Here is a 243960-nt window from a genome sequence, read left to right as displayed (position 1 = left end):
CTACCATGAGTCTAATTTACTCTTCATTTTTCTTTGATGACACTCAAATGCTTGATCATATCCACTCATAAAATATATATAAACAGAGTGTCAACAATTAAAATATTTGCAAATTCCATGCACATCTTGGATTTTTATCAGGTAAGAATAAAAACTAGTTTGAGTGTGTTGAAACTTAACATGATTCAAGCGGATGTCCATACAATCACATAATTTTAAGATTTCCTATTTCTCGTGAGTAAAATAATTTTCGTTTTGTTAATTTTTTTAGCTTAACAAATAATAACTTACATTTATTAAGAATCATCGTATCAACATAAGATAAAGCTGTAATAATGTTTAGATCTCCCACGCAAAACTTAATTACTGAGATATGAAATGCAACATTAATGTGATATGTAAAGTTAAGCTTGTGTATGTTGCACCTTTTAGCCCTTATTATAGTAGACCTGTAAAGGTTCGATGTCACATTTTTAGTGTCAATGAAAACTTTGAAATCTGTTTTATTTCCATATAAGACCGACCGTATTTTTGGTCTGATTAAGTGCAAATAACGCCAGAAAAATGTGTGTATTTTACAGAGTGGTGTGCTGACGTTTTGAAATTAATAAAAATCAGTCAAACGCTGTCGTCTCTACCAACAACAATTTTTTAAACATAGAATAGACTAGTTGAACTCACGAAATTTGGCAAAGATAAATTCGTTTTTATTCATTTTATCTTGGAAGGGAAGAGGGGAGTTAGGTATGATAAACATTTCTGATTGACAGTCACAAGCAGAAAAACGTATGTGACAAGGTGATGCTCCACAAGAAAGGTAAACATGCCTTGACAGCCAAACTAAAAGGCAAGTTGTCAAGCGAAATCGAATGAGATCGGCAATTTTGTAGAGACATTGACTGCATCCGTCATCCAGGTCGCCGTTCGTAAAACACATCTAGAACACGATACCTTCGCTTGATTCTTTTTGTTTAAAAAGAGCTAAACATTTGACATCTGTTCAGGTAATACACGGGCAATGCTGGGTAAGGACGACTAACCTTATATTAATTACGAACTGAGCGTTGTCTGCCACCCGTTTGCGGCGGCCACTTCCCAAGCTACTCACACAGTCAAAGTTCGACAGTCGCTTTTCAAATAATAGAACAGATATTAATAACGTTGATACCAAATTGTATTTTGTAAGCAGGGTATTCAACATTAAATTGTTGGGAACTACTCACACCAACATTTACACTGTAAAGTGTGACGACATTTAAAGGATAAGAGTACAGATTTATCGTACCTTGCTGTTGAGTGGCTCTTAGCAATTATTTTCCATTGTGGGCGGTATAAGTAGCTCAGAACTTTGGTTCTTAGTGAAATCCAGAGTGCAACACTTCTTTAAAGTCCATGAAATAATTTAAATTCAAACGTTAACTTAAACATTTCCTGTCACTGGGTACGGGTATTTTTGCCTGTAATATATTGGCACAAATCTAACTTCTAAGGTAAGGTTAAGTTTCGTAAGTTCAAGGTTAAGAAGAAGAATTGGTAGTATGAATTGTCATGACTAAAAACTCAATGGTTCAATACAGATTTTTATTATTTACTTCTTCATTTTTATTAGAATTCGAAAATTTCATAAGTTGTAAGTGTACACAGAAATGTAAAGATAGGCCGGCACGGCCAGGTGGTTAAGACACTCGACTTATAATCCGAGGATCCCAGGTTCGAATCCTCGTCGCACCAAATATGCCCTTTCAGCCGTGGGGGCGTTATATGTGACGGTCAATCCCACTGTTTGTTGGTAAAAGAGTAGCCCAAAAGTTGGCGGTGGGTAGTGATGACTAGCTGTCTTCCCTCTAGTCTTGCACTGCTAAATGAGGAACGACTAGCGCAGATAGCCCTCGTATAGCTTTAACGCGAAATATAGAACAAACCAAACAAAGTGTAAAGATAGGTAAATTAGTGTTGAAGAAAACTTGTTTATGGATGAATAGTGGTAGATTTTGAAGATATAAAATGAACAATCCATCCCTTTTGAGTTTTGGAGCGTAATGTGTCATGGCCCATTTTGAACTATTTTTACGTGGGAACGAAAATGTCATTAATTAAGTACAGTATAATAAAGTTTTGTTTTGGTAATTTTGTGTATTAATGATATAAATCTTGTTCTTTATATGCTATTCATGAAACTGGCAATTAGGAAGACAACTTGCTTTTTAAACCAGTGTTTCTTAAATATTAGTTCGTGTAATTTCGCAAAAACTAACAGAATATTCGTATGTAAACCGTAATGAATTTTCTTTGTACTTGCATTACCTTGTCCGAGATAGTTTAGGGAGGTAGCGAACCGGTTTATGATATTGAAAAAGTTGAGAAAATTGTTTAAACCGTTTTAAGAAATATTTGTTTTTGGTAAGTTATTGCTGTCTGAGCCCATTGTGTTAGTTAATCATACGATATTATTGAAAGCATATTTATTTTATACACTGCAGTGGCTAATATTATAAATTAGTGCCCTCTGAATTTATGTTGACCTGGCAATCTAAAAGTCGCAGAGTCGAGATCTTTTACATAACATGTCTTTTCACCTGTAAGAACGTTATAATGTAACTATTAATCCCACCGTTCATTAGTAATGTGCTAATGATAATTAATGTTAACTACCTGAGTTTCCCTTCTATCATTTCAAAATTAGTGACGGGTAACTCACATAGATTTCGAGTAGCTTTGCGTGAAACTCAACAGTAATAATTTATTTTGTAGGGTTTTATGTTCATTGAATGTTCTGTGCCGAATGATATATGGAATCTGCGATAACTAGTTTAATAAGAAATCACACATTTTTGTCCCTAAAATAATGTAGCTTATGTAAATCATCACGCACGGAATATATAAGAACAACAGCTTTAAAATACAGTGTTACCTTAAAAATTAGTAATACGTGATTTTGAACTACTCGGCAGACTAATTTCACGTCACAAAACATAGTACGAAATTATATTGTCTGGCAGTATGAGAAATTATTAGTAGTTTAAAAAGTTACGGTCGAAAGCTGGTGAAGTATTAGATACCAGGAGGCCTAAAAAGTTATATAAATCGGTAGCATATAATCATTTTTCTTTTTTTAATTTTATGGAGCCTACTTTTATAAAAATGTTTTGTTACCCTCTTCCTGGACCTTTTAAAAGAAAAATAAGTTTTAAACTCTTTTTACATACGAGAGATTAGTTTCACACTGAAAAGAAGAGACTGAAATACATAACATTTCGGCTGTGTAGTTTCTATTTCTGTTAATATTTCAACATGGAATTAACCTGTACTTGCAGCAACTACACTGACGCAGCTTTTTACACTAACCTATTTGTGTTGTATACATTGTAAATGTCATTTTCTCCTGTTATTTGCTTTAGTAGCAATATTTGGATGATAATTTTAAACCTTTTTTTTATCTTTCATCTTCTTTTATTTTTATTTTTTACTCCCACAAGTCACTACCTAAGAGGTAAAGTTTTGTAAATGTTGGAACTCTGTATTTGGGCTGGATGAGAGAGATGAAAGATTCTGTAAAACACGGTATCTATATGTATTTAGACTCCGTGTTATCAATGTCATCATATTCGATCGTACTGTAATTTAAGCCTTCGTTCATTCTTTTAAGCTAAAGTACGCGTGTGTGCCAAGTAATATCGTATTAAGTAGTAGTTTATCTTCTTTTAGGGGTGGAAGGAGTGCTGATAAAATTCAGTAACGATGGGTGTAGAGAAAGCCACACACACAATTTTAATATGTATTTGCTTTAATGAATTTAGATAGTGCAGCCCATTAGCTAGAAAAACAAATCTACTTTAAAAGTATATTAAGGAGAGGAAAAAACTTTAACAAGATTTTCCGGTGTTGCGAAGTAAATGTGTTTTCGAAAACCGTAATGGACCAACTAGAATTAATGCGAAAACAAAGACTGTTAGTGTTGGAAACGAATATATATTACAAAATCAGATCAGGTATTGGATAACGACATACATATATAAAATCGGCTTAAAATGCTTTTTGAAATGTATAATGGACTAAAAGGAGTGTGATAACTGAAGTAAAAAAATATTTAGATGTACAGTTAGGTGTAGGCTTATGGATTTTTCGTAAAAATAGTTTTGGTCTGAGCATTCTTTTTATAATAAATGCATTATGTGTTGTTATTTTCAAGCAATGATTTCATATGTGCATTCTGTTCCCAGCAAACAAAGCATGAATATAGCGGATTTGTTGTAATCGCAGACAGCTCTCGTGTAGCTTTGTGCGAAATTCGAAACAAACAAGCGGATTTGTAGTATAAAAATCGCGTGTGAATGAAAACATTACTACTGATCAAAATAATATTGTTTTGTGGAAAGTACTTGAAACCTTGGATTATAATTTATGTTATTAATAAAATTAATGAAGAACCAGCAAAGAATTTCGTTTTCAAATAAAATAAGAATTTTTTACATATATATGTTACGTAATAAGTTGTTTTTGTTTCCCAAAGCATAAATTTTGAACTTTCGTTTTAATTATTTGATTCTTCTTAGCAAAAGTAAAGATATGATATTGTTAAAAGCTATATTTTTCAATGCTTTAATTTAGATGTAAGCTAGAGGGCTCACGACGTAAAGACTGTAGCTAGTCAAAGTCCTACGTTCTTTCCTGGGATTTGGTGCGAAATAAATCTTTTAGCCCATGTACATAATTAAATTTATGGGTTATGAGTTTGAAAAATTTCAAAGATACAGTTAAATAGTTCAACTTTTCTATCACCTTGTAACATTAAGAGGCAAGTATAAATTGTATTGTAAAAGCAAGTTTGAAACAGCAACATATGCAAGTTATTAAAATGTTGGGATAATAGCGCTTTTTTTCAAATAACTAATAAAATAACTTCTGAATTTTAAAGAAGTTAAGAGTATTATCTTATGAAGAAATTCTTGAAAATTAACTTTTTAGTTTGTATTTTTTCGTCTCTTTGCTGTTTGTATGGTTTGTGTTTGACACTACCAAATATGATAATCACTATACTTAAAAACTTCAAATATTACCAGCAGATAACACTACGAGAACATTCTATATTCTACAGTTACGTGTATTCCGATACACTTCGCGTTGATTCTCTCTAGAAATAACTAAATTATGTTTAACAAAATTGTTTGTAAGAATTCACATTCGTTTATATAAATATTATAGTTTGACCAGTAAAATTATCGACTTATTTTAATACCATTCGGTACCCTATGGGTCTACATTCGAGTAACTGTATATTTTTGCCTGTTACAATCCTTAGTTTAAACAACTACAAATTGGAGGGAAGTCTCCACCTTCTATTTAAAATACAAATAAGACTCCACTATAAATTAGCGTGATTAATCGAAATGTTTATTGCATTTCGCGTGTACGTGTAGTGGCTTGCGTGTTATTCGTGATTGTGTAATCGAAAAAGTAACTGATTTACAATGTGGTGCATAAATAGTTTAGAAGAATGTTTCAAAGATCTCATCGGTGATCCTAGGTTTAAAGGTAATTGAAATCGTGTGCAATGTGAGACACAGAAAACCCATCAAAGTAATAAATGTATGACGTAATAATAAAAATAATTATAAATCAAATAACTCAATCAAGAATACTCAATATTATCATAATCGTAGTCTTTATTTCATCTTAACGCTGTTATAAGTTTTAAAACTAAAAAAATATCGTCTATGTGTGTATACGTATAATATATTTTTTTACTTCACTGTGTTCGTTTAAGTCAGTTGTATTATATTTCAATTTGTTTAAGATTTTAAAATTTTGCTAATTTCCAAGACGAATCAATCCCAAATTTCAAAAATGTGCATTATAAAATAACTAGAAGTAATATGGTTATTTATCATTAAGCTTCTTCATTACAGTGTAGTTTGTTTAAATTCGATTTATTTGGTTTGACTCGAATTTTTTGTAATTTCTATCTTAACTGTTCTTTACAGTCCAACATTCTTTCTTGCGAGTCTTTCTTAGGGACAATGGTAAGTCTACAGGTTTACAACACTAAAATACGGGGCACGAAACTCGCTGGTTGGCACAGAAAATAGGTCAGTGTGGTTATGCTATATGAACATCTTTTATGTAGTGTTTATCCATTTACTGGACACTGCAAATCATTTGTAAAATTGGAGAATAAATCGTCGCTGTTTGTCAAGCACTAAATACAGCATATAGGTTAACATTATCACAAACACGCCTTTAATTTTAGAGTCTCTGAGGAAAAAATTATAGTGCATATATATTACCTTAATGTAAAAAAAACAACAAAAAAAACAATAAGGCATACAACGTTTAGTATATTATATAGGAAATACACTTTCATTTAACATTTATGTTTTTATTATTAATCATATTGATTACAAATTTTTTCCAAAATATTCGAAATTCGAATACGGTAATTCAATTGTTGCTTATTAACATTGCTCGCTTCTTCAATTAATTCAGGGGTCACCAAAATTTTTTTCACAGGGGGCTAGATTACTTGGGAATGAGAAGCGCGGGCTGCATGATTATTATGTTCATTACTCATAAGCTAGAACGAAAGATCTCTGTAAAAGACTCAACACTAAGCTTAGGATGCCACATTAGCCATATGGGAGTAGCATGCAATACACACATATAATAAAAAACAAACAGAAATACAACCAACATTTTTATTTACCAAAAGGTTATCAAAGAAGGTGACATTAGCAAAAACAATTGCCACATCGCACATAGTGAGTACATATCTGAAATTCACTAAGCCGCAAAAAAAAACGTTAGTGAGATTTATGAAATTGGCGTTTGGCTTTCAAAATATCTTCGATGTTCGGTTTTGAATTGCTGCATCCAATCATTAGAATTGCTTTCAAATGTTCATCAGTCAACCTTGATCGATGTACCGACTTCACATACTTCATTTTTTAAAATGCTTGTTCACAGATATAAGTTGTTCCGAACACTGATGCCATACCAGATGCGAACTGCTTCAGCTTTGGAAAATCATCTTCAGGTATGCAGCTGTAAAATTCAATAAGTTGCCGTTCTCTGTGTTTTGCTTTCAACAAGTCATTTCCTTGCAAATCGATGACCTCCAAGTGAAGTTCCACTGGCACGTCATCAATGACACAATCAAAAGGATTCTGAAAAAGGAGAATGTCACTTTCGATTCTGTCGAGGTCCGAAAATCTCTCTAAAAATGCTTATTTAATTCACCAATAATCTTTTTCCGAAACTTCAGGTTGACATCTTCTGTGATTCCAGCATGAAACTCATTGAAACACTGAAAATGAGAGAGGTTTCCTCCTTCCAAATGTGCTTCAAACAATGACAGTTTTCTGCGAAATCCTTTAATGATTCTATAGAGATCACAGACAAGGTTATTCTTCCCCTGAAATTTCAAGTTCAATTCATTCATGTGGGATGTGATGTCAACCAAAAATGACAACTTTGACAACCAGGTTGGATCCGACAGAAGTGGATCGGCTCTATATTTCTCGATAAGAAACATATCTATTTCTATTCTCAGCTTATAAAAACGAAACAAGACTTTACCGGAGCTGAGCCACCTCACCGCCGTGTGATAAGACAAGTCACAGAAATCCAAATCAATTTCTTCAAGAAACGCCTTGAACTGGTTTAAGTGCATGATCCCGAATGAAGTTCACTACAGAAATGACTGGTTTCAGTACGCAAGAAATATCTAAGTCTTTTCCACAGAGTGCTTGCTGATGTATGATGCAGTGTATGAACAGAGTGCTTGGGAATTGAAGATTTTCCAACTGTTTCCTGATCAGCCCCACCAGACCCTTCTTTACTCCAGCCATGTTTTTTCCTCCATCAACTGTTACACTTCTCTAAGCTGATTCCACTGAAGGTTATAGTCTTGCAAAGTTTTATGCACTTCCATGAAAATGTCTTCTCTAGTTGTTCTTCCGTGCATGCTGCAAACTGATGCCAACTCTTCCGTGATCTGAAAGTCCAAATTAACACCACGAATGAACACGAGAAGTGACGTACTCGAGAGATCAGTAGACTCATCCAGTGCCAGGGAATACCATAGGAAGTTTCTAGCCTTTTGGCGTATCTGTAATGCGATGTTCTCTCCAAGTTCTTCTGCTCTCCGTACAACTGAAGTTGCTGAAAGGCTGATACTTTCAAAGAAATTGGCTTTTTCAGGACACAGCTCATTTGCTGCTTCCATCATACACTCTTTGATGTTGTCGTCAGTAAAAGGTTTTCCTCGCTCTGTCATCCTATGAACTATTTTGTAACTTGTGACACAGCAAACTTTCTCGTGAAGAGTTTTTTTTGAGATTCAAAAACACGTTTCATGGATTCAAATTTCTCAGAACGGAACTTTCCTGAAAATTTCAAATATGTTGATAGATGTTTTGTTTCATAGTGACGCCGGAGATTGTACTCTTTCAAAACGGCAACACTTTCGGTGCGTATACACACAAGTAGCTTTCTGGTTTTTTGTTTCCACAAAGAAGTACTTTTCTCCCCATTCTTCATTGAAAGTCGACACTCAGAGTCCACTTTTCTTCTTTTAAAAGCAGCCATAACGATGGGTGAAAAAAAAACAGGATCTGAAAATGAAAAACACAGAACGCTGTGAGAAAGTTAATGTACCGGTAAAAGAACGCACAAACAAAATATATTGAAACGTACGTTTGCCACGACACCTACGAACGAGTTACGAAAAACGCATAACCCGACTACTCGAAGAAATGAACTTGCTGAAGCGGTAACCCGAGGCCGCTGCATTTACAAGACGAGTCGATAGGACGAGGGTTAAGTCTGTACTTGTTTTCGAAATCCTAATGCTTTCATAAATACGTGCCTCGATATGAATAAACGGGCAGCAAGGATGAAAGAAGAATTTTCCTATTGGTTAAAAATGCGCGTGACAGCCTTCTTTCTTTTTATCATAACGTCTTGTGTTTGCCAGCTTAAAGCGACCATCGGTGTGATTTATTTTGTTATGACAGTTGGACATTTGATGAAATGTCATTTTATATTTTCAAGCGGCTAGTTGCTGACAGGCCGGACAAAATGACCTCGAGGGCTATAGTTTGGTGACCCCTGAGTTAGTTTGTAAAGATATTACAATATCACAGCGATAAGTCTACGGACTTGCAATGCAAAAACAAGTATTACACAATGCATTTCGATTCTTATTGCGAAATTTATAACACAACTGTAAAAGCAAAAAGTAATTTATAGTTTGCTTTATTTCCTGACAATAGGCACGGCATGGCCAGGTAGTTAAGGCACTTGACTCATAATCTGAGAGTTGCGGGCTCGAATCCCCGTCGCACCAAACATGCTCGCCCTTTCAGCCATGAGGACGTTATAATATTACTGTCAGTCCTACTATTCGGTGGTAAAAGAGTAGCCCAACATTTGGCGTTGGATGGTGATGACTAACTGCCTGGCATGGCCGAGCGCGTAAGGCGTGCGACTCGTAATCCGAGGGTCGCGGGTTCGCGCCCGCGTCGCGCCAAACATGCTCGCCCTCCCAGCCGTGGGGACGTTATAATGTGCCGGTCAATCCCACTATTCGTTGGTAAAAGAGTAGCCCAAGAGTTGGCGGTGGGTGGTGATAACTAGCTGCCTTCCCTCTAGTTTTACACTGCTAAATTAGGGACGGCTCGGTGCAGTGAGCTAACAACCTACTCACTTAAATACTTGTTGAAGAATCCGCAAGCGATTGCGACCCTATGTTCCTAGATGGAATCTAATGGTGATAACTAACTATCTCCCCGAGTATTTCGAAGTCTAATGTATCGAATAAATAAATGTCTTTATATTCCTTTCGTTCTTCCTGAGAAAGTTACTGAAATAAATGTGCTACAAGAACAAATACATGCGAAATATGTATCGAATTTCACGTCTTAGAGTGTTTACGAATGGTAAACACACTTTGCAACAAATCTACAAAGGTTTTTCTTCCTTATATTACTTATAGAAATACATTAACAGATGACACAACCAGTAAATGTTTTTTGCTTGTATATGTATAAATACCGTTGTGAGAATTAGAGTGCATTCGCAAACTCATTATATAAATTAAATTTATTCAGACGTTTTTCCCCATTAAACGTGTTTACCGCACCTGAAACATAAACTTTCTCTTTCGTCAACCGAGCTAGGACGACAAGAGCTTACGAAGCCTGAATTGCTACTCACAACTGAGGATAGTGCAAGATTTATTATCCAACAAAATTCAGATTAATGCCTTAAGTTATATGATATATAAAATCCTATCACTCGTAAAGCTTTTCCGATCTTCCATATCCATCGTTGGGGCCCGGCATGGCCAAGCGTGTTAAGGCGTGCGACTCGTAATTTGAGGGTCGCGGGTTCGCATCCCTGTCGTGCCAAACATGCTCGCCCTTTCAGCCGTGGGGGCGTTATAATGTGCCGCTCAATCCCACTATTCGTTGGTAAAAGAGTAGCCCAAGAGTTGGCGGTGGTTGGTGAGGGAAGGCAGCTAGTCATCACCACCCACCGCCAACTCTTGGGCTACCAAGAGGAATATAATAATCATTAATTCACTAGTTAATTCAGTACCATATAGTAATTAATTCTTTATAAAATAAGGACACTTAAACCTAATTCAGGCTTAATTTGTTCTGAAAAGAATGCTTAACGCTAATTAATTCGTTGATTCATTTATAATTAAATCGTCATAAAAAGACATTTAGCACTAAATGATTAAACCATTTATAATTATCATTCAATCAATTATAATAAGTTCGTATTAAAAAGGGCACTTAACACTAATTCATTAGTTAAATAAGTAGTCATAAAAAATGACGATTAAAGCTTGTTAATTAGTTAATTATATTTTCTGTCCTAAAAGGATGATATCTTAATTAAATCTTATTCTTTTTATTATCAGCCAAATGTTTAAAGATTGTCAGTAATATAATAAATTGTCGAAAACATTATTTAACGTGACATGTTTATTTGAGACTATAACTCACGAAGAAAATTATATGTATCAACAATGAACAAATCTATTTTAAAGTACTACATAGTTAATACAAGGAGCAAATGATTAAAGTTTTGATAAAAAATTTAGTATGTGTAACAAAATCATCGGTTAATATAATAATTTTATAATAATAAACTTATTAATATTTACCTTACACAAGTAATCAAAGTTTTTTTTTAATTTTTAGAAAGTACACAAAACATTTGAAAACTAAATAAGCCATGCACTTACAGTTTAAAACTAATTTTCGGTATACAAATCAAGACAAGTAAAGTTCCATACATACTCAAACATTAGGGAATATTTAAATGTTGTTTACTCATATGATAGTGTAAATAAAACATGTCTATTACACACAAGCTGACAGGAAACACCAAAAACAAGTATTTTGATCGCTTATATAAAACAGACAAACAACCCAGAAATTCTATTTCAGTATCTTTCAAGCGTCGTATGATGAGAGATACAAACCTTTTCTTTCGTGTTCTATAAATCAGATATGTTTATAATCCAAATAAAATGCTTCGTTTATTATACTAAGTTTCGATCTAGATCTCGCATTTTTGTTTTTAAAAATGATATGCAAAGTTATTTACATAGTTTTGAATTTCGCGTAAAGCTTCACGAGGGCTATCTGAGCTAGTCGTCCTTCATTTAACAGTGTAAGACTAGAGGGAAAACAGCTAGTCATCATCACCCACCGCCAACTGTTGGGCTACTCTTTTACCAACGAATAGGGGGATTGACCGTAATATATAACGCCCCCCATGGCTGACAGGGCGAGCATGTTTGGTGCGACGATGATTCGAACCTGGGATTATGAGTCGAGTACTTTAACCACCTAACTATGACGGTCCAGTTACGCACTTGAAAGTGTGATTGTTTAAGCACCTAAAGAAATGTTGGTGTCATCATTCGTCTTACAACTTTTCTCTGGCTTTGAAAGTAATATTATTTGAAAGAGACAGTTATTATAATATAATCAGTATCTGTTCTATCAATAAATATAATACGTGAGTGACTTACTGGTTAATATTATTTAAAATTCCCAAACTTTCAGACTGTCTAAAGTTAAGACATTAACAGTAAATCACATGCGTACACTCTGGAAACAGAAGCTTAAGAATTATAAAGGTTAGATACAAACAATGTGGACACTGACGTCGAGACAAAACAGATAGGTGTGACAGCTCCTAGCTTAATACTGACATTAAAAGTGCCACCCTGTGGGAATATTATCCAAACATGTACAAAACATGCACACCCGTTCGTAACACAGTAGTATAAAAAATAAAGGTAAATGCAAATAAACTTTTCTAAATACTCTTAACAAGCCAATTAAAACATCAAAAGAGAGTGCATTATAATGAAACAATCACAGATAAGAAACACTAATGTGGTTACCATTGGCACAATCTAAAGTACCTGTATATATATGTGTGAGTTTTACACGATAATAAGTCACGATTTCTGTTTTTATTATTGTTTTAGTGAGGGAGCTTTCTTCAGGTTAAACCAAATACAAGTTTATTCTTGTTTAATTATATATGTTAAGAGACAGAAAATATCGATGGTGTGTAGAATTAGCTTTGTGTGGTTGTCAGTTAATACTTTTACAACATTTACCATGTTTAAATACAAAAACAAAAAGTATTATGATAGGGTATATGAACAACAACACATCACCTTCTGGTCTTCTCATCAGGAAGTTGATTAACTTGAACTTAAATTTTCAGTCTTTTATTTCAAAACCGCTGAGTGCCATTCTACTTGGAATTAGTTCAGTTCAGTGTTTTACTAAACATCGATCCGTCAAGCCATGAGTGCAAATAGTTACTGTTCAAAACCAGAAATCTCGCCATACTTAATTCTTCCCGGGAGAGCTAGCTGTTTAAAAGAAGAAACAAAAATGACATTTCAGAGATAGGCTTTAGATTTCTTAAAAGATATAAGCTATGTTGGAGACATAGCGTGTCTTTCTGCTAATAAATCAATTTTTTTTTCTGGTCTATCGCTCTGGTATGGCTTACTTGGTAGGGTGCTCGACTCTTAATCTCAACGTCCCTGGTTTCAATCTTCGTCCTAGAAAACAATTTCGGGGACGCCATCTCTAAATTAAAAATGTTCATATACATGTGGCGTACTTTATAGAACATGTATATGGCATATTTTAATTATTGTTTATTTTTCATTTGTTACACAGAGAGCAATATATCTACCTTCACAGCAAATTTTGTGATTTAAATTACTATCACTATTTGCTTGCAAATCCAAACGCTTTTTTGTCCCATGAAATAAATAAATAAATAACCACAGAAAAAGAATGTATAACATAAATAAAATGATTTTTAATTGCAGTACATATAGCGAAAATAAATATAAATGTAAGTGAATATTTTTGTAATAAATTAGAATGTATAATTTTGATATTCATATACATATTTTTAAGATAAAAGTTTCTCACTTTTTAAAAAATAGTTTTCCTTAAACAGACAAAGTGTTATCAACCTATTGTTTGCACTTTATTAGTCTTTATATGTCTCCAAATTTTAAATACTCTATATAAATTACGAAAATTTAAATATATATATCTTGGAAATGTATTTCTGAAACTTGACAGGCCTATACAACACACAAGAGCAGCATCGTTACGTGCAGGAATGATATCGTCTTTTAGCTTGCAACCATAAGTTGAAACATGTTTTACTATTCTCTGACTGTTCTTCTACTCTGACAAGTGGCTTTCACTTAACTAGCATCCACATGTGGGAATAACTACTGCAGTCTCTTATCAGAAGTAAGCTTAGCAAATATAGGTGTTTAGTGACTTTTTTTTTTCTCAACTGAAAGTGTTTTATTTATTTTAGTCATTTTAATCACAAAGTAATAACAATGCAAAGGGTATAACAATCTGGTAAAGAAAAAAGAAAATAACGGAAACCAAGAGATAAAAGCCTACAGTGGTGCATTTTTTTGTTTCCTAGAACTGCCGAATGTGAAGGAATTAATTCATTAACCAACGAAGATAATATTGGTGATTATCAAATAAATACAGCCTCAGCTAACAGTAATACTCCAATCCAAAATCAAGCTGAAATAGAAGAATATTCAAGTTCAGCTATTAACTACTCACAGGACAGCTTATGGCCAGGTATAGTTACCGACAAATATAGAGAATGAAAAACAGATTTACAGGAGTATTTTTATTTTCATCTTACTTTTACGTTCATTCCATCACTTTTAATAATCTTTGCATTCATATTTATGGCATCTGATGCTAAGTACATAGTTAACGGCTTATCTTCCTAAAGATGTTGCTCCTTTTCTCATAAAAGGTGCGAGTGAACGAAATATGTTGCATTAATTAACAAATATGTTAGACCGTGATCTCATTGCCACTGATTACTCCCAAAATATATTAAACTGTTTCCCATCTTTTAATCATAATACGTGCCATAACTCACTGCCATGGGTCATTCCATGTCAAATAATCCAGATTTTGGAAAATTTTCCAAGTGACCCTCTCAGAATGCCTTGAAAAAATTCACGTGTTCATTTGCTCATATAATGAAAAATTGCCAGAGGTTAGATCAATATCTCTAATAGTTTCTGATTTACAGTTTCAGAAGGTACGTGATATAATTTGTCAAGATATTGTTAGCAAAATAATTTATAGAAATGTTGGTGATAATATCAGGTACGACTGATTCATGTTGAATAATGGGTAATATAATTATTCATAACATTTTATGATGGCAATTAATTCCGATCAGCTGTTAAACTTATCTGGATATCTATATATGTAAAAACGGCTCGTTTGGGTTGAGAAAATTTCTCACTTTGTGAACCTGACGATGATCGAAGAAGGTCGAAACGTTGTTCACTCCTCTTCGTAAAAATTTTTCTCAACCCAAACGAGCCGTTTTTACGTAAATATTTTTATTTACAAGTGGGTTTTCTCGACAACACTGATTATTATCTGGATATCATTTCTATTTAATGAAATACTGCTTATGTTTACCCCTTTCTCATTCATATAGTTTTTTTTCCCCACTTTTTCTTAAATAGTCTTACAGTTTGTTCACTGGGTGATTTTTATCCAATCATTTGTGAATTTTAAATGTTTCACCTGTCCATTCAAGCATATATCATTTCTTAAACTTTTTGCTTTTGTAATTCGAACTTTAACACACCAGGAATACAAATTTACCTTTTGTGGGTTGTTTATAGAGCATTTTCCACATCATAGTCTGATAAGAGTGATTAACATGTATTGGTTTAAATTTAATACTGTGGTAATATGAGTTATTATAAGCATTGATTAGTTTGTCAACACTGAGATATATTTGTATGTTCCATGACAAGTAAAATAACATTACATTTTAATTTTTAGGAGTACCTTTAAAACATTCAACTACAAACACTTGTTTCATTATTTGTAATAAAGAAGTGAATATCTTGTTCTTTGAGATAACACTAAAGGATTCGATTAGTAAAAAATTCCGTTCTAGCATTGGTTTGAAATTTATATGTTTTTTATTTTATGATTAGCTTGAAGACTTTCATAAGTGTCGTTCTTTTCTTACCTTTGAGTGGAACAACACATGCATATTTAGGAAATGTGTCAATACACAATATAAAAATACTTAAATTAATTTTTATATTGACTTAAGTTAGGTAGATAAGGTAGATCCACTAAATCAGCCTACAACTGTTTACCAATACAAGAAACGATCACTTTGTTTCTCGAAAATCTCTATCTTACAGGTTTGTGTAGAGTATATGTGTTTTGATATCTTAACCAGTTCTTGACCAGATTTAGACCAAAGGGTTTACCAATGTTTTTACTGACCTATATAAAGCTTGTAATCTAACAGGATGTGAAATATTGCATTAGTTATATTTCATAGTTTATGTTTTTTGCTAAGTCTGATTAATTTGAATCATTTTTTTCTATTTGGTTTATTGTCTGCAGCAGTAGTTGTAATCTGTTTTTTATGGCAGGCAAAGTTAAACAATTGATGAATGATAATATTAATAAGCAGCCAATGATGATAATCAAGAACAAATGATTGTGTAATACAACATTGGTTTGTTAAAAATGAGACTGTTTAGGTACAGTACACTTGGTCTTTTAACAGTGCCATCTTCATGCTTTATATACAACCATCTATCTATATTTTCAACACTTTCTTGTGAGATATTCATATATGATAATTCTTTTGCAAATTCTATTCATCCAGTAGGGAAACAATTCCTTCGTTTCTGTACTACGTTGTTGATACACTTGATTATGTTACTGTCAGGGGCAGATAATCCATTAATCACTACTTATCCTCAATATTCCATGTAACTCCTTTACTTTAATCTATTTAGTTTGATAATATTTCAGCTTTCTTTTTATATTTTAGAGGTACACTGTTGATGATATCCAAACTTTTATGAGTTGACAATTACATTTTAATTTTAATAGATTCCATAAAAGATTTGATAATATTATTGCAGCTGATTTAACATCTAGGCTTTATCATTTGAATGTAGGGTATCATTACATACAACAGATTTCATATCTTTATTTATAGTGTTTAAGACTTTATAAATGGGTCTTTCATAAACCTTAGGGTGATAAAGTAAGTGTACCACTTTTTTAAGAATGAGAATAATTTATACATGTTCCTTTATAAAGACTGGCAGCTTTAGCAATAGCCCTTATTGTGAAATCACTAAAATAATGTGAGTATTGGCATTACAAGTAATGACAAAAACTCTCCTTTCTATATTAGTAAATTTATTTTCTGTTTAACATATTTTCTTATCAGTCAACACTCTCTATTGACTTGTATCATCTAAGTTCTTCTTTTGTAGGTTCATCATGAGAATGTTACTCTTTAAAACATTTAAAACAGATTCACAAATTCAAGCATGGCCAGGTGGTTGAGGCACTCGACTTGTAATCTGAGGATCATGAGTTTGAATCCCTGTCACACAAACATGCTCGCCCTTTCAGCAATGGGGACACTGTAATGTGATGATCAATCCTTATATTCATTGGTAAAAGACCAGCCCACAAGTTGGTGGTGGGTGATGGCCTTCCCTCTAGCCTTACACTGCTAAATTAAATACAGCTACTCACAGATAGCCCTTGTGTAGCTTCGTGCAAAATTAAAAAAGAAACAAACAAGTTATAAAATTACTTAATTCCAGGCAATTATACTTCTAATTTGTTTATGTATTATCTTAGTTAATGTTTGAAGCAAATTCTTGCATTGCTGAGCTCTAGATGTCAATGAATAAATGACAAAAACAGAGTATGAACAACATATAAATCTATTTATTTACATATATATTTATAAAAATCACTTATAAGCCATTGAAATATAACATTGACTTTTTAACACTATAATTATAAATTGAATAATGTAGAGTTGATTTATAAAGTTAACTCTGAGACAATCAACTGACTTCAAGTTATAGCAGAGAATTTCGAAGAGACTTCTCAATAGTGCATTTTTCTTACTGTCCTTGTAAAGCTCTGTCTTAATAACACTTTACAAACACACACACACACACACACACACACGTACATATATATATATATATATATTTAATGGTTCCATCTTCCCAGGAAATATTGCAAATATTAGTAGTCACCCAATAACATTGCCTGTGGTCTGTCTCTGGTAGAAAGTATTTCAAACATGGTTGTTTAAAAATACCTTTATAACAACTGAATAAACATTTGAACATTAGCTCTTTAATAATATACGATCCATTCTTCAGATGAAATCCTTCAACAGCTATCATAGTCAATGTCATTATGATGCATACACATATCACTCGGGCATGTACATTACAATCTTGTCTTCTGGAAATATACCAGTTCTTGGTCAGGAGATTGCAGTTTCAAATTTATAATTAGATATTCGAACAGCTGCCAAGTTGCATCTTGATAGGCTTCTTTAAAATATATGACATCTGTCAGAAACAAATTTCTTACTAAAATATTCGGATAAGACATGTTTCTGAGATTCTTAAGCAAAGTTATATATTGAGAGTTTAAAGTAATGTTATGCATTTCTCTACCATGATGAAATAGATTTTGTATAGTTTAAAACATAAATAAATTCTAAAGGTGACTTTCACAAACAAAAGATATTTTCTCCACTTTTCCACATAAGATCATCAACTATAAAAAGATTTGGTTCTTTTGGGTAATAAATAAATCACAAAAAAAGATCAGGTAAACCTTCAACAAACTGGATTTAGGAATAGTTTGCATTAAGTTTATATACAACTGTTGAAAGTAACTGTAAAACTATACAATATTTTCTAGAAATAAGATAAATAATATCATGATAATTTGATAACATGTTGCTAAAGAATTGAGTTATTAGTTTCAGTTGGACCCAATGCTAAGAAAGTTAAAAGGTGTTGTAAATGGTAATCCACCTTAAACCACAATAATAATATATACATTATGAATTATTTTATATATAAAGGACCAGCTTTTCAAGAAGTAAAATGTATAAATAAATAATCTATTCTAATAGCCATATAGTAAGGCATTAAAATCTGATTAAACATGCATTTTGGTGTAAACAAGAAGGTTTATTTCTGGTTTATTCTGTTGGAAAAGATAATAACACTATCATTGTTGTAATACAAAACAGTCAAACTTAATGTTTTTAGTGTACAGTGAAGTTTCAGATGGTGAGAGCTACTAGAAACATATTTCTTAATCTTTTTGAAGTAGGTACTCATCCTTGCGTTTTTTATGAAGAGCATTAACTTCATCATTAACTTGTGCAACATTTTTTACAATTTTGGTGTCATCATTCATTAAAGGGTAGTAATGTTTAACAGATATTACATAGATCAGTTGTGATTTCTCCTTAGATATACTCTAACACCCTAAGAAAGAGTTAAGACAAAGCTTAGCAACTGATTTTCTGCATGGATTAAACTCTGTTTCTAGGGCTCAATTACACACATTCCTTTTCGGAATACTCTTCAATGAATACTTGTTTTGCCTCTGACATAACACAGAAAAAGAACCAACCTGAACTTTCCCATTTTAGTTTTCGAAATGTGCCTGTACATAATTTTTAAACAGTTGTGTGGATCTTTCAGGAAAATGATAAATTTCACAAGTGTGTATTATTTTACAGCCACAGTTGACTGCTTTTTTCACCTCTTCAGTAATCTATGTGCGAATAAAATTTCTATCATTCAAGTGATTGCACATTGATGGTGTTCTTAAATCAACATGTATATTACAGATAAAATTAATTTATCATTAATTCTCAGTGGTAAAACAGGATGGTAGTTTCCTCAAGACTAGAATTTTGCACTTAATGAAACTGAAGTAGTCAGGTACATCTGAAAAAAATTTTTATTATGCTGATAATAGAATGACCAACCAGATGCTAATAGTACATATTCATCTATAGAATTAAAGATACAAAGCTAATGTAGTTTATCTTTTCATATCATACAAAAGTCTAGTAGTAATGATTCTACCACTATAGAAACTGTCTCATATAACCATGTAGTCTTTAAGAAAACTAACTTTGTACTGGTGGATTTCATGTGATTAAATTCATATTCTAAGACTGAAAAAACTTTATATTCCAGAACTTCTAGTTTATGTTGCCTATCCAATGTACATTTTTTGCAGACCACAGGGGTATATTATATTATATTGTTTATATTGGACAACATTCATTGCATCAAGATCATTACATAAACATCCATATCAGAAATATCCATAAAATTCATACATAGTATTATGCTCCTTAAAAAGGCATCCATATTATAACTTAAGATTTTAATTTCTCCACCATTAAGGACAGTTGTATATTAACACCTTCAATCTAATCACTGTATGGGTACCTGACTACAGTTGTCAGTTCTATTATAGACCATGGTGGTATAATCTTGCTTCTCTATATAGCCATGTATACAGAAGAAATAGTTATATACCTGAAATGATCAATACCACAGGCTGTGGGAGACTCTTCTCTGAATAGTAAACAGCACTAATGGAGTATTTCAATGTCAGATCAAAAATACCTAATTAGATAAAATAGATAATGTCTGTTTCAATAAACTTTAAGAAAAAATATACTTTTTTGCATTTTAATGTTATATAAGCACAGTTGTAAGATTATATATCTTTTGATTTTTTAAGAACATACAACTTTAAGGTATAATAACTTTTAATAACATATCTATCAATAGAAGATGAATCTTACCAATACATCTTATAATGAAAGTTTATAATGCACTCTTCCTCTCTGCATTGCTGGTACCAGTCTAGAATTTTCTCTTATGAGTATTTCCATGGTGTTGGGTAAAATGTAATTCATAATGGTAGGTTTAGAGCTTCAATATATTTTATTTAACCTTGTATTAAAAAGATGAGGAAAATATTGTTTCTATAATGTGGTTAAACTAAAAGTTTTAGGAAATGATAATAATACCATGGGGATAATGTTGAAGCTATTGATAACCCTAATTTTAAGAGGTTTCATGGTCATAACCATGAGTTTTTTGCCATTAACAATAACGTTGGGTTTTATCTCTTGACAGATAAGATAATTTAAAATAAGATGACCATTAAATCCTTTCATATTATGAGCTATGGCTGTGTAATTAGTATTTTTCAAGGAAATTAAGAACTTGCAAGATTATCACATGCATTGTATCCTTTAAATACTGTCTCCTTACCATTACAGTCATGGAACACACAGTAATGTACTTCTTGAGTTCTCTTCTCTTGGTCAATTTCAAAACCAAAAATGTTTTGGATCTTTAACATTTTTTTAATGGAGGAAACATAGATGTGTAGAGAGTTTGACAAATATCTTACAGCTTGTACAACATATTTTACCACATCTGTGGAATTCAGGACAACATTTGTTTCCTATTAGTGATAACAAAACATGTTTTACATTGAAAAAATTCTCACACAAAAAAGTTGTGCTTTCTACTAGTTGACTTGTACCTGTTGATTTACAAAATTTGTTACATTTAGCACAAACAAGGGGTTGATCATTTATGTAGCTGTTACTGTAACAAATGTTACAATTTTGCTTTAAGTTAATAAATCTCATATCACAATCGGAACAGTGATATCAAAATGGTTATAATGAAACAAACAAAGAGGGATAACCCTATTGAAATTATCTGAAGACACAATGTGTGTTTCAACTTTTATGTAATGCTCAAATATTGTTATCTCTTCTATTCCATGAAGACCAGTTAGAACATTACTTGAATCATGGAGAACAGTAGCCATGTGAGTAAGTACTAATCTTAATAGATCACTAATGTTTATATGGTTTTCTTAAATGTGCCAAACCTAGCATAACAGCCTTGTCACAACAGAGATTATTGCAATTCATTTTTGTTAACACTGCCTGTTTTTCAAACAATCAGCCTTAATATTAGTTACCTTATACCTGCTGCTACCTACAGAAGTTTGTAAAGTTGTGACTTCGGTTTTAAATGATTCATCTAATGTTAACCTTTATTTACTCTGACCAACCTTTTCAATATCTTTTAAACAGATGCTAATAGGTTTATTTGATTGTGACTCAGACTTTAGATTTAAAATAGTATGTGGTCTCATACAGCATGTTCTATATGTTATCATTAAATGAATTCAAGATGTTCCTGAGCGTCTGCCTGAATAAGTACTCTTTGAATACTACATTGAAAACTTTACCCACCATCATGCCCCAGGTTGAACAAAAACGTGGCCTGACTAACTTATGAATGAATATTTGCTGTAAATTTACTATCAGTGCTGTTAGTGTAGCTACCAATTTGGTCACCAATTTTGATCTCATTCCTTTAAGTCGCACACTTAATCCTTTTTTAACTGTCACTTTTTTCACACGTAACATGTTTTTAATTAGGTTGTAACATGCTTCCATATAGGTGTGTTTTATACCTTTCTAACTGGAAGTGACAAAGTTACGCCCTACGTTATTTTAATTTTAAATAACATATGCTTAATTCGTGCTGCCTTCTCGAAATTAGGTCATCTTTACTTCTGCCTCCAGTGTCTCATCCTTACTACTGTGGATCAAACTTACAACCTTCTATTTACATAATAACTTGTTTATGTATGATTCATAACATATTAATAATATGTCATTAGTGTCGACTTGGAACAAACTCGTAACAGTTCGTTAATATAATAAATCATCTGGGTTCGCATCACAGCATAGTGATAATATGTCATTAGAGTTGATGTGAAACGAACATAACGTTCCGGTAATGTAACAATTTGTGTACGAATCGAACATGATGTCATTACCAAGGAAGTGAACCAAACTTAACATTCTGTTACTGTAATAATGTGTGTGGTTATGCATCATATCATACTGATAATACGTCCTTATTGTCGACGTAGAACAAAATTATAGCATTCAGTGTAACATTGTAACAACTTGTCTGTGTATGCATTATAACATGCTGATAATAAGTCATCAGTGTTGAAGTTGGTGAAACTTGTAACCTTTTGTCAGTGTAAAAACTCTTCTAGGTATGTATCTTTATGCTTTCCTTGTACATCATGAAATTGTGCTAATACCTCATAATGTTTTGTGCGTTTATCATTAGGTTTTCGTAATGTATTACAAACGTGTTATTAAACCAGAATCTTCTGTCTTTTTCAAGACTGTATTAAAATGTAATACTGGGAAGGGTATATATCGTCATAATTATCAGCTAATACAAAAATATGTAGAATAATTTAAAGTATTTCGTTTTAGTCTGTCCTTTAACATTTAAAACTTCTTTTCATGTATGAATAAAATCTAATGTAAACGAAATCAAGCAAATCGTTAAAAAACTATTCTGTTGTTATTTGGTACAACATAATTCCTTGTGTCAATCGTTGACAAAGCATGAAGTCTATGGTTCATAAAACCCAAATTGGATAATCATAATTATTTAATTTAATGGGTAATAAGTGGTTAATACTGTTAAATCAGGAAATAAATATAATTATCCCATTCTTAATGCTAATTATGATGATTAGTTAAGACTGTGTATAACAGCATTTTCTGCTATATCGTAGGCTGTTATTACTGGAAACTGTAAAAAACAGTAAAAAAAGATGGAATTAAACATATCATATTTACTAAGGCATATTGCCCATTAGGGGATAATGACATCATTAGTCAATTAAAAAACTTCAAATGTTTGTGTACAAGTAACTGACATTTAAGGTCACATTTTACAAAACTGGCATTTGACTACAACTTACTATTGCTAGTAACAGGTGGCGCGCCAAGACTTTCTGATAATCATTAGTAAAAGTAGCAGCAATCAGTTGATTCTGTATTAAAGAAATAAACAAACTGGTTTGTGTGTAAACCAGGTGTACTTTGGTAGTTTACACGCTGTACTATACCTATTCACCTAAAATAGGTGGTGTTATATATATATAAATGGATATTTTTAGGCTTCAGAATTAGTTGTGCATGTTATTTTAATAATCTAAAAAAGTACGAAAGAAAGATCACGGTAATAAAATAGTAACAATTAGCAGTTTATATTGCGCTTTAAAACGATACGAACAAGAAAACGTGAGTTTAGTTTAGCCAAATTTAGGTTAGCTGGAAATGAACACAATTACATAAATAGTAGTGAGGTTTGGAGTATGTTGCATTTAGAAGTCTAGATTGTGTTACACATAGGTAAGTAAAGTTTGGATTATGTTACACGTGGAATAGTGAATTCTGGATTATATTACACGTAGAAGACTGAGGTTTGGGTTATGCTACACATAGAAGAGTAAAGTTGGATCTTGTTACACGTATAAAATAAACTTCGTATTAAATTATAAGCAGCGTAAGAAGTCTATATCTTGTTAAACATTTAATAACATTCTAATACTAAACTCACTCATGAAAATGAGGGTGACTTGTCTTTTCTTAAAGTCGTAGTTAGTAGGGTTAAATGCTTTTAATACAAAAATGTTTAGGAAGGTGTGTGCGTTATAAGAAACACACACACACACACACAAAAAGCCACATCGGACTATCTGCTGTCCATTGAGATGAATCCAACCCCTGATTTTAGCGCTGTTAGTGCCCAGATTTACCGCGGAAAACGTTTAGAAAGGAAATACATACTTATATTTAATTCGATTGGACGTCAACTCATCACAAGTCGTAAAAATGGTATTATAAACAATTTACTGGCTATAGAAAAAAATGAATCGCAATTCAAAAGAAGAGGTGGATAAAGAAGTACATTATCTAAAAACGTATTGGTGGAAAGGAATAATCATCCTATTACTATTGTTAAAAATACGTAAGAAATGATAAGTTGATACACACACTCAAAAATGTATTCAGATGACTTGGTGTGTTACATAATTACACATCTGCCTGACTTATTAAACACTGTAAAAAGACAGTGGAAAGAAATAGAAAGAATGTATAAATTTCTAATTTTATTCAGATTTAGTTATTTACCAGGAAAAAGTTGAACACAATTCTAAATAATCAATTAAACCAACTACAGCTGACAAGGAAGTAGAAGTTTACAGTTCAGAATGTACAGGCTTTAATAATCGCTATACATGAGACTGGTAGGAATTTAAGTACTAGAACAGCAGAACATGGACGTACTCTATCATATGTCTGCTAACATTTTAAGGATGTAGACCCTTTTAGTTCGACGTATTTGCATAGAACATAATTTTACTAAATTTAAAATATAGCTGAAAATATTAATAAAGCAATATAAGTTTATAATAAATAAAACACAAGGAGTTGGTTTATTGTTTTGAGTTAAACACAAAGCTACTCAATGGGCTATCTATGCTCTGCCCACCATGGGTATCGAAACCCAGTTTTTAACTTTGTAAGTCCGCAGACATACCGCTGAGCTACTGAGGGGCGAATTAGTTTATAATTATGCTAAAGTCAAAGTTATGTTTATGACGTCACCAAATGGCGTATTTAATTGTCAAGTTTAGTTCCGTTTAGTGACTAATGATTGTTTTATTCGATAATTTTTTCTATTCCATTTGAGGTGTTTTCCGAATTTTAAATATAATGTAGTGTAGTAATGCTTAGATTATGTTAAATGTAAGAGTACTGAGTTTGGATTATATTACACGTAGAGTAATGAAACTTAGATTACCTAAACCTAGATGGAATACAGATTGCTTGTTTGTTTGAAGTTAAACACAAAGTTACAGGATGGGCTCTTCGTTATCTGGCCAACATGGATATTGAAACCCGGATGCGTTTTAAGTCTGGAGACAAGCCGCTGTGTCACTGGGGGCAGTGTAGATTGCATTAAATATAGATTTATGAAATGAAATGAAACTACATAGCGTAGTTTCGTATGGATTGTGTAAAATCTATTTTAATGAAGAGTCTAAGCTATATTAAAAGTAAAAGAGTGAAGTTTAGGCTACGTTCAAAATAGCCCAGTTCATTTTGATGTACATTTTAGGTGGAAAACAATGTCTGGTTATTAAAGTCTGGCTATCTTTAATGTTATGTAAAAAACAGTAAATATACGTCTTAATGGTTTTAACGTTGTCACTAACGTCTAGATTAAACTTAAGGTTGATTACTAACGTTCAGTTTAACCTCAAAGTTTGTTACTAATGTCAGAACTAGTGTAAAGTTAAATTAACGTTAGGAGTAATATGAAGATATGCTACCGACGCTTGAATTAACTTGAATGTATGTTACTGACGCCTGGACTAGATTCAAGGTAGGTTACCAAGCTTGGGCTAGATTCAAGGTAGGTTACCAAGTCTAAGTTACTGTAAAATATACTTACTCTACTAGTGGCGACTGAGGGGAACCCTGATGGCTGGGAATTAGCATCTTGAATGTATCTCATGATATCCTGGTTAGAACTGTAGAGATCGATCGGTCGTGGACTATTGTTGGAAGAGAATCCATATTTATTGTCAGGGGTGAAGCAAAACTTGTGGGCACATAGTTGTTGATAACTGTAAAAAAAAAGATAGGAAATTATTCACTTTATGAAGTAGTTTTCAAAACATATACTAAGATATGTGGAATGTAAAAACGATTTAGCAGTCTGAAGTGGTTCTTTAACAAATTTTCTTTTTGTTTGTTTTTCCAGTTTTATTATCTCGTTCATATTTCAGCCTTCTAGAAATACGTAAAAGTTTGTTTGTTCAGAATTTAAGAAGTTTGTACGATTGAAAATTCAACTGATTAGAACTTTAGTTAACCTTCGTAGTTTTAAGTTATAAAAAACGTTTTCAGTGTAATTCATCACGTTGTAGCGTTTTGCGATTTTTATTTTTTTTGTAAATTTAAAAAGCATTTATTATGTTTCTGTTTCGTAAATAATAAAACGAAACAGTGAAACTCCTTTTAGGATCCCAACGTCATTCTTAACCAGATGATGACATGTTTTCATTTAACGCCATTCGTTTAGTGTTTATAATTTTATTATAAACACAACAACAGGGGACTAAAAGTTCACAGTGACCTATACATCACCCTAGCTCTTGGTATAACCAGAAATTTAAAAAAAATGTGATTACCTGGTACTGCACGTGTTAGCATCAGTGGCGAGCTCTGCTGGCCATTTAGTTCCACTGTGAATAATACAAACATAAAGTATATTAGTAAACTGTCGCCAACTGTAGGCCTACTGGATTACACATGAAATAAATATAATGGAATGGTCCTTATTGTGACTTAAAATATTATACAGAGGTTGACTAGATTATATTAAAACAATTTTGAAGCCTTAAGATGTCATTATTGTTTTTATTCCATGTCTAACCGTACTCTAACTGATGACTTTGCATATTGACAATAGTCCTAACACGTAATTTCCAGTACAAAAGGCTGTCATGTCCGAAACATATCAATTTCCCATGTTTGCATTCCACAATCCATCTAATGTATAAGAGCGATGACTTTCCAGCGTCTGTTTCAACAGTGCGATTAAGTGATCTGACCAATATGTTTTCGCATGGAAAAGCATGAATATATATTCATCCTCTAGCTCTTTGAGATGGCCTTACCTGTTGACTTCGTTTGCAGGCGAAACCCTTCTTGATTATGTTACGTGCTGTTGCTTGGGTCACGTGAAATACTTTTGCCATTGATCACTGTGTTCGTGTATTACCACCTGTTAAAAGACTCGGCGATTTCTTTATCACAGCCAAGACACAACGTATTGCAGATATTCTTATGGTTGGCCCAAGTGCTTCTATTTGATTCATAATCTTTGTTTTTCGATGCTATTAAATACAAGGAATATATATCCTTGTCTTAGAAATTGTAAATCTTTCGTCTAAATACATCTACATGGCATAATTGTATCTAAAGACTGCTGGTATTAAAACTTTTATTAAAATAAAGTAGAAAACAACGTTTCGACCTTCTTAACAAAGTTTGTTAACCTGAAGATGACATAAGGTCTAAACACGCTGTTCTCTACTTCTCTATCTATAACAACCATTTTAAGTTACGTTTTTACTTCAAGTAGGTTTCTCGTCATTCCGAATGACCTGATTGAATTATATTTTACGTCGGAAAGGAATTCCTTCGTGCCTTTCCTAAAGACGATCAATTTTCGGTGTATTGACCGAAACGCCAAACAATATCAAATTGTGGTACTGATTCTTTCCATGGCACACGACTTCATAACAGCTGTGATAGTCATGTGATCTGCTGAATTGCTTGTTCAAAATTGTTTTAACATAACGTTCTCAGCCCTCTGTAAAATAAATAGTAAGTTATAACTGGAAATATTCACTGTTCAAAGAGAAAAATGTATTCTTGCATTTAAATTTAAAATGAAAGTTCAATACAATAATTTTGTAACATTTAACATTGTACTTGAAATTCAAACTAAAACTATATTAATTTACAAATACAGGTTTCGGTAATAATATCTCAAACTATTAAAAAACTAAGATAAAGTTAAACCAATTACACGTTATTTTACACATTTCTGGAGGGTTGTTGAATACATATTTTTTGGGGAAAATTTGAAGAAATCATTAATTTATATCAGAGTTTTCGTTGATTGTTTGTTTGTTTTTGAATTTCGCGCAGAGCTATACGACGGCTATCCGCGCTAGCCGTTCATAATTTAGCAGTGTAAAACTACAAGGAAGGCAGCCATTCATTTCTACTCACTGCCAACTCTTGCACTATTCTTTTACAAACGAATAGTGCGTTTGGCTGTAACATTATAGCGCCTCCATGACTGTAGGAGCTAGCGTGTTTGGTGTGACGGGGATTCGAACCGGCAGTCCTAAGATTATGAGTCGAGCGCCCTAACCACCTGGCCATGCCGGGCCGATCCTGTCGAAGTAAAATAGTCGATCAATGATTTAAACCGTTTTATGTTTTATATTCAACATTTATTCTGATCATTATTAAACACTGAACATTTTGGTTTCAGTGTTGTTTTACTAAAATATCTGGTTATTAAAAATGAATATACGTGACAGTCATTACGAGGGCGAGAACAAAACCAATCCATTTTAGTTTGGTAGTTGAAAACTTAAAGACGGGTAGCTTTACTTTGTTAGTGATAATATATCGATGACAAAAAGTTTGAATTTTAGACTGAGCCTGAATGTAAAATCTGACAATATATGAAAATACAATGAATGTAACAAAATTAAAACATTATGTAAGTGGTCATTTGAAGTACAATAGTGGCAAAATCGGCCTAGGGTCATAAATTGCGTTGTTATTGTTTTTTAAATAAAAATTTCTATATTAGTTTGTTTGTTTCGGAATTTCGCACAAAGCTACACGAGGGCTATCTGTGCTAGCCGTCCCTAATTTAGCAGTGTAAGACTAGAGAGAAGGCAGCTAGTCATCACCACCCACCGCCAACTCTTGGGCTACTCTTTTACCAACGAATAGTGGGATTGATCATGACATTATAACACCCTCACGGCTAAAAGGGCGAGCACGTTTGGTGCGACGAGGATTCGAAGCTGCGACCCTCGGATTACGAGTCGCACGCCTTACGCGCTATGCCATGCCAGGCCTCTATATTAGTTAGAAACTACCTAACCGTTTTTGTATTAAGCTGTTTCCAAGTATTTCTTTGACTTGTAACGTGGAATTACAACACATTCGAATATTAATAGGAATAACAATATACGGTTACTTAACGAAAGAAACACTTCTCGTGACTTTCTCTCTGTTGTATATTTACTTTTAGTGCATTTTTATTTATTAAAGACGTAAAATAAAATTCAGTTTCTAATTTTTATTGGCAAGTAAAATATGTGTAATTTATAATATTTCTCTAAATAACTGCCAAGATCGATTTCAGAAATCAATTTAAGATTTTTTTCCTACAAGCTTTATAAGTACGGAGGACCAGAACAAGAAAAATAACATGTTACTTTTTCAATCGAACAATATGCGAGAATATTATAATTTTTAGAAGAAAGTAGTAAAAATGCCTACCACTGTCACAGAGAAAACTTTGAATTTTACAGAGTAAGACTAGAGGGAAGGCAGCTAGTCATTACCACCATCTGCCAATCATGACATTATAACACCCTCACGGCTAAAAGGGCGAGCACGTTTGGTGCGACGAGGATTCGAAGCTGCGACCCTCAGATTACGAGTGAAGTGTCTTAACCACCTGGCCATACCGGGCACAGCGTAAGTAAACGATTATATTCCACAAAAAAATAATAGTTAGGGATTTAGCTGCTTGTGTTAAAGTAAGAAGCTTGTGACCTTTATCAGTGTAAAAATACTTAAAATTTGTGGACCGAACAAACAGCAACATTGATTCGTAAGCTACATGTGAGAGAAGTTACTCATGTTATGAGGCTAAAATACGTCCACAAAAGAGTGACTACGACCAGGAAGAAAGTGGGATTTTTTTATATTTTATCCTATCATATTTTCCTTGAATGTGAATAAAGCCTTCCTCCCATCATAATTTTTAATTTTGAAATAAATTACTGATTTGACCAATCACTGATGAATAAACAAACTTAATGAGTGACATCGTGGCTTTTAAGTTTAGTTAGTAGAAATAAAATACTAATATTCAAAATGACGAGTTTTAAACATATGATATTAAATGTATAAGTTAACTGAAAGTGATTATAATTGTTGTTAGGTAATTTATAATTTCTTTTAAAAATTAAATTATCTTCTATAAATTTTTTTTTGTTCGAGCTAGGTTTGAAGTAATAATATAAAATTCTATTTTTGGGAAATAAAAATAAACTTATAATGATATTTTAGAGACATCATTATTAGCTAGTAAAACTTAGTGAAAAATATGCCACTCTACATTGTCTTGAAGAAGGAACACGAAAGTGTCTCGAAAGATTATCAAACTTAACTTGCTAGACAAGTTGTCGGTACAACTTCACACGTTTTGTATCAAATAACTTAAGTAACGTCAATAAACTGTCATTTAAAGTTATTGCACCAGAATTATTATAATAAGGTTGGTAAGATTTAATAAAAATGATTCCAAGAAAGGTTCAGATATATTAGAGTAGCTAGTTATCTATATAATTAACAAATTGTGTGTATGCGAAATCGGGATTTTTAGGAGGAAAGTACGAAAGACGTCACCGCTCGCCAAAAAAGAGTAGGGGAAATAAATATGCATTACAAAGGGAAAAGTATTTGATGAATGAACTGTCATTTCTCAGAGCCCCATTTCAGACAGCAATGCTTATGTGTTAAGGATGTGTGTGTGGATTTCTTCATTTATTTTTGATAAATAGAGTATCGGTACTGTAACTCTATTGAGTTTTAATACTGGTTCCCCGATATCAAGGTTTTGAAAGTGTCGCTATGTCTGGAGTCTTTTACTAGATAAGTAAATCAGTTGATTCAGCTAAAGGTTTTTTTGTACTAGATGTGTTTAGTGGGTGTCAAGTGTTTTGAAATAGGTTTAACCTCGCAGCCATTGAGATGCCCCGCACGGCCATCTCAACTTTACATATCTGATTTTATTCGTGAATAGTCTAGGCAAGTCACTTAATTGTTTTAATTACTTTAAATACACAGCACTGCCTTTATATGTTAAAAACTTTGTGCGTTCAAATACAAAATACCACAATCAAATTAATATTTAGCACGTTTAAGTGAAGAAATAGCAGCCTAATACTGTTATGCAAAGCGTGAGAAGTTTATATATATAAAAAATATGTACTTTTTGAGAATACCCTGTTTCTTGTTTTTGTTTTTATACCGTGTTTTATCTACTTTTTCATTCTATCTGTTTTCTTAGTGTCATGGAAACATTTTCATTATCGCATGTGGAAAACTGCATAACGTTCTCACAAGGAATTTCTGGGCAAACCATTATTGAAAAGCAAGAGGTTGCTTGTGGAAAACCCTTTTAGAAGGTTTTTCTGGTCGCTTATCAGGGTTTCTTTCTGTAAAAGCGTGTGTGTGTGTGTGTTTTCTTATAACAAAGCCACATCAGGTTATTTGTGAAAGCAGACGAGCGATGTGTACAAAAACAAAATTCGCTTGCTGAATCATTCCAATTTATTTCACCCATCATAAAAAAATAATAAGAAGGAAATAAAATGTGGCTAACCCAAAATGCTGTCTATAATTATAGTGTATACATGTTTACCTTATATTATCCGAATCCGATTTATATAGTTCAAGCCAAGTTATCAAGAGTGCCCTTTACACAATATGTTGTTCGAACCTTTTTGACGCCCTCTGTAGTTCGGTATTGGTATTATAAAATGATACCTACATTATAATTAAACAAGGTCAAACATTGATTTGTAAAATGTAAAGAAGATAAGGGAGCTAAAGAACCTAATATAGACAACACGGCTTCGATATTGAAGCATGTGTTTATATACGTGAAGAGTAGTGCATAATAGAAGTTAAGCCTAACATAGATACTTGAATATGTAATAAAATCTTCAACTAGCTTTAGTAATGTAATGATAATATAAGTGTGTGAGGAAGAATTTGAATGATCCGCAGTTTTACTGTGTTGACTATGAGATGTTTGGATTTTCAAAATGGGTACAGCATTTTTTACTGAATTTTTGTAGGCCTGTTGATACTAATGTTCAGATATAGCTTGATAAATAAATAGTGAAAAATATACTGTTTCTGAAGTGTGATTATTCTTACGAGAAGAAAACATTAATATAGTGTAAGTGCACTGATGCTAAGATTTTCAGACTTTATATATAACAAGCAGACATTGAAATTATAGTGTACGTGTACTGATACTGAAATATTCTAATTTGGCTTACTTTAAATAGTTATTGATACCACAGAATAAGTATACTGGCTCTAAAATGTCAGGTTTGGTTTACAACAAGCAGACGTGGTAACTGTAGTGTAAGTCACAGGTACTACACTCTTATCTTTGGCTTAAAACAATTAGGTATTTATATTATAGTGTGAATTTTCAGATTTGGTTCCAATAAGTAATTAGTAATATCACAGTATAACTATACTGCTATTAAAGTGTTAGGTTTGGTTTAATACAAGCAAATATCGTAACTATAGGATAAGTACACTGACGTTAAAGTGTCAGATTTGGCTTACAATATTTGCTTGTTTTAGAAAAATCGCTTTACTAAAGTAACACCAGAATAATTCAATTTTATATGAGTAAAAGGTACTATGCCACTAATTTTGGATTTTGTTACTGTTTAAAAGGATATCCTAGAGTAAATTGTTGACCACTGTATTTACCATACCCTTTACTAATATTTTACAAACTTATATAGTAACACATGTTCAAGATGTTTCCTACTTATTGTGCCTGGATGAAATCAAATTTAAGTATCTAGGCTTCCTTCACCATCTTTTGTAGGCTACTAAAAATTAAAATATATATTACGTCAATTTTTGCATAAATTGTAAAGCTATTTATTTCTGAAGAAGTATAAATCTTTGTTGAGAAAAACTTCTGATAAGATATTTCTCTAAAGCAGAAGACTAGTTATTCTCTTTTCCAATCTAAACTAGAAAACAGCGTGTTTTAAATAGAGTTCACATTTCTCGCTTGGAACCTTTATAACCTAGTATATTTAGGTTGCACCTTTTAATGATTATTTATTGGATTATGAGCTCGTAGAAACTTTCATGAATGTAGTCGTTGATAGGAGATCGATGGCTACATTTTTCTTCAAACTGGGAATAAATTTCATTATTTTTCCCATAATCAAGGAGAATTTATAATTATAGACTTCAATAGATCACAACTGTTACTTTATTGAAGGCTTTATCGCACGTCACATTATTCCACAGTCTCAGGGGGAATACTTTCGTCTGCCTTATTACTGCTGTGCTCTAAATCGCTATGTATCGATATTTATAAAGTACACAAAAAATCAAGTGTTCTTTCTCTATTCTGTTTTATTAGATCGATATCTTAGAGTAGCTGTTGACATCTTGTTCTGTTGAGAGAAAGCGTATTTATGATACTTTGTTCTGTAATTTTATGAGACAAACATGTTCTAGTGAGTTTATTTGTTTTTCGTTTCGTGTTGTGCTATGACAACGCTGTTTTTCGAGCGTCCGTATTATTTTTAGGCAGTGTTAAAATGTGTACTGTCATTAAAAATGTTAATCATAGTGTTATATCTTGTGATGTTCATAAAACAATACTTATCGTAGTATTTTTTCTATTGTTCATAAGACAGAGTTTATTATAATGTTTTATTGTGCTGTTGATATAGATGTCATAAATTACATTTTTAATTTTGCCTTGAATGAAAATATGTGTAACATAATTATTAAATAGTTGGTCTGTTGTATAATATCGAATGATAAATTAGAAGCCATACCGTCATATTACTCACACATCTACATTAATTTAGGTTACTGTAGGGTGAATTAAGAGGAACTCAGAAACCCCACGTTTATCATATTGTTTTGTTTTGTATTGTGAATAAATGAAATGAATACCAGCTCCAGAGAATCTTTCAAAAGTTATTATTATTATCGCTTGCTGAACTTGTCGGCTTCACGCCTTTATCTGGAGTGTATATTTAATGACTATCAGGTATTGTTATGGACGGGATTATTTACAGCAGGTGTCTGTGATTTCTTGGCGATAAATTTCAGCAATAAATGTACATCACACTATCCATTTATTTTAAAATATTATATTCATGTGTTCAAAACAAATCAAAACATATGTACAAAAATTTGTCTGATTCAGTTACTTTAGAGCCAAATTGAAAATACTAATTATTCTTCCCTACTCTTTTATTACAATACAATCTGCGATTAATAAAACTATACGCTCTTTATGGTTGAATTCACTATTACCCAGTCTAACTTCACTTTTTCACTTTCGCTAAGTGAGGCCTAGAAACTTTCTATAAATTAGGAGACGTTTTAATGTAACAATACCCATTTAAAGCAACGAGAAAAATTCACAACTAAACTGCGCAACAAATGATTCGCAAACAGTTACATAAGGAAACTTGCCGTAACTATCACTTTTAAAAACACTAAATTTAACATTCATGCTTTATAATTATCAAAATTATAACTTTCATAATAAATTTAAATGAATTAGTTGTGTATATCTAGCAATGACGAAAACGTAAATTGTTAAATATCCTTTGGAGTTCACAGTCATTTAGTTTATTCATAATATTGTACACTATACTCCAGTGATCATTACGTAATTAAAGAAATAGAAAACGTTTTGTATCGCTTATGTAATAATGTTTATTGACATAACGATGTTCATTTTCTGTAAAAGGATTATTTAAATCGTAACCAGCATTAGCGTTGTTGATACAACATACAAGACTATCAATTTTTTAATACGTTATTCAAATGAGACTTCTGAAAAAAGAATATAAAATTATAACCCGTGTTTAAATGCTGCGAGCACTTAAGACGATCATCTATTAGGAAGATCTGGGAATATGGTCCCCAGAATATTTTTTATTTAATAAAGTAAAATGGTGCAATCTTATGCATTTTATGTATCAGTATGATGCAGAATTTCACTTCTATCCTACTAATAATCTAACTACCATGCGTTAATTTAACCAAGGTGTGAGTTTTTTTGCTAATGGATGCAAGCGTGAAAACAAGCCTGCATACAAAAGGTGAGGATAGTCTACAGATAGTTCAATGTAGTATCTATTTCGTGTTTCCCTAAAACATGTGAGATTATGTTCTTCATATTGTTTTTGTCAAGGCAACAGCGTTTATTGTAGCATTTGTTTTGTGTTTTTATAAGACACGTGAGACAATATTCTTTGTATTGTTTTCCCCTTAAGACAACAGTATTCATTGCAGTGGTTGTTTGTATTTTCATAGACCATGATAAATAATGCCTTTCGTATTGCTAAAATGATCACAATCATCGTGCTATTTGTTTTGATAATTTCATAATACATATAAGACAATGTTCTTCAAAGTGACTGGTATAGTTAAGACAGATCTTGTTTGTAGTATTTGTGTTTATATTTCCATAAGGTATGTGAAACAGCATTCTACATACTGATCTCAAGAAAATAATGTTCATTGTTATAACTTTATAAGTTGTTCTTTCTATTATTTTAAAGACAAAAGTATTTACTCTACCGTTTTTACGGGAGACAAGTTCTTTGCAATTATGGGAGTTTACTAAGTACTGACGATGTCAAGTATCAATTATATAAATTTTTGGATTGTTTTTTCTTAAGACAAGTGTTCATTGTAGTGTTTATTTTAGTATTTTCGTTAGATACCTGATAAAAGGTCTTTCGCATTATTTTTTATACACTAGTGTTCATTGTAGTATTTAAGTTTCATAAGAAATCTGATACAACGTTATCCGCATTTTATTGATAAAACAACAATGATGCAGTACTTTTTGTATGACACGCGAAACAATGTTCATTGTAGTTAATAGTTGACATGAGACAGTAATATTCCAATATTTATTTCTGTTTCTGTAAGAGACGTGAGAAAACGTTTTCAGTATTTTATATTCTCGTGACAGTAATGTTTTTTGTGTCATTTTTCAGTGTTAGGCAATAATGTTTATTTTAGTATTTACTTTTTCTTGTTTTCGCAATACTCGTGAAACTATTTTTTTCACATACAGTTTTTGTTAAGATAATTACATTTATTGTATAATTTATTTTTATACTTTCATGAGCCATCTGGGAGAATATTATTCACATTATTTTATGATAAAACAACAGTATTAGTAGTTGTTTTATGTTTACAAGACACTTTCGTCACATTTATTATGACCAAGACAATAATATTCACTGTAGTAGTTTCTTTTTACTTTTACAAGACAGAAGTTTTCATAAGTTCTTCCGAGTGTTCTATTTAGAATTCTATTATAAGAACAACATGAATAATAAGTTAAATATTTTTGTAGAAATCAGAATCGAAATGTCTGTATATAAATTATGTTAGGTTTACCGTTACGATTCCAAGTTTCTCCTTTTTTCTTTATTTCTGAGAAAACGTAAAATCACATAAATATTAAAAATAAAGGGTGTATTCAAGTTGTGTCTCTGTCTCTAGCAGCTTTAATCAAATTAATTTTGTCTATGAAAGACTGCCGCCGATGAAGACTTTTCTACAATTATGAAGCTGACTTGGTTACCACTCTTTGTTTTGAAAAGCTAGTTATATTAGTTATTATCGAAATTTGATCCCTTTTGATACGTTAGTCTCCCTAATTTTGCAGTGTAAGACTTGAGGGAAGGCACCGAGTCATCACCACCCACCGCTTGGGCTAGTATTTTACCAACGAATAATGGAATTAACCGTTACATTATAACGCCCTCACGGCTGAAAGGGCGAGCATGTTTGGTGTGATGGGGATTCGAACTTGCAACCCTCAAATTGCGAGTCGAGCGCCCTAACCATCTAGCCATGCCGGACCTCTGAGTTTGTAAACTCTTCAATTTGTAATAGTTCAGTATAGTTTTCTGTAGTAATAATGACTTACGGATAAATAGACAAGCTTAAGATGCTAAATATCGGGTTTTGATACTTGTGGTGGGCAGAGCACAGATTGCCCTTTGTTTAACTATATACTTAGTAGTAACCAAACAATTTCGGCTTGTCTTTTGTTGGCTGCTATAAATATTGTACTCAGAAAATGACTTCATCAGACTTTTGTGCTGAGTGTGCTCTGATTGTTAATCTGACGATTAATGATTTGTGTTCAGTTGCTGTAAAAAGTTTGTGAGTGCACTACAAGAGTGACAATCAAATTTCAGTATTCGGTCAGATAAGAGTGGCTCAAGAGATGGCACCGGATGCTGTTGAGTTGAAGATTGCACAGATAGCTTTTGTCGTTTTGTGCGCAAACTATACAAAAAAAAACTGAATCGTCATTTGGGGAGTCGATTGGCTCCTTCCAGGTTCAAAAAAGGGACCCAAATGGTAGTTTCTATAAAACGTGTACCCAGGTTTATTAACAGAAATATGCATATTGTGGAAAGCGTAAGGTCCTCAGCTGAATTAGGGACTGCGAGATCAGTCTGCTTTATCCCCTCCCCAAGCTTTTTGCAAAATGATATTTCTGTATAACAACATAAGGCTTACGCTGCAACAGTTTCATAAACGACTGATACAAACACATTTTTATCTAAAACATTGTACACCGTAACCCATAATGAATGTATTGACAGAAAGATATCTTTCGCAGCTGCGTATGCAGTTGTTGCACACTCTTCTTAGAGAAAATCTGAGATTAAAAACTGAAATCTTCAACCTTAAGTTCACATGAGCTAAATGCTAACCACAAAGCCACTCCCAGCCTACCCTTATTGGCTACCACCTTCTTTACATAAAGTTCCTTGTATATTTGAAATCTAACCTTACATGATATATTTTAAATGCGTATAAAAACAACGCAGTTGGTAACGTGGCAATAAATCTATCACAGCTGAATGCACACGAATAACGTGAATGATATGCTACAAATCAAGAGTTATGTGAATGCAAGTTAAACCTCAAGAGTCTTCATTTCTTCGGGATTAAATTTTTAGCGTGTCATTTTCAGGAAACCTTTCCTAGAAAATCTAAACCACTTTCCGCAACCTAAAATCGCTATAGAAACAAAACCCTATATTTATTACTATTTTTTAAAAGCTAAAAACAGTATCGATAAAGAGGTCATTTGGTCACGTGACAATGTTTGTGCTTCAGGTTATTGTATAGTTGAAAATAAACGTAAAATCGCTGAGAGAGATATGAAAAGGATTAGTTTTTGGTCATGCAACCTTCATTCAGAAAGGTTTCATTATTGCGTAAACGTTGGCCACTTTAACTGACAGATCGTCCTTGAAAGTAACAGAACTCTGTAACACAATTCGACTTAAATTGCTGCGACCGTTTTGTTTCATACTTCTTTCCTCTAAAAATAAAAACATTTAGATGAACTAGACTTACCAAAAACTGTACAGATTAGGATAACGAGTTACGAACTGAATTCTAGAAGGTGTTTCCTTTGTTAAAAGTTAAATTGTCGAATGTGCTATTAATTCTTAAAATATCTAACCACAGTTTCGTAAATAAAATCTAACAGCTAATTAAGGCATAAAGAAATAAACAAAAATAACCCAGAAGAGAAAGAGAAAGGATGGTGTTATTATGGAACAGTTCTAATGAAAATATAACTAGAGGAACATTCTCCGCAACAGAAACTATTACATTTAAAATACTATGACAACAACAAGGAACAAGGTACTACAATAGCTAAGTATAGCAGTTTAGATTGCGGTTCTATAACCAACTATTTCAGTTTCAAGGTAAAGCTGAGGTCATAGTAACGGCTACGTAAAAGGAAGACACTTTCTAATTGTCTCATATTTAATGGTCTGGGTAAACTAAAAAATTTTTGGAGAACTCATGTGGAATAAGAAAGGTTAATGACGATTGAGAACCAAAGTATTATTATAGTTATTATTAACTATAACTGAAAGAGAAAAGTTGGAACATGGTAGGTTTAGTAAAGGCTTAAACTGCAGGATTTTTCAGTGCAAAACAGCACTGACACTTTAAAGATATGTAAAACACTATAGGTTTGTTTTGGAATTTCGCACAGAGCTACTCGAGGGCTATCTGTGCTAGCCGTCCCTAATTTAGTAGTGTAAGACTAGAGGGAAGGCAGCTAATCATCACCACCCACCGCCAACCTCTTGGGCTACTCTTTTACCAACGAAAAGTGGGACTGACCGTCACATTATAACGCCCCCACGGCTGGGAGGGCGAGCATGTTTTGGCGCGACTCGGGCGCGAACCCGCGACCCTCAGATTACGAAGTGCACGCCTTAACGCGCTAGGCCATGCCAGGCCAACACTATAGGAAAAAATAACATTTGCAATAAGTTATTGCAAAAACTAAGAAAATATTAAGAGACTAAGACGCGGGATCTACGTACTAAAAATGTAAGGTTTGATTCAAACTTTAAGTACAAGTTGAACACATGAAATCTTGACCATTTATTTTTAAAATTACGTATGTGTAATCCAATTAAATTGAAATTAAACAAAACTTAAAAGTTAACACTCTAAAGTAAGGCTTAGTACGTAATGAAATAAGAGTACTACATAAACAAATGTGGCAAGTGAATAATTAGACAAAACATTTTAACCAAGATACAAAGTATGTTTGAGTTCTTACTGAGAATTACGGAAATAAAAATATTTTATCAAAACATTTATACAGTGAAAAGTATTGACATTTTTGATAGAAAAAAAATCTGTATTATTACTTGGTTCATGTTTGTCTGCTCTGTATCATAACTTTATATAGAATAAAATTTGGCAGTTATTTACCTAATTCATCTTCTTGAGAATATGTAAAACGTATTTAAATTTGTGTTTTATTTGCCACTCTATGGAACGAAATGTTATGTGTAGAAAAATAATTTCGGTTCCATGACCGATTTAATTCTGACAATTTAGATTTCTATTCTTTTTTAAAATTGCTCATCAGAGTTTTCATCATCCCTCAATACGAAAATGCTTCACTGTCACCAACTTTTACAACACTGAGGGGGTGACGATCACCAGACAGGAAATTAAACGCGCGTTTTCATAAAGTAATAATATTTCAGAATTTGAGGTTGTCAAGGTAAATTATTCTGAAGGTATATTCTTGTGGTAAGGCTACAAAAGTCTATCATTCGCCATCCATAATTTGTAACTACCAGTCAGCCAAACCACCCTACCACCCAAAATCCACGATAAGAAATTGACTGTGGCTCTAATAACTCAGTACAGCTTAAAGTAGGGAAATATTTTATGGTATCGTACGAATCAGAATCCGGTTCGGCAGTTATGAAATTCAGAGCTCTATCACTTGAAATTGGCATCATAAATTATTTGTGTTTTAGTCATTATCACTATGTAGGGCCCCCCGCTAGTACAACGGTAAGTCTACGGATTGAGAACGCTAAAAACAGGGGTTCGATTCGTCTCGGTGGGCTCAGCAGATAGCCCGATGTGACTTTGCTATAAGAAAACACGATCAGTATGTTGGATAAAAGCACTGTTTCAAAGTGGAATAAGAAAAATTTCTCTCATGAGTGACTTTACGAACTGACACTTGTTTTTGTATGTTTGTAGGTCCCTGATGTCCCTAAACATGCTCGCCCTCCCAGCCGTGGCGGCGTTATAATGTGACGGTCAATCCCACTTTTCGTTGGTAAAAGAGTAGCCCAAGAGTTGGCGGTGGGTGGTGATGACTAGCTGCCTTCCCTCTAGTCTTACACTGCTAAATTAGGCACGGCTAGCACAGATAGCCCTCGAGTAGCTTTGTGCGAAATTCCAAAACAAACAAACAAACAAAACCCTGATGTCCTGGTAGATATAGTTACAACATTTTTTAGAACTCTTTCTTATAGGATCTTCCTTCGTATTCTTATTAATGCAGGTGTGTATAGTTGTTGTAAACTTTATCCTTGATATCATTCGCATTTTTCAAACCCGAGTTTTGGCTTATACTGCACCAGCAATTTCGTATTCTTTCTTCAAGATAACTGACCTAATGTTACTGTAATTTGCAATAATGTAAAACTTTCAGAAGCTGTTCTTGCAGTGCAGAATAATTTCACTCTCTGAGATAATCTGTCTTATCTCCTCTGCCTTGTATCTTACTTTGGTATGGCTGTGTAAGTGTCTTTAATTTTAATCTCGGTTTTTATAGTCTACCTGTTCCTTTGTATAAGGCATGGCCAGGTGGTTAAGGCACTCGACACGTAATCCGAGGGTCGCGAGTTCGAATCCCCATTACACCAAATATGTTCGTCCTTTCAATCGTGGGGGCGTTATAATGTGATGGTCAATCCCACTATTCGTTGGTGAAAGAGTAGCCCAAGAGTTGACGTTGGGTGGTGATGACTAGTTGCCTTCCCTCTAGTATTACACTGCTAAATGAGGAACGGCTAGCGCACATAGCCCTTGAGTAGCTTTGCACGAAATTAAAAAAAAACGAAACCTTTGCTTGACCTAAGAATCCAGCTGTATATGAATCAATAACAAAATTCAGATTGGAATTTCATTTGAAGAAAAACCTAATACAGGTATAGTGACCTGTTTACACAGGGTCTCAGACTAATTTAATTGCAACACTTTTATGTAATTGGCATTGATACTTCCCACATAATGTTTTCTTTTATAAATTAAAAGCAAATTCACCATATAAACACCCACGTGTCTACTCTATTGGTTATGTGAAGGAACAATTTATTATCCACATATTTAGCTTCTTCTTTTTTTAAATAAAAGGTGGCCTGCTTTTATAGTTAAATTAGTTTGTTTAATGTACAGAAATGAAATTATACGTGTACACTTCTGTGAAATAGCTAACCATTTTACACGAACAATTTGTGTACAGCAACCTGTCTGAACCATGAATACACATAATTTATAAAACAATGTTATTGACAACGGGTCTTAAAATACTAATATTTAAAAATATTGCGATTTTCTAGGGACATTAAAATCTTAGCACAGAAGAGAACTCTAAGGAGATATCACAGTTGAATGTTTGACTCAACTACTTTGATAAAACGAGAAATTATGTCATAGTTGAATGTTTGACTCAACTACTTTGATAAAACGGGAAATTATGTTATAGCTGAATGTTTGACTCAACTACTTTGATAAGACAAGAAATGATGTCATAGCTGAATGTTTGACTCAACTACTTTGATAAAACGAGAAATTATGTTATAGCTGAATGTTTGACTCAATTACTTTGATAAGACAAGAAATGATGTCATAGCTGAATGTTTGACTCAACTACTTTGATAAAACGAGAAATTTTGTTATAGCTGAATGTTTGACTCAACTACTTTGATAAAACGAGAAATTTTGTTATAGCTGAATGTTTGACTCAACTACTTTGATAAGACAAGAAATGATGTCATAGCTGAATGTTTGACTCAACTACTTTGATAAGACAAGAAATGATGTCATAGCTGAATGTTTGACTCAACTACTTTGATAAAACGAGAAATTATGTTATAGTTGAATGTTTGACTCAACTACTTTGATAAAACGGGAAATTATGTTATAGCTGAATGTTTGTTTGACTCAACTACTTTGATAAATTGGGAAATGATGTTATAGTTGAATGTTTGACTCAACTACTTTGATAAAACAGGAAATGGTGTCGTAATCGTATGCTTGACTAAACTACTTTAATAAAAAGGGAAGTGAAGTAAAACTGAATGTCTAAATCCATTAATTCAAATTTTAATAACATAGGAAATGACGTAACAACTGAAGTTTTCAATGACTTTCTAAAGTCAATTTCAAACTTTTGCTGTTTGTTTTAGAGCAAAGCCACGTAATGAAACATGTCGATATACATACATAATACATGTTTCAAGGTGCGAAACTGACTATGACATTGTAGTATATTATTTGGAGATGTAAGTATAACGTTATCAGAAAAAAGCTGTCTCTTTTATGGTAATAATTGTATAAAATAAGTGATTTAAATCAAGAAGCTAAAACTATACTACAGAACGATAATTGTGTACTTACTCATAAAAAAAGCAAAATCGGCTGTAGAATAGTGACGTAACTGTCTGGTTAAATATTTATAAAAACGAAATATTACCTAGGATAAAATCCCTTCAGGGCAGTTAATTGTAGAAACATGGAAAGTAAATTATTTCCTCGTTCCAATAATGGATAAGTTACTATGTGTGGTAAAAACCGACATATGTACCAGTATTATTAACAGTTGCCTTCTTAAAATAACAGTTTTACTTGCAACTTTTAGGATATATAATTAAATCTAGACTACAGTGTTGACGACGTAATCACACCTTGAGACAGCTTATGATAGGCTCATCATCCTATTGAACTATCCGTTTATAGAAATACCATCCGTCCTAGAAACACTAATCTTAATAAAACAGTTCGTTTATAGAAACAGTATCCACTTTTGTGAAACACACACATTATTGCCTAGTCTAGTAACACCACCCGCCTATAAAAATATAAAAACACTATTAAGGCTATTCACCTATAGAACCTTAGTATTAAAATGTTCGTCTCTATAAGTTGAAATGTTTATGCAGTCCTATGGAAATACAGTAACACTACTTGCATGTAGAAATATAACTCGTCTTTGTAAATCACATATAATACGCCTAGTAATACCATTCGCGTATAGAATCCTGGCAACAACATTCACCTATAGAACCACGAAGTACCGTTGACTTAGTACCACGAGCACCAGCCATTTATAATAACATACTCTCTGGTATCGAACTATGATAACATCCCTCCTCTAAGACGGTCGTCCCATCTGGTGCTACTTCGTGGAACTATGATGTCATATATCTCTGAAACAACAGCGGGCTCTGTTGCAGCTTGTGTGATACTATGATATCATCCCCTAAGATGGTCGCGCCATCTAGTGCCTATTACATAACAGTTATGTATAATAGTTTTAATATTACGTAATAGTTACGTAAACCTCATGCAGCGGCATCCTTTTGTCGCTGAACAATTGGGATAACTACTAAATTGTGTGCATGTTTCTACACCAATCGAGTAGCGATCAACTAAAGATATCTAATGGTAACAGTGAGACATCACTCAAAGTCGTAGTTTGAATTTCTTCAGAACATATAACATTCGGTTGTACAGACATTTTATCCTCATATACATAGAGAATGTTAATAAATATACTAAGTAGTTCGATACAACAGGTAGAACGCTATTAAACAATCACAGTCTCCAAGTGACTGATTTTAAAAGTTTATATAATGTCGCCCTTCATTACAGCATTATTTTTATCGGTCCCCTTCTTTCATATGAACAATTTTCACAAGTGATAATAGCAGCAAATACATCAGTTTCTTTGCTTCTTTAATCAGTTTTCTTAAGTATAAGCAGGAACATTTAAAATGTTGACATTTTTGTTTGTTTTTCTGCTTCTTTCATTGTTACTTTAGGGTTTTCTTGGGAAAAGGCTGCACCCATAGCCATCTCTTCGCGCTCCTTCAGGGGGGTGCGTTCCATAGTTTGGAAAATACTATTCTGAGTTATTAAGCAGCCTTTTGAATTTGAAAGTAAATACAACCTGAAATCTTAAATGAAGTATTTTCATTCTCTAATAAGATAAAAAAGATATTGGAATATTATATCATGGTTCTATAAAATGTTTAGAGAAAAATAAGTTAGTTTTATAATACGTATCGTTGTCTGATAAATACACAAAACTAAAAGTGCTAACAGCCTAAGCTTTTTATATAGTGCTTGCTTACCCTTATGGTAGAAACTTACTATATTTTGGTGTCTCTACAATTACAAGTAAAATCACAAGTCCTTGCAACAAGTGTTTCAGATTTAAACCATTTATTTCCACAATTTTAAACAAATCCATCATATTCATGTAATTCATATTTTAGTTCACAGTGCTAAAAGAAAGAAAAGCACAAACAACTGTAATCGGTATTGCACTTAAGAGAAAGGGTCCCTGACTTTCAACATCAATTAGTAAATTCTGAAGGATACCTACCAACCCTGAGCTGTTATGCTTAGGAAGAATAACTGATGATAGGGTACCTTTACCAAGACAGCTTTAGAAGTCATACTTATTTTTGAAATCGCGTCCTTAAAGTGACAAAACTCCTAGTACCTAAAGCTATAAACAACGTAAAACCAAGGTTTTACTCTAGAATAAATACAAGTTGTTTGTTTTTGACAAATAGATGGAGAACTACAGAACATGCTGTTCAAATTGGGAAAATACAGGAAATATAAATATGAACACTACTGTTACAAACTTGTAGCCTTAAATCCCCCGCATACACAAATTTCAAGACCACAACAAAAATATTTAAGAGCTCTTTCACATGCGTCAATAAGCTTGTTTGTATCTGCATACTATAAACACGAGATGTAGAGTACAATTACAAATAACAGAGTGCAACAAGCACATAATAAATGTTTCTTCATGCGATTTAACAATATCATTGTACAGTGCACACGTATTTTCCTCATGAATTACAGTGTCATTGTTATAATAGACACAGAGTGAACAAGTGCTCTTCACTTGAATTACAGTATCGTTATTTTAACTTATGAACTACAAGTTTCTAACTAGATGTTTCTGTGCTTCCAAATTATATAATACACTAAAACATATACTGGAACATGAAACTGCAATGTACCATTAACTGTAGGAACTCTGTTATAAATATTGTGGAAAAGCTGCCAAGTTCGGTCCCTTCAAGGGTTGTTCAAATTTCTTGGATATCGTCAATGAAGAGTACTCTGAACAATCTATCTGGAGAAGACTGGGATGAGAGATGACGCTTTATTACTCTAGAAGTGGACTTACGAATACTCACGTAAGCTTATTCAAGGTCTTCAGTTAGGTTGTTCACAGTGAAAACAAAATTATCAAATGCTAACGATAAGTTTCTGGCTACTATTTACTACACACTTAGTCTGATATCTTGAACAGCATGTTCTTATTTAATGAACAATAAACATACTACAATAAATCCATATACATCTTGAATGTAAGAGTAATTCAGGGAAAAATTATCTTAACATACACTTAATAAACATTTTTCACAAACCTTCCACATTTCACCACTTAAAAGAAAGAGAGAGAGAGACTGGACTAGAACAAATTCAGTTTTAACATTTTGTGGATTTCCTGAGTATTAAATTAAGACTTGACTATACACAGAATTATATATATATATATATATGTGTGTGTGTGTGTGTGTGTATAAACTTGTCTGAGAGACATGAAATTGATACAAAACTTGATATGTTTCATGTTTCGTTGCCATACAGCGCAGTCATCTATAAGAATTACTTTCAATTCTTTATGGGAAAGAATGGATTACAAGAAATTTAATTTGACCCAAATAGCCCGTTTATCGTTTTAAAAAAACAAACAAAAAATTAATTAGGGGCACCATTGTTTAACGCTTTTTCTTTTCTCCTGAAAGCTTTGGCACAAAAATACTGTTGGGAATCAAAGCATTTTCTCCTCTATGAGTGACATAGTCTTCGGGAAAAGTCGAATAAACCCGATTTGAAGTCGAACATTGCTGATTGTTTGCCCATATACAAACAATACAACGAATATGACAAATGGACCCGGATTAATCCCGAGTAGTGGTCGAGGGAATAAGGCTCGTCACAGTCAAATACTGCGATAGAGGTTCCATGCAGTAGATTACAGGTTGTATTTTTGAAAGCTTACAATGAAGACATGTCGAGTCAGCTCACTAGGGGGAGGGTGGGTGTCACAGCTACAGGCCGTTTAAATTGCAGACACTCAAATGGTCAAGAGGGCATGGTACACATAGTTGTTGCATGTTAAAGTTCATACCTGCAAACAAGTGGGCAAAGCCAGGATATCCAGGAAAGGTCGTGCGTCCGTAGCTGTAAGCCGGGAACCCTACTGAAGACAGGGGTGTACACAGGACGTCAGAATCTAAACCAAAACCAATACTTTAAATTCATTGAAAAAATGATAACGCAAGTTTTGAGATTATTAGAGAACAGTTGAAAGTTAAAATTGTCTTTACAATTAGTTTATCAACATATAATTTTAAACTAGCTTATTTTTCTAAACGAGATTTGAGATACTTTTGAACGTTAAGTAAAGTCTCAGAACTTTCTTCACGAGAATAATTCACTTATCTGCGAAATTACGGGCTGTTAATGACAGGCATGATGTTAGGTAATATGAGTTTAAATAACGTTTTATTCGCGTACAGTTATAAGGCCGAAATTTACAAGAATAAATTCTTTAGAACAGCATATCCTGTTTATCATGTACGCTATTCACATTGCAATAAAATTCGTTCTTCATCAAAAAAGTTGTTTCTTTCTAACAGGCTAGCCCATTACCATGTGTATATCAACAGTTTCTACGGTTAATGATTAAAAGTCACTACGTGAGGTTTAAGCAGAAATAAATATCATCTACAGAATATCAATGTGCAATATTACAGTTAATTATAAAAAACTAACAATCTCATAAATGTTACAGATAGAACACTCCGTTTTATTTAACTTGACGAACAAGTCATGAAGTTTTATTCTTGTCTGAGTATACTTCCATATGTGCACCGTTTATTGCTCGAAGAATATCCAGGTCATACTCTTGGTTTATTTTGAATTTCGCGCAAAGCTACACGAGGGTTATCTGCGCTAGCCGTTCCTAATTTAGCAGTGTAAAACTAGAGGGAAGACAGCTAGTCATCACCACCCACCGCCAACTCTTGGGCTACTCTTTTACCAACGAATAGTGGGATTGACCGTAACATTATAACGCCCCCACGGCTGAAAGGGCGAGCATGTTTGGTACGACGGGGATTCGAACCCGCGACCCTCAGATTACGAGTCGAACGCCTTAACTCACCTGGCCATACCGGGCCAGCCGTACTTTATCTTCTTCCAGGTGTTTTTGGGACCTCGGTAGTCATATTCCTTATTGTATCGATTATTTTATAGCGGAGATCCACGATATCACGCACTGGTGTCAAACATACCTGATCTTTCACAACCTTCACAAGAAAAAACGTGGGATCCATCGTGTTGGTCCATCTCTACCAATCCATCTGTCTGGGAACATGTTATTCGGGAACTCGCAAATTGTGGTGGAGCAACAGAGAGGAGGAAAAAAAAACAAGTTATGCCTTGTTCGTCAAATTAAATAAAACCGGAGCATTCTTTTTGTAATACTTTTGAACTTATTAATTTTTAAAATGGGTCAAATAACTTATGGACACCCTACACTTTTTGATAACTGGACCATGTTCTATACTGTCAATAGGTTTATTTCAGACACGCAGCGTACTTCAATCTAGATACAGGGAGGAAGAGCTACAAAGTCAAGAGCTGAAATAATACTTACCATCTGTGAGAGCACCGAGCGGCCAGACAAGATCTGAAAAGGAAGAGAGCGAATTTTAGGCACATTGCATTTTTTTCTCAATAAAGGACTTAAAATTTCTGAATCTTAAATGGATATAATTAGATATATAATCGAAGAAACGTTTAATAATTTATGAAAACGTTATCACTTTCTGTTTATTTTTTTAAGAAAAAAAGGAATTCTTTTAAGACTGATTTCCGATAATAAGAAAAATAAATGTTAACATTAAAAGCCTTTGATAATAACTTTCATTGACATGCATTTGCTACTTCAGAAATTTTATTAGTAAAATAGTACTCTTGTGGGCGAACATTAAGTCCATGAACTTGCAAAGCTAAAATCCAGGGTTTGATTCCATGAGATGGACACAGCACAAATAGTCCATTACAGAATTTTGCACAAATAAAACAACAACAACCAGTGAGATAAACCTTACATGGCTGCAGATAAAATGAAACTAGGTCGGAGCTTTTACAAATGAGTCTTACCCTCTTCAGGTGAGACAAAAGTAAGAAGTGTTGAATGTTCCCTAAATCTCAAAAGCTGCATCCAATATACACCCTCTCTTTGCAGCTTACCAATCAGAAAACAAATTATTATTCATCTTAGATTTACAAAACTGCATCTACAATGTTCTCTGACCAATAGTAATGATAATAAAAAAAATCGACATGCAACTATTCTGCGAAGCAGCAGGTGGATTCTTATAATGGTCAGGCGTCAGGCTACATAAAGTCGAATTTAGCATATAATTTCAACTGCATTTGGAATGTTTCAGAATTAATACTTGGGAAAATTGGAAATTTTGTAGCTATGAAATATATACTGTAGGAGGATTAGATATGCAGTACTGGCACACTACAAAGGGACGATGTACCTGTGATCTAAATATACACACATCCCTATTGCCGTATCTCCCAGTGAGCCAGTGATACGTCTGAAGACTTATAACACTAAAAACGTGGTTTCGATACCCGTGGTAGGCACAGCACAGTCAGCCTATTCTTCAGCTTTGTGCTTTGCAGTAAACACCCATTGTCACAAAGCAAACCCTACTACGACAAATAACAACTGACTCACCATACACTCCTCTTCCTGATCCTCTTCCTCGACCAACTGTGGTTGGCATCATGACTTCTTTCGGTTGGGCTTTTTTACATTCCACCTGTAATTTAGTTATTTTGATGTTTTTATTTGGTTCAAATAAATCTTGAATATTTCAAGTCACCAGAGAGAATACTGAAGAAATTAATTTTAAATAAAGTTTTCAGTCATTGCCCCCCTTCCCAAGATTATTTTAACTTCTTGCCCTAATCTCATTGTGATGACACCAACAATTTGGCCAATTATGTTGAAGACCGATATGCCCTTAGTAAGTAAAATTGAAGCAAGTCTTTAGGCATGAAATGAACAATTTTAGTGAAAGCCTTGTTAAGTAGTAAATGGTTCAATTATTAATTCTAATTATGAACATTATTTAATTTTGTTTTTAACAGGTAATTTCTTCATAAAAGTTGAACTGAGGCTAAAACGGCTGAAATACACGTAATATTTCCTGTTTATGGCCTGTTAGCGTAACATTCACAGATTCCAAAGCCACAAGAAAGCTAAACTGCAATTAACTGTTTTACCAGAAAGCAGTGGGGGAAAGAGTGGATCACCAATTTTCAATCTGTCTCTTTGTTTCAGTAAAAAGATATCAACATTATGAAAGTTACTCTCAGGAAAACAGTAGAATGCATCGAATTTAATCTAAAACCCTAGATTTACCAGGATCATAACGCGAACAATGGATCCAAGGCGTAACGGGTGCGCCTGTGAAGCCACATTCCCTCGCTTCGCTTGGTCACATAAACCCGTACTTTTGATTGGACTAGCCTCTGTCTGCTGTTATCAAAAGTAAAATTCCAGAGCTTATTGTACTTTTAGAAAATGGCATTTTAAGCTCTTACCTGTTTTCATCTCAGTAATACATACAAATAAATAAGTGGAGCTACACTTCACTTTCACTAATAACATGGAAAAAATATAACTTTGTAGTTTTGTGAAATTCATAAACTGGAGAGTAATTTTTGAAACCCAAAATTAATTCTTCAGTTGAAAGATTAATCTCATAATATTTTAATACAAAATACATTCTTTATTTCTAAGATTAATTGCATAAAATCAACGATATGTAGTAAAATTAAGAATTAATGATAGCTAAGCCTATTTTATAGTTTCTGATGCGGAAATCATGTGTATTAACATATTGCATTAAACGTCCTCAAGCTTTCAACAGCGTGACTGTATTTTACAACGTCAGTTTAATATTATTAAAAAGCCCAATACCTTTTTTATATAATAGAATGGCATTGAAGAAAGGATTAATCAATCACGCAAGCTAAACGAACATAGTAATTATATAAATGATTTTGCATATAGTAATAAGTTAGCTAACGACAGTTTACCAACTTATCACACGTATCACTATCTAAACTAGTTCTTTCCAAAGAAAACGTGTTTTATGTACTGGACAAGATTCTGCCATTAGGGTCACTGTTCTAACCAGAATACACATCTCAACGATTAAAGTGTTTTCCTTCTTTTTCTCTTGATTTGGTGCATCAGTTTTTCCTGATTCTTGCGTACACAATCTCAGTGTTAATAAGTCTGAGAGTGGGTTTGTCTTGAACCGGAAAAGACATTAACTTGATGACTACTTGTCTAAGATCGAGAGTGTCTTGAACCGGAAGAGACGTCATCTCGGTGACTTGATAATGATGGAAACAATAAATGATTCTTTTCTGACCCATTTGCAAATTGATGGAGAAAATCTTTTCCACACATACACACACTATTATCCATTTTGTATCAGAACAACAACGTTTCCATTGATCATTATTTATGTACGATAACTGGCGAGTTTACTCGAGTACAAAATCAACATCACAGCTTTGCAAGTGCCCCAAAACAGTTTTTTTCTTCTCTTAATAAATGAAATGGTTCGAAAATGAATTTAAAGGAGAAAAATTAACTAGAACTTTAAAACAAAATCATAATCTTTCTTTACTGGTATACACTAAATGAAAACATTTTTTTTTTCAAAATCGGTCATAAATAATTTAGTCGATACTCACCATTTTGTTGTTAATTTCGTGGAAATGAATCTCACAAATTTTGTCTACCACGTCTTCATTTTCAAAGATAACGAAACCAAAACCTAAAGAAACAAAGCACAAGTCACGGGAAGAACAAATATTTTAAGTGCAAAAATCAATGGTACAAAACATCAAACATCCACTAGAATAAGAGTTCCACTGTTTTGAGTTGTGGATGAAATGGTAAAAGAACAAAAATACTGTAAAGAGAAGCAGGTAAAGTAAAAGACAAAATATGGTTCATTTTTTCTGACGCCAGACTGATCGAAAGTATGATCTATGTTGAGAATTATTCGCAATGGTTAATTACTTTAGAATATTTCGAATTCATTGAATCTTTTTGAGTATCTAATATCATTTTTTCCCCTTCTATACATCCATTCATCCGTCTTCGTTGACTTGTGTATATAGATAAATAACAGGGTAACACTAGAAAAGATATTCTAGTGGTAAGTAATTAGATTTTTCCTTTAAAACATTCGTGTTTGCTTGTAAATACCTGAAAACAAAAACAGACTGAATATTCTCAGAATCACATAAACGCATTATTTTGGTCTTTTCGGAACTAAAATAATAGACTACCATTACCTGGATCACAAAAAAAAAAAAACTATTTTCAGTTTTTCTTTGTTTCTACATCAATAAAGATGCTCTTCTTTCTGTCAAAACTATAACCACTTTCTTAGTGCTTTACTGCACAGGTTTTTACCGTCGTGGTAAAATCTACTTTACAAAGGTTATTTGGATAGATAATAACCACGAGCTTTCAAATGTATTTAGCTGAAAGTTCTGTGTAATTCTGAAGCTAAAACAAATTATCTTCAATTGAATCTATCTATTTATATAGACAGGGTGTGAGGTATTGTCGGTATATATGTTAAAATATGTGATAACAATTTAGTTTATTCTAAGAAACACGCGTGTAAACACACACGCACGTACATTTTAGGCTCAAAAATACGAAACTATTTGTCAACTGCTTGTGTGTTGAAGTACTTTGGGTTTCTTATTATTAAGTACGATGGTACTGAATAGTAGGGATCGACAAGGTTTCCAAATAATTCACAAGCCAAAAGAAACAACAAACAAACAAACAAACAAACAATCTATTGAATTTCTTAACGAAAAACCGATCGTTCAAAATGTTGATTACAATATATTATGCCAGGGGTGGCCAAACTTGCTTGACGTAAGAGCCACATACGATAAACTTCAGATGTTTGAGAGCCATAAGACATGAACAAATATTACACACACGTTTTTATTGTTACATGCACATTGTGTCACATAAATTTTATATAAATATTAAGAAATACATTACGTAATAATATTTATTGATGTATGTAGTTTTTAAATTGTTAATTTGTATTAGTTTCAATAATTACAAAGTACATATGTCTACCAAATGTTTTCAAAATCCCAGCTGATTATTGTTATAACTATATTGAGCGTATTTAATACGGTAATGAACTACGGAAATATCTAAGAAAAAATATGCAAATTTATATTTCATTAACATTAAATATGACTGACAAAAATAAAAACAAAAGGGGTAAAAAGAGATATTTGTCTTTGTAAATATCTGGTCAAAACATGGAGGAAAATATGTAAAACAATAAAATTAGAGATACTTTAATCAGATACCACCTTACAAAATTTTAGTCTTGTCATAATATTGTTCTGATACAAACAGACATTGATACAATTGTCAGGCTATTTTCTGCTAGAAGAGGTCTTATGAGTTTCCATCTTGGTTGTGAATCGTTGAAATTCCGGCTGATATGTTGTCAAGGCTGTACGAATTAGCTCCGTCAGGTGTTGATTTGTAAGGATTGCACGACGCTTCGACTTCAGAAACTTCATTACAGAGTACAGTGATTCATAGCAATATGTTGTGCTGAAAATTGAGATGAGCCGCACACTAGTTTTTTTTCAGTTCAGGATATTTTATTTCTGGAACTTCCTTCCAGAATTTAGTTGCAGACTGGGATTTATGGATCATCTTTAGCCCCAGGTTCTCCTGTAGTTCTATTAGTTCCATTTCCACATCAGATGATTCCATAACCAGAGGTTCGAGAATTGGACAACCATCATTGATCACATCAACCATGAATGGATTTAAAAGAAAGGTAAAGCAGCGTTTCATCTTCTGCAAGTTCTCAAACCTGTCTAGGAAATTAGCAAGCAGTCCTTGTAATTTATCTTTTTATTCTTCCAGTTTGTAGTCTTTTATTTCTCTTTAAAAAGGTCTTATTTTATTCTGAAAGTGAAAATTGTCTGAGTAAAATCAGAAAGAATCTTATCCTTACCCTGTAGTGCCAGGTTGAGAGTTTGGAGATGATTCATTATATCAGTAAGGAACATTAGATCTTGCATCCATTCATTATTTCCCAGTTGAAGATAAATCTTTTATTTTTTTCAAGAAAAGTAATAATAGACTCCAACAGATCCACATCGCTGGTTGATAGCTACCACACAATGCAGTAGAAAGAGACATTATTGGGTTTATTTTCAAGCTCCAGTTCTTCAATAAAATTTTTAAACTGTCGGTGGGTTTTCCCATTTAAGAGTATGAAATTTACAATTTCAAGAACAAATTTCATAACATATTCATACTTGAAGTACCTGGCTGTCATGTGTTCACGATGAATAATGCAATGAACAGAGAGAAACTCTGGAAAGCTAGGATCACCTTTCACAAGTGCAATTAATCTTGAATTTTTCCTCACCATTGCAGGTGTTCCATCTTTTGCAACATTCACGAGTACATCCAGTGGAATATCAGCATTTGTTAAGTCTCTGTCCAGCGCATTTTTAATGAAAGCACCTTGAGTTGTTTCTTTTAGTGCTACTAAGTCCAACATCTCTTCTTTCACAGTTACATCAGAAGAAACAAAACGAATAAATACCACCAGTTGTATGTTGTCTTGTATGTCTGTAGATTCGTCAAGGGCTAAGCTGAATGCAAGGGAATTCTTTAAATCATTTTGTCTGCAACATCAGCACTTATCTGGGACATACGTCCCTCTGTAGTGTGGCGTGAAGCTGGTGTTTATGCTATTAGTTGCTGAAGTTTTGTGTTATTTGGAGCTATCACTGTAACAACTTCAGTTATATTCTTCTTAACAAATTCACTATCAGAATATGGGCATTTAGCACGAGCAATATTCCATGATATAACAACACGAGCTTCAGTTGTTGTATCAACTTCCTTACTGAACATGGTCAACAGTGTCTGCTGGCAATTTAGTTATGATTTTAACACAGGTAACTTGTTTTTTCGTAATTCTGATTTAGGTGGATAATCAGATGAAACGTTTTTGTGAGTTGTTTTATAGTGGTGTTTTAAGCTACTGTCTTTGTAATGATTGAGTAACACACTACAGATAAGACACAAAGGTTTATTTCCTTTAACGGTGAATGCAAAATTTTCCTCCCACTCTGGCTTAAAATTTCTGTTTTCATCTTCATACTTTCGTTTCTTACAATTTAATGACGCCATCTTCCTTCACAAAATTTTCACAGACACTTCTAAAAAATTAAAGTAAAAAGAAACAATAAGCTCCAACACGCGCAACGCAACCAAACTCTACAGCGCCAAGTATCACACTAACATTCCGCTAATTTCACTGCTCGCAACACATCCACACACGCCACAATCACACGATCGCAAGCCACGCCCACTAAAACTAACATTGTCAACACCGGCTTGTACGATTACTGATTATCCAGCACAATTCCTTTGTAATCCTTGCTGATCCGAAATTTCTTTAACCCTTGACTCAAATCAAGCATTAAAATTAGGATTTACATTCTTAACTATATTTACTCACCATGAACATTAAACTTACGTTTTAATCCAGTGGACTCTCAGTTTATACCCGGTAAATAATTATAAAGCTTGAAAATTTTTTATTTACCTTTTATATTAATTGTGGTGCAAAAAGGAGCTTAGCCAACATATTTCCGCGAGCCGCACATTACATATCAGAGAGCCGCGGTTTAACCACCCCTAGCTTAGTGGTTAACGGGCTGAGCTGCAGATCGTATACTCGAAGATTTGCATCGCAGAATACACTACATTTTCACCCATGGACGCGTTACAGCCAATCATATTATTTGATTTAAGGTCGTACAAAGCCCTTGTGTCAAGAAGTGCTACTGACTGGATTTCTTCTATCTTCACCAGCATCAGTATCAAACACCTTGCTTTCTTCTAATGTAATTCGATTTTGACCTCTCATAGCACTTGTTCTTCTCAATACTCTTCTTTTTTCCACTTTCAGCGTAATTTCTTCACTTTCAGTTAATATGATTTTCTTTATTCAAGCATGAATTCCAAGGTAAGCGCCATCTACAAACACCACAAATGAAGCCGTCTCCTATCTTTATATGTTTATGTTCTGACAAGATAGTTTACATATTTCACTTATGAGTATATTTTTTCAATAAGTTTATTTGTTTGTTTTTGAATTTCGCGCAAAGCTACTCCAGGGCTATCTGCGCTAGCCGTCCCTAATTTAGCAGTGTAAGTCTAGAGGGAGGGCAGCTAGTCATCACCACCTACCGCCAACTCTTAGGCTACTCTTTTACCAACGAATAGTGGGATTGACCGTCACATTATAACGCCCCCACAGCTGGGAGGGAGAGAATGTTTGGTGCGAACGGGATTCAAACCCGCGACCCTCGGATTACCTTAACACGCTTGACGATGCCGGGCCAATTAAGTTGCAAGAACTCGTAAAATTAAGAAAATCGATAAAATAAAGGGTCTTTGAATACCTCTGAAACATACTTTAAAACCTTGGAAAATTTCATGATAATCAGAAGACGGAAAGCCAGAAAACATATACAAACCACTTCAGAGTATGGATTACGGATGACAATTTTCTGGCATACCGGATTTGGATCTAAAATGTCGCTTTTGCATAATTTTTGTATCAAATCTAACGACCAGTTACAAGGAGTATTGTATAAAATACGCGCAGTTAAACGCGACAGTTAGTAGAGCTGTTTTGACGATAAGGTATTTTATGAATAATGTAAGTTTTATTGATGTTTAGAGTAATTATTCTAACATACGCTACTTAACTAAAGTTATACAGCTAAACTCAAGTTACTCAGATTTTTAGACCTAACTTACAATTGTTTTAAAGTAATACTAACTTATATTATAAAGTACTAACTAAGGTTGTTAACTATTAAATTTATATAAAAATTACCACAAGTGTTATTTAAGTAAAAATATTATTTACATTAAGATTTGAAACTATTGTTCCTATTGTGGATGAGTCTGAGATAGCTTTGCGGAAGATTACACCATGAAAGTGGGAAATAAGATAAATAATGATGCAAGACACGAAAATAATAGAGTTAGGGTAAAGGGTATTTTAGGGGAGGATGAAAATGAAAGTGGAATTTATAAACATTGAGATTCAAATTAGGTTCAGTTAGCATTCTAGAACTGTGGAAAGGAGCGAGATAATCAAACGGTTTACATTGTGTGTGGGATTGTAGGTGGGGCTATCTCAGAAAATATGCTTATAAAATTACATGTAATGGGGAAGGGAGTTGATGTGTACTGCAAGGTGAGTAGGGGGAAATAAGAATTTTATTTTAGTTTACATTAGGAAGACTGCCAGGAATTATTGTTACCAAGATGCGAGAAAAACTGTAAAAATTATGAGCATGAGAGAGGTCATCTTAATGAAAGTTATTCTGAATTGTGCAGCCTATGAATCTAATAATAAATGGTTGCTAGCCCTTGTTGGACAATGTCTGCAAGGAAGTGATGAGGTCAGGGTCAAGTTTTCATCCTGTTAAACCAGCATAAAGTTCTTATTCCCACAGCATCCAGAAATCGCGGTTGTGGGATGATAAATCTTCCTTCTGGTAACAAGAAGAGCGTACAAGTGACTAAAAATACCCACAGGAGGCAACAACAGTGTTTAGAAAGTCATCAACTGAGTCAAAACAGACTGGATTGTAATAATGTCAAGGTTTTCCATTTACGTTTTTTTTTTTCAAAGTTCGCGCAAAGCTACTCGAGGGCTATCTGCGCTAGCCGTCCCTAATTTAGCAGTGTAAGACTAGAGGGAAGGCAGCTAGTCATCACCACCCACCGTCAACTCTTGGGCTACCCTTTTACCAACGAATAGTGGGTTTGACCGTCATATTATAACACTCCTACGGCTGAAAGGGCGATCATGTTTGGTGCGATGAGGATTCGAACCCGCGACCCTCAGATGACGAATCGAGCGCTTTAACCCACCTGGCTATGCCAAGCCAAATTTACGTTTCCTTTCCATTGTGTGTATGAATCATTACTATTCACCTCCCGTGCTCTTTTAATGTCATGATGTTGCTGGAAGCTCGGCAAGTTGTTTTTCCTTTTTACAAACTTAGATGAGGGTGTGAACTTTTTAAATATTCAACCTTAATTCATGTTTGGATCTGACATTCCAAGTTAGATTAAAAATCAACAAATATGAATTTTTTAAAGTGGCATATTTGACTAGAGCACTTTAATGTTTCTAGTCTCATCTGGGAGCAATTTTTGGTCACATATTTAGTGACCTCTCATATAAAACAGTTTGACTTAGAGGCAAAAAACTTAACAAAATGTTACTTTTCTGACACAAACATCCCTGGAAAACAGCACCAAGATCTATAAACTTTCAGTTTTGAGGCTGATTGGCCTTATATGGATTGACACATTTATTAGGTAAGGTACAGTTTCCTATATCATTGACTTTAAAAGTGCTCTCTGGTGCAGCAACTCTGTATTTCTGAGACGAGGATTTTAGAAAACATTTAATATTCATAACTAAATGAATAGTAGGGTCTCTATTTTCTTGTTAGGTGATGATGATGATGCATCGATCCTTTTTGTCTAGTCATGTTTCCTCTTTCGTATTAGTCCATTATCGAAAGAAAATATATACTAAGTATTTTCATAACAAGAATAGCTTAATAAAAACCCAACTTTTCTACATATAGTCAGTAGCATAATTTCAGATTTTAAAGAAATTACGTAACTTGGGGAGGCTATTACATGTATTGCCAATTTATGGTTCACGCCTATGGCATTGGGAATATAGAAAGACTAGGACTAGAATTTGCTTCCAGGTTTTAAGTGACATGGCATTGTAAAGCATGTTTGACAGTTGAATTTCTGGTTCCAAGAAAAATGCCTTTTGTAGTGCAGATAGGAGCAGTTGAACTTGGAAACTGTAAATTAGAATAATATTAGAACTGTTTCAAGGCTTAGGAATAGAAGTAGACATGAAGCTATTCCGAAAGTTACCCCGTGGGGAAGTTATAGAAATTACTTAGCAGGATATAAAACGTAAATGAAACACTATCAGAGATAGAATTAAAGCAGCAAGTGAACTGATTAGACTTGTGGAATAATTTTCAAATAGGAGTAAATTCTAAAGATGGTTCCACTCAAGCAGGATGTTTGGGGAAGATGTAAAGATATTAATTAAACCAAAATTTGATAATGGCAAAGAAGCTTTAAAAATTTGAAATAAACAAACTACTATGCTACTTAGGACAATGAGGATATTAAAAAAAGGTGGATTTAAGCTTGAATTATATAATAATTTTAGAGATGTATGTTAGATTTAAAGATAGCTAAAGTATAAACAAAAATAAACTGAGTTGCCGTTAGCAATCGATGTGTTCGAAGGAAAATTAAGTTTGAAAAAAACAAAACGTATTATGACACTCATGATGAGCCATATTGTTTATTTATATCAGAAGGGAGGCAGAGAAACGTTTCGGAAAGCAAGTTATAAAGAATACACATTAATCGTAAGTATATTATTAAAATACGTTACGACATTAACGATAATTTAACCAAAACAGAGATAGTAGAGGATATAGGCGCAAATCAAAGAATGAACAATTTAAGTAAAGACTACATGTTATTCAGAGATGGAGACTACTGTTTCATGTGGAGGGTTTCTTTAATTAATAATCCAGATCGGTGTTGACCATGCATAGTATATTGAAAGTTGATAATTTCATGTTGTGTTCCTCCACTGTGTAGGTGTATAGAGGAAACAAAGGGGTTACCCAACCTTTTTTGCGTTTTCATGGAAATTCCTATATATATCTCTTGGTTCTAACTTTTATATAGTGTTTAGAGTTTCTCGCTTATCACGAAAAGAAATGTCTAGATATACCTTTACAGAAGGTATGAGAACGACACTTTTAATCTTTTTCATAATCAAGATCAATTGTCAAAGTTTTAGAACACCTGAAGTCACAATACCCTGCCATTAAATTCACATGCGAGATGACGAATCATATTTTGTATTTTTTAGACATTCTTATTAACCTTAACACTACTGGATTTGTTACATCTGTATAAAGAGGTTTACTGGACTCCATACACAATCCAACAACTTTACTCCGTTAACTTACAAAAGTAATCTCGTGCTTTCAAACAGAGCTTACAATCTGTGTTCCACGTATCGTCACCTACATTCTCAAACTTCCTTTATACATGATTATCTGAAACGTAACGGCTACCTACAACATTTATTAGAAAAAAATTACCAATATTTTTGTAACCAAGAAATTCACAAATCAACCTACACTATCAACCATACCGAAACTTATTATACACTCTAGTTTTCCATATGTTGGTAAACAACGAGTTACTTTAAAAAAAGTCAAATTAAAACATACTTTCTCGTTATTAACCCAACTTGATTTCAAATTAATTTTTAAATCCACATCACGCATACAGAATGTTTTACATATTAAAGATCTCCTCCAAACTTCTCATTGTTCTTAGTTTATTTATCTTTATGGGTATAGGGATTGTAAGGTCTACTATCTTGTCGAAACCAAACGCTTTATAAAAGAGAGAATCAATGAACATATGAGAATTTCCATGGATAAGTACCCTTTGTGTTTCCTCTACACATCAACACAGTGAAGGAACACAACATGAAATTATCAAATTTCAGTATCCTCTGCAAGGTCAGCAATGATCTAGAATTATCGACTAAAGAAACCCTCCAGATGAAACAGTAGCCTCACCCCTGAATTACATGCAACCTTTACTTCAACTGTACATATTTTAATATACACACTATATTTGTTGTTACTTGTCTACTTTTCATGTTTTAGTTTGGTTAAATTATCTTTAATGTTGCAATATCTTCTAACAGTTTACTTTGGATTGATGTAGATTATTTATATTTTGCTTCAGCTATTTAATATGAATTCTGTATAGTTTCGAAACATTTATTTGTCCTTTCTAATGTAAATAAACAATGTTGTTTATCCTAAATATCGTAATCCTTAGTTGCTAAGAGAAGAGTCCCCCGATGGGACAGTGGTAAGTTTTCGGATTTGCAACGCTAAAAGCAGGGGTTCGATTCCTCTCGGTAGAAACAGCAGATAGCCTGGCGTTAAGGGTATTAGGAACAAAATGAGTGAGTTTAGGGCTCAAATTAAAGAGTATGATATACTAAGAATTTCCGACACTTGGAAAAAATTAAAAGCAATTATTTTGAAATTTTACGACATAAGGTAGGTAATAGCATTGGATCTCTTAAAAGAGAGGTGAGGCGTATTTTTAATATAAGGTAAGAACTGCAGTCTGTTATAAATGAAGACATAAATATCAGTCAAGAGATTGAATCTGTGTGGTTTAGAATCAGAATTATTAGGGTAGAAATTTATATTTGATACCTGTTATTGACCATATGATCAGACAGATAATGTCAATGAGATACTGTATAATGATATCAAGATTGTTACTAATAAGTATACTCATGCAATAGTTACTAGACTTAAGTTTTATACAGTGACTGTGATCATATGAAGTCAAGTAGTGAGCAAGAGAGGTTTTCTGAAATGTTCTTCGCCAAATAATCAGAAAGCCAACTAGCAGGGATGACACTTTAATATTATAGTTTACAATTAATGAAAATGTGGTTGCAAAGCTGAAATTAGGAACATCTGGGGAAAGACACTCATTGTATAATTATATTTAATGTTTTGTTACATGTTGAGATAAAAATAAACTAAATTCATTTCGTAAGTTTCAGAAAACCGATTTTGAAACTATGAGACAAGATTAGTAGATAGAGATCTTAAATCAAACTAGTTTAAAATAACTGATAGATTTACAGAACTATGAGAATTAGTTGGTTGATAGGAGTTTGCAAAGCAACATGAACTCCAACGGGGTGTTAATTGTAAAACTAAAAGGAATTTTTTTATATATACTATATTACAAGTGAGCAAAATGTTCATATGGAAATTAGGCTTTTAAAGGATCTCATAGAGAGGCTTTTGTTGAAAAAATTAGATGGCTGAACTTTTAAATGTTTTCCTCTGTTTTCATAAGAAAGGTTGTTGGAAATATTTTTGAGAATCTTAAGGGAAATAAATTGACCTGAATCAAAAAGATTATTATAATCATATAGATTATTAATCTCTTGGTGATCAATGAAAAGTTTTAAAATTAAACATCAGGACCAGAAAAAGTTCGCCAGAGTTTTAATGGAAGTCAAAAATCAAATATATGAGCCTTTTTCTTTCAATTTTGGTACCTCAGTAGAGTGGGAAAGAGTGGGAAATTGCCTGAAGAATGAAGAATTGAAAATGTTACTTCTATTTTAAAAGAAAAGTAAGAGTTGTCTAGAAAATTAAAGCTAGTTAGTCTCACTTCTGCAATGAATCTGATAAAAGAAACTTTGAAAAATCATTGAGTGAAATATGATAACACAAAAGAAAGCCAACATGCGTTCACTAAAGGAAACTTCTGTCTTCTAATCTGTTAAATTTATTCAAGAACGGTCGAAGGAAAGGGTGTAAACTTAATGTATTTAGATTTTCACTAAAAACCTTTAGCCATTAAAATGTATGATACATAGGGAACACCCAAAAACTTTGTTGTAAGTTGCGAAAAACAAACAGCTAATTTAAAACTAATCACTTACGTTTCTCTATCTTCTGAATTATAGAACTACGTCTCTTATTAGAGTTTCTTTTAATTTTAAATCACAAATGTTTAAAAATAACTTTAAAAAGTTTTTGATATATCTCTTGTCTGTCACAAGTCATTGTTCAAGAGGCTTGATTTTAAATCTGTAATTAATAATTAATTTCCATTAGTTAGTTTGTTTGTAATTAAGCACAAAGCTACGCAATGAGTTATCTGTGCTCTGCCCACTACGGGTATCGAAACTCGGTTTTTAGCGGTGTGAGTCCGAAGACATATCGCTGTGTCACAATTTCAATTAGATGTGTTACGTTAATACATTTTATTTGATTACTGATTTCGAAATTTTGCACCACAACATGATAATTTGGGCAACTTGAATGATTTTGAGGTAAGTCGAATCACTTCTTGAAATATAACTTCTTCATAAACAGGAGAATGACGTATTAGATTTGATATTTTAATAATAACCGAATTATGAACTATCTCTCTTAAACACTTACAAATTTGTCTATCTAATCTAACTACCATCTTATTAATTTTTCTATCTATCTAATCTACCTGTCTAGCTGTGAAATCTACATGCCTATCTATCTAATCTGCCTAACTATCAAATTTACTTGTGTAGCTGTCTAATCTAATCTAATCTAATCTATTCATTTATTCATCCATCTATATCTACAATGTATCTAATTTATCTATCTAATCAACCTAACCCATCTATATACTCATCCATCCGTTATATCTATCTATCGTGCTTGTTACCTTTCCTTATAGACTTAAATACAGCACTTGTGAGACGTATTGAATCTTCGTCCCTAGAGGGCGCTTGTAATATTTATGTTATTAAACATGGGTTGAGAAAAAAGACACCGGAGTCTGAAAGACAAAAAGAAAAATATAATATGAAAATGTCGATTCTAAAATAATTCCTAAATACTTTAACCCGAGTTTTCTATACCATTTGCGTCAAACGTTTCTTTTTCTACTAAAACTATAACTACACCGCTAATCCGAGTTTTATTAGAAACTAAATTTCCAGTCAAACTTTGAATGACAACAAAATATTCCTTAAGCAGCACTAATTTTATATTGCTTTCTTGTAAATAAGATTCTTGTAAATTTGGCTTGAAAGAAAACGGGGTCTCTTCTGCATACAATGGCAAATAGAACACAATAAACAATAAGTGGACAAATATCCATGCTAGAGATGTACCGTTTACAGAAAGTCTCGTAATTCATCAGCTTCTTTTCACTACATTTATTAAGGCTACCTTTAGCTGATGACAAAGGTTTTATATAGTGACTTGCTATATAAGATTATTCTGAAACGAAATAGAATTAAATCTCTCTCAAATTCTCTCGTTGTTAACCTGTAGATGACCTAAGAAGGTCGAAATGCTATTCTCTGCTTTATTAGTAAAAGTGTTAATACCAATACCAGCCATTTTGAGATACATATTTATACTTTCTCAACACTGCTATCATGGTAATTACTGATTTATATTGTAATTAAAAATATACATTATTATTTTCGTGGTGATCACTATTACATACAATATAAATTCACGTTATTCACTTGCTTATTATTAATTATATCAAAATTATTCATCTCTTGGGGTTAACAAATTAACAAACATAATTACATCTTGATAATGGAATTATTTAAACACTAGTCCATTTATAGGTCTAGACAAAGCGATATTTTTTTGTTTTTTGTTTAGATTATACTAATAAATTTTTTCTATGACACATCAAAACCATCGAATATGGAGTTTGTATGGATATCTTCATCTGTTGATTCCAAACTCTTTTCATGATGTTACTGTTAAGAAGCTTTGAATTTATTTATTAATGCCCAGCTTCACTTCCTGGCAGATGATAGCTTCACGTGCATAATAAAGTTATTATTATCTGATTACCATACGCCTAAACTACGGTAAGATTTTCCATCTATATATCTTAGCGTTGTAAAGGTTCATAGGTTTAGGCAACTCAAAGTATCATGTACTTAGAGGGCAGTGATCTTTTTTTTCTCTTACTTCGGTACAGTTATGAGCTAATAAAAGAGCAGGGTAAACAGTTATTAATGATCTGTTTGTTTTATTTTCAATTTCGCGCAAAGCTACACGAGGGCCATTTGCGCTAGCCGTCCCTAATTTAGCAGTGTAAGACTAAAGGAAAGGCAGCTAATCATCACCACCCACCGCCAACTCTTGAGCTACTACTTTTACCAACGAATAGTGGAATATATTGTCACATTATAACGCCCCCACGGCTGAAAGGGCGAGCGTGTTTGGTGTGACAGGGATTCGAACCCGCGACCCTCAGATTACGAGTTGAGTGCCTTAACTACCTGGCCATGCCAGGCTGTCATTAATGAAAGCTAAACCCTTTACCGAGCCATCAGTCAGCAACTTGATCTGAAACTCTATGTTTAGCCATAATTAAAGTACACCGTTTGTCAAGTCGCCCACTTCTGCTTCTCCAGAGATGAGAGCACTGAAAGACTCATCATTGGTTCCTCAGTTTATAATATTTTAACTATCTTGGCTACTATACAACCACGTTCATAAACAATTGCATCACATTTATTAATTTCATTTAATGAATTATCTGAGTTAAATAGAACCAAGTTTTATCTTCTGGTTATCATAATGGGCTACAGATCGAAGAGTCTTTGGTTCGAGATGTGATGCTGCTGAACATGCTCTGTGTTATAAAAGCGATAGTTTATTCTGTTGTTTGGTTCAAAGAGCAGAGTAAAGTCCTTGTGGGATGTAATGCTGATGGTTTCTCAACAGTTAAAAGTTCGATATCTTTATTGTGGCTGCTCAGAATACGTGTATGTAAAGCGTCATTCAAAATAAAAATTCCAGTTAAATAGTCGCTTAGAAACAATCTTTCTCTACGACTCCTGTTCGTAGAAATTAAATTTATTGTGCAAATCACATAAATACATATATATGGGTGTTTATAATCATATGTTTTTTTTAAAAATACTGAAACATAGAAATTAAAATAACTAAACAGATTTCAGCATATTTATAGCCAAATGTTACAAATAGAAGTAATAAAAGTAATCGCTAGTGGGTGTATTCACCAAATGTAAACGTCTTTAAAGTTTTTGTTTATTAAAAAATTATATTTATTTACAGTGCTAAAGTAACTTAAAGAAAAAATGTTCATGTTAAAACACATTTCTGTATTCGCTTACGTTATCGTCTGTTACAGCCAGTTTTTGTATTCTCCCTATTCCAGTGATTTCGCGAACGTTATACACGTTTGTTAAAATTACTCCACGTATTCAAACACACTCTCTGATCGGCTGCCTAAGGGTAGGAGTGGGGATTGAGACAATGGTATCATAGTTCCACGAAGTGGAACGAGAGTGTGCACTGCTAGGCCGTCTTGGTATTTGACGACAAAAGTTGTCTGCTACCAGAAAGCTAGTTGCTGGGCGTGATATCATAGTTTGAGTGTTACTCAACACAGAGAAAGTGTTGCTAGACTACGAAGTGGCATCAAAATATGTGTGGTTATAATGAGCGAAGCACCAGAAAGTGATGCAAATCAATATGACATTAACTTTACAGTAACAATCGAAGTGTTAAAATTAATAGTTTATTCTAGTTTGAAACTTCATTTCATAAGTAAAACATTAGATCTGTTAATTTAATCTTATCAACTTTCTAGTTTTCTATTATATATATAATGCGTTATGTCTTACAAAAGGAACAGTGTTTCTATAAGTGGACACGGATTTCAACTTGTCTTGCTTATAGTTTTCATTTACACATTTAATTGTGTTAGTTCGGTTTCAGGTACTTGGCATAGCCAAGTGGTTAAGGATTCCAACTAAATATGCTCGCCTTTTCAGCCGTGAAAACGTTATAATGTAATGGTCAATCCCACTGTTCGTTGGTAATATACTATCCCAAGAGTTGGCGGTAGGTGGTGATGACTAGCTACCTTACTATTAGTCTTTCACTATTTAATTAGGAACGGCTAGCGCAGATAGTCCTCATGTAGCTTTGCAAGAAATTCAAAACGAACCAATAGATGGGTTTCACAAAATGTAGAATCACATGATCATGATCTCTGTACAAATAAGTTTGGAGAGTGTCCTGTTTGTTTTATTCATGTGGATATGTTTTATTTGTGTAAACATTTGATTAAACATTTAGATATTCTCCAAATATTACTACACTAGGAATTATATAGAATGGGCATAATGTATTTTAAAGGAAGATTCACTCTGAAGATATAAAGATATAAAGATAAAGATATAAAGATATGATATTTTTCTGAAGAAGAAAATGATTTTGTGTAAACAAATGAAATTTCTAGGTGCCTTTCAGGACCATCATATTCTGAAAAAAGCTATGATTGCACATACTATGATTGCGTCTTTACTGATAAACAGTTTCTCACTTGTACTTATATACAATAAACAGCAACATTAACTTTTTTCTGATGTTTTAAGAATTAAATACCTTCCTTAGCGAGATCAACTTTGTTAATGCTGTTGACGTTGATGAATTTTCAAGTACGTCTAGATAAATATAAATATAAGTCTGTGTCTCAGTAAGTGTCTTAAATGTTTCATTTGCCTTGTATCTCAAGTTGATCATAAAGACTAAACTACACACATAATTAGCCATCCTTTGATCATTAGTCAGGCTTCGAGTATACTTGTTCAACATCTGTTACGTTTGAGATTGGACATTTCTTCTTCTTCTTCATGTGTCAAATCTGCGGCAGACATCGACCACCATGGCATGTCAGACTTCTCTGTTGTCAATCCTCCTTATCAACTCGATGTTGCTCATTGAGTTCTTGGTTACATAGTTATTGAGGCTGTCGATATATTTAGTTCTTTGACACCCTCTGCTTTTCCTCCCTTCTATTTTTCCACATAGCATCTGTTTCTCTATCCCATTCTTCCCACAGATGTGTCCTAGAAATTCCATTTGTCTCTTTCTTATAGTTTTCATGAGGGACCTTTTGTATCCTGCCAGTTCCATGACTTTCACATTTGTTTTTCTTTCAGTCCATGATATTTTTAGCATCCTTCTAAGGAACCACATTTCAGCAGCTTCTAATCTCTTCTCTGTATCTTTGTTCAGTGTCCAGCTCTCACAGCCATATAAGAGAACAGACCATACATATGATTTCAAGGTGTTAATTTTAGATTGGACATTTACTGTAACTAATAAACGAATAATAAATTTTGAGGTTCTTTGGATAAGTGCAAAAGATGATATATCACATGCTATCGTAACGTCGTTTCAAAATCTGTGTTAAAATTGTCTCGTGGTAAATTCAGTATTTGTTTTCACATAATGTTATACAAATGAAAAATCAACTGTAATTAAAAAGAGCAGAATGTACAAAAGTTGAATGAAAGCTCATCCAGTATTTATTAGTTAAGATGTTTATGTTATATTAATGTATCCTTTGTAAAAAAAAAGAGTTTCAATATGCTTGTCGAGTCTATGATTTTATATGTGGTTGTAAAGTACATTTTGTAATTATAAACAGTAAATGTGATGTATTACAATATGTGAAAGAACCGTATTGTCTGGTAGACCATATCTTTTACCATAAGAAGAAATAAAACTGAAATATTTTGTCAAAACGTTTTCAGATTTTGTTTTTAAAAGTATTAAAAGTAGAATGTATGCACCTTATTTGTGGTAAGTCGTAGGTAAAGTCGTCTTTTTGTAACTTGAGGTTTTGTTAATAAATATTTCAATATGTATGTTACTTGATTAATCTGATTTTTACGTACGTGTATTGATAATAGCATATTAAGATATGGTAAAACACATCACCTTCAAGTTAGATATAAGTTGTGAAATTTATTAGCTCGAATCATTTTGGGGAACTTCTCTTATGATTTATTTATGGCGATTTATTCTATTTGACTAATAACATGGTAGAACAAATACATACCTCAGGTGTTATTACGTTCAGCTGTATGTATTTCATAGAGTAAAATGTTTTCATAGGTAATATATTAGCATCTTTTGAGGTTTTGTTAGCATACATTTCAGTACATGTGACACTCGTTATCTCTATGATTTTAGTAACATATATTAATGATGGCATATTGGGATACGATGAAATACAAGTTTTATACAAGAAAATATAAATCTAGACTTATACTACTTGTTTAAATATCCTTATTAGAAACTGATATTCATGGGGTGTAATTTATCATAAAAGATTAAGCTATACACATGATTGTCTTACACTTGATTTTTCTTCTGTAAAATGACTGAATGCCAATGACCTCAACTTGAGAATTAACCTGTTCTGTTTGTCATACAATGTTTGAAAACTGTTACTATTTGAGTACATAAAAATATAATTCATTGTATTGTATAATAGAATACTATGTCTGATACATTTCACACGATTGTAAAGGTAATGCAGTTTTAAGTCTATGTAGATATCATAAATAGTAAAAGCAACAGGTAGAATGCAATCGATCATAGTCATAGTATCTTTCATTTTGAAAAATATCTTAAACTATACTTCCCGAAAGTTTGTAGACTTACCCTGTCTGATTTTTTGACCGATTGCTGTATATTTGGCACAGTTTAATCTGACTGAGTAAAGAGTGTAAATCGTTTTTCTTGTAAGGTATAACGAACTCGGTGAAATACTGTTATTTTTGTTTTTAAACTGTATTATACAAAAGCTTGCGTACTGAACTGAAATGAACAAGCAGTAATGTGGATATAGTATACAAAGGTTCTATAAAAGCGAATACAGTATTTTATAAATTATCATGTTTATATAAATGGTACATTATTATAACTGAAGTTTTGTTATAAATGTTTCACATTGTTAAATCTCAGATTTTTATTGCAGTTGCAATGATTTATAACTAAATGTTAACTGTTTTTCAGTTATAAACTGTGCTCATTTGTGAAAAATGCATTTGATACTTTGATAAAGTATTAAGTTTAAACGGTGTTGTGTAATAGTAAACATAACGTGAAGGTTTGAAAGATACAGAAATATAACTTTTGCTTTATCTGCCAGTTTTGTAGAAACGAAACCATTACTTGTTCCAGTCTTGTGCAAACATGTCACTTGGTTTAATACAAGAGGTTAAGTTTCTCAACTGGCCATCAGCTGGAAAGCATCAGTCATACGTAGAAAGGGTGATGTTAGATTTTGTATCGTGTCTTTAACGTCTACAGTAGAAGAAAGTTCGTTTATATATTTACCATATTTTAATACAAATCAATAAGCATTATGCCTAATCTGTCAAGAAATAAAATTGAAAACGTTTCTACACAAACGTAAGAATAATAACTCTACAACAGTAATAGTTAAACATAGTAATTAACATAAATGGTTTAAACTTTAATGGAACGAATTAACTTATAAATATAAACATTATATTTAAATAAGAGGTATCTTCAGAGTAAATAAATGTTATATATTAATTACATAAATGAATTGTTTGTTTGTTTTTAATTTCGCGCAAAGCTACACGAGCGCTATCTGCCCTAGCTGTCCCTATTTTAGCAAAGCAGTGTAAGACTAGAGGGAAGGCATTTAGTCATCATTCACCACTCACCGCCAACTCTTAGGCTACTCTTTTACCAACGAATAGAGGGAATGTCCGTAACATTATAACGGCCACTACGGCTGAAAGGGCGAGCATGTTTGGTGTGACGGGGACTCGAATCCGCGACCCCCAGATTAGGAGTTAAGAGCCTTAGTCACCTAGCTATGATGGGCTAGAACTGAATTAGTGATGAGTGTTTTACATGTAAAATGTCAGACAATGCAGTCAGTATGTCATGTAAAATTAAATACAAATGTAAAAACTACAACCATTGTGTTAACTGTATAATAAATATACAATCTGCTTTCTCGTTTAATATTTATGAAAATGATATATTTTATGTGATAAAAACTTTTTCAGCAGTACATTAAACGTGTTTGTAACACTAACCACCTACAGAAACACACGTAACACAGTTAAATTTGTAAAATAAATCTATAAACATCAGTTGATACAAGTTGTAACTCTATGGAAATATAAGCGTACCATCCGGCTTTGTAATACAAATACATTTAAATATGAAAATTTCAATAAAATGAAATGCTGTGTCACGAACCATTTTATTGTTATGCTAACATTTTTATCTACGAGATTTATAATTAAATACAGACATTAATAACGTAACAACAGTTTAAAATACCCTAAGATGAGCTCACGATACTATTGAAATATCTACTTATATAAACACCATTTCCACTAGCAGTACCATATTTGGTAAGGCTATCTGTTTATAGAACCTTAGTAACACTGTCCGCCCAGTAAAACACCTGAAATACAATGAAATATATAAATAAAAAGTGTAAATATAAGTTGAGATAATTTGAAATTTGTATCCAATCCTTTTGGATATAGTAAGATCACCCATATTTGTGAAACTTGTGTAATACAATTGGATATATGAATGAAAACTATAAACATAAACTTAGACAAGTTGAAATCCGTGTGCCTATAGAAAGTGTCCCCTTTATAAAACATACGAAATATATAAGATAAAACTATAAAGTTGATAAGATTGAAATAACGGATTTAATGTTTTATTTCTAAAAGTGAAGCTGCAAACTATATAACATATTAATTTTAAGAATTTTATTGTTACTACAGACTTAAAATCATGTTGATACTCAACACCCTCTATTGACTTGCACATCCAATCAACATGCTTTCTGGTGCATCTTTGAGGCCCAACAATGCACTCTCTACTGAATAACACTCAAACTGTAATATAATGCATAACAACGTAATTCTTGGTTGTAGACAACTTCCATCGTTAAGCATCGTGGTCGCATGACAACTTCCGCCTGTTATGGCCGCCTAGCAACGTGCTTTCTGGTTTTACTTTGTGAAATTATGATTCCATAATCTCATATTTTGAGATAATCAATAATCGTGTGTCTGAACACGCGGAGTAATTACTTCTATATATATACAATGAACAACTATTTTGCAGAGAAGATAAAAAAGAAATCACTATCTTAAAGACAAATAAAGAAAAATGAATAAATGAATAAAAAACTCTTTAGCATTTTTTACATACATTTAATCATCGGACTCTTGTGACTGTAGGCAAAAATGACACCTTGTGATGCCATGTTTAAAGAACACCACTCCTCCCTATTTTTTTACAATAATCTGTCTCTTTGTGAAAGATATTATTCCAATAAACATTTCAAAAGTCTGATTGTAAAGAAGTCCATAGGCTCTGTATATGGCAACCTGAATTGTATCTTTTTTTTTATATACGGAATAGCATAAAGATACTTTCTATTCTCCAGCTGCCTAAAGGATGTGTGGTTGAGGGAATATGTAGTGGAAGGAACTTATGTATAGTGACACATGCTACTTTTGCAAAAGAAGATCATTCTTGATTTTGTGGCATACGGTTGCGTCGGTGATATGGATGGGTTTTATCATTGATGATTTTTGTGTGGATTCACACCTGTTATAAGATGCTGCCACTGCTGAAAGTGTGATTTATTGTAGGTTTCTTTCTGAGTAGTCCAGGTGTTTCAACTTGATCCTTTTACTTTGCTTTCCAGTGCCGTTAAGTGCAAGAGATATTCTCGTCTTGGAAATTCTAAATTCTTGATCTGAAAATATTTGTATGATCTGAATGTATGAATATGTTGCATCGTAAAAGTATATTACACATTCTTCCCAAAGACGATCAATTTTCGGTGGTATCACAGTACTTACGGAAAGCGAAACAATATCTAAGTGCGTTCTGATACCTTACACCCCATCTCGACTTTATATCTATCGGTTGTCATTGTCCCATGTGTGACAGACTGACTATTATACACTGATTTTAATATCTACCTTTCTTTCATTTTAATGAATGTAACGTATATTTTTGTATGTGTATTACGCAAGTCCCGTCTGTTCTCTAAACTTATAGAAGATTCTTGAGATTAAGAATCAACAATATATATTTTACGGAAGCACTAGCGTATCTTCGAATACTGTTGGGCCAAGTGATCTTTCGAGAATGTCGCCTAAAGTTTATAAATCGACGCGCCAAGAAACAATAATAGAATATTGTTGGTTACCTACAGTCAGTCAGTATACTATAAGCCTCGAAACCTATAATTGTGATTAACGCTTATTAATCGAAAAACTACATAATTTTACCATGAACGTTTATAGATTTCAAACATTACAAACCATTCAACTTCAGTGAATTAACTTCGGATGTTAGTATTTCTACGAGAACATAAAATATCTTTGTCGGTAAAAATCGGCTTGTAAGAGATGTTAGGCCAAAGACTAATAGAGCTAGCTAGAATTCCCGTCAAGTGAAGTATAGCTGTGAATAAACAAAAAAGTAATTTGTGCCTCGTGGATTTGAACCATTGATAAAATATTCAATTCCAGATCAGATAGAAGACTGAATATTGTTTGTATTTGTAAAATTTATGTATATAAATGATTACTTGTAATAATTATTTGTAATAACCGTTATTATAAATTGTGTTTGTATATTAAAATATATTTGTGTCAAAAAATAAAACTGAGTATAAATCTTGTTGAGGAGTATCACAAATTTGAAACCTATTGAAGTGCATTAACTTCTAAATTAAGATTAAAATTTCTGGCTATTTTAAATCGTAACATAATAAACCAGAAACTCGTCCGAGATAAATTATAATACGTAACACGTGACTTGTTCATTTGTAAATTCAAAATCTTTATGATATGACATACTCGACTTTCTTCATTTGTAAATTGTAATACTGTTGAATCGCTAAAATATTATTTTTCTGATTATTTTCAATGTCTATACGTACTGTCGAATGTGCTTTATGCTTTTGTCAAAACAGTTCAACTTGATTCCACTTTTGAAGGCTGTGTTCACGTTAGTTCTTGTTTTCCTCTGTATGTGGGTAATAATGGTTTAGTTACTAGAAAACTATGGCGAATATTTATGATACAAAATTAATTCGACTACAAATACGTTTCTTTTTGTGAGAAACAAATATTGGAAATGCTATTTTGATATGCCTGTGGTTTCAAATCCGAAATGGAGAAATTAAGAGGAATGAGAAAAAAACCCTCAAAAAACAGCATCTGCCGTATAATTGACTTATACCACAAATAATATGTCTAATAGTATATAAAAATATTCTAGCAAGACAGATCGATATGTAGACAGACTGATCCAGGCAAATAGTGTAAAAATATTTTGTAGAACTAAGTTCATCTAGCAATCAATAATAACTTGCCATTTTAACGTCTACTTGGCTATACATACGTACGAAGTATGTGATTAAGGTTTGTATAAAATTAGGTGAAAGTATAAAAATTAAAGTGTTAATTGCAGTGCAGTGGCTTTGATGTCGAGGTTTCCTGGTTTGTATCCAGTTACCGATAAAAAAAAAAGACCACGCCATAAAGTTAATGGCCGTGGGTGCGTTATAAGAGTAACGTTCAAATCCCATTATTTGGCTTGAGAATAATAGGCGATGGGCGGTGTTGACTAACTGCCTTCCCTCTAGTCTATGACTTTAAAATTAGAGACTGCTGGCGAAGATAGCTCTAGGTTATCTTTGCGGGAAATTAACAACAAAAAAAACTACAACATTTTTATCAAAATAATGGTGAAGAATTTGAAGAAATGTAAAATTGACACTATTTTCATATTCGACATATTATCCAGCAAATTTCCGATATTACACATGTAAGTATTAGGTAAGCGTAAAGGTATTGCTACAGAGTAAACTTACGTGAAATATTGTAAAGTTAATTCAACAAATAATCCAAACACTTCAGTGTGAACGCGAGAGGTTTCTTACTTCGCTACAAGAGGGCGCCTTAATCTCAATACTTCGAGATATGTTATGTATATATTTTAAAGTTCCTAGCCAAGAGAGCTCAGCAGTAAACTTCGGGATTTGTATCGCTAAACTTGGGTTTAAATACTCGAAGTTAGCAGAGCACAGTAGCTTTGTGCTTAACAATAACAATAGCAAAAGAAAAAAAATATGTTGGTACTTTTATATAGTAATATGATCGTTTTGACCAAGAATACGATGGGGAATCATAAACAATAACAGCAATCTTTCAGCGTGAAGCCGTTTTTTAGACAACCTTTCTTATCTTCTTAGCACTTATAGGCGTCCCCCTTGACGTATTAGGCAAGCTAGTTGCCACTACAATATATGGTTTTGTTTGTATTTGTCATGTTAGGTTGTATAATTGTATAAGACATAGGAAAGTATAAACATTTAGAAAAATGCTACTGCTGTATTGACTCTTCTCATTTTGTGATTTTGTAGGATATCATATAATCAGCAGAAAGAGACATCTGGTGTGCTATTTCAGTAAAACTTTGATCCGAATCAAAACATTTTGAGGTGAACGCTAGCGAATTCAACAAATATTAGTTAGTTTTTATGCTTGAATTGTTGTTCTGAATTAATAATGTGAACATAGCGTAAGAGTAAAATAGGAATCGACAAAAAATCATCTTAAGAACGAAAAAAGAAAACGACTCTATTCTTGCCTTGTATAAATAATAATATTGAGTAATATTCTATTTACCCGGGAGATGGCGATAGCATTTTAAATATTTCGTGTAACAGACAAATGTGTTTTTCCAATAAACAGAATATAATAACAGAAAAATAAACGAAATAGTTTTTGTGAAAAAAATAAAAGCACGTGTCATCACTAAATATCTTAAGAAATCCAAGTGTTCACATTTGGATTTCTCCCAACTTAAAAAAAAAAACAGTGATTAAAGATTTTTTTTTCATATTTCTTTGGTGAAGTAAGCAAGATTCTCGAGAGAGATAAAATTTAATGAAACTGTATTATTAAAAATGAAATAAATAGAGGAAAGCGGAACTAGAAGCACAGATTTGAATTTTAAATATTAGGCACATATTTCTTTTTCCAGTCCTACTATTTACACCTATAAACTAAGTCTAGAACACTAAACAGCTTTTGATTAATGGGTCGTCCGTAATCATATTCATAAATTAATCAACTCTAATGAATCAACAGTAGGTCTGAAAGCTTGTATCACTAAAATACGAGTTTCGATACCCGTTATGGACATAGAACAGATAATTCATTGTGTAGTTTGATGCTTAAAAACAAAAAACGATAAATGGGAGGAATACAAACACAATGTGGTAGGGAGTTAATGTTGTCTGTTTACAAATGAACAAGAGTAGGAAATGTAGAACCGGTTCCCCCTAAGAATAATTCCAGGGAAAGCGAGTCCTATCCAGTAAAAAATAATGATAAAAATGTTAATTAAATTAATCACAAACACTAATATTTTAGATGTATATTACATGGTTGAAATCTTGAGATCTGTAGACTTGCGTGACCTCTTTTACAACTAACTCAAAACGAATAATAATACAGTGAAACCTGTCTAAGCTGGAAACTGCATCGGGCGGAAACTGTACAAGCCGGTAATATCAAAATTTTGTAGCATTATCTTATAAAAGGCCCTCTATATGGCGGAACCTGCATAACGCAAATGGAAAACTACCTTTCATCTACCTCATCTATAAACTAGTAGGATTAGAACCTGAATAAGGCGAAAAAATGTTTTTGATCAAATATTAATTTCTTATTTAATTAATAATTTGTTTAAATATTAATAAATTATTGTGTAGTTAATAATTTGTTTAAATATTAATAAATTATTGTTTAGTTAATAACTTGTTTAAATATTAATAAATTCTCGAACATTTTGTTACAGTAAGTATTGGTTAAATATATTCTGTTCTTTTTTTTTCTGCCCTCATTATTCCGGAGGTCGCTATTCGAAAGAACGATTGACTGTACTACTGTACTTTTGGTCGCATTCGCTGATGATAAACTTAGAGAAAATCAACGCTGTTTTAAAAATTTAAGGAAGAATCAACTACCTTTGGAATGGAAAGCGAATAATAAAGCGTGGATGACAAGTGCTATATTCGAGGAATTTGTGAACAAATTAAACAATATAATGGAATTAGAAAATAGGAATATTCTACTTTTCCAAGATAATGTAACTCGACACCAAAAAGTTCAAGTTTCAAATGTTCGTTTAGTCTTTCTATCTTCATGTACAACATCAGTTCTACAGTCACTAGATAATGGAATTATGCAGTGTATTAAATTGAAATACAGAAAACTGATGCTTCAGCATATTACTGTAAACATGGAAAACTGTAAGAGAGCATTTGAAATGAAATTGAAAATTGACGTGTTAGATGCAATTGCATTTTTAAGTCATTCAATCAAATGCGTAATAAAGTGCTTTCGAAACTGTGGATTTATTTTTGATAATGGCGGAGATTGTGGAGAAGTGGTTTGTTATGATGATCCTTGTGAAATCCAAACTCTCATTGAGAAGATTGATGCAGATGATTCTGTGAACGCGGAAAGTTTTGTGAAAGTTGACAAGAATGTTTTAACAGAAACTGAAGAAAATGATTTAAAATCTATAACAGAATTGCAAGATGGTGACAATGTGAGAGATTCAGAAGATAAACAAAATGGAAAAGATAATGAGGAAATAGAAATTCCTACTTCATCGCAAATGTTAAGCTATATTAACGCTATCAAATTGTTTACAAAAATGAACTTCGTGAAAAGGTCGCAGAGTTGACGTTCTATTTTCACCGCATGAGAAAGGCTATTAAAAAAACTAAACAGTTGAAATTGGGCACTTTCTTATAAACAGTATAATAACTTTATTCACAAACGTCTTATTTCCCTTGAGTCAAGCAAGTATAACGTTCCGCTCAAAAAGTATATATAATTAAGGAAATGTTTGTTCACTGTATAAGACGAAAATTCTATTCGGTCCCGTGCGATTCCGTCTTAGACAGGTTTTACTGTAATAACACATAAGGTTGAATAAAGTTATCAATATTAAATGTGCTACATGCTGCGGCGTCCTGTTGCGTTATCTAGTGGTCATTTTCTACAAAATCATTAACAAAGCGTCGAAACAAAGGACATTGTGTGGGATTACTTTGTTTCGTTTTTGAATCAAAGAAAGAGACATCGCAGTTTGCATAACCCGTTCTAACCTCGTCTTTATTTTACTGGCCGTAGACTCACATTTATAACTATGCTGTTGTCATAGTTTTTATACAGTTTACATTCTAAAAATGGCAATTGATACCCGGGTAGAACCAGGATCAGGCTGTGCAATTAGAGATCCGTTGATTCCCGGGTTTAAACTACCCGTATAGACGTCTACTTTTTAACGTTAGAAATGTTCAGCTCTTTCATTGGATTTTAGATTTTTATTTTTGAAAAGCAGATGGCCAAACGTATCACGAAAAAAGCCAGGTTTACTAAAATCTTACAAAAACTGGCGAAACGCAAATCGAAAAAGTAATTTCTTAGTAAATCTGATATATCATTTGTGACACACTGATTCATAGAACTGAGTCTTTATTTACATTTTGCTGTCATTAACCACTTTTAAAAAATCGTGCTTGCCCAACAGTTAGAACAGCATATTAGAGATCTACTGTAACACGTACTGGTGTTCTTTTATCTTGATGCTTTTAATGTTATTGCCCTTTTATAAATAAAATGACATGCCACACTGCAGGTATAATACATTTGTATATATATTTCTATGTAATGATTGTGAATTTTGTGTATTACGGAGGAGCACTGTCGCATTATATTAAATGATTTTGAACATCCGAATTTGCAAGTCACGTAACAACCACAGCCAATATATACCAGAACCACCTTTGTTTTCGCTGTTTGTGATTATGAAGATAAGATAATGCCTGTAAAAATTGATTGTTTTTTGGAGGTGCATGTACTGGCCCTTTCTGATGTAAAATGTTAACATACTCATATCACTTACATGTAGGCAGATCAGAGATTTACAATTTCCAAGACGAGGATATTTTTTGTAGATAACTGACATTGAAAAACAAAGAAATATGGTTCAACTTGGTGCGTTAGGACCATCAAAAAAGAGACCTGCAACGAGTCGTATCCCCAGAGAATATAAAAAACTAGTGTATTGTATTGTACAAAGCAAGAATGTGTTAACGCAAATGTCAGTGGCTAAAACTGTTCATGTGAATCAGACAACAGTATCCAACCTATCAAGAAGGTTCTCCCTCTGGAAAAGCGACACAAGTTCATTCCATGATATATCCGTTCAACTATTACATACCTCACGTAGCTAGAGAATGGAACATGTACTGACGAAAACATACCAATCAATTCATGGATTTCTATGTAATGAAACTATTAAAATAAACCCTTGGAAACAGTGGTTCTCGTACAGTAAATGGATTATGAAAAGCAAAAGGGAGGAAGTAAGTACTTTTGACACGATGTCATTACGGCAGTCAACTAGAGCATAACTTTATGTGGCAACATGGACTACAATGAAGTGGGTACTGATGAGGTTTGTAACAGATTTACTATCATGTATTTATTTTTATATTGATGTTTGTTTTAGTTACATGTATATTTGGAGGTGCTTGTAGCTTACATTGGTAAATGAGTGTTGCCTGTTTTCTAAATTTATAAAAGATTATCGAGTGTAAAAATCAACAATGTACTATGTATGTATGTAATACTAATGATTGCCAGCTGAATGTTCGAGAACCTCACTTTAAATTTTAGACATCGCAATACGCGGGGGAACAGCTTTAATAATGACATTTGTTTGCTACAGTCAGTATAATATAAACCTCGGAAGTTATAACTGTGATAAACGCTTATTAATAAGAAAACTAGATATTTCACGAGGAACGTTTATAGATTTTGAACGTTATAAGCCGTTCAACATCAGAGAATTAGCTTCGAACGTTAGTATTTCTACTAGGACATTAGATATATTCCTGGATGAAAAGCAAGCTTATAAACCGCGTGAGGCCAGCCAAGAATAGAGCTAGTTAGCTTCCCCGTCAAAAAAGCGTATCTACATTGAATTAATTATTTCTCAGTGAAACTTTCATAAAAGATGTGTGTAATTTTGTAACACTCTTGTATATAAATCATTATTTATAATAACCTTTATCATAAACTGTATTATTGTTTCTATTTTAAAATACATTACATTTATGTTAAAAAAGAAAATTATGTGTATCAATATTGTTGGCAAATATAATAAATTTTATACATATTGACATTCAATTAACATCTAAATTCAAGTTACAATTTCAGACTATTTGAAATCGTAATACTTTTCAGAGATACATTACAACACATAACAGGTTCTAAAGTAGTTTTAATATAAAGTACTTAATCTCTGTATTTATTGTGAGCACTATTACCAAGATTATCTATAAAACTATGAATATCACTACTGTAGATTGTGATTTTACTTGTTGGTGGTGAAGAATGATATTCGGTTAAAGCGTAAAATATCACATACACTTTCTGGTGGAAGATATTGGTCTGAGAAAGTGCATACACGCGAAAATGCTGCAAATTATGGACGATCTCTGACAAAAATTGTACAAACTAAATAGTTTCAAAATATGGTGTGTAGCTTATCTGGCGAATCTACAACAATAAACACCTGAAAAAGCCACGTGATATGTAATTAATGAATCGCAAAACCTAAACGGTTGAAAAACATTACGTGATGTGTAACTAACAAATCTGCAGGAACTAAATGAGTGAAAAACACTATGTGGTGTGTTGTAAAGGAAATAATGTTAAGAAAGCGTATTTTTCGAAAGTATACTTTCAATATTTCACGTAAAGTTTCATTTAACATTATTTTCTTTGCAAGCTCATAATAATCACAATTTTACTCAGTGCATTATTTCATTATTTCTTATGAAACGCATGTTAGTTGACAAGTGGAGATCGTTCTGCAAAATATCAAATAAAATACTGTCAAGATAATTGGTACTAGATAATTATATGCAATTTAGCAGGGTCCACCATTTTCTTGGGACCTCACCTTCTTTACTTGTACTTTAAAATAAATACAAGAAACCAGACACGCGCGTGAAAAAAACCACGTGACATGTCTAGCACTGATAACACGTTGCATGCGCCTATTGTAAGAACGGCAACAAATGCAATTTTAATTGGTAAGCGAGAAAAAGGGATACTTCTCAAATGATAATGCTCATTCAGGGTCCAGGGTGTAGCTGATCCTCTCAAATCACTTGACGAAAAAGAACGACCAGATATCGGACAGACCGGTGTATTCCAAGTTGACAAATTTTATATTAATTTAACTATAAAGAGCTGATGATAGGCATACACAGTAACTTGTTCTTTATTGCAAAGAAAAGAACGTATTGATAGCAATTTATAGGTTAAAACTTACACAAAGCTTGATGTATTTACCCATTCCTCAAAGAGAAGTGTCCCTTACAGGTACCGCTACCTATCGCAATTTTCTATCCTACGATTTATTTATTCTGATTTCTAGTACGTATAAACAATAGAAAGGTTAACATTTGTATTAATTAATACTGGCATTATTGTGATCAAGATTTATTTGGTAAAATTCGAGAATCAGAGACATAGGAATGCTATTAATTAGAAGTTTCGAAAACCAGGGACAGGCACAGGGATATTTGACACTTGTCTTTGCAACTCAAGCAGTCTCAGAACAATTTTTAAGAAATGGGATATCAGCAGGAGTCTTGGATTGAATTAAGTGCTGGAATTTATAGAAAGAAGCAAGTTGAAGTGATATGAAGGTGTCAAGCTGATGAATGAACAAAGGAACCCGAAGAAATATATATAGAGAGTATATCAATCAAAAGAAGGCCCACAGAAGAGTGAGACGCAGACAAGATATTGAACAAGCAGTTGAAACAGAGAAGCAACACTGGAAGAGATAGAAGAATAAGAACTATATTTAATAGGACTGTTTGGTAAAGTTTCCGAGTTTATAGAGTTAACAGGCCTAACAGGAGAAAGATAGGGGCGGAAGTTTAAAAGAGAAAAACTGATACTAGCTCGTGGAAATTTGTTTTAAATGCTCAAGCAGAGTACTTGTTATTTGAGTTCTTGTACACTGAACTAACAGCTGTTCCTACTAGTTCAGTAACGATACAAGTAATAAACTACCGTCCAATCAGTTATGTTGTATACGTTATTGCTGATTAGTGAGACGGTCAGTAAACCACCATTCAGGAAATATTAGTAAGCGAACTTCCTATTTAAAAATAACTTCCAGCGAAGTCTCTATTCAGTGTCTTAGCATTAAGCTTAAAGACTTTTAATTGTAAAACTTTAGATTTAATCCTAGCGGAAGGCACAGAGCAGATAGTTCATTATGCAGATTTGTAATTAACAATAAACAAGTTTTTATCGATATATTTTTTTGTTTTTGTTTAGAATTTCGCGCAAAGCTACTCGAGGGCTATCTGCGCTATTCATTCCTAATTTAGCAGTGTAAGACTAGATGGAAGGCCACCCACCGCCAACTCTTGGGCTACTCTTTTACCAACGAATAATGAAATTGACCGTACCATTACAATGCCTCACGGCTGAAAGCGCGAGTATGTTTGATGTGACGGGAATTCGAACCCACAACCCTCGGATGACGAGTCGAGCGCCCTAACCAACTGGCCATCCTGGATCTATATTTTTGTGAACCTATGTTGTTCTGTACCTTCACGCATTGGTTGCCAGTTCTAGACTTACTCGCAATATGATGTTGTGTCCTTAAGTAAAATATTTTATCCTAATTATTTCAGTCTATACAGCTGTATGATAACCACCATCTAATACCTGAAAGGTTAACTTGCAATGGAGTGACATCCCCTCACCAGCAGAAAACAACGCACCTTCTCAGGTCATTTTCAGGTTAAGAAATTAATAATACTATAATAATATTAATTAATAACCTAACATTTAACTGCAACGCTCCTACAAGCCTGTATCCACTTACATTCTCGTCCCTAAGACGTGCCCGGCAACGATCAGTTGCAAACACTCTCTTTGCTAGCCTAAAGATGACCTAAGAATGTCAAAACGTTATTCTCTGCTTTATTAGTAAGTGTTAATACCCATACTAGCCGTCCTGAGATACATTTTTATTTCAAATGGGTTGGTTTCTCGTCATCACAAAAGCACAAACTTTCAATGGTGCGCTTTTTCTTCACTATGGATACCAACATTTGCATCAGGTTCATGGGACAAAAAAATAGAAGAAAATTTATTTAAATAATCTCTCATAAGAATCACTCGTAAATGTGGCATTTTAAAGAAAAGAGCGAGGGGGAAAAATCAAATCAGATCTTAGTTAGAACTAAAGGGGCACACAGTAGAAGGCATATTTCCGCTACGCCACGCAGCGTTGATGATATTCGACTCTCAGAAAGTAAGAAAATGTGTCCATATGTCCTTCGTTATAAACGGACGTGGATCGTTTTTGAATAGACAATGAGAAATAATATTCTACATATTTCCACCTAGTTTCATCAAAACCCGATCATTTTTAATTGAGTTACAGAGCAAAAAATAGTATGAAAAATCGTTCCCCATGTTAACAGATAGGGATTTTTTGTGACCTTGTACTTTGACACTGACTTTCCAAAAACTAATCGCTTCTAAGTTGAATCGTAGCTCACATACGTACGAACTTTGGTCCAAATCCATTCAGCTGTTTTCGAGACATCTTGCTGACTAACACACACAGGGATAAAAACTTAACCTCTCTCCACCTTCGTTGATGGAGGTAAGCATTACAAGAAGATTCAAATATAGAAACATGATAATTCGGTTATAAAATTAAAATAATAAAAATTAATGGTAGACATAAATCTTCGACCAATGAAAAAGTTCCAATATCATATGATTTCTTTAAAACTGCAGAAATGTAAAACCGAAAGCAAAAAAAAGTTTTCAAAACCCTGTACGATGAAATCCATGAAACAGAATAACAAGTTCCGGATTGTAATGTTATTGGGTTATCATTAAGTTTATTTTAACTGAAATGAAACAATATTTAAAGTTACGACAGTATAATTAGAGTTACACATAATATTTTTGACATAAGTGAATTTTCGTATTGAACATTGATAGCTTACAATCACGTCTCTCAAAAGGTTTAATGGAAATCAACAGCTTTATTACCAGCTACACCATTATGTAAACAATGAAAATAAAGATCTAAACAAATAACGAATAGAAACAAATATTTCAACGATGAAAAGAACAAGCTAACCGAGCATGACAAGAGCAACTAATCCACACCTTCTCTATAGGAATATTTCGTCTGTTTAATATTTTCTTACTTTAAAGAATTCAATTAAGATGATGTATATTTCTATGAGTACAGATAGAAACATACCTGAGAGGTAAGGAGGGAAATTTAAAAAAATGTAGGTATGGGAAGCAAGCACATCAGTGAACAACAATAGTGTGATAGATTGGTTGAAATAAGTCTTGTTACATACATTCACGTTGCTCTAAAAATCTTTCAATGCAACACACGTTTCGAGCTACAATCTAAGGAATTATGCGTAACACCCACACTATCTAAGACCACCTTGTTGCCATTGAGAAAACTAATTTCCAACTCATTGTTAGTTTTTATGGGTGGAGAGTTTTTGCTTACGTGTCTTCATTTATTTCAGATAATCATAAACACATTTAAATACATTTAAAGAAAAAAAAAAGAAAAGAACAAAACTGAGTTCGGTTTGTTTGTTTTGAATTTTGCGCAAAGCTACCGAGGGCTATCTGTGCTAGCCGTTCCTGAATTAGCAGTGTAAGATTGGAGGGAAGGAAGCTAGTCATCACCACCCACCGCCAACTCTTGGGCTACTCTTTTACGAACGAATAGTGGGATTGACCGTAACATTATAACGCCCCCACGGCTGAAAGGGCGAACATGTGTGGTGCGACGGGTATTCGAACTCGCAACCCTTAGATTAGGAGTCGAACGCCTTAACCCACCTGACCATGCCGGGCCAACTCAGGTCGGTTATTATAGTGTTAGCAAGAACTGAAGTCTTTATAAACTGAGTTCTAAATACGAATTTCTTTTTATTCTGAGGACCGGAGAAACATATTCCCATCTATTTAATATTCAGCTTGGTCTAATAAAATGTCACTTTCCCTCAAAACAGAATACGAATGTAAGAGCAACACATTATAGAAGTATTATTATTTCTGAACATTTAAAGTACATGTTTTGCGCCTTTATGTTCGTACTTTGTTTTGCGATAAGCTGTACATTTCCTGATCTTTCAATACTCTTTGACGACGATACAGATACCATAATCTTTCATCTATGTTAAGCCCAAGGATTACAGCGTTCCTTCTGTTTTAAGTGCATGATACAGTCAACTAAAAAATCGAATATAAATCAGAATACCATTATATATTGAATGTTTCCATCAAGTACAATTCTACTACCATATAATTATTTTAGGTATTTGTTACAAATGTGATATTCTAAACAATTCCTTGCTAAGGAAATTTTTGTTTTTTGACAGACTATTTGATCACATTTTACATCCACCATTTTTAATTTACATATATTCCCGTTATTGGTAATTTACTCATCGGAGAAAATATACAATATTTTAGTTTCACTTTTTTATTATTGCTAGAAAATTATACCAATACTACAGAAGCGCGGAAGAGACAAAAATACGTTTCCTCAGTGGTACAGCAGTAAGTTTGCAATCTTACAACACTAAAATATGTGATTCGATTCCCAGTGGTGGGCAGTGTGAACATAGTACGTTATGAATTAACACGTTCCCCGTTGGGACAGCGGGAAGTCTTTGGATTTACAACGCTAAAATCAGGGGTTCGATTCTGCTCGAACAGCAGATAGACTAATGTAGCTTTGTTATATGAAAAACATACAATGTATTAACACAAAGCTTAAAATCGGTGCTTTGAAACCGATACTTAAATATGATGAAAAAATTAATAACATGGCAGTTGTAAAACTACTGCAACAGGTTATTTTTTTTAAAGAAAACATCATACATTGTGTTGTAGTTATCATACTTACCTTAAAAATGTTTTTATTGTACACAATCTTTTTATCTTTTATAAGATTGTTTTATTAACTGTCTAGCTTTTCTTTTATAGACAGCTGTATTGGGCTATCGGCTGTGTCCACAGAAGGGAGTCGTGCTCCTGGTTTTAGCATTGTAAATCTGAAGACTTACCGCTGTCCCACCGGGGGACAAACTTAAAATGCTGTCAGCCTAGCTCAGTGATGTGGATGATATTCATTTTGTTATGAATATTACCCAAGTTAAAAAACAACAACTATAAACACATGTATGTATAAATATAAATATTTGGCCGTAATGACGAAGTTCGACGAGTTGTTTGACGTTGCGGTGTTAATTCTTGAATAGTTCCTTTTTTCGTCACATGAATTCAAAAGCTTGTTTTTATTGCAGGTAAATAAAAGGTATAAAAATGAAACTTTAAAATAGAAGTCACATGTCGAGTGTGAGGTGGAGAAAGGAATATGCAGCCGGGAGTTTCTGAGCAAAGCAATGAATATCTACATCTGATTTATCCCTTTCTAACCGCCTGTCATTAATTGTACGAGCTATGCCAGTTTGCAGCTTTTATAATATAATTCTTGATTCAACCAGCACAAACCTAATCTCCTCTTTGTAATATAAATCACAGATATATTTATAATGAGGAAATCTCTATGGTGTGCATGTTTTGATATAAATAGCACGCTCGCTTTTTCAACTAATTATCTGTTGGATGATATTATATTAATCAAGCTGGAAGGTGATTCGAAGGTATAAACGTAACAGATTTTCTTCACTTATTATCACATTAGTCTTTGCACTGACATAGGGGTATAACTGGGGAATATAAAAGTAAATGATATAAGCAGATATTTTAGCTCTATGGTTAAATTTCCCTTTATAAGATCTGAATTACACACGACAAATTAAAGGGTGAGGAGTAAACCACAAATAATGATAGGTTTTGTAGAAAAACACTTGATCAAAATACTGAACAGTTGTATAGTGTATAACAACAGCAAACTCGATAAAACAACACTTTAAAATTGATAAGTCGAAAGACATTATTCGTAGTTAACACACTATTGTAGCGCATTCTTAGTAAACTAGAAACATTGGTTTTAAATGACTGTTAAACCTTTTGTAATGTTTTACCAATAATATTAAACATATATTTAATTTAGGTATCTTAGGCGTTTAATAAGGTTTTACATAACATCAGTAGACGAAGCTTGTTATATTAATATTTGACAGTTGCTGTTTCAGCGCAAGATACGCGATGAGTTAGTTATATGTGCTCTGTTCACCGCGAGGACTTAATCTCAGATTTTAGCATTAAGTTCAAAAACTTACCGTTGACTCACCGGGGGACACTTTTGTAGTTTATAAAATTCTTGTTATTTTAAAAAGTGTTGATTATCATCATTAAATAATTTAATTCACTTTAATAGTATCTACAAGCTGTTTACTATTAACAAGCTGGAGTACCCGTCCCCTGGATGGAAGCTATGTAAATTTATGAATAATGAAAGATTATTTTAGGACATGAAAAATTGCTTTCCTTATATGTAATTGTAAAAAACACGCATGCAAAAATGTTCATAAAAACTGCAAAATACAAAACTGAAATTCTTATGTATTTCCTCATGGACCTAATCAACCATCATACCAATTCTGGTGAAGGTCCATCTACACCCTGCGAAGTAGTTACATGAATATACAAAAGACAGTACTATTATATTTATACATATTTCTAGCAATCAAATGTGCAAAAAATCAAGGTGTGATATTAAACAATATCATTAAATCGAGTAATGTTACATATAGTGAACTGATATCTAGTAAGCATGATATTTGTAAAAAAATAGAATAACTTTGTGATTCCATCTGACGAGTTGTTCAAAATGTCATCGTTCAGTTCATAATAATAATAACAATAATAATAAAGGTGGTAGATAACCTGTTTATGTTTTTACTGATACTTGTGATAAACAGTGTAACTATGCTCAATATGTCATAAGAAAGTATTTCAAGTAATATTTTAATACCATTTTCTGAAACACAAATAGTAACCTAATAGTTCCAATACTTCACTAGTTCTCAGGTGTTTAACACTGTAATACTAAAAGCGATTCACACTTTTGTTTGTGAATCTTTTAGCCACGAATAGTGGGATTGACTGTCACATTATAACGCCCCCACGGTTGAAAGGGCGAGCATGTTTGGCGCGACGGGGATGCGAACTCGCGAACCTCAGATTACCAGTCGCACGCCTTAACACGCTTGGCCATGCCGGACCCCTCACACTTTTGATTGTCGTACATCAGCCCAACTAATGAATTATAAGTTTAAACGAAATGTTTTCAGGGTATAGATCTAACGCTGTTTTTTACATACCTTTAATTCGAAATCACTAATGAGCTAGTGGATGGTTGCGAGCTCTAGGCTGGTCGAGGTTGTGCTGAAGTGTCTTGAGTAAGAAACTTTATCTCCCTTATTCCAGTCTACCCAGCTGTATGTAACAGCAGTTAGCTGGAGGTTAACCTGCAATGGTCTAGCATTCTGTCCAGCCTCAACATTTTTATCTGCTTGTGTCACTTGAAACCAGACTTTGAAAGCATCAACCTTACGTGCTTTGTAAAGTCACAGCAAGGATTTAACAGCAACAAAAATTATCTGCAGTCTGGTTATTTTTATCACAAATATTAGGCCTACTAATTTTACAGCTCTGCCATATTTCATTGTTTAACACCAAGGTATCCAGGATGTTTCTATACCTAACCATGGTGTATTCTCTAATGATTATAACAAATAAACACCACGGTAAAATCGCTTAGCTTTGTGTGTATATGTGTGCACAGCTGTTTTTATCAACAACACGATCTGAAATTGACATATTTAAATAATTAATTAATCATGGAATAAACATACTTTTGAGTTTTTTGAAGTAATGCTATAATTATATCTTTCAGTGGCGGCGCCAGGATATTTTCATTGGGGGAGGGGTTGAGGTAAACTGTGGAGGGGCTTCCCAAAATGCCATCAATATAAAGTATAGATGGTAAATTATAATAATGTAAATACAAAGGTACATTTCAGAAATGTGTGCTATTTTGAACTACGTTTTCAATGCAGTTTTAATTGGAAACTCATACTCTGATTAATAATTCATTATTACAAATTAGAAATAATCTGTTTATGAAAATATGCGTATATGTAAAAGAGAAAGCTCACCTAAATTCCACCCAAGGTAATACATAATAATAAAGAAAATCAAGATTAGCTTAGATTGAACATTCAATATACCATTAAGAGTAAAGCTATAAATCAAAAGAAATATAACATAAAGACATAGTTTACATAGCAGAAACGAATTATCCCATGTGAGGTTAATACACTCTGAGGAAAAGTAAGGTCACTATCAGGCTAACTATCTTTCATCGTGTTTTGTTTAGAGTCAATATTACTTCAAAACAATGCACCTGTTCTGATGATTGGCAGCGAATGTGTTTCTAACAGTATCAATATCGAGTTGTTTTGTCCTCCTGGAGTTTACTGATAGGACAGCAAGGTTGCTGGTGCGGTTGTTACCATTGCTGTTGCGCAAGTATGTCTTAAGAAGCTTCAGACATGAGAAACTTCTCTCACGGGCAGCTGAAGTGACAGGCAGGGTCACAGCGATGCATACAAATTTGTGGAGATCCATGAAGGCATCCTTGTAAGGTTCCAGCATGGATGCAAGCTCCAATGGTGTGGATACTTCCTGCCCCTTGTCTTTCTTCATGGCAATTAGCCGGTTCAACTGGTGGACCTCCACTGCGAGGTCATCCTCTGCCACACCGTAGTTTGCTGCCATTCCTAAGAGTGCTTGCTTGTCCAGAAATGTGTAGTGTTTGGGGTTCAATGCAGTTGCACCCATCAGAACACTGCAGGCATCAGAGGAAAATCTTCTATTCAGCTCATTGAGCATCCTGTCTATGATGGCATAGAAGGTGTGTCTCCTGGCAACTGATGTTGGTTCATTTCTTTGGCCAGCCAGTACTAGATGTGATTATGAATTCGTCCAGGTGTCTGGGGGCAGATCGCTGTCCACCTTAACGCACCGTCTCAGTGTGTATTCCCACTTTCTTACATATATCCTCAGCAGACTCTTCAAAGTCTTTCCATGCTGCTTCAGTTCTCATTTCTGAGAGACCAGAGATGACAGATTGTAATAGGTCCTCTGCAGAGGCAAGCTGCAGGTCAGGTGACTGGAGGTGGCTTGATAGCTGTTTTGTCGTCAGCAGTAGTTTTTCTATGGCCACTAGACTGGTTACGAACTGCTGATCTAGGAGGATGCACAGGCCCTTTGATTCAGTGGCTCTGTGGACATTGTCCCCCTCCACAAGATGCTTTAGGGTTGTCACAATGGCAGGGAGGGTTATTTTCACAGCCAGACAAGCAGCATGTTAGCAGGCCCATCTTCTGTCTGACAGTCGCTTCAACTCTGGTTCACGGGTTCAAGCTCATTCTGTTCCTTCAGAAATTCTTCATGCACAACCAATGTAGAAAAGAATTTGTACAGCTTCTGAATTGTCACAAAGAAATCTGCTGCAGCCTGGACGTTGTGCACACAATCAACTAGCACAAGGTTGAGCCTGTGTGCATAGCAGTGGACATACACAGCCTGAGACACCTCTCTCCTGAACCTCTCCTGTACGCCACTGATGTGCCCTGACATGACTGCAGCTCCGTCATAGCACTGGCCAATGCAGACATTATGGTCAATAACACATTTAGCCAGAGTCTCCATGATTTTCTTGAGCAATGAATCTGCATCCAGACCCTCAGCAGCTGTGAAGTCCAGGAACTCCTCGTGAAAGCTCTATTGGTGGAGGTACCTTACCACAATAAACAGCTGTTCTTGTTTGCTCACATCCTTTGTTTCATCCATCATTAAAGCAAAATGCTCAGCTTCCATGACCTCTTTGCTGATATCTTCCCTGATCATTTCAGCTATGATGTCAAGCAGTTCGTTTTGGATATCATGATGCGTGTACTTGGCATTGCCAGGACTACTCAGCTTTTTCTTCACGATTTCATCATACCTGGAAATCATGTCAAGAAGTTCCAGGAAATTGCCCCTGTTATTTGACTGACTACCTTCCCTGTGACCTCTTTGGGCTTCATTCTGGCAGGCTGTGTAGAGCAGTGCATCTATCACAGCACTTATGTAATGTCGGTTTTTCTCCACAGTTTTAGTATGGCTTGCATCGAGAGCATGTTGGATCCTTGCACCCTTTGTTTTCTGCAATTTAAACTCTGCCCAAGCTTGCATGCCAAACTTGTGTCCTGCACAGTTACCATGGGACTTCAATGATGTGGTCGCCTTCTTCCAGTTCCGGAAGCCTTCATCGGTGAAGGACTTCTCAGTTTTACTGAAGTGTGTGTGACTGAAAAGATGACATGCGAAGCAGAATGCAGCATCTTGGGTCACAGAGTACTTCAACCACGAGTGCTGATCACGCCAATTCTTGTTGAATGACCTTGACTGGCCGCTGCATTCTGAGGCCGGGTATCTCTTCAAGTCTGGAAGCTGGCTCAGATCCTTGGGTCCTGATGGTAGTTTTTAACCCTGGGTGTGAGTGGTGCCCTCTTGCGGCTGGGGTCCCGCACTAATCGTGTCCGCATTCTCACCATCACGATCACCCCTTTCCTTCTCACTTGCACCACATATGTTTGTAGGACCATCTACTCGCTGCCTCTTCTTGGGTAGCAGGAGGTGTTGCATAATCAACCCTATGTGTAGTATGACCGGTTTATGTTTTGGTGGGTGATGTCTGACTCCTGTTTTGTGTGTTGGTGTCCTTGTTTGAAAAAGAGTCGCTGATTTTGATTTCCTTTTATTAATCCAAACTGAGTGTGTGTTCCAGTGTGAGGCCGAGTTCCAGAGAGAGCGAGAGCCGCGTAAACAAACATAACTCTCTTTTATACAGAGCGCGCGAACGTCAAAGTGACTCCGAGCCGGCTGACTGCTAGTGCCACTTCTTACTTCCAAGTTGTGTTAGTTTATATGAAACGAATGGGAATTTCTCTCCTTATATAGGCATTAGGGCTTACAAAGGATATTCATTTTAAACATCGAAATTGAAGGAAAAAAGATATAACATAGATACTATTGGGTCATTTCATGAATAAGGAACAAATAACAACTAAACATAGTTCAACATTATGAACAACTGCTCTGCGGCATTGAAATCACCAAATAATATTAATAGTACATGAAAATCCAGAACATATCCGTGAAATACTGTTAGAGAAAGTGTTTATCTTTAACCATATAGCACAAGTACTTAATTAGAGGGTAGTGATAATGTAAAATTACAGGGCTGATTAGGGAACACAAAGTCAGCTTTGATAGGACATGCTGTAAAGCTGTGGGCAGCTAATGGGAGTGAGCAAGGGGGTGGAGGTGTGCAGCTGGTATCTGGATCTCGATCGGGCTGAGCCGATCGTTAGCCGTACGCAGAGTGTACACCATGGTCAGTGGCTCGGTGATCATACGCTTAAGGCGTTCATGGCGGGAATTGCGCGCTCGAACAAAGCAAACCCACTGTCTGGATATTGAATAGTCATAGTAGCACCAAAACAAAATGTCTAAATTGCAGTTGGCCTTCACAGAAAGGCTGGTTTCTTCATAAGTTCACATTATTCATATAGGCCAAACTGTGATTGTGATATTGTTCTTATTATCATAAGTGTGACAAGCACCTGTTACAATAATGTAACTACTACATTACATTAAATTAGGTAGTTCTAAATAGCTCAATGACAATTTCAAAATTCATTTTAGAATTGTTTAGAAATATTATTTGGTCAGTTAACATGTAACGTTATTATCTAATCATGAGTATAACATTAATTGGATTGTAAGTCACAATTTTAATTATATGCCACAATCATCAGTTCAATTTTGGATGGCTGATACACAATGCAAAATGATCTCACAGAGGACACAACACCGGCTAAATGCTTCATAGTTTTGACCTATACACAATACACTTATACGTGCATGCTATGTTTTACTTTTCAATAAAAGAAAAATGAAATTAATAGGTAAATACCTGTGAAACCTTTGGTTTATCAAGTAAAATCCCTGATGATCTATTGTAACTTGAAATCAACGTGGTTGTCTAATCTTCGTCAAAGCTCAAGATAGAATGGCATTACACAGGGAGCGGCAATACAGCGCAGGAGTTTCAGTGCATTCAGAACGTTGTTATGGGACGCATGACACATACTACTGTCTTAATGAAGACGTTGAGTTCTACAGATTTATGTCTCTTTGATGTTAATTGTTAAGCAACAACGACGATTGTGTTTTCCATATTTTATGAATATATGTAGGTTACAATATTGGGGGGCGCCGCCAATGATATCTTTAAATAAGAACGTGTGTTACACTTATTATGGCTGCCGCTTTATTTCGGAGCGCATTTCAGTGATAACATACATAGCAGCAAATAGTATAACACTTAGTCACATAATATTTTAAATTATGTTTTATTTTTATATATTGTTTTGTAATGGTAAGTTTCACCAGACAGCAAAGCCATCTAACAAGAATTTAGTTTTCTTGCACACTTTTAATTTATGTGGCATTCACAAATAGAGGGATCAGCTTAAAGTCCGTGCTGCCAGTATATCTATTTTTATAGTGAAAGGAAAATAACAAATATGTTCTAACAAAATGTTCAAACAAAATAAAAATTACCATACTGAAATAAGCCTACGTAGGCTCAATTTGATGACCAAACTTTTAATAAATTACTATAGATGATGATTCTTGTCAGCGGGAAGAGAAGCGGATATATAAGTCTCAAAAGTCCTTTAATTAGGTGTTGCTTCTTTAAGGCAGGAGAGGGCGTATTCATAATTGTGGAAAGAGCGTTAAAATAGTTGTCAGCTATGTTCACAACTGTCGTTGAATTGTTTTAGTGAATTTTAGTGAACTATTTTCTAGATGCTTCATCGGAATATTTAGCGACACACAGTAGTTCAGCCTCATCACGCTGACTAATAGACAATTACATATTATTTGCATCATTGGCCTACTGCTGTAGCGACTCTGAGTTTAAGTTGAGCTTTATTATTAAATATAAGCCTGATTAATACACGTTTGTTGTTTGCTGTCAGTGCAATAACATTTTAACAAAACAGACTCGAGGTTGAACTGCGGCATTAATTATAGATCTCCTTTGTTAATTCAGTTATTATTAAAATAAAAATTATTATAAAGTAGTCGTCTCCCTTCTAGGTTATCGCATCACCTTTTCTATCGGAGTTCTATCACTTTCACTAACGTAAGCATTTCTTTTACTGTCAGCTTACTATAAGAATGATAAAATAAATATTCACTCCTATATATACTTGTTTATCATCGTGAAATACGTATTATCTACTAATGTTAAATGAGTTGGCGCAATTCAGAAAGACGTAATTACACGTGATTAAAACGGAGTATCCCACTGAAAAATAATTTTTATGTAATTCAAAAACGACCTTTTGTTGTAACACAATATTCTGTTTAGTTAGTTGGAGGAAAAAAACCCTCACAGCTGTAGTTTATCTTGATTCGTATTTTTTCTTTATAGTTGTTCAATTCAATGTATGTTTTGTTTATTATATACTAAAGATGCTCAGATATTAAACAGCCAGTGGCGTTTCCAGTATTTTAGTTCAGATTACGGGCTAGTAGGGGAAAAGTGTTAGTTTGAGGGTTGCAAAGAAATTAACACTTCCATGCCAATGGAAATCACAACGTAAAGAATTTCAAAAATTTTAAACGCTATTTATATATGTATATATATATAGCTTGCTAACCACTGATTACATAAATTATTAAGAGGCGATTGATTCAGCATTATAAAACAACAATGAATGACATATATCGTAATAAGCTGACAACCTGGACCAGTAACTGGAAGCTCTCGAAAAGGAGAAAATGCTGTTATCCCAGTTGGAGTCCCTTGAACCAGTTTATTTCACCCAGTGTTTGACATCTCAGGTTTTATTTCTACTTAGATATGTTTTTTTCTTCGTAATTGATGAGATGGTTTCACATGCTAGATCTTAAATTTATTTTTCGCTCTTCAAAATCTTCTTAAGATCACCAATTTTGCGTGCACCTGCAGCCAAGCAACGTATGGTGGAAAGGGAGACAATATTTGTTTGGCTCGTGTCGATAAAAAAAATCCATCTCGAATAAGCTTTGGGATTCTGCTGTGGCAGGATTCCTGAAAACTCTGGCTGATCCCTTATCGAGCCAGACCATGCCCTCGAATACCCTCGTGTGATATGTAACAGTAAAGATAACACACGAAGATGAAAGGCTTAAGAGTCTACTTTAATTACGGTAGCTTCTTGGTGATGGGGTGAGTTATCATACTCACTAAACAAGTTCAAACAAAGACTGCTTGGGTTTCTAAATACGTAGTTTCTATAGTCTGGATTGGAGATTAAAGAAGAAATTTTCTCAGGTCTTGAAGGAGAGTATCAAATACATCAAATATCTGCAGTGTTCACAGCACGTTATATATTACACTAAACTTATATATGCCGGGGGAATCGCAATGACCGAAATGGTTTCTTGGTTATTAGCTCAAGATGATGTCTTATCAGAATAATGATTAAGTAATTTGCTCTTTTGATATTTTAGTTACATAAATAAAAAGAATGATTATGTTTACTGTCATTAGTATTTTATCTATATAATTAAACAATTACTGTGTTTACTGCCGTTGATGCTTTATCTGTACACGTTGCAAACAATAGCTGTGTTTATTACCGGTGATACCTTAGTTTTACAAGTAACAAAAAGTGTTTGGTCTTGCGGTATTTTAACCGTATAGGTAACGAACAATAACTCTGTTGATTACAGTTGATACTTTATCAGTGCAAGCAAAAAACACTGACTAACTTACTTTATACAGTTCTTTTCATTCAATACCGCTGGTTAATAACTACTCGCTATTTAATAATGTTTAATGCTGTTGATAGTTTAAGACTTTGTAAGTAACACATAATTACTGTTAACGTTTAAAACAACCAAGAGAAAGATAATAAACATTTAAGGAAAAGATCTAAGACATGACATTTACAATCTAGCTCAACTTGGAATAACATTTATGAACATTGTTTTTTGTTTGTTTTCGGAATTTCGCAAAAAGCTACTCGAGGGCTATCTGTGCTAGCCGTCCCTAATTTAGCAGTGTAAGACTAGAAGGAAGGCAGCTAGTCATCACCACCCACCGCCAACTCTTGGGCTACTCTTTTATCAACGAATAGTGGGATTGACCGTCACATTATAACGCCCCCACGGCTGAAAGTGCGAGCATGTTTGGCGCGACTGGGATGCGAACCCGCGACCCTCCGATTACGTGTCGCACGCCTTAACACGCTTGGCCATGCCGGGCCCATTTATGAACAGGGACTTTTCTTAATCTTATGTTTTGCGTAAAATATCATAGATGTCGCGTTAGTTAGACTTTTTTGTTTTGAATTTCGCACAAAGCTACTTGAGGGCTATCTGTGCTAGCCGTCCCTAATTTAGCAGTGTAAGACTAGAAGGAAGGCAACTAGTCATCACCACCCACCGCCAACTCTTGGGCTACTCTTTTACCACCGAATAGTGGGATTGACCTAACATTATAACGTCCCACGGCTGAAAGGGCGAGTATGTTTGGCGCGACGGGGATACGAACCCGCGACCCTCAGATTACGAGTCGCACGCCTTAATACGCTTGGCCATGCCGGGCCCGTAAGTTAGACAGTTTTTATTATTCACAACAGCCATTAGGATTTGATTAAAAATATAAAAACTGTAGCACATCTTAGAAATATTTCTACTCTTACTTTACAATCGGCCCGGCATGGCCAGGTGGTTAAGGCACTTGACTTGCAATCTGAGGGTCGCGGATTCGATTCTCCGTCGCACCAAACATGCTAGCTCTTTCAACCGTGGAGGCGTTATAATGTTACGGTCAATCCCACTATTCATTGGTAAAAGAGTAGCCCAAAAGTTCTGTCTAGTTTTACATGCTAACTTAGGAACGCCTAACGCAGATAGCCCTCGAGTAGCTTCGCGCGAAATTCAAACCAAACCTTTACCATCTTCCTGCTTGTCAAGTATAACCGTACTGATTAAAATATGCGAGTATCGCCATACGTATGACAATGTAAAGTGTTGTTATATAATGATTGTATACAGATATAACCGACTGCTATGTTCAAGTCTATACAGGATTCCAGGTAGATGTACCGATTAATTAAGTAAGCCCCTGTAATTCGCTTTCTCCAGCCGAGCTTTAAACTGCTTCTACGGCATTTCCAGTACAGTGATGACTACAGCCTTACATTAAGGATGATTTATATTATCATTAGGAAAAACACGCATTAGTGCTTTGCGTACACAGCGCTCGAGCACGTGAGGTGACCTGCAGCAGTCTTTTCCTTTTTTAATTCTCACGCTATTTGCCTTTAAGTCTCATTTAAAGTGTCAAACGAAACCCAACCTTTGCTTAGCAACTATTCTCTGCAGTTACTTGATTACTAACTATTCCTAACAGTTGATTAGTGACTATTCCCTATAGTTGCGTCATAACTATTTACTACAATCCATCAACAACTACTCTAATAGACAAACAAATTTAAGCTTCTTATTAATGTCCTAAGATTGATCTAGTTATGTTATTTTATCATGATTTGATAAAACATCATTGTCAGAAAAACCTTCTATAGATATAAATGCAACATCACACGTGTAACAGCGGGGTTCATTTTATTCAGACTTGTTTTAATAAATTACAGCTCGAATGTATTAATTGTCTATTATACCTTTCCGTCAAAGTAGTTTGTGTAGGCCTAATAATTTGTTTGTGTGTAAAATATACTCTTCAAAAAAAGAAACGCAAAAGGGATATTTTTGTTATTTTAAAGAGAAATATATGTAATAGCGTTATAAGCTCAGAGTATGTGATGTTACACGTGTTAAGGCACTGATTGTCAGACCAAAATGACAATAAAAGTTGTGCACTTTGAAAACGGAGGAAAACATCGGATTTTTCGCCAAAACGCATTCGTGTCCAATAAATTTGTTTGAGAAATCTGCATGTTTTGCAAGTGCAACATGTGCAAAATCCCTATAAAAGTGACGGGATCTCGGTTTCCATAGCTCAGTGTTAAGCCACCGACACGCAATACAGTTACGCCAAGACTGACTGAAGCACAACGCAACAACGCCATTGGTCGCTTGGAAGCAGGCGAATCTCGATCAGATGTTGCCAGAGCTGTGAATGTCCACCCAAGCACCATCACAAGGCTATGAAATCGTCACCAACAACATAGATCAACTCGTGACCGTCCACGATCTGGCAGACATCGTGTGACCACGCCCGCATAAGATCGCAACATCCGGTTACGTCACCTTCGGGATAGGACCACCACTGCGACGTCTACTGCCTCAACCATACCAGGGCTGCGTAGGATTTCCGATCAGACCGTACGCAACCGTCTACGAGATTCTTAGGCCCCATGTGCAACCCATCATGGTGAACGTCAACGACATTTTTCAACATGACAATGCTCATCCTCACACAGCCCGACTCAACACTGTCTTCTTGAGACACCACAACATCAACGTTCTTCCCTGGCCCTCCAGATCACCAGATTTAAACCCCATCGAACATCTTTGGGACGAGTTGGACCGACGTTTGCGACGGCGACAACCTCAATTGCAGACTCTACCTCAGCTTGCAGCAGCTTTGCAGGCTGAGTGGACAGCCATTCCACAGGATGTGATTCGTCATCTCATCGCTTCCATGGGCAGGAGATGCCAAGCAGTTATTGATGCTCACGGGGGGCATACTCGTTATTGACGTTGAGTGACGTTAAACTTCAACTAGTGAGCGTGGACTTCGCCTTTGCTGACTTTGGATGTTCAGCAGTGAATGTGCAAAGTTTCACACATGTCATACAGAACTGCCCGGAATAAACTTGTTAACAATTTGTCTCATATTTTGCCTTTTGCGTTTCTTTTTTTGAAGAGTATATATGTTTCCATTATTTAGGTATTTAGAGACTGAGCAGACTGTGAGGATAAATCTTGCACTCTTGAAAATTAATCATTCGTAAAGGCATTCGTGTAGAACGTACATAGTATATATTCAGTGCAATTACTTTCCCTCCAATTAGTATCGAGGAAGTATTTTAGAGCACACGATTATCGCGTGCGGTTCACATACGTGTATAAAATGTATGGTGTATAATTCCAGCAGAGTGAAGAACGCAAGGCTTGTATTGGGTTATATATCTCGTGACAATTTACAGTAATAATCAATAATTGATGTTCTTTTTTTTTTCTTTCACGTGATTTTAAGTAAAAAAGAAAAATATACTTGAATAAAATTAGACTAGTCTTCTGGCAAGACGCTAATCAAACATAATGAAATTCACAGTTTATGAAAACAAGGCCATTTTTAATAAAGGAGCCCCAAAATAAAGGTCTATCCTTGTTTTCTCGGTGTAATATGCAACTCAAACGCAAACACAAAAATTATAGTATTTTACAATTGTTAAATATGAGAGCAAATAATAGTTCAATACTTTTCAACTATCATTCAAGAACATGACACAAGCCACAGGTACAACCGCGTATCATACGCTCGAGAGGTGTTATATTTAATTTATTATAAACGAGCACAGTACAGCTTTATTATAACGCTTCCATCGAGAGCCATATGAACCGGCGAGCAATACAGATGTGGAATTGTTATAAGCTACTAGTCACGAAAGCACTCGTGCTGAACAATTACACACTGAACAGACTACTAAAGCAACCAATTCAATAAAATAACTGTCATTGAGCAATATCTTGGTTTCACCCGTACACAATTCTCAGAACTTTTTGCCCTCTCCACATAGTTAAACGCCCCCAGTGCCTGTAAACTTACAATGTTAGTAATCGGATTTGGTTGCTCGTGATGGGCAGAGCACAGATAGCCCATTGCGTTGCTTTGTGCTTAATTACAGGTAAAAGTTAAACCATATCCTCTTTAATTAAGTCAGTTATGACTAAATAAATGGAACCCCCGCTGGGTTCAAAGACAATAAACAGTTTTCTATACTACACATGGCTAGGAATCTGCCCATGTGACTGTAAATCTATTCTTTACAATGGACATATCGATGACACTTTCTTGCTATATTGACAATCGAATCACACTTCCAAATTCCTTTTTCATTTTAATTCCCAATATCAAATTCACCTTTGCTGACTTTGGATGTTCAGCAGTGAATGTGCAAAGTTTCACACATGTCATACAGAACTGCCCGGAATAAACTTGTTAACAGACTGGTTTGAATTTGATATTCACGTTTCTGGGCTGTGTAATCAGGACTTCCCGCTTTTGTCCCTTTATTTTGTGAGAGAGTGTAATGTGTTTAACCTCAGAACCCACGTGGCAATGTGCTAAGCAGCAGCTGATATTAAGCTTTTATTAAACTCTTGTAAACCAAGGTGTCATAGCATTATATCTGAGAAAGGGTTATTAGCAATGTCGTTATAATAAGAGTGTACTGTACATAATAATTGTTATGATTATTTCTGATATGGACGCATGTTTGTTAAACCATAAGATATTTCAACAGACTGGTATACACTTTGAAACTCTTCAATGATAACAAAAGATGCGACAGCTGCCAAACATGATTTTCGTCTTTTTTATTACAGGCCAAAAAATGTTATCTTATTTTTGTTTCGCCAGCTTAAGCGATACATTATAGCATTAAGTTTATTAATTGTTCTGACTTACTGTAAAAGCCCTATTGAATAACTTTTTACATGTTGTTTATACTTACACCAAACGATACTTCTAGATGTAGGTTAAAGAGGTCTATCAGTGTACTAAATTTGAAAAAAAAATCATTAAAGTTAAGTATGTTTTTCTATCAAATAAAGGCCCGAAGAAAAAGAAAAGAAAAATGGAAGAAATTCAATCAAAATAGAAAATGTTTTAACTCAGTTATTTCCGAATGAATTACTTTGAAATTTTGTATGTGTAGTAAGAGTCCAGTACTTTGTATTACCACTGTCCGAGATACAGAAGGTGGAATATCGCTAAACTATCACTCCTGTTTATAACACACAATGTGTGCTGCAGTAGGTTGTTTTGGCCAAATGACGCGATACCATGTGGTTTGATATTGAATATTACAGATAATGTGTTATTTTTAGTTCAATACACTTTTTGTTCTCTATAGTTACATTTTAGAAGAACGTACCTGTTTAAAATAGTTTGAATGAGTTGTATTTTGTATATATGTTGAACACATCCATTTAAACCTGTTTGTAAATGTGGGAGATGATTTGTCAATTTCCAAAACGAGCCATATTATATATCTCCATACAACCCAGGGAAATTTGTAGGCTCTAATAGTTGTAGAAGAAGCATTGAACAAACTGACAAATAACCTAAATAGCCGCAATAGTTGTAAGGAAATTCTTACCTCGATGCCGATTGGTTTGTTTGTCAAACATAAGCATTGCATCTTCTATCTGTAAGGTAGAAAATATTCGATTAGAAAGCGTTTCATAATCATTGATTTGATTAATATTAATTAAAAATCACAATAACAAGTTGACACAAGCTCTAATATTTAATGTGACATGTACTGTAATCTTCTATTTTTTCACCTATGAACCACTACAATCTGAGTTAGTGGTTTCTATTACAGTATTAATAAGTGACACATTCTTCTGTGTGCTGCTCTTGTTCTAAAGTATGGGTTCTCTCTTACATTACAGTTATCAGTTATTGTACTCAGAAACAAATAAAATATCTAACACCTACTAGATGTTGCAAATATAAAGGTGTCCAATGTGGATGTCATAACTTATTAAATTCCAAAAAAAAGAGGAAATTGTTATTTCAGCTTCAAGTTAAGTAAATTTAACTCAGCACGTTACACGTGTGGCTCTGCCTTTGTAACAGGTAAAGTGTACGAGAGATAACGTGAAGGAAACGAGTAATATTTAAAGTCTTACGTTTTAACAAAAGTCATTTACTAAAAGAAGCTAGTCTTCTCAAACAGAGCTTAATAAATCACTAGATAGAAGAAAAAAAACACCAACTTTATCTATTAATAACTTTTGGAAGAAGCAAGACGATCCCCAACAAGTTGATGTTTAGGTTCCTTCTGGAGATGCTGATAAGAACAATTCCAAAACCTAATTCCAAATATACTTCAGTGTCTAACTTTAATGTTTTTTCTTTTTACAGAAATAGAATAATCGCTCATAACATCACATTATGACAAATACCGTGGGCGGCATTTTGTAGCAATATCATCCTCAACAGCGCCATCTGGATCAATACTATTTATTACTTATTACCTGAAGAAGCTAAATATATTTTGTTAGAATAAGTGATCGGATGTATTGATAACGCTAAAACTCGATGGTTAAACTCCGTAATGGAACCTTTGTTTATAAACGCAAAAACACAACAAACAAATGTACATTTCATTTACATCTATTTCACATCCAAAACTCAGAACTTTATTACAGAAAGTAACATATTTACACATTTTCCTGATTCCATATCTCTTTTTGACATGGTTACGATGAGTAAGCTAACAAGGACGCGCTCAACAATCAACTTAATTAAATTATCAGACTAAAAACAGCATAGTGTAACGAGTTGTTTCTACCAACAACGAACCTATCCTGATACATCATTTATTTTTACGTTTTACGAAGAATTAACGCCAGGAGATATTGTCATAGTATTATAGTGGAAAGAGTGAATGTTAATTAATAAAGTGATTTTCGGAAGAATGAAATATATACAGCAGTAGGTCTCATCCTCATAGGAAATACGAGTGTTATGTGATGGATAGAGCATAACCAGCTGGTTAGTGTGGTGATATATGGCTCCGATTTGCGTCCCGTTGTCGTATAAAAATCGCACTCTGCACTTTGGGGTGGTAGGTGCATTATAACAGTATCTCAACAGTTAGGGGTGAGAGTTTTTGACTAGCAGCTTTCCTTCTAGTTCATCAGATTAAAATTAGGAACGATTAATGCAGATAATCCTTGTTCAGCTTTGGAGGAACATTATAAACAAACTTGTGTCATGACACAGAACGCTCTACAAGTTTCAGGAATGAACAGCCACCGTGTACTTGTAATTAATTAACCTTTTGTTGAAGAATTTTGTGAAATACTTTCTAACCTCAGTTACACTTATTCTCTGACTTTGTTCTTTTCAGCGTTTTAAACATGTTAGGAACAACCACATCCCACAATCTAAACAAAATGTTTAAAGCGCAACTATAATGTCTTACGTTTCTTGCTCAACAGAATTAATCAAATTCTAAGTTGGGAAGGAAGACATACGCAGCCTAAATATCTTTACTGGTATTTATAAATTAAGAATGCTCCACTTGGAATGTATATATATATATAAATGTGATCTTAGCTATTTGTCTAGTTACCTAGGTGAATAGTTAGCATTTTGTTTATTGACTCACACCACTAAAAACCGGGGTTCGATATCCGTCGTGGGCAGAGCACAGATAGCCCATTCTGCAGCTTTGTGCTTAATTTTGAACAAACCCAAACTTCACCGGTGTAAACACAAGTTTCATTTGTTTCCTACATCTACACTGAACTATATTTCGAACTATATTTTTTATATAATAAATGCTTTATCTAATAATCATAGTTTGTTTTCAATAATCAAGAAAGTGTTGTATTTGTATGTATTGTGTGAGTAATAATAAACCTTTTAATATACACACAAAAAAAATAAAATAAAGGAAACTATATTTGTCATCTGAATTGGACTTTATTGTTAGGGTGCCTGATTCGAAATATACGAGTCGCGGGTTCGAATCTTTTCATCGAACATGCTCGCCCTTTCAGCCTTGAAGGCGTTATAATATTACGGTAAATCCACCTTTTCGTTGGTGAAGAGTAGCCCAACAGCTGGCGATGAGTGGTGTTGACTTTCTCCCCTCTAGTCTATCACTTCTGAATTAGGGACAACTAGAGCAGAAAGCCCTCGAGAAGCTTTGTGCGGAATTCAATAAATAAACATATAAATTATCATCTGAATTACTTACTGTCGCAGAATTTCTAGCTAATCGTGCTCACTAACCCTATATTTGTTACTTTATGCCACTTCATATAAGAGTATTCCGGTAGTTTAAAACATAAGTCTGCATTACATCTTTAATTTCTCTTTTAACCCTGCATCTTTAAGGCCTAATATACTTTTTTTACTACATGATTTATTCAGTTTTTTAGGGTTTTAAACGAGAATAAGAATGTGTAATAATATTTTAACCATACTATGTCTGCCATATTCATTGTTTACGCCACGCTTCGCTCAGTACAGAGTTCATCAGGATACACACAGGGTAGTTGGCGGTCGAACCACTGTTTATGCCGTTTGCTACATGTACATTTATGGTGTGAATGCCTCATCTAATCTAGGGAAGCATAATTACAATTAATTATACTTGTCATAAAACGTTAGTATTATGATCTTTAATTTTTAATACTATATTATTTATTCAGTCTCTTAGGGTTTTTCATGAAGAAGAAAAATGTATAATAGCATTTCAACCATATGATGTCCATCATATCTATCGCCGACGACAGCATCAGTTTTAGGAACACAAGAAATGTTAAATTGAACTATATACGTTTAGTATAGCTGATGGACTGAATGTTTGCCTAGCAGTTAACGTAACGGGTTAGAAATCCGAGGATTTCATGTTCAAAAAGTGGTTATACTACTTATGCTTCGCCCTTTCAGCTGTAGAGTCATTATAAAAGAGATAGTCGACCTCGCTGTTTGATTAACAGTAGGCACTTCCTTCAGCTGACTAGTTAATTGTCCTCTCTGTTGTCCGTAGATGATAATTACGCACAGTTTGGCCTCAGCTACAGAGTTCCATTTAGCTCATTATATGCACAAGGTGAACAAATAACTATAATAATAATATAGCTCAAATGAGCAATTTAATGTTTTCATTTGGAGTTAATAAGGGCGGCAAAAGACCTGGAACCTTGGATTATTCTACACTGTTTACGTACATAATTATGACCAATTTATCGCAAACATACAAGTTAGAACATTTTCTAAAATATTCATCATTATATATTTCCTGAACGATGTTAATTTGAGTAAAATGCATTGTCGGAATTTCAATTAGATACAAAATCCTTATTGTTAAAGAAAAAATAAAAAAACCTCGAATGCGATGAAACTGAATCGAAGTCACTTGAAAATAAATAAATCGCGATTAACAAGTATCGTGAACAAGATGTGAAAGAAACTACATTAATATGATAAAAATATCTAGATAGTGGTATACAGATTCACAGAACTGTATTTAAGCATTCTGAATATAACGTCTACACACTGTTCTTCAGATATTGGCAAAATTTCTATTTCAAAACAAAATAAACAAATAGAATGAAGCTTCTTATTCAATGATTTTACCTGCTGACAGCTGGTTGTATCGTACGGATTCATGGCTAAACTGAACATTTGGAGGTTTAAAAGTAATCCCAATGTTTCAAACTACTAACGTCGACATGAGTGACGTGAATCAAAATCAATCTCCACAAAAATCACTACACAGAAGCAGAAATACAGATGTATATATATATAGCTTTAATGAAATATGTTGATTTAGTTTGTTCTAAAAGAAGTTTGATAACTGAGGTTGTCTACTTCGGTTTAAACTACAGACGAAACTGATTAACGCTGAACCAGAACGTGCATATGATTTACAACACAACCTTAATCCTCCTACAAATATAAACGTTTTATACGAAAAGCATTGATTCTGTCCTCTTTTTAACTCATGCTTTAAATAAAACATGATATCTAATTTCTTTACATTAATATACCAGAGCAGTACACATTAACATTTAAATATGGTCTGCGTATCCGTGTTTCACTCGTTCTACACCACTCCTCCAAGTTAAACTAGTGAATAATTACCGTTTTTATAGACCTCATTTTGCTTCGCAATCATTTTAAATGTCACGGGTGTAATAGTTTGAAATCTATAACCTACATACAAAGAAATCGTTATCCTCAGAGAAAGTGTGTGTGTGTTTTTCGTATAGCAAAGCCACAAAGGGTTATCTGCTCAGCCCACCGAGGGGAATCGAACCGCTGATTTTAGCGTTGTATATCCGGAGACATACCGCTGTACTAGCGGGGGACCGTCAGAGAAAGAGAAAATATTTACAAATAAAATTGCAGCTTTCCTCTATGGTTAACATTTGTTATACCGTTTTAATTTCGGTATTAACTCTAAAGGAAATGGAATTTACCTGCTAAGACAGGAAACTAATTTCAAAGTTAAAAAACGGAACAACGGGAAAAAGTATTTACAGTTTAACGAAAATTGGACAGAAGTTTAATCGAAACAAACAGAAAGCACTTCCACGTGAAACGTACAGCTTAATAAAATCAATTTCACCAATTTGGATCAACTACACTTAAGTGTTCTAAAGTTTCTATAGGTCTATAGTAACCTTAAAAAGATGATTCATAGAAACTTGTATTTTTCGTACATGAAGTAAATAGGTAAACATTTAGTGGTTTTACAAAATACAGTGAAGTAACTGATGACTTTTTAACGGAATTAACAAGAATGGCAAAGAACAATGTCATTTTGGGCGCTATTTATAAATGGCTTCATTATAGTTAAACTTATAATTTGACTACGTATTTTATTATCATTATATGCAAGATTTAAATAAGAAAAAAATCATAATTCTAGTTTCACCGACGCTATTGCTACTTAAAGCTAGTTTTCTTACAGAAACCTGGTGCGACTTTAAAATGCTCAAGTACAGGGTGAAACAATAATTACTAGCTAATAATAAATGCTAATTAGATAACAGTAACATGTAGAATACTCAATGCTTTGTACACTATAAATCAGTGTCTTTTGACAGTCAACCCTATATTAAGTATGAAGTGAAGGAACAAAAACACTATATCTACAAGTCATCTGAAACCATACATGAAGAAACACTTGGCATAGTCGCTCTATCTTCAGCGTATATGCTATTCAGAGCGCCTCAAAGTCGAAAACAGACGAAGAGCCAAAAACAGAGATTTCTTATTTTTAGTTCATCATCATCGTTCTTCTACAGGCCTAGAGCCTGCCTGGTTCTAGCAGTAACTATAATTTTATAATCATTTGATAGAGCAAAACAAGCCTCATTATCTTTGATTATCCATTTTATTATTATTCTGTGTAAAATTTACAAAGCTTTAAATTTACTCCATAACCTAGTATCCCACGTACACCATCTGATACAAAAAGTAAACCAACAAGTATTAGGAAACATTTATCTCTGAATAAGAAAAGTTATATAGAGCTGGCTACTGAACTTGAAGAATAGAACCAAACGAGATAGGGATGGACGTGAACATAACGCTTGATTGGGCTAATGATCACATGGCAGAGTAAACCGTCTTGTCTTTACATGGAAAATGAAATCCCTACGTTAAAATTTATAACATGATTACCTATTTTATTATTATTGTATGCAAAAGTAAAAAACAAAACAACAACAAAAACTATGATTTTAGTGTAACCGATGTTATCATACCTTGAAGCTACCGAAATTGTTTCGTTAAAAAGCTTGAGTACAGGAATTACCAGCCAATAATAGATGAAAATTAGATGACTGTAATATGTAGAAAACTCAATGTTTTTCATACATTACAATCAGTGTCTTTAGGGAGCCAACCCCTATATTACATATAAAGCATTTTCCTTCGTCTTCATCTTTCTTGAAGAGGCCTAGCGCCTTCCTAATCAGTGATGACGAGAAAACCCACTTGTAGACAAAAGTATATATGTAAAAATAGCTTAGTTTGGGTTGTGAAAATTTTTATGTAAAGGAGCGAACAACGTTTCGACCTTCTTCTGTCATCGTCAGCTATCGGTCAGTTACCTCTTTCTTTCTCTGTGAACCTGACGATGACCGAAGATGGTCGAAATGTTATTCACTCCTCTACATAAAAATTTTCTCAACCCCCAGCCGTTTTTACATATATATATTTTAGCGCCTGCCTAGTTCTAGCAGTAACTATAATTTTATCATCATTTGATAGGGCAAAACAGTCTTTACGATCTTTGACTATCTATTTTACTATTGTTCTAAGAAAAATTATTAGGCAATAGAATACACTCTATACCAAAACATGGATGAAAATGGCACATCGCTTGATCCAGCTGATGATCAGATGGCAGAATAAGCTGTCTGGACTTCACATGGAACATAAAAGCCCCACATTACTGAATTCCTCACTGGCAAATCAAACACAACCAGAATTTCCAATTGTAAAATATTACTCTATTGTACAATAGTTACAAAAGTAGTGTTTTAAGGTTAAGTAAAGAAAAGGTATGATAATGAAAGCTAAGATTATGTTCAAACGCCATGTTATCGATAGACATGTAAAGTTGAGACGGTTTAGTCTACTATGTAATCATCAGCTGGATAAGGTGATGTGTTCATTTTCATCTCTTTATTAATTTGGTTCCTTTTTTTAAGGTTTAGTTATCAGCTCTATACAGCATTTTTATTTAGCGATAACATTTTTTGCCTAATATTTGTTAAATATCAGATTATATTGCGGTATATAGTACTAAACATCAGATAAACATCCAACATATATATTTCAATAAACAGGATTATACTGTGATATCAAATATATTTCAGTATACGGAACTATATTGTGGTATATGGTACTAAACACCAGATGCACGGCAGTAAAAAGAATTATACTGTGGCATAACCTGCGATAGCAAACTGATACAAATTTAGTAGAGGGTATTTTTTGGAACAAACTACCACATTCTCTTCAACAGTCCCTGATGGATTAGCGGTGAGTATACGGACTTACAACGTTAAAGTCTAAGATTCGATTCTCCACGATGGAAAGACCATAGGTAACCCATTGAGTAGCTTTGCGCTAAACAATAAAGGTTTGTTTGACATAGTAATTGAAAAGTTTAACAATAAAAGACTAGATTTTCAATGAATCTTGTAAGGGTCCAAGTTCAACATAACCATATAATGAATTTGAACATTCAATTTTTAATATGTATATTTTCTCGGATAATCCTCCTACTTCTCTATGTTTCCCCCCAGTCTTGCCTTGGCGGATGCCTGTTTAAGGTTTGCTAGTATAAATGGAAAAGTCGAGAAGGGTTACTTCGATCCACTTCTTGATTTAACTCTGATAAACACCACAATATTAAATATATTTAATTTCACGTAAAGCTATTTGAGGGTTGCCTGTGCAACTCGCCCCTAATTTGAAAGTGATAGCTAAAGGGAAGGTAGCTAGTCAACATGATCCACCACTAACTCTTTACCAACGAATAATTGGACTGACCATTACATTATAACGCCTCACAGCTGAATGGACGAATATGTCCGATGACGAGTTTTGATTCTGCTAGCCACAGATTGTAAGTCGAGTGTTCTTACCATTAGGCCATGTGGTGTTAAAATAATAATGAATTTCAAGCATAATCTTATAATGAACGCATGGTTTCAATACATATATTAAACGTGAAAGAGAAGTCATGTTTTTTGTCAAGAAGGGTATGGGAAAATACATTTATACTTGCTTACAGGAAATACTTATACATGCGTTGTACATTTAGTGCATGCATAGACATACATATACACACACGCATATGTGCATGTATACATATATATATTTACATAAATATGCCTACGTTTGCTCACGTATCAGTCTTCACTTACTATATTTTCAAAGTAATATTACATGTTTACCAACATTCCAGTTTCATAACATGAACTGCATGAAAATAGGTTAGGTATGAACGAAACACATCCTCACTAGGGGCCTAACGTTTGGGATCTTTCAGATTATCAAAGTTCGTGATCATAATTTAACAAAAACACTCGTTCACTAAACAGTTCCTGGGTTTCGTTCTGCCCGTCTGATGTTTTAAATATGGGATGATAGTGAGAAAAACGGAATTGCAATCGTTGATTACACGTGGAACATTACTCTTGCAGGTACCACAAAATATTCTCCATTATGGTGTGTTGTCCCTTTGATGAAAATTAGAGTGAAGAAGTTTTGTTTAGTTCTTGTATGTATGTGATTATTTGATAAACAAAGACAGAAATGTTCTGTTGTTTAGTTCTTGTATGTATGTGATTATTTGATAAACAAAGACAGAAATGTTCTGTTGTTTAGTTCTTGTATGTATGTGATTATTTGATAAACAAAGACAGAAATGTTCTGTTGTTTAGTTCTTGTATGTATGTGATTATTTGATAAACAAAGACAGAAATGTTGTTGTTTAGTTCTTGTATGTATGTGATTATTTGATAAACAAAGACAGAAATGTTCTGTTGTTTAGTTCTTGTATGTATGTGATTATTTGATAAACAAAGACAGAAATGTTCTGTTGTTTAGTTCTTGTATGTATGTGATTATTTGATAAACAAAGACAGAAATGTTCTGTTGCCTCCATATAACAAATAGCTACGACAGTCAAGAAAAATGCAAGATAAATAAATAGCTTGGAAACAAGATGGAACACAAGTAGCCAGATATTTGAGAAGTAATTGTAGAAACACTTTCTTTGTTAGCAGTTAAGCACAAAGTTACACATTGGGTTATCTGTGCTCTGCCTCCCATAGTTATCGAAACACTGTTTCTAGCGTTGTAAGTCCACAGACATCCCGCTGTACCACTGGGGAGCAGTCGAAACGATTGTATACCCGTTTTATCATTTCGTATCGTTCAATAGAACGCACGTTTCTTCGTTGTTGTAATGTTTAGGGAAAAAGGGCACTGTTTTAAACTTTACCATTTAGGAATGTGAAACGTTTTTTTTGTTATTTTGTACAATTTTTTAATTTTATGCTGTTAGAAAAATGCATGTGTTCAATTTTATATCATTTATATCATTTAAAGACGTGAAAGGTTTTTTTTATTTAGTTATTCCATAGATATTTCGCGAATTTTTATTATTTGTTTATTCAACTTTTTTAATATTCATCAAGACTGTGCCCGATTAACACGTAGATGGTTATTGCAATTCCCTAACTACTTTGTTTCTGTCATCGAAACGTTTTCCGTCTCTGATATAACGTTAAGAACCATTCCATGTTAGCTTGGTGGTAAGAGCGCTTGATTCGTAATCTGCATGTAGCGGGTTCTTACCCACTTCATCGAGTATACTAGTCTTTTTGGACATAGTGGTGTTACAATGTGATGCTCAATCCCACTGTTTGTTGGTAGCAGAGTAGCACAAGAGTTGGCGATGGATGATGTTGAATAGCTGTCTTCCCTCCAAGTTTACACTGCTAAATTAGGGACAGCTAGCGCAGAGAGCCCTCAAGTAGCTTTGCATGAAATTTAAGACTACACTGTGACGTTATATAGACACTCAAGAATCTCGGAGAGCCTCATAAACACATCAGAAAAAATAATTCGAAAAACACAAAATTGCAACAATTACACAAAATGGAAATCACACAAACTGTTACAGACAAAATACAAGAAACTAAGGAGGGAGTACACGATAAAAAGAGGTCACCAAACAAAAACTTAGATTAGTACACTAAGAAACCAAATCAGAAATGAAATAAAATATTAAAATTAGAGCACAAATAAACAGAAAGGAAGTACTTTTAAAGCTAGAAAAATACCTTTTAAACACTAGACAACCGAATCACGAATAATCACTTTTTAACGTAGTAAATAATTACCTAGAAATGAATATTTTTCTAAACATCCAACACTTGGCACTACAGACCACATACGACCATATACTCACAACTTCAGAAGTCATAAATAACAAAAAAAAAAACACTTATATTCAAAGCACTAAAACAGGAGAGAATATAGGACATACCAATAAAAAAAAATGATCCTCTGAGATTTTACAACCATACATAAATACTACTCAACGTATCTATCAAACCAGGCTATATATCGACCGCTTGGAAACAAATTGATATTCCTATGGTACCGAAGGAGGGTAAACCAGCGAATAACCTTAAAAACTACAGACGTATTAGTATAACCAGTTACATACAACTAATGTTAAAGGAAATAGAATGATTCCATGACAAATGGAGGGTCAAAATAAACACACATAAATTTACGCAGATAATATTATTTCCAAAATCAATTAATGAAACCAGAACAAATCCTCCTCGACATCTACGTGGAACACTCCTCGCAGTCGCCACATCTACAGAATTTTCAGGATTAACTTACGATTCAAAACTTGCGTGGATTAAACATATTAAGAGTGTCTTAATTCGGAACTAGTTTATAATAGCGTATCTTGTGTATCTGGCGAGTAGTGGTCAAGGAGCTTCACCAAACACAAGGTCAGTCATAAAATGCTTAAAAGTTTCCAACATAGAGATAGAACATCTACCGAAACACTCACAAAAGTCTATAAAGTAACCTGTACAACAAATTCCCTTCAGACTCCTTGAAAACTCGCTCAAATTGTAAGGAAAACGAAAAACAAACAAACCCGACCTGATAAACAATTTAGGATAAGATCAAAAGTACCTCTCACCATTAACTGAAATAAATCATAATAGAACAGCCACGTTAGTGCTAGGCATTACAGAATTTTTCCGATACATTTATAAATTTATTTTTAAAAGGGATTTGTTTTATGTGTACTAAAATAAATGTGCCCGGCATGGCCGAGCGCGTTAGGCGTGCGACTCGTAATCCGAGGGTCGCGGGTTCGCATCCCAGTCGCGCTAAACATGCTCGCCCTTTCAGCCGTGGGGGCGTTATAATGTGACGGTCAATCTCACTATTCGTTGGTACAAGAGTAGCCCAAGAGTTGGCGGTGGGTGGCGATGACTAGCTGCCTTCCCTCTAGTCTTACACTGCAAAATTAGGGACGGCTCAGGTTTCTCCTCCTGGTTGGGGGTTGTGCAGTAGGCTAACAATCTGCTCACTTAAAAACCAGCCTGTTAACGAATCCGCAAGCGATTGCGGCCCAATGTTCCTTCATGGAATCGAGTGGCATAATAATAATAAAATAAATGTATTTGTGTATATTACCTTATTACTGCAATGGAGTGTAGCGTGTAATGCAAGACTTTGCAAACCTATATCAGCAATTTATGTGTAATTACGTACGATTGATGATATCAGCCCATAATATGGAAAAGACCTGAAAACGGCAATGCGAAATTTTATTAATGGACGCTAAGTAAATAAACATAGTATTGTGTATGTGTGGAAAGCGTCAACGGAAAAATTATACGTGGATTAAATAACACCTCAGCAATTTGGACACACCATCATTAGCACAAAGCCCGTAGAGATATCTTTCGGTATAAACTCGACCAAACTACAGAACCAAGAAGCACAAACTTTAAACAATAAAAAGTATGAAAAATCCCTTTAGAAGGAAAGTAAAATAAACATACAACTTGAAACATGTGATACAACAACTAATATAAAAGTAAAGGAGTAAAAACCTACTGATGAGTGAGAAGGAAGAGGCCGCATCAAACACATCCATCCTACAGCGAATGATAAAATGATGCATTATGGAACTATGGTACTTTATGCACGATTCAACAAGGTTGTCGGAAGAACTTATATAACGTCACTTAAAAACACAGCCACGAAAGGTTTCCTCAAATTATCTATAATTATAAATTAGAACGATTGTTAGTAACTGTAATAAATATTTAAAGAGGGTTAATGGAAAATATAAAATGTATTTAAAATACGCTAATTCATAATTTTGTAGGCCTGACGTGGTTAGATATTAGTCGCAATTCATTACCCAATGTTCTCAATCGCTAGTTTTCAACACGTCTATAATTTCTATTCATAAGCAAAATCTAAACTATAGTTTTTGTTATAATAAAACCAAACTCATATCTTTGTTATTATAAACAAAATCTAAATCATGATATGTTTATATAAACGAAGCTGTTATTTTCTTATCACACAGTAACAAAATGAGCAGTCTGCAATCTATTCATTATAAGAAATTAACCTTGAATTTTAATGTTTTCAGTTCGTAAACTTACTATTGACCCATCAAGGGACTACAACAAGCTATAATATGGACCACTTACAGAAGATAGGTTTTTAACAGAAAAATTAATTAAAAACTCTAGTTCCCACTCTAGATTCTAATGCTTTATAATTATTCTAGACTACAAATTTGTTAATATTTTACTAATATAGTTAGTAATCAAAGCTAACTTTATTACAGAAAAAAATAATATTGGCGTAACTGTCAGGGTTTTGCGTATATAGGGCTGGAATTCTTTTACAGTAGGTGTCTGAATTTGTTGGCGATAAATTCAAATAATAAACGTATAGCACATAAGCAAGTTGTTTTAAAATCATATATTCAAAACAAGTCAAAAGTATGTACGAAAATTCTTGACACTATAGAATATCACAGTTGTATCTAAAATTCTAAATTATTCTCCTTTCTTGTTAAAAATTCACACACAGACTGATTCGGTTACTTCAGAATCCAACTGACAAACCGAATTATTTTTCTTTACTCTGTATCTTACTCTATAAACCTACGATAAATTCATTTACTGTGAGTTACTGCAGTTGTATCCTGAACTTTAAATAATTGTTTCCTTTTCGTCAAAGTCCACACAGGTGGGATCAGTTACTTTAAAACACTCTTTGACAGAACAAATTATTTTTCTTTATCCCTGTTAACTATGAAACTGACTTTAAAATATCGTTCTTAAACCAATAATCACGCAGAATAACTTCACTTTCACTATTTTAACTTTCTTATTTAACTTCTTTTGCTAGTTACCACAGTTATATCCAGAGCTGTAAGTAATAAACTATTTTCGTCAAAAGTCCACAGAGGATGATTATGTTACTTTAGTGCTTTTTCTTATAGCAAAGACACATCGGGTTTCCTGCTGTGTCCACCGAGCGAAATCGAGTCCCCGAGTTTGGTATTGTAAATCTGTAGACTTACCACTGTCCCAGCGAGGGACCTGTTACTTTAAAACTAAATTGACAAAACAAATTATTTTTTCTATCTCTTTTATTAGACTACAGCTGTGAAACATACTATAGAAATTACCCGTTAAGACCAATCACCCACACGCTGGTTAACTCCACAATTTCTTTTACTAACTGACACTTTTCTATTTTCCTTAACTTTCTGTATCTGTAGGTATTCATAATACACGACAGAAAATCATGAACTATCTAGTCTCCTCATAGCAGTATATTACATATAACGAGAAAAACTTGGAAGCTTGGAGTAAGATGACGTCAACAATATTATTAAAGCCAAGTAGAACAATTAAAGTGCATACACACTGTACGACTCCTACAGAGGTATGTAATGAAACTTATCATAACTATCGCCTTTACAATAATTAACTTCTAGCACTCTGTCATGGAAACTAAATAATCATTAAATATGTTACCACTAAATAAATTAAATGATACCTATTAAGCTAAAAAGTCTTGTATGTCGATCAATAAGCCCTTCTTCAAGAAAAATATTTTATACAACACAATAAGTCTTCTCATATAGTTTTCACCAACATTTATAACTACTTTGTTGGTCTCTTTTCACGCGTGGCCTCCGGTAGGACTTAACCTTGAAAGGATCCCTTGTCTTGATCTTGACCTTGTGTTGCCTGAAGTCTTTCTTTCATAATCTACCTGATACTCGTAACATAGAACTTCTTTGTTCTTTCTTCTTCTTGCTAGCCATTTCTTCACTTATGTTGACGTCCTTGTACAGATTATCTCCAACCAACGGTATTGGTTCTCCCATATCTTCATTTTCTATAACAAACAGATTATCTCCAACCAACGGTATTGGTTCTCCCATATCTTCATTTTCTATAACAAACAGATTATCTCCAACCAACGGTATTGGTTCTCCCATATCTTCATTTTCTATAACAAACAGATTATCTCCAACCAACGGTATTGGTTCTCCCATATCTTCATTTTCTATAACAAACAGATTATCTCCAACCAACGGTATTGGTTCTCCCATATCTTCATTTTCTATAACAAATTCGCCATCTTCTTGTTCTACATCCATAACAGCCACTCTTGTCATGCCTATTTTTGCCTCAGTAGCTGTACCTTGTTAAGTCTGCTTCTCTTACCAGTTATACTCCTTTCATGAGCTTCCATATACTGTTCTGTGAGCTTGATCATTTCATCCACGTCTTTTGGTGCTCTCACTTTTAGGAACAGTGACATGTCAGTTGAACACGTGATCATGAATTGTTCACGTATTAGTAGTTCTGTCAAGTCAGTCTCTCAAAACTATTTTAACACTTGGTCAGGTCAATCCATCTTGTGAAGTATCTCTGTAGATGTGACACAAACTGAAATACAGTTTCTCCAGCGTCAGGTTTCACTTCCCTGAATTTCTGATGAAAACTTTCTTCAGTAAGTTCATAGCGTTTCAGCAAGACCACTTTTAATTTGTCCTAGCCATGCCTGCATATATTTGTAAGCCTTTTTCTGCGAGAAGTGAGCTGAGATAGACTGCCTAGTCACCTCTGTTCCAGTTCTAACTTTGTACAAATATTCCTTATCTCTCCAGATAAGCATCCATGTCATTTTTCTGTTCATCAAATTTCGATCTCAGTTTGTGCTCTTATGCTTTACAGTTTCAGTCTCTTCTCTCTTTTGTTTTCTTCTCTTTCTCTTTGTGCTCTTATATTTTCTATTACCCTTAATTCTTTTAGTCTTTCTTCTCTTTTCTATTTTTTGTTGTCAACAAACTATCGTGGTTCTCCATCTTCGAGCCCAAAACGCTCACCTCTTGTTATCCATTTATTACAATCTGTTGACATGGGTTAAATGACGTGATTGTAATTCACTATTTTAACCACCACTACAGTCGTGAGAATATAAACCTATTTATTTCCACTGTCGTGCACATCTTCTTCTACCGCCGTTTATCACTGTGTAATCCTGATTGGCTCGTCAATGTCAGGTTTTATGTATGTAGTATGGAATTATTTTACAGTAGGTGTCCATGATTTGTTGGCGATATAATGTGAACAATAAACGGACAGCACACAATCCACTTGTTTTAAAACAGCACATTCAAAACAAGTCAAATGTATTTACAAATACTCGTTACACTATTGGTTATCACTGTTGTATGTAAAACTTTAAATAATTTTCTTTTCTTATCAAAAGCCCACACAAGCTGATTTAATTACTTTAGAATCGAATTGACAAGACGAATTATTTTTTTTGCTCTGTTTTTACTAGAAAATCTCTGATAAATTTACTTACGTTATCCCGTGAGTTTCATCAAGAGTTGTATACAAAATTTTAAATAATTGCTTTCTTTTCGTAGAAGTTCACAGACAGGTTTAACTACTTTAGAGCATCCTTTGAAAATAATGAACTCGGAATATTTGTTTGTTTGTTTGTTTTGGAATTTCGCACAAAGCTACTCGAGGGCTATCTGTGCTAGCCGTCCCTAATTTAGCAGTGTAAGACTAGAGGGAAGGCAGCTAGTCATCACCACCCACCGCCAACTCTTGGGCTACTCTTTTACCAACGAATAGTGGGATTGACCGTCACATTATACACCCCCACGGCTGGGAGGGCGAGCATGTTTAGCGCGACGCGGGCGCGAACACGCGACCCTCGGATTACGAGTCGCACGCCTTACGCGCTCGGCCATGCCGGGCCCAACTCGGAATATATCACTCACTTTGCTTTTGCTTCTGTTATTAGTTAATTAAAAGAAGTAATCCAAAACTAGTATTTATATTGATTTATCAAATGCAATCCCTTTGCAATTTACGTTATTAGTTCAAATTGAAATAATGAGATATTTACCTTTCTGAAATTCTCGCCATAAGCTCACTTTGCTTACATCCGTAAAGTTTTATCAAAGTGTTCACTTTCATTGTTTTCATTTACACTAGGTTTTGCAATATGATCTTGATTTTTAAATCTTTGTAGCATCTTCTGAGGGTTTCTTCATTTAATCATTTTTATTATTTTAACTTTCCTTTTGATTTATTCTACTCTTTGTCTTCCTTATTCTCTTTCAGTTCATCTTTTTTCTTCAATTTTTAATTGTCCCTCGTCAGTTCAACGATAGGTTTACAGGTTTAAATATAAAACCCGTGTTGTTCAATTTTTCCGAGGGGTGGAGGGAGCAGAAGGTAGCCAGCCTATTATGTAGGTTTGCTCTGGAAAAAATAATCCGACCTGATTTCTCGTGATTAACACAGTGCAAACAGTTCATTGAATAGCTTGGAAAGCAAACAAATAAATCCTTTTAATTATCCTTCTCTCTATGCTCGTCCTCCCAGCCGTGGGGGCCGCGTTGGTAAAAGAGTAAAGTTGGCGGTGGGTGGTGTTACATAACAGAATGTCTGTGCTTTGCCAACTAAATGTATCGAAAACAGGTTGTTTAGCGTTATAAGCCTTCAGATTTGTCGCTAGGCTAGCCTTATAATAAATAAACCTTTTCAGTGAAATTTATTTCAAGGATATTTTTCAATCAGCACCAGTCTCATACTTTAAGAAGGTTCCGTAATACGCATATATCCTTCAATTCTTGAACCTCAGTAGTTCTGTAATTTTTCATATATCTAACTAAGACATTTCTTCTGACAAAAATAAAACGAGAGAGAGGGAAATCGATATTCAGGAAAAACAATTTTCGCAAAATAAATATGTGGTTCCAGAATGTAAACTAAAAAGTAAAGTAAATTTCGTGGGTTACAACTAAAAATTCTTGAACATTCACGATGAGAATATAGTGTTTACATACGTGCTTTAACAATGACGTAAAGGAACATTTTTTGACTAAGCTCTTTTTTTTTTTTTGTTAGTCATGTTCTAAACTCGAAAGTTTTGCGGGCTAGCCATCTCTAATTTTAAAATGATAGACTGAAAAGGAGGCAACCAGTGGACATCACCTACCGCTAGAACGTAGGCTATTCCAATCAGATAGTGGGAATTGACCGTCTTTTCTGTAACGCACCCAAGGCCTCACAGTTTGGAGCGCGACTTTTTCATTTATTTTATTTCATTCTTGGCGGTAACAAGATGCGAATTGTTGATCCTCAGACTCACGGTCTAACTAGATATCTGTTGGGCCGCGTACTGTACAGATCAACTATTTGTGTGACATAACATTACGATAAGTCTGATAATCATCATGAAAGAGTATTTTCATTGACTCCATGCGAGCTTCCGATAAGCAGTCCAAGAAAGCACATCGATCGTACATCTTGCATTGAAACGAGTAGAGGGCTAGCAAATAAAAATTTATGAAAACTACCACCAGTCTTACTGGGATATAATTTCGACATGTATTTAGTTCTGTTCACAATCCACAAAGCTGGTTACTTGTGTTACGGATTTCGACAGTTAAATTTTTAACCTTCCTCTTTAATTTAGTATGTGCTTTAAAAAATTCACTTACACAATAAAAATAACAAAAGGTAGGACACAGATATGATAAATCATGTCTTTCTTTTAACATACGTTCTCATTCAACGTTGGTCCACCGTCCAGAAGCATTTGTGGCATATGGTTGTGTCCACTGTGGTTTTATTGAGGGTGGGGGGAAGTATCCTAAGCACTTTAATATAGGTTTATGCCAAAAGAGGGAGTTTCTTGTAGCTAGAGTTCGACTCAAGATGCGTCTTGCACAACAGCAAGCTTTTTTTTTTCGAAACAATGAGTCCACAGTTTCTGAAGAGCAGTTCACTGTGTCATGCTTTCAAGTTCCTTAATTAATCCTGCCTGTTACATCATAAATTTTCTCAATGTGGTCCAACAAGAGTTGGTTGGTGTATTTCGTGATATGGCAATATATTGTAAATTATTGAGAAACAACGGCTAAAATGTTGAAATATTTAATTAAGTGGCCGTAACTCTTTATCAACGCTATGATGTTAATAGTAAATCACTAAATGGTGCGGAAACCTTTCTTCAATACAACTCTCTCTCTCTCGGTGTTTGGGTATTGTATGTTCATACCCTGGAGGGTCAGGTTCTCTTTGACCTCTTCTTCCTTCAATACAACTAAACATGTAACTTTTTCGTTTTTGAATTTCACGTAAAGCTACACTGGGGCTATCTGCGCTAGCCGTCCTTAATTTAGCATAGCAGTGTAAAACCCGAGGGAAAGCAACTCTCGAGTTACTCTTTTACCAACGAATAGTGGAATTGACCGTTACATTATAATGCCCATAAGGCTGAAAGGGCAAGCATGTTTAGTGTGACGGGGATTCGAACCTGCGACTTTTGGATTACGAGTCGAGTGCCTTAACCACCTGGCCATGCAGGGCCAAACATGTAGTTCCATGCAGAAAAACACATCAAAGCTTCTGAATTTTCAAGTAAGCATTTTAAATTTAAGCTATGGCTCGACTTGTGGAAGGGTGCCATTCTGCTGGATAATATGCTAATAACATTATTACTACACGTGCGACAAACCGTGTGTCCCTATATTAAAAGGCTTCCACATAAAACTTTCGAAATTGCTCCCAAAATTTTCGGACACTGTGCGTTTTTGAATTACCTGACACATAATTGACTATCGTAAGTTATATATTTCTGAATTTCCTGGTAAAGGATTGGCTATCACAAGTTATATGTTTCACAATGTCCGGAGACATGATTGGCTATCACAAGACACTTCTTCCTGAATTAATTTCCCGGCACACGATACATTTTTTCCATTCACTGCTTCTCAATATTCTTGAAACATGGTTTTTGAAGATTGTCAAAATTTGTAACAAGTTACGTTCTCTAATTCTTCTGTCATTTCCTCAGATTCACTTCATTCTTTGATCCGTTACAACTGAAGCTAATTTTCTCTTTCATAATAATGATTTACGTGGTTTATACGTTTTATATAGCATATAAAACCCTGGCATATCTAACTTCCAAAAGCCCGTTATGTATAGTTTCTAAATGTCGATGTACCTAGCTTCTAAAGCCCAGTCCGAATAGCTTCTAAAACACAATGTATCAAGCGTCTAAAACTGGTATATATTTCACTTCCAACACAGTATCTTGAATGTTTAAAACAAAAACGTCTTTCATCCATGAATATATTAACGTCCTTATAAGTTCAACATTTCATACTCGTTGTATTTCCTCTTAGCGCGGTCTGTAATGGTAATTACCCTATACCATGATCCAGCAGTTTCTAATAACTAAACTAAACTACTGCTCTGTGAGTACGTTGATATTGTTATTTTCTTAGTGCAAAGCTGCACAATGGTCTATTTGCACTCTGATCGCTGTGTGGAATTTATCCTAGGCTTTCAGCATTGTAAATCCGCAAACTTACCGTTGACCCACCAGGAGATACACATGTATGGAAATATACAGATCGAATCCTTATAATACTGTCAAGGTTAAGAATACTGTCACTAGTTCGTTAATACACGATGTGTTCCCATCAATATGCCCCCCTCCGCTAGTACAGTGGTAAGTCTCCGGATTTACAACGCTAAAATCAGGGGTTCGATTCCTCTCGGTGGGCTCAGCAGATAGCCTGATGTGGCTTTGCTGTAAGAAAGACACCCCCCCCCATCAATATGGTGCTGATGGTGTTGGCATGGGTGTTTCATGAACACAATTTGTATTTGTTAAATGAGGCTTATAATAATGATTTTTAAATGAAATTCACGATAATTTTTCAAAACTTTATTCACCTTAAAAAACAAAATTTCTCTTTGTACTTAGATGAAAGAAACATTCTAGAAGACTATCAGCGTTGCCAAGTTATGATTCACGTGGTATCATTTATTTATTTTAAATATAGAACAACGACGAGATCGCGTACGGACATTGAGATTGTGTTTAAAAGCCAGTTTTTATTTGAAGTATACAAGTGTTACGAAAGTTTAAGTAAAATAAGATTCCATTTGAAACGTTTCGGTACACACAATTCACCTTATCTCTCTCTCCAACTATCTCTCTATCTGTTTATCAATCTATTTAAAGTTATGATTTGAGGATCCTTTCAAGAAAACAGTACAATAAAAGCATAACAAGAACAACTTAAGACAACAACACATAGCTGTGGTTTCGCTATGAAGGACTTTATGATTTGTTGATTTTATAAATGCGTGTGTGCTTTGCCTACTAATCACTTTAGAGCTACTTATTAAGACGTTCCGAATAAGAGATACGAAACGTTGATATCTAAGTCAATGTAACTAAGCAATATTTTCAGAACAGCGAAGTTTGAGGTTAATTTACGAAGCACTCGTAATATTAATAATGGAGGAATTATTTAAGCTCGTTTTTTTCTTCAAGTGTATATAAGAATCGTGCATCTATTATACACACACACACATATATATATATATATATGTATAATATCGATATGTTCAATATCAAGAGTGCATTGCAGAAAAAATATAAATTTTTGCTATTCCTAAAGTTTCATATCGATATCAACGTTGATCTATCAGTCTTTTATGTGCCGAACGGTCATTCTGACAAAAAAAAACTTATTAAAAACAGAAATGTTTCTTTTTTGTGAAAGAATAAAAAAAAACGGGTTTCCTCCGCCGACTGGTTTTAAGAAATATTTTGAAAATAGAAGCATGAACAGAAATAACACAAAGAAGAACTATTTCAATATCTATTTGTTGTTTAGCGATTTATATTTATATTTTTTATAATGACGGTGTTATACACATTCGTAATTTTTATTGTACCATTTCGAATAAATGTATTTGAATTGCATTGCATATCTCCTCTTTGACCCTGCTTATACAAATGAAACTTGTCAAAAAGCGCTCTCTTTGGTAGCGGTCTTTTCTGGCACCCGGCGAAATGACAAGAAACAGTAAATACAGCGGAAAAAATTCCCGCGGCTACTCAGCAAAGCTGAGCACTCAAATGTGCGTGATGCACCTACTGCATCGAAAACCAAAGCCTCTTGTTGACAGTGCGTTATATTCAATCTCCTTTGCTTAAAAACAAACGCAAAGGAGTTTTTATTAATGAAATAACACAATGGAATGTCAAAAGACGGTTGCAAATGGTTAACTAGACAATCATATTATGTGTACGCTCTGTTCCAATGGATTACGTTGACTGCAAGGTTTATATTTATTCATAACTATTTTTAGGGAAATTACTGATGACTTGTTTCATCGGGTGTCTGCTAGTGTTAATTAATACTATTAGTCATAAGACTATAAACAATATGGTGGACATAGTGTGTTTAAAATATTATTATACATTCTTCAGAAAAATCCTAAAATGTCCTCTAAAGAATGTAATATTAGAAAATATAACAATAAACCTAAACGCTATTCTTTTATGACAGATGTACTGATTACAATCACGCTTCGCTAGCAAAGATGTTCACGTCATAAAAATATTAGTCAAGTTCGCACGATGGACGTAAAAAACAGTCTAAGCCTTAAATAATACAAACTATTAACAATCGTTCTATATTTGAAACCTGATACCATTGTGTTGTATGGGACAAGGGTCTTTATTAAATTTTTTACCTTTTTTGAAGCGCTAGGTGTAATCTTGAGGCTAGTGTATCCGATTTGTAAACAAGAGGATTCATGATTCGCAACCCTTGTCATAAAGTCGTGCCCAGCACTCTGGGTCTGCGAGTACGCTTTTTAAAGAATAATGATTGCAGATCCTGCTGCTCAATCAAGTAAGAGTAATCGTACAGTTAATAGCGAGTGGCGTTGGTTAGCTTTCTTTAGTTTATTGAACTCAATATTAGATACCATGATACCATATCATGTGTACAGATAGTGACTGTATAGTTTTGCGCAAAATTCTAGAAATAACTTTAAACTTTTGTTTAAAGAGTAAAAAAATACTTCTATAACATACATCCATTAATTGTCTTGCTGAAATCGCGAAAAGAAAGAAAGTATTAAAATAATTAAGACAAGGAAGAGGTTGTCTGTAAGGATCGTCAAAAGGTTTTTACTTATCAAAGGAAGTAGCTGGAATGATACATCATTTAAAAGACCAAGATATAAAGATCACTTTATTTTTACAAGTTTGTTTCGCAAAGTACCCCAAGGATTATCTCAGCTTCTGTTCCCTAACTTTGAAGTGATATAGCTGAAGAAAAGTAGCTCCTAATCAGAACCCATCGCCAACCACTCTTATCAAATAGGATTTGATCTTTACTTTTATAACGCACTCAGGGCCACAAAATGTAGAACGCGATTTTACAGCAATGAGAAGACTCAAACCACGGACTTTCAGATATACAGTTTAACATGTTAGCCCCGTGTTATCAATAGTTAAAGGTATTCGGGGTTACTTATATTAAGTGATAACGATATTTAGAGCAATTCTGACGAAGTTCACAAAACCTAAAATAGTTATTTTTAGCCATTCAAAAAACAAAAAGATATACAGCTAACTGTATCGATACACAGTTTGCAAGTCTTTACGAAGAATTATTTTTAATGCTGAATTCGAACATACTTATCGATAACAGTGTACTGAGCTAAAATATCTAAAAAGGTCGTAAATGTAGAACTAATGAATTCACATAGAAAATAATTAGCTACAGTGAGATGACAATGGATCTAGTAAAAAAGCTAAAGTAGTTAAGATCACACATTGCGTTATGTTTTACTATGTCCAAAATTACGCAATAATGAACAAACCTTGCGACTTGTCAACTTGCATTTTAATAAGGATTGCAAAGGTTTCGAATTTAAATCGTTGTTAGCGTTGCGGAAACATTTTTTCTGAACTTTCGGATGTTTTTCCACATGAACAACTAATTTATTATGAGCCAAAGTCACGGGGTCAAAGTCCAGAAATTATATCATTTGCAGTTGTGTAGGAAAGAATTGCAGAGTGGGGATACTTGGCTAGCCACGCAGATAATATCCCCAATACACACATACACTCAACTAAACTTTATGGAATGATAGTTTGGAACAGAAGGCGTGTTAATAGGAATTCATAACCGTTTCTACACTTATTGTTGCCGTTATTAAACAATTGTTACTTTTGACTAAGTTACCGTTAACTACATTTATAAATGGCACCAAATCCTTAAAACGAAAAAGAATTTTTTTTAAATTTTCTATAACACACCTACACATATGCGGGTGGGGGGCACACAAACGTCTTGCATATCTTAGTGAGTGCACTAGCACTCTCTATAGAGGAATATAATAAAAACAAATGGCCGCCACAATTGCAATAATACATCAACTCAGATGAAAATTCTAATCCAACAGTCACTATAAGAGTCACTGTTTGACTTATACCCACTTTCTACTTTCACTTGTAACCTAACAACTTCGACCCTAAAGACGTTTCTGCGACCAATAACCGCCAACTAAATAATAACGAGAAACAGTATTCAAGTACATGAAGAGCTGGGCGTTGAAGAGTAACCTAAAACACCCACTATCTTTATTAAAACACCCACTATCTTTATTGCTACTTCTTTCCTACAAAGCTACCCTGTTTTGAGTGTATACATAGCGAACTCTTAAAGCTTATACAAAACGTTTCAGGAGATAATAATACATACTATAATAATAATATGTTATAGATAAAGTGTGTGAAAATTAGGATTTTTGTGTTATTTGTCATACCATTCACCATCAAATATGTTTAAGTTCATAACCCGAACAAAGAACAAGTATCTCAGTTTGTTATAATATAATTTACAGTTGCTATACAAATCAAATACGTAAAAGAGTGCATCTGCTTCGTTACGTTGGTGATATTTCGATAGAATTAAATTGAGGTTTGCGGACTAGTTCTGCAAGATCACCTAACTCGGCCTCAATATTCATTAAATAGTGGTACATTCGTGTCTTTAGTGTACATTAAGCTGTCTATTAATAGAAATTCCCTACCTTAGGTACATAGTATAAATTAAACTGTTTGTTAATAGAAATCCCCTACCTTAGGTACATACTATACATTATTTTATCTAATAATAGGAATCCTCTACCACAAGTACTAAGTATAACTAGTCTCTGTTAATAATATCGAAAAAGACATGTTATAGAAATATTTCTCCTTTGGAAATTAGAAGATGAGATAAAAAATCTACCTCTAACCACTTCTGAAATTAAATTAATAATTAACGCTTTCTATCTAAACATATGGTTTATTCCTGAATATTTCCATCTCAGTGTGAATGAACTTAAAACTATTGTTTATTAATTTGAAGAGCAAACATTCTGAGTAACGATGACTTAAACAGGACTTCATTATGACGAAATGTTAGAAGAAGACAAATCCGCTAAGATTTTGTTTTCAATGAACTTTCTTCTACATTTTAGCACAACGAGACATTGAACCAGATATAGAGATACATCCTCAAATAAAACACTAGCAGAGTACCTAGCGTTGCACGGACTTAAATGCCTTTAAATGTCCCAAGTTGTTTTATTTTTACTCGTTACAACGCAATGTAAATGAATATTTGTTGGCACCAAACGTTTATCCAAAGTCATCCTTGATAGACAGCCTCTCCACCTCTAAGTAAGGAGTTTTCCATAACTGGAAGTTTATTATTAAAAATAAATTTATATTTATTAAAAAATAGTGCAAAATGTAGTTGTATATCTATCTCTATGTGCAATATTTGTTTAGTTTATTCGTAAATAAGAAAACATCATCAGTTATTACTATTGAATACAATTAAAAACATTTCGGTTGTGATATTATAAGACCATTTAACAATACATTCAGAATAATACCATGGGGAGTAGGTAAGCCAAAGATGGAAAATATAAATTTCATTCTTTTATCAAAAATTGTGAGATGAACTCTGTCTTCTATAAATTAGATATATATTTCTAGATAATTAGTATAAGAATTCTTGCTTTTGCTTTTTCTATCGTCAGTTCTTCAGGGTATATTGTATTTAGGGCAACGTTTAAGTTATTTATTGAAATTACCAGTATATCGGAATGCATAGTTAAATTAATTGGGATTTAACCTTTGTTTTTAAATAAGTAATCATAGAAGAACAGATACAAATTGGCCATATTTGAAGAGAATTTAGCACCCATTGGAATACCCACCGGTTGGTTATAGACCCGTTAATTAAAAGTTATAGAACAATTATAAATGCAGAAGTACATTGGATTTTAGTAAAGTACAACTCGATAAGAATGTTACACTACATTATTTGTAAGTTTCTACTGGTATATGATCCTGAATTTTAAATTTCTACACGTTTGGCCAATATAAACTTGACCACAGACACAAATAATTTTATAAATCGCACATTTATTAATTTCTTCTATTCAATCTTTTGTACGCGTGAATCTAATTAACTTACAACACGGTGAGAATGTTACACTACATCCTCTGCAAGTTTTCATTATATTACCAAAGATTTGGACTTTTGTTTGTTTTGTTTTTTCACTCCAATAAACTGACAGAGAGAATGGCAAAGTTTCTCCCACGTATTCTAGTGAGCCCTAGAAACATAAAGATGAACATTTCATTTTGGATAGCTGTTCATTTAGTCAGATTCTGTTTGGAACACATAGTATTGCAATATTACAAAAAAAGAAAAGAAAGGTAGGCCTGGCATGGCCAGGTGGGTTAAGGCTATGGACTCGTAATCTGAGGGTCGCGGGTTCGAATCCCGGTCGCACCAAACATGTTCGCCCTTTCAGCTGTGGGGACGTTATAATGTTACGGTCAATCCCACTATTTGTTGGTAAAAGAGCAGCCCAAGAGTTGGCAGTGGGTGGTGATGACTAGCTGCCTTCCCTCTAGTCTTACACTGGTAAATTAGGGACGGCTAGCACAGATAGCCCTCGAGTAGCTTTGCGCGAAAATTAAAAAACAAACAGAAAAAAGTACCACTTCTCTGCATATCGTTGTGTACGATTTTTCTAACACTATGAAGTTCCAACAGATGCCACTACCTGCGATTTGTAAGTGACTAATTATTGGCTGCATCTAGCGGTATAAGTCTGCAAATGTACTGCTGTGTCACTGTGGTTAGCTCTTCATAATCTACTAATTTCTGCTTTAAAAAAAAAAACTGTTTTAAGCGTCCATACCAGACCAGGTTACCAAAATATCTAGTTCGGAAAAAAACGCTATAGGACTGTTGATTATAATGTACGACAAACGTTCACGGCTAAACCACGTGCCTTTACATTTTTCTTTTTGTTTTGTGCATTTAAGAAACGAACCACGTCAGGTTTGCGAGAAGTGAAAACTGGTTTTCGCAATAGATGCTTCAGATATGACTCGCACATCAGCAGTGCGAAAAAAAGAAGTGAACATATGTTGTATTTTTCAAACTCTTCTGAACGGATGTCGTTGCAACAGCTCTAGAATGGTTCTGAAGGGGACTTCGAAATGCTCGCGTTTAGAAGACCAATTGTGTATTTTGAAACATATGACTTATTACTACCCACAGCTATCACCTGAAGGTACTTTATGAAATTAAATTATCCTGATATCTTTAACTTTAACAATTCAAATGTAATGCTTCCATTAAGTTTATTCTAAACAAATAATTTCCAAAAAAGTAACAAGTTCAACATGTTTACAAACACTCAGATATCAGATACTCATTTTAATAGCTTTATTCAGCCAATATATCATTGCCTTAAAGCAATTATCCCATTTTTGAAATATTTACTTTGAATGCACCTTCTGTAGGATTGTGACGCATGTTTCAGTGATCTGAGTAACAATCGTGCCTCTTAGAAAGCTGCTTCTTCGCCACTTACGAGTGCGACTGACATATATCGACTTTTAAGTTTTCATACACACACCGAAACGGTATATAGCTTTTCTATTCCTTGAGGCACATGAGGTAATCAACATATATTCATACATAAATTATTAATTAGATAAGGTCTTACATTTATTAAGTATGGTTTTATTAAGGATAAATATTTAATTTTTCCACATAGCAATGTGAAACATATTTGTCCATATTGGATAATAAATTTCCCAGCGCGACCAACGTGGTACCGCATTAGTTCTTATCAGCCTGTATAAATCGATGCCTGTGTTATAGAAATGAGATGTAGTCATCCATCCCAATCCACTATTGATGTATTTGGTTTACATGTTACTTTTCATCAAATTAGACTTGTCATTATGTAGTTCCCTAACTGACGATATTGTAGATCCCACAATCTTGTAAGTCACAGACGTAGCAGTATACAGAATCATACAAAATATAAAATGCTCTTTTGTCTCCTTAATTTGTCTTCCTAATAAAAAATGAGTTTAACAATAAAATTACCGATTGGCTTGGCTAAAATAGCATAACTTGACACCAGAGGGCTATATTACTACATCGCCGCTTCCTAAAACAATGTTGACCTGTTTCGATCCAAGTTGTTTCGTAACTTCGTAACGTTATAATTGAGAAGCAAGTAAAAACATGCACCTGACTTTTTCAGACTATTTATATTGGACATTACCCAAACAAAATAAATTATATTTGCCATAAGTTAACCACTAGATACTTAGCAGCATGTGCTACAGCTGGATGCAAAAGGTTAACTTACGACCGCATAACACAGTAGGCTTATCAAGGACTAAAGCTTGTCAACTATCTAATTTATTTGAGACTTCCGAACTCTTTGTTTAGTAAAGCTTAGAGTGGATATAAGGCGACAACGTCAAATCACTAGGAGTGGCAGCTGCGTCATCTATACCAGCACCCACGTAACACGTGCTGCAGTATATTGTACCTGTACAATTACAGCTTTCATGGTTTGTAATTTTAATGTTTTATAACTACAGATGCACTAAAAATCTTAAAACAACAACAAATAACGGACTAAATAACGTCAAAGATAAGATATATCTGATCGATGTTTTTGGTTCTTACGGTAGGTGGGGCAAAACGTTGTCCATATACCTATTTTTTTAATGTTTTGAACTTTATTTTCTTTATTTACATGCGTAGTTTTCATGAAAGCTTTGCTGCTTCACATGCGTGCCTAGATAATTTAATAAAACTACGCAAAATATATAAAACGAATTACCAGTCAAATATAAATACATATTTTACTACAGAAGTATAAACTCTTCAGCCATTTGAGTAAAACCTCAAGTTTTCTCATCAAATTATGTAATTAAACTAAATGTCAGCTGCTCCAGTGATGTCTTTATTAAGATTTCTATCTTGGTTGGAACAACTGCAAACTCTACCATACTTATACTAAATAGTCCGTATGATATACTTTTTCAAAATTTGAAGTCCCTGAATGCGAATAACTTATATGATTTTTGTTTTGTATTGCTCAGATATACAGAGAGACATGCATAAGCAAATATATAAATAACCCTTGTTAGTAATAGTCATGTATTGGCCATGATTAAGCTCCACTGCTTGTCATTGAAATTTCCATTACAGCAAACCAGTTCTAGTTTCTAAGAAGGTTGACTTTAGTCTTGACAACTTTTCCACACATAATCTACTAAATGTGGACATCAGCTCCCAAAACCACATTTCAGTAAAATAAATGTTTAAGAATCCATGGAATTTGTATCGGATATATTGTCGAATGAGATTGCTGCGATTTTAGTTTTTTCTGCCATTTTTCTTATGAAAATAACCAAAGTCTTTTTTTGGGTTGGAAGGTTCTCTTTCATAACCTTAACCATTACTTTTATAAGGAAAGTGTTGTTTCGGATTGGATTGATTTAGTGTTATAAGTGCGTAACCTGAAAGTTGTTTCTCTTACACAGGAAATATTTAAAGATCCCTTTTTTCAAATGTCATGTCATGTGGTTCCGTTCCCATAACGAGCTCAATAAACAAAGTTTTCCGCAGAAAGGACAATGACATATCATTACAAGTAAAAGCTCTTCAGTGGCACTGTGTTGTCTCATGCAGTTAGTTCTTATAAAGTACAATGAACTCTCTGTATTACGGAAAACAATAGCCAGTAATGTTTTGACAGTTTTGGAAATATTGTAAAGCTATATTACAGAATGAATATGAAGTGAACAAGAATATATTTATTTTCAAAAAACAAAAATCTTTTGTTTTTAGGGATATAAATCAACTATGCGAATATCAAAAGCCACTTATTAACTATCATCCACTCAGTGTGGCAGGGATAATTTATTTGTTACCAGTATTATTTCGTTCAACTGGCATTAATGTATATTATTAGCCACTCATAAATGTTATCTTTTATTTCCTTTAAGGTAAATGACTTTGTTTCCCATCCAAAGGATTCCACTGTTAGAAAAGTGCCGATTTAACAAGTTGCAACGTCACGTGTTTGTATTCCAGTAATTCCATCAATCTTCTTCGACTACACCTTTGTTACGTGCGTCCATTTCCCAATTCAATTTCCGAGAACTAAACTGTGGACATGTACAAATTGTTGAGTAACAACAATTTACAATGAAAAATGAGAAGGTGGGAAAGATATCCTTCATACCCCGCATGATGAAAAGCATGTTCAGCAGATACTTAAACATTTACTTTATGTTCTGGTATGAAGTTTATGTCGTGCTTCTCGATTCAAGTGGTTTGACTGAGACAAATAACTCCCTCAATAAAAGACCGCGTTTTAGTTACATCCTAAACATAAAGGAATACGGAAATTAGCAGGAATCTTGTTTCGATCTGCAGAACAGAAGTGATTTCCGGACATAACCTAGAGTATGCTGACTCATCTACATCTAAAAAATAAGAACGTTTACGATCTCTCCACAAAAATATAAACTGTAAGATTTTCTACGAAAATGAAACATAAATAAATCGTACTTTTATTGTAAAATCAGCATGAAAACTGAAATTCGTTGCCTCACACAGTAATAGAAATATATTTTATTTTAGGAAATCAGTATTTTTTGATATCGATGTTTTTCAAAGTTAATGCTTAAGTAACATAAGAAATCGGTTAATACCTGATACTATAAAGCAACATGTGATAATGCAAGTCATAGCAACTGGAAATTTCTTGATCTGCTAACTATAGTCTCAACAACCCATCCTGCCATTTGGAAGAAATGTTTTAAAATGATGAACTAACCTGCTACACTAATTCAGCAGTATTACAGTAAGCACAAAGATAAACAACTTAGCGTTTTCAGGTTGGTCTTGCTGTAACTATGAATTTGCGTAATATATTCGAAGCTTCAAGTTATGGGTAGAGCTAACATCCGCTGTTTAAAAACAGAAAGTGCATACTGTTCACATCAAAAACAGATTAGAATGTCCTTGTAATCAATAAAATACTACTAACGTTTTTCTCGCCACCTAGTAATTCGGTTTGAACCATTTTATTTTCCTCGTTCTTTGTGTCTTAAAATATAGCACCTACTCAACACTTGTATTACATTAGGTTTTTATATCTTAAAATCATCCCATACCGAAGCTGACAAGTTTACGATTGTTTACAAAGTTACATAATGGGCTGCTTGTGGCTTACCCACTACAGATATTGAAACCTGATTTTTAGCGTTACAAATCTGCCGATTTATTTTTGGGACACTGGTGAGCACAATGCGAGAACGAACTTCTAAAATTTTATAATTTTTACACATGTACCACCAGTAACCGTTGCTTAATTTTACCTTCCTGATTTGTTTCATCCGACAGCATCAAAAATTTAAAAAGTGAGTTTTTCATACATTTTCTAGCAGAAAATTCGTCCCTTCATTTTTATTATAATTCAATTTTTATGTCATTCACAATTATATTTAAAATGTTTTGAAATTATTCCACAGTACGATATTTTTGCCAGATAATGTAGGTAATATGTTTCTTTTTAAAAACTTCTCGAACAGTTTGAGTTGTAAAATCAAATTTACAATGATATTTTCTTCTTTTTGACAAAATGGTCGCCCCCCAGAATTTCGATACTTAATAGTGAAGAGAACACAGATAGCACATTGTACACCTTTGTAGTTAATACAGCAAAAAAGCAAACAACCAAAACAGACAGACAAAATGGTCAAAGGTGCAAAAATTTTGCTTTTGGAACTTTAGAAATATGATCACTATCACACGTACTGTTATCTTCGGCGAAGAAACACACCGAGATTTCTCTGTAAATAACATACAACCTTTGTTCTCTCTGCGATGGATAAAATGTCGCTTTTTTCATGGAAAAAGAACTAGTTTCAAATACTACTGAAATATAAGAAAATAAAACCTCTTGAAAGATTTTGAAACGAAAGTTTAGTATAGTTGTTGGGAAACATTCAAAGTTAGTGACATAGTTACATTTGATGCGCAATAAGTTTCTCTGAACAGAAAATGAAATTCACATCTGTCGAAGGAAATATGTCTGAAATATAAAAGAACAGTACAGTACTCTGATTACTGCAATGTTTAATAAAATCAAAATGTTCTTATTTATTCTTGCGAGTAAGATAAATCTAAATTAGAAATAAGTCAAATATTTTAATTGTGATAATTTGATAATAAATGCTTATATGTAGAAAGAAAAATATAAAGAGAAAGAAAATTGAAATCGATTTAAGTTAAATCAGTGAATTAGGTTTAACAACATAAGTTTCTAAATTTTATTGCTGTTTTTTCTGTTGCTTGTTGTTAAGCGCAAAGTCACATATTGGGTTGTTTGTATTCTACCCTCCGTGGGTATCGAAACCCAACAGAGAACAACGTTATTCTCTGCTTATCAATAAAAGTGTTAATACCCGTACCCGCCGTTCTGAGATACAAATATTATTTTTATTAATGTTATGTAAAATAAATAAGAATTAATTATTGACTAGTGGAAACTGGTGAATGAAGGTGTTGAAATTATAATTACGTTTAAGTTTCTTTTTAAATTATCGAGTAATATACGGAAATAAGTTAGTTTCAACCAAAAAGGTACCGTCTTTCGAAATTAAAAAGTGTATTTTTAACTTTATCATAGTAAAGTGACATTACAAAACGATAATCCAAGTTAAAACTGTGTCAAATACATTTTGATATAAAGGCTTAACATACAGAGACGAGGAGAAAAAAATTGATAAATAAATTTACATACAAATTATTTTTTATGGTTTGCGCAGTAAACTGACCAATTTTTTGTCTTCCTTCCAGTGGTTTAGTTTGTGTAATTATCCTTAAAAATATATCGAAATTTTCAACATAACGGAAGTTCAAGCGCGCGTTCCACTAAAGATTCTTACACTTTCAACTGTGGAAGTGTTATAACATATGTCAATCAATCCCTCTATTCGTTGGTAAAAGAGTAGCCCAAGAATTGGAGGTGGGTGGTAATGACTAGCTGCCTTCCCTCTTATCTTTCACTGCTAGATTACAGATAACTAGCACAAATAGTTCTCATATAACTTTGCACGAAATTCAAAATAAATTAAACCGAATGAATTAAGCGCACGTAGTAGACTAAATGGCTCAGAGACCTTTAGTATTCAATCACTTTATTTAAAAGTTCTGACGAAAGGAAAAAACACCCAGTGGCACTCGTTGCCACAAATACTTTGTTCAGACCTTTAAGTTGAATATCGGGATTCACTGTCACTTTTATAACGCCTCTCACAGCCGAAAGTGGCATCAAGTTTCGAACCCAGGGTCCTATCATCCACAGCCTGACACGTTAGATCATTACCCTACGTCCATCCATGAGCCTTTAAGTAATCAAAAATAGGAAGCTGAAAGCTCCGATTTTGTTGCCTGAGTTAAGATAAAATATTTTAAAGGTATGTATACATATTTTGAACTGATACTTGAGCCTCATATCCGTTGACAAAATGACGTGATTCCTACTATGATTTTGTAAATTATCTGATGTGACTAATATGATATAAGCTGTTTACTACTGCATGATTTTCACTTTCTTGTTGCTGTTGTTGATCTTTGCGCCAGTAAGGGGAAGTAAATGTGACGTAATAAAATGAAGATAACTGTGGTCTCGGGCACGGGGCACAAATGTATACTGCAAATACAGTTTCGATCTGCTGAAACACAAACATGGAAAAGTACACAACGCAGTTCAAATGTTACGGTTTTTCTTCTTTATAATGCATAAATTAATTTACTGTTAAGACAATGTTAGAAAACAACTCTAAGTAATCTGCGTTATGAAGCTCATAAACCTGTGTTTTTGCACTTTGAACACTGATAATTCTAAGGTTAGCAGGTACACGGGTTTTAATATGAGTGTTTGAAAGCAATTCGTAATTTTACAAATTAATATATTCAGTCCAGTGAAAATAGTGAGGAAACAACGAGATGCTTGTAAAGTTCGAGCACGAACATCTCATTTTGTGTCTACCCCCCCAAAGAAAAAACCAACAAAAAAACCCGTAATACTAACAATCGTCATAAGCGAAGATGGAGAAGAAGTGAGTGGCGGATATGGTTGTATAGAAGTGTAAAAGAGCTGGTGATAAAAAGTTATTACCTCAAAGAACAAGCTTTTTTTCGTTCACTAAAAATTGACTATGTGAAGAAAACGTGACTTTTCTTTAAATGTTTTATGTGTGCACTGTCACGAACAATAACAACAAAAACGTGTCTGACGAAGTAATTTTCAGTGACAATTAGTTCAACACTTTTCTACAGGTTCGAAACAATGTTTTTTTGTGTTTTTTTTCTGAGATCATAACCTTCAGGTTTTACATGTAGAACAAATGCAAATAATATTTGTACAAAAATGAAATTATGGATTAAAATATTTTTACGTGAAAATGTAAAGGGAATGATTCCACGTTATCTGAAATCTAAGCAGGATTTAGTCACAGGCTGTAAATCAGATTGGAGTGTTTCTTCAAAAGACACGTGAGGCTTGCAGAATCAAAAGGCCTATGTTTATCACACAAATGTAAATACGAGTAGAGTTTTTTAGGGGGCCTGGCATGGCATAGCGCGTTAAGGCGTGCGCTTCGGAATCTGAGGGTCGCGGGTTCGCGCCCGAGTCGCGCCAAACATGCTCGTCCTCCCAGCCGTGGGGGCGTTATAATGTGACGGTCAATCCCACTATTCGTTGGTAAAAGAGTAGCCCAAGAGTTGGCGGTGGGTGGTGATGACTAGCTGCCTTCCCTCTAGTCTTACACTGCTAAAATAGGGACGGCTAGCACAGATAGCCCTCGAGTAGCTTTGTGCGAAATTCCAAAACCAACCAGTTTTTTAGATCACTAACTAAACTGGACATAACTTGAATATTCTGGAAATAAATTTAGCATCACGCAACTTTATTTCTATTTCTAGAATAATAAGAAAGGCTCCATACGGCTTAAAGTTCCAAGCAACTTTTTTGATAAAGTTCAAAAGTTGAAACAAAATTATCATTAAAGACCAAACATTAGTGAAAATATTTATGTATTACCATAAAGTTAGCTGCAAATGTTTCTATATGAGCAAATATTTATCAACAAATGTTCTTTTAAGTAGACTATATCAACAACTGGCGCGTCTCACGAATTCAAAGCATTTTCTCGGTTTTTTGTCCCTACTCAAAATTATCTATGTAGAAATACACACTAGATGCGACCAGAGACATTTGCAGTAATTTTAATGTCTCTCACTTGTTGTTGTTTTTAATTCTGTATTTTCACGCAAACCATTAAAATACGCTTTCTTGTAGGCATTGTATGTTGAATCAATAAATGTTGGACTATTTAAAAAAAAGCAAGCAGGCAATCTCACATGTAACTGAATTTAATAATACAACAGGTGAAGTAAACAAAATATACTAATAGTGTTTATAAGAGCATAAAGAGTACTAAAGTTACGAGATCCCCCCAATAACATAGCGTCATGTCTGCGGACGCGCACTGTTAGAAACCGGGTTTCGATACCTGTTCACAGATAGTCTATTGTGTAGCTTTGTGCTTACTTTCAAACACTCACGAAAGTGTTAATTGTATGACATGGTTTTACAAGTTTCAACAAGAATGAATAATAAAACCCGTAGTAATGAGAGGAAATAAAAAGCAGTAAAAAGTGTTTATAACGGTCTATTAAATGAACTGGAGTTAAATTATTCCAAAGTAAAGTAAATGTAAAGTTGGAATGAAGGCATACTTAGCTAAAATGTAGAAACGTTTGAATGCGCGTTCACAAAGTGATAAGCATATGGTTTTGAACGAACCGCACATGCGTATATTAGATCTCACTAAGTTAGAAAAGCGCATAACAGTTTCATAAAGTGTAGTGTTAATGTTTTTTTAGGAATTTACACGCGGGTTATGTGATTTTGTTTGTTTGTTTGTTTGTAGATCAAAGAAACTAAAGTTGAAATATAACCTGGTCGTCACGTGATAGCAACAGTGTACCATGGTGTAGTAAATTAATTGCGTTAAAGAGATTGTTTAAGGAAAAGCGAATAAGGTGATTCTGACTGAAAAACACAATATGAAACTGGGACTCCTCGGACAAAGGCCTTTCTAACGATATGAGATTTGTAGCGTTTGATAGAGATATGTGAGAAACATTCTGGAAAGACAAACAGAAAAACACAAGCGTATTACTTATACAGATGTACAACTTGACAAAGTAAACAACGAAATATTTGCGTCTTACCATGAAACAAGCTTTATAACCCCTTTTTCGTTCTAAAGAATCGTTGATTTCAGCTGCAATGAAAAATTACTTTTGTGACTACAAAAATAATTGAGAAAATAGGCTTACAGTTTGATGACAGTTGCTCAAATTATTAAACTTATAGCCACATTGAAATGACCTCACTTATCTTTTAGGTCCTCGACATGATTTTGTTTTATTGTTCAGAATTATTACATGACTCAAATGAAGAGAGTAATTTAAATACAGTACCGGTAAAAAAAAAAAAAAAAACTAGGCGGAATATATTATACATATTGGTTTCAAGTTTTTAGTGCGCCCAGCTGCTTCATGAGAGACGCCCAGCGAAGAAAACAGTTCTTATGGAAATCTATTGTATGTGTACTGATAAAAGCAGTGAAAACGAATGACTCCAAAAGTTATGGCGTGACCTCTCTCTCTTTAACTGCTTGTATATGTTCTGTACTAACTATAAACTGCTCTAACCAGCCTCACAATGGATATCTGGCTCCTTTTTCACCACATCTTCCTAAACTACCTATACATCAAATTGCTTGTGGGTTCATGACTTTATTATCATAGAGCCCCTACTAACACAAGGATCGCACAAATGATTTAAACATAAACATTATCAATACTCCAATTGATCCCACTAATTAATGATGAGGTCCCTTTTATATGTAAAAAAATGAATGATTTTACCAAAATTTTGTAATCATTTCTTTGCAGTGAGTGGTGAAAGAGAATAAAAAGCAACGTAATAATATTCAATGTGATGTAAGATGTGGTGCAAGGTCATTAATTTGATAGAAACATTTTATTCTTATTTGAGCCACTGCATGCCAAGCTTTCATATTTCCTTTAACGTCAAGATAATTCATCTGAAGGACTAGGTTAAGTGAATTTAAAAAAAAAAGGAAAGGGAGGGAAAGCAATTCATGAATGACCCTTTGATCCGAAAACACACATAACAAGACCCTAGACTTTAATGTACGAGTGTGTGACGTGATCGATGTGTAGTTGGTAGCTGTCACACTATAACAAGAAATAAGCGAAGACATTCATTTTAATCTCGGTGGGAAGAGAAAAGCAGTAAGTAAATGTTGAGTCTGTACGAGGAGAGAGTCACAAGATTTAAACTCTGAAGCTTAGGTTTATAAAGTGTGACTGCAGAGAAACATAACCATAAAATTGTCAATTTTATTGTCAGTTCTTATTCTGCTATTTGGAATCTTTCACGCGGTAAGTGGGCAATAAAAACGTGTGTCATGCTGTGATTCTAAGTATTATTTATCTAATAAAACCGAATATCATTAGGCCAAATCCTCATGACAGAAAATCACACTGGAATGTATAAGAACCCCCCCCTTACATTCCGTAACTGTAAATAAATTTACCCCTACAATACACAACGGAAACAAACACCCCACTTACTTCGTTTGTTGATAACGCACAAAGCTACACAATGGGTTATCTGTGCTCTGATCACCACAGGTATCGAAACCCGGTTTCTAGCGTTATAAGTCCGCAGACATACTGCTGTGGCACTGCGGGGTAAATCGTCAGACAAGGCGGAGATTTTGAAAAGAAAAATTTAGATGAATATATTTCTTTTTCTGACATTAGTTTCCGGAATGTAAAATAAATAAAATAAAAATGTTTAAGTTTTACGCATTTATTAGGTTTAGACAAGCCATAATGCAGTAATAATTTCCTTAATAATTTTCATACAACTATTACAAAAATAAGAAAGAGATTCATTTGTATCCAACTGATCACAGAATAAATTAGGTTGTGCTTAAGAACCTTTGTAACTTAAAAATAGCAATTCATGAAATTGAGATCATTAATATTACAAAAATTACAATAATCTGCAGATGGTGGTGAGATTTACGGGTGGAACCAGCCAGGAACGAGCTCAATGGTTCTGCTTTACCACTTCGTTGAAAAACAGTCTTTATGAAAATCAGACCAATATGTACCCGTTCTAATGACAGCAAAATGATAGCAAGCACATGCGAGAGAAAGAATGTTGAGACAAACATCAACTTGGTTACTGAGGTCACTGCGTAATCCCAGAAGTTCTTACAAAGTGCCTTACAATAAAGTCAAGCGACTCAGTTGGAAGAGCACTTGTGTGGTGTGCGAGAGGTTCAAATCTGATGCAAGGAAATATATCACGAAGAAAGAAAAATTAGAATTACCAAAGAAATAGCGTTTTAGATTTGTCTTCTATTTTTCTCCACTAATTGTCCTGGGAGGATATCCGTTAATAACATATTTCATCCAGTAAGATGGATCTGAAGAAAAACCTAGATATCAGTCTGAAATGTTATTTGTATGTAATGCTATGCAGAAAGTGTGAAAATGCTAAATTAAGGTAGAATAAAAGTATAGTATATTTATTGTGCTCAGGGGTAACTGTATTTTATTTAAAGATTCGTATATAAATTAATCCATGTGTGAGTCATGGTGTCTTATAGGCAACATGTTGAGCAAGTAGTAATTCGATGACAGTGCAGCATTGCTATGAATTACTTATTATAAAAAGACTTTCTGAACTAAATTTGTTTTATTCAGCAAGACTGGAAATGATATATTGACAAAGGACATAACATATGAGCAGAAGCCTTCAATGCCTTCCATGGCACAACAGAAAAGTTAAGACAGCAATGAGCTCCAAAACCAATCTCAACTAAATTAGGAACAAAGCTGTCATTCACGTTGTGAAGGCTATGATTAGGAAAACCCTTACAAAAGCCAGTGCAGTCTGTCTTCTTGTCTGGAATAAAGATTGAAAAAGTGTTGAAGGTTCATAAGCTAAAAGTTCACAAACATCCAGAAATACTTCGTAATAAGTGAGTATTTTCATGAGAAAAATGATAAAGTGAAACTAGAATTACGGTAACAATGTTCGACAGTATTCCTGTCAAACCGAACTGACTTTAGGTTAGTTTAAACGTACTTTTACTTTTTGGAAATCGAGGTCTATCTATGTGTTTGAACTAAGATTGACCGCTATCCTTTCCAAACGTTTGTTACAGAACAAAATGCAGTGTCAAATAATCATAGCCAACAAACTGAACACGATCGACAATGATCTCAAGGGCACTATGAGAAACTGTAAGGTCATTTTTATAAAGTGACTTGTGAGAGAAATATGCAATACTCTAAGAGAAATGTGACAAAAAACAAACAAATATTGTTCAGTTTCACAGCTAAGTAGTGGCTTTTGATTTTCACACAGGTTAGTAAAGATACTGAAGAAAGCATCTTATTGTCACAGTAGAGAACTATAGATTATTGAACATCATTTGAACGGTCGCTTCATGGACTGCATTGCGATAGTCAATCACAAAGTTTAATTTTAATTTTTAATAGCGAATCTTCAATTTGAATATGAAGATTCTTAAGTCGAGTAGTTAATGTGAAGAAATATTACATGGCTTTAAATAGGATAGCAGTTAAAATGAAACACTAAAGTATATGGTTTTAAGTAGGATTGTAGCTATATGATGAAACATTACATTTTGATATGACCTTAAGTAGGAAAGCAAATGTGATGAAACTTTACAGTACAACATGACCTCAAGGCAGTGCAAAAGAATTTATATAATAAAGAATTAACAGCAACAAAATAAAAGCTTGAGGTACTTGTTTGTTGCACGTTCCTGCCGATAGAGTCTAGCTTTGTCCCGTTTCAGAATCCATCTGATCAGTTATACTTCAAGAACGAAAGCCTTATAGTTTAAAGGCTGTTTATATGATTTATTTATAAAAAAAACATTGACGTATAAAATTTAAACACATTGTTAGTTCTATATATAGTTGTATGTTTGTTTTTTGAATTTCGCACAAAGCTACTCAAGGGCTATCTGTGCTAGCCGTCCCTATTTTAGCAGTGTAAGACTAGAGGGAAGGCAGCTACTCGTCACCACCCACCGCCAACTCTTGGGCTACTCTTTTACCAACGAATAGTGAGATTGACCGTCACGTTAAAACGCCCCCACAGCTGAAAGGGCGAGCATGTTTGGTGCTACGGGGATTCGAATCCGCGACCCTCAGATTACGAGTCGCACGCCTTAACACGCTTGGCCATGCCGGGCCTTTTATGTATAGACCGAATTCTTTACAGTATGTATCTGTGACTCGTTGGCAATAAATTTCAACAGTAAACAAACAGCACACAGTCCACTTATTTCAATATAATATTTTAAACCAAGTGAGACGTATATACAAATGTTCGTTACAGTGTTGGTTTTCTCAGCCGTATCCAGAGCTTTAATTAATTCTCTTTTTCGTCAAATTTCACAAAATCTTTTTTCTTTACTTTAAAACAAAATTTGGTAAGATAAATTAATTTTCTAGTTCTTAATATTCGTTAAATTTTAATTTAGTACTAAATTAGTTGAAATATCTTTCCGCAAATGCATCTTGGAATACACCTAAGTCAATAATACCAGTGAAGTGTGCATTAATTATGTTGCGTAATCCGATTTACGTTGCACTTACAGAGAAAGTGAGAAATGCCCCCCACCCCAACTAGCATCGTTCTAATAGTTCTGTCACTCCGCACGCTAACGAGTTAAAAGCGTATTTTGTTTCTTGTATTAAACATCCTGTCTAAACATTTCTTTTCAACTTCACAGAGATGCATCTTTTCTTTTTCAGCCCACACTTAGGCCTAGCTATTACACGAGTCTTAGTTTAAGTCAGTCTGGGTATTTTAGTGTTTATGAAAACAATTCTGAACGGTACCTTTGTTCCTATTACGCAAAACAACACAGACTCTATCACTATTTGAAAACTGTATTCTAAAGTCCCTGTAGACATTCTTTACAGTGATAATCATGTTCACGTGAATACAGCTCGAGTAGAAGTCCAGTTTGTTTGTTTTGGATACTTGCTCAAAACTAGACAAAGGCTAACTGCACCAGCTCGCCGTATTTTTGAACTGACATACTAGAGAAGAAACAACTAATCAACAACACCAAGCTGCAACTCGTGGGTGATTTTAATCGAATTGTGGGATTTCACCAATGCTCTTACAATGTACCCTCAAAATGCGAAGTACGATTTTATGAAACAATAAACCCTCATCCAAGGTCTATTACACTAATAACCTGGCCACGTCCGACTTCGGATGAAGAACAAAGTTTCCGAAACGAACAACAAAAGTACACTAAAACATTAATTTAACACGTATTGAGGAAGGTGTAATAACAACAGCGAAAACAACTGCATGAATAGGATATACTGTGTCGTCTGCTTACTTACGTAGTACTTAGATGGCATACATTTTATGATCATTATGGTAACCAAAACTTGGACTGAATTTGTCACTTTTGGAAATGAGTCGATTTAGATGTCAATGCTCTAGGAAAAGGCAATATTGTTTCTTGTATAAATAAAACAAATATTATGCCACCTATCAGAAGAAGTAAGAAGATGGTTGTTTTATATATAGGTAGCGAATATATTCTAATTTTAGGGTTGCAAATCAACAAAACATGAGAGTACCCCATAGTGTAAGGTATAACATAATCAGACCACGTAAAGCAAAGCATAAAGTTACAGCCATAGTAAACAGTATTACATAATCAGACCACGAAAAAACCAAAGCATAAAATTGCAGTCATAGTATAGCGTATTACATAATCAGACCACGAGAAAACCAAAGCATAAAATTGCAGTCATAGTATAGCATATTACATAATCAGACCACGTAAAAACAAGGGTAAGATTGCAGCCTTAGAGCAGGGTAGTACATAATCAGACGATATAATTTGGTTGTTGCTTAATTATCAATTTTTATACTTTATTAAAAACCTCAGTTACTGAATGCTCTTAAATCACCTTAATTTCCACATACTACAGCTTATTCAGTATTAATTATTTGCCGTTTAACAAGACTGAGTCAGAGTTTCTTGGTATGTCTTTTTTGACGAATCAAGAAACGACATGTTTTCACTATTAATTGATTACCTAATACAAACGTATGGTTTCATGCATTTTGTCGTGTACAACAATAAAGTGTTACAAAAGTCCGTACACATGCGGAAAATTTTACCGATTACTAAATGTATTCTCCTTAAAATTCCATTACCTCACGAAGTGAAGATTTTGGGACACCTGTTTTGTTGGCACCTTTGATAAATCACGAAGCAACATGTTTTCGTTATTAATTGATCACTTGAATACCTTTACCTAACACACATGCATTATCGTGCATCTTAAACTATGATTGACTTCTGACAAATCAGGAAACGATACGACGTTAGTATTGATTAGTCAGTTGCAAACTTTTACATAAAATTTGGTAGATGTAAGAACTCTCATGCACATGCCCTATGCCTTTAAGCTTTGTGTAAAGAGTCATTTTCAATTTATATTGTGCAGAACGTTGTTCCAATGAAACTAACAATAGGAGTAATGATTCCAGCATTTTACTACGCGTTTTAGATATTTGTATTATAATTTGTCTATAATGTTACTGACATGTTGGCATGCATGAAATATGAGGGGTCATAAATGAGTACAAAATTGTCTGACGATAAATGAAAATGCTTTAAAATATTATTCAACGATTTCACACCATAAAATGCACTGTAGTGTACATACAAAATATAAATGAAAATATTTGCAGTGTACTGCAAAATCGCATTTTCTCGTGTGTTTGCTTCACTGTGCACGTTTTTATTTCAAATGGGATTTATACATGCACAATCCATAGAAAAAATGATAAAAAAATCTGTCGTTCGGAAAGTATTTTGGAGGGCCCAAATTTAATTATTAGGAGCACATGACCTCCCTCCATGGTTCCGACGTCTATTAAGCCATACAAAAATTGTATTCGATTAAAAGTGGAGAAGATAAAACACTGCTGTTTGAGCCGGTTTATTTTTTTCTTCCACTAGTCTTATCAATGACTGTTAGAAATCAGCCTCGGATAAAACAGAATAATAAAGTGGTAAGTCCCCAAAAATTTACCTTGAAAAAACTGATTAGAAGAAATCAACCGTAACATTTCTGCCAGAAAATAGTAAAAATAAATAAATAGAAAGGAACAGCTGAAACTACTTATTCTATGATTGTGCTGATGTGCAGATATTTCAATATCATTCATGCGTAGAATAACTCCTATCTTGATGGAAAATTTTATTGGTTGTCCAGTTGCAAGCACTTTCGATCGCATCACGTGACAGATACTACTAGAGAAATTTGACAAATCCATCCGGGAACAGTCAAGTGTTGTAGGACATGAAAGGATCAGACCATGTTCGTTCTGGGAAAAAAAGCTTTGTTTTTTTGTTTGTTTTGGAATTTCGCACAAAGCTACTCGAGGGCTATCTGTGCTAGCCCTAATTTTGTAGTGTAAGACTAGAGGGAAGGCAGCTAGTCATCACCACCCACCGCCAGGAAAAAAAAAAAGCTGTTGGTTGATAACAAAATGAAGTGTTTCGTCGGAGGTCAGATTAATGATTCCAGCATTTTACTACGCGTTTTAGATATTTGTATTATAATTTGCCTAAAAAATTGTCTGACGATAAATGAAAATGCTTTAAAATATTATTCAACGATTTCACACCATAAAGTGCACTGTAATGTACATACAAAATATAAATTAAAATGTTTGCAGTGTACTGCAAAATCGCATTTTCTCGTGTGTTTGCTTCACTGTGCACGTTTTTATTTGGTGGAAAATTTTATTGGTTGTCCAGTTTCAAGCACTTTCTATCGCTTCACGTGACAGATACTACTAGAGAAATTTGACAAATCCATCCGGGAACAGTCAAGTGTTGTAGGACATGAAAGGATCAGACCATGTTCGTTCTGGGAAAAAAAGCTGTTGGTTAATAACAAAATGAAGTGCTTCGTCAGAGGTCAGAAACACTGCAGAGCGCGAACCTATACACGATTTCGAGAATAAAAACATCGGAAGTGATATCTAACAAGGTTAATTTCGAATAGAACAACACTAACGTACCCTTCTTTACATATACACTGAAATTACGATGATTAATAATAGAAAGTTTCGCAACTGGTACATCCTTCCTTCCATTAAAGGTATTTGAGCTTTAAAAAAATGCATAATAAATATAATTTGATAGCTTACATTCCGAAGAGGGCGCTAAAACTACTACAAGAGAAAAATCAATTTTATTAATTTAAGTATATTTGTCTTGCATCAACCTTAATTATATATGTATATATAATATTATGTTTAAAACTGATTTAAGGTAAGGGTAATGGGGTTGGTCAAACTAAGACCAACCTGCATTTCTCTTATAAATCTTTCATTTTAAAACATCTCAATTGGTTGACATAAGGCACTATCTATAACACCAGGCTTTAAGGCGGGTTACGAGTTGGCTGCGCTGAGTCAACAATTTTTTTTGAGTCCTCGAGGTGTCTGAGAGGTGCGGCTATCACCTTTGTTATGAACTATGACAAACTACGACAAGAAACATCGAGAATTTTTATCATCCTTGTAAAGATAATGGGTGTCGCGACGGCCAAAGTTCGGACGTAGGGTTCGTCTGAGAAATCCTAAGGTGAATCACTAATTTATAGGTTTTTTTTACGTTGTGCTAATTAAACTTTAATTGTTCTATAGCTTGGTTCTTTAGATTTCTTTATATGACTGTCATACATAGAAATAATTAGAGAAAAATGAATATAGATTGAGAAGTTTTGAGAGTCCTTGTTTAAAAAACATAACGAGGATCAGATACTTTGATCATACAAGTGAAAAGACATTAAGGGAGAGAAGCGTAGAACAATTAATAACGGAAAATGATCAAATCGTATATCAGCTGTGTTTTAAAATCAGAGGAGAATGGACAGTTAAGACAAGAAATATATTGGAGACCAATTGGAAGAAGAAGCAGAAGAAGACCTAAAGATATTTCGTGTAGTAAAATAAAGATAAATTTGAGAAATAAAGACCTGGACAGAAAATAATAATTGGCATAAGCCGAATACTTGGGAAAGCCTTCATAATTGACCTCTGGACACACCCACTTAGAGAGGAAATAGAAGTTCCATTTGGCCCAGACCTGAGGTTCAAAGGGGTCCTGAAGTTTTTTAGTTGTTTATATTATGTTGTATATTTTAGAACAACTTACTGATAAAGTGAGTAGCTACTATCAAAAGAAACTATCTGCTATCAAAGTGACATCAAATCTCTTCCCATCTTAAGCTAAACTGACACAGAGGTGTCAGTATTTTTTTCTTGCCGATTCATTTTAAATACACACATTTCTATGGGATCTTACAATAAAAATAATTTATCGTGTGTGTTTGTTTGTTTGTTTTGGAATTTCGCACAAAGCTACTCGAGGGCTATCTGTGCTAGCCGTCCCTAATTTAGCAGTGTAAGACTAGAGGGAAGGCTGCTAGTCATCACCACCCACCGCCAACTATTGGGCTACTCTTTTACCAACGAAAAGTGGGATTGACCTACATTATAACGCCCCCACGGCTGGGAGGGCGAGCATGTTTGGCGCGACGCGGGCGCGAAAACGCGACCCTCGGATTACGAGTCGCCCGCCTTACGCGCTTGGCCATGCCGGGCCTTATCGTGTGTGTATTTGTGCGTTAGCACCCATCATTCAGATATTGCTGGCTCGATTGCCGTATTTTTTGTAATTAGAAACCGTTCAATGATGTACATAAGCCACCTTGTTTTAGAATTTTTGCCTGAAAAAGGGATAAGAATCCCCCTAAAAGTGGGCACATTTCCTATTTTTCATTGACGTTTGGCTTTGAATTTAAAGACATAAGTACTTAATCAGTTAAATGAGTCAATTATTAGTATCTAATGAGGTCATTAGGTTCTATTAACAAAAGAAAAAGAAAAAACAGGAAGGAGAATATTATGTAACAATGTCCTTTATATAATTTTTATTTCAGTTGGTAAATGTAAAGTATGTTATGCCAGTACATTGCTAGCATTCTAATTATGCTGGCACACAAGAAATACTTACTTTTATTAGAGAAAACAGAGGTGTTGAAACTTGCGAGTGTAAAAGTTTAGCTCTCAACTGTTTTTTAATAGTAAGATGTGCCACGTTTTTAAATTTAGGTGACATGCAGAACGGTAAATGAAAAGTTAGCTATTGTATAGGCCCGGCATGGCCTTGTGTGTTAAGGAGTTTGACTGGTGTTACGGGGATTCGAACTCGCGACTCTCGGATTACGAGTCGAGTGCCTTAACCACCTGGAAGTACTTGTGATTAGTAAGTAGGCTTAAGTGTGATTTTCGAAGCCAAAAGGCTAATTTAAAAGTTAGCATGCACTTTTTTAGCTCAAATGTTGCAAGCATACATTTATTACTACCATACAAAAACTTTCATATACACTTTTAAACGTCTTACTCTTAGGTGATGCTAAATTCTGTTCTTGAACAAAATGTATCCAGAGCACCGATTATAACAAAAGAATATTAAGTAAAACTGAAGGCAACATCATTTTAGTCATATTTGTTAGGCCTAATGAAATTGTCAATGAAAAAAATAATTAGATTATGAAAAAAAGGTATTTGTAGTTGAACATGATCCTAATCACATTTGTCAGGCCTAATAAAATCCGAGAACTAATTGATAAAACTGTGAGAAAAATAGATATCGGCAGTGAAATGTGAGTTCAGTCGGATTTGTTAAGCCTAAAGAAATCAATAATGAACTAATTCGTAAGATTGTGAGAAAAGAAGGTACCTACCTATCTGTAAATGGTGTTTCAATCATATTTGTTTCGCTTAATGAAATTAGTGATTAGCAAGTTAATAAGATTGTGAAAAAAACGTGTATGCAGTTACATTTGTTAAATGTAATGAGCTTTCCTTGCTTCGCCAACTTAGTTTTACATATTGAATGATTATACTTTAACAGCAAGTTGTTTTCACTATTTGTTTGTTTTTCTAAAAAGGTGTCCTTTTGTGGCAAGTAAAAGAGTTATGTGATTAGAAGTTAAATTTCAGTTGATACCAAACTGTTCGTAAAATACTTCACTTATTTACTCAACGCAAAGTTTAAATAAATTAAGTTCAAACGATTGAATGAACTGAAGCTAATCTGAAGTTTTATAGATAAAAGTATAAAGTTCTGCCATCCTTTCTGCTTCACAAACTAACTATAATGAGCTATATGGGTGTTTAAAACGATGTATATGTGAAAATTAGACTGTTTAAAAACTATCTTTTAACCATTACATTTACTCACCTCACGCCTATTGATTGTATGCTTTATTTTATTTTATTTTATTTTATTATCTTTTATGTGGATTTATCTTTACCTAATGCTGTAGGAACCATATACAATAAAAACAAATTGCCTGAATCCAGTACGCAGCTGTCGGGAATCGAGGAAAAAATAGGTAACAGTTTATTTTTATTTATACCACAAGAAATCAGTCCTCTTTCCAGGATGTTGATTCCCCCTTTCCCGGAAATCTTCCTTGCGTGGAATAAGCTAAATATTTATATATTACTATTGCTGGCAAATAAGGTATAAGTAATTTGTTAGCAGAAATTCTATTTTAATCATATTATCGTATTGAAAGAGTCCGTAGCGATATAACAACACGGTTGAAATTTACAGTTTAACAGAAACAGACAGTTTTAGTGTATATTATTTCTTAAAGTTATTAAGGTTGGTTTTCTTCTTTTCTGTGTTTGATACTGTGTTTCATAATGAAAGAAAAAATTTTTGGAAAACTACAGCTATCCGGTATTTAAGTAAAGTGTCGTTACGATTGAATTTAGTATTACACATGAAACGAAAGAATAATAAAGACATATCGAAAACTCTGCAAACATTCTTAACCGGGACGATATCGTTACATGTTGTTTCCAGCACGAAAAAAAGTTTTTATTAAAGTAAACCTCTTTACGTCCTCTACACATGGTTTATTACTCCATACAAAATATGACCTTGAAAGCTAATTTATTTTTGTTTTATTTCCTCTTATACTAATTTGATTTTACGTGTTTTTCATTTTATTTTCAACGTTGGCGAGTTACAAGATGGCGGTCAAGTTGGTTGTTCTGGATATTCTTTCAAAGCTAGTCGTCTCTAGTTTTAAACTGATAAACTAGAAAGAAGAAAGCCATTTAAAAGCACAAACTACCAACAACTGTACTATTCTAATCGAAGAGTAGGATTTGACATTCAGTCTTATAACTCACCAACAGCCCTAGACTATGAAGAGCAAATATGCAGCAATGAGATTCTAATAATAAAACCCTAAATTCACAGTCTGGTGCATTAATTATCTGGCCATACCCGTCGCGGATGTATTTACTAAATATACACTATCCTCGACTACCATACTCCTCTGTAAATTTATTTCAACATAGAAAGAAAAGACATAAAATAGAAGATTTAAACTACAAAATATGACAGAGATCAAGGTACTAAACTCGACAATACCCACTAAACCACACAAAGCTGTCTTTCATAACTGTGACATTCCTTCACTGCGTTGTATAAAGCACTACTGATATTTTTCTTGCATCATTCTCTACGTTTGTATTCTGTTGCCTCACAGTTTTATGTAATTATCGTTTTGTTTTTATAGAAAGCCTAAAAATTTATAGTTACTGTTTGTTTTTCCATGCTAGATGCACTCTATAAAATGACACAACATCGGTCATTTATAACTGCCTCTTCATGTCGTGTTTGTTAGGTTGCATGATTGTACAAATCTCGTTTTTTTGACGAGTCACTGGTTGATACATAAAAACGTGAAAAGAGAGCCACTTCAGTTACGCGTTTCATAACCATGGGAACAAGTTAAGTAGATAATTAACGTTCCTAATACACAAGTTACCTTATTATATCTGTTGCTGCTGAGGTAACGGTTACAAAAAAATACCGGAACAAACTGGACAGATGCGACAGAAATCAGATTAAGTATTTGCATAATACTTCCTGTGAATTTATTATAATTAATTCAGATAACTTGCAGAATATGATATGTACATAATTTACAAAGCTAAGCAAAAGTTTGAACTGATTTAATGCATTCTTAACAAAGCACTTCTGTTCTTAAGTTTCAATAGCACTAGACCGAACAATTTTAATGAAAAGTGATGCTTCTAGTTTACAATTAATTTAAGGGTGTGTTTGTATGTTTTCTTACAGCAAAACCTTATCGGGCTATTTGTTGTGTTCATCGAGGGGAACCGAACCCCTGATTTTAGCATTACGAATCCAAAGACTTACCATTGTTCTAGAGGGGACTTTGATTTAAGGAAATATGGCTTATTACTTATTTTATCAGTATTTTGTCCCTCTCTCTCTCTCTCTTTTTTACATTTACAAAACACCCAGTATTATGTCGTTAACTTCCAAAACAAGTTTATTCTTGTTATTTTTTCCCAGCCCTGTCCACTGGCAAGCAAAATATGCATTATCATGTTAGGTGTTTGAAACAGAATTCGTCATTTTTTTAACTTTATGATAGGTCAATATTTTCGACTAATTCCACAAAGAAATGAAAAATAAAATAATCTGAAAAATGCAGATACGATAATATTCTGAAAAATAAAGAAACATTAAGATAAAGAACTATTACTTTTATTTAAAAGAACGAAATAGAATAGCAAGGAGTCGAACAGTAAGCTGTTGTTAAACACACTCTATGTAATCGGCTGTCTGCACTGTGTACATTATCACAGCGAATCGATCTCCGGACTTAGCGTTATAAGCCTCAATATTTACACTGAGTCACCTGGTAACATTGAACAGTAGTAAACATACTGAAAAAAAACATTCTTAGATTTGAAATGTTTATTTGCAAAAAACAAAACCCACGTGAAAACTTGTCCTTATAAACTAGTTCTTTCTTACAAAGCGATGCTTTTATACATCTTACATTTTGTATTTGTAATAACTGATACAGTATGTTGCTATACATTCTGCATATGGTATTTGTAATAAATAATGTATGTTTTTATATATTCTACATTTTGTATTTATAATCACTAATGTATGATACGCAAATGGCAAGAAACTTGGCAATGTTGACACAGAACACTTGGCGGATCAATGGACTGTGAATGAGATGCTCAATACGCCATCCTTACTTTTTATCACGTAATGTATCATTGCGTACAACACCGTGAATTATATTGCGGGAAATTTCATATACATTCTAAGCCAATGAATTCTTATGTTCCTGTACATACATGGTGTGTATGGTTTATTCTTGAAATAACCCCAGAGAAAAACGCCGCTAGGGTTCAAATCTGGTGATGCTGGATGCATGGATGACCCACAACTACATACATCAAGAAACCTGTTCGAAAGAATGTTAAGGTTTGTAAAGAAAATCCAGAAAAAAGGTTTGTTACTGTGTTGCCACCTAGCTCACACGAATTATGCAAATATAGAGTGCACTGTTGTCAAGTGCTGCCCTACTGTTCACGAGTTCCAAGTCAGAGTTATTACAAATACAGCTTGTATAATGTAAAAACTAAACAAAACAACAGTAACGACAGGAAACCAGTAACCATTTCATTTTACGTTACGTACGGTTTAAAGTTATTCCCTCTTTACTCCGTCCACCGTTAACCACAATTAGCAAATTTAACGGCGTTAACTTGCTTTTTAGAGGATTTCGCAAACATATTTGTTTTAAAATTTCGCTTATAGTTACTTAGGGAATATCTACACATAACTGTTTTTAATTTTGAACTTGTAGAAGGAAGACAGCTAGTCAACAGCACCCACTGCCAACTCTTTGGTTACTCTAGTCTGATCAAAGAGTGAAATATAATCTTAATTCTTATATCACACCCACACACGACCAGTAAGTGCATACTGCAAACCATTAATCCTTGGATTCACAGTTCGGGTGTGGTAACCGTTAATTAACTTTTTAAAACAATGATTGGACACTCAACAAGTACACTGCACTTACCATTCCATACTGTTGAAAGTAGTTCTTTACGTCTTCCAGAGTAGTTGATGCTGAAAGACCGCCGACGAAAATCTTTTTTGTTCTTGTGACCATCTATAAAAAAAGAATAAAATCAGTCTTCTACAATTTTTCTGTTATTAACTTCAGCGCATAATGTATTAAGTTAGGGAACGAGGCTTATTGGGCTAAAGTTCCATGATCGATCTTTGTTGTGAGCACAGCTCAGGTAGCCCATAAACAAAAAAAGTGGTAAAACGTATACCACGCAAAATGGCTAATGTTAAGTACATGTTTTAATATTTGTGACGTTTCGCTTAAATCACTGCACATTTTTATAAAGTAGCTGCTTAAAATTTTACGTCAGGCTGTTAAAGCGACGCCTTACTGATTCTATTGTATGTATTCGCAAGGACTATCATTACCGGATTAATTTTAACTTTTCAAAATGAAATCATTAAAGTGACGCTTACACTGCAAAATTAGGGACGGCTAGCGCAGATAGCCCTCGAGTAGCTTTGCGCGAAATTCCAAAAAACAAACAAACAAAGAAACACTCTCTATGCAAGAATAGTGTTCGCCACTATTGCAATATTATATAACCTCAGCTGACGTTTTTGCTCCAACAACCAACTCAAGATTGATATGAAAAACTGTTTTTTGAGTTATACCCACTTCTTGCACAGATAGCCCTCGAGTAGCTTTGTGCGAAATTTCAAAAAACAAACAAGCAAACCCACTTCTTACTTTGATCTGCAATCTAACAACTTTGACCCATAAAATATGTTTATGGCCAACGACCACTAATGAATTAATAACATGAAACACCGTGAAAAGACATTAAGATCTGGGTGTTGAAAGCGCAAAAAAAAACAAAACAGAAAGCACCCTTACCGCCTCTTCCTACAATGTTACCATGACCTTTGCACAGTGTATACCATGTTTTGACTGTACATGTATTAAATAAATTATTAAAGCTCATACATAAAATATTGGTGAGGCAATATTCAATACTATTATAGCATATTATAAATAACTTGTGTGAACTTTAAGATTTCCCTGTTACTTCTCATAGCATTCATCCCACGTTTTTTAAGTTCGTATTCCGGCCAAAGGACTCGCAACTCAGAGTGTCAAATCATAAAAGCAACGTCTTAATGTTACGATTACAATATCAAGCTCCACGGTTATCAGTTTTAAATTTTCAAAATATTTCAGAATCTGAATTGAAAATACCAGGATAATATGTTTTTGTTCTTGTTTTTACTTTGATAAAAACACTGAGTAGATAAACAAGTTTTCTCTGAATTGTTTGATAGATAAGAAATCCCTGTTAAGCAGTACTAGCCTAGTAACCGGTTACTAAGGCACTCGCGTCGCAACTTGCTTGTTGTACGTTTGAATCCCATCACCGAAACGCTTGCAGTTTTGGAAGGGGGGGGGAGCGTATTAATCTTACGATCAATTCCAGTATTTATTGGTAAAGAGTTGCCCAAGAGCTGGCTTTTAGTGACGTTGGCTAGCTAGCTGTCTTCCCTCTACCCTATCACTTCAAAATTATGGATGGCTTGTGCAGGTAGCCAGCCCTACAGTATCTTTGCGTAAAATTCAACAAAGCTAACCAATTCTATAAGATGAGCAAAATCCATTAATAAACAGGGTTATTTGTACTCACTCACCATAATATGTTTTTTATACATATCTTTTACGGGCTAGAGATAAAAAAATAATTTTGTGTGTGTAAAGTGTCTCACAATTATAGTTTTTCAAAACACGTGACAACAGATCAGCGACTCCGAGTTTTTTTTTTCTTCTTTATCAACTATTCTCCAGCTGATAAGAGTTTCGAATGAGCCATTTATTCTTGAATGATATTTAGGGGAAAATATACATATTCAAAAAGAGGAAGAGAGGTAAAAAAAGGAATGGCGAAACGAAAGTAAGAACGTTTATAATAATTCCACGTGCGTTTTAAACAAACCTAAGACAGCTTACAGCTTCAGGCAGAATTACATTTTATCACCAAATTTGGCTTGTACATAACCACTGCACAGCTGATCATAATTTCTGTCGCCTCCAGCAAATTTGGTAAATCCAACTTTATATATCTTATAGGTGTGGCAGATACAGAGATGTTCCCATCCCACAACAACCCCATATTAAGTAGTAACTAAATGAATTCTTCATTATCAAAATCTCTAAACTGTAAGGAAACAGCTTATACACTTACAATGCCCAAAGTAAATCTAACGTACGAGAAAGGTTGATTTTAGGCTGGAAATTTCTACTGGGTAGTCTATTAGTCAAGGTATGTTAATAAGTAGGCTTATCACAACTTTTTATCATTGTCCTGGGGCAATCAAAACGTAAAGGAAAATTTGGCTGTTGAGTACATATGAAATATAACGCCTCAATCTTCAAGGTTACACAGTACTTGTATAAATAAATACACGTTAACACAAAATTTATCAGAGAGTATCTTAGTAAAGAAACTAATCAGGAGAAAATATAGTGTATAAAATACGTATAGTATTAGTTATACAAACTACTTAGAGATTGACATTATGTTCGTTTTGGGAGACTTTACATTGTCTGAAAAGTTCTAATGGACTTAATTTACCTGCTTAAATTTATTTGGATTATTACTTGTATGAAAGGTGTTAATGGACTTTCCCTTCTTTAAGTTATTTGAATTATGGTTTGTCTGAAAGGTTTTAATAGACTTAATTCACTTGCTTATTTATATATTAGTTCTGACTTACAATGAGATATCTGTCACGTTGCTCTTAATATTGTATCTCCCTATTAAGATGAATTCTAAAAAACATTCATGGAGCAAAAAAAACAATTTGTGTGATCTTTATTTTTAAACAACTTTGTTTTTATTCAGGGAGCGTTCAAACACTATGTTTTAAAAACTACATGAACGAATTAATAGGATAACAAATTGACAAAAGTAAATATGTCTGAAGTTCTAGATAGCGTACAGACTGTTCATAAATATCATTGTTATTAGGTTTTATTTTCCTTCTTTTATATTAGCAACTTTAGAAAATAACTAACCCTTGGAAAGTTGATTACTTGTGGTATGTTGTTAATAATATTTGTCTTTGCACTGGAAAAATTTAATTATAATTTCCGGAACAATTGTAGCCCTGTGATTAGTGTTCCTTACAATAGGTCTTAGGTCCAATGTTCGCGTTTAGTGGCAAATGAAAATCACCTTTCGGTACAATTGAGTCGTGGATGAGCCCTAAAGGTGATGATCAAACCTCGCTACAAGTGGCAAAAGTTGGCGGTGGATGCTTGTCAACAGTACCCACCACCAACTTTTGTCAGTTGACCAGCTGCCTTACTCCTAGTTTATTTGTGCAAAATCAGGGACGGTTAGCGCTTGTGCAGGTTTGTGTGAACATTTGAAAACAAACCATCCTTTCAACAAGGACCATGCATGGACTGTGGTTCGCGTGTCAAACTATAAATCGAAAGGCCCATGGTTCGCATTCCGCCGCCGCAAAAACGTATACGTCAGTGATTCGAAACTTTTATTAGAGTTAGCAAAACGGTACGTGAACGTAAAATCAGCCTACGCCTACACTGTACGATGTGTGCGTAGCTACGTAGGTGTTATGCTGCATTTGTATATGTTAAAAAACAGGTAAACTTCACGAACAAAGTCTTACATTTAGAAAATTACTTATGACTGAGTTTTCAATTTTGTAGTGTTTTTAGAGAAATAGGGATTGTTTTGTATTACCATGAGCAAAATCTATTGGACTTCCACATCATTAGATGTAAACTGCATATATGTTAATAACGTTATACCTCCCATTCGCTCGATGCGTTTACGTATGTGTGTGTGCCTGCATACACAACGTATAAATACACACACTAACTGAACCAGTATTTCTCATGACTAAAACAGATTAAGCCTTTTTAGTTGTCTGTTTGAGACAAACACGGCAAATACCATGTAACGTGGTTTATTTGATTCATATCTGAGTTCAAGTATAAATTAATTATATACAGACGTTTTTGCACCCTTATTTACTGTACAGCATGAATTAAAAGGAGCCAGTAAAATCATGTGTAACAGCCGTAAAGCAACAACAAATATACAGCATTTAGTGCAAAATATCCAGGAATAACGTAATTTAGACACATGATACCTTATGTGATGTTATTTATTATTAATGTTGCGTTTGTTGTTGAAAGGATAAATCGTTTAAATATAATATGGTTAATTCCAAAACAAGCATTGGTAGACTGAAAGTATAAAGTGCCTTGGTATTCACTTTGAAAAAAAACATTCGTTAGAATAATTTCGAGAAAAGCATTGCTCCCAGATTGAAGCAACAAGTCCTAATATTACTTTTAATATTACTTGTTGTCAGGTTAAAGCAATGAGGTTCTAGTATTAATTTCAAAAACAAACATTATTACCAGGTTGAAGTAACGAGTCCTAGTACGAACTTTAAGACTAACGTGGTTGCTAGATTGAAGCAAAATACTTAGTACTGATTTAAAGAAAAGCATTATTGCCAGGCTGAAGCAACAATTCCTTATATTCAAGAAGAGCATTGTTGCTAGGACGAACATCCTGAAACTGAGTTCATAAAAGGCATTGTTGCAAAATTGAAGCAAATATTACTAGTATTGATTTAAAAAATACACATCATTTTTACATGTTTCAGACAACATACTGGTATTAAATACAAGAAACCAATTCAATGTTGTAAGATTTAGAATTTTATACTACGGGCGGTGGTAGTACTTTTCATTTTGTTTTGTTTTCACTGTTTCAAGCTCAACTGAACCGAATTCGCATCGCTCTGCTCTGCATACCAATCAAATATTTTGTTCTTCACCTTGAGCTATGTACCAATAAATTTAAATATTTACATGTGCATTAAATTAGCATAGGAACCCCATGGTGCACTACTGTATATACAAAGAGCAGCGGCTGCTACAGCCAACAAGGTAGAGTCAAAATCTGGAGTTTTAAAAAAGAACATCAATAGATGCAAGTCAGTATTAGAGGTATGAGTGTTTGAGACATTCCAACTCACCAATTGATATCCAAATCTACTGAAAGTCGACTGGACGTACTAATGTCGAATATTAGCTTGCTCTTCTCACAAAATAAAGTATCCATAATTCTATACAAAGACTAAAACATGGTATAAAAAGGAAATACAAATTTGGTATTAAGTGCATTTGACAGTTGACTTTTCTTTGCTCCTAACTGGGAAAAAGTCACTTTTAATTGTAGAATCTTAGCTGGAAAAAAAAGAAAAAAATCAAAAGAATTATTGTTAATTTCTATATCTTCAAAAATATAGTGTTGGGTTTCAGTTTATAAAGTTGTCTTATCCAGTGCATTCGTTACAGTGTGTTTAATTAAAATTTAAATATTTTCAAATTAAATAAAATAATGGTAATTTTGGGAAAATATGAAAACTTCAACAATAACTAACCCTTAAAACCAGAACCGAAAACTGCATAGTGGATCTGTTCTCACTGAAGTGATCGAACCCATTTTACCATTATAAGCCCTCAAGCTTTCTGCTTATCCATCCAGGAAGAGGGTTGTTAAGCCCAGACTTACACAATAGGTTATCTGTGTTCAGCCCATCGTGGGTATGGAATCCATTTTAGCCAAACTTACTCCTAAGCCACAGAGAAATGGGAAAAGGAGGGATAATATATATTTTATCAAAGAATATAAGTTCTGGTGGAATGATTAAAGGTATATATTAAAATCACCTTTACGTTTATCGCCCTTTTATCTGATCAACAGATAAACTAAAATCAAGAGTATGATGATAGTATCAGTTATACGTAAAATATTTAAAACTTACTACTTGTATAGCGATTTTAAATCACGAGATGCTTTTTAAAAATAACTATTAATTTTGTTACAGTGAATTTTCTTGTAATTATGGTCTAGTTAAGTCGTTCACACATCTTAGAATATTTTACAAGAAATAAAAGTCCGTAACTGTTTGTTAGAGTTTACATTCCTGAAAATATATGTTACAACACTGGACGCATTGATCCTGGGTGCCTGTTAGGTGTTTCAAAATAGTTAAAGATAAGTTTTAATTTATCATTTTAAGTTTAACCAATGTCGACTCGGCAGTAATCTTGAAGAACTGACACGTTTTTTCCTAAGCACAATTGTGTTCATTGTGCAGATTTGTGCTTTAAAAATAGTTGAAATTTAAAATTCGATATAAGAAATTTTAAATATTTTATTTGTGTTGCACTTTTGTTAAGTTCAAAATGACAAACTACATTCCCAGTATATTAACAGTGGAAAAAAATATTCTATTCCAAAGAACATTTGAGCTTTAATTGTTTTTGTGAAAGCAAGTTGAAGATAGATGACAAGGTATTGAGTTTTGTCAGTTTAAGTCTTTTCACATCAGCACCTCTTGTGGCTGAGTTTCGTAGCACCGGTAATGTTATATTATCAGTCAGAGCTTTTGAACACCTCTACTTGACCATATAAACAAACGCCGCCTAAATATATCCATACAAAATACAACCTATACAATAAATTTCATATGAGATATGTCAACAAAGTTAATTATTTTAGTATTGGTGACAGTGAAGTACACATAAAACACCATCGGGTCTGAAAAGTCGCAAATTATAATCCATGTTTTATTTTGAAATGCATTTCAATCATCGAGGGTAAAAAAAATCACTTGCGAATAAAAATAAAGGAAACACTTTCGTTCTTAGTTTTCCTTAAAATTACACAAGCCTGCGATGGTTTTACATACTCTACAGTAAATCCGAGTATTTTTTCCCATCGCGCATAGATTTTTCACAAAACGTTATATGTACCTTTATATAAGTGTACCATTTCGATTGAAATGTGGTCACACTTTGTTCGAATCTCTGTCACATCAAACATGCTCGCCCTTTCAGCCGTAGGGGCGCTATACAATGTGATGTTCAATCCCACTATTCCTTGGTAAAATAGTTGGAGGTGGGTGGTGATGACGAGCTGCCTTCCCTCTAGTCTTACACTGCTAAATTAGGTACGGCTAGCGCAGATAGCCCTCGTATAGCTTTGCGCGAAATTCCAAATAAACCAAACCAAAAAACCACACTTTGTTGGCTATAGATTATTTTAGACCAATCATGACGAGCGTTTAAAACCCAAAGACATTAACAAAAAACGTTCATTGTGGTAAATGAAACAATAATTTGATCTAAGTGAGAACTTTTCTTCCCAATTTGTAAAAAAACCTTATGAGATAGGAAAAAAAAGAATATCATTTTCGAAATCTTCGTGGCTGAATTCGTTATTAAAACTAAGATAACTTTTATGAAGTTTAAATTTATCTCAGCTTTAGAACGTTTATTGTTAAGTATAATGCTATACAATGAGTTATTTGTGCTATGCACACCGCAGGTATTGATACGGAGACACTGAATGAGAGGGCATTATCTAAGTAAACTAAATTTTTGCTTTCCTAGAAATTATGTTTCTTAAGTACATTTTCTCACTTTCTCAGGAATTATTTTCCTAAAATATATTTTTTGCTTTACTAGAAACTATATTAACAAATGTTCTGGACAAGTGGTTAAGACACTTGACTCGTAATCTGAAGTTCACGGGTTCGAATCCCCGCCACACCAAACATACTCGTCTTTTCAGACTAGACAGTCCTCCTATTCGTTAGTGAAAGAGTAGCTCAAAAGTCGGAGGTGGGTGGTGACGACTAGCTAGCTGCCTTCTCTATAGTCTTACACTGCTAAGTTAGGGATGGCTAGCGCAGATAGCCCTCGTGTAGCTTTGCGCGAAATTCAAACCAAACAACTGTTTAGTCTAATCCTTTTTGTTCGTTATACCGAATCAATAAAAAAAAGGGGGGAAAGGGAAACAAATGAGTTTTTCTTCTTTTGTATTTATGATAGTAACACAAACAAGCTTGGTCAGATATAGAGTTGCTTTAAGTAACATGGGCAGATAAATAGCCATACATATTCAGCTGCGTCCCAATGGCACAGCGGTATGTCTGCGGACTCGCGCCGCTAGATATCGGGTTTCGATATCCCTGGTAGGCAGAGCACAAACAGCCCATTGTGCAGCTTTGTGCATAACTTCAAACAAGACATGTTCAGGTACACAAAGATATCACCAGTCAAACACTAATACCAATATCAATTTTTGCTGCTTATTTACATCCAGAGACGTGTCAGCCTTTCCGTATTTAATACCGCGAAACAAGTGAAATTCTTTTGGCATCCAAATGGGATGTCAAGTAGCATAAGAAGTAAATAGTACTTTTTTCTTTAAAATATTATTTTTTCTGTGTATGTTTTAAGCGCAAAACTACAAACTGTTCTATCTGCGCGTTGACAATCGCGGGGAATCGAATCTGAGGTTCCTAATGTATCTTACATATAAAAATGGGTGAGTATTTGACTGTCATAGCAGAGAAACGAATGATGCAGTATATTTGAACCCATCCAGTAGTGAAAACTCATTGGTGTAACTCGAACCTCATGCTACCGATCTCTTTCGAAAGTTCCATTTGTGCGTGGTGAGAATGTGAAATTATGAATGTGGATAGAGGTATTAAGGCAGTGCTCAGAGCACAACACTCGGCCCGGCATAACCAGGTGGGTTAAGGCGTTCGACTCATTATTCGAGAGTCGTGGGTTCGAATTCCCGTCGTACCAAACATGCTCACCCTTTCAACCATGGGGGCGCTATAATCTCACTATTCGTTGGTAAAATAGTAGCCCAAGAGTTGGCGGTGAGTGGTGATGACTACCTACCTTCTTACGCCGCTAAACTAAGGAGAGCTAGAGCAAATAGCCCTCGTGTAGCTTTGCCCGAAGTTCCAAAAAATAAGCGAAACATGTGTAACAGTTAACACCATGATATACTGAATTTTCTGACTATTAAATGAAAAACAAAACCTCAACTTTCCATTTATGATTAACAAAAATATGTCGAGCAACTTTTAATACAATTCTAAAACCGAAAGTCGTATGTTTGAAAATGTTATAGATTTTTATACAAATCAGGTATAAAGTAGCCTATTTTGAAATGAATTGGATAAAGTGAATAAAGATTTCTTCCATGCACAAATTGACTATTTTTGCCCAATTGTTTTGTGTTTATCACCCAAAAAAGTGGTTGAAATTATTTAAAAAACAATGTTAGTGTCAATGTACTTGTAATTATAATTCAATAAGTTTAATGTAAACAAAATAAAAGTTATTTTAAATTTTCAATAGTCGTTTTGAAATAATTGGCTGTCCTTATTCTTTGGTATGAAAATTAGGTCAACCTAGATTTAACATGCGGAAAGAGTAGAAAATTCATTTTTTTAAAAAACACAAACGTACATTATTATAATAAACAGAAAATTATTATATATCATAAGAAGTACTTAAAATAAGTTATTAAAAAGCTGGGCTATTTTATAATGTTTACGTTTAACAAACACATAAAATACTTCTTTTTATATAACCGTTTGTTTTACACCAAAGCCAAAGAGGGCTATCTGCTGTGTCCACCGGAGAGATATCGAATTTTAATGTTGTAAGTCCACAAACCAGGAGACTCATTTAACCGATTTGACATTCTTGGAAGCTTAAATATTTATTAGACATAACAACTTTGCATATCAAATAAAGGAACCAAAACAAAGTTAAAAAACGCAATAACAATAGCATTACGTTTATAAACTGGCCTGTAATATCTCGACTTTAATCTTGTTTACCAAAACGATTGGACTATTAAAGGGAGTTTGGAGTTAGTGACTGAATTTGAAATAAACCCCCGTTAAAACCCGAGGTTCGATTCCCCACAATTAACACAGTATAGTTAGCCCTCTGTATAGTTTTGTGCGGAAACAAACAAAACTGATGTTTTTTAGTCGGTGAGCGATAAGTTTAGAGACTCTAAAATCCAAGATACATTCCCCACAATGACCATAACGGAAATAAATCATTGCGCTAGAAAATACAAGCCCTTGCTTGGTAGCTCATCAGTAAGTTATAGGGTTTAAAACAGTAAAAATTAACTTTAATATTTGTAGCGTAACTCTGTGCTTAACAACTAAATATACATTTTGGACCCATGGTGGATCAGCGATAAATCTGAGAGTTTATAATGCTAAAGATCGTGTTTCGATACCTGCGGTGGGCACAACACAACTCGTTTTGTATCTTTTCGTTTAACAAACAAAAAAACTGACATCTTTAAACTGTTGAGCTTCTGATAAAACCAGCCTTAATTCAATATGACAGTGAAAATTAAGTGTCGTACATTTTGTGTCTGGCTGGGACAGAAACGAACAGAAGTTACTTTTATAACTTCACTTTCACTTCAGAAAAATGAAAATTAGGGTGCGTCTTATATTCGAGGCATTATTTTTCAATCTTCGAAAGTCTCTAAAGCATAATTTTCCTCGAATAACAAAGATTTTAGAATAAAATCCTGAATAACAAACATATTAGACTATATTTAAAAAATAGCTTAACTTAGAAAGAATAAACAAACACGAATAAAATATCAAATTTACTGGTGTCTGCGCTTCTAGTGGTGTAGTTGGATATCACCGTCCTCGGTCTTTGTCTAACTTTCCTGTTGTTCAGACACTATTTTATTGTTTCTTTGTTGTGTTTTTTGCCCATGGAAAAGTGTTTTACGTACGATGTTTTACGTAAGTTGTTTTGTGCGCCGGACAGATTAAGAATTGTGCAGCCGGTAAAACATTTACAGCGAGGCAAATGTTCGTCGTTGGTGTGGTATGAAAATAAAATTGTTTTCTTGCAAGTTTGTTTGTTTGTTTTTTTTATTTCGCTCAAAGCTACTCGAGAACTATCTGCGCTAACCGTCCCTAATATAGCAGTGTGAGACTAGAGGGAAAGCAGCTAGTCATCACCACCCACCGCCAAATCTTGGGCTACTCTTTTACCAACGAATAGTGGGATTGACTGTCACATTATAACGTCCCCACGGCTGAAAGGGCGAGCATGTTTGGTGCGACTGGGATTCGAACCCGCGACCCTCGGATTACGAGTCAAACGCCTTAACACGCTTGGCCATGCTGGGCCCTTTCTTGCAAGAAAAGTACAAAGTCATTTTCTGGCTCAAGAAATGGAAGATGTCCTGAAATTCATGTTGCTGTTTTAACATATTTCGGAGAGTTACAAAATAAAGGACTGCCTGTAATGAGAAAAGTCTTAATGTTAAAAGCAAAAGAATATGCAGGAAATAGTGGTATTTCTTTCAAGGTTACTTGTGGCTGCTGTGAGCAATTTATGAAAATAGAAGGTTTATCATTACGGGGGAAAAAACAAGTAGTAAAAAATTGCCGTCAGATTTTGAAACAAAACTTATTGTATATCGTATATCAAGGTTACGTTATTGGTCTACGCCAAAGGAATTATTATTCCTTAAATCAAATCGGTAACGCAGATGATACGGGAGTTTTGTTTTGTTTTCGACATGCCGCGCAACTACACTGTAAATGACAAAGGAGAAAAACCGGTGACAATCAAAATCACTGGTTATGAAAGGTTAAGAGTTGGTGTCATGCTATGGATAACTGCAGATAGAAATAAATTATCACCGTATGTCATATTAAAAATGAAAACATTGCCAAAAGAATATTTTTGCAAAAAATGCATGGATGACATCAAAGTTAATGGAAGAGTAGTAGGGGCGTGTACGGGAACGCTGGCCTGGTGCATTAACGCAACAGAGCATGCTTGTAATGGATGCATTTCGTGGTCATCTCTCCGATAAAATCAAGAGTTAGTTAAGGAACAAAAATAGTGATCTGGTGATAAATCCTGGCGGAATGACAGGACAGTTACAACCTCTTGATGTGTTCACTGACAAGTCATTCAAAGATCATATTCGTAAGCATTATTATTATGATGCTTGGCAGAATAAATACAATCATACTTTAATACCGAGTGGCAAAATAAAAAGGGTATCAGGATCAATAATAGTGGAGAGGATTTTAAAAGTTTGGAAAGAAGTGTTGGACAATATTATTAGAAAATTGTTTTTAAAATGTTGTTTATCCAGTGAGGATGATGTAACGCAAGGTGACATTTTTTGGGACACAATAGTGAATCAAGTGATTTAAGGTGCTTCAACTTCAGAGTGTAACAGTGAGTAAGAAGAAACATTATTGTAACGAAAATTTTTAATTTCCTGTATGTTTTGTATATACATTTATCATATTTCATTTTAAATACATTATTAACATTTTTGATTCATTAATAATCTCTTTAAAACACATTTCCTCCTTTCTAATTATAATCCTTTTTATTCCCTGAAAATCCCTTTTTAAAAGCGGGGTGCGTCTTAAATTCAAAGTCATACGATATATACACTACATGGCCAAAAGTATGTGGACACCCCTTCTAATTAGTGGGTTCGGCTATTTCAGCCACACCCATTGCTAACAGGTGCATAAAGCCAAACATACTGTCAATGTTTGTCTGTGGGGATTACATAGGGAGATCTCAGTGACTTTCAACATGACACTGTTAGAGGATGCCACCTTTCCAAGTCAGTTCATCAAATTTCTGCCCTGGTAGAGCTGTCCCGGTCAACTGTAAGTGCTGTTGATGTAAAGTGGAAACATCTAGGAGCAACAACAGCTCCTGGCTCGGCATAGCCAGGTAGGTTAAGCCGTTCAACTCGTAATCCGAGGGTTGCGGGTTCGAATACCCGTCGCACCAAACATGCTCGCCATTTCAGACGTGGGGGCGTTATAGTATGACAGTCAATCTCTCTATTCGTTGGTAAAATAGTAGCCCAAGAGTTAACGGTGGGTGGTGATAACTAGTTGCCTTTCCTCTAGTCTTACAATGCTAAATTAGGGACGGCTAGCGCAAATAGCCCTCAAGTAGCTTTGTGCGAAATTCAAAAAACAAACAAACAACAGCTCAGCCATGAAGCGGCAGGCCACACAAGCTCACAGAACAAGACAGCCGAGTGTTGAAGCGCGTAGCGCGTAAAAATCGTCTGTCCACAGTTGCAACACTCACTACCTCCTTCCAAACTGCCTCTGGAAGCAACGTCAGCACAAGAACTATCGGAAGCATCATAAAATGGGTTTTCATGATCAAGCAGCCGCACACAAGCCTAAGATTATCATGCGCAATGCCAAGCGTCGGCTGGAGTGGTGTAAGGCACACCGCTATTGGACTCTGAAGCAGTGGAAACACATTCTCTGGACTGATGAATCACACGTCACTATCTGGCAGTCTGACGGACGAATCTGGGTTTGGCAGATGCCAGGAGAATGCTACTTGTCTGAATGCATAGTGCTAACTGTAAAGTTTTGTGGAGGAGGAGTAATAGTCTGGGGCTGTTTTTCATGGTTTGGGCTAAGCTCTTTAGTTTCAGTGAAGGGAAATCTTAATGCTACAACATACAATGACATTCTAGAGAATTGTGTGCTTCCAATTTTGTGGTAACAGTTTGGAAAAGGCCTTTTTTTGTTTAAGCATTACAATGCACAAAAGTGAGATCCATAAAGACATGGTTTGCCGAGGTTGGTTTGGAAGAACTTGACTGGCCTGCACAGAGCTCTGACCTCAACCTCATCGAACACCTTTGGGATGAAATGGAACGCCGACTTCGAGGCTGGCCTTCTCGTTTGACATCACTGATGCTCTTGTGACTGAATAGGGGCGAATTCCCGCAGACTTGTTCCAAGATCTAGTAAATATCCTTCCTAGAAGAGTAGAGGCTGTTACAGCAGCAAATGGGGGAACCAAATTCATATTAATACCCATGGTTTTGGAATGAGATGTTCAACAAACACACACGGGTATGGTGGTCGGATGCTCACATACTTTTGGCCATGTAGTGTATGTATATATATCGTGTGGTAATGAGTATATTGATTTTTCCGCATTACTTTATTGCAAGCTAATGATCATATTACAATAACTTCAAGTTGCGCGAGCAAGAAAAAAAAAGATGAAATTCGTAAACCTTTTTTTTTGCTAGAACACGGACATAAATTTGATTAGTATAACTGGTATAACTTTCTGCATTGTTATCGAGTTAACAAATCTTATTTTATCCCCAGCATAAAGTTTTTGCCGTAATCTAGTGAGAGTGTATCGTCTAGTATGATATATTTTAAATGTTATATCGAATCCCTGTCACACCAAACATGATCACCCTTTCAACCGTGAGGGTGTTATAATGTGACGATCAATCTCTCAATTCGTTGGTAAAAAGAGTAGCCCAAGAGTTGGTGGTGATGACTAGCTGCCTTCCCTCTAGTCTTACACTGCTAAATTACGGACGGCTAGCGCAGATAATCCTCGTATAACTTTGAACGAAATTCAAAAAACAAACAAATAAACCAATCACGCATCATATCGTAGCACAATGGAAACGTGTTAACTCATTTGTGACGTATTTATAAACAACACACAATAGAAACATGCTAACTCATTTGTGACGTATTTATAAACAACACACAATAGAAACATGCTAACTCAATTGTGACGTATTTATAAACAAAATCGGCAATCTCGCCAACATTCTAGGAACATGTTATGTTGAAGTTACATATGCCAGTATTTTATATGTTTATTTGTATGAGTACCTGATGATGGGTTGTTATTGGAAGTTAAACGAGCTTTAAATGTTATTGATTTAGTATGTTTGTTTGTTTTTTGAATTTCGCACAAAGCTACTCGAGGGCTATCTGTGCTAGCCGTCCCTAATTTAGTAGTGTAAGACTAGAGGGAAGGCAGCTAGTCATCACCACCCACCGCCAACTCTTGGGCTACTATTTCACCAACGAATAGTGGGATTGATCGTAACATTATAACGCCCTCACGGCTGAAAGGGCGAGCATGTTTGGCGCGACGGGGATTCGAACCCGTGACCCTCAGATTACGAGTCGCACGCCTTAACACGCTTGGCCATGCTGGGCCTATTGATTCAGTAATAACTCCTAAAATGAGATTAAAATGTCAAATTTAAGATTTAGATGTAGTACTAAAGATGTAGGCCAAACATACAACGCGACAGACCTAATTAATCAGATTGTGATAAAACTGAAACTAGAAGTGGGTAGAATAAACAATGATTGACTAGTGATTTCTGGCAACAGATCGTCTGTTACTGTCACAACCAGTCAGTTGTTCAATAATATTTTCTTCAGGATAACTCTCTTTTGTATTTATTTGTCACAAGTTTTACAGCTAAGGAATACTTTCAAAATGTCCCGCGCCTGTAAATAAGTCACTAAATGACCTCGAGATCCTGTGTCTTATGAATAGTATATATATCCATTTAGACGCACTTTTGATAAGCTAATCATACCACATGTCGAGAATACATTAAAAACTCACAAGCGCAAGCCTACCCATTTAACTGAACAACTTCAGGTCAATGGAATCATTTGTATTGTGCTGTAGATGTACGTAACAGATAGTAAAAGTGTGCTTATGATCAGGTTGTTCTCATAACCTTGGGAAAAATAGCCCTCCCGCCCTCCACAATTTCGTTCCTGCTTAAAAATTAATCTACGTATTGGTTAATGACCTAAAAGGATGCATGGAAATGCGAAACAGCATTGCCAGATATAAAAGACTGTTTAATGTAGGTAGTATTAGTTAGTTTATTTTTGTGAGTTAATATTTCTTGACTATTAAGTTTTCATAATAAGAGAATTAAAAGCAAACGATTATTGGAAGTAGGTCTGTAATACGAAAACAGACAATTATTGGAAGATGTGTTTATAAGTCATTGATGTCGAAGCTATCGAACCTTGCATGCAATTCATTGATGTTGAAGATATGGAGATTTCCAGAAGGCCTAAGTGATAGACGCATAAATAGCGGCAAGCAGACGAAGAAAAGAAAAAAGAGTGAGTAGAGAACAAAAAGTAAAGTCACGCAAAAGATACGTTCAGTCAGACAAAACTTAGAAAACGAAAAATTAACCGTCGTAGGAATAAATGAGATGGACTAAATCAATTTTTTCTGTCTATTTATTCAGCGAACGACACTTTATACACATAGTGGGTTATAAGGCCAAATCAGAAACCTCTATAACTCAGAGATAATTGCTCATAAGTTGATACTACAGACCAGAGAAAAGGCAACCAACCAATCGTCATTACCCGCTGTCTGAAATGACTACTCTTAATGGAATAGCGAGATTGACTGTAATTGTTGTAACACATGTAGCTGAATGTGCAAAGCGTGATTAAAATTAACAAGACTCGAACCGAAAACCCTGGATCCCCAGTTTCATTTGTTAACCATTAGGCCACGCTCAGGTTTTCTCGTATATGACTAAACAAGTAACAGAATATAAACCTTCCAGCAGAGAACGTAAATTTTAGAACAATGATGAGCAGTTTTCAGTTCCGTTGTGCAAGTGAATATATCTGTATTTATTGTTTAGTTTATCTGTCGTTGCTACACTCTTAGCGCGAAACTTATACAATGAATATTTGCTGCACTCTGACAACTGCGGAGAATCTAACCCCGGATTTTAATACTATAAGTTTGTAAGCTTACCACTGACCAATCGGAGGACACATATTTCTGTGACTTATGTCTCTGTCAGCTAGTTCGTCATTACATTCTGCATAATTTGACCTTTTATAAATAGTAGAACTTTTTCTTTTTTTTCAGGATTTTTTTTTTAAGTCGTATTAGGGTAAGAGTTAATATAAAAACAACTACTTCGGCGCATAACTGTAATATTGTTAGAAAGAAACAAATACCTTTACCCAACTTAAAAGTGCTGCATTAACTCAGTGGAAAGTTGCTTATAGGTTTTAGTTTGTTTGCTTTTCTATCATTTAAGTTTCTCTGCACTTCTTTGATCCGTGCTATTTCATTTACAAGATATATATAGGTTAAGAGTTGCGATTAGCTCGACATCACTGCTTGTTTTCTTATGTGAACTGATAAGTATACACATGGTACCCGGAAATTACGTTAACAAAATTGTTTACTCGAGTTTCAGAAACAAGAGCCTTGAACTCCTGCTTCAGAAATGCTTTATTGTTGCTAGTTTTACAATGTAAACAATGGTTAGTGTACTAACGAAATACAAAAAGAAATGTTAATAACTTTGTTAACATAATTTCCGGCCACTCAAAACACACATAATGTATACTGTGTGATAAAGCGCACGTATGCACAGTACCGTGGCCAGAAATAAATTTGGGGTGAGGGGTAAAACCCAATAATACTCCATTCACGGTTACGTCTACGCATGGAAATGTTTTGTTTCTCAAGCCAAAAGCCTCAAATAGGCTTTTGCAATGTACGAATGGGAGTGCAGTTTTTGTTTGTTTTTTGGGTGTGGATTTTTCTAAATATTCCATTTGTAATATATTTAACTTTTTAAGATCTTCTTGGGAATGGTGAATTTTTTTGAACATATGTTTTACTAATAAGAGGACCAACTACAAATTGCTCCACTGTTTACTTTTTAAAATTATTTCATCACGCCACAAAGAGAGTTCGTAAAAAAATCATATATAAGTCTAATAACTAACTTTCATATTACGCTTGAAAACTAACTAAGAACCTGTACTCAACCGATTAACGAGAGTGTAATAAAGATTGGAGCCAAATGTTAAGACTCGAGTGGTTAAAAACCTTCTTATCTACCGACACAGTAAAGCAGTACATTTCATAACAACGCGGGACCTTCTCTTTATTGCCAAAAATATGTTGGGTTGTGTTTATTGACGCATTTACCAACAGTTTAACTGTGTATATTAAAAATACGACATCTGAATGCCTTAAGGCCCATACAAATTCCATCACACAGCACCGTAGAGAATCCAAGGAACTGAGAGATATTCATACTTTACATTGCGCTGTGTGCATGTCTCTAAAGCGGTTCAACTTAAAAATGTCAGATGTCAGATGTCTCATTAATCAGAATGTAATGCGAATATGAATATTGTTGAAAACTGAAATCAACGAACGTTTTATCAAAACACTGGAATATTTTCCACATTTTTTACAAAGTCATAAAATCGAAGAACCAGCATTTCAGAATGTTTGTTTGTTTTTTTAATTTCGCTCAAAGCTAATCAAGGGCTATCTGCGCTAGCCGTCCCTAATTTATCAGTGTAAGACTAGAGGGAAGTTATCACCACCCACCGCCAACTCTTGGACTACTCTTTTACCAACGAATAGTTGGATTGACCGTCACATTATAACGTCCCCACGACTGAAAGGGCTAGCATGTTTGGTGCGACCGGGATGCGAACCCGCGACACTCAGACTACGAGTCGAACGCCTTAACCCACCTGGCCATGTTGGGTCGATTTCAGAATGAGGGGAAAATTTTGGAGAAAGTTAAACGCTGATCCTAAATTAACAAGAACGTGCTTGTTTATTATTAACAATTGATATTTTAACACCACTTAGGCTTACAGATATTTTAATCGTATTATAGAACAGACCCGCTAGAGGTTTGGTAATTAATCAGCAGGTTAAATACTACAATATTATGGAAGACTGAAAGTAAAAGTTGAACGTTATTATGACTGTTACGAAGTTTTTCTTTTAAATACAATAAGGCTTAGCATTGCCTGGTGCTTATGATATACCACTTCACAATCTGCGGCAGGCGGATCAAAACCTATCACTGAACATGCCCTTTAAGCTGTGTGGGAACTAGAATGTGATAGTTAACACTACTATTCTTTGGTAAAGTGTAGCCAAACAGTTGGGGTTGGATGATGTTGTATAGTTGTCTTCCGTATAGCCTATCAAAATTAAGAACGGATAGCGCAGATATCTCTCGAGTACAATAATATGTTAGACTTATCTTAATTAGAAAATAACGTTATTATTGTTTTAAAAATGAACGTTATGTTTGTTAGAAATGTAAAAATAATGAAATATTTAATGAGGTTCACTCATTAATGAAAGTATAGTTTTTGGTGATGAAACAAGAAATTCGCAAATAAATTATTTATGTTTGGTCCTCATATGTTATGTATGTTAAGTAAAACAGCAACATATGTGTAGTAAGTTTCAAATAGTTTTGCTGATCTTCTTTAATTTGTTTCCTTTCGAATATTAAGGTAAATTTTATTTTGCAGTAATTGTTTTAGATTGAACTATTGTAGGACTAATAAAATATTTAAAACATCCATTGTGCCCCGAAAGAACAGCGGTAAGTTAGACTTACAAAGCTATAGTCTGGGGTTTGATTCCTGCGGTGGGCACAATGTGGCTTCACTGTAGAACATATAAACAGAACTTCTATTATATTTGAATTAATATCAATGAATATTCGATACTATGACATTAAAAAATGTTATTGCTATTTTCTTTGTACAAAGCTACACAATAGGCTATCTGCATTCTGTCCATCATGCGGAATTTAACCATTGTAAGAACATAAACTTTCCGCTGACCAGCATAAAAACACTAGAAATATAATTACTTCTATTATACAAATATGTATGTTGTATGCGGTCAATGTGGAGAGTATTATATAAATATGGTTCAAATTATAAGTGCAATAAATCAGTTTATCTTGAAACTATTTTGTTCTAAGATCTTATGAATGAATACAAAAAATATGATATAACATCTCAATCACCTTACATATCTAAGACCGACAAGGCCTTTTGTTCTATACGTAGGCTCATAGGCTGGTCCTTAACCCACTTTATTTGATTGGATATCAGCAAGGTGTATAACAACAAACTGTAAACTCCCACATTGCTACAGTACAAGTGCTGCGTATGCCATTGTTACTATGTCTATGCATGACTCAACACATATGGTATCGTTGTAGATCAGCGTGAATGTGCTCGTTTTTGTACGGCTCAACATAGTATGGTGATAATTGTTGTTTAAGACTCATAACATAGATAAAATAATATGTAGAATTATACATGGACTTTATGATTCGGTGTATTGTTCTACATGAGCATGAATGAATAAATGAGGCTTCACTGTGGAGTTCATGTTACACATGACGATAATTTCAAGGTCGAGGCCACTGAGGAAATTGCTACTTAAAACACAAAGTGCATGGTCACTTACACGAGTGAAAGGTAAAATGCAAACTTATAGTTCGTGAGATGTCTACTATTTGGTCATATGCAAAGGTGAATATGATTAAGGAGACTACTGGGTCAGACATGAACGTCGAAATCAAAGAAGCAACTACCTTCTGTTATAGTCTTACCTTGACCTATTATTCTTGCTACGGGGTCAGTAATATGAATAATTCTGCGACCACTATCCGCTATGCTATTGTTTCCACTGTGTCATAGTTTGTTTGAATGTGTCGACCCATCATCAAGGTGTTTCTAAATTGTTGTTCCCGCTTATGTTATAGTTTATCTGAATATATCGATCTATCACCGTGTTAATTCCAAATATTTGTTTATGCTGTGCTATGGTGTTTGAATGTATCAAGTCGGTTTCATGTTAATCCTAAATTTTTGTTTACGCTGTGTTATGGTTTGTGTGTAGGTATCAAGCAGACATCATGGTGATTCGATATTGTTTTTTTACGCTGTGCTTGTCTTACGGTTTAGATGAATCTGTCAGGCCAGCATTATGGTAATCCTAAGTTGTTTAAGCCGTGTTATGGTTTGTATGGATGTATTAAACCGGCAATACCAGAGATATTGAATGGAACATCCTTATTGATCTGTGTGAGACCTTATGCTGTGTTGAACACGTGGAAGCGCAATAAAATAATGTAAAGCAATGTTAACTTGATTTGCTTGTCTCTCAGAACGGCTGATATGAGTATTAACACTTTTATTGATAAGCAGAGACAAAAGTTTCGACTTTTCTAGATCATCTTTTGTTTACCTGGAGATGGAATGTTGAAACGTTGTTTTATCAGTAATAATACGTATACCAGCCGTTCTGAGATACAATTTTTATTTCAAGTGGCTTTCTCGTCATTAAGAATTACTTGATTTATTCGTGCAAAGCTATACAAAATATCTATCTGAATTAACTATTGGTAATTTTAAACAGATTGATTAGAGGGAAGGTAATCTAGGTGTTGAATATAGCAACCAACAACAACAATTGGGCTATTCAAATTCTTCAGTGGGATTTGGCAATCCCTTTTACAATGCACTCATGGCTCAAAAGTATGGAACACGATTTTGTGGTCACGAAATGCGATAACTGCCAAACATAGATTAACTTAATATGTTAACAACAATGAATTTTAAATAACTGTATATCTATAACTCTAATCATGTGCAGTGTTAACAAACGACCGATACAGCTTGCTGTGTTAACATCAGCAACTCTAAAAAAATCCAAAACTAGGCTGCATTTTCGACTATAACTACACAACCAATCAAACACGCTGTGTTAAAATAATAACTGTAAAAATCGGATGAACCTTATGCGATAACTTATAAACAAGGAAAATCTGTTTTGTTAACACCAATAACTCTATAAAAGCTGCATGAGCTTGCCGCATTAAATTCAATAACTCAAAAAATGCCACATAAATTGATGCTTTTACTGCAACTCTACAAATTGCCGGATTAACCTATCGTATTAACACTGACAGTTCTGTCTTCATGAAATTAAAATGAATTATAATGATCGTTTAACATTTTGAACAATTTCTGAAGGTGAAAGTTAACAATGTGATTAAAATAAAAGACATTTAAGCCCTGACTTATCAATAATAGAAAACACCAAGACATATCGATCTAAATCTATGTCATACATTATGGTTTAGCTTATAGGACTTTCATCAGTTAAACTAAGTTAGAATATTATCATTAAGCGATTCATAATCTAAACCTTTTAAGAGATATAAAGATTATACTGAGCAGACTGCCCTAATTCATATCTTGGAGTCTCTGCTGTTGCCCATGTTTTTTATGATAATCTGGATAATGTCTCAATAAATAGGTTGGTACTCAGTAGTCAACACTACGAACAACTGTACAAATTATTCAAAACATTGTTCATTAAAACGAAATTACTTTGAACTCTCACACCTGTCTTTAGTACTTTTAACTCGAACAGCATCTTATGTGATATTTGGTCAGAGATTCCAAGGTTCAGGCATACCTAACCCTAATTTAGGGCTGTTGATCAAATATAAGGAAACCAGACAACAACGTCCGCCATTTATACCGTTAGTTTTAACTGGACAGCGGGTTTTCTGTCACGGCTACACACACCTGAACATTTAGATCGTGTTCAGCAGCATTACGCAACTCGAACCTTGAACCTTCTAACCCGCAGTCTTGTACACTAACCCCTAGGTCATGTTAAACCCTATACAGTTTACAGTTGTTTACTTTTCAATACAGTTATTTTTCTTTAAGATTACCAAAATCTTATTTTAGAACATTGCATGAAAGCAAGTAAACATCACTGTAATGAATATCCGAAAATATTATCACACAACTGTTGTTTCACAACATGGATAATCAAAATTATAAGGAATTAAACCCTGTTTCAATGGCCCTGTTGAACTTGCAACCCCCTAATTTTTAGGCATAAAAATAATAGTATATTTCTTGCTAGGATAACACAATTCTATACATACTGTTAATGTTCAAGGTAAAAAATTTAAAAACTATCATACAGCTTACCGATCGCAACCTTCTTGAGACCCTTCGCAACTCCCTTGGGATTTGATATCCACAATCTGAGAACAACTACTATAGAAATCTTATTTTTGATAAAGAAAATATTTCCAATATTTACCTGATCCCTCCTCTTCCTGCATACCTTAAATCCATAACATGGTAATCGACTTTTATACAGACTAAATGTAAATGTATAAGAGGCCTGAACATGGCCACTTATGTTAAAACTTTCAGTGAAAATAAAAGTCCTGGATAAGGTATGATATTTAAACACAAAACTAGAAACGAGTTTTTTCCCTCGTTGCAGCAGTGCTTAGACTCTGATAGTGACTGCAAAATAAACTTTTTTATCCTTTCATTTGGGATCGATCCCACCTAATGGAGCATGAGATTAACCCTTCCAAGTCGTAAATAGCGTGTGTTGTATTGCATTTCCCCCACCCCAACACACACGTGCGTATCGTTTTTTTATACAACAGTTCAACTCTCCAGCTTCAGAGAAACGGGAAATATGAGGAATCAATAGGAACTGAATCGCTTATGGTTCGCGTTACAGATTCACTTGTAAATCGAATGATGGTTGACGCAAAAATATTGAATCGTTTGTCAGATGGTCGGCAAAATTAGCTAACAACAACTGCTAAGAAAAATTAACAATCAATCTAAAAATATTAATAAAAACTCTACACGAAGCTGCTACAAGCTTCTTAAAAACAACCAATAAATTCGAAATATATGTAAAATTGATTATTCAATTAGTACAGAATCTCGGCACAAATAACTAATTAGGTGACAAAATCGGAAAAGATTGTATATACACGAGAAGTATTTATATATAGAACTCAATAACAGAAGACTATCGAGTTCCTTTTGGTAAATGTGTTACATCTTTCCACAGTTGAGATTTCACTTTATAAGGAAGCATAATCACCTAATGATAAACACTCATTGGGAATCCATTTAGTCCTTACAGCTTTGAAAAATGTAGGTATTATCCAATTACTTGTCTCTTATTTCTGTATCCAATTTAGCTGTTTCTTTGTATGTGCCTTTCAGTATTTCATATTTGTTGTGCTTATTATAACGGTTCTTTTTAGGATATTGAAAAGCTTTAGAGTACATCGTAACAAACAGATTCATTGTTCAGTGTGCTTACTTAACATTTTGGTTCTGTGGAATGTTTGAAAGAATTCTAAAGAATGTTCCTTGCCTCCATAGCGAACTGCTAGTTTTTATAAATTTCTATGACTGAAGAACAAGTTTTTGCCTGAATCACCTTTGTCCGAGTTTTTCTATTCAAGGAGCGAACTCAGTTTTAAAATGTCCACATTGTAATATGAAACATGTTACAAATATTTATCCAATTAGAAACTGATTGGATTATGAGCCGAAGCAACTTAAATTTAGACGACTTCTCTCTAATTTGTAAAAAAAAAAAAGTTTAAAATTTCGTAGACAGTTCTTTGCTTCACTTTAGAACCTATATTTGCTGGTTTCAGTGTGGCTTTCGTATTAGCATTCCTCTATTTAGACTTGCTTTACTTGACAACATGAACACAAAGTTACAATTTCACCAGAATTCTCTGTTGGGATTTTCTTTCCATAGGACAGAGATGTTTTGATTTTTTCAGTTTAGTTGGTCCTATTTCTAGATGGTAAACTTAGGTGTGAAAAAGCTAAGGTTTCTTACGAGTGTGAATACAACCATTCCATATTTATATACATAATACACCTTCCGCACTCGAATACGCTGCACCATCTCATCCATCGAAAATTATCCCATCTGAAAAATCACAGACAAATAAATAAATTTAGGCATAGCAACTAAATACAAGTTAGTCCCATGGCTGGCTAAGCTGATAAAGCAGCGAGGTTCACAGTTAAAATTATGAATGATTTTCAAATACAGAGAGAATGATAGTTTATGTCCCTCGATGACTACGTGGTTACATTTTGTCATGGAATGTTTTACTACCTCCTTAATAAAGGTAGGGGTGGATCACTATGATAGGAATTGGTTACTTTGATTTTAGCGTGATGTGACGAAGAGTCTCAGTTTAAAAAAACTCAGCTTACTTATCGGCTATATTCACTGGTTTTAATAAGACACAGTAGAAAAGAAACACACTAAAATCGTAGTTAAAAATATAAAAATATTTAAGGATATTACGTAAACAGAGAAACAATGCTATAAAAGCTTTTGTTAAGATCTTAACTTATCCAAATCAAAAGTTTCATAGGGACTAAAATATCTTACGTTATCTTCATAAAGTGTATAAGGCTAAGTACCAACAAATACTTTGTTAAAAATCTGCCTTCAATAAGCTAAAGTATTTTGACAATAATGTATAAAAAAAGAACTCTACTCTATGGGTAAGGTCATTGTTTTTAGCTTTATTGTAAAGTGTGCACTACAGATTCTAAAAGTGCTCAAGTATTTTTATGAACTATGTTTAAATATTTTACTTTAGGCTTTTTTATTAGGCGTGACGTTTAGAAATTTCCTAAGTGTCTAAATTTGACGTGACGAGCACCTGACGTCTTGCATTTCATAGAAAATTGAAGAGAAAATATATATAAATATAATAGCACTGCATCTTGTCTGTTTTATGTCCACGTAACCAATTCTAAAGCTTTTGGTTAAACCTTAACCAAAATTGCTATGGAAATTCATTACGTCTATGTAGAGATACATACAGATTTTCAGCATTTAATTTTGAGTTTTTATGTGTGTTTTTACCACTATACATTCTCCTGCGAATGAATCTTTACCAAATTTGGTATGGAAGATCATTGGGTCCATGGAGAGATACACACAAATTTTTGCATTTTTGCGGTTTTTGTGGGCGTTCTGTTACCACTACTTCGCCCCTCAAGGATAGGTATTCAACACATTTGGCATGAAGGTTTGTTGGGTTCAAGAGAAGATACATACACATTTTCATGTTTACGTTTTGCAGTTTTTATGGGCGTTTTTTTTTTCTTCAATTACATATAGTCACATCTTATGTAAATCTTGAAGTTACACAAGTTTCGTTCAGGGAACTGGTACTCTAGCTTCATGAAACCATATAACTTGTAAAATGTTCAGTTGAAGAAACAAAATATTTTCCTTTCATTACGTAGACTTTTCGTTGAACAAATCTATCAAATAATCATAAATAACCCGCCAATTAACAGCAGTAGAGTCCAGAATTAAGGTTTCATACTAAATTTGATTACTAAGATTAAAATGTCGTTGATTTTCAAAAAAATCATAGATATAAATATAAATGTTCGTTACAGTAACCTAAAGTATTTATACAAGTAAAACCTTGAATTACCGACTTATTTTTATACCATTCATCTTTATAGCGCTTAGGGTAAGGAACTGGTCAAATAAATTCAACGAAATTATTCGTTTTCTGTGTGGAATACACAAGGGACCCTGGCAGTAATTAGTGGGGTTAATTACACTATTTTTGTTATGTATGATCTATATCTTACTAAAGACCCTGGAACTAAAAAAGCCATAAACACATACAGAGTTTGATCCATAAGTAGTTTAAAATACGTGTTTCAAAAATCAGTGGACGTCAACAGTATTTTCAGGGTTAATGGCGACATCATAATTAATGTGCTCCACAGTGGCACAGCAGTATGTCTGCGGACTTATACTGCTAAAAACTGGGTTTCGATACTCGTGGTGAGCAGAGCACAGATAGTCCTTTGTGTAGCTTTATGCTTAATAACAAACAGAAAAAAGAACATAATCAATGTTGGTTAGCACAGTAGGTTAAAAAAACAAAAACGGAAGCAGATGGTAATAGAACAAGATATTACGAGCCAAATATGAAATGAATCAAGCCAAACAAGCTAAGTTAAAGGTATACAAAATTAAATTCCATACGTATCTTAATGCACTACTCAAATTTCTAAGGCTAGGGATAACCAGGTTAACTAAAGTGGGCAAAAAAAGTAGTTTAGTTTGTTAAATTTCGCGCACAGTTTCTAGCGGGTTATTTGCGCTAGTCGTCCATCATTTAGAGGTGACAAATTAAAGGAAAAGCAGCTAGTCAATTCCAGCCACTGTTAACTCTTGAGCTGTTTTTTTTTATAAGCGAATAGGAGGATTGACTCTACATTATACCGCCCTCACGTCGATACAGCAGTCCGCAAATTGCGCGTAGAGTACCTCAACAAAATAGTAAACTATTAAACCACTTTAATATAATACAGCTAGTGAAAATAACACATGTTGTATGTTGTTAAAACCTACTAGAAAAAGAATTCCGACAGTAAGATGGCAAATAGTAAAAGCAGTATGAGTCACAAATTTTGGCGATTTCGCAAACACACGCTGTTTGAAAATGCTTCTTAGGTTCGTTGTTAATCTCTTTTGTTCTTCTGTTGTCTAATAAATCTAATACAAACATACACCAAATATACTGTTTATCAAACTACGTAAAGAACCACCGAAAATAGAAAGCGTTAAGGAGAGTCATAGTGACAAAATTGAACGATTCATTCTTATATTTTATTATTCTCTCTCTCTAACATACCATAGAGACAATATTTGAAATTAATTTTTTAATCACTTAGTAACATCAAATTTTTCAAACGCATGCTGTAAAAATTCATAATTTTGGAAAAAAAAAGCGACAATAAACAATCAAATTAAAAGAAACCTAATAACACACATTGGATCTAGAGGCAAGAACTCAACATTTAAAATTACCATCAAAACTTAATAGTACTCTCCGCTAGAGGACATAATTGAACCAGTTAGAATGATGAACAAGTGATTATGTAAAATGAGATTAGAAAGTCAATGAAGCTTCATAAATCTTACAAGTTATCCTGACAAAGCAAAAGTGAAAGATTTTGAAGATAACCTTTTTACTAATGGTGACATATCAGCACCAAGAGTATCATCTACGTACACGAAGAAGGAGGGGAATACATAAATTAAACTTTCGTCTTTACACAAAACATTTCTAGTGGTGTTTACTGCAAGAAATAAAATCGGTTGGACACCTGAGAATCACCGTATACTCCATTTTTTCATTTAGAGAGCTGCAGTGTTCATTAACTATCATGACATGGATACCATCAAAAGTAAGAATGAAGAAAAAGAGAAAGTGTCAGAGCACAAATATTTAGGATAAACCCTAAAAATGGAAAGCACAACAAGGGAAGAAATTGTAGTAAGAATAAAGGCAACATGGCGATGTTTGGAATATATAAAGAAATTCTAGAGGATTAAAATATCCCCATTAGTTTGAAGACAGAGATCATGAATCAGTGTGTATTCCTAAGGCGTGCGACTCGTAATCCGAGGGTCGCAGGTTCGCGCCCGCGTCGCGCCAAAGATGCTCGCCCTCCCAGCCGTGGGGGCGTTATAATGTTACGATCAATCCCACTATCCGTTGGTAAAAGAGTAGCCCAAGAGTTGGCGGTGGGTGGTGATGACTAGCTGCCTTCCCTCTAGTCTTACACTGCTAAATTAGGGACGGCTAGCACAGATAGCCCTCAAGTAGCTTTGTGCGAAATTCCAAAACATTCCTAACCTCGACATATGGCGGCCAAACATGGGCACTAATAAAGGAGATAAGGAAAAAAATAGAAACCACACAAAGAGTTACGGAGAGAAAAATACTTCATATAACTCTATGGAAAAATGATAGAATAAGAAAAATAACAAATATAATAGAAGTACTGAGGACCATTTTAAGAACTATATGAAAATCGGCTGATCATATATCAAAGCATTTCGATAATAGGTGGATAGTACGAATGGCAACCTAGGCGCTTGACTTACAATATGAGGGTCGCGGGTTCCAATTTTTGTCATACCGAACATGCCCACCCATTCAGCCCTGAAGGTGATATAAAATTACGATCAGTTTCACTATTTGTTGGTAAAAGAGCAGCACACGAATTGGCGGTGGGTGGTGCCTTCCCTCTAGTCTTACACTGCTAAATTAAAGATGGCTAGCAATGATAGTCCTTGAGTAGCTTTGCGCGAAATTCAAAGCAAACAAACGTTCACAGATTAAGTGTTTGATGCTGTATCACGGTAGCACGTGATCCTGCGTCTTGTACCTATAGCAACGATATTTAAACGCGTAGTTGCTATACTATCTTGTATTTATAGTTAAAGCAAAAACTTCTGAAACCGGTACATGGTGCTAGCACGTCTTGTTGTGGTTGTAAAAACAATTTTCGAGCTGAATTTTGTTTTTCCGGGTAACTTGGAGAAAAGGGATGGTCAGAAAACAGATTTCCATCTCCTCCTCTTTTAAGTCTGTACAATAACTTTTCACATATCCTGGGGTTGCTTTAGACCTTTTCAGTTACAAGTTCACAGCTTTTATCCTGAGTGTACTCCTTATATTTCTTTATTTATCCAACAAAAACAATTCTGCATTAAAATCTCCAGCTCACAAAAAAACAGTGAATAGGTACTATTTAATAGAATGTGTGCAGTATACTGTTGTTGTGTCAAATTACAAACAACCCACAGGGACAGCACCAAATTGTTATGTGTGTGTGTGTGTGTAATGGAGGAATTGCGCTTACTTCATCAATATCTTGCGTTTTAGCCGCAAGATTTAAATAATTTATCATATTTGTACATTACAACGTGTAAATGTTGTTGCTAAATATTTTTCTCCCAACTGTCCTATTCCTGATTTAGAAAAATAAATCTGTTACTAATTTATTTGCGAAATGATGAAAAACTTATATCATCTATCGTCCTTTTATGTTCTATTTTAATTTAATTCACTCGTTTCCTTCACGCTACTTTAGTAAGCCTAAAAATGCATGCTTAGCCACTTTCAGCTTGTTAGATGAGTGAAATTATTTAATTAAATGGTAAAACGTGTTATTTGTATGAATATCGTACTGAGATTTGAATATAACAAATGAGAAAAATGAAGGAATACTGAAGTGTCATGTTAGGGTATCATGGATTTTGTTTCAGTAGAACCTTAGGTAGGTTTAAAAACATTAAGAACCGCAATGGCTTCTTGAAAGAAAAGAAGCCAGCTTGATCTCAGTATACACACCGAAACGTCGTCTTCATTTTTGTCAACAGGTAGTTAGAATTCTCAAATATACTGAATCATAGATTATAGGTCCCCAATGGGTCATCGATAATCCTAACGATTTATAATACTAAAAATTGGGTTTTGATACTTGTCGAGGGCAATTTTTATACACAAGTTAATAAAGTCACTATACATTACAGTAAAGTACTGCTGTGTGGATTACTAGACATAAGAGACAAAAACGAAAAAGCACTAGATTATAAAAACTGGGTTTTTGAGTTCTAGAGATATTAGAGCAGTAATAAAATTCTGGTTCAAGGGTGTTGGAGCTGTGAAAAACTCTACAAGCTGAGACTCTGGATAAGAGCTGTAAATCAGGATTTCGCTGAGATATGTATTGAGGAATAACTTCGTTGTGTGATGTTGATTTTATTTTTTTTCTGAAAATTTCCATACAGACAACGTTTGTGTATAAAACACATTCGTATACCTTAAGAAGATAAGTAACATGGCGATGTCTACGTCATTCCTTTTACAGCCTATTGATAACAGTAGTAACAAATGGGCTTAACAATTCCCATATTCATATCACAATTTACGAAAATCAATTCAGTTTTATCTAAAACACATTGCAAAAGTAAACAAACAAAAAGACCTTCCACTAGATACAGAAGCACGTGTATCGAATAAGTACAAGCGTTATTACGTCACTCAGCACACACGGAAACACACTTGGTAAGCTTCCGATTTTCAGAATCATATCTTAACAGCTTTTGCCTAAATTGTGATGTACAGAACACACGAGCTTGTGGCATTGTCCAAGTTAAGGTGGGGGAATGTCGCGAAATATCGCTAGATATTGAAAACGCGGGACTTTAACACGCTGATAATGAAATAAACACGCTATATATGGATCGAACGTCATATAAGCAAAGACCGAAAGGGAGATGTATGCATAAATAGAGATAAAATATTCTTTCTCTATTCTATCTTTATTATTATATGTACTATTATGTCACTCTTTATTTCTCTCTTTCTGTTTTTACCGATAAGTAACACCTGTCTTTCCGTCTTCCTTGCTGACCGTTAATGTTTATTAATAATATTTTTATTTTTACTGGTAGTAACAGATGTCTCATCTCCTCTTACTGACCCGTATCATTAATAAATATACTTGTTTTGTACACAGTGGTCAAAATTGGTTAATTCTCTCCTTCAGGTTCTAGTTGTTGTTTTTTATGCACTCTTCATAAGATTAGCATCTTTCTTTTATTTGTATATTTGTGGAACCTACACAGATGACCAATAATCTATTTTCGTATAGTTTGTAAGATATTTCAAAGATCATTGGTTGTAATTTTAAGTTGTGGTTATAACAAGGCTAGGATAAAGAGTTGACATATTTTTTGTTTCAAAAATTTCGCACAAAACTATAAATAAAATATTATCTACGGTAACCATACCCAGTTTTGATCTGATAGACTGGAGGAAAGGCACTTAGTCAATAGTACCGGCCGTCAACTATGGACTACCCTAATCGAATAGTGAGATTTGACCATCACTCTCACAATACACCCACGGCCCCAAAGTGCGTAGTTCGATTTTGATAACCAGTTGATAAGAGTTAATGATGTTCAATTAGTTCAGTAAAAATCTAGAGGGATTGTAACTTATTTATATATTATAAACCACTCCGCTCTCCCCTAGAATGATATCATACAACAATGAGGAAATAATGATCATCACTTGTGTAACGCAACTTTACCGTGAGGCGTTTCTTAATTGTTTGTCTTTCTCTGTTTTTTCGAGCGTGGAAATTCACGGACAAACAAAATTTCTTTTGTACAATAGATTAAGTTCTTCAAATTATAAAATAAAAATTCATTACATCACATCGATATAAATATATTTACTTCGAAAATGTACCTAACAAATGAAATGGATACGAGTAAGAAAGCAATCTGTGGTATGGTGTTTATAGAATATTAGATATAAAGTATTATAAAACTTATGATTATGTGACCTTTGCGCATGTGCTACTACTGCTTATGGCGGACTGCCGCCGAGATTAATTCCAAATGACAGTGCTAAAAAAAAAAAAAACACATTTTCCCACGTTCTACACATACTCTTTGAACTACGTTTGGCAGATGGCGTTAACCCAGTTAGGACATCGTATAACAAAATTGTGTTAAATATATACAAATATATGTAAAAGTATTTCATACACACACTGAATCTGTGACTCATTGTACTAGAATATGTTTCTCAAGTATTAATGTAAATTCGAAACTAACAACAAGGCCTAAAAATTCTCAAATAAACGCATTTTGTAAAATAAAATTTTATATATAAATAAGTTTAAGCCTAACGATAGTAGTAGATCTAGAAATAATACACCCATACTAAGGTGCGAATCTAGCCTTGCAGTCAAACATGTATTCAAGTTAAAGTGCAAAATTAATTATTCCACGTATTAATGAAAACAATATAGAGCTAATTACATCTGTTGAAAAGAAAGAACAGTAAAAACTGAAATGTAACTATCATTGTTTATAAAATGTATACAAGTGTATTTGCATGAAGTCATCATTACGACAACCTCGCTAATAACTTTTTCGTCCAAACTCTGTTTCATACAATAACAACTTATTTACACCGCGAACACGTGGAACGATATAGGCAACAGAACATGATATTTATTTATGGCAGAGGGAACATCCCACAGTCCTTTCTGATAAAAAAATAAAGGGCTATTAATATTGCAAAAATACTAAATGAATGCAGAGCCAAAGGTTACAACGTTTGGGAAGGGAAAACTTCTGCAGTCTTTCCCACGGAAACGGTAAACGTACTGAATACGGTGTTGAACGAAAAGGAAGTTTTTACTCATACATAATTCTGAGGACAGAGTTATAGTGTATGAAAAATGCCGAGTTTTCTTTCTTACTTCTGACTTCTCTATACTTTTCGTTTAATTGTTGGAACAGATGTAAATAAATTTCCTTTCATAAGTCTGGTTTTAATATACAAATTATTATTATTAACCACAGCACTTAATAACACAGAAAGAGATCAATCTGAGATTGACTTGAGCATATCAGTTAATGTATAAATAGACTTACAATGTTTGGCTTGACCAAAACAGTTGATATATGCAAATTAATTTGAGATTGATTTCACCACAACAGTTAAGTAGAAGGACATCAGTCTGAGTTTGTTTTAATCACAGTGATGTCGAGAAAACCCACTTGTAGAGAAAAATATATATGTAAAAACGGCTCGTTTTTACATATATATGTTTTAATCACAGTTGTTAAGATGAAAAGATCTATTTGAATATGGCTTGGTTAGGTTTTCTGAAATTTTCGTTGAATTTGACTTTAATAATAAATCAATTTATAAACCCATTTAGTCTCATCTTATTAAGGTTTTTGTTGCGAGTGTTAAATTACAAACAATATTTTATCCCTCACCTTTTTCTATTCACAAGTGTTGCGTACACATGTGAAACCTCCACTACATGAATGGACTCAAAACTTCGTTACAAGTTCTATGTTAAAACGTTTCCAGTAATTTTTATAACCAAATCTTAAAACCACAACATAAATCTTATATTAAGTCTGTATCCCAGTCATTCTTCTAACTAAGCCTAGAAAAACCTGGATTATATGAATATCGCAAATAATGAATTATTAATGTGGAAAACCTCAGTATAAACTTTGGGTTAAGGCAATATCTTAGTAATTGTCCTAATAAAACCCGAAAATTTTCGATACATGCTCTGCGTTAAGCCAGTATCCCTGTGATTGTTCTCGCCAGACGTAAAAAATATCAATGCAAGTCTTGTGTTAAGACGGTATCCGAGCTTTTGTTCTAATTAAACCTGGAAAATTTCGATGTAAGCCCTGTGTTAGGACGGTATTCCAGTTATCGTTCTAACCGAACCTGGAGAACCTAAACACAAGCCATGTATTAATATTTTCTCAATTGTTGAATTGGAAGGTTGAAGGTGGAAGTAGAAAGAGACGACCAAAGTTCATGTCGAAAAAACATATATTGAGAAGGACATCATCGAAAGAACTGTCACGTGGGAAGAAATGGGAAAGATAGCATTGAAGACCGTATCGTCAATGAACGGTTCAATGTACCAGGAGCCATAGGATGGATTAAATGCTAAGTAAGTAAGCTGCTGTTTTAACCAAACATCGACAACCTTGATACAAGTCCTGTGTTAAGACAGTAACCAAGATTTTGTGTTAAAACTTTCCAACTTGTTTTCTAATCGCTTCTGGAAGACCTCGATACAAATGGTATATCAGTTATTATTCTGAAAAAACATGGAAAACATAAATAAAAGTTGTGTATTAAAATGGTATCTCAGTTATTGTTCTGAAAAAAACATGGAAAACATAAATAAAAGTTGTGTATTAAAACGGTATCTCAGCCCTTATCCTAACTTTACCAGTAAAACTTAAATATAAGTCCCGCATTAAGATGGTATTCTAGTTATTGTTCTAAGCAATCCTTGAAACTTCTGATAGTACGATATCCCAGTAATTGTTATGAGTAAACGTGAATAACTTTAATAGAAGTTCTGTGTTAAGAAAATATCTTAGTTATTGTTCTAACCAAACCTGGAAAAAAACGATACATGCCCTGTATAAGATTATGTTCCAGTACTAATCAACCCTGGTCCTAATAATTACTTGTTAACAGGTAGAACAATATTTCATTTTTTACACACAAAGTATCAAAACAAAATTTTCATCAAATTTAATGAATTTGTTTCTGTTTTTAAGTAGACTTAAGTAAACACAAGGGAAGAATAGTGTAGTTACTTAAACTGTGTCACAATCACCAATTTTACGTCATTCTGTTCTTACCTCTCCCACCATTTGGTGTTTTCTAGTTGGGCACACAATAATCCTTTTTAAATGATCTGGCGTAGTTGTTATAGCGGTTCGAAGGATAAATAATAAATAAATAGGATAATACGCTTGGCCCGGCATGGCCAAGCGTGTTAAGGCGTGCGACTCGTCAAACATGCTCGCCCTTTCAGCCGTGGGGCGTTATAGTGTTACGGTCAATCCCACTATTTGTTGGTAAAAGAGTAGCCCAAGAGTTGGCGGTGGGTGGTGATGACTAGCTGCTTGCCCTCTCGTCTTACACTGCTAAATTATGGACGGCTAGCACAGATAGCCCTCGAGTAGCTTTGTGCGAAATTCAAAAACAAAACAAACAATAATACGTAAAATACTTTAATGCAAATTAATTAAATCAATAGCATCCTACAACCTACAATATTTTGATATGACTTTTAGAAATGTTACGTGAGTCTACCGATTACCCATTTTTTAGAGTCGCGAGTTAATTGACTGCAGGTTTTTAGGGTTGCAGGATCACATCTTCTGTTCGTTTTGAATTTCTCGCAAAGCTGCTCGTGGGCTATCTGCACTAAGTTCTAATTTAGCAGTAATAGACTAAATGGAAGGAAACTAGTCAGCATCATTTGCCGCCCATTCTTAAACTACTCTTTTAATTTCAGATAGTAGAATTTATCCTAACATTATAACGCCTCATGGCTAAAAGGGCGTACTTGTTCGTTGACGGAATTTGAACCCGTGACCCGCAAATTGCAAATCCAGTGTCCTGGCCACTAGACCATGCACAGGCCCGCATGGTCAACACACGTATCGAATTATGATTCAACTGTTCACAGGCTCACAGAGCTAGAAGGCTAAAACATGCATCAAGTCGCTTTGGAACTTACGTTTCATATGACCGCAGGACCAGAAACTGACCTGTTGATAAATTATTCATGGAAAGCGACACACAGATCTGCGCAATAACTTTATTGGATCTGTGATAAGCTCTTTCGACTGCACCCATGTCGCACGCCTTAACACGCTTGGCCATGCCGGGCCCATCTTTGTTGTCATTCACAGATTAAATACAAATGTAAAATCAAACTGACGTCAGGCTTAACATGACTGGCATTAGCAAATTTGAAAATTGTCAATTTATTTTTGTGAAAGATCAAAATTTAAAATGTAAAGTAAAATATTCGGGCTTATGAATACCTGACACAGGTCTTGTGTCATCAGAATGGCCCTGGTAGACAACATTGACCTTCACACAAGTTATGACCCACTTTCAGTGTATCGCTTTTGAGTAAAGATACAACAGTGGAAAGTTCACAAAGAAGAAGAAAAAAGGAGATGTATTTTTTGGCAGTAGCGTTCCGACTACTGATAATTCTCAGACAGTAGCGTTCCGACTACTGATAATTCTCAGACAGTAGCGTCACGACTACTGATAATTCTCAGACAGTAGCGTTCCGACTACTGATAATTCTCAGACCAGAAAATTTCTTTCGTATCTTAATCTTTACAATACTTTACACTTTCACTTGTAGAAGATATCAGGCAACTAAGAGCAACAAAATGAGCATTCAAAATGGCTCAGCATTAACACTCTCTTACTGGGTTACTGGGCAGTATTAAGTAAAAATTAAGATATTAATTTACACGCTTGTTTGTCTGTTAAATTTCAAGCTTAGCTGCTCGAAGACTATCTGCGCTAGCCGTCCTTACTGTTGAAGTGATAGACTAGAGGGAGGGCAACTAGTCAACATCACTCACCGCTAACTCTTGAGATACTCTTAATCACCAAAAAATGGAATTCATTGTAACATTATAACGCCAACACGGCTAAAAGAACAAGCATGACGGGATTCAAACCTGAGATTGAGAGTCGATTGTTCTAACCATACCAGGCAAAAAGCTACACTACCTACACATGCTAATTTAATACAAGGCGATTGACGTTATGTTTGTTTGATGGTCTAATCATTGCTGGAAGAAAAAACAAACATTTACTAGCCAAGTCTACCTTTCTCCAAGTTGCTTTTTGTTTCCCAAATAAAATTTTCTACTAGTTATTTGTTGCAAAGAGTTGCAGTTGAAATTGTAAACCTACAGCTACATCACTATTGTCGATATAATAAATCTGTGTTGAAAATTACGCAGCTACTGTATTTGTAAAGTTATTTTACACGATATTAATTCAGTGTGAATTTGTATAGTTACTTTATATTTACTTGTAGGGCCATTTTACCAGGTGTTTGCTGAAATACTTAACATACTTAAACGAGGCTTTTTTATCTATGTGTATGTACGCGTATATTAACACACATGCGTCTATGTGTGTGTATAAATACAGATATACGCACAACGTAGCGGGCTTCTTTATATATACAGAATATACATTATATTAAGCGGTCTCAAAGCTGTTGTTTATGTCAAGGATAACAGTACACTGTTTGATCGATAGTTAATTTCTGAGATCATGTCACCATGAGATTAGAGCCAACCTTAGCCGTTAATTACTTTCGTTCGAGCATTTAATGGTATTTTGTCTGGCGGATGGTAAACAACGTGTATCATTTGAGTTAGTAACGTACAGTAAATAGAGCATGTGATCTTCACGGATTTGACTGTGCCACAGATATTTCCTCACCCATTTATTTCTATTTCAAATCCGAAAACTCACATCTGACCCAATGGATGATTTAAATGTTCAGTTTTAAAAGTTCTACAAATTGCTGCTGTTTGTTCAATTTCATTGACTATCGAGGACTATCTGCGTTAGTCATCCCTAATTCAGCTATTGACGGACTATAGAAAAGTTAGAATCAACAACACCTACCACCATCTTGTGAGCTTCTGTAATCAAATAGTGGAGTTTCTCAATCGCTATCCCTGTTTATTTTAAAACAAAACTCCTTCGAATAGTTCACTACTCTTCTGCAGGATAATACAGAGCTAGTGCTATAGATACCTTGAAAACACAATAGTTATATTTAGTTCGATATTTTAAAATATAGGTCTAACTGTGTACTTTAAAACATAATAGATATTTTAGTTGGATACTACAAAACAATAAATCTTTAGTTGGAAACTTTAAAACTTAATAAATATGTTTAGTTGAATAGCTTGACATCCGAACTATAAAGACCTCAACCTAAAATTCCAATACTCCGTTACTAAGATCCATTTATTTGACTTACTGTTTGTTTTATAGCCGTGTTGAATTACTCAATTTTACAAAATTCGTATAGTGCAAGTTAAATACTCATTGCGGCCCGGCATAGCCAGGTGGTTGAGGGTCATGTGTTCGAATCCCTGTCACACCAAACATGCTCGCCCTTTCAGCCGTGGGTCTGTTATAATGTGACGGTCTATCCCACTATTCGTTGGTAATAGAGTAGCCCAAGAATTGGCCGTGGGTGGTGATGACTAGCTACCTTCCATCTATTCATACACTGCTAAATTAGGGATGGCTAGCGCAGATAGCTCTCGTGTAGCTTCGCGCGAAATTTAATACCAAACCAACAAACAAGTACTCATTGCAATGTTAATCACTATACCCACAAGTACATGAGGCATATATTTAAGGGCATTGTTTAATAGATGGGGAAAAGCCCTTTCCCACAAATTTTGGCAAAGTATATGAACACAACTGTGACCGCAGTGCTGTTTTATGCGTATACTGTTTTTTTCCCAAGATATATCTGTATTCATTGATGTGCGTCATAACTTTAGAAGCCTAAGTTGGCCCCAGACCCTAATTCATTCATTTCCCTTTCCCATACACACAATTACTGTGAATCCTGCATTTTCAAACATTTACTACACCGTTATCCCTTTCTCATTTTGCAAATCTGATATCGAAATAAATATTTCATCCTAATTCCCGTTATACCCCTTTTAAACGTCCATGGGGAGTTACACAATAATCTCTGTTTATCCGTTTCGGTGTCCGTAGTGGCCCAAGTTTTCACGCCGTAGAAAACTTACTTAACATATATTGCTCCTAATCCACCTTAATCGTGCAAATGGGAAAGCGGTAAGCTTTTGTTGGGTCAGTACAGTCGTTGAATTAATAGAAAATACACGTGCGGTAAGAAAAAGGTAATACTTAAGTAAATATAACTAGGTTGGTCAGAGAGCTAACTAACTGGGAGTTATGTTAAGATGTATTTTCCATCACATGTATATAAGATAAAAATGTGGGTTATTCCTTCCATGCCTTTCTAACAGTACGGTATTCATTATAGCCACTGTCTTTCAGTATATCTTTGCGACCTTGAAGCCTGCCAAATCTTCATGCTTCTGAAAGCTAGCCCTACCTCGCTTATGACGCTTCGTTTCCAGCCAGACAGCCCAACCCCTTTCTCAGAAAGGTCTGGAGGGCCAGAACCAGTTAAGGCACCACTGTGTTACTGGCTGGTAGGATGGTAACATATCATTAGTGCTGTCGTTTTTTGTTGTTCTTTTTTTAACATTCATCGACCAGGAGTTTAAATGTTGTCAGAGAACAAAGAGACATAACTGGTTCTTTATACACGTGCAAGCTACATTAATGAATATACATATGTACATATACCCAGTTGAACTTCAGCTTTTAAAAGAGGAAACACTTCATGGTAAAAGTTGACATTCCATCTTAGGGAGAAAGCACAGTGGCAAGCCGTTCTTTAAAGTTGAAGAAAAGGTTTTAAAACAGTGCACACTGGTACAAGTCAGAGACCAATCGAGGTGCTAATTTTTAAGAGTTCTTACTGTTTGCTGAAGAAAAATATTCTTCCGGCAATCTTAAAAGGCAATGTGTGGGTGAAATTTGACAGAAAAAAACAATCTCATAAGATGTACAGACATCAAACTAGGCATTAGGTTCACTTACATTATCTTGTTTATACTTAACAATTTTATTGGTTAATAGAACATTGAATTGTACTCTGTTGATTAACAGTACACTGAACTGTTTTCTACTAAACTACATTATTTTGGTTAATAATTACATGGGTGTAGTCTATTGATTTAATAGCTCACCGATTGGTTAACATTTTCATGTACTGCTTTCTCTTGGACTGTATTATTTTATCTAATATATTACTGGAATATATTTTGATTATCTCGCTGTATTGTATTATATCGGTTAAAAGTTCAACAGATGGTACATAACATTTACTTGAGGAAAAATTGTACACACAGAACTTTATTGGTCAGTAGTTTCTCAACGTTGCCATACAAAACAACGCTTTATTAAGTACTAGTACACCAAAAAGTAGCTTGACAAGTAATAGCTTACTGGTTAGTGATTCACTAGACAGTAAAACATAGAATAGTAACACAACAAACATTGAACAGTATCACACTAAACACTATAACACTGAGTAGTATAACAGTAAAACAAAGAATAGTAACACAACAAACATTGAACAGTATCACACTAAACACTATAACACTGAGTAGTATAACAGTAAAACAAAGAATAGTAACACAACAAACATTGAACAGTATCACACTAAACACTATAACACTGAGTAGTATAACAGTAAAACAAAGAATAGTAACACAACAAACACTAGGACATTGACCAGTATCACACTAAACACTACAACACTGAGTAGTATAACACTAAACACTTTAATATTGAACAAAAGTAGAGTGTACTACGAGGAGATAATCACTTCGCTCTTATTGCGCATGTTTTTTTTTCATATTACTCTTGAAGCTATCTTTCCTGTTCACACATGACTAGTATCATCATTCGTTAACGCCTGACAAAGAGGTGTCTAAAAATTATATCTTCATACCGATATGTCTGCGGACTTAACGCTAAAAACCGAGTTTCGATAGCTCATTCTGTATCTCTGTGCTTAACTACAAACTTAACTTCTCTATATATAACTTAAAATCCAATCAGAATAAACCTGGGAAGTTTTAAACCTCGTATTTTGTCTTGGCGTATAGTTTCAAACTTTCGTAAACACACTCTGGTTGTCATAGTAACATGCTCTAAGAGATACAGAAGAGTAACAGAAAAACAGACAATTAACAAGGCTAATGACGACCAAGAATATCGAGTATTTTTTTGCTTTGTTTTTTTAATTTCGCGCAAAACTACTCGAGGGCGATCTGCGCTAGCCGTCCCTAATTTTGCAGTGTAAGACTAGGGGTAAGGCAGCTCGTCATCACCACCCACCGCCAACTCTTGGGCTACTCTTTTACCGTCACATCATAATACCCCCACGGCTGAAAGAGCGATCATGTTTGGTGCGACGGGGATGCGAACCCGCGACCCTCAGATTACGAGTCGCACGCCTTAAAATTACCAGGGAGGTAGGAAGTAGTTGTTGTTGTTTTAAATTAAGCACAAAGCTACACAATGGGCTATCCGTGCTCTGCCTACCACGGGTGTCGAACGCCGGATTTTAGTAATGTAAGTTCGCAGACATATCGCTGAGCCACTGGAGGACATCGAGTAATGAAAGAGTTTCCTCCTTTGTGTACACATGAACAAGGCAAAGTTTTAAAGCAAGAAAATGTTAAACAAATCCCCATCGACCTTCTAACAACATTAATACCTTCGGCAGTATTACTTAGTATCCAACCTCAGCTAGTTAGTCGAAGAATCGTATGTGCTAAGATATCGTTATGAGGTCAGGGTACCTGACGTGTACAAACAGTAGTTGTGAACTGAGAGAAATCAAGTGAAAAGAATATCATAATATTACCATGCACTTTTATAGAAACATATTCTTTATCGAGCTAAGCCTCGCGGTGAAAATGGGTGTAAAAGTTAAGTGTGTTACGAATATCTGTTTCTTCTGAAACGTTTTATACCAGCCAATCAGCCAGGAAACTTAATGTGACGTCATATGTCTTAAGCCACGACGTAATAATAAAAAAAAGGTTCACGGTATTTCTTCTGATTCAGACACGAAAGTTAAAAGTAAACATATCTGTTCATATTTTATTTCCTGTGAAGGGAGGCATTAACGTGGAGTCATGTGAACACAAATAAATAAAAATATCTACACATTAACTTGTGAAAGACATAACAAAAATACGTTTTTTTAAACACGCAAAGCATTTTAAAAAATTATTTTTAGACGTTTTGTTTATTACACAACAGGGAATTTACCAAAGCTGAAGCTTCAAATAAACACGAGGGAATCCTCAATAGCTGCGGCACTTAAAATCCGTCTAGGTAAAATTAAAATAAGTTAATCTATGATACCTTTTTTGATAGTTATTTTCTGTGGGCTAGAAATGTTAAGTGTGGGGTGCGTATGCATCCTACTCAACATTATTACTCATTAGGATCTCCACAAGCCTACTTCGAAATTGAAGTTTGTTTAGGCAGGATTAGTGTATATTAATTTATAAGACCTTGGGCGTGGTCACATACGTCAATCGAAGGGGTTTCTGCTCTTGAGTCCAAAACTATAATTATGTCTCAAATACGTCAAGAGATGACGGAACTACGAGTTAAAAGTTTGTGATTGAAAGAAAACAAAAAAAAAAACTTTAATGTTGTTCTATGAACCCCTTTATCGTGCTATTAATACACAGTTTGATGTTTTAGAAATTGTTAGATTATATGGGATTTAGTCGATATCGAATGAACAGTTGAAACTGTAATTATGTTTAGCTAATAATACGAGATTTCACAGAGATCAAAAGTTTTACAAACAGAGAAAAAATAAAAGGATGTCTTAAAGAAATGTCTCTTTTAATTTGTCATTAATATGTGCGTTTATACTAACAGTATGAGTTGTGAACTATTTACGACCAGGATAGATAACCAACACATACATAAACTGTTTGGATGGTAACATGTGGACAAGATTCTGTCTTTAAAATCACATTTAATAGTTTACGTATCAGGCCAAGGCGACATTATTATACATCACGTGCCCATGACCAGACTTCCTGATGCTCAGAGATTTGATACTGTTGCCCTACACTTTTTCAGCTTCATGATCATGTGAGGAACGGTATGCTGTCAATAGAAAGTAGATTTATATTTGCAGTAATTTTCCACAGTAGCACTTGTTTCAACAGTTACATCGAGATTTGTTGTTTACCATTTACTGTTGTAACTTCACCTTCTATAAATCACTGCACAAGTGTGAGAGGATTCCCTTATTAGTGGTCATTTGAAATGGTCCTTTAATAATGCGTTGTAGTTATCGTTATCTAACGTGAAGATTCTTGTTCGGGTCTCGGAAGTTAGACAGCTCCCTCTCCCCCATTTTTCTTGGGCACACTGCTTCTCACCACTTGAGGTCAGAGCTTGCGCGGTACTTTGATGTTTTCATGCTCTAACGAAAATGAATATTTGTCGGAAATATTTGAATATATAAGAAAACAAACTAGCCATTTGCTGTCGTACCTGTGGGACAACATTCTATTGTGTTTTAATCATTGTTATGTTTCGGTTCTCAACTGTAAATGTGCAAATTTGTTCGTTGTTAAATAGTATAACTGGAAATGATCGTTCGTTATTTGTAGCTAAGGGTACGTGAGTTTTCATTGCTATGTGATATAATCGTGTACAATCGTTAATTGTTATAGGATATAACCGAACACGATTGTTACAAAATTTAATGATAAGAGACTATAATATTGCATATTCTTTCACAGTTCAATTGTACAAGTTTGTTCATTGCTATGTAGAACAACTGTAAACAGTTGTCTATTGTTGTACAGTATAGCGATACGAGATTATTCATTGTTATGTAGTATAACAGTATACGAGTTGGATGTAATAATCAGGGGCGTAGATTTTTTACACCCGATGGGGGGGGATTTTTGCAACCACTTATGAGGACTGTTCAATTTGCAAATTGGTAATCTCTGTTTACGTAAACCTGAAAGCTGTAAACATGCAGTCACAGAGTAATCTTGTTGCCACGATACTTGCATATATACTTAGGCCTACTGACTGATACGAACTATCACTTAGATCGAATAGCTTAGAATCACGCCCATATTACATATGTACATTTCAGCTACTGAAAAAGCCTACATCTAGGCCTAATTATATAATTCGATTGGTAAGAACACGAGAATCACAAGAACAAACATACAATTTGCAGGCCTGTGATGCAATAAAACAATTTAACAGACCAAATTGTAGGGGGGGATAATTGTATGCACCATACCCTTCACCTAAAATGAAGGGGGATGTATACCCTCCACCCCCCCCCCCCACTCCCAGGATCTACGCCCCTGGTAATAATAGTATACGTTTGTTCATTATAAGTATTAACTATATTCTCTAAATTTGTTAATATAAGTAATTATTCGTTGCAAAAACTATTTAGAATCTCAAGTTAAAAGGTATAGCTTGTACCATAATTCATTATCCAAAAACTCCAACCGTTAGCATCTGAGGTTATTACTTTACATGGTATACGTATTATGTGTTACGGTTGAGAGATCCTCATCTATAATATTCCGTCCATCCCGCCTATCATCTGTCATCATGCAGCAGACACAACCTGTCAAGATCAGGAAGGTTTTAATACTTTTCAAGACGTGGGGGAAGGGGATATCTCTCCATGCCAGCTGTTGTTTTACTTCAAGCAATAGTTTAATTGCATTAGACAGTCGAAAGAGAAAACGTATTTTCATTAATTCTATCTTATCATTCTTTAAATACACCACACACAAGTATGTATGGGAAAAAAAATCAAAACCCAGAAACTTCTTGTGGTCCAACGCACGCGATGATTGTGCGTAGACCAGAAGGGATTATGAAATGAATTGGAGTAATGAAGATATTTGGTAGATCTGACGTTATCTCAGTAAAGTTGCTGCTAAAACGTGCAGTAAAATGATCAGAGTGGCCAACGAAACAAATAATATTTTTTAACATAAAAAACTAGAAAAAATAATCGAATTTGTTAAATGAATAAAAATATACATTAAAAAATAACAACAAATGAACATATCTTTTTGAACACTCGATACTGTCGGAATAGACAACTGCATTATATAACATACTTGTACGTTTTTCTCATTATTCAGACTACTAAGCCTAATGTTACCTGATGCATTGTTTGTTCACATGTTAAGTAAGCTTAGCTAGTTTTTCAACTGAGCTCTAAGTACGTTGACAGTATGAGTAAAACAGAACATTTTAAAATTACGAATTTCCCAAGAGGTCGATATACGTCGTAATGCCTCCTTCAATTTCGCGTGTTTACAAATATTTATTACAATATTATTATTGTTATTTTATGCAGGAAAAGTAAGAAGTCGAGTTAAATGTTAAATAAATGATAATCCCTAAATAATATTAAAAACTTACCTTCGGGTGTGCCCGTTTTGGAAAGGCTACCTTTGGATCGACCTACAACAATATAACCGAAATAAGAACAAAGAAGATATAACAGAGCACTGTTGACATTGGCTAAACTTAGTTATTGACAATAATAGTTTTATATATATATATATGTATATACAAAGCGAATTTCTTAGGAATGTTATATTTTGTGAAGGTGAAGTCTTTATGGCTGTTAAATGACTGAATTACGAAATGAAAATAATTACGAATAATGAAGTTTATAGTCATTTTAGGTAATCTTAGAAGGATATGCAATTTATAACGTGCAAACAAGCACGCATAATAAACAATAACATCTTAAAACTCAAGTAATATGAAATGTTTATGATATAACACACAGTTCCTCTGGAACCACGTGGGCATAATGCTCTTTAGAAAAATGACTGTTGTGGCTACCTTAACCACAATGTTGTTATAAAAATATGGTTACCTCGATTATAGTGTTCTTATGAAAGTTCTTAGGCATAATTACCTTAGTTAAAATGTTTCTTTTGATGAGATGTTCCTTAACAATCCTGTTGATTTGATGTCATTACTTCAGTTGATGTAGTTTATAGCTACCTACACACACACATATACCTTTTTAAGCTAGTTAACTATAATTAGTTTATATATAACTACATACACACACATATAGTTTTTAATCTAAAGTTACCTACAATTAGTTTATATATAACTACATACACATACACATATACCATTTTAATCTAAAGTTAACTATAATATATTCTTCTTTCACTAAGCAAATTTCCAAGGTTTTCTATCTGTGTTGGCTGATTCTACAGTTCTTAGTTGAATGTGGAACGAGTTTATTATGTAATGCCATTTCAGCCGTTATTTCCTTATCCACCACTGTTGTTGGATCACTTTCTAAAGCGCTGTTTTTAAACAGCTCTCTCGATGTGCTACAACTGTAGGATCACTCTATTAAATTTCAACTTTTGTAACGTACATGACAACATTTAAACTTCGTGACATTACCCTACTCCTAGCACATACACACGCACACACACACACAAAGCAGGATCTCTTTTAATTTATTCGGCGCAGTAAAACTTAAGAAGCTGTTTAACATTTTGAGTAAAACACTACAGGGTGTTCGGAAAGTCACTGTGCAGTTTTGTAATCATATATCTATTCATTCTATTTCAAGCCAGCAACTGATAGCGGTGTTTAGAAACAAAATAAGAAGGATCCAGGCCTGTACTGATGCCAACGGGAATCACTTTTAACATTGTTTATAATTGTCATTCATATTCACCCCCTGTATTCTATATCGAAACATGTGTGTTAATAAATATATATAAGTGCACAGTGACTTTCCGAACACCCTGTATGATATATATACACTAGGAAAAATTAAAAACATACACCAGTAATAACTGTTTAAACACTGTTTAGATAATTTTACTTCTTTCATATTTCTGTGAAACTTACGATTAAGAAACAATTTTTTTTCTGAATTTGTACTAAACTATTTTTGTAAAACTTATTGTTGATATTAAAAGAAAAGGGCCGATATTTCAAATTACACTTACGCCAATTAAAAAAAAAATATGTATTTTAAGCTTCAGATGATTTTGTAACAAAAAAAAAAGCCAGTTGTGGCCAAGTGCCAAAATGATTAGTGTTCGCCTAACACAAACTGTATACTTTCAGTTGTAAACCTATGTACATGTAAGTACGACATTCATCTATTTAGTTAAGAATAGCCACATAGGCGGCTAGTGCTGCTGGCTGCCCTTTCTCTCGATAGTATTTTTGAATTAGAGATGCCTACGTCGGGACTTTATAGGTCTATAATTTGGCTGTTGTTGATTTGAATTAAACACAAAGCTACACAATGGGCTATCTGTGCTCTGCTCACCACGGGTATCGAAACCCAGTTTTTAGCGTTGTAAGTCCGCAGACATACCGCTGAACCACTGGGGGGGCTATAATTTGGTTTTTAATTCATGTGTTATGAATTAAAGCGTAGTTACATTTAGTAACACGCACACAAAAAATGTAATCACATTTTTAATTACGAATTAAAATTATACGTTTTACATGTATAATGTAATATATATACTACAATAATATATTATATTAACTATAATATAATGTAACTATATATTATAGTTAACTTTAGATTAAAATGGTATATGTGTATGTGCATGTCAGGGTTTTAACTTTCACGTTTAAACATCAAATGCATCATTTTAGGACAAATTTTTACAGCTTGTTATGAACGAAGTAGAGCAAGTGGTAGATCCCCATTGGAGAGTTATATCGTCATCTGAGATAGTCTTTTAAGGTTTTAAATTCTCCACATTGTGAATCCCACGGATGTTAAATTGTAACTTTTTTTTCCTCCAAACTCAGCGACCGATTTATGCCTCTCCCAACTGAATAATCCTAGAAACGCTACCAATTCATTCATTCACATTTGTTCTATCAAAGTTTATTTTCTATTCCTTAATTTACAGAACACAATATCAAGAGAAAATGAAGCTATCAGTAAGGTTTTAATGAACGGTATTTATATCAATGTGTTTAATGTCTGCCCTCTCTCTTTGGATCTCGCCGATATCCAGAAGTTGTTTTGAATGTTTCTTTAATCTCTTTACAGAATTAAGTAACGACCGCTTCGACAGAACTACGAATGCAATTTGGTTCAGTAGTGAAGTACACTACCTCATTCCAAGTGATACATTCAATAACGTTTTTAATGTTACTCTCTTACATACCCCTCAATAGCACAACAGTATGTCGGATGTACAACGCTAAAGACAGGGTTTCGATACTCGTGGTGGACAGAGCACAGATAGCCCATTGTGTAGTTTTGTGCTTAACTTCAAATAAACAAACAACTGCACTAAAATTCCTCCTCACTCGTCAACAGGGATCTAGTACAGTATATATCTATTTAACACGTGTTTGGTACAAAATTGCAGGGGACACTCACCAATCGTGCACATAAACTTGCCCTTGGATACAATTTAAACTTTCTGTAAGGATGAAAATATTGAAGCGCTTACCTTCTTACCGTCTAACTCGTGTGGACCATTGGCTAATACTTTATCTACGGAGTTTGGGTCAGCAAAAGTTATAAACCCAAAACCACTGAAAAACAAAATAAAATATTAATCGTATTCACACTCACATATATATAATAAATATTAATTTATACATATCCTATCAACAGAAAGATGAACAACAATAATAACACTATAGAACAGTTGCACTTCATACTTTGTCTTGCAGTAAACTTTTGTAGTTTAATGATTGATCCTCATAGAACCAAGTCAAGGATAGTTTTACAGGTGGCGATGTACAGCTTAAGACAACAAGATGTCTAATCCTCGTGACTACACGCACGTTCTAATATCCCTTAACACCTATACATTAGGAATAACACACGTATTAATATCACTGAAATCTCTATATTGGGAACAGCATACTTTCTAATATCCATTAAATGTATAAATTAAAAACAGCACACGTTATAATATCCTCGAAATCTATAAATTATGAACGACACACGTTCTAATATTCTTAGACCTCAAGACAGATGGACACAAAGGAGCACATCTTCATTGTTTATGTGCACAAACAGACGTATCAGTAAGTAAGTATAAACAAACAGATAAAACAAACGGGCGTTTAAACATAAAGAAAGAACGTAATGCGCATACAGATAGGCAGATGGATATAATAGATTCTAGAAATACAATATAATATTCACCCATGGATCACCATCTTAGGAATGATTATCTTTCCCAAGGCCTACCTCAGACTTTGTATTCACTCTAAAACCAAAATCTCCTGGAATATAGTTGCTGTTTTATGGGATTATAAATCTCAGGGAGTAGGGTAAAATATTCAAGAGTATTAACTTTCATTGCTACATAACTACTAAACACCCATAGTTACGCAGTTGTGGCATTTATGAAGGATTAGGTTTTAAACTACGTACCCACTAAACACCATAATTACACAGGTGTAGTATTTATGAAGGATTAGGTTTGAAACATCGTAACCACTAAGCACCATTAGTTATACAGCTGTGGTATTTATAAAGTATTGGGCTTTAAACTACATTACCACCAAATACCCATAATTATACAACTGCAGTGTTTATGCATCAATATACTTTAACTGCTGCAAAATGTTTAGTTCAAAAATAAAGCAGTATATGGCGCGTACTCCAATATTTAAAAGGTCCTTAAGTATAATAGACTATAGCAGTTAAACTATCTACAAAAGCATAAATATCAAGGCTTGCATATTTTATAGAATAATTAGAAATCAGCAACAGGTACTATGAACGTTACAGTATCTGTATAGCATTAAACAGAATCAATTGCACATTATATATATATATATATATATATATAAGAATAAATATAATGCCGTGCAATACATTCAATACATTAATTGTTCATAGGCAGTTAAAAATAAGCACTATAAAACAATAATGAATTTAATATAAACTAGAATACGTAAAATGGATAATTTAATTTATCTCTTAACTTGTGATATACGTGGTTTTAAGTATGCAGGACGAACAACTTATCATTCACATTTAAGAATTAACTCACATACGTCTCAAGGTAATAAAGGCCTTCCTCAAACCACTGGAAGAGATCAATTGTTATACTTACTATTCTAAAAAAAAAGTACGTAACATCAGTGTATTAACAGAACAAGGGAAATGTTTTATTTTGAAAGAAAACTTATTTACCTTTATGGTTTAAACCACGATTTTCAAAACAAAACTGCTGATTCTTTAAGTTAAAATATCTTTATTAGACATTTATTTTGGATTAACAGTTATGATGTTAAACAGAAGGAAAAGAGAGGTAGCGGTATAATAGGAGACAAATTAAATAATTTTGAAAATATTTGTAAAAATGCAGAAATATTAGACACCGTGTATACTTCAGGATACTATATGCTTGTAGAAGGTTAAGACGAAAAAGTTGGAGCGATTTTTTCAAATGAAACTGGAGTTTCAAAGAAGGCATTTTATAGCGATATTCATATAGGCTGGAGTAAAATGTATGATACACTTGATGCTATACAGTTGCCACTAAAGAAAATATAACGAGGATAATTGACACCAATTAAAATCTCTCACGTGAGTCATCCAAATATCTTGATGTTAATTTTAAAATACAACAAGAAGTCATTCCGGAAAGATTTGATGTCAATTTTAAAATACAACAACAAGTCATTCCGGAAAGATTTGATTGGTTGGATTAGACAAAAAGAAGACGTGTCGCACTATTTTCGAGGTCAAAGTCGCTGAACTACGCTGGACTAGACCAGAGACCATGAGAACCAACATGGAAAAGCTAACTCGTAAATGTAAGGTAAAACGACGTAGCAATGAAACATGCGTGAAATGTTTTAGATGTGTGTGTGAATGTGATGATTTAAGTTTAGCGATTAAACAAAACCGTGGGTCCTGGCCAGATAAGAAAAAAACGTATTCGAAGATGTCCCAATCGAGTTGAAATACTAGCTGAATTGGAGATTCATCAACTGATTATTACATTGTTAGCGAAACATAAAAAAACAGGAACAAACAATTTCAATATGTTGTGAAACTATCAGTGTAGTAAAGCCTAAAGATGCAGTATTGAAGTTGAAAAATTCATTACAAGATGATTTCCCTAGCGATTTTATATTGAAAATGCCACTTCTCCAATAAAAAGTAAATATAGAAAGATGGTATAATGCCCAGTATGGCACACCCTAGTATAATCCATATAGATTTAATTATGTCACACTTTGAAGTTGTGCCGAGCTTTGACTATCCAAAGGTCAGTACTAAAAGATGCTGAGTTGGATCGTGTAGCAGGTGTTATTTACCGTTTGTTTCACCTAAAACAACAATAAAGCCACTTTTCCCCAGTCTGTACATCAACTGGTCTAGAAAGTACTTCTGATATCTGTTGGTTTACTTACCGAGATCTCCTCGTGGACGGGTCTTTCATTACCATTACTTCTGTGATGTCTCCGTATCTTCCAAAATACTCCTTCAGGGTCTCTGTAGAAACAGGAACCTGAAGTTAAGGTTTGTTATATGAAATATATAAACAATAACACTAGTTAAACAAACTTTGTACACAACGACGTTCTTGTAGTACAAAATAACATTACCAGAAATCATGTAGAAATTAATAGAAACGCAGATTTATTTACGAGTTACGTAACATAGAAAATCTTTATCTTAACTTTAAACTACTGAAAACTTATCCCATCAGCCTTTCAGACACTTTTCTAAACTAGTCATACACTACACTGCTTGTGATCTACCATAAAGTTAATGGTAATAAGGCCCTTGTCAACATATAAGTTATCAATGATGCAATAATCTCACTAATTACTGTTAAGATAATAATCTGTGTATCTTATGTGGAAAATGAATAATTTCGAAAGCTTTGATCACTTCTTTAAACAATGAATGCTGTTTCACCAGACAAAATCATAAAGTTACTCACTATTACGAAATACACGGACCCAACCTTTAGTAACCAGCATAAAAAAACATGTCGATAATTTCATGGTTATGCAACAAAAGTAAATGCACTTGTCTTTCAGGTAGAGTACAAAAAGCAGGTATTTGTGAAAAAGTAGAATAAACAAGAAAACCTTTATTATAGTATTGAGTGTACACAAGTGAAGCAAATAGTGTAATACCTGAATCAATTTGTTTATATAGTTAACACAGCACATTTGTACTGCGAATAATATTCTTAGTTATGTGTTTTTTTAGTTGTAGTTATACTTACAGTTAAGGAATTATACCTTTAGTTTTAGTTACTTATGGTTATTAGTTTAATTTTATTTACTATTATAATTAACCAATGGTGACGATCTTGACATTTATTAAGGTAAAATAACTCAGAGCTCTACATTAACAAGTGAATAAAAAATCTTCAAAAAAGAAAGTAAATCTACGGATGACTAATATCAATCTTTCAAACAAAATAGTCTGGATGGCGTTTGTATCATCCTACCTAAACCGTTGGTCCAAGTCGGATGAGGGAAGAACTTATTTACCCAAAATCCTGTTCGTTGGAAGGATTGGTATTAGCCAGGCCAACATTTACTCCTTTTTATGAAAAGTGTTTTCTTTACTTTTTTATTAAATGCAATGTTTCAATAGATAAAGGAAGGTTGTATTTATAGCTACCTTCTAAATACAGTTAGGTTTGAATTGTAATATTTATTATTTATCTATTAATGGATACTTTATACTTTAGCTTGTAAAAAGAACAAAAATTTTCTGTAATATAGTTAATTTCAAGAAGCAATGGTAACATCTTCTACACTTTTTTCTTCGGCTACTTACTAGTTAAAAACACTTATAAAAGCGGATATTGAGTTTGGAACCATGTCACGTCAGAGAAACTGTTAAACACATTTTTAAGTTGTAATGTAATAAAAACAAGCAGCGAAAACAACAACAAGAAATTCAAACTTTTTGCTAACACTGTATAGTATTTTGAATTTCTGATGACCTATTGAAGATATATTTAAAATACTATTTCGATGAACATTCCGAGTCATTCCTGCATAGGTAGTGCTACTGTTTACCTGATAAATCTGTAGCAGCAATTTCTAAAGTTAACGATTAAACGCTCTCTGTTGATGAACTATGTCTTAAACTACCAGATATGATGCTTTAAAGTTACGACGTGTTTTCCGTCAAATTAATATATTCAGTTACAGGTGCCGGGTGACCAAAACCTATTTCTGTATTTCGTAGCTGATCTAAAAAGGGCCGACAACACGAATAATTATATGGTTGAATTAAACATGGCAGAAAACATGAATAATTGCAGTAGCTTCATTTAGGGATAGGCTTCATATTCCCTTTGAGAATTACGTAAAGTATACTGAACACTGATGATAGTGTTTGAAACATCTTATACATGTATAAACTTTACTGAATAAAAATTATGATTCTCAACATGTTTCTGGTGAAATATTGTTGTTTCAGGACAAAACGTTTTCATTATAATCACTCTATACTTCAAGTTTGTTTTTTTTCACAATAATCTCTGGTGTTTCTATAATCACCTACAAAACTTCCTTCTTTTGTTACAATCACTGTTAATTCTAACACATCTTTCTGATTCTATTTATAATCACCGCGTTCTTGTAGCTAATATTTCTGGATTTATTATATTACAGTTATATTTATTATAAACAGTCTTTATTTTAGTAAATATTTCTGGATTTCATTATAATCGCCCTATACTTACAATAAATATACTTGGCTTTCTTTAGAAATAGAATTATAAATTTCTAGCAAAGCGTTCTCTTACTAGTTTTTAATTTTTATAACTTTAACAAGATCCTCGGGACTGTTTTTTCTATTACTTTGTTTAACAAGTTTCTAGTTGTAACAGGGGCGCACTGTAATACTACAACATTATCTTAGTTGTATTATTTGGAATGAAGCACACAACTATACAATAGGCTATCTGTACTCTGCCAACAGGGGTATCGAAACCCAGTTTATAGTAGTATTAGCCTGCAGACATAGCTGTATCACTGGGGGTTGTAATAAGAGAACTATGTAATATTACAACGGAATCTTAGTCGTAATAATGGAACTATATAACACTATATCGTTATTTTGCTTGTGATAATTAACTATACATTCAAAAGAAAAAATAATTGGAATATTTTTATCTTATAAAATAACAAGTTTATATTTTATCTGCACGAGATGGTTTTGTATTTTTCACAAAAAAAGGAAGATAAATTGCTTTTCAAACCACACGTACTTAATGTTAAGGCTTTCTAACTAAATTTTTGGTGTAACTTGTTTAAGATATAATCAGTGATGTCGAGAAACCCACTTGTTGAGAAATTTATATGCAATAACGGCTCGTTTGGGTTGAGAAAATATTTTACATAGAAGAGCCGTTTTTGCATATAAAAAAATTGTTTAAGATATGTTTCAACGACAATTGAGTAAAAAACAAAATCTCACCTGGAGCTGTTTGCCAGCTTAAGCCTCCTATAAACATTTTCCTGAAAGAGAGAATGAAAAAGAAAAGTGATTAGGTGCTATTCGCTAGTTTCCAATCAAGTTTTGCGACAGAGACGATTCTTTAACCTGACTTTCGGACCTTTCTCTCACACACACTCATAAGAACAAGCACGAATCGATTCTCTGACTTCTGACTACACCTACCCAAAATCGTTCTGGGTTTCATTAAGGTTCCCCGAAGTGGTTTGTGAAGAATCGGTTTCCATCATTCTACGCAAAATGTGTACACTGTAGCAATCACCGCTCCGCTGATCCTGCACGTGGGAAACTAACAGTAGTGTTGATCCACTCTTCACAACTACCAGCTCATTGTGGGTGACGCCACCTTTCAGGACCGCGGACAACAAGGTCGTTCCGATTAATACGTTACAGCACGATTTCATTGGTTGTTAGAATGACGCCTGTCTTATACCAACGTCATTCTTTGACGTCCCGCCTCACGGAAGGCTCGTTACCCTCTGTACTGCTGCTGCCTTGTGTCTAAAATTGTAACTATTACAGTAAAATAATGCTTCCTTTAAGCTTAAATTAATTAATCATTTCAAAGACAGTTTCAAGATTAATTGCTAACCAGTTTTATCAAGGGATTGTTTAATGTTTAATCTTCCGCTTATCTTGGGCTCCTTCTAAAATATTTATTCATTTATCTATTGTATCTTTTGCCCAGAATTTCTTCCACATTTTGTTCCATTAATTTGTTCGTTATTTTCATTCTCTACTCTAAGCTTTTCACTTACATTTTTTACATAACACACAACATGTCTACTATTTTATCCTTTGCCCCGATTTTCATACTTTCAGGTCACTACTTTCTGGGCGTGGCCAGATGGTTATGGCACTCGACTCGTAATCTGAGGGTCGCGGGTTCGAATCCCTATCACACCAAACATGCTCGTCCTTTCAGACCAGTTAGTCACACTACTCGTTAGTAAAAGAGCAGCTCAAGAGTTGAAGATTGGTGGTGATAACTAATTGCTTTCTCTATAGCCTTACACTGTTAAATTAGAGACGGCTAACGCAGACAGCCATCGTGTAGCTTTGCGCGAAATTCAAAACAAATAAACACTACTTTCTATATAACACCTTCGGAATGAAGTTCTGTAACGTTTTCAATTTGTCAATATTAATACTGTTTTGTCAGATGTCCATAATTGCTATGTAACATATTCAGAATTCTGAGTTAAGGCTTATCGTCCAGGTGTTCTGACGAAATATGGGTGTTTGTGTTAGGTAAGTAATATGTATAATTTGTTTAAAAAATTCGACTGATTCTATGTCATATATTACTGAAGCATCTTGCTTAAATGTGCCAAATTTTGTGTATTGAGTTTGAAGAAATGTCATGCTCAACAGTATTATGTTTTCAGTTCGATATCAAATCACACAACAAAAAGTTCATTTCAGTACACTATTTTTCATTTCCTCTGTTGTCTTTTATCTATCTATACAAAACGAAATTGCGCATACAAAATTATGGTATACAATTTACGAGAATTTACATTGTAACAAAATTATATCAGGAGTTGACATTTTTCAGACGGTTGCGTGATGTTATTCATCTTGTTACATGACGTTGTTTACTTGTTTATGTGACATTATTAATCTAGTTGCTTGTGTCGTTTTATACAACAGCAAACTTTATATTATGTGTGTCGTGTTATATGGGATAGGAAAATGTGGCATAGAAATATACTATACGTTACTTTTTTCTTTCTGCTGAATTAATATTTATTCTTTATTCTGTATACTTGCAAGTTATAACATAAAATATAGTCAAGAAAGTCTTGAAATATTTTACAAATAGCGTTGTTTTATGGGTTAACTTTTCTCTTCTGTATTAGATGACAACCACTTTGCCCACCAAGAGGCTTCAGCACTCTTAGGGTGGCTGATTGGGTGATGTCTGTAAGCCAGTGAACGAATGTTGTGAGCGATTGGTCACGTGATGACGCAATTCAAGAAAGAAATCTGATATTTCATGATGACTCAAAACCTTGTTTTCTGGGCAATTAGATTTGGTTTTCAAGGTAGTTAGTTCTCCAGGAATTCGTTCCAGAAAAGGAAGGCTGAAGTTCTATACAATTATCCAATAGAAGCGATCACATGTTCTCTTTCACTGTGGTTTAGTCTTTGTATTAGTGAATATTGTGTTCTTAATATTTAACATTTATCATTCAGTCCAGTTATTTCTAGACTCATGCTCAGCTCGATATACACCCAGCACTATCTTATAATACTGCATATTGTCGAAACTCCTGCTTAGTGGACTTATCCGATGTAGCTATTCAATTCAACTGTATACACCATAGTTATTGTGATAGTATATTAACACGTTTTATATGCTTTCACTTCGTGTGTAGCGATAGAAACAGAAACGTCTCTATCGTAAAACCATTTAGGAAACAACTGAACAAAGATTCTCCTGTCGGCGTATCGCCATTTCGCTTCAGATCTCCTAAGTAAGCTGCCATTCTGGTGAATAATGGATTTTCAACATTCTTTTTTTTATTATTTTTGTTACATTCTATACAATGCTGGAGGATAAGACCACACACATCCCATTAAACAAGAACTAACTATTTGTCTTACAATCTTTTTATCCATCTATCCTTGGAATCTACAGTTTACTAAATTATATCTTTCTATCCATTCCTGAAAGTCGTTTCTTTTGTTTCTGTTCTTACAAAGTATTTATCTTTGGTCTAAAGGAAGTGGAAAGAAAACATTATGTTCTTTTCTAATGAAAACATCTGTTCTTCTTTGAATGCTTCGTCACAATAAAAATTCCCTTCTACGTAACGTGAGGTAGACTTTATACATCTGTTGGTAGCTTTAATGGGTTTGTCTATTAAAATACGAGTTAGGGAGGTTCGTTGTGGTATGAGTTGGGCTGCTTTAAGAGAAAGTAGCATATTTTTGTCATATAGTTCACTTGATTCACGTCTCACCATTACATTATAGTAGATGAGAAAATGAGGAAAGGAAGGAAGGGTATTTGAGTGGGCTTTCTTCTAACTTTCTCACGATCTATTTATGACAACGAACTACAATCAAGCTCGCCTTTTTCATACTGTACGTTTAATTTCTTCTGAAGCTTATTATTTAAGTATAAATGGGCTCATAAAATGTTACTTAGAGACATAAAAAAGCGCAGTTTGTAGATACAAGTAGTAATTTTATGCTCATTAGTTACACCGTTTTACTGTACGTTGTTAAATTGTCATATCAGATTCGTATTAAGTAATAATTCTTACCAATTTCATTTTATACCGAGTCTTTAGTTTTCTGTTCAAATTATTATTTTTTTTTTTGAAGAAAGAAGAATGATAATTAAATCTTGTCCTGAGGATAACAATGGCTTTTTTTTTTTTGGATTAGAATCGTTCACGGTTTCCTACAGTCTTTGTGATAAGAAATAATAAAATTTTGATTAAAGAAGTATGTGGTAAAGGTATGATACAGAAACTGATAAATTCTTCGAACTTATTCAAACAGTTTTTTAAAATGTGGTCAAACTCGTTCCCACTCTCCACAGATTTTTACAGTTTGAGCATAAGCTGGTTTACAGATTTTCCACTTAATTCGAATGTGATCTTTGAAGTAAACATTTCGTCTGAGCAGACTGATTTGTATTAGACCGGACGTGGCATAGTGGCTTGCGTGTCAAAGGGTTAAGGGTTCGAGACGTGATACCAGTGAACATACAATTGTGAGAACTTTATAAAGGTAACAGTAAATTCTTATTCGGTTAAAAAAACAGACAAAGCATTTGTAACGGTGGATACCACTGACTGATTGGTTGCTTCCTTTCTGACCATTGTTTCAAAATTAGGGGCTATGCACCTAAATCTCAGGAGCCTTTGACCTGGCTGTTTAAACCACGTGTGCATTACATGCCGTTCAGGTTGAAAATTCAATTCCAACTTCTTAGATCAATTAGCCATTTAAGACGGATTGCATTTTTCTTTTAACTGACATTTAGATTTTATTCACAACAACAAAGAGATCAGCATTTAATTATCTCTTAACAGTTTTAACTATAGTAGTTAAACAAATTTGTTCGTGGAGTTTTCAGAAAATAAACAGAACAATGAACAAGCTTTATAGTACTGATGTAACCATTGCTCAATGATATAATTTAAATTAAAAAAGGTAGTGTGTTTAGGTCTCATTTTGCTGTCACTCGGTGTACAAAATTGTATGTATTCTAACCCTTGTAAGTTTTAAAAACGTACCAAACTTACTAAGATTTCAATATTTAATTTGCCATTTTTTGGCTTTCAAAAATAAAAACCTGCAACCTTCCAGAGCTTTTTTAAAATTATTCAACAGTTTAAAGAAATATAAACACTCACTTATTAGCAAAGCTCTCTATCTTTTACTGTACATTTCATTTATGTAAAATAAAATTGCATTAGCTAGTGAATTTTAATTGTGGCATCTAGCAAAATTAAAGCAACTGTTTTAAGATGTTTTATGCTTATAAGTTTTAGTTCTTCATTAATATATATCACCATTCTCCTTGTGACGTCAAAAATACTCTTGTTTTTTGTTTTTGTTTTTACTATAAACTGTATTTAGATAAAAAAATACAAAGGGACGAAAACTTTTACATAATTCAAATACGATTCACTCTCGCGTGATTTTTAATAGTAAGGCTACAACAGTCGAGGGCCCGGTATAGCCAAGTGGTTAGGGCGCTTGATTCGTAATCTGAGGGTCACATGTTCGAATCCCTGCCATACCAAATATGATCGCCGTGGGGGCGTTATAATGTTACGGCCAATCCAACTATTCGTTAGTAAAAGAGTAGATCAAGAGTTGGCGGTAGATGGTGATGACTAGCTTCATTCCCTCTAGTCTCACACTGCTAAATTAGGAATGTCTAGCGCAGATAGTCCGCGTGTAGATTTGGGCGAAATTCAAACACAGACAAACGAAAAATTTAACTCCGCTATTTGGCTTAGGCATACCCACAAAACCAAATAACTTTTATTTAGGCCTACTCATACGAAACTACCAATCATGCTATTAGATTTCATCTAGGAAAGATTTCCATTCACATACCACATTACATTAAGAAAAGTAACAGTTTTTAAAGTGACGAACATGATTCTGTTTGTACATAATTTTACTTAAAGATGTTATATTACCTATGATACTTTCTCGGAAAAGAACAACAAAGTTCACTCATTAAATTTATAAACAGAGGTAATATAATTACTTTAAACTGCAAAATATATTTATTCTCTCTCTTTTAACCTGTTGACTGCCAAGTATTTAAGCTGCTACAATACAACTCTAATGCATCTTCATTTTATAACTTTTTTCGTGACGCCATTTTGGATCGAAAGTGAAACATTTTGTAAGTAGGTCAAATGTATGTATGGTGCTGATATCTAGCGTTGAAGTTAGGTATTATTGAGAACGAATTAACTCGTCCGTGGCACTGTGTTACAGATCGGTTTGGACGAGTTATCTCGTCTACGGCACTGAACAGGTTAAACTATAATATAATGAACGCTAAAGTGTTGCTAGACTTAGTTACGGATTCTGTTCCAATGTACGCTTTCTCATTATTTTATGACACGATCTGATTTGTTGGAATAGAACTTAGCTTTAGCACCTACACAGTTGAATTTTTTTTGGGGGGTCGTTTAGTATTTATCTATTTTAAACAATTTTACAATACAAAGGATTCACATAAGGCAAGACTACCTTATAAGACTTCGAGACAGAGACCTGGTTCAAATCCAAAGTCTAATATTAATTTAAGATCTGCACTTTTTGTCCTAGTTATTTTTATTTTCTCACACTAGCTCCTCTATCTATTTTAAGAAGTGTTTGCTGAACTTGTTTCGTGCCATTGGAAGCAAGTCATAATTTCTTTCTCTCTGTTTAATTTTTTGCATAGCCCTTCCTATTTTATAAGTGCATTATGAAATACAATAACAGGAATTGACTATCTATTTATTTTTATTATTACTATTGTTCCGCTAGCTAATAGCAAAGACGGGCACGAGTATTACAATCATTATTACCAAACGGATCATTGCGCATTGCGTAGAGTAAGTTTTAAGTCGTTTCTATATTTTTCAAATGCTTAAAAATCACAGTTCTTGTGTAAATGATGTAATCATTAGTTTTCTTAGACATATTTAATATTTCTTAAGTACAGAGTGAAGCAGAAATTTCTAACCAATAATAGATGTACATTAATTGACTTTAACATATACGTACTTAATGTTTTGTACAGAACACGATCGTTGTTTTTATATATTACGTGTGAAGTAAAATAATAAAAAACAATATACAATAATATTAAATTTTATTCCACACAGACATAGAATAATTACTTCAAACGACACGAAGATTTATTTCCAGTGATGTCTTAGATAAATATGTTTCATTCCGAAAGCTGCTTTCTACTTGTAAAATTTTGTACGTGCTTAATAAGAGTTATGTATGCTCATTGGTATGTATTATATATAAAGAGTTTAGTTACACAGAAACGACAAATGCTCTCTATATTATCAACCAAATATCCATGACAATCTCCAGCTGCAGCTTACATGTTTACACCTCGAACTAATGCGATCAAATAGTCAATAGCTACTGCAAATCATCATGAACCGTATCAGCTAGCCAATACCTTTGTTTATTTTTATTATAATGTATAAGGTTAATTACTATATCATGTAATATTTTTCCCAGAGTTGAGTATTAAAAAAGCTAGCAAACAAAATGAATAAAAAAAACAGACAAATTGAGATCGTAAAGAAAAGTAGCAACAAGGCGGAAAATACTGTAAAAAAAACCCTAATTTAGATCCATGCTGCTACCTAGAATTACTTTCGGTGGAGTCAAAATAGGGATCTGTAGTTTTAACTAAATAATGTGTACAGTATCTCCAGCATTGTTTCATTACTTTGTTTCTACGCTCCGTATTTGCATATCTTTCAACACCTCATTTTTTAAATTATCTTGTTTATATAGATGTAACTTTTTGTTATTATATAGATTTATTATTTTGTTATTACATAGATGTATCATTTTGTTATTATATAGATGTGTCAGTGAATGTTGCTGAACTTTAAAGACCGTAACATTTCGTCTCCCACAACAGATACCTTTAAGCTGTAGTTTAAAAGGTAGCATTAAGCTCAATTTCGATCATTGGATCGGCAATTATTGTAATAATTGATGTAATTGCCGATCATAAGGATCGAATTATAGCTCACACTGTCTGATTGCAGAATTTATAGACATTGCAGATAGAGTAACCATCCTTAAGACTGACGGTAAGGAATGGAAAAAATCATGCAAGAAGGAGATAGTGATTTTTGGTGGAAGTGAAACAGATATTATGTAGCTCTTTATTTTATTTAGAAAATAATTAGTTTTAGATAAAATATGAAGCAACGACGACCCATCAGCTTTCATAGTCGTCCCAATGGAAGAGGTTTATGGAAGTGTCATGACTGAAATTCCATCATAAATAGAAGGGGTGTATTAGTATAACCAACTAATAATTGTTAACACGTTTTCGACCTTGTAGAGTATGCAGAATGTCACTCTAAGAGAAATCTGGCCAGTTGTAGCTAAACAATGACTGACCTTACTATATGGCCAGATGTAGCTAAGCAGTGACTGACTTTACTACATGGCCAGTTGTAGATTAACAGTGACTGACCTTACTATATGGCCAGTTGTAGCTAAACAGTGACTGACCTTACTATATGGCCAGTTGTAGCGAAACAGTGACTGACATTACTATATGGCCAGATGTAGCTAAACAGTGACTGACATTACTATATGGCCAGCTGTAGCTAAACAGTGACTGACATTACTATATGGCCAGCTGTAGCTAAACAGTGACTGACATTACTCCATGGCCAGCTGTAGCTAAACAGTGACTGACGTTACTATATGGCCAGATGTAGCTAAACAGTGACTGACATTACTATATGCCAGCTGTAGCTAAACAGTGACTGACCTTACTACATGGCCAGTTGTAGCTAAACAGTGACTGACGTTACTATATGGCCAGATGTAGCTAAACAGTGACTGACATTACTATATGGCCAGCTGTAGCTAAACAGTGACTGACATTACTATATGGCCAACGGAAAGAAGGAAGAGGAAGGGGAAAATATAACAACTATAATAAATATTTAAAATGGTTACTTCTATACATATTGTTTTATATTACGAAATATTTTATTATACTTGTATTTAATATATATACATGCACCTATAAAACTTATATGACTATCTATGTATACGGTTTTACAATTTAAGAAAAAAAGCTATAACGAGTGCATGTATTTTTATCTATACCCATACATATAATGTATACTAGCCAATGTGCATGTATGTATAAAACTAATGCGGTTAGAAAATCCGGTCTGTGCGCCATTCCGGTATAGTTCAGAAGTCCTTGTAATCCAGTACTTACAGACTTTTCATATAGCTAAAGGGAATAAATATAGTAGCTATATATTCGTATAAGTACATAAACAACATGTGATATGTTGTTCACCATCATAATGTTACAGTACCACTGCCAATAATGACATCGTGATCATGATATCGGGAGCAATAGCCATCCAATCTGCATGAAACCAAAGATTGTCATTGTTTCCAAACAGAGCATCATACACTAACTACATGTCATTAAACTAAATTGTTTTAAACAGGACAGTGTTGCTATTATACAGATTTGTGTCCATGATGGACAGAAAGAATTTAGCTAGCTAGCTTGAAGTGAAAATGCAGTCGCAAAAATCTAAACAAACAAGTTTAACGTTTAGGACACAAGATAAATAAAAACTTGTGAATTTAATAATCTGCAAATAGGAATGGTAAACACGGTAAGCATAAAGGCTGGAGATATTATTAACATTGTTTATTGAAGTTACAAATTCCTATTTTGACTCCATGCTGTTAACTAAAACATTTAGTAGACTCAAAATAGGGATTTGTAGCTTGAACAAATAATGTTAATAATATATCCAGCCATTATGCTTACCGTGTTTATATCTCTAATTACAGATTATTAAATTATAACTTTTTTATTAACGGTAGCATGTCTCCGGTTGGTACAGCGGTATGTCTACGGATTTACAACGCTAAAATTAGCAGTTACATTCTCCTCTGCGGACTCAGGAGATAATCGGATGTGGCTTTGATACGTAAAATCACACACAGCTGTGACAAATAGTAACTTCGTGCTTTTTTTCCAAATATAAACGTTTAGCTCATAGCTCCGTCATCTCTTGGAAGATTTGAGGTTTAGTTACATTTTTGTAACTCAGGAGGTCCAACCCTTTCTGATGATGTATTTGACCATGTCCAAGCTCTCATAGACTGATTTACTCTAATTCTGCCTATTTCAGTTTGAGGATAAAATGGTAGAGATTCTGATGAGTAATAAAATCGAATCGGGTAGATGCGCACCCCACGCTTGATATTGCTGGCCCACAAAAATATAGCTTTTAAAAAGGGAAAAAAATATTTCGTATATTAATTTACAGTAATCCTGCCAAAAAAGAATATCAAGTACCGCGGATATAAATCTTAAGTTTGTTTCTTTATTTTCTTTGTAACTGCAGTTTCATTTTAAGCTACCAGTCATGCGTTTATATTTTTTGCAACCTCTAGTACCCTCTTTTAAATGAACAATTTCTGATAATATTATATAATATTGATAGTTAGATCGTTTGTTGTTGACCGAAAAGCGATACATGCGTTATTTGTGCTGTTCTCTGCTTATAACGAACCACAATTTTTAGATTGATAAGTCCTCAGACTTACAGCTGAGCCGTAAGGGGTTTTAGACAGAGAAAAAAAAAAGATGAAATGTAAGTTAGGATGTAAACTCATATTTCTTAAAAGAACGTTGCCAACTACAGTGTTAGTAGTACCTGACAGCCACGATTTTAGCCTTGTACAAAGAACAAGAGAAGTGATGGTTCGCGAGTTGTTGTCTCAAAAGCGTGTTCCACGTCTTTGGTGGTGAGGACTAGCTGCTTCCCATCTAGCCTTACACTACTAAATAGTGTAATAATATGGACGGCTAGCCTTGGAGGGATTCTTTGCTGGTAAGATATGATATAATTTTGTAGTATACTGTATAAGGAGGTCGAATAAATTCAGAATATAAAAATAGTTACATATAAAATAATATTTTCATATTTTGAACACGGCGTTTCAAAATTTTAGTGGGTAGTTATATCCAGTTTTCATCCACTTTCACTTTTAGCTATTTATAATGTATAAAAAAACCGTATGCCTATAAAACATACTCCCTTTTTCTTATTTCTTCTACAAGAGTCTTTCAAACTAGAAGTAATTTACTTAAAACAAAAGTTGAAAGAGATCGACTGTGTTTTGTGTGAACCGAAAAAGCCCCCCTCAATGGTTCAACTATAAGAATAAGGGCTTATAACACAAACATTTGGGATTTTATGTATGTAAAAACGGCTGGTATGGGTTGAGAAAATTCTATGTAGTGAATTCTCTACAACTGTGTTTTCTCGTCATCATGGAGTTGGGATTTTAAACCTGTGATGGGATTAAAAAAAACTGAGGTCTTGCATATTTTCCTCTCACTTTCAGGCCAGTTCATCCATTAAAAATACACACACACATACACAGAGTGGTTACTTTACGCACTATTTTTCCAATATTCTGGTATAACCATATTCAACGAATCAAGAATATTGGTTCGTTCTCATAACTTCTATAACGGTTACCAGGTTTTCTTACCATGTTGGTTGTTTCCTCGAAGAGTTTGATATGAGTGTTCCTCAACAAGAACTTGTCTTGAAATCATAATCAGTGACGACGAGAAAACTCACTTATAGAGAAAAATGTATATGTAAAAACAGCTGGTTTGGGTTAAGAAAATTTTTATGTAGAGGAGCGAACAACGTTTCGACCTTCTTCGGTCATCGTCAGATTCACAAAGAAAGAAAGAGATTACTGACCGATAGCTGACCACATGTTTGAAGGTGGTTGTGTAACTAAGTGTAGCAATGTCTTTCTTTGTAAACCTGACGATAACCGTTTTTACACATATATTGTCTTGGAATAACTTATTGTTTGATGTTTCCGATGGGAACGTTGTGAATGACCGGCGTGACCTAATTGTTAAGGTGGCTGTTATGTAAATTTGAGGATCTGTGATTCCCATTTGTTATCGCAAAATATGTTCCGCCCTTTGGAACCGTGGGTACGCCATTTGCGTGATGGTTAAATCCCGCTATTAGATAAGAGAAGAGAAGCCAAAATAAATGGCGGCAGGCGCTGTTGACTAGCCAGTCCAAAATTAAAGGTGACAATGTTCAGCTAGTCCTTGAGCAGTTTTGTGTGAAACTTCAAAATAAACCCACAAACAATGCGTCTTAGCAGACACAAATACCTCAGCAAAGTTTTGTATGCGCACTGAAGACAAAAGAACATAAATATTGCCATTCCGTAGTAAGGCAGTTAATAGAGTGGCTCTGTGTAAAATCTATACATACATTTAAATGTTCAACGACAAATATATATATGTGTATTAAGTTTGTAAAATATAGGATGTTAAATAAAACATGCGTGTTGCCCGGACCTTTCTGGTTGGAGGGTGTCCTTTTGTGTAACTACTGTAACGGATTTAATATAATTGTAATATCTGTGTGTGTCAGTTTAATATACATTCAGAAACGTATATAACTTATATTATTAAATGTGTATTGCGCAAAATCAGTCTGTTCTCTAACTTTGTATAAAATTCTTGAATGTAAAAATCAACGATATATGTCATACGAAAGCGTAACTTTCGAAATTTCGAGAACTTCACCTTGAATATTTATAAATCGACTCGTCAAGAGACAGTTTAATATTGTTGGATCCATATACTATAAGCCAAGGAAGCTATGATTGTAACAAATGCTTATTAATTGGAAAACTACAGATATTTAACCAGGAACGTTTACACATTTCGAACATTACAAACTTTAATGCATTAACTTCGGGTGTTAGTATTTCGTCCGAAAAAGATCTCATGTATGAATAATAGAGCTAGGTAGCATTTCTGTCAAGTGAAATGTATCTGTGTATCAACATAAAAGTACTTTGCGTCTCGTGAACTGTCAACAAAGTATTCAGTTCCAGACCGCATAGAGGGCTTATTATTGTTTGAAAGTTTATATATTAAAATATATTTGTGTTAAGAAATAAAACTTTGTGTATCAATCTTGTTGGCAAATGTCAAAAAACTGATATCCCCCAGTGGCACAGCAATACGCCCTTGGAGTTACACTTCTAAAAGCCGGGTTTAGATGCACGTGGTTAGACTTTGTGTAGCTTTATGCTTAATTACAAACAAACATAAATTTCATGCATATCAAAATTGAATTAATTTTTAAATCAAAATCACATTTTAACTCAGTTCAGGCAGTTTGAAATCGTAACAAGTAACATAAATTAGAAATTCATCTGGAATAAATTATAATACGTAACACAGTCCAGTTCATGGTCAATAGCAAGGTTTGTGCCAGATTGAAGACATATTAAGAAACGAAAGATGTTATCAATATAAAATTATAATGCCATATTTGGCTATGTTTACAGAATTAAATATAAATGTTCCAAACGATAACATTTCTCATTCCTATGAAATAAAAAGCAGTTTATTAACAGTTTCTTTAATGTTGATTTAAGAACTCAGATTGTGAATAATTTAATTTTTGGTGACAATTAAATTGCAGTTGAGGTTTGAAAAAGGAGTCATTGGCACCCGAAAATCCCCATAATGATACCATATTAACCGGAAGAGATATAAATCACATTGTATTAATGATTCTATGTGTGTGTACATTTGAGTGTATTGTAAAATTTAGTCTGTGATATTTGGTATCAGATTTAGCAACAAGGCCTGTGACTTGAAGTGTATCTAACAGAAATCAGCTCAAAGACATTCATTCACAATGGTGAGGGATTAGGTGGAATAGTTAAGGTTTAGACTGAAATTTGTAAACCAAAACAAATATTGCCATATATTCATAGAGATGTGAGATCTTTTGATTTGCACCACCTTTAAACAGCATCACATTATAATGGAACACTTGCTTATATGATACTGGAAAAAACGTTTTTTATTATGCAATATGCAGCCCCCAACTTCTTGAAATTTTTATCCTGAGTGCATATAGATTTACAATAGGAGTCACGATTTTCCCCTATCGCCTCCGTTTCCCGTCACGGAGAATTTTATTTTCCTTTCTTTTCAGGATGCAGAATGACGTCATGAAAATGTCACGCGCAGATCTAACACACTAGTGCTACGGGTAACCGGCTAGTCTTAATGATGTTCAAATTACACTTGGATTACTTTTAAACAGCGTTTAGATAGTGTTGAAATAACATCTGGATGATGTCAAACAGCGCTGAAGCCATGTTCGTTAGAGCCTAGAATTTCGTTTAATATCCCTTTGGCCGTGTTTAAATACTTTATGGATCATATATAAATACTTCTTAGGTAGTATTTAAATTTATACTATTAAATGTATAACCTAAACTCCGTAAGGATTTACTTCACTTTTAACATTGTCAGGTTTTACCAACCTCAGTCGGCCAGTAAATAAATATTTCAATGAGGACTGGCAAAGCAATTACCAAAAAACCAAAGAAGGGCAAACACTAGTTAGTCATGTCCTGAATATATGGCTACAAGCGTTCCTGCAGCTTCACTTCGATCATATTTTCTTTTACATAAAATAAAAATGAAAGTGTTCACAGAACTCAAAGTTCACCGTTAAACTTGGTTGGTTTGAAATATCCAGATCCTAATCATAGCACTTATGCCTGGAGATGGGAATAAGAATAAAAAAGAATAAAATGAGCTGGAGATTTATTTCTCACGTCCCCCTTTGTTTGTTGTTGTTTTTTGGCAAGCAAATAATAATTTATACTTTGCCAACACTATGTGAGTCTACACCATATAACGCTCATAACCAAGTTTAGTGATGCCAAAGAATCTGAACGTGAATTTCCTTTACACGTTCTTTCGCGTTAAACGAGCTTTTTCGGCACGAGTTGTGATACCATTAAATTATTCATCAAAGCATCATGTAATCTTTTGTTCGACTGCGTCATTATACAGTTTGACAATCTGATGAAGCAGCATGCATCTGTATCAAATAAGCGTGATCCCAAAGCGCGTATCACATGGAGCACCCCGCTAATGAAATCGACCACACGGTGCCAGCGGATACCAACGCTTATCACTGCGTTCTGTTTCATTAAGCCTCTTTATAATGATTAGAGACATTCAATGTTGAGCAATGCCAGTCGTTTACGTTCATTGCGGTTTCTGTTCTGCCTTCCTCCCTCTTTAGAAATCTGCCTCTTACCATTCCTTTGACGTTGTAACTTGTTCACTATAAATTAAGGCTGACATTTTATTGTTCTTCCATTTAAGATTTATCGCAGGGATGAGTTTTAGTCTACACAAATCTTTTTGATACGAGAAGAATTCACGCGTGATGCTGACAAGGCTTATCGCGGTTGTTGAGAGTTGATGCAGAAGGTAGACGTTAACAAAGATATTCACTGTTATGCAAAACAATTTTAGTGCATGACAAGTGACAATCCAGAACCTGTAAGTCTAGTTGTGAAATCACAGGAAACATTTAACATTTTATTATTTACGCTGATCCATTCTGGGTTCAAGTTAATGTTAAAATTCTGATGCAATTCACCACGTGCTTTCATTTCTAAAATATACATATTTGTTCAAGCAAGTTCGTTTTCCTGTTAGAAATTAGTACGATTGAAATCACTTTTGTGACTTTCAGAATGCACGTTTTAACTATACTTGTATTTTTCATTCTTTTCAGCAAACAACAAAAAGTAAATCATATATATGCTTTTATAAAATGAATGTATCTTTACATTTTTATGTAGTTGTGTTTGTTTGTTTGTTTGAATTTCGCACAAAGATACTCGAGGGCTATCTGTGCTAGCCGTCCCTACTTTTGCAGTGTAAGACTAGAGGGAAAGCAGCTAGTCATCACCACCCACCGCCAACTCTTGGGCTACTCTTTTACCAACGAATAGTGGAATTGATCGTAACATTATAACGTCCCCACGGCTGAAAGGGCGAGCATATTTGGCGCGACGGGGATGCGAACTCGCGACCCTCGGATTACGAGTCGAACGCCTTAACGCGCTTGGCCATGCCGGGCCACATGTAGTTGTGAAATTAAGTTATTGTGTCACAGACATAAGAAACAAATAATCAGTGATGTCGAGAAACCCACTTGTTGAGAAATTTATATGCAAAAACGGCTCGTTTGGGTTGAGAAAATATTTTACATAGAAGGTCGAAACGTTGTTCACTCTTCTATGTAAAATATTTTCTCAACCCAAACGAGCCGTTTTTGCATATAAATAAGAAACAAATAAAAAACTGTTCAATGATTAAATTTAAAATTAATCATCTCATTATATTTAGTTTTTTATTGAAACAATTTAAACTAAAGTGTTTTTTATGTTCTGTAGTAAAATTTTGTGACCTATTACACTATGTAACAAAATATTTACTTTTTCTTGTTCCTGAACAGAAAGTGTTATTTCCCAATTGCTTATGCCTAAAGTAAATGGAAAAGACCTATTTCTCTCTTGAAACTTTGATTTTGTGACCTGGGTAATGAAATTTTCAAATTTACCCATTTTCCAGAATATTCTAGGTAGATTCAGTGCTGAGTAGCTAATAGATAATTTTCTCAAACTTATAATAAGAATTTTCAAGAACTTTCCAGAATGTTGTAGAACTTATGAGAAGTTTCAAGAACCTTTTAGAATTTTCTAGAATTTTCCATAATAATATATATATATAGGGGCTCACCACTTCAATTTAGTTCTAGCTGCCTAAGTGAACACAGAGACCTATCTGATTTTATCAGAAATGGCACCAAGAAGCTGCAAGCATTCTCCAGACGCATTCTGCTATGTATGTGACAAATAGCGAGAAACTAATCTATGACAGCATCTGCTAAAACGTGTGAAGCTTACAAGGAATATTTCGGCATGCCTGTCGGGTATCAAGACAAACCCTGGGCATCTCATTTTACCTGTGAACACTGCAAGAAAACTCTAGAAGGTAAAAAGAACAATTTCTGCTTGCTTGAGTAGTAAGGTTTTATATTACACAAATTTTAGAGCTTTTAACATTTAAATATATTTTAATTTATTTTTTAAATTTCCAATAGTATAGAAGAAATATCACATATAAGATATTTTGCATGAACCTCTTACACATTAGTTATGGATGAAATAAATACATTCTTCATAATAACAATTTTATTTTGCTCTTTTGCAGAATGGTCCCGAGGGGAAAAGAGAGCCATGAAGTTTGTTATTCCAAAAATTTGACTTGAGCCCACTGACCACTCAAACAATTGATACTTTTGCATGGTGGACCCTTCCAAACGTCGGGCTGGCCAAAATGCATCTGCTATAATGCGTCTGGATCTTCCATCATCCACTGCCCTGAGCTCCCTGCACCGACTCCGCCAGAGAGAAACAGCCATCCTCAGAAAAGAGCAGCACATCAGAAGAGGAAGTAGACGTTGAAGATCCAGATTACAATTTCAGAGGTGCAGCTGGTGAGAGAAACCCATACTACCCAAACCAAAGAAACCTCAATGACTTGATCAGAGGTTCTTACAAAGTCGAATGCCAAGACTATATTTGGAGGCTGATACATAACAGTGATATATACATTACAGTCGCAAATCTCGAAAAACTACTCATTTCTAAACATTTTTGTTCATTTTTGTATATCTTTAGTATAAATACTTGTAAATCTTGATTCGTATGTTGTTTTATTCAGATCTTATGTAAATAAAAATGTGCAAATTTGCCCGTTTTTACATAGAAAATAGGTTAATTTCTAAATTTCATTATCCAGGTCGCAAAGGTAAAGTTTGACCATTTTCTGCACTTTTACAACATAAGCAATTAAGAAATAACATATACTATCCAGGAACAAAATTTGTGTTACAAAGTATTATTATTTGAAAATAACAAAACTGGAACCAATAAAAGGACGTCAGACTAAAGTTTCACTTACACCACTAAGCTCAAAACTATACCATATTTCTCTGTAGCTACATACGTTTGGTATGTAGTTTATTGTAGGAATTACTTTGACAAAAGTTAGCCACTTTATGTACATGCATGTGCGTTTTCTTAGACTTTTCTGTCTATGTGTGTGAGTATAGATATCTGTCAGTGGAATAACCTGCTTTAAAGTATTGGTACTGTTAATAACAGGTCGTAACAAGACTTTGCGGAATTTTTAAGTTCTTCAAAGAAAAACAAATTATTTATCGAGGTTTATATACTACGAAATGTACCCGCGTCTCGCAAAATTTGAAACAGAAGCCAGAAAGACAGACTGACAGTTGGAGATCTCCAACTTAAATAAAACATCTAATTATTTAGCATCTCTAGGGAATTCATTTTTCAGTTTTCTCCAGCCTCATCAACACTTACTGACCATAAAAAACCACGCAAATGTTTGAGTAATTAATGTAATTTATATACTTATATAAAATGTTTTAGTTTATGTATTTATCTCCTAGACTAGTATTCTACGTTTATCGTACCTGATGAGCACTGGCATTGGACGAAAGACTTAGGCAACACTGGATGTAACAGATATAGCTTAGTTGCGATGTTATAACTTCTTTGCTTTCACTCATGAGTTCTTAGAATATTTATATAGATATATACGAGGTATGATAAGAAAGTTCTAAGACTTTACTTTTATTTCGAAGAATAATGTATACACATCAGTATTATATACTATCCCTTCAAAGTAATCTCCCCCAGCTGATATATACTTGTTCCAATGTTCCTGCTATATTCAGAAGTAATACTGTAAGTCTTCAACTGTTATGCGACTATCTTCTGCTTTCACGTTATTATGGATGGTTGGAGTGTCATCAAATATCTTCCTTCTCAAGTTAATTTTGTTTTTTGAGAGCAGAAAAAAATCACACGGAGCGAGATCGGGAGAATAGGGGGTGTGGTATCACAGGAATGTTTTTTTTTCTGCCAAAAAAGGCGCGTTGTCATGATGAAAAAGCATGCAGAGTTTTTCAGTTAAATTGCCTAACGCTGTCTAGAAGAAATATCCAGTTCAACAGCAATTTCGTGGATAGTTAATTGTCGATCACTTCGAATTTTTTTCTTTCGCTTTACCGACCGTTCCATCAATGGACGATGTCTACGATCGCCCAGAACATGAGTCATCTTTAACCTATTCCCGGCCATTTTGGAAGCATTTTATCCACTGATAAACGACAGCCTTACTTAAACAGTCATTACAAAAGGCAGTTTGAGGATTTATGTTCCTACTTTACCATTTTTCACACAAATTTGATGCAAACATGTTGCTCTTCTTTTCTGTCCTTTTTTATTACGACAGGACAAGAGATACGTCTGTCACTGAACATGTTTCTCACAACACGGATATAAGGTCTGGTACCTGTAACAGAAGAAGTCTCAGAACTTTTTGATCAGACCTCGTACATAAGGTGTGGGTATCTATGTAGATGTATGTAAGAATTGGAAACTAGAATTTACTCCACTATATAAACGAACAAAGTGACCACACTGACAACGTTATAAAAGTGCAAAACTTAAAGCAAGAAAGTTGAGCTATTTAGTGAAATAAATATGTTAAAAATGCAGAACTTGTGGAAGTAGGACCAGTTTAGCTGAGGAACAGAAGAAAGAGCGTTAAATGTGCAAAAGTATTTTCGAATAAGAACTCCTATATATATGCAAGTATTTATGGTCTAAAACAGTAGAGATAAGAATTAAATCGTTTTAAAACAGACAATGGATGGCTTGACATAAATAGAAAGAAACACCACAGACAGATAGATAGGATATGAGTAAAACTATCAAGATGTTCGGCTTCATCTTCGAGAAAAGCTGTTTTGCTACACATAGTAAGCCTAACAAGTGAAATACACTTTCTAATCCGCTTATACTGAGTTTTCATTATTTCTCTAATCCTCTACAGAGTAGCTTTAATGCTACGGTAAGGATTAGCTTACATATTGATTATATGAATACACATTACCGGATTCTTTTTTCTTGCCATTGATATGTCGTTGTAAACTTTGAAAGGTAAAGAATACCTATTGGTTGATGTCTTTTACATAAGTGCATGATCAGTAACAAAACCTAGTTTTTCTCAACTATAATGTTTAGGTCTGTTTGGTCATCATGCAAAAACAAGCTCTTACTATTGCTGCTGCTGCTTTAGTTATCTTCACTCTGTCCGCCGCGGACGCTTTAGTGTTTATTAAAGTCCATAAAATTGCCGTTGATCCACATGGGAACAACAATCAATCATACGACTGTTACAAATGTATTTTATATCGTGACTTTGAATGACATCTAACTAGAAACATAAACATAAGATTAAAATAATTTTTATGTTGATTTGGAGATTAGTAAAGACTGGAAAAAACTTGGAATGTAACTTTGAACCAAACAAAACAGGTACAACTCATGTCTCATTTTCAATACTTCTTTAGTTATATTGCTTTTTTACGTGAGTTGAAACAAACTGTTTGGCACAGATAGCCTTGTTGGTTTTCGTCTTAAAGCTCAACACTCAACTAAACTTTCCAATGCAGGAAGTAGATCGATCAAATATCCTATACGGTGGCTTTTAAAGGAAACTGGTGTGCTGCTCAGAGCAAAATAAAACGCTTCAATATAAATTAAGAAATCAAGTGGACGTACAGAGTAATAGTTAACATTAACTATTCATTTTCAAAGAGATACTAGAAACAAGTTATAAATTTGATGCTTGAATCTTGGTAAGAAAATTAAAAACAGAGTTGAAATAGTACATAATTCAATCAACATTTTCGAGATCCTTTCAACACAAAATTTATGTATACTTCGGAGCATCATTACATGATCCAGACCCTAATAACAGATATCCTGAGATAGGTGGCTCAAGTATGTAGGTAAATGAAGAAATTTAAAGGAGTCTTAACATGTTAACGTCCATGTCAAGCAAGCGATTTACTATTTATTTGATAAATCACTGGGTTCATGTAGTTAGTCATGTATAATTAGATGAGCCTATATTTCATTTATGGTTGTTGTTTCTGTAACACTAATAATGTTGAGAGACATTACCTTAGAGATATGTCGAGACAACCTGGCAATCACCCATAAAAAAAATCCACATTTCGAGGTTTGTCTACAGTAAATATATTGGTGAAAGAATCCTAAACGTTGAGCATCAAGACAACAGTCAGATCGTCTGAAGAAATAATGTCCTGATGAATAGTCAATTGTGAAGAATAAAAACAGCTGCAACATAAATAGCAGCTTCTGTTTATAACTGAGCACAAAGCTACACAATGGGATATCTGTGCTCTATCTATCACGAGTATCAAAACAGGGTTTCTAGCAAGTCTGCAGACATACTGCTGTGCCACTAGGGGTCTAAATGGTAGAAAAGCGTTTTTAAGACTCCTTTAGAGTAAATTGATTAAATATAAAATTTATCTACCATTTGAGTTTTTGTGTGATCTGATATTAACAACACAACACACTAGGTAGCATATAGTGCAATGGAGGAAAGCTAAGTCACCGGCTACTGAAAAACAAAAAGTCTGCATAAAACAGGTTTCTTTATATAGATAGTTGAAGAAAATGAAAGAAAGTAAACGACTAAACTTTCTATTTTTAGTTAAAGACAGTTAGTGATGCGTTATTTAAGTGCACTTCAGTGTGTTTTTCCATACACTTATTGAAACTGATTATTAATAACAGAATAAAAAATAATAAAAATACTTATATCCTTTATCTTAGTATTTCTGTACACTTAATTAGGATTATTTAATAGTGTAAAACATAGGAACTAGTTACGCTCCATTCTTGGTCTCACGTTAAAAAAAGTAATTTAAATATGACTATTACAGGTTTAGTGTGTTAAAACATTCGAAAATAATCCAACCACAAATTAATGAAGAGTTAGGTAGACAAAAATGTGGTCTTGGTCACAACTTTAAATCTTGCAACTAATCTTCCATATCGCAGAAACGTTCTGAAGTGGTAAGTTTATAAGTTTCACGTCCATCATTTTAAGATCAAGGAATCATGCAACAAACTATGGGAGGGATATTCACACTCTAGCAGAAAACATAAAGCTGTAGTAACAACAAAAATGAGATGGTTGTTATGTCACATTACTAGTACATAGTACATTGAATGTATAACGTAGTATGTGTGATTTCAAAGGCGTCATGAAATCAAAATACTATTAATAACACCGAACACCTGTTCCGTAGTATAACAGTGAATATATGTTCTATAGTATAACAGTAAACACCTGTTCTATAGTATAACAGTAAACACCTGTTATATAGTATAACAGCAAACACCTGTTCCATAGTATAACAGTGACCAAATTAGGAAATCAGTGTATTCTTCGTGTGCCATTGCACTTTCAAACTTTAGATATAAATTAGACCAAACGTAATTTTATATTATGAAAAATATATTGTAAAAAAAAAGCTTAACTGGTTAACTTTTTATTAGAATGAGAGCAATAAACATATTCCATCAGCAGAATGAACCGTGACACTCTATCTCTCTTTTAAACTGTTCACTGGAATTTGATTAATCAGTATCTGAGTTATTTTGATAGCGAATTATTTCAAATAAAATGATTCACAAGTTTTTCAATTAAACTCCAAACTATAATCGATCACGCTTGACATTAAAACAGATAAGACAGTAAAGAGATTAAGAATTAGCAACAGTGTTTCACCCATTTTCTCTCTTCATTCAAAACTTGATAACTCGTTATGGCATTAGACTTAGAAAGATATTCAATAAAAATGTCTTTTACTTTCTCCCTCATATTACTGGATAATGTATATTAAGTAATCAGAAGTGTTAGCTCCTTAGCACTCAAGGAAGCAAACACTTTAAGTGAACTGTTTGTATTCTTTTCTATCGACAGATAAATCTCTTTAAGGGAGAAGGCATAATTCAAAGTCAGATAAAGCCTTTTTGGTTCATTGTTTTTCCCTTTTTACCTTTTGTGATCGTTTTTCAAAACGGGTAATCAATTCTGTATAGTTGAACATATAAAAACAGCTAATATCTTACAAACCTTGACAGAGAGAGAAAGGAAGACGAGACTTATTCATACCTATGGCTGATGTAGATGGGCAGGGTATGAGGATGGTGGTAAGTAATTAGTACTGAAGGACTTTAACCTATATACTTTGGCGGCAATACGAAAATGGTTCGAGCGACAAAATCATTTATCAATTTTCAAGCGAGAAGCAAGCTATATAGAGGAAACACAAGTAATGAAATGGACAAAAAACAAAAAAGAGGAAGAAATATAATACGGACCGTGCACAAGTTCAAATATATTTTCAACCGATGGCAAATTAATGATATAAATGTTCAGAAGAAAAGTAATGTTTTCATGAACATATTTAAAAATTTAAATATTGTAGGTGACAAACAAAATTATGGGAAGCTAACCAATTAAAAATACAAATTTGTACCTGAAATATTAAACTTGCAATACTAAGTAGAATAGAAAATATCCATGAGTTAAACAGTAATAGAATGGTTTCTCGCTGAGTCAGCGGTAAGTTTACGGACATATAACTCTAATATTCCGTGTTCGACTTCCTGAGATGGACAAAGTGCAGATAACCCATTTTGTAGCTTTGCACTAAAACAAATAACCGGATAACAATTCACCCTTACTGCTTAATCTGAAAGTTCTGGACGAAAGTACAAAGTGGCGTAATAAGTACAGATAACAGCGTCAATCGATACATTGATGACGATTTGTGTACGCAAATCGAAGCTTCTAAAGTCATAAACAAATGGATATAGTACACAGGAGTAAAGCTATTGGGGAAGAATAATAATCTTCGAAACAAAAGTTTATATTCACTACTCAGATTACTAGTAAGAAACAAAACAAAAACTATTCATTTCTGAATTTAAAATTCTCAAATATTTCAATTTCTCTCAAATTTAATTTTTTTCTTAAGATATTGTGATAAGTTATTATTAAAAAACTCCGGACTTAAATGACTTAAAAGTATTTTGACTGGCTGATGTTACGCCCCATGTTTACTTCTATATTTCATAACTAGATTCAATGCTTGTAGGGTGTCGATCCTAATCCATTTCTCGAGCAAACATATCTTATTTTGTGTATTATGTAATTTTATCTTGTTAATGATCTTAAGGTTTAATTTATGTATATGAATCAATAAGCGTTGTATATATACATAGTTCTATGGCTAACAGAATAACTTCTGATGTACACCGACTGACCAACGCATCTACACATTTGTAGTACATCATAATTGTTTACATACCAAAATAACTTGATCCTTTGGTTTGTCAGGCGATTGCTTCAGCCCTGAAACATAGCCTTGTAGTCATACCAGAGTTAATCGGTTGAACTATAAACATAAGCAAAAAAACTTCAAGTTTCAAAGAAGCAGGTTTATGAATCCTAATATAGCAAAAGCATCGTTATCAAACTATAATTATTTAACTGGTTGTTTAAAGACACATCTAGCCAAAGTCTACTGAAAGCTGCAATAAAAAAAAAGGGGAAGGATATGTATTTCCAGCAGGAAAAACATCCGCCAACTGATGATGGTGAACCGAGAAAAAAAAGACGATTGGACAGATTTGTAAAATATAAAGGATGAGAATTGATCGATTTCTGCAACAATGGTCGGGTCTCAGCTATTTCTTAATCAAATTATGTCAAAGAAATTACAAAAACTGTCGAATACTAGTCCAAGATCTGATTATCTAAATAAAATAGGGGCAGGAAAGCACGGATTAAGTAATGCTCAGAACTTTTGCAGCGAATGAGATGACGTCATATTTCCAGAGGCCACCATGACATGCAAATGTTGTCACGACAATAGAATTTGTCCAGAAAATATTTTTCTAGTTCTATGATGTGGAACCAGAGAGCGTTATGATGATATCATTATTGATGCATCAACAAGTGTCATTATGTCGTCAATGGCTAGAATTATGTCACAAGAAAAACTATAATTAAAAAAAAAACAAGTATTATAATACTGTTCCACATGTCTGTTTTATCACACACGACTTAAACAAGACAGATATTATAACTAATAATTTACTTTATATAATTTTGCAATTATCATTCACCTTATGTATAAACCCTTCAGTAATCCCCTAGTTTCTATATTTAATCCCACTTTTTTGCATTTTATCATACTTTTTATTTCTGTAAGTAACATCAAAAATTTAATTTAACATTGATTTTTACAGTTTTGCTTTATTAAAGCATTAAATACGATTTACAAAGGTGGACAATGTTATTAAGAATATTGTCTCTATAAACAGAGGATAATGAACTCATCGTATGGGGTTTTAACGTCTAGTGTAAGTATTTGCACTACAAGTTACAAATAAAACCGTTATTTTAAATTACAATCTTACTATTTCACCTGCTTGGCTTTATGCTATCATTAATTATGATTTTTATTGTTATTAACAAAATATTTGAATTTACATATGTTACTTTGCACTTTTAATATAAATAAGTTCTACAAAGGCAGATGGTGTTTCTGTAGGTGAATAGTGTTACTGAAGTCAAATGATGCTAATAGATATGTTGTGTTGCTAAGGTTCTATAGGTGGGTTGTCTTGTTAAACATAACATCACTTTTTAGTTTTCTTTTAGAAGTAAAATACTAAATAACTTTTAGATAGATGAACAATGTTACTAAGAGAGGTGTTTGTGTAGACGTATTGTGTGTGCTTATTTTTTATTATTTGTGTTTCTATGGGGTGATAGTGTTATTGACACATTTAACTCACTGTTGAAAATGTTTTACTATATCTAACGTTTTTTGATATATATTTAACAAGGTAGACAATTTTGTTTTAATTTTGCTCTCTATACTTAAGAATAACTTTTACAATTAAGACCCTGTAATAATAATTTAAGATAAAAGCTTATACTTTCATTATATTGTCTTTATTCTACCAACATAACGATGATTTTTTATTGTTCTTGACAAAATATGTTTTTCGTTTGTTTTTGAATTTGCGCTAGCCGTCCCTAATTTAGCAGTGTGAGACTAGAGGGAAAACAATTAGTCATCACCACCTACTTCCAACTCTTGGGATACTTTTTTACCAACAAAATAATAGGTTTGACCGCAACATTATAACGCCTCAGCGGTTGAAAGGGCGAAGAGCATGTTTAATGTGATGAAGATTCGAACCCGCGCCCCTTAGATTACGAGTCGAGTGCCCCTAAACACGTAGGCCCTTTAACTAATATACTTTTTACAGTGTTTCTATGGGTCAAAGACGTTTTTGTTACCATGATAGTGTTACATTAGGTAGCCATTGTTTCTATAGTTCTGTATGATTTTAACTCACCTCCTGTTCCATTTTCACAAGTCAACGAGTTAACTATTATGATATATATCAGTTTTTTGATCCACTATTGGAATAAGTCAATTATTATAACGAATAATTTATTTTGCATACTTTAATTATCCAGAAGAATATACTTAATTAATTCTGTATATACTTCAGCATACAGTTTCACTTTATAAATATATATTTACATATAAGGCATGCTATAATGTCTGGTATGAGTCATATTCTTATACTAATCCTCTGTGTGTGATCTCATTAATGTCATTTTGCTACAACTAGATATAATAAACGAACGACTTACTCTTTAAGTTTACTCTTATAGAATCTATTTAAAGTAGCAACACATACCATTCGCTTGATGTTCTGTGCAATTTAAACTCATAAAACTTTGAGATAAACCTCTGGCTGATGTCAAGATCACTGTTTATTAGGAAATCCAAATCGTGATGTGGTCACACATACACATAGTCGAGGATAACAGACCAAATTTTACATTTTCCGACGATTTCCATAGGTTTATAAGCCATTAGAGTTTAAATGTATCAAAGTATTAGTCAAAACGCTATATTAGTTATTAACGTCACATCATTTATCAAGGTATTTACCTTTAGATATGGTATTCCCAGTCGATCCACGAACTCAGGTAACGGACGATAGGTCTCAACCAACTTATTGTTATACGTTTGAATATTTTGGAAACTTAAGAAAGCCGTCCTATGCTCCATTTTTTCTTTTCACTGACAGAAATAGCAATGGAGTGACAATATGTAAACAATATAAACAAACGTAACATCAAAAATATATTAAACTAATAAGGAGAAAGACTAGTGTATTTCTGTGTTGAAAGACACCAGGATTTGTTCCTAAGTATTCTGGATAGAGTTATTGATGGTATTTCTACTCCTCTGGGGAATAGCATGGCCTGGCAATTAGGGTCGACTCGCAATCTGAGGTTGCGGGTTTGATTCCCGTTCACAAACAAGCTTGTTCTTTCAGCCGTAGTGTCGTTATAATGTGCTTGTTGTTAAGCATAAAGCTACAAATGGACTATTTTTGCTGTGTCCACCACAAGTACTGAAATCCAAGGTTTAGGTTTATAAATATTGAGACTCACAGGTATGTCACTTGGAGGTCTGTTATAATGTAAAGTTTAATCCCACTATTTGTTGGTAAAGAGCAGCCTAAGAGTTTGCAGTGGGTGGTATGGACTATTTGTTTTCCCTGTAGTCTATCATTTCGTAATTAGGGACAGCTAGTGCAGATAGCCCTCGAGCAGCTTTGCGCGAAATTTAAAAACAAATAAACTACTGATTTTAGGATGTCGGACCATTAACATCACAGAAAATAATTTCCTGAGACCTCCCTGAAGTTGAAAACAGATTAGCAATTTAAATGTAGAATAATAAAAAGAAGGTTGTAATCAGTACCTGGTACCAAATGTGTATTAGGTCATCGCCACAATCATATTGTGAATATTTTATCACAAAATTGTAAAAAATTATATTAAAAGTTATTACTAACACTAACCAATTTCTTACTGCAACTAACTTTAAAGTATGAGATGCGTTATTACTTACACAATTAATTTAATAAAAAACAACAACACTTGTTTGTTTTGAAATAAGATCGAAGAGTACGACAGTTATCCATCTTGACAAACACTGTCACCTGATCCAAATGTGATTGCTTTGTTTAGTTTAGTTGTTGTTAAGCAACACAATGGGCTATCTGTGATCTGCTCACAACAAGTACTGAAACACGAATTTTATCGTCATAAGCTTGAACCACTGTAATCATTTGCTGATATTTCTCCACTATAATTCTACTATAATTTACATACATCCTGTGTGACAAAGGTTACACTTGAAGTAAAAAGTGGTTCAACCTATCATTAGGTGTAAGTCCTAATAATGGGCCAGTGCGTGTTTGTTGAAAAGTAAAAATTATCAAGTACCCTGATTTACATATCAATCTATTTACTTTTATTTTATTTGATGGTAACCTATTACACATATTGTAGCAATAATTACGGTTAAAACATGTATTTATTTCAACAGATAACACGTGTTGATGCTGGCTTAGTTTAAAATAACATGTTTTAACATAACAGTAACCGAATACGTAGTTTTATTTTATTCAGGGTTTCTAATTTTGTTCAGCAGCAAGTTGTCAATATAATTTACTATTAGGCACACTTAGCTACTTTATTTAAAATAAAAAACAAAAACGACACTTTTGGTACATTCAAAGGCAAAATCTTTATTAGAAATTTCAACCGACAAGTTTTGATAACACCCCTCATGGTGGTAATCGTGTCATCGAAATTAATCGCCTAAACTTTATAACAAAGTTCTTTATATTTCATTGTACAAAAAAAAAGTCGATTATGTTTCTTATATTTAAATATTTTGACAACTTTATAAATATCAACAGTATCACCCAGACTAACACTGTGGCTACCTTAGAAGTATTATGTAATCAGCAGTATCACCCAGACTGACAGTGTGGCCACTTTAAACGTATCCAGCAATCAGTAAGCTTCACATCGACTGACACTATGATCACTTTAGAAGTATCCTACCATGAGTGTCACCCTGACTAACACTGTTGCCACTTTACAATTATGAGTTACCTTTCGCTCGGTAAGCGAAGTTTAGGAGTAACATACAGAAATCATATGCATAACAGATATAATCGTACACTTTTACCCGTAAACAGAAATAATGTTTACAGCTTCCTGTAAGTTGAGTCAAACAGACTGTAGTATTTTTGTTGTTGCTGTTAAGCACAAAGCTATTTATGCTGCGCCTACCTTGAGACTTACCACTGAACCACTGGGTGGGGACATTCAACTAAAATATTCAAACCACCTAAAACGTGACTCAACAGATTCCAAAGTTCAGCAGGGAATCATATATTAAGAGTTATTTGCTATGGTACAGAGACATATACATTTTTCTATAAACCCTATATAAATGTTGTTCTTATATTTCCTTGTTTTAGTGGCTTTTTAATAAATAATCTTAACTATTACTTTTTTCTTTATAAAATTAATTATATGAAATGTATTTCTTCATAAATGAAAATTACACAAAAATATTTTGTTTTGTTAATTGGACATGATGAATAGATAAAATATTGAAAATATTCTTGTGCAAAAAAATAGTTTTCTTGCTCAGAAGTTTGCTGGATTTTGTATAAGATAGGAAAATAGGCTTAACCCTCATTCACTGGTAGAACACTAATCGATTTTAAATTATTTTTGTTAATTCTAAACCTACCTCTAAAATTATAACATAAACATGCTTCTAAACAACAAAATGTCAAGCATAGGTTTTATTTCAAAACAAGTTTCAGCTCACACTTTATTAGTGTTTTACACGTGATAACTAACAGACAATTCTCTATGTGGTTCGAGACTAACAATCTCACCTGTTCACGTTTTTTTCAAATAAAAACTTTGAAGAAGACATATTATAAGCTACTACTTACGCTTCTGATGCTGTATGTCACTTCAGTCGCGAAGTCGACACATGTGCATCCTATCAACGCCGTTTACCAGTAAAAACAAACGGTTTCTATTTATACTTTGTAATTCCAACATTTTATGACACTCGCCTACTTACTGCAGCCATTTGTAACCACAAGTAAGTTGCGTTAACAGAATTCGTGTATTTATAAACATTTTATCAAGTTTTTTTAGCAGTTTCGGTTTTAGACAGATGTACTATTATTTTAGCTTCGTCAACTAGAGAATTTTAATTAAAAAAAAAAACAAAGTACTTTTGTGATCTTTTGGAACTCGACTCGTTCGTAAATCAAACTAAGGTCAGTATAAGTTAATATAATTTTCCTTGAATGCGATACATAATCAGGACTGTTTATCGATTCAATAAAAAGTGGCGTTTATGTAAGGTTTTGTTAGTGTTACTTCATATATTTTAGTTTATTCCATAAAGACTGTTTTTCTATACAAATTACTGTAAAATTTACTTTTGTAGTGTCACAAGTTAAAGCTATTATGACATCATTCACATAATTAAAATAAACAGAGAAAAAAAGATTTTATTACTAAGAATTGAATAAATCCACTTTTAGTTTAAGGAAAACTAGCCTCTCTTTCTTAAAATCATGAGGCAAAAAAATGCACTTTCAGTTTTATACATTGCCTCAATTTTACTTTACTTCAACTTGTTAGATTTAACCACATTTGGAGTAAAACAGTGTTAATGGTAAAATTCATCATCAGTCCAATGTAGTAAAACCATGTGTTGATTTTCAAGTTGAAAAAATAGCTGACTTGGTCACTATCATGGCCAATTTGATACTCTAAAAAGATTTAAAAGCTTAATTAATTCGTGGCAACATGTTTAGCAATTTGTAAGAATTAACATCAATTTTCAAAGTTTAATAAATCAGTTTATTAATAAATATTTATAATTTGTTTCTCTTAGATTAATAAGGTGTACTGGAGAAGAAACATATCATTTAGGTAAGGTGTGTTTGACTTCATTGAATACTACGTAATTTTAAAATGATACACTATAGGGAATGCAGTTACTCAACACGAACTACTGCTACCTCTTGGGCAACTCTTGTTAGAAGCCAGAAAAAACAGTGGGACTTAACCCGCACTCTTATAACACACCCACGCGATGTTTTGTAAGGAGGGAGGGGGTAACGAGACGTGAATTACTGAATATCACCCTCAAAGTTCGACATGTTAAATATTTGGACACATCCGACATTCGGGTCAATTAGGTAAAGTTAAATAAAAATCTAAATCTTGCAGATGCATACGACAGAATTCGACGTCGACTAGTTATAGACAGAAAAAGTATGTTTGTATTACACCAGCCGAGGGAACTCGAACCTCGGATTTTAGAGTTGTAAGTTTGTAACTTTCTACTGACCTACCAAGGGACAAAGCACGTGTAGTCATTCTCTTGCCGAGTGAAATCTTATTTCAGAAGACACTTAAATTTTGCAATTAAACTATACGTTATGTTAAAATAATGTAAAATAGATGTCTTACACGTAGTCCTTATGTTGAAGACAAACAGTTGTCATGTCTTTACCAACATGTAGTAAGTACTTATTCATGTGTTGCTGCAGGCAGTCATTAACTGTAAGCTTCTTTGGTTAAGCATCTGAAACTGTCAAGCTAACATTCTCTTTATGAATTACTAGCGTTTTAAAAACGCTATTTGTGGTACTTGTTTTTGCATGTTAAAGTTTTCTTAAAGCTACTCGAGAGCTACTTGTGCTAGTCATTCTTAATTGTCATGCGATAAACTATGGGAAATTCCGTTGTCCGTGGATTTGGACTACTTCTACCTATGAACTTGTACTAATACAGCCGAAACCTGCTAATAAACATGGCTGGTGTAAGTGATACTGTTGTACTAACAAGCGCAATAATAAGGTGTCACGTTTTCATCAAGTTCCTAAACTTCCGTAAACCCCAAGCAAAAAGAAAATAGAAAAACAAGAAATTGGTAACATAAGTGATGAACGGCGCATGCTATGAAGACATTCATGTTTGTAATTTATGTGAGGAAAAGTTTTCACTGATTGTTACTAAGTGAAATAACTAACTCATTTATGAGTGAAAAATCCTCGAGATTACCTTATAGAGCGGCAGTGCTAAAAATGTTTTATGTCCTCCTTCCGTCCACCAGATCTATAAATCTTGAGTACGGAAAACGATTGTTCAAACTATTATTACTTTACAACTTGTCGAATTGTTCAAACTATTATTACTTTACAACTTGTTGAATTGTTCAAACTATTATTACTTTACAACTTGTTGAATTGTTCAAACTATTATTACTTTACAACTTGTTGAATTGTTCAAACTATTATTACTTTACAACTTGTTGAATTGTTCAAACTATTATTACTTTACAACTTGTTAAAATGCTTATATACAACATTACTTAATCTCGCTTCGCTTGTAACCTCATCACTGAAAAAGATAGATGAGTAGGTAGGTTATCGACGTTTATTCGTCGCGAGCTGAAACGCACCCTGACCTTCCCGATGCCACTCTGGAAACATAAAACAGTAACTGGAATCACATTTATTATCCCATTTTACGGATATTATTGCATAAATGTGTTTTTAACCAATAGATGTAATCAAGCAGACATAGTTCTTTGACATACCGTAAAGATATATCGAAGGTGGAGTTCCACTTTAATATTTGTTTTTAATTATTTTTAATCGGTTTATTCATCGTTATTCTAACATATAGAATCTTCTTTTTTTACTATGATGATCTCAGTCGTTTGATTTTAATATTTATGAATTAAAATACTTAATTTTTGAGATTTTCATATCATTAATCTTTCTTATTTAAATATCCTAAGTCATTTATTCTAAATCCTTAATCTTTCTAAACTGAAAAAAACTTAATCTTTATATATTTAATTAATCTTCAATTGATGTTCTTAATCTCTCGTAATGCACTGAGTTAATGTCTTCACTCACTTTAATTATCATGTCCTTATTCTTTTTCTTATTTTCAAGTCCTTCCCCGTCACACCAAACATGCTCATCCTTTCAGCCGTGTGGGCGTTATAATGTGACGATCAAATGTACAAAGTAGCCAGTTTTCACAAAATATCCGTCTGCACTCTTCTAGAACAAGCGTTTCACTGATAAGAAAACACTCTACTTTTAATATCTTTTCACAATACCAGAGTAGCCAGTAAGAAGATTTAATAAAGCAGGAACTTGGCTGTCAGAAAAATATTAGAAACAGCCACTGAATTGAGAATAGTAGTTTTCGTAAAAACATTCGCAAGATGATAATATACAAAGCTCATGCACTGTTATCAAATGTAGGTAAAGTATGTATAGAGGTTAAGACTGATAGATGGTGTATCTCCACCGCAATATGGGTCCTACTTCAGCAGTCGACTACCTCCAAAACCTAGGATACATTTTATATTCCATATTATAGCCTGTGCCCTGGAGTTCCTTTTAATTTGTGCAACGTTTTATATTTTTATTTGGGCTTGTTTTTATTTATGAGAAAGACCCGGCATGACCAAGTTGTTAGGGTACTCGACTCGCAATCTGAAGGTTGGGATCAAATCCCAGTCCCACCAAACATCCTCCTCCTTTCAGCCTTGAGGGCGTTGGTATGAATACGGCCAATCCCACTATTCAGTGGTAAAAGAGTAGCCCAAAGGTTTGTGGTGGGTGGTGATAACTAGTTGCATTTCCTCCAGTCTTACGCTGCTAAAATAAGGACAGCAAGCGCAGATATTCCTCGTGTAGTTTTGTGCGAAATTCAAAAAACAAACAAACTTTATTAGATGGTGTATTCCCACTCTAGTGTGAGCTGTATTTCTTCAGTCACCTCCAAAACCAAAGGTACATTATATATATAACATTGGAACCTGTACTCTGGAAATTCTTTTGATTTGTGCAGCGTTTTCTACTTTTGTTTATTAGAAAAATATCATTAGTTAAAGGTTTCGATTTGCTGTTTTTAGTTCTTTCTTTTTATTTTGTTTTATTTTGCTTGTCTGTTGGCCATTAATCTTCTCTCTAGATATAAATATATATGCATAACACCCCTCCTCTGATGATTGAAACCTCCAGCGATGTTAATACTTTAACATGAAAAAAAATAATCTGTCAATATCTTACTGAAATTTATATTGGACATAATCAATAAAATTAACCAATTTTAAGTAAAAAAGATACAATTAGATAATCATAATTCATATTCAGTATATTTTGCTTCTTTGTGCCCACTGTACTGTGCCCACCACTAATATTATATCCGGTTTTTAGCATTATAATTCGACAGACTTATTGCTGAGCTACTGAGTTTTTGCAACCTATTCTAGAGTACGTTTTAATATGAGTAAATACTTTAGAATGAGTCAATCGTTACTGTTTTAGTTGGGTGTTTAATATTACAGTATTATTCATTGTATATATAATCGAAACGGGAAAAACTAGGACCGAAAAATAGTAATCTCTTTGTAAAAAAAAACAACAAACAACAAATAACAAATTCTAAGCCTCTAACACAGGACTGTCATAATTTCATAATTTTAAATACCAATTAAATTTTTATTTCACCTTTTTATTGTAGCACGCGTACTTAAGAGAATTATTTTAAGCAATGAAAATAACTATAGAAATATTAAATAAAATAAGCGTAAATTGCGAATATTATGAGATTATCCCTCTTATGTCTAAAATAAACTTTATTAAGGTGCATTCACGTGTTGATAGGCTATATTGCAATATGCTGTCATTAAATTAATAAGAAATAAGACACCAGCATAATGTTTATACAACTATAGACAGCCATGCTCACAAACGTCTCATGACAAATGTGTTTTTTCAAACATTTAGCTGTTAACTAAAACTATAGACAGTCATGCTTAAAACGTCTCATGACAAATGTGTTTTTTCAAATATTTAGCTGTTAACTAAAACTATAGACAGTCATGCTCACAAACGTCTCATGACAAATGTGTTTTATCAAACATTTAGCTGTTAACTAAGACCACTCCATACTACAGATTGAATCAACATTTTATTTTCCAGTAGAAGTGTATGAAAACTATGAAGAAGGTGCGTGAAACCAGCACTTTTTATGAAAGTCACGTTGAGCAACTCAGGATGTGTTCTTGGCGGGATGAACGACAATCCAGTAGAGATCTTGCCAATGACCTAATTGCAAGTATAATTACTATCTCCAGAATAGTAATATACATGTTAGCAATAGTTGCTCAAAAACTAGTGCTTAAAAGAGATAACCAATGGAAAAAATATGAAATATCCTCCAGACTTCAAACAAGCAAAACCGGACGAAGGCGCACTTTAATGATCCTAAATTCAAATTGTTTAATAAAAATAAACGATAGTTTGTTCGATGGTATGGAGAAGAATGATGTCATGGCCAACATATAAATATATAGTGAAACATACTAGAGGACCAAAGAGGGTAAGCTGGTTCACAGCCAACGATATTGGATGCTTATACAAATCTGATGTCACCGAGACTGCATTCAGATTCGTAACTATCATGACATTCCCTCAAGAGTAAGATCTGTTGAGCTGGAAGTCAACTACCAAGCATGTGGCGAAACAATGAAAAACTCGCAATTATGATTTTGCTTTCACAAAGTCCAAATATAAATATCTTTGGTATTATATAAATTTATATAGAAACTGAGAAATTTAGATGGCAACCAAACTAATTGGCTGAATGCTAGAGAGTTAAAACAGGCTATTATGAAACAATATTTTACAGTCATACATTGATAAATCTATGGTAGCATGATAAAAAGGTGTAACTGTTTAAAGCAAATACAAACTCTTAGTGCATTGTACAACGTATTCGTTTGTAACATTGCATGCTACTAATAATACATTGCTAATTCAGTTGTAGTTGTTTCTAAATCCTGTATGTATATCGTCCGTACATTTTCGTGTTTATTTCCAATATTATATATTTGAGCCTCAGTAAAATAAAATATCAATATTCTTAGATGTTAATTTTTAATTATTGTAGTTTTTTTCATTGTATGATAGAAAACCTAAACACTAGAAACAAAAAATAGGAGCTACTATGAAAGAACGTGTGTCTGTGGAAGTCGTTTTACTGGTAAAAACTTACATTTCTTAACAATCTCACCCCCCGCTAGTACAGCGGTATGTCTCCGGATTTACAACGCTAAAATCAGGGGTTCGATTCCCCTCGGTGGGCTGAGCAGATAGCCTTTGTGGCTTTGCTAAAAGAAAAACACACAATTAACAATCTGACAACGAAAGTATCCACGAGAGATCAATTAGAATATTTACTAGACGTAATAATAATAAGTAAAAAGCATTACAAACAAGTCGTTTTGAGAGAATTTCCTTTTCCTTATAAGCCTAACATGCGTGCTTTTTGTGCATTTCTATATGTATACAGCCTTAGACACCAACAGTAAAGGTTTTAAAGTGTTTTTGAACTGAATCTGTACTGTTTAAGGTGTTGTTTGGGCGAAAATCCTACTAGAATGTTGTGCAATTCCTTGCGATCACTATTATGAATCACTCTCCTGGTTCTTGATAATCAAGATTGCATTTTCTGTAAATAATTTCATTATTCTCATTATTACACATAAAAGGTTACTGAAAAGCTATTGTAAGCCTATACGTGTTCGTTGTGTCTGATTTACAAATGTGTATCACGATGGCTCAGCAGTAATATTGAAAGCTTACAACGCTAAAATTCGTGGTTCAATACCTACGATTGGCTCAACACAGCAAACACAATCAAAAGTACTGTAAAAGAGTAAAACAAATACATTTTCACCTTAGAACGTGCCAAAAAGTGTTGTATGATACAATGACGTAAGTTTTAAATAGATGGCAAGCAGTTTGTACATTCGTAGGTTATATAACCATCATGTACGGTTTGCGTCAAATGTTCCTTAAAATAACTTTAAAAACCCGCCATGCGTCTAGAACTAATGGGTGAAAAAAAGGAAAGTACTAAAGTAGTTTTGATAAACTGAACTTTGTTTATAAACAAAATAAAAATATTTGTTTGTAAAATTTGTTTGTTTTGAATTTCGCGTAAAGCTACACGAGAGCTATCTGTGTTACCCGCCCTAAATTAGCAATGTAAGACTAGAAGGAAAGCAGCTAGTCATCACCACCCATCGCCAACTCTTGGGCTACTCTTTTATCAACGAATAGTGGAATTGACTGTAACATTATAATGCCCCCACGGCTGAAAGGGCGAGCATGTTTTGGTGTGAGGGAGATTCGAGTCCGCGACCCTCAATTTACTAATCGAGCGCCCTAACCTCCTGGTCATGCGGGGCCAAATAAGTAAAAATGAAATGTAAATTATCTGGTTTAAGATGATACGTGACACAACACGCATGAAAATGAAATTTTCCTGTGACAACATATTTGCTGTTGACGTCATTCACGTGCATATGTGACTATGATAAAAGCATTGCTGACCTCATTAGTCAATTACATTAATCTACCAGTCATTTAGGCCCGGCATGGCCAATCGGGTTAAGGCGTGCGACTCGTATTCTGAGGGTCGCTGGTTCGCATCCCCGTCGCGCCATGCTCACCCTTTCAGCCATGGGGGCGTTATAATGTGACGGTCAATCCCACTATTCGTTGGTAAAAGAGTAGCCCAAGAGTTTACGGTGGGTGGTGATGACTAGCTGCCTTCCTTCTAGTCTTAAACTGCTAAATTATGGACGGCTAGCACAGATACCCCTCGAGTAGCTTTGTGCGAAATTCAAAAAACAAACATTTCCAGTTATTTTATACTATCTTTACACAATATCTTCCTAATTTAACAAATATGCTCTATGTCGTTGACTTCCACATTTTGTGTCTGTCGTTGAACACGAGCTCTATTAAATTGCAAGTTCATACTGTCTTCAATCGCTCCTTGAAGTAGACCACAGCAAACAGTTTTATCTTTTATTTCCCCAAAACATTTGCATGTAGTTTTATCACCAACGGAGTATACACCCTGATCCCAAGCTCTGTATCAGTAATGTTGTTCCTACTATGATCCCTCAATCCCCGAGGCAAAGTTCTTGTGGATTATCTTCGACCACAAACTCAGTTTCATTCCTCAAATCAAACAGTTACGTGTCAAGTGTATAAGAGCATCAAATATTCCCCGTGTCCTCTCTTCCTTGGGGAGTAGATCAATGTTATCTGTTTAAAATATATTGTGCCCTCATTTGCTCCAAATTTGACTCTGGGTCTCTAGTCTATGATTTCTTCCAAAACTCGGCCTTGAAAATGCTGGACCACGTTCACCATCTGGGGCTTTGTTCTGCACGGGAGCTTTCCACATTTCTCCAGTCCAAAGTTTTCACACTGAGTCACACGAGCCTCTGTTTAACCACCACCACTTGCAACATTCCTTGATGTATGCTTCTAAATTTCTATACTACCACAGCACCCCAAATGAGGTTGTGTCGTCCTTTTTTAGTGGGCTATGCTCTTTGGGAATAGATGATTTAACATTCTTCCTTTTGGCCTTCATATCCAGGCGCAGCTTGCTGAGTTGGATGTGTCATTGGATTACATTGCTGTTTCCACTGATAAGCCCATCCCGACATGATTTATTATCATCCCTGGCTGTGATCTTTCCTTGAATCATCTAAAGGAGGCAGATACTCCCGATTGGAGGTACTGTCTTCTATTTATCGAACATTTTTAAATCAATCTTCTATTTCTGTTTAAACAGATGGTTCACAATCATGTGATACATTTAGCTCTGCTAGTGGTTGCTCACAGGATCCCATCTATAGTTTCTGTGTTCACTACCAAATTGTATGCCAGTTTCCTTTCCCTGGATCATGTAGAAGGTATGTTGTATACCAATTGTGTTATTTACATTGACTCTCTTAGCTCTCTACTTAAGGTTAGTTATCCCTTTTATTTCATGAATAT

The 243960-nt window shown here is 34.0% G+C and overlaps 1 protein-coding gene and 1 long non-coding RNA gene across 8 annotated transcripts; one reads left to right on the top strand and one right to left on the bottom strand.

Moving 5' to 3' along the window:
- Positions 1-17336: 17336 nt before the first annotated feature.
- On the bottom strand, positions 17337-206375 carry LOC143244737 (RNA-binding protein Musashi homolog Rbp6-like). Of its 7 annotated transcripts, none has more exons than XM_076489935.1 (15): positions 206122-206375; positions 205918-205958; positions 202875-202956; positions 199940-200024; positions 196884-196925; positions 152066-152158; positions 101090-101138; positions 51535-51617; positions 49496-49580; positions 48395-48427; positions 46862-46966; positions 26589-26642; positions 25847-26021; positions 20006-20095; positions 17337-17998 (listed from the first exon to the last, which is right to left on the bottom strand). In XM_076489935.1, the coding sequence occupies exons 1-13, from the start codon at positions 206358-206360 to the stop codon at positions 25906-25908; spliced, it is 1107 nt and encodes a 368-aa protein (XP_076346050.1). In that variant the 5' UTR covers positions 206361-206375; the 3' UTR covers positions 17337-17998; positions 20006-20095; positions 25847-25905. The 7 variants fall into 7 exon arrangements, with proteins under 7 accessions (XP_076346050.1, XP_076346051.1, XP_076346049.1 ...); XM_076489936.1 differs by having other exon boundaries at positions 17337-17980; XM_076489934.1 differs by having other exon boundaries at positions 17337-20095.
- On the top strand, positions 127629-131414 carry LOC143236296 (uncharacterized). The gene is made up of 2 exons (XR_013019520.1): positions 127629-128084; positions 130834-131414. It is a non-coding gene; the product is annotated as an uncharacterized LOC143236296 (long non-coding RNA).
- Positions 206376-243960: the final 37585 nt, after the last annotated feature.

The sequence above is a fragment of the Tachypleus tridentatus genome, chromosome 2 (assembly GCF_004210375.1).
Source record: "Tachypleus tridentatus isolate NWPU-2018 chromosome 2, ASM421037v1, whole genome shotgun sequence".
Taxonomy (NCBI): Eukaryota; Metazoa; Arthropoda; class Merostomata; order Xiphosura; family Limulidae; genus Tachypleus; species Tachypleus tridentatus.
The sequence above is the reverse complement of the archived record's forward strand: the minus strand, read 5'-3'. Positions and strand labels throughout refer to the sequence as shown.

Coding starts and splice junctions, on each gene's coding strand:
- LOC143244737 (XM_076489934.1), bottom strand. CDS start 206,360: ATGAAATCGTGCTGTAACGTATTAATCGGAACGACCTTGTTGTCCGCG. Junction 196,926..199,939: donor ACGAGTTAGACGGTAAGAAG/GTAAGCGCTTCA, acceptor ATATTGTTGTAG/GTCGATCCAAAGGTAGCCTT. Junction 51,618..101,089: donor ACAAACCAATCGGCATCGAG/GTAAGAATTTCC, acceptor TTGTTTCTTTAG/GTTTTGGTTTCGTTATCTTT.